Source organism: Drosophila mojavensis, unplaced genomic scaffold (assembly GCF_018153725.1).
Source record: "Drosophila mojavensis isolate 15081-1352.22 unplaced genomic scaffold, ASM1815372v1 contig_74, whole genome shotgun sequence".
NCBI classification, from domain to species: Eukaryota; Metazoa; Arthropoda; class Insecta; order Diptera; family Drosophilidae; genus Drosophila; species Drosophila mojavensis.
In genome coordinates, this window is record NW_025318899.1 from 22,633,424 (window position 1) to 22,890,502 (window position 257,079).

The 257,079-nt window shown below is 39.9% G+C and overlaps 32 protein-coding genes and 5 long non-coding RNA genes across 50 annotated transcripts; 19 read left to right on the plus strand and 18 right to left on the minus strand.

The window, feature by feature from the left end:
• The first annotated feature begins 4,693 nt into the window (after nt 1-4,693).
• On the plus strand, nt 4,694-15,512 carry LOC6583356 (protein phosphatase 1 regulatory subunit 3C). Its single transcript, XM_002008990.4, has 6 exons — nt 4,694-5,278; nt 5,510-5,669; nt 8,173-8,529; nt 12,619-12,825; nt 12,891-13,203; nt 13,271-15,512. Exons 2-6 carry the CDS (start codon nt 5,578-5,580, stop codon nt 13,442-13,444), a joined length of 1,143 nt encoding a protein of 380 aa, XP_002009026.1. The 5' UTR covers nt 4,694-5,278; nt 5,510-5,577; the 3' UTR covers nt 13,445-15,512.
• On the minus strand, nt 15,361-17,535 carry LOC6583357 (phosphate carrier protein, mitochondrial). The gene is made up of 4 exons (XM_002008991.4): nt 17,439-17,535; nt 16,722-17,164; nt 16,309-16,649; nt 15,361-16,243 (listed from the first exon to the last, which is right to left on the minus strand). The coding sequence occupies exons 2-4, from the start codon at nt 17,127-17,129 to the stop codon at nt 15,898-15,900; spliced, it is 1,095 nt and encodes a 364-aa protein (XP_002009027.1). The 5' UTR covers nt 17,130-17,164; nt 17,439-17,535; the 3' UTR covers nt 15,361-15,897.
• A 1,132-nt stretch (nt 17,536-18,667) lies between these two features.
• LOC6583358 (adenylyl cyclase 78C) lies at nt 18,668-68,129 on the plus strand. Its single transcript, XM_032731223.2, has 24 exons — nt 18,668-19,294; nt 37,076-37,406; nt 52,000-52,537; nt 52,601-52,964; nt 56,446-56,732; nt 56,802-56,958; nt 57,100-57,281; nt 57,367-57,568; nt 58,553-58,686; nt 58,746-58,835; nt 58,892-59,053; nt 60,348-60,484; nt 62,553-62,693; nt 62,770-63,316; nt 63,959-64,054; nt 64,111-64,250; nt 64,398-64,552; nt 64,613-65,262; nt 65,914-66,009; nt 66,098-66,278; nt 66,341-66,744; nt 66,809-67,037; nt 67,174-67,319; nt 67,379-68,129. The coding sequence occupies exons 2-24, from the start codon at nt 37,369-37,371 to the stop codon at nt 67,490-67,492; spliced, it is 5,190 nt and encodes a 1,729-aa protein (XP_032587114.1). The 5' UTR covers nt 18,668-19,294; nt 37,076-37,368; the 3' UTR covers nt 67,493-68,129.
• On the plus strand, nt 53,413-55,012 carry LOC26527764 (putative trypsin-6). 2 transcript variants are annotated; one of them, XM_044009773.1, is made up of 3 exons: nt 53,413-54,131; nt 54,197-54,486; nt 54,542-54,631. In XM_044009773.1, exons 1-3 carry the CDS (start codon nt 53,872-53,874, stop codon nt 54,580-54,582), a joined length of 591 nt encoding a protein of 196 aa, XP_043865708.1. In that variant the 5' UTR covers nt 53,413-53,871; the 3' UTR covers nt 54,583-54,631. The 2 variants fall into 2 exon arrangements, with proteins under 2 accessions (XP_043865708.1, XP_015018314.1); XM_015162828.3 differs by having other exon boundaries at nt 53,414-54,131; nt 54,197-54,473; nt 54,542-55,012.
• A 2,511-nt stretch (nt 68,130-70,640) lies between the features above and the next one.
• On the plus strand, nt 70,641-88,002 carry LOC6583359 (GTPase-activating protein). 2 transcript variants are annotated; one of them, XM_015162829.3, is made up of 6 exons: nt 70,641-71,231; nt 82,342-84,203; nt 84,269-84,531; nt 84,937-84,942; nt 85,159-85,354; nt 86,341-88,002. In XM_015162829.3, the coding sequence occupies exons 1-6, from the start codon at nt 71,048-71,050 to the stop codon at nt 87,400-87,402; spliced, it is 3,573 nt and encodes a 1,190-aa protein (XP_015018315.1). In that variant the 5' UTR covers nt 70,641-71,047; the 3' UTR covers nt 87,403-88,002. The 2 variants fall into 2 exon arrangements, with proteins under 2 accessions (XP_015018315.1, XP_002009029.2); XM_002008993.4 differs by lacking the exon at nt 84,937-84,942.
• Nucleotides 72,201-81,565, minus strand: LOC26528020. Its single transcript, XR_001449177.3, has 3 exons — nt 81,159-81,565; nt 72,735-73,324; nt 72,201-72,676 (listed from the first exon to the last, which is right to left on the minus strand). It is a non-coding gene; the product is annotated as an uncharacterized LOC26528020 (long non-coding RNA).
• A 1,668-nt stretch (nt 88,003-89,670) lies between the features above and the next one.
• LOC6583361 (myotubularin-related protein 9) lies at nt 89,671-93,260 on the plus strand. Its single transcript, XM_002008995.4, has 7 exons — nt 89,671-90,251; nt 90,326-90,576; nt 90,629-91,007; nt 91,074-91,549; nt 91,608-92,020; nt 92,088-92,185; nt 92,252-93,260. Exons 1-7 carry the CDS (start codon nt 90,102-90,104, stop codon nt 92,327-92,329), a joined length of 1,845 nt encoding a protein of 614 aa, XP_002009031.1. The 5' UTR covers nt 89,671-90,101; the 3' UTR covers nt 92,330-93,260.
• Nucleotides 93,261-93,549: 289 nt separating this feature from the next.
• Nucleotides 93,550-96,092, minus strand: LOC6583362 (protein Pixie). The gene is made up of 5 exons (XM_002008996.4): nt 95,983-96,092; nt 95,491-95,704; nt 94,823-95,433; nt 94,048-94,764; nt 93,550-93,986 (listed from the first exon to the last, which is right to left on the minus strand). The coding sequence occupies exons 2-5, from the start codon at nt 95,701-95,703 to the stop codon at nt 93,695-93,697; spliced, it is 1,833 nt and encodes a 610-aa protein (XP_002009032.1). The 5' UTR covers nt 95,704; nt 95,983-96,092; the 3' UTR covers nt 93,550-93,694.
• A 228-nt stretch (nt 96,093-96,320) lies between these two features.
• On the plus strand, nt 96,321-98,717 carry LOC6583363 (signal recognition particle subunit SRP68). The gene is made up of 4 exons (XM_002008997.4): nt 96,321-96,541; nt 96,637-96,986; nt 97,048-97,710; nt 97,777-98,717. The coding sequence occupies exons 1-4, from the start codon at nt 96,442-96,444 to the stop codon at nt 98,482-98,484; spliced, it is 1,821 nt and encodes a 606-aa protein (XP_002009033.1). The 5' UTR covers nt 96,321-96,441; the 3' UTR covers nt 98,485-98,717.
• Nucleotides 98,718-98,782: 65 nt separating this feature from the next.
• On the minus strand, nt 98,783-101,856 carry LOC6583364. Its single transcript, XM_002008998.4, has 3 exons — nt 100,582-101,856; nt 99,710-100,026; nt 98,783-99,656 (listed from the first exon to the last, which is right to left on the minus strand). Exons 1-3 carry the CDS (start codon nt 100,802-100,804, stop codon nt 98,862-98,864), a joined length of 1,335 nt encoding a protein of 444 aa, XP_002009034.1. The 5' UTR covers nt 100,805-101,856; the 3' UTR covers nt 98,783-98,861.
• A 2,151-nt stretch (nt 101,857-104,007) lies between these two features.
• LOC6583365 lies at nt 104,008-105,204 on the plus strand. The gene is made up of 2 exons (XM_032731050.2): nt 104,008-104,083; nt 104,701-105,204. Exon 2 carries the CDS (start codon nt 104,709-104,711, stop codon nt 105,084-105,086), a length of 378 nt encoding a protein of 125 aa, XP_032586941.1. The 5' UTR covers nt 104,008-104,083; nt 104,701-104,708; the 3' UTR covers nt 105,087-105,204.
• Nucleotides 105,205-106,252: 1,048 nt separating this feature from the next.
• LOC6583366 (N-acetylgalactosamine kinase) lies at nt 106,253-108,837 on the minus strand. Of its 4 annotated transcripts, none has more exons than XM_015162830.3 (6): nt 108,716-108,837; nt 107,982-108,164; nt 107,744-107,917; nt 106,957-107,690; nt 106,681-106,885; nt 106,253-106,601 (listed from the first exon to the last, which is right to left on the minus strand). In XM_015162830.3, the coding sequence occupies exons 2-6, from the start codon at nt 108,155-108,157 to the stop codon at nt 106,415-106,417; spliced, it is 1,476 nt and encodes a 491-aa protein (XP_015018316.1). In that variant the 5' UTR covers nt 108,158-108,164; nt 108,716-108,837; the 3' UTR covers nt 106,253-106,414. The 4 variants fall into 4 exon arrangements, with proteins under 4 accessions (XP_015018316.1, XP_015018317.1, XP_015018318.1 ...); XM_015162831.3 differs by lacking the exon at nt 108,716-108,837 and adding an exon at nt 108,367-108,566; XM_015162832.3 differs by lacking the exon at nt 108,716-108,837 and adding an exon at nt 108,277-108,367.
• A 598-nt stretch (nt 108,838-109,435) lies between these two features.
• LOC6583367 (protein phosphatase methylesterase 1) lies at nt 109,436-111,728 on the plus strand. Of its 2 annotated transcripts, XR_006357632.1 has the most exons (7): nt 109,436-109,834; nt 109,911-110,109; nt 110,177-110,286; nt 110,359-110,670; nt 110,726-110,926; nt 110,983-111,359; nt 111,398-111,728. XR_006357632.1 is itself a non-coding variant. In XM_002009001.4 (6 exons), exons 1-6 carry the CDS (start codon nt 109,761-109,763, stop codon nt 111,290-111,292), a joined length of 1,206 nt encoding a protein of 401 aa, XP_002009037.1. In that variant the 5' UTR covers nt 109,436-109,760; the 3' UTR covers nt 111,293-111,362. The 2 variants fall into 2 exon arrangements, 1 of the variants encoding a protein (XP_002009037.1); XM_002009001.4 differs by lacking the exon at nt 111,398-111,728 and having other exon boundaries at nt 110,983-111,362.
• A 66-nt stretch (nt 111,729-111,794) lies between these two features.
• On the minus strand, nt 111,795-112,914 carry LOC6583368 (UPF0193 protein EVG1 homolog). Its single transcript, XM_002009002.4, has 3 exons — nt 112,543-112,914; nt 112,116-112,487; nt 111,795-112,056 (listed from the first exon to the last, which is right to left on the minus strand). The coding sequence occupies exons 1-3, from the start codon at nt 112,784-112,786 to the stop codon at nt 111,881-111,883; spliced, it is 792 nt and encodes a 263-aa protein (XP_002009038.1). The 5' UTR covers nt 112,787-112,914; the 3' UTR covers nt 111,795-111,880.
• Nucleotides 112,915-113,451: 537 nt separating this feature from the next.
• On the minus strand, nt 113,452-122,462 carry LOC6583369 (protein Smaug). Of its 3 annotated transcripts, XM_002009003.4 has the most exons (5): nt 120,897-121,331; nt 117,623-119,215; nt 116,155-117,143; nt 115,476-116,094; nt 113,452-114,430 (listed from the first exon to the last, which is right to left on the minus strand). In XM_002009003.4, the coding sequence occupies exons 2-5, from the start codon at nt 119,096-119,098 to the stop codon at nt 114,389-114,391; spliced, it is 3,126 nt and encodes a 1,041-aa protein (XP_002009039.2). In that variant the 5' UTR covers nt 119,099-119,215; nt 120,897-121,331; the 3' UTR covers nt 113,452-114,388. The 3 variants fall into 3 exon arrangements, with proteins under 3 accessions (XP_002009039.2, XP_015018320.1, XP_015018319.1); XM_015162834.3 differs by lacking the exon at nt 120,897-121,331 and adding an exon at nt 122,029-122,462 and having other exon boundaries at nt 113,452-116,094; XM_015162833.3 differs by having other exon boundaries at nt 113,452-116,094; nt 120,897-121,337.
• A 269-nt stretch (nt 122,463-122,731) lies between these two features.
• LOC6583370 (ubiquitin-protein ligase E3B) lies at nt 122,732-127,293 on the plus strand. The gene is made up of 7 exons (XM_032731222.2): nt 122,732-123,153; nt 123,210-123,708; nt 123,814-124,194; nt 124,259-124,884; nt 124,947-125,065; nt 125,126-126,303; nt 126,359-127,293. Exons 1-7 carry the CDS (start codon nt 122,993-122,995, stop codon nt 126,641-126,643), a joined length of 3,249 nt encoding a protein of 1,082 aa, XP_032587113.2. The 5' UTR covers nt 122,732-122,992; the 3' UTR covers nt 126,644-127,293.
• A 2,438-nt stretch (nt 127,294-129,731) lies between these two features.
• On the plus strand, nt 129,732-131,872 carry LOC6583371 (T-box transcription factor TBX6). The gene is made up of 5 exons (XM_002009005.4): nt 129,732-130,036; nt 130,111-130,270; nt 130,419-130,686; nt 130,756-130,893; nt 130,956-131,872. Exons 1-5 carry the CDS (start codon nt 129,946-129,948, stop codon nt 131,595-131,597), a joined length of 1,299 nt encoding a protein of 432 aa, XP_002009041.1. The 5' UTR covers nt 129,732-129,945; the 3' UTR covers nt 131,598-131,872.
• Nucleotides 131,873-134,273: 2,401 nt separating this feature from the next.
• LOC6583372 lies at nt 134,274-135,724 on the minus strand. Its single transcript, XM_002009006.4, has 3 exons — nt 135,462-135,724; nt 134,946-135,407; nt 134,274-134,894 (listed from the first exon to the last, which is right to left on the minus strand). Exons 1-3 carry the CDS (start codon nt 135,633-135,635, stop codon nt 134,673-134,675), a joined length of 858 nt encoding a protein of 285 aa, XP_002009042.2. The 5' UTR covers nt 135,636-135,724; the 3' UTR covers nt 134,274-134,672.
• A 3,574-nt stretch (nt 135,725-139,298) lies between these two features.
• LOC6583373 (T-box transcription factor TBX3) lies at nt 139,299-147,753 on the minus strand. Of its 2 annotated transcripts, none has more exons than XM_032731580.2 (5): nt 147,290-147,753; nt 145,677-145,833; nt 141,720-141,987; nt 141,494-141,631; nt 139,299-140,243 (listed from the first exon to the last, which is right to left on the minus strand). In XM_032731580.2, the coding sequence occupies exons 1-5, from the start codon at nt 147,378-147,380 to the stop codon at nt 139,446-139,448; spliced, it is 1,452 nt and encodes a 483-aa protein (XP_032587471.1). In that variant the 5' UTR covers nt 147,381-147,753; the 3' UTR covers nt 139,299-139,445. The 2 variants fall into 2 exon arrangements, with proteins under 2 accessions (XP_032587471.1, XP_043866011.1); XM_044010076.1 differs by lacking the exon at nt 147,290-147,753 and adding an exon at nt 145,888-146,098.
• Nucleotides 147,754-162,853: 15,100 nt separating this feature from the next.
• On the minus strand, nt 162,854-164,090 carry LOC122757600. The gene is made up of 2 exons (XR_006357697.1): nt 163,948-164,090; nt 162,854-163,878 (listed from the first exon to the last, which is right to left on the minus strand). It is a non-coding gene; the product is annotated as an uncharacterized LOC122757600 (long non-coding RNA).
• A 10,199-nt stretch (nt 164,091-174,289) lies between these two features.
• On the plus strand, nt 174,290-175,004 carry LOC26527935. Its single transcript, XR_001449178.3, has 3 exons — nt 174,290-174,452; nt 174,518-174,626; nt 174,693-175,004. It is a non-coding gene; the product is annotated as an uncharacterized LOC26527935 (long non-coding RNA).
• A 1,333-nt stretch (nt 175,005-176,337) lies between these two features.
• LOC6583375 (T-box transcription factor TBX6) lies at nt 176,338-179,710 on the plus strand. The gene is made up of 5 exons (XM_002009009.4): nt 176,338-176,569; nt 177,061-177,223; nt 178,306-178,573; nt 178,649-178,786; nt 179,062-179,710. The coding sequence occupies exons 1-5, from the start codon at nt 176,479-176,481 to the stop codon at nt 179,581-179,583; spliced, it is 1,182 nt and encodes a 393-aa protein (XP_002009045.1). The 5' UTR covers nt 176,338-176,478; the 3' UTR covers nt 179,584-179,710.
• A 1,845-nt stretch (nt 179,711-181,555) lies between these two features.
• Nucleotides 181,556-183,102, minus strand: LOC6583376 (ankyrin repeat and MYND domain-containing protein 2). The gene is made up of 3 exons (XM_002009010.4): nt 182,818-183,102; nt 181,991-182,758; nt 181,556-181,927 (listed from the first exon to the last, which is right to left on the minus strand). The coding sequence occupies exons 1-3, from the start codon at nt 183,022-183,024 to the stop codon at nt 181,697-181,699; spliced, it is 1,206 nt and encodes a 401-aa protein (XP_002009046.1). The 5' UTR covers nt 183,025-183,102; the 3' UTR covers nt 181,556-181,696.
• A 292-nt stretch (nt 183,103-183,394) lies between these two features.
• On the plus strand, nt 183,395-203,456 carry LOC6583377 (CYFIP-related Rac1 interactor B). Its single transcript, XM_002009011.4, has 5 exons — nt 183,395-183,615; nt 184,728-185,061; nt 198,258-198,521; nt 201,960-202,222; nt 202,290-203,456. Exons 2-5 carry the CDS (start codon nt 184,879-184,881, stop codon nt 202,552-202,554), a joined length of 975 nt encoding a protein of 324 aa, XP_002009047.1. The 5' UTR covers nt 183,395-183,615; nt 184,728-184,878; the 3' UTR covers nt 202,555-203,456.
• LOC6583378 (integrator complex subunit 5-like protein) lies at nt 200,330-201,510 on the minus strand. Its single transcript, XM_002009012.4, has 2 exons — nt 201,346-201,510; nt 200,330-201,267 (listed from the first exon to the last, which is right to left on the minus strand). The coding sequence occupies exons 1-2, from the start codon at nt 201,397-201,399 to the stop codon at nt 200,578-200,580; spliced, it is 744 nt and encodes a 247-aa protein (XP_002009048.2). The 5' UTR covers nt 201,400-201,510; the 3' UTR covers nt 200,330-200,577.
• Nucleotides 203,457-203,750: 294 nt separating the features above from the next.
• Nucleotides 203,751-204,175, minus strand: LOC26528435. The gene is made up of 2 exons (XR_004364291.2): nt 204,073-204,175; nt 203,751-204,002 (listed from the first exon to the last, which is right to left on the minus strand). It is a non-coding gene; the product is annotated as an uncharacterized LOC26528435 (long non-coding RNA).
• A 1,244-nt stretch (nt 204,176-205,419) lies between these two features.
• Nucleotides 205,420-205,791, minus strand: LOC26527857. Its single transcript, XR_004364257.2, has 2 exons — nt 205,690-205,791; nt 205,420-205,632 (listed from the first exon to the last, which is right to left on the minus strand). It is a non-coding gene; the product is annotated as an uncharacterized LOC26527857 (long non-coding RNA).
• A 232-nt stretch (nt 205,792-206,023) lies between these two features.
• On the minus strand, nt 206,024-207,150 carry LOC6583379 (nuclear envelope phosphatase-regulatory subunit 1 homolog). The gene is made up of 2 exons (XM_002009013.4): nt 206,917-207,150; nt 206,024-206,840 (listed from the first exon to the last, which is right to left on the minus strand). Exons 1-2 carry the CDS (start codon nt 207,008-207,010, stop codon nt 206,542-206,544), a joined length of 393 nt encoding a protein of 130 aa, XP_002009049.2. The 5' UTR covers nt 207,011-207,150; the 3' UTR covers nt 206,024-206,541.
• A 134-nt stretch (nt 207,151-207,284) lies between these two features.
• LOC6583380 (histone-lysine N-methyltransferase E(z)) lies at nt 207,285-210,462 on the plus strand. 2 transcript variants are annotated; one of them, XM_015162838.3, is made up of 8 exons: nt 207,285-207,468; nt 207,531-208,229; nt 208,285-208,445; nt 208,609-208,623; nt 208,941-209,038; nt 209,102-209,282; nt 209,361-209,927; nt 209,984-210,462. In XM_015162838.3, exons 1-8 carry the CDS (start codon nt 207,359-207,361, stop codon nt 210,391-210,393), a joined length of 2,241 nt encoding a protein of 746 aa, XP_015018324.1. In that variant the 5' UTR covers nt 207,285-207,358; the 3' UTR covers nt 210,394-210,462. The 2 variants fall into 2 exon arrangements, with proteins under 2 accessions (XP_015018324.1, XP_002009050.1); XM_002009014.4 differs by lacking the exon at nt 208,609-208,623 and having other exon boundaries at nt 207,286-207,468.
• On the minus strand, nt 210,375-213,979 carry LOC6583381 (chromosome transmission fidelity protein 8 homolog). Its single transcript, XM_002009015.4, has 3 exons — nt 213,856-213,979; nt 210,835-210,958; nt 210,375-210,775 (listed from the first exon to the last, which is right to left on the minus strand). Exons 1-3 carry the CDS (start codon nt 213,873-213,875, stop codon nt 210,470-210,472), a joined length of 450 nt encoding a protein of 149 aa, XP_002009051.2. The 5' UTR covers nt 213,876-213,979; the 3' UTR covers nt 210,375-210,469.
• LOC6583382 (general transcription and DNA repair factor IIH helicase subunit XPB) lies at nt 211,059-213,753 on the minus strand. The gene is made up of 3 exons (XM_002009016.4): nt 213,608-213,753; nt 211,701-213,547; nt 211,059-211,642 (listed from the first exon to the last, which is right to left on the minus strand). The coding sequence occupies exons 1-3, from the start codon at nt 213,657-213,659 to the stop codon at nt 211,100-211,102; spliced, it is 2,442 nt and encodes an 813-aa protein (XP_002009052.3). The 5' UTR covers nt 213,660-213,753; the 3' UTR covers nt 211,059-211,099.
• Nucleotides 213,980-214,095: 116 nt separating the features above from the next.
• LOC26527272 lies at nt 214,096-216,302 on the plus strand. Of its 3 annotated transcripts, none has more exons than XM_044009479.1 (9): nt 214,096-214,425; nt 214,482-214,565; nt 214,634-214,781; nt 214,836-214,967; nt 215,037-215,485; nt 215,559-215,569; nt 215,626-215,773; nt 215,834-215,933; nt 215,990-216,302. In XM_044009479.1, exons 1-5 carry the CDS (start codon nt 214,255-214,257, stop codon nt 215,114-215,116), a joined length of 615 nt encoding a protein of 204 aa, XP_043865414.1. In that variant the 5' UTR covers nt 214,096-214,254; the 3' UTR covers nt 215,117-215,485; nt 215,559-215,569; nt 215,626-215,773; nt 215,834-215,933; nt 215,990-216,302. The 3 variants fall into 3 exon arrangements, with proteins under 3 accessions (XP_043865414.1, XP_015018325.1, XP_043865415.1); XM_015162839.3 differs by having other exon boundaries at nt 215,037-215,425; nt 215,486-215,569; XM_044009480.1 differs by lacking the exons at nt 214,836-214,967; nt 215,037-215,485; nt 215,559-215,569; ... (1 more) ...; nt 215,834-215,933; nt 215,990-216,302 and having other exon boundaries at nt 214,698-214,781.
• Nucleotides 216,303-216,928: 626 nt separating this feature from the next.
• LOC26527342 lies at nt 216,929-217,714 on the plus strand. The gene is made up of 3 exons (XM_015162841.3): nt 216,929-217,122; nt 217,186-217,417; nt 217,473-217,714. The coding sequence occupies exons 1-3, from the start codon at nt 217,021-217,023 to the stop codon at nt 217,712-217,714; spliced, it is 576 nt and encodes a 191-aa protein (XP_015018327.1). The 5' UTR covers nt 216,929-217,020.
• Nucleotides 217,715-217,855: 141 nt separating this feature from the next.
• Nucleotides 217,856-218,774, plus strand: LOC6583383. The gene is made up of 4 exons (XM_002009017.4): nt 217,856-217,966; nt 218,027-218,110; nt 218,162-218,309; nt 218,368-218,774. The coding sequence occupies exons 1-4, from the start codon at nt 217,856-217,858 to the stop codon at nt 218,676-218,678; spliced, it is 654 nt and encodes a 217-aa protein (XP_002009053.2). The 3' UTR covers nt 218,679-218,774.
• A 588-nt stretch (nt 218,775-219,362) lies between these two features.
• LOC6583384 lies at nt 219,363-220,223 on the plus strand. Its single transcript, XM_002009018.4, has 4 exons — nt 219,363-219,621; nt 219,690-219,793; nt 219,853-220,003; nt 220,062-220,223. Exons 1-4 carry the CDS (start codon nt 219,459-219,461, stop codon nt 220,178-220,180), a joined length of 537 nt encoding a protein of 178 aa, XP_002009054.2. The 5' UTR covers nt 219,363-219,458; the 3' UTR covers nt 220,181-220,223.
• LOC6583385 lies at nt 220,144-220,965 on the minus strand. The gene is made up of 3 exons (XM_002009019.4): nt 220,728-220,965; nt 220,583-220,666; nt 220,144-220,521 (listed from the first exon to the last, which is right to left on the minus strand). Exons 1-3 carry the CDS (start codon nt 220,830-220,832, stop codon nt 220,225-220,227), a joined length of 486 nt encoding a protein of 161 aa, XP_002009055.2. The 5' UTR covers nt 220,833-220,965; the 3' UTR covers nt 220,144-220,224.
• A 1,728-nt stretch (nt 220,966-222,693) lies between these two features.
• LOC26528551 lies at nt 222,694-223,249 on the plus strand. 2 transcript variants are annotated; one of them, XM_015162844.3, is made up of 4 exons: nt 222,694-222,782; nt 222,837-222,920; nt 222,985-223,053; nt 223,112-223,249. In XM_015162844.3, exons 1-4 carry the CDS (start codon nt 222,722-222,724, stop codon nt 223,168-223,170), a joined length of 273 nt encoding a protein of 90 aa, XP_015018330.1. In that variant the 5' UTR covers nt 222,694-222,721; the 3' UTR covers nt 223,171-223,249. The 2 variants fall into 2 exon arrangements, with proteins under 2 accessions (XP_015018330.1, XP_015018329.1); XM_015162843.3 differs by having other exon boundaries at nt 222,985-223,249.
• The last annotated feature ends 33,830 nt before the right edge of the window (nt 223,250-257,079 follow it).

Genomic DNA, 257,079 nt, shown 5'->3' on the forward strand with positions numbered 1-257,079 from the left:
AATAAACAAACTAACTGCAACCCCAATGGGGACCATCTATTAAGAGAGTTCAATGAACTACGCAAATTGCCACGATATTATTTAATGATTCGATATATCTCATATACAACTTAAGGTTAATGTTTTTTTCAGTTCATATGAATATTTGCGAGTCGAGTAAGTCAAATGCACAATATATACAAGTGTGTGTGAGTGTGTGTTTGTAAACTTATTTACCTGCCCCAACACGCTTTGTAAATTGTTTATACGAGTGACGCATTGGCGAGTCTAGTCTACGCGTTTCTAGCACTCGCCAGCTCTCAGATACATTCGTATCTATGTATCTGTGCAGTGCATTGCACGGCTGTAGCATTGAATGCAATGCTCGAACATGTTTATTTTTTTCTCATTTTTTGCCTCGTTCGCTTTTATGTTAATGTCCCATTAAACCGGAACCGGAATGAAACTCAAAACGTATGCTGAGCATAAGTTTTATATTTATAAATAGTAAAAAATATCTTTCCCGATCATAGTTTGGATTGTTTTTTTAAATATAGTAAATTCAAATATTTAGAAATGGATTTTGAAATATTATATTAAATTACTTGCGACTTTCTTCATTCTTCTACGAAATCTGTAGAAGGTTCCAAGAAAATAATCAAAGGAACAGCCTAAACATTTGCTTCTATTTTTGTTTATTTTTATTATTGACTGGTCTTAATACTCACTGGTTTTAATAATAATAATAACATTAATATTGAAATGTCAGTAAACCTGTTTACTACTTGAACTTAGAATGTATTTAATCTGAGCAAACAAAACTTAAGAACTCAATTAGCTGCTCGCCTCTGTCAATAGCTGAGCAAACAGATTTCAGACATATGGGCAAACATTGTGGCTAGTCTCGTCTGGATTGCTGCAGACTATAATTAGAGCCTCATTCCGAAAAAATAACTGAAATATCTTTACATATATATAGTATACATGATTTCAATAGTTTGTCTATTGATAAGACTACGAACTGTTCGCTCGACTATGGACATGACGCGCAGAAGAGTTTGTTTTTTAGGTCTCGGCTGTTACATAGTTCGGCGAGGAGTGGGTGCGCTTATCAGCAGACACAATGGGCCGCTATGAGCGATATCATAATTACGGGTAGACGTCGCGTCTCTGCGATGTCAATGAAACAGATTTTTCAGATTCTCAAACTACTTGCTCTGGGTGTTTACTTAGGCGTTACTCTGCTCCACTCGATCGAGGGTGTCGATCGAGCACAAGTGAAAAACGTGATCGGCTCGTGTTCGTGGCTTCGACCAAACCACAAACAAGGCCCGCGTCTTTAAATAGATGTAGACTTGCGACGCTTAATTGTATACATTCATATATACATATACATATAGACATATGAACGTATATATTTGCATAATAAATCGCATAATTAAGTTTCGAGCGAGAGCTACAATGGAAAATTACGAGGCAATATTACGCGATGCAAAACAGAAGCAAAACTGCAAAAAATAACACACATATTAATCGATCGACGATTACATTTTCTAAGCGCCTATTCCATTGACCCTCACGCCAACGATAACCGTTATTTGAAATGATTAAACGGCGTTACATACACGACTCTAATGCGAACCGATTCCTTTAGCTATTCAAATCGATTTCGATTTCCCGCTATGCCAGAGAGAGGGGATGATCGGTTGCCAAATAATTGATCACGCCGCGATCAGATGCTCTAGGTCAGTTACGGCATGATTTTTCTCGGCCAAAAATAAATTCATTCTATATATGAATTCTGTGTTTAGTTTATGCTGCGCAGTTTATCAGCTACCCTTGCGCCCGTCCCAACTCGACCTCAGATCTCGCGCTCTGCCTGCATTGATAAGAGCTGATAGGCGTCAAGTCACACGCCTCGCTTCTAAATTTAAACTTTCGGGCGGGCATCGAGTATACGTTACAGTTTTACACAGTTCCACAGCTAAACAAGCTCTAGGTACGCCCATTTTTTAATAGACTACATAATCACTGACTATCACCTCACTAATCTCACTAATGGCGCCGCTGATGTTGCTGATATTGACGGCTCGGCTGATTTCATCAGCAGGTTGTTGGGCGTTCGGGTCTAGACCCTTTGCCAGACAACGTGGACATTAGTTTTGCAATATTTTATATTTTTTCTATTCACTGAAATTGGATTGGCTCTGTCGAGGGCACAACGTGGCTCTTGTTTTGATTCCAGCGAAGAAATGTGTGTTAACATCGGTTACTGGCTGCCATTCACGCAGTCAGAGAGTGCTACCCGGCTCGAAAAATTATCAAATATCAATATCAAAGTACACTTGAGTTCTGCGAACAACCCTATGTTTGATGCATATGCAGATACAGATATACATACATAGATGTAAAATCGATTTCTTTTAGATTATTATAATCTTTTGCCGCCTTCAAAATGGTATTTTGATTAACTTTCTTCCTCCATGTCTCCTGCTAGAAAGTGTTAATAATTATAGTATTTAAACTAGTTTTAAGCTAATATCATTTGTACTATGGCAAAACAGGCAAAAAATGGAAAGTCGTCGATTAAATAATGCATCACATCCGCTGTGCGCCTAAGAGTCTATTCACTTACATTCATACGTATAACAGAAATAGACAACCAGCTGGCTTGGCTATATTATATATGATATTTGCAGAGCTTCAAGTGTACTTCATGGCCAACGCTTCAAAGGGCACTGCACCAGTAGAGAGACAGAGAGATAGAGAAAGGGAGACGAAGATCGGCCTGCATATGGGAATGGTATATAGGCGAATGCTGATGAAGTGGCCGGAAAAAAATGCGGCATGCGACGACGAATCCAGAAACGATGCATGGCTGAACCGGCTTCCAGCCAAGGCGATCGGGTGGTGGTCAGGAAGGAGAGGAGACTAGGTGAACAAGTGCCAGACACGCAGACAGCCAGACAGCCAGCTAGATAGCTAGCTTAATAGCCAGCCAGCCAGTCAGCCGGCCGGCCGGCTTGTGCACTCTGGAACCAGACTGCTGATGCTGTGGGGCTCGAAAGCAAATAAGTTGCTTGGACTTGGGGCGGCGTGTGCGACACCCCTCGAAAGTGGCACAGTGGTTACAGATCAATCGAAACACTTGAGCAAATAACTTGTTAGAGCCCTCCTCATGAAACTCACCAAAACTGCATTATCATTAGAGACTTGAAAGATCACGCATCGTGAGAGCATTTTCGTCGACTACCTAGGCACGACTAAGACCTAGGCCGCCATTTCTGAATGTCAACGAGTCACGCACGCCATCCACCAAATACCCATACACACATACAATGCACACATACACATTTTCACGCTATGCCACTTTCTATGCACTGCAACAAGAAATAGATTCAGTCCCCGACGATGCGTGGCAGAGACCATCGAAAATTTCAGAGAGTTGTCGTCGTCATCTATGCTTCGAATGATGTGGGTACTTTAAATCACAAAATGGAACGCTCCTAAGTCATTTTAAATGGAATTTTAATGGAAGTACTGGACAATTGTGATTCAACATTTAGCTCCTATGAACACAAAGTAACAGTACTTGTGATTAAGTGCATGATATATTTAATTGAATTTATAAATAGAATTTGTACTCCTCAAAATGCATGTTTGAAATTTATTTTAATTTAAACGTATTCCAGGTGTTTGTTTATTTAGTTGTTAAAATTTTAAGCACTACGATTGTGTCATGCACGTTTCACAATCAATATGCCAGCTGCATTTAAACGTAGCGCATGAGAAAGTCGATGAAAAGAGGAGATTACGAAGCGACAACTTTTACACAATTCCCCCAAAAAAGCATAATTGATTTAGAGCTTTCGACTCGACAGAGACAACGTTTTACGTTACGTTTTACATAAATTGCATAAAGAAAAGCGTAGGCCGTAAAGGTGTATGGGTTACACGATTGCAGCCAACTATGTATGTAAGTATGAAGGTATGTATTATCCCCCAGACCTTACAAAGGAAAACCACTCGAACCATTGGAACGTCAGCAAGTAGTTGTGGGCACTCAAACGATTGAGTGGGTACTCGTTCGGTGAGTTTTGGTTTGTTGTTTTTTTTTATCGACCTGGGGAAAGGATGACGTATTGAAGAAAAAAGCAAAACAGCTGGCTACAAACTGCAGACGTAGGCACTCTTAATAATATGGAAAGTTGTTTGACATAACGACTAAATGTGTTGCGATGTGTGTGAATAGTTGCACGAGTGTTCGCATTTATTAATAAAACAACAAATTTCGAAAACGCGCGCACGAGCTAATGATCATTGCTGCTCGCTGATCATGTCCATTCAGCCTGACTGATTGACTGAGTGACTTTGGCTCTGTGGCGGCGCCTAGCCTGACGAAAATCGCTGTCAAACCAAACGAGCCTAACTAAACTAAACTAAACTGAACTGAACGCCAGAGCAACAACTGTAAAAGCAGCAGCAACAACAACAACAACTACATATAGCTGCACTATCATTAAAATGCAGCCACACGCTCACAGCGAGAATAACGGACACAGCGAGAGAGGGCGGCAGAGGCTGCCAATGAGAGCAAGAGAGAGCGAGCGCTTTCCAGAGCATACGACGACAGCGCTCAGCGCTCTCTGCTGGGATCGCAGTGGTTGGTTGGGTAGGCCCGACCGCCAGTCTTGGCGGCGGGCTGCTCTAACAACATCAGTTATTCGTCTTTGAGTCGTCGAGGCGAACGGTACTCACAGTCGGAGTGCAACTGGCAATAACAAAACGCGATGCGGTCCTAATTGCTCGTGTCGTTGAAACCACAAATAAATTACTAAAAATAAAAATAACATAACATCATATATAACTTAAGAAGAAAAACGCGCGAATTCTTACTTCCTAAAGAATAGGGGGAAATAATTCAATAATTTTAAATTATTGTTAATCCGTTTTGTCGTTTTGTTTTGTGCGGTGCTGCCAAAATTGTGTGTGCCTGTGTGTTGAAAATTTGAAATTTTTAATAAAAATAAATAAAAGTTTTAATCTTTACACAACCCAAAATTCATTGTCTGACGCGCGTTGCCAAACCCATGAACAGCGCGCGTGATGCACATATGAAAAGAAATCTCTAAGAAGAAGTTGGGCTAAAAAAGAAAAGTGATACCAGAAAAAGTTCCTTAATACAGAGAGATTGATATATATATAAACGGAGAGCAGGAGAAGAAGACACAGAGAGTGCGAGGAAAAGAGAGAGAAGGAACGAGAGCGCAATACACAACAAAGTCATAAAAAAGCAACGGTAAGTTTTCGAGGCAATACCCATGTTGATCAGCAGCTCACTAAAACATAAACAAACTGTATAAAGTATACAAATATTGCCATAAAATAATAAATATTCCATTGCAATCCTAATTAGAATCGCTTTTTATAAACGTTTGCATTCAAGCATTTTGTTTATAGCTAATTCCAATTAACATTTTACGCTTCGTTTAAGATTCTTACCTTATCAATTTCTGTTCTAATTTTACAGGCCCTGCTGCTAATTACAATCAATCAGAGTTCCTTGTTAGAGATCTATAGAGAAAATCCATCTATAAAATGATTTCGCACAGTCCACCCATATTCAGTCACAGTCCACCCGTTAGTTTCCTAGCGGACTATATGAGCGGACATCAACGTCAACCCCTGAAGTAAGTTTCATAAAATAAAATACAAATATATTTTCGGACTATGAAAGGAAATTGGGTTGACTAATTGAATTCAATTGAATACACGAGATTCGGCAACGAATCAAAATTCAATTGTTTTTAATTATATTTATTTATTCTTTAATTTTATTCTTTTTTTTGTGGATAGTATAGGTACACCTAAAAATAATTCTCTATTTTGCTAAAACGCTATAAACGAAAACTTTCTCCGTCTTCGAGTTAACCTCACGTCTTAAATATAAATTGTGGAATTTCTCTTATCATTAGATAGCGAAAAATATTTTCTGATATATTCAAAATTTTGCCTACGTGTCTTACGGAAAAAAACGGAATGAAAACATTTGTTAAATTGATTAAGTAAATCTCTGATAAATGGTGTATTACAAAATAAAAATGAAATTCTTTGAGGTCTAAAATATAGATTAAATTACATAACATACATAATCAATAACGAATCGGAAAATATGCGATATTATTTATGACATCAGTAAGACCTACCATAAAAAAGTAATACCCAAGTGAAATACATTTTTAAGATAATATAAACAGAAATGCAAGGAAATTGTTTATAGATATACACATTTATTTATCTCTAATCTGTAATGAAACTGTGCTAAGAGCTCGACGTCTCCATTTTGACATACTCAATAAAGCCGTTACAAAATACCTTCATTCCTAAAATACAATATAAACAATGAGCCCGATTGCATTATACAGTATTTAAAGTAAATATGGATGTTTACCTTTCAGTCTCTGTCTGATTATTCATATGGATAAATATTGATATTTCACTTATACAATACATAGAAGTATTACTAAGGTCGGATCTACGACAGACTACAATTTGCGTTACGCCATAAGGTACTGCAACAGGTGCAAAAGGGTTAATGAAATTTCCTCCATATAGATAGGACGCAATGCGAATGTACCGAAAATAAAATAAAAATATGTTTGCCTCTGCTTCGGTTGACAACAGCATTTAAAAAGCATTCTATATCAAGGCAATGGCATAATCAAAACAAACTATTATTTTTATTTTTTTGCCCAGATTTCGAGAGCAAAACTTGACAGCCAGAATTTCGCTTGAGTAAAAAAATATCAGTTTTATGAGAGAGTGAAATTTACTGGTTCCCAACTGTTTGACGGGGTCTGTGGAGCAATTGCCTCGAACCATGCTCGATCGTCGGCTAGAAGCTTTATTTGCTGCGCAGACATTTGTTGCATCAATCAGCTGACATTTTTAATAGCCATAGCTATACAATATATCAGAAAATATTCGAGCTATATATATGAATAATAAAAATTCTAAAATCGTCTGAAACAACATATAGTTAATAATATAAATAGCAACTGGCCTAAAAAAGAAACCTACGCAGTTACTGAAAATATAAATTTGTTTATCTCAGTCGAACTAAAAGATCTGGTATTTTCTCAAATGATTTATGTTACTCTAAGCGTACTCAAAAATCGTATTGTTATTATTTTGTTCTAACTAGATCTGTGGGTATTGTAAATAATGTTATTATAATTAATATTGACATATTTTTTATTTTTATTAATATCAATATAATTTTAATTACACTTATATTAGTATTTATGTTTTATTTATTAGATGTATTCCCATTAATATATTTTTATTATCATCATCATTCCTATAATTGCTGTTTGTATTAATATGATTGGACTTCATAAATAGTGACAATTAAAAATTGATTGCCACTAAAAAGAAATTTGTTATCACCTGTAAAGTAACAAACTCTAATTGGCAATGAACTAATTAAAATTTAGTTCCATAGATGATGAAAAAATCGTAAGAGTTGGCTTATCAGGCATTGACTTTATAGTTAGCCTATGTCTAGCCGAAATAAAATTTTTGATATGAATCAGCAAAAAACGAAAAAATTGCAAACAGTTGAATACTATCCCATGGTGTTTCCAAAATTAGAGCTCTATGATGAATCATGACAGCCAGAGAGTAAAACATATTTGAATAGACACAAGCATATGTAAATATGTTTAGACATATGTGTATATATGTATGTACATATATAGGCAAAAACCTATCCACGGGGTACTATTCAAATCAAGAGCAGAGGTCGTGCGTAATAGATTCAACAACTTTTGCGCTTATCAATAATAATAATAGCAGAAGCCTGGCGCTATTTCTTTATAGATAGTGTAGAATGTATATGTAGGTATGTAAATATGTATATGGCCACTGAACAATGCCATGCTATTATCTCACTGAAATAAAAGACGGATCAGAATAAAGACAGCCTTATCAAGCTGATAAAAAGAAAGTAAACGTGAGCGCCGCGTGGCCCCAAGCTCGTACGATTGCCGCTATAATGCGCGCATTATTTAAGAACCTATACGGATATCTGTATATGTATATATTGTATTTATAGAAGTATTATACAGATATGATTGACGTACATAACAGACGTACTCATGTAGAAATTTCTGATCTTTGCTCTGTTTGCAGTTACAATGACGAGCCCAACAGCCTGAGTGCGCGCTATTGCCGCCCTCAAGCCGTTACTCTGGCCTCCAAAGCCATGGTCAACAACGCATCCAACGCTGCCCAGGGCCAACAGCTGCCCGCCAAAACAGGTGGCACGCCCCTCGGCGTGGGCAGCCGCTCTGGCCGCAGTTACCTGGAGCGCATGGTCTCTGCCCCAGCGCTCAACACACAGCCCAAATCGTGCCTCAGCCGCAAATCCTGCCTGCACAAAGCCAACCAGCTCCCCAGCATCCCCAGCACAGATGCCGCTCCCACGGAGAGTGCGGAGCCAACAGAAGCAAGCAGCGACTCGGACGGATTGGCCAGCTGCAAGCAAAGGTAAGCTGACTATATGCAGATTGCATAATGTCTCGGTAATCCGAGTCTCGATCCCTTTGACGTCACGTCGCAATGGCGCCGTCGACTTTTTTGACGCCCCCGACCGCAAGTTGAACTAGATTGCGGTTGGGGGCATGTGAACTGCGAGTCTGATTAAAAGTGAAATTCAATAGTAGGAATGTAGACTCGGCCAAGTCGTTTGTGCCAAATTTGGCCAGAACTCAAGAGAACCCAACACACAAATCGAAAACAAATCGAAATATTACGTTTGGCACTGGCCTTATAGATCCCATGGACGTCACAGCGACCGCATGACGCCGAGATAGAGTACATAATAAAAGTAGATATACTAGATGCGACATATGCAAATAACCTCAAACATGTACTCGAAATATCTGATAGCAAAATATGAAATGAGATAACAGAAGGAAGAGAGTTTACAAATCCGGTCATTACCATTTTTAATCTTCCAAAGAATTCACAGTGTCAGAGAGTGTTTGTTATGCTTTTATTTTTACTTATATTTTTATTTTTTACATTTAAAATTTCGCTTTCGATTCGCAATGCACTTGAATTTGGCATTTTAAAAACTGGCTATAAATAAAAGAAAAATACGGCGCAACTACACAGATCAGTTGGAGCTCATTTTATAGAGATTTTATTTTTGGTGAGGCCATGTCTAGACGAGGCTAAACACCAGCTGATATCACCTAAAAGCGATGGCGACACACGCACACACGCATGCCTATTATCAATGTAAACCAGACACACACACTCACACACACATATGTTAGTAATACTTTTTGAGTGAGTGTGTTTACGATTGTGTATTGCACTAATTACATCCACTGCAGGTGCAGAGGTAGTCAAAAGTATGTGACTAGCAGATACCCTGTATAAAATTGAATACCTTAATAGCAGTTATTTAAGAGTCGTGATTGGTATGGGCTAACTTAACCTTTTATAGACATTGGAAACTCAATATTTATTGTTCATTTTAAAGTCTACCTTGCTTTCATTTCAATGTAAAGCGCCCTAGAAGATATTTCTTATTCGATATTTATTGTTTGGTATTTCTGAATCTATATTTATCGTGATCTCAATAGAGATACTTTTATATAAAACACCCATCGTTTAATCTTCTAGAATCGATATTTATCAATAGTTTTAATCTTATTGAAGAATTTCTAGGTCAATAGAACTTAGCATATTTCTTACTTTCAATACTGATATTTCAATTTGAATCTCGCTGAAAGACCTTCTACATCAATTTGCCGAATATATCGAGTTGACGTTATGAGCTAAGTGAATGTCATAAAAAGTCATTAAGTTAAATTTACATTTACATATATTTGTAATGAAAACCGGCGATTATAGATTGAAAGCTCTTAAAATATTTCGATTCCTTCACCCGTTAATTGTGGTGTCATTTATCAGAATCAGAATTCCACTTCCTTCCACGAGTCTGTCAAGACATGCCACACTTTTAATTAGTTCACTGAGACAGACACGGGCCAGGTCAAGCCAAGGCCACAGAACAGACGACAGAATTCACAAAACTAAAAATTTGATAATTGCGCCGTGTCGACTTTTCGGCTATATAAAAAGCATATTTCAAAATACACATGCACATGTACATACATAATTACATGGGTCCATAAGATGTAGATGTAGGCAGTGAGTATTTATAGATAGATTGTGCATGCGCCATTCACGTGTTCTGATGTGCTACAGCATCGAAAAGATTTCAAAAACGAAATCTGTAAATGTGTGTTCTGAATGTAATACACAGCTATGCACATACATAATATATATACACATATATGTATATGTATATATTTATGATTTCAACTAATTATTGTGTCACCCACGTAAAATCTAATTTTGTGCGCTCTCCGCAAAGCGTGAGCAATTTGCGTAAGTAAAAGTAAGAGCGCCGAGACTTTAAAGACGGAACCACCTTGTCGTAATTATGAGTTCAAGACTCGGACAAGGCTGTATGTAAAGGTCACCAGACGGACCGTCGGACGCAATATTTGAGAAGGTCATATTCATATAAATGTCTGTTTAGCGGACATAAGGACTGTCGATAAGCCAACTATGTGTCGGAAGAGGTTTCACCTGAAATACCTGTCTTATCATTTTCTAAAATTGGAGGCGCTTTTGTAATCCCTTTTTTTTTTTCTTTGTTTTGGAAAACTTGTTTCTCTTACATTTTGTGCAGTGCATATTAAGCAGTCGCACCTTATTTTATTGTGCCTGGGCATCAACCGGACCCATATGCATTTATTTTGGGGGTAATGCGATCATATATATAGATATGTAAATGAATACATGCAAGAAGCAGAAGAAGAGAAAACAAAAAAGGAATGTAAACTCGTTTCCATGTTCGCTGCTTCCTCAAGCCAAGCTGGCCTATAAGACCCGTCTGGCAACGGCATGGAAAATGTGCACTGGAAAATCGGAAAAATTATAATCTATTAAATTTGATATGCGACAACGCCGCAGCCACAAATTCAGCAGTTGACACCGGTAACGCGTAAAAAACGAGACAAGATTTCGAGGCGGTGCCCACACAAAGTAGAGACGATCGAACGATCGAATCGATCGCCCGAACATCGAGCAAAAAATTCATAAAAAGCCAAACCTGTTGAAGAAAATGCAGCAAGCAGGCAACCAGGCAAGCAGGCAGGCAGACAGACTAGTGCACACGCCTTCAGCGCGTGATCAGCGATCGGCGATCAGCAAACGTTGGCAGCTCGAACAGCCGGCTGTTTGATATTGGCGTCAGACTAATAAACTGAGTTAACTTAGCAAATAGCCACAATAGCAATTGTTGGCCACAAAGCGAGAGCGAGAGAGAGAGAGAGAGAGAGGGATAAACAAACATATTCCTACCATATTACTCTATTTGCTATTCATTAAAGTAAAAATATGTTTAATTACCTTTTAGCATATTTATTGTGTGAAATGGACTTCTTAGACAGTTCTATGGGGCCTGTCAGCTCAATTAGTTCTATGACAAACTTTAATACAAGAAATTTATTGCCTAACAAATTGCTTGATAAATATTAATCTTATCACTGCAATAGACATGCCTTCTTTCTTACAGTTAATATATACATTTATATATATACTTATATCTCTAGTAGCTGCGATAGAAAGGTCTGGCCCATACACTTACGAGTTTTAGCAGAGTGTACTTCTAGGGGTATACGAAAAAAAGGGTATAATGTACTTATCTCCAAATATAGCAGAAATATGTCGACTTCCTGTCATAAAATAAGATATTTTAATGCAATGTGCTGTCTCCCGTTTATTTATTTGTTTTTATTTTTCTGGATAAAAATCTGGTACGTGGCTACCAAAATAGCACAATATATATACATACATATATACAGAAATATTTTGTTTGCGCCTACTAAACTGTGACGTAAAATTAAAAATAAAATAAACATGAAATTTCTGTCTACATTGTGCAACGTAAAGAAATACAAATAATCTCATTAGACGCCAATACAAGCTGACCAGGTCTTTTAGTATACAAGGCTGCCACAAAGATTATAGATTCAAATGTCTTTTTTGTAGGGAAAGAAACGAAATGTTTAAATGCCAAATTATTGGCAATGGGCGGTGACAGCTTCCGATTAGCTCGATTCCCTGCCAACGCAGGTCACAAAGTAACAAACAAAAAAAAAAAAAATATCCCAATTGACTTTGTGTTTGTCAAATTTAAACATCGATTTGCTAAAAATAAAAGCAAGAAATATAAACAAATCAAATGCAACGTCGCAATTTCAATATTAATTCCAAAAAAAAAAGACAATAAACTTGAGTGCATAAAAGTAAAAATAACAATCGTAAAAGACAGGGGGTCCAAAACACGAGAGCTGATAAGGATAGGTTCAAGACTGCAATGCAAAAATTCTCTCTCTCTCTCTCTCTCTCTTTCTCTCTTTCTATCCCTCTCAATTAGTTAAATATTTGGGAACTTTGGCAAGCAACCAGCTGCTTCAGCTACAAATCAAATGAAGTCTCTTAGCCACTCTCTTTAATCGAATTCTCTATTATTTTCTCTATTATTTTCAGTCACTTGCCCAAAAAGCATGTGATCTTTGCTGACGACGAGGGTCTGTCTTTGACGGAGGTGCGCGTGATGTCCGAGCCCTCGAATGTGCCGCCATACTGGAGCATGAAGTTTTTGGAGCAGATCACACAGGGACTAGTCAGTCCGCATCCGCCGGATCAGTGGACCGTGGACTTTAAGCAGCCAGCATCCGACTATTTGACATTCAGGTAAAATAAACCTCCGCTTTTTATAAAACTTACATGAACTTACCCATTGACATATTGCTCAACAGACAAAAGATCGAACGTGACTTTGTCTCGCTGGAGAATGTCATTGTAAAGGATGAGGAATCGATTGTGGTGGGCACCATCAAGGTGAAGAACATTGATTTCGCCAAGGAAGTCATTGTGCGCGTCACCTGGGACAACTGGAAGAGCCAGCAGGACATCTTTTGCACATATGCCAGGGCCTACGGCCCCGCCACCTGCGCCCACGTTGTCTTCGATACATTCTCATTCAAGATCACGCTGCCGCCATCTTCTAAGCGTCTGGAATTCTGCATTTGCTATCGCACAAATGATAAAGAATTCTGGGATAATAATGATGTAAGTGCCTGGAACAAAATCCAAGAATTATCCAAGTAACATGTCTCCCATCTCTATCTCTTATCAGGGTAAAAACTATACCATCAGCAAACGATCGCCCTTCTACTACAATGCCCTGTCGCCCTATGATAAGGGTCAAAATCGTAGTTCCAGCCAGCAAATGCGATCCACTTTAACCGATGCACTTGCCAAAGCACAACAGAACAACTGGACCCAGGAACCAAATACGCCATATTGGTAGAACATATATACATCTATATACATAGTTAAATATAGTATAGAAGTGCGAGCTAATCGTATAGCTGAGCAGGTCTGTGGCTGGATCGGACACTGGGATCAATTGTGATTCTCCCGATGGTTCGATTGCGCGAGGAGTTTGATTAATGTCCATGCCGAATGGCGCTCCACCCAGAAATCGCCTCTAAATGTTACGTCCTTCAATATTGAGAGCGACAATTCGTAATTTTTTATCGTACCACACCTCATTCATTTTCTTAAGCCAGAATCTGGTAAGGTGCCATTGAGTTGAGGTTTTTTTTCTACATACAATCAAACAGAAACTACTTTTATCTTAAGCACAATTGAGTTTTGCGAAGGAAGAGAAAAGAATATGAAGAAGCTCATTGAATTTCAAGGTCCATATCCATATACCCATATACATATCTCCAAAATATTTGTTGTAGTCCGTTTGATTGTGTCACGATATCGATATCAATTTTTATTTTCTGTACTCTTATGTTTACCTGTATGCCTGTGTGATTGTCTACCATCTAAACTGATATTAGCTTAAAAACGAAACAGCTCAAGTAATAATAAATTAAAAAAAAAAAAGAAAAAAAGAAAAACTATAAAGAAAAGCGTGAGTTATCCTAGCAAACCATTGTTTCGAAATTCTCTTTATATGCAAATGAAGAAACAGAAAAACAAAAACTCTAAAAGAATATACAAAAATTTAGTAATTAAGATTTTGCACAGAAAATTTTATAAGAATTTTTTTTGTTAATTATTATTTTGGTTATTTGAAACTCTAAGACTGAAATGGCTTGTTATGGAAAACACGTCCTCATATAAAAACACGTCATAATAAAATAATATACTACAAGTCAAAACATGATTCGAAACATCACTCATAATAAATGATCTGTGTCTCTAAATGTTTTCATGCGTGTCAACCCGACTTTGAAACCTAGAAATTAAGCGATTTGTACATAGAACGTATATATCTATATATGCATATATAAACAGATATGTGTATACAATATAGATAAATCATGCACCAGAAAATTGCCTGTTAAATACATTTATACATTACCTACGCGTTTAGTTTTGTAAAAATACCTAGCTCTAGTGCCTAGCGGTTATTTAATTATAAGCCCCAATACCACTTCCCGGCTTCTTAACAGCTGACGAGAAAAACTAATTCTCTTCTAGAAAACTTAATGATTATTTAGTTTTTAACAAACGCCATCTACAACCCAATATATGTACACAGAAATTATGATACAACGAACCAATATGTTACATAATTATTTTCAATGATTAAATATATATAAAAAAAAAAAAAAAAAAAAGATATACAATTGTTTTTATTTCAAATGCATTAACCCAGATTGTATGCTATTCCTGGGGCTGGACTACTTATTGGTGAACTATTTACGCATATTAATATATGTATATGTATACTATGAAAAGAAAGAATTACCGTTCAAGAAAGGTGTAATCATGGTGTACCATACCAAAGTACAGATATTTTTATTACCGAAACTTATTATATTAATTCATGAAAAACAAGATTAGCCAAGCTTATATATTCATTAGTCCACGAGCTAATATTTGAGGTGAAAGTTATAGTTTTAGCTGAACGGAACTAGAAAATTGTTCGTTTTGCTACTGAGATAGTCCATTCTTTGACTTTGGTAGACTTCTAAATGGAGAAGAATGGATGATTATATACCTTTTATTAAACCGACATTTCAAGTTCGCACTCTTAAGAAATTGTTTTACATATTAGCTAAGACTGAAATCGTAAATGAACTTCAAATATCAGCAGCATTTCCGGTTAGGTTCACGGGTTATCTGAAAGGTAAACTGTCTAATATACTGAACAAACTGCGTTTCGTGTATGCAACAGCCAAATGCGCAAATAAAATTCAAATATTTACTGTTGTTTGTATTTTTTAGTTTATTCAATGTCTGTGGAATTTTCTATGCGGCAATTAAGCGTTGTATTATATTATCTATTACATACCATATTCTGAGACCTGTTAATCGGTAATTATCATTGAGTTTGGAAAAACAACATACAAATAGATATCGAATACAAAAGACATTTTAGGGTATATGTAGGCTTATCAACGTAAACATACATATGACCACTAATAGTATGAATGTAGTTTTGGAATGGAGTACATTATAATTAGTTTAGATAAATAATTAGTTTTCTTGGAATCATTATGAAAAATTTCAACTAGTAACATCGGAATGCATAATAGCCGAAAGTTGATTATAAATAAAATGCGAATCAAATGCACACGCATTGAGAATTAAATTAATATATGGTATGTTATCTTCGCTAACTCATTAATTTAGATTTGCCGTCCCGTTTTATACTATTGGGTTGATCTTGAATTTGAATTAACCTTAATTCAAAGATTTAGTTGTTTGCTTTCATTGTTTCCAGTAATTATGAGCCATTTATTTGTTCTTCTCCTTGGCCTTCAGGCTGGCGGGCATCTCTGGTGGTGGTGGGCGGGGAATACCCAAAGCTACTTTGACGCCGTCATAAATGAACCATTGCAAGGCAGTGAGTGTACCAATCATAATGATACGTGGTGTCAATCCATTCCACATGCCCATGAAGCCCAGCGACTTGACAACGCTTCCGGCGCTGGCACCCTTGCTCTGGTTCAGCTTGGAAACGACCACATCAGCTGGATGCGACACAACAGCGCAGAACACGCCAGCAATATAACCAGCGGCAAAGGTAACTATCAACTGTTCACCCTTAGAGCACTCTGTACGTGGCTTGGGCACCACATATCTGCCAATCAAAACAAAAGAGTGTAAATTCAGCAAAATTCCCAACGTCCGCATTGTCCTACTCACTTATAGAGAAGCTCCACAGTACGCTCGAAGCACGCAAACTTCATCATGGTGTATGGAATTTGACGCATCCACAATGGCACCAAACCCTTGTAGAAAGCTCCGATGCCCTCTTCCGACAACATCTTTGGTACTGCTTCACGGAATGTGTTAGCATAGCCGGGAACTGTCTGAATCTTAACCTTGGCCGCCTCGAACGGAGCCAGCGCAATATCAGCGAATACCTCAGCAGATGCCGATGCGGCAAGATAGATGTAGGTACGATACAAATATGCATTCTCCTCGCCAAGTATATCGGCGTACTTAATTTTGAACACCTCATAGAAACCGAACTTGCAGAGACCCTGAAATGTATACATCAAGACACGTGAGTGATTTAACGATTATTGATGTTATGTAAGCGTTAAGACAGTTACCTGCAGCGAGTATCCAATCAAAGTTGGGAACCAGCCCTTGGCCAGACCAACAGCACCTTCCTCAGCTACCGTGACCTTGAAGCCATGAACTAGATTCTTATACTTGGCTGGGTCCACCTGCAAGCGACACTTGACCAAATCCAATGGCACCACAAATGTGTGAGTGGTACCACAACTCAAAATGCCACCAATACCGCACAGCGCAAAATATTTGTTGCTGCCAAACTCACAAGAATCCGTTGACGCTGCTGCTGCGGCCGCGATCTCACGTCCAACAACGGGGCCAGACTGTCCTACCGCAGGATAAGCCGACGACTGGCCGACAGCTTTGCCCTCATCGCACTGGGCTTGGCTGAATGGCGTTTTGAATGGCGAATTTTTAGCGGCTTGAAAAAAAGACGAGAACATATTGTCTTCTTTTTGTGTCTAATATTGCGTCCGAGCTGCAAAGAGCAGAGGAAAATGCAAAATTAGAGGTTTTTATAATTAAATCTGCTTCTGCGCGATTAGCGAATTTTCACAGCGTTCACCGTTCACTTGTGAGTTACATAATGTGTCATGCACATCTGAGTATCAATGGTTGCTTGTTGGAGACAATTGGCTTACATTTTCTCAATTCAATGAAAACTAAAAATTTGAACACAAATATTCTATCTATTTGAGCATGTGATTTATTTCTCTTACGCAATTAAAATTACATTTTATTTTCTCACTTACGTAGTGGCCGTCCGTGGCGTGGCGAGGAATAAGATTCAAAGAGTGAGCTGTAGTGTGACCGCAAACTACAATTGCAAATATACCAAAAGGTCGGCAAGAAAAATACCAAGCTTGGATTTAAATCAAAGAACCGTGCGGAGGGGCAGCAATATCGTCAAAATATGTAGGTCAGTGACAATAGTAGGAGTATGGATTATCTATTCCCCGAATCGTCTAGAATTTAGCTCCACAGAGAACAAAAGGATTCAGGCTTCGGTCGCAGGTAATGCGTGAGTATTATTGGTTTGTACTAATATAAATACAATTTACATTTCAAGGAATAGCAAGCGATGCTCTACGTCTCGTGCAACCAGCCGTCTCAAGTATTCAAATTAACTTACAAAAACAGACTTACACGATTGCAACATTGATATCTGTTGATACTTTTAATAATTATCGATAACATAAACGATGAAAGGCTTTGATGACTTACGCGCTCAACTTTGCATTTAAAATGTATAGCAATATAGAAATTGGAATTTGTACTCAAAATATATTAAAATCATTCTAGACCACCAGACTTAAGAAATAATAATATAGCTGCATCATTGCATAAAATATAAAGCACACCCTACGACTTTTTGTTGTTCTTAAATATATTATTAAAGTAATATCAATATAATAGATGAGAAGACCCTCAGTTTGAATTTATTATTTAAAAGAACATATATAGTCACACTGAATCGCCACACATGATTTTTTTTTTTTTTTTTTCAATTGTGGGTATATAGCGCGGTATATACGGGTAATAACATATGTACAGATATTTATTTATGTTGTTTAAAAAAGTATGCTACAGAAACGGTTAAAAGCTTTACCTACAATGAAAAACAAAAGCTTTCATGCAACAGCGCTTTCTGCTGTTAATAGTTAAGTTGCTGCTGCTGTTAACAGGTGGTTCGACTTCGTGGATGTTAACAGGCCGCTGAGATAAAACAGTTTATTTGATTAAGCAGACATTTAATTGCGCGGCTAACACGTTGCCAAACAAACGCTAGCATAGAATATAAAGATGATGTCAGTGCTTAAACAGTGATGGACATCATTTACCATTAGGGTCAGCCCGCGAGCCGCTCCTGAACAAGTGCTTGTTGCTTCAAATATTGCCGCCTGTGTTGTCTTTGTCGTCATCTTTGTCGTCGTTGTTTGGCTGTCGGCGTGCGAAACGCCGAACGACCATTCAGTAGCCGTTAGAACGCGTCGCAGTGCGGCAGGAAGTTGAGTATACGACGCGTTGCCTCGTATTCAAAGTTAAACTGAAATAACTTTGATGACTGCTTGCCAGGGCGAAGCGCGCCTTTTTGAAGTTTGCCTTTCCTTAGCGTCGCAAGGTGTTAATTGGTTACGTTTTAATTTATTTCAAAGAATTTATAAATAATGTCCAAAGTGCACGCAGGAAATAATGTATGTGCGTTATCCGCGAAACCAAGCTTGAATTCAAATTCTCTGCATAAATCAAGAAATTAATTTAATGAGTGAAGTTTTGACAAATTGAATTAAAAACTAATTATCTGCCCAGTTAAGCCTGTCGAAAACTCAATTAGCTCAAAATGCAAAATAAAGTAAATATAAGAAATTGAATAAGTGTAGAGTGTGAATAATAAAAATATATTTGAGATTTAAAAATACTCGTGAAAATATATAAATAATTATATGCAAAATAAAAGTAATACTAGTGCAATGTAAGAGTGTTGATTTATTACAAATTTAGTTAGTGTATAAATATATGTACTTATTTAATATATACATATATATAAAATATAACTTAATCAATTACAACAAATCATGTAGGAAACCGCATAGACTATGGATTCAAAGTAAGTATTTTTATTAATAAATATTCATTTAAATATTATCAAATATAGCGAATGCTCCGGACTCTGAAAATTTTTCCAGTTCTCTGGCAAATCTGGCAAAATTTGATTAACCTAAAAACCATAAAAAGTAAACAGTTTTCAACACGGACTTTCAGATTTGTTTGCCAAAAATTCTGGCGATAAAAAATATCAAATCAAAATCAAATAAAAAAAGTTTTTTTGGCCAACCGTAGGAAAAATCGAATCGAATCAAGCATGACCTATTACTGTCACGTCCGGTGGGAGCCAGGGAAGAGCTAACAACTTTTGGGTCACGTTTGACATTTGGCCAAACAAAATGATGGAAACCAAACTCTAGTAGTCAAGACTTGCACATCCGCAGACACGCAGGCCAGTTGTATATGTATGTGTGTATGTGGGTGTATGTACTAGAAGCTCAGCAACTAAAGCAACATTTCGGACTCGCAGCAATTAATTAAAAAGTTTCAACGCGCCCAAATCAAATTAACAATATTCGCAGGTATTTTCGCGTCAATCCAACTGGAGTTCGAGTATGAGTACGAGTCCAAGCGCGCGTTCCCGTTCCTCTTCCCATTCGAGTTTGGGCTAAAGATTTAGTTGACTCATTTAGTAGTAAACAGTAGCTCGCCGGATCGATGGATGGGCTCGAATGAAAATCAATGCGCATTACTGCAGCCTCGCTGCGCCCCAAAACCAGCGACCAACCCGGCAAACTTGGCAGTAACGAAAATACATTCAATTTTTAAATACAATGCGCCGCGGGGGCTGGTCGACCAGGCGAGGCGATGCGATGCCATGCGAATGCTATGTCGTCTGGCTGAGGATTCACCACTCTTGGCCAGCTCTTGACCCCAAACCCGTGTCCAAAAATAGGCGCATCGCCATGCCAAGCGTCCACTCCTTGATTATTTTTAAGCTGCGCCAAAAATTTGCTGCGTAAAATTTTCAAAATATCTGGGAATTGCTTCTAATTATAATCAAACTAACAAAGAGATTTTATGTTAACAGATATTTGTGGCGAAAATATAAATTTGCTGCATAATCATTTCATTCATTGACCAAGTCAAAAGAATATTGATATATGTCTGTCTCTCTGTACCAAAAGACAATGACAACAAAAGGGGAATCTATAATCAAATAAAGCTTTTGGAAGAATATAAAAATACTTCAACTTTAGTTGTGTTTGAGCTTTGAACGAGAATTAGGCAGTTCCTTAATAGTTATGCGCCTTATAAAAGGATTTTTAAACTTAAATATATAAATATAAATATACATAACTATATATAAATATAAATATATCGAAATGTTTGATAGTTTTTCTGTATTGCCATTTAATTTGAGTTAACTAACTTGGCAAGAAACATTTCCCACTAGTCGCAACTATGCGAAACTCAAAAGAAATACACAAAATAGATGAAGAAGGAGAAAAAAAAACACAACAAAGGCCAAGTCTGCGGACACGCCTTTGGCTAATTGTCTACGTGGATGTATGTCAGCAAGAGTGTGTGTGTGTGTGTGCGTGTGTGTGCTCTATGTCATAATCAAGTGAATGGCTCGCAATAATTTAACACGCAAGTCCTGTGTCCTGTTGTCGAATGACTAATGGCTATGACTAGCAATCGGGACGACAAGAATTCAAATGCGACTGCTGCAGTTCTTAATTAGCCATTTGGCGCATTATGTCGGTCGTAGGCATGTAATCGCATAAACTAGAACACCTGCGAGATTAGTTTGACTCAAACTGAGCCTTGGGGTTGCTCGGCCTACATAATCAACTGCCACGAAACGTGTACGAGCAGACGCCAGTCAAACATTATTAAATGCTAGACTTATGATTCGTTTAAATAGCATTCGCTTGACTGTTATTGACCAGAAGATACCCAGCATAGTATTGGCGAAAGATTCGTAATGGGCCTACGAGCATTTCTTTGTTTGCAAGAGAAAAACTATTTTCCTAGATGGAGATCTTAGCTTATCTTAGCTTATAGATTTATAGACATAATATATTGAGATATGATATTCTGACTTTATTATTATTTTTATACTTGGTAAATAAGATAATGATACTCTATACTATATCAACTTAGTTATCTTGCCAGCTTATCACTACGATTAAGATTATATAACTTATTAAAAATATATATAGATCAAAGATTTTTCCTTCGGGTATTCACTTAAGGAAAACTAAATCTTCAGTAGGAAATCCTAAATTCTATACACGTTCTGTAACTCGAGTCTTAAGTAGTTTGAGGCTTTGACGCTAAAATATGCCATTCAGCTGTATAAATCAATGTTTATGAATTTAGAAGTAGTTTCTGTCGGATGACAAGTGCAAGACAAAGTGTCAGACACTAGTCGCAGACTCGGGGCAAATTATCCGTCACTCGTGACGCAGGGTCACAATCACATTTTCGAACAGCCTTGACATTGACGTGTCTTGCGAGATGCCAATGCGGAGGCGTTGGCGGCTGAGGATGGGGATGAGGTTGAGGATGAGAGGGGAATGAAATATGTTTCATTCGTGTCATTCGTGAACAAGCTGCTGTTGTTCCCATGATTGAATCAATCAATAAGACGCATGCCGAAGGCCAAAGAAATGGACTCAAATGGACTTGGCTGCAAGCCAATGCGAAGGGTGATCAGAGCACACAAATAATAAAAAGAACAAAAGAACAAAAAAAAAAAAAAAAAACCTGTTGAGTAAATTCCTCAACGGGTGAAGCACTAATCAAACTGCATTTCAATATGCCATAGCTGCGGGAATATGAATGCAATATGCGATGGCATTTAATGGACTCATTCACGCACCAATCACATGCAATTTAATTCAATTCAAGAGCAATTCGAACACTAAACATTGCTCAATTGAAGCACAAAGCATTGAAATTCGACAGCGTAAATATATTGAGAAACCGAGAGAGAGTGAGAAAGAGCATGTGCCTCTCAGATGTACATTGAAATCAGCCCAGGCATCAATGTTGGAAACGAAGCTGTTAGAGCGTATCATATGGCATAGATTCATAAGCCACGTGTCGCTAAGCAGCTCAGCGCAACAGGCAACAGTTAACAGGCAACAGACAACAGGCAATACGAGCTGTAAGAGATGCCCTGCAAATGATATGATAATAAACAATGCTGTCAGCTACTGGAGTAGGCCACGTTTATTAATTTACTGTCATGATGGGAGATCACATTTGGCTCTGCCGTTCTAAATTACGTTCCCAACTGAAACAAGTTAGAGGCGTTGGCTGCTTGGCCGACGGCCAGTTGGCCAACAACTAACAGCAATTATGGCCAAAGTCAAGTCGAGTTCGCTCCCCAGGCGTACATAAACGCGATATTCTCTCTCCTCCAGTTCAATTCGCTTGCCAGTGAAAGTGACTGACTCAATAGTTGCTTTGCCAATAGTTGCTCTTCTTCTTCCTCTTCGACTCCTCGTTATTTGTTGCTTTTCCGTATCTGTTTGATAGCCTAGTTTTCGACAGAGAAACATGTGACTCCAATATCTTCTTTGTCTTTCGCCATTCATTGCCTCCACACTTCGCTCAGCATAACTCATTCTGTTAGTCATTGAGTTTAAACGTATTCGCAGTAAAAAATCTTGACTTAATGTATTGTCTTTTTCTCATAAAGAGCTGCTTTAAACTCCTGAGAAATTCTGAGACAATTAATTAAATTTAATGGCAACACTTTTCTTTTAAGCAGTATATAAATGATTTATTTAAAAATTTGTTTATTTATTTATTTAAAATAAAAAAATAAAATAAAATAAAAAATTTTGTTGTTTATGTTATGTTCAAATATGTTTTATGATAAGACAGTTGAATTTGATGTTTACTTATAAGATCTATAAAATAACAGAAAACTAGAATATTGAAGTGCTTAATACAAATTTGGGACTCACAGTCTGAGAAATTTAAGCAACGAAGTTTGATATAGAGATCTAGTATGGAATCTATTGATGGACTGATTATTCTGAATTAAGAATACTGTAATGCTACAATAATTTTCTATGGGTCGAAAACATCGAATTACTAGATATAAATATCGTGAATGCTTTCATTATATTATATGGCAAGATTTGCGTTTTTGTAACATATGAAAAATAATCTTAGCAGACCAATTAGCATATCATAATCATTGAGGGGGTCAACAGTAACATATATATATATATATATATATATATATATACATATATCGTGAATGACCATACGAATGCGATATAGTCTTCTCTTCAAAGAAATATATGGCGCATTCGTAATTCTCAATTCAATATGGTAGTCTTCGCTGCAGTGCTTATCGTAAATGCCACTCTCAATTGCCCCACAAGATTTTTATGTGCTCCATCAACTGTCAAAGTGCAAGTTCTTTAGTTTTTCAACTATGCTCAATGCACATAAATTGACTTTTATTGAGGGAGATATTCTCAAAGTTAAAACTAACGAAAACTTAGTGGCGCTTCAAATTATCTCTACTGCAGCAGAGTATGGATGTCTGCGGCACGTGCACGGAACTAAATTATTCACCCATTTTTGTTGTTGTTTACTTCTGTCTGTCAAATTGCTGTCAAGGTTGCAGTTCCGCCAAAAGCTAAAACGCCAAAAACGAAAGAGCGTGAGAGAGAGGGAGGGAAAGGGAACCACTGTGGCCAAAAACTTTCATTGGCTTTGCGAGGTTTTTAGCAATCAAAAATTGTTGCCTTTGTGCTGTTTGGGCGCATCAAATGCAGTCGGCCGACTAAGCAAATTAGTTTGGCTTTAATGAAAATGCCCAAAATCATTTAAGCCCCTCGGAATACACAAACAAATACAAAATGTGTGCCAGTTGAGCAAAGTTCAGATATGCAAGAATGTGTATATGTATGTGTCAGTGTGCGTGTGTGTTTGTGTGTTTATATAGTTATCATGATGTGTTTGATTGAGCGCTTAGATTAGCAAACTGCAGTATTTCTTATTGCTTATGGATGCCCATTTAGAGGCAACCAACTTATAAGTAAAGCCATAAAAATCAGCGAATGACTCAGATATGGGCGAAGAGTAAGCACAGTTAGAAACTATAGATATACTGTGTGTAGATAAACTTTTATAGATATACGAAATCTGTGACTATGTAAACACGCACCGTTCTGTATACCTCTCGACGGTTGGTCTATTTATACATAAGTAATTGTCTAAACAGAATGAATGAAAATGTCCAGAGAATAAAATATTAATGCAATATTTTAGTCTCCGAGTACAATTCCATATTCAAGTTAAGAAATTACTCCCAAATCGGAGTACTCCAACAGGAACAATCGATAGAGTATAGGAAAATCAATTAACAAAGCTATTTCACTTAGGGAATATGAAATTCGACTTGTTGAAGGCGCTCATTTATCTTCGTTATATCATAAGATACCTTATATTATCGCCAACTATGCAAATATGTGTTTTGGCTTTTGCTTTATTTTTATATTGTTTATCTCGGGCCACTGTTTTAATGGCCAAGCGACTGCAACAACAGTTTCATTCATATGCGTGGCATTTCGAATTCAATTTTCAAAATGTATTAAACAAAACTTCACGTCCCACATACAAAAAGAAAAGACATGAAAATATTTGCGAAAAAGTGGTTACGACTTGTGAACTGAACGTGGGGGAGCGTTGGGGGCGGGGCGTAATGTATTCAATGGGGCATTGCCAATAATTTGTTGTTGTCTATTTGCTAGCTGATAAAAATTCACTTAATACATTTTGTCTGTTTACTCGCCGCAGCGTAAAGCATTTTATATGAAGTGCCCCAGGGAGGAGCAGCTGGAGCTTAAATCGCCCGAGACTTACAGACAATGGCAACGCATAAAACTAGCCAAGAAATATGCAACTGTAAATGCACTCGAAGGGGTGGGCAAAATGTCTAGCCAAGTAACTGAAAGTTGAAAGTACAAGAGAGGGAGAGGAGAGAGACTATTATCATGGGAGTGCAGCAACAAATAAAAATAAACAAAGAAGAACTGCGACACATTTTGATGTCATTCATAGTGAATAAAAGGAATAGTTCTCGTTACTTGTCTGCATTATTGGCAATCAACGCAAGGTGAACTCCTGACAGATTTGTACTGTTAGTTAACATTTAGTTAACATGGCTAACTTGAATGGGTATATGAATATCGCACTCTGAACACTGACCGAGCAGTGGTTCAAGTGCCGCAAATATCGTGAATATTAACGACAGCAAAAAATGATTTTGTTGTGATTTGTTTACTTTGTCAAATACTTGGCGCCCATAGAAAATAATTGTTTACTTTTGCAGCTTTTCGGATTTTCTCATAAAAATATATAGTTTGAATATGTTTATAAAACTTGACTATACGAGTGTGTGTAGATAGTCATGTATGCCTAGTACGAATATATTCATAATAACATGTATAACATACAATATATATATATATATATATATATAACAAATTTGTTTTATTTTACTTCATGCTATATATATTTATTTAATTTTTCATTTATTATCATACGGAACAATCTTTTTTATTTGTTTATTCAATTATTAGTATTTTCATTTTAATTTATTTTTTCAATTATAATATTTTTTAAATTTTAATTTATTTAATTTTATATACATTTTTTGAATATAATTTAATATCATGTTTTATTATTTTGTGTGCTTTAATCCGGCACACAGGCCCTACTGTATGTAGCTATAAAACTAATGTACCGAAAGCTGATGAGGTCCATTAGGTATTCCCTTTATGAACTGACACTTGTTCGGTTTTATAAATGCCAAAAGGACAAATCCTTTGGCATTGCTCACTTTATGCGTTTGTTTGTGGCAATTGTGTGTTCATCTCCGCTCACAGTTGGTCCCACACATACACAAATATACATATATTTATATACATATATACACGCACACATTCAAACGCACGCAAAGTGCATGTGCAAACACTGACAGAAGTCAACTGTCAACTATCCCAAGTACAAGTGTCCTCCCCCAAGTACTCATAGTTGTTTGTTATTGTTATTTTCTTTGTCTTTGTGCTTTTGTCCCACTGTGCGAGTTGTTTGCTTGTTCGTTTGCTGCTTGTTTGTTTGACTCCTCTGCCCGGCCCCTTCGCCGTTGTCGTCGTCGTCGATGTCGTCGTCGCTGTCTGTTAACAGTTCTGCAATGGCTTTTGATAAAACACCGATAAAAGTCGCATTAAAGTATCTTCAATGAAAAAAGGGGCAACAACTGCTGCGTTAGCGCTGGGCGGCCAAAATAAACACAAGTTAAGGCCTCATAATTGAGAAATTAATTATACAGGCAGCGCACATCTAAATTTATTAATTTCCTACGTATTTACATTTCCAAAAAAAAAAGCGAACCGAGAAAAGAACTGATAAGCGCACGACTGAAATAAATTTCATAGGGTAAACGTAGCAGCTAAATTAAACAACAACAAAATTACACGTTGATGGTTTGTCATCAAACATTAAATAAAAAATGAACAAAAAAGCATAACAATAAAAATTTTATAAACATACAAAAATTGTTATAAAGCGTAACAAACAAACTTGGCTATCTTAAAGTAAATTCGCATTTTATGTTTTTATTTACAAAGAATAAACAATAAATTCAATTGAAAGTTTGTTCAAAAGCTGTAAACTGAATTGACCGAAATGTGTAATTTAATTAAAAACGTATTCAACTTTGCATCACTACGTATTCATGTTAGCGTAACAGCACTGAAGGCATAACAGAGAAGTCTCATGTTACAGCTAACATAAACAAATCAGGCTATTCAAATAGAAATTTTAAATTACAGGTCAATGTAATGTTATTACTTGTCTTGCACGATTAACAGCATTAACATGTATTGAAATTAATGTGAAATTAATTAATATTAATTAAAACTAATAACATTTTGTGAAGGTCAGCAGAATTGTTCAAGCTTCATTTACATTTATTTAATTTGAAAATTAATTTCTATTCGTCACTTACCATATATTTTTACAATTGAAAATACTGAGCTATTCAACAGTGGCAGCCTTATTTCAATTACTGTTGCACTTCTGATACGTTGTATAGAAATTTAACTTGAGCTATTAGCAATTATTATTAGAGAAACCTCAATTAATATTAGACTTCTGTTAAACTAATGCAATTTGGAAGTCGAGTTTCATTTACCCCAAATTAAATTATTAGTGACTTTTATCACTGTTAAATGACCCTGTGGGCGATGCAAAAAGCAGTTACACTTACATTTTTACCTGTTGCTGTAAAGTTGTAAAGCTACTTTGTAATGCAGCCTATAAAATGAAATGAAATATGCGAAGCAATAACAAATTTAAGACGGCGTATGATTATTATGATCAGGTTAAATTTTAAAGGCAGGAATAATGTTTCCCAACCAGAAACCTAAAATGCTGCACATCATCTTCAGATATCAGTTTCAGAAGATAATTATGCAAATTAGTGATATTGATATAAAAAAAAATAATAATAAACGACTTACAAATACTTTGCAATGATTTAATTTGAAAATTGTGAAATAAAGAAATATAGCATTCTTAATGGATGATGATGAATACCAAATTGAAGCAAATAAAATATAGTTAATTTTTAAACATCTACAGCAGAATCGACTTCTCCGTCTTTAGTTTGTTAGCTGGCTTCAAGACGACAACAGAGTTGAAGTTTCCTCACTATTATATTATTATATTACTTACTCATCATTTCACTTCATTACATAATCACATCAATAACAAGACTGATGACAAGCATAATATTACCAACCCGGCGCTACAGAGAAACAAATAATATGCAAGCTTTCACTTTTGATTGCTAGCATATTTGTATTTTGGCTTATTTTGCAACTTATAAAGAAAGACATCTTTGGAAATAAAGCTATATACATATAGATTTGTAGAACACGAGTAAATCTCTCTTACATAAAAAGTTAATAAATCAGAGCATCGTTAATTAAATTAAAACTTTTAAAATATTATTTAAAAAAAAGTGTAATGAAGAAAAGTAAAGTAAATGAAAGAAACGAGTAACAGCAAGTATATCAAATTAATGCAACACTTTTTTTTTAAGAATATAATTAACTTCTTTGCTTTGAAAGCGTCTGAAGCTTTCATTAATTCTGTGCTAAAAATGTGAAAAAGTCGAATAGTGAATCAGTCAGGAGGGGGAGGACACTCCTCGTTTTAACTTAACCTCATTTCATTTGCGCGAAATCCCCTCACTTAATCCTCCTACTTAATCATAATTTAATGCGCTTCGACGTCACTCAAAGTCAACGCAACTTAACATCACAATTATTTTCAGAGCAGATAACAAAGCAACCCCTCGCATTTCATTTTCTAGCGCACACGCGTCCAATGAAAAACTCTTTGTTTTTGTGCACGGGATATCAAGTAAAAGAGGGTATATTGGTTTATCTCTTTGGTAATTTCAATAAATATTCTAGTGAGAGAGCTGACCTTCCAAAGTGACCAGCTTAAATGCTTAGCTAATCTAATAAATTACAAATTGAAATTTCACGCTTTCTTTCACTCAGAGCAGGGTATTATGCAGTCCGTCAAGGCCAGCTGCAGTGAATGTAATGCTGCAGTAATGAATGCAGATTTGATCAGTTTTTTATTCTTTTTTTTTTTTTTTGCATTTGTTATTAGTTCCTTTTATACTTTGGCACAATGCAAGCCAAAGAGACGAAAGAACTATGACTGACTATGAAATACCTCTACAGATACTCAGAGGGTAATAGCTCTCATATTTGGAATGAAATTACCATAAAATTATTATTATTAAGTAAACGTTGGCAAATTGCGTTTATCGCCCCCTTTCCTTTAGTCATTGATAAATTCCAGGTAAACATTATGTCCCTTCGCCCTTTTATACCCATCCTTAAGGTATGCAGGATATTAACGGATTTATTTTGAAAAACAATACGCAATGCAACGTCATTTTATTTTGGATTATGCCATTGCGTTTTATATATGTATATATATGTATACGAGCTGGCATTGTTATTCTCAGATATTTTCTTCGCTTTTATGAGTTTGTGGAAATGAAACTTAAAATACCCGAGGCTCTCTTATTTAACGGCTGTCATTATTTAAATTGGATTCGCTGTTTGGAGTACGTCTCCCCTTAAATAATCCTAAATTTTATACATTCCATAAGCGACGCTGGGAGCAAATTTTATTTTGATTTTCTAATTCAACCCGTTTATGCAGTTTCCATGCTGTCGCGCTTCAGGGAAGTAAATAAAAACACTTACCCAACAATTTATGTTGATATAAACCAAAATAATGTACATTCAGCATTAATGTTGTACCGGAATATTTTAGGGGGCAAATAATAGCTGCCTTCAGCACACCGAATTTTAAATACTTTGATTTAATATGAAATCTGGCCAGGTGAGTTCTTGTTGGGATGAAAATCTTTAATAATTAAATATAAGTATCTCTGTAACTCTCCTAAGAACCTTGAAATACGCCCACTAGCCTATTGGCGAATCTGTAAGTCCTTTACCTCTTTTATAGATGAAACAGAAACGACTTTTCGGTAAGCACAAATCGGATTATTTCATAGTAACATCTGGGACAGCAAAATTATATAGAATGATCTCTTCCACTTCTTCACCTTTACTTGCTGCCCAATCAAAATATTAACAGCAATTAAAACACATAGATTGAACTTGAATTAATCGGGCTTTAACTTGCAGAGAAATACTAAAATTAATATGCGATATTCTCCTTTGTTACTGTTGCAGCCAAAACTCGATTTGCATAGAGCAGAATAAATACCCAAATATATATATATACATTTGTTGCGTATGCATAGAGTGAAAGCCAAACTTATCCAGTCATGCGGGAGCTCTCATTAAAAATTTCAAATCATTTTTGCTAGTTATTATTGCATTTGCCCATTTTTTCGTTCACATCAGAGCGAACCACATCCATTTGCCGAAATGCAGTCCGTTGGATAACTAATTAGTTCGTCATTTTAAATAGCAACAACAACTAAAATAGTTGCCATATCGGGCTTAGATTAAAATTGAAAATAGAAATGGCCTCATGCATCACTGGATGCGATAAATCAATTCGCTTTACAACTCGGTTAGCTTGAGAAAAAAAATGAAAAAATATAAAAACCTTTTATTTACAGGTCACAGAGCGAGACATTTTTCGTTTTTGCAAGGAAAAACAAACTTAAATTCAATATAAATTCAATTTAATTTTCAAAGGAATATTTTTGCGAAAACGGAAAATGCATTAAATAATTAATGAGTGACGTTGTATGTGTGAGTGTTGCATAACATATAGCCAATAATTAAAGCTAATTAAATGTGACATTTGGCAATAAATCAAAATAACAAAAACGAACCACCTGAAGCTTTATAACGAATTTTACGTAATTTATATTTTGTTGCAAATTAAATTGGTTCATTTTCGATTCAGTTGTTGCTCATCAATATTAATTAGTGCCGATTTATATGTATTCAATTATATAAATAAATGTATTAATGTTAATAAATACAGAACGGAATATTATTATTTGTATGCAAGCATACATGTAATATTCAAAGGGTTACGGCTTATAATGAGTGGCTGGACAAAGGGCAGGTGGAGAAGCCTGCTGATCATAGAATATTTGCCATAAATAGAGTCGACATAGGAGAGAAATTAATTTTCATTTGGAATGTCTTTGTAACATTCTGTAATTTCAATTTAGATTTATTCTGACATAGTGGGGGCACATTCAAAAGCTTTCATTTGTTAAGCAAACGGGCTTATATTTGCTGCATTTCTTAGTATTATCATTTTGTTTCAGCAGTCAATGAGTTTTGCATAAGATAAGTGGAGATCAAGATTTAACAGTGCGTTTTGAAAGAGCAACTGGAACCTCGACCGTAATATATTTCATCTTGTGCTTAAAGCCCTGCCTTCAACTGAGCAGCTATCAGTGCTAATTACCTGTTGATAATTTGATCATGTCTCAAGCTATAACTGCATTTTTTTTAATAAGCACCTAATTACCCAGCTACAAGAACAACAAGAATCACACTGCTGCTGCTGCTGCTGCAGTTGGCTGCGAAATTAATTGATATGTGCTTTGTGTTGGCCATCTACAAAGGCCGTGACAAGTTTTTAACACGAGCTGTTCCAAGAAGTCTCCTCGACTCTCCGCTCTCCACTCTCCACTCTCCACTGTTAGCTGCAACTGCAGGCAGCAACTCGAGCCGCACGGTCCGCTTGCTTTAATGACCGACGCTGGCTGAGACTCTGAAGCCCGAGTCGCTTTTTACGCTCTATGGCTACATAAATCCCGGTGTTAATGTGAAAGCGCACCAGCACCAGCACCAGCGGAGCAACAGCAACAACAACACAAAGACAAAAAGGAAACAACGAAAACAAAGGAAACAGGAGCAATGCACGTCGCAGGCTGCAACCAGTCCTGGCTGCTATGGCTCCTTTGTGCATGTTGGCCGCGTCCTTGGCTGCGGCGTGGCAAGTGTAGTTAGCGCACCTTTGTCTGCGACTGGCATCGTCGACATGAATCAAAAACTTAATTATTTTCAGCCGCACGATGGCAAAATGTTTTGCACAAACAAACAATTCAGCAGCACACAACACAGCCACTGCCAGCCCAGCAACAGTCAACAACCAACAACAATAATAATAAATCGTAAACGTACATTTTGACGCAGCTCGCAAAATTTTACAACTTCTCTGCAGCGCCACAAAATAGCAACAAGCATATTTACAGTCAATTTGTTTAAGACCCCTTGATTCTTCCTCAAACGAATTATATGAGGATTGCTGTGCGTGTTTGCAAAATGCACGTGTGTGTGTGTGCCTCAGTGTACGTGTGTGTGCCTCAGTGTGTGTGTGTATTGGCAAAACGAAAGGGTATTTCGACGATATTCAGGCAAGGAGCGTCATAAATTTCAATACACGTTTCTGCCCTTTCAAAAGGTGAACATGGTATATGGGTTAGGACTTTATACAAGTCCTGAAAAGTCCACGACTAGCATATTCCCATTTTGAAGAGTTGCAGGAGGGCATATAAATATATGAGTCTGTTTAAAGTCGAGAGAGTGGATTTAAACTAATTTTATATATGACTAAAAACCTGTCTTACAACTGTTAAAATCGGCTTAAGTGATAAGAGCGTAGCAATAGAACTTAATAACCAGAATTAAGGCCTACCTGTTTCTATCTTGACCAAAGGCTTCATGACTAATCCCATTGGCAAAGCTGAAAAGGCAACCATCCCATATAAGCTTAAGATACTCTACCCTAATGAACCAAAAGCTCCTTTCAGAAATATAAGCATAGCTGAAAGGTACCATTGAACTGATAGGACACATAACGAACTCTTCCACAAAGAAGAAGACCCAACTTTCGACATTGCTTTATTTAATTTTGTCTGAATGCTGAAAAAGCCTCGTTTATACGAATCAACTAATGCAAATAGATTCTACTTTAATACAATATTAATACTTTTATACATTATTAGCAACAGCAAAAAATAAATAGTGATTATTTTTGTTTAAGAAAAACTAAATGTCGTTGCAAGTCATTATTTTAAACATATTGTGTTAAACAACTATTTTAGCAATATCTGAGATGCCTGTCCATATGAATCTAACGCCTTCAGTATTTTCAATCGTATTGCAAAGATATAATTAAAATAATACTAATTATTAAATATATATTCAAATATTTATATACTGAAAATAATAAATTTTGTTGACCAGTATTATCTGTTATTATTTGATATAGCTATGAAATTGAATTAGATGCATTTATATACGAAAATCATAATAATAAATAACATAAATAACATAACCCTTCTAAATCTTTATTGATTTATATTTTGATGTTCAATGTTTTATAATTAAATTCTCTTAAATTGATTGCAACGTGTTTTATTAAGGCATATATTTAGTTTTTCAAGAGAGTCTACTTATGATTCAAATCTACATATTCCATTACGTCTCTCTTTCTTTTTCACTCCCTCTCTCTCTCTCTCTCTCTCTCTCTTGCTTTCCTTCAATAACCCGTAAGGTCGATGCTTTGGGAAGCATGAAATTCAAGCGGCATTCTGCCCATTAGTCATATCGATTTCCTGGGGATTGTGGGATCACCATTTCGCGCTTTTGTTCAACTGAAACTTATAGGAAGTATATTCCGACGAAAAATGAAACTATTAACAATTTCAGCTTTTATGTAAAATAATTTACATATAAATCTTTAAAATGTGAAATATAAACTATGAATCATTCATTTGAAGTTTGTGCTTAAGCTTTTACGGCATCAACTGATAAGAATTTATTTATAAACTATTTCTGATTTGTGCGGCAATGTATATTTATCGCTTTAAGAAAATTCAGCTGTGTTTATTTTTATTCAGATGAGGGTTTATTTAAATAGGTACATAAATGATATGCTGAATTTAATATTGTAAAGAATAATTGAGCGTTTGTAGAGTTAATCAACTGGACAGATTATATAGCATATAGTTCACACCCATAGAACATATATGTATATATTTTTACATTTACATAGATTTTCCCCATATTCAAAGCTTATATATATATTTTCTAAATTAGCTTCATCTTCAATTAGGAACAATTGAGATATCATTTTTATAGGATACAACTCGGAATTCCTAAATTGTTATGGTATGCCTATATATACCTCTATATCTATGTTTTACTATATTTTCTATATTTTTACTTTATTTTTCTCGCTCTTCTACGAGAATTTCATTAAAATTTTTGTCAGGGTATCCACTGATCGATCTTAATGTACTGTAGTCTAACATGTAAAATCTTGTTTATGGTGGCCTGAGCTTTTCAGCTCACAAATCACTAAAACCCTGTCATGGGGAATACATGGCTCCTTTTATATGGAGCATATTCTAGCCATAGCTCCGGGCGCATTCAGTGTCTGCATGGCAAGCGCAGGATAAATGCCACAGCAAGGATGTGGCACAGCGCAGTCCAGGCACTTAGGTACGTTGCACCACTCATAAACTTGTTACATTGTCAACCTGCTCGACGGAAAATGCGTGAAAGAAATTGCTCTCCGTGCCCTCGTAGCTGTCCGCCTGGACACCTTCCGCTTGACACGCTTTTTTCGCGCAACAGGATGCAGATCACTCCGGCAGCGTCCTGCTTTAAAGTGTGTCCCTGCGACTGCAAAGCGCCGGCCTTAAACGGTGCTTTATGGCGAGTGTGAGCGAGTTACTGCCATGAAAAATTGCCTTAAAATACCAACGGGCTAATAGACAGCCCCGACAGAAATGCGATTACGCGTAAGTGCATCCTGCTGAAGCGCCTCAAATTGAGTTTTATGACTTAATAATGCGCCAAGGCGCAGAACACGGCCCTCCAATTAAGTGTAAATGTCGCTGCCCGCCGACTGCCGCCAGTTGCCAGTTGCCAGTTGCCAGTTGCTCGCCAGCTGCCATGGCCCTGCTCAGGCAACCTCAAACAGCATCGCCAAGTGGCCACCGAGCTGCACGCACTGATTCAATTGCAGCTGATGTGGATGTCGCTTGGCTGGCGATGTGGCCGCAGGGAATCACATGCCGGCTGCTGGATACTCTGCCCATGCAACCGGATGCAAAGTGCTTTACATTCTCAGTGCTTGCTATGCGCAACAAACAAATGCAATATAAATACATTCACATATACATACATATATTCGTTTACCTTTAAAGTTTCGCATGTCAAGCGAATGCTTTACACAGCGCACGAATCACGGCTTTGGTAACTGAAACTCTTTGCAACTGACCAACTGCAGAATGCACTAATTAATTAGATTACTATTTTAACTCGATTTACAAAGGCTGTGCTAACAGAGTTTTCATATTCACAAAGTAGAAAGCAAATATATATTGATTTTGTTCAATGTCCTGCCTGGCCGCCTGTGTGAATATAGGGCAATTTATTGCCTTTGAAGCTCAAACCTCATACCTATCTGATAATGTGTCAAGAGTTCTTATGTTGACTTTATCGGTTCTCAAAAAATTAAAAAATGAATAAAATAAAATGTAAGAAATGTAGTTCAGTTATTATATTAAAGTTATTAAATACGTATAAAATTCATTGATAATGTGAGTAGCCTCACAATATCACATACTAAAGTCTACTTAAAGATCAAGTCCCGATCTACCAAATCAGCTCAACTTAAGATTAATTGAGCTAAATTAATTAATAAAGAAAAATGCATTATCTTTCTACATCACAATATAATATTACTGTCAACGTTTTATGTCCTCAAGTATTTTGAAGTTCCTGTACAAGAATGAATTTTAATAATTATTAATTATTGAGTTTCTTTTATTAACATATATATTTAAAATATCTATTATATTAATAGTAAATAATAATATTTATTTTCAAATAAGCATTGCCGTATAAAAAAACACTCAGCTTAAAAAATATTTACTGCCGATATCATTGTCTTACGACCGGATCTATCCCGACTTCACATGTACAATCTGAAAATGTAAGATTGACTATATTTTGATTGATTATATTTCTAAACGTTTCAAGACAGAATAAACTATTTGTTTTACAGTTTGTAAAATCATAATATCGGATCACACAGCCAATCATTATTAAGGATCTCCGCCAATAGAATTAAAACCAGAAATTACATTAGTGGGCCAACCAGGCCCATGGAAACATTGATTTTATTATAAACGTAGGCATTAATTAATTAATTATTAAAGTTATTATTATGATTAATCATTATGATTATTCACTATAGGTTCTATTGTAGTGATATTAAGCTGTTCCTTATTTAAGTAGAGCGATTGGTATTACTGGAATACTAATTATATATGAAAGTGGAAGCCTTATAATTCTAAATGGCATGGGATCAGACGTAATCTCTTTATTTTCATTTCGATTGAGCAGGGATTACATTTTAGATAAGAGTTTGTAAATAGTTTAAATTTAAGAATTATAAATGCGACGTGAATAATTCTTTTTTCACTACCAATGACTTTATACAAAAGTTTATTTTATTTTTGATAGATGCATTAAATAGCAAAGAGAAAATCACAATTGGTAGCATGTACACAGTTATAGAGTATATAATAAATATTACAAACAGACAATTGAATCGAAATATATAGAATTTTATGGTATTATAAATTTGTATTATTGTACCTTACGACTAGAACAAATTTATGCAACTCGACTGCATGTATTTAAATATATCAAATGAATTTTCGTATTCCATACAAGAGGGTATTCTCGGTGCGAGGTTAGGCTTAGAAACCCTCGCTTGCTTGGCACTTCTTGCACACGCTTTTGCACTTGTCGTCGTTGATATACGAGTATTGCTTTGTAGAAGCATTGTTTTTGTTGTTTTCTCATTTTTCAGTCAAAGCTGATGTTGTTGTGGTGTTGTTGTTGATGTGGCTGTTAGTAGTGTTGCAGGGCCTGCTGTCTTGTTGTTGGGGACATGTAGTGGCAGCCACACTTGCCCCGTTTCCACTTGAAATCTGTCAACTGCAACTATTTATTAAATTATATACTGGCATTGTTAAATGCGAATGGCTTGGCTAAGTGGAGGGAACGGGGACAGACAGCAGACAAGCAGCAAGTGTCTCGGCCAACTCAGTGTTGCCGCTTCATAGTCCTGCTGACAGCTTTTTGTGGAATTTTAAGCATTTATAGACTCGACGGTGACAGTCATTTTTTCAAGTATTCAAGTATTATGAAATATATGCGATTTCCTGTTTATTTGCTTACAGCTCGGCAATTCTCTGCAGGCCGCGCCCAAATCATGTAATAGACAACCTCATCTGCCGCTGCTCGACGTCGCTGTGCGGTATTAGGCAAATTGACAACAGCTTAAAACGACTTTCAGCACCTTAAAGCCCGGCAAATATTGCCGAACTCGAGGATTCTCAACTGCTGCCAGCTGTCAGTGACTGGCATCCGAAAAAATCCCCCCACCCACGCACTTGACGAGGAGTGGATATCCACAAAAAACAGACACCAGGCACAGGCCGGAGGCAGGGCCTCAGCCAAACAGTACAAAACAATGAACGCCGAGCAGGAGGAGGAACGTGTTTGCCTTAGGTGAGTTCGACTCTGTCTGTGCGTGCGAGTGTGTATTAAATGTGTGTGGCTGGCATTGTTGTTCTTTAGCTGGCGATAATTTGACAATTGCACCAGCTCCAGCTCTCACCTTGGCTTTGATTAAATTTGGCCATTCAATAAATATACAAATTGCAAGAGAAATAAGTCGATCTTAAAGTTAAGCCTCTGGCATCAGAACTCTGGCCACTTCTTTCGCAGCCGACATAAAATGTAAGCACGTACTTATAACATAAATCTGTTAATGCGCTTAGCATAGCTGCTGCCCACTGTTAAGAGACACAATAGCACACTATCGTGAGCTGTTGTCCTTAACAGGGCGCAATTTATGTTAAGCGTAAAGGAGTTAACAGAGGGTGTCTTAGACAATTTACTTGCTTAATTCAGACAATTTCTTAAAGAGATTCAATCTAAACATTGTCATTATATATTTTACTCTGAATTCAGGGTATTGATTAGAAAAGTTTGAATGTTTCACATTAACTAATTTTTAGAAAATTATATACGTATGTATTATGCAATATAATCATCCCGTAATATTAACTGTTTCCAGATAATTGAAAGGCTGTGATTAAATTGCAGAAATTCCACTTGAATATCACAAAGAAAGGCAATAAATAAAATAAAAATGAAAATGGAGTGGAGTAGCACAATTCCACTCTACTGCATAACCTGTTCCGCGCTTCTTACACAAAGCACAGCGTCGAGCCAATCGTTTTTATTTGTTACTATGTACAATACACAAGTATAGGAGAGTCCCCGACTTAACAATAGAGTTGTTACCTATTCGCAGCTGTAGCCATAAATCATACTCATACACAGGGCAAATATAATACCCGGAAATGTCCTAATGCTTGTAATGTTTACTCTGTAGCAATATATAAAAAAAAAATGCCAATCTAGTTATAATGATATAATGCTGCGATCCAACGAATTTCACGAAACATTTTATGTTCTGCCTGCAAGAGTGAGGTAAAGAAATTTTATAAGACAAACGACTCAATTGTATTTAAAGAAACATAGAGACGGAGGCAGAATAGACAGCAAATTGAATCGCTTAACAATAATGATCAATATAATACTTAGCACATTATTGGGTCAGCAACATCTATTTCCAGGCGTTAAACATTAAGTAACAAAGTTATAATATACTCGGCAAGCGTATAATAAACGCTTCAAGCTAATGTATTTAGTCTTCATTTTCGACATATGGCCAGGGGCGCAAGGGGCGCAGAGACACAGTGGGCACGATAAATAAGTGTCCATTACACGCACACATAATGCGAGATCAACAAACTGCACTTGCCTTCATTTTCTAGTCGTTATGCTGAGAAATTAAATATGAGCGAGAGTCGCAATGCTGTTTGTTCATCTATTAACATTAATCAATTAGATGCTGGCGACAACAGCAACAAGCGCCGAGACATAACAAAAATATTGTCGCAATGCCACTGTGAAAGGCTCACGAGCACAACAAAAGTGCCAACAAGAACAGCAACAGCAACAACAACAACATTAAATGGAGCAGCAGCAACAAAGCGTTGCTATTCAATGTCAATCTCATATTTCAATTATGTTTTATAAATGGCAGCAGACAGACTGGCGGTTCGCTTTCTATATTTGTTGGTGTTTGCTCTCCAGCTCGCCACTCAATGCCCATATCGAGAAATGGGCACAGAATTTAAAGCGAAAATAGCTTAAGCAAACAGTTCTATTCCGGTTTACATTGAGCCACCTCACTGGCAGCCAAAAGTATGCAACAGAAATGTCACGCTCATTGAATTGCGCATACGCCCTGTTGTCTCTATTAACTAACTGCTATTGCTATTGCTATTGAATAATAATCAAATTGGAATCGACAAGCTAACTGAACTTTCACCCAGTCGAATCGATGACAGAGCAGTCAGGCTTTTATTCGTGGCTGAGCAATTCAATTGAATAAATTATAGAGATCAACAAGCTGTGCGGGCTGAGGTGTCACTCGTCTCGTCTACTCAACAACTGTCCAACTGGCGAAGGAAATGTGAACTTTTCAGTTTTCATCTGACGACATCTCGATTTCACAATTTCCCACAGAGCAGCTGTGCGCACCAGCCGACGACAGAAGACAAGAGACAAGAGACAGGAGACAGGAGACAACAGCCAAGACCTCACAATGTTGATTTGATTTTATGCTAATTTCTTTTTGCTATGCTAATTCCGAGGAGTAAACAACAAACTGCAAAGCCAACAACAACAGCAGCGGCAAATAGCAGCTTAATATATTTACTGATGATTGACTTGGCAATATCCTAGAATGACTTGCATTATTGGAAATTTAAATACAGCTTAGAGCCTTCAACTCTTGTACTAGAACCTTAGCTAGTTTTTTCGCACCACACTCGACTTGAATGATAGCCAAACTATGAATTATATAGATCTGCAAAATCTCTAATATCGATATTTAACACACAATATGAGAAAAACAATTACAAATTGAGGAAGACTTAGTTTGGTATTATGTTGTATGGTTAGTGAATGAATGAGTTACTAAATGCGAACAGCTTTCTATGCTGCACTCAGCTGATCCACCTTAGCCGTGAGAGCAAAAGCGAGGAGCAGAGACGGAGTAAGAACTGTTGATGCGCTTCATTTCACATATTAATAAGAAATGTCGCTTACAAATGCTTTATGCTAATCTGTGCTCTTTTACACTTTTTAAGTAAATATTCATAACTATTATTTTTTTCCATTTCGATTGTTTTACTGACCATATGCGTCTGTAAGTTGGGACATATCTGACGAGTCTAGCAAATAAAGTACATCCATCGATTTGACGATGGGATTGAAATATAATTATGTCCTTATTTAGCCTCCACATTATGTTTAATTACTTTATCTTTAATTTGGAAAATAAAAATAAAGAAAAATATATATAACTACTTTTTTTTTTGCATTTCGATCGTTTTACTAACCATATATGTCTGCAAGTTGGAGCGTATCTGAGGAATCTAGCAAATCCATCGATTTGATGATGTGATTGAAATATAATTATGTCCTTATTTAGCCTCCACATTATGTTTAATTACTTTATCTTTAATTTCAAATAATAAAAATATTTATAAATATTATTTTGTTTTTTATTTTAAAGCTTAAAGGCAAACTAATCAAACATAATGTGGTACTATATACTTATATATATGCATATATAAAATGAACAAGAATGAGAAAGTTAACTAAAATAAAGAGCCAGGGTATATGGCCGTCGCAACTTGAACTGCTTAGCTCAGCTGTCCGCTGTCTGCTGTCTGCTGAATAGCTCTGCTGGCAGCGCCCGCAACACGCTTGGCTTTACGAGACTGAATTTTGACTTAAGAAAACTTTGCACTGGGTCTAGCGGCTCAGCGGCTAGGCCGATTAATGTCAGTTTGCATTAACGTGAGCTAAATAATATCGCTTATGGCACAGAAGTTTGCATAAAGTTCTTATCAAAAAGTACAAACAAGTTGCATTCCGACTGCGTGGGTCAAGCAGTTGCTGAAATCTACAGTCAGAGAAAGAGAGAGAGAGAAAGAGAGAGAGAGTGAGAGAGTGAGAGAGTGAGAGAGAGGAAGAGAGCTGACCTCTCTTATGGCAAATGTCAAAAATAAATTGAGGTTTTCCAGTTTTATTGCTCGAATGTTATATCAAGATTTAAGAGACTTGAGTGCAATGGCAATTTATCAATTTTAATGCCTTTTGAATGGCTGACCAAATGCCTATTGCAAAAGGCTGTTTTCTATTCCCATTGTTGTTGCACGGGCGGTGGTTGGTGGTGCGCCTTATAAAGTGTCCACTTATACGGCTTATTGCCTTTTTCTTTGCGGCTTTCGGCTTTCAAGAATTTGCGACCCGACTGACTGCTCAGCACTTCAGCATTCAGTCAAATCAACAGACGACGGCCAATGTAAATGCTTTGATTTAAGCGAATAGTCCTTGGCAAAGGACATCAAAGCGCTTGCTGACTTGGCTTGTGGGGGCAACTTAGGCACATTTTATGCATAATAATGCGTAACACAAACAAAAAGGTCCAAACATGCGTTTCTTACCCAAGTCGTACTAGCTCCTGGCCCAAACATCGAGTGTTCCCGAAAACACAAACAACTAATTCTAGACCAAGTCTAAAATTTAATTACAGCTAGCTTAAAATTACCCGTTACCGTGACCAATTTGAGCTCAACAGCGGGGCAATTATCTATTGCGAGAATTGCGAGCGAAAGGGTAAGCCGGAACGTCTCTGGTCGTCCCTTTTTTCTGTGTGTGCCGCTGAGTAATTTTTCTATTTTCTGCTTTATTGCGCCCTTTCACCCATGTTGACCAACGTTACAACATTAACCCAAATCCGCAAGATATACACACACTCCACTCACACACACACACGCATAACTACAATGAGCTTGGCCACTTTAACAGGTACTTCCCGTACGTTCTATGTCTCTCTCTCTCTCTCTCTCTCTCTCTGTTTCTCGGCGCGTGGGTCAATGGCACTGCGTAAGACGCCGGTTCGCCCGCTTGTCTCTTTCAGCATTTTATTGTTTCGTCCTCAGACTTTTAGCTAAATGAATCGGCCGCACAGCCAGCACAGAAGCCTAGCAAATATAAAAAAATTTGTTAATTTTTTTTTGGCGAATTTCCCACCTGCTGCGTTTCCTGCGGCCATCATTTGGCAACCATTCAAGGTTCTGCCGGAAATTAATTATGCCGACTCATCAACAATATTTACATAAAATACATTAATTGATTATATACACAGGTATGCTCGAGGAATGAACTCAGGCAACAACTTCTTATAATGATAATGCGAGTTTCCTTTTTGATAGAAATATATGTAACTTGAAATATACCTAAAATAGGTTTACGTAATACTTATATTTAATACATTAAATATTGCACTAAAATCAAGTTGAAGCTCTACGGTTGGGGGCAAGCGACTGCGCCGTCCTCTGGATTCATGTAGGCATATAAAGTCTGTTGAATATGCTCTAAAATTAATATGGTTGGTAATGGATCGAACTTAGATAATATTCCAGTATATTGAAAAAATTTTTTTTTTTTTTTTAAATACTCAAAGGGAATATGTAGATTTTTCGATTTACCAACTAACCTCAGCTGACATGGATAATTCTCAATTAATCTCGGGCATCTGTAGTGACATAAATATAGAATGTTACGCCTCTACCTCCAACACATTGGAAGATATGGTTTTTCCGTTTTCTCTACAGCAGCATATTTTCTGTAGTCAGGATATACATCTGATTAGAGAACTCTGGCTCAAATCAGAGTATCTACTTATCGAATTCCTCTGACTAGAGTTTATGTTGTTTTATTTCAAAATTAATTAATTAAAACGGAGGCTTTTAATTTAAATTAATTAAAATTGGGACTTCAGAATGTTGCTCAGTTCGTCCTTTGGCCTTTTCATTCTATGGTCAAATGTTTTGAGTCCACTTAAGCGGTCAAATATGTAGTTGCCCGCGTGAGAGAAAATTCCTTGTTGGGATGTTCAAAAAAATACTTTGCAAAGTATTTTCGTAAGCTCCATGGCTGGGGTGCTCGAATCCTTGTCTCCATAACTATGTTATGGAAACTGGGGGACAATTAAGGAAATAGGCAAATCAATCTTTATTATGCCACAGTAGCACTTTATTATTGGCCAATATAACATGTTCAGCGCTTGGCATTGCTCCCAGTCTAGACTAGTTATCTAATGGCCTCTGCTTCCTCTTCATCCCGGCCAGTTGCTTCCTCTTGAGTCTTGGCATCCGCAGTTAATTATCTTTAAATATTTGTTTGGCACGTTTATCCCGACCTCCCCCTTTGCCGTTCCCCTGCTTGTGGTCGACACATGACTCAAAGTGTTGCCACGCCCACCGCAAGGCTAAAGCGCTTAATAAATAAAATAAGCAGCTTGCGGAACATTGTTGTCATATCGATTGGGGCTGGCCTTGCCTTAATTGTTGCTGTTGCTGTTGCTGTTGCTATTGTTGTCGTTGTTGTAATTGTGGTTGTTTTTATTGCTGCTCCTCCCGTTAGCTGATGCTGTTGTTGTTGTTGTTGCCTAGCAGGGCATAATGCACAATTGAGAAGACAACGTTTCGCCTCGGGACCAAACATAAATATGTCAAGTGTTAATTGCTGCCACTTAACGCAGAGCACAAACTTAAACACACGCAGACAGACAGACACCCATACATACACACACATATATATATAGGTATGTACGGCATATAAATTTGACTTTAATCTACTTATGAGTAGCCAAGGCAGCCTGCCTCTGTCTCCGCCTCTTCCTAAAGAGTTTACACGCCGCAGCACAAAATATGAAAAGAAAAACAAACACAACTCATAGAAGTTACACACACACACACAGACACACACCCACACCCACACTTGTTACACACCCAATAATATGCTTTAACAAGTTCCTTATGGCCATAAATTCAACAAGCCAACAGAAGCTCATAAAAAGTGCCAATACCCTTCCGGCCCATAAGCTGACTGCCTGAATGGCTGCCTGGCTGGCTGTCTGGCTGGCTGGCTGGCTGTCTGGCTGGCTGGCTGGTTGTCTTTGCTGGATGAATTGCTGGCTGGCTGCTTGGCGACTTTGCAACTAACCCCGACAGCAGCAGCTGCCTACATACTTATATAAAAGCGAACGTTGCAGACATGCCTTGACATTTCATATCATATCAAACACACACACACGCACACACACAGGTACGCTCAATGCAGAGAAAGAAGAATATCCTGCACATAAAAAAAACACTAAACTGCACCCAGGGCACAGGAGGCGCCTCAACTAATAACGTAACTAACACGCATTACAAGCGGACTCCGATGTGGACACAACAATGAGCTCTGAATAATGAGCTTATCAAACATATTTATCGACCAAGTCAGGCAGCCCATTTCCTATTTTAAATGTCTTACTCCCTACATATCTATTGGCTCGTGGCTGATTGTTCTCAGTTCACTTCCTTTGGCTTCCTTCTGGCTTCTGCCTTCTGACAGGTGAATTGTCGCAGATGACGTTGGCACTGATATGAGCAAATTGGAAACTTAAAGCGTGTATATTTTAAAGGGTATTACAAATGTAGAGAAGAGCTTTAGTAAAATGAATTTTAGCATAGGCGTGATAATTAATTAAATTAATTTTTTATTTCTAAACACATAAATCTTTAGAGGTATAAATATCTATAAACAATTTATCCTCTGCTACGTCAGAAAGGTTTACAGTTAGTAAATACTAAGTGAGAATCTCAAGTATTTTGGCCTGCTCACCAATTCATATTGTTATTAACACACAAATTAAAAATTTTTTATTATAAATTCGTTACATATTATTCAATTCTGTTTGTTGTTTTTTTTTTTTTTTTTTTTTTTTTTAACTCAAATGATACTAAAATATGAATGTATTTACTTGTTTATTATTGGAAAATTTAAGAAAAAAAAAGTAATACAAAAAATCAAAGAAAAGAAATTGAATTATTGCCAAAATTTTGTGCATTTTTCCGAAAACGCATTATCGAAAAATGTCGTTAATCATTTATTAAATTTAGAAAAATAAAGACTTGATATGTAATATATATTATTATTTATAATACATAATATATACATTATAAAATACATAAAAAGAAATAATAAACATAATATATAATATAATATATAAATACAAATAATAATATTGATTAAAAATAAATAAAAATACAATTATATAATATTGTATGCCATAAGAAAGATATACAAATTAATGAAATATATATTTGTTTATACTCATTACCTTAAATAGAAAATACCTGTTTTAAATAACAAAAATATTATGTCGTCAACGTATTAATCAATCAAATTTTTCGCACCTCATTAATTGAGTGCAGGTAACTTTTATAAAAATTAACCCTCGTCATCGCAAACTATTGGGATTATTATAATTCTCTCTCTAATCCGTAACTAACAAGTCAAGAAGTATAATGAAAATATAAAATGTATTTAAAAATATAAACAAATTCAAAGATTCACTTACTATAAACGAAGTTTATGTATTTTCATATCATACATTCATCTGCTTCATCTCTTCACTCAGCCCAGTTACTTCAGGTTGATGAAAGCCGTTAACAGATAACTGTTTATGTAATTAGAGAGAACGCGAAAAGCTACTAAAAAAAAATGCAAAATTGAGCAAAGTATTGGCTTAGCAAGCGGCCAACAGATTTCTCGCTCTCTATGAGAACTGTAACTGCTGTTTCATATGCGAGTGTCATATTTCATATTTGACACTATATATATATATTCTTTTTTATATATTTATATTATGTGTATTTGATGCTCAGTTTTATAGGCGGTTGAATGGCGCTCTTAGCGCTCAGTTGCCCAACGCCAGTTCGATGTGAAAGACGCGAAACAAGTGGAGAGCAGCGCGTTCCCCTAACTGTATACAGAAATAAATAAATATGTAAATATTCAAATTGTGATAATAACACATATTTGCTGGTCAAATAAAGTGGTGCAAGTCCAAGATTCGTCTGAGTCACAGCTCCATAAGGAAAACTAGATTCGGTCAGCGAACAGCTGCTCGGGGCTAACTCTGTCCGCAGCGTTAAATCATGGCCAATGCCAGGGCAGCGAATCGATTTTGTGTTTTGAATAGTGTTGCGCCATTATCAACGCATTTATATAAGTGATAATTATATTAGACGTTTATCTCGCCCGCGCGCTGCCTGCCTGCAGTGTCAGCCGAACGCGGCTCGCTTGATAAACAGCGCGTTTCTGCTCTGTTCTGTTCGGTGCTCGGTGCTCGGTGTGTTTATCATTCGGATTACTCATCCGAAATCAGCAATAAAAAGAAACAAGTAAGAACGTTGCAGTCGGGCGATACCGATTGCAGAAGACTCATTCACAGCCCAAACGCTGTCAACCAGAGTATATAGTGCAATTTTCGAGTCTAGTGCGCAGCAAAAAACACGGCATTTTGCCATTAAAATTGGAAAATCATCGATAGCTATTGCATTCAAATTACATACATATATAATTTATACAATTTTGATTTTTATTATATATGTATTTATATCCATACATTGGATACCGGCTTCAAGCTAACAGCAGATCAGCGCGATTTTCCTATGCTTGTGCACACACTCATCGTCTATTCTATGCGTACAGACAGAAGCGCGCCTTTTCTCACATTCTTAGAATTTCGATTGATTTCTGGACTTTCTAGCCGTTACTGTAGTTTTGTCTGATGACGCTCTCTTATTAAGCTATTCTATTTTAGCAACTGATTCCCCGATCAAAGCAGTGGCGCGGGTGCTAAGGGCGACACAAGTAATGTTAGAGTAGGGGAGGTTCGAACCTCTACTATGTTATTATTATTTTTTTTTTTTTTCATACATATTTCGTTTTTTATAAAATAGATATTTTATTGGGAAGGTGCGAGCTTGACTGAATGGCACTTAATACTTTTCATTTTCTTAGTCGAATAATTTTATAAGTTTAAATTTGTTCTTCTTAAATAGCCCTCAAATACATATACGCAAATACATACATATGTATATATAATTATATATGTTTGCCTGCGCGCATAGCATCAAGCATTCCAGCCTTATACACGCGCTCATTTGTATGTGTGTATGTATGTACACATAAATGCGTGCTCTAGCAAATTCTAAGAATCCCGTTGCGATTGATTTGTCTTTGCATTGTTTTTGAATTTCCAGCCGCTACACTGGCTTTTCTTTGCTATGTGGCGTCATAACAATAATGTGATTTCATTTTAACTACTATTGATCGAAACAACGCGGTGGTGCTGTAGGCTGAAGCGCCGGCGATCTTTATTTTAGCTATTTTGACAAACATGCTGTTTGGGTTGGGTGCGAGTTCAAATCCCGCTGAAAACATTTTTTTGTAAATTGCAAATTTTTGTTATTTTAGCTTTTTTATATTTTATTAATTTTATAAAAATGTTTCCTTCCGTGCTATCAATGCCTATAAGCCTACTTATGTGTACATATACATAAATAGATGACTGACGCATATAAATGTCGCAGTTCGGGCACTGTAAATACCGATTGCCACGCCCCTAGTGGCCGTAGACTCCTCAATTTTAGCCAGTTCTTAGAACGAGCAAGCGGTTACATAAATGCAAAATTTGAATTCTTACGCTCAAAAAATGTGAAAATTACAGGGTATTTTTCGATATGCCACGCTCCTAAAGAGGCTTAATAATTATTTTTGGGGCATCGATAGAGGAGGCCACCAGTAACTTAACTATCCAACTTTGAAGCTTCTAGCTCTTAAACTGTAGGAGATATAAACTTTTGCGGTTTGCCACGCCCCCTATAGGCGGACATATATCTACCATAGCTCGTTGGACTTGGGTGATCAACCCGCGTATATATACCAAATTTCAGATCTCTAGCATCAATAGTGCCTAAAATATAGCAGAATTCGAAAAATCACTATATCTTCAGGTCCGATTTGCCACGCCCCTAGTGGGCGTAGATATATAATTTTTTCACCCATCTTCATAGAATTAAAACATTAGCCTACGTGCAAAATTTCAGCATTCTAAGTTTATAACTTTAGGAGATACAGTTTTGTCCGATTTGCCACGCCCCTAATGGGCGGAGATATATCCGCCATAGCTTGTGATCTTGGGTGGTCGGCGCGGACCTACATACCAAATTTCAGCTTTCTAGCTCTTCAACAAACATGATTTCGGGTATATCGGAAAATGCATTTTCCGATTTGCCACGCCCCTAGTAGGCGGATCGGGAAAATTTTAACACTTTATAAATCGGAGATATACACGAGTATGTGTTCCAAATTTCAAGTCTCTAGCTTCAATAGCGCCGAAATAGATTGCGTTCATACGGACAGACGGACAGACGGACAGACGGACGGACAGCAAGACGGACATTGCACAAAACCAATATACTCATTTCACTTTCGTGAATGAGTCTAAAAAAAAACCAACAAAATAGAGGTAACCAACTGGTTTAGTCCGCAAGTACAATGCAGCTTTCAAGCTCTGTCGTGGTTCGTACGCATGAAAATCAACTTAGAAAATGTGCTAATCGCATATGAAAAGAAAAACAAAAGCGAGTTAGCAGCTACGGCTGTGTGCCATGTGATGTGAGATCGCGTCTCTCGAGTCGAGCCAACAGGTATGTAGAGTGCGGATTATGCATTTGCAGCAACAATGCCAAGTACTCGCCAAAAGCCAATATGCCCCACAAAGGCCAATTGTACTCATTATGGAAGTGTTAAAACGCTCAAATTATAAACTAGAAATTTACACGTTGCCACGTTCACACATTTAAATGTGGCTAAGATACTTGGAGTCCATTTGACACAAATTGTGAATTTTGAGATAAGTGTGTATATTATTATAGCATATTATTTATCTGATGCAATCAACTCACTCGCTTGTTATCTATACATTAATCGAACCTCGATTGCGAGTCGTTTGCCTTATCCGGCATTTGTTTGCCCCATTTGCCAAATGGCAACTGATAACGGTGCCAGACACCAATACAAGCACGAAAATCGAGCTGGAGCATAGATAACAAGGCGACTTTCGTAGCGCCTAGAAAAGTGCTATATGATAGCCAACAGCACAAGGGAGACGGGAATAAATCGCGTTTCGTTCCGAAATAATTATTTTTATATTTTTACAAAGTTTCTATAAACTTCTTAGCAACTTTTTCAACTTGTTTTTTCCAGTTGCGGCTTAAAGAACTCAAACGAAAACACACACACACACACACATACAGCAAGCATACAAGCCAAATTGTATTTAAAAGTGCGAAAAGTAAATATGATTATATTTATTTTGTACATGCAGCAGCTGCCTTATGTCAGCACTTGCCAAATTTAATTTCGTGGCTCACATAGAGAGTATTTACATACACACACACACACACACACACACACATACATACACATTGTCCTGGCTGCTGCGATTTATTGGAAATTTTTCTGTTGCGTCTACAATATTCGAGGCAGTGTTTGCTATGCCCAAAAGTATGCTACGATTTCTATACATGTCGCATAAGAATGAGCCTGTGTGTGTGCGCCTGTGTTAATGTGTGTGCTAGTGTGCGTGAGCGAGTGTAAGTGTGGGTGCAACCGTGTGTGTCTAAATGCTAATTTGAATAATGACAACGACATCAACGCGGCATTTTCTAGTTGTTGACTGTCAACTCTGCCCCTGCCTGACCCTAGCGCTGCCACTGCGCCATTGTGGATTCAACTTGAATATATCGCATAGAATATTAGAGCGAGTAATAGACAAATCAGTAAACGATGCAGGTGTACTGCTATACCAAAGACAACGAATCTTCAACGTTGAGCACATTATCCCTAAACATTATTTAAAGATTCGGCTTTAACTCTAGAGAGCTGCGGCGGCGGAAAAACCTCAATTGCTTTATATGCTTGCTTTTCCTATTTTCTCATACCTTAATCAATATTTGCCCTAGTGTAGGGTAAATATTGATTAATATATGATTTACATTCACAAAGTGTATATAGGCTAATAGCCCAAAACGATTTGTATCCTTACACCTATTACAGGCCTTTGTAAACTATGTCATGATAAAACGCACATGATACAATCATCGCCACGAAAAGCAGCGTAACATTTAATCAGGTGGCATAAAAGAATATTTAATATATAAATATACACATATCATATATAAATAGTTATTCGTTTAGATAATAAATCCCGTTATAACGACGAACATTCTGGTCCCCTGTCAAGAGAAAACTTATACGGTTAAGCCGTCTTCCGGTTATAACGATGGTCCCTTGAGTATCGTTATAAACGGATTCTACCGTATATACATACATAAATATGAATATACTCATATATGTGTATATACATACATTCTAAACACTTACTTTAATCCTTTCTACACCGGTTTTTTCCTGGAAATATTAAGGCAAGTGGTGTGAATTAAATGTATTTCTGACTGAGGATTGCCTCCCTGTCCCCCCTATTCCTGTCAATGGGTTTTATATTTTTTTAACGCAATTTATAATTTCCAAGAAGCTAAAAAATTGGTTTTAAGATGTCGGTAAGCGTTTACAGCGATTATTGGCCTCAAAGTACCCTAAAATCTTTATTAATATCAATTTTGTGGCCTACGCAAATTTGGTAACTGTGCCTGTCCCATTGAGAGAGAATTTAAATTTGGGTGAGCTAATTGAGATGAAACCTTTCTCTGCGAAAATTGGCTTAAACAATTTGCTGAAATGATATCGATGAGATCGTTTTATTTCAATTCAAACGGGAACTTGTTTATGAGCTATACTTTCACTTGCTTCGGTAGTTCATTAATTCAGAAAACAGAAATTCAATAGAAACAGTAGTCTATAAAAGTAAAATAACTAAATAAATGAAATATTAAATGGTTCATGTTATGCTGAATAAGTTCATAACTATTTAATTTAGCTGGCACGCTCAATTGAACTACTTCTCTTATGCAGATTCTCATAATGCAGCTAGAGGGAGTATTACAAAGTCGACTACCGCCAGGCAGATTTCAGGTGTTCTTTAATTTATATTTCATTGAGCTGCAGCTAGAGCTGGAGCTGGTAGCTATTAGAAACGTTTGCTTAGTGAACGAATACACTTTACTTTGATGGTGTTTAGTTTTGTATTGATCTTTATTCTTCTGAGCCTGGGTTTATATACCCAGACTCATGCATAATTTCAACCCTTAAATCTAGTGCGTATATTGCTGAGTGTGTAAGGCTCAACATTGGTCTATTAGCTATTCTTATCCTATCGCTGAGGTTGTAAGGCTCAGCGCTCGTCTCTTACATATTCTTATCGCTAAGGGTCAGGGTCATATTTTATGGACAGTTTGACAGCTCACACTTGAAACATATGTTATCTATTTTATGCCAGTCGTCGAGTGCATAGCGCGTATGTTCCCATACTTATCATATTTCTATGCATGTTCCTGAACACTTAGCTTGAAATAAATTTCTGGCATTTTGCAATTAAATTTTCCCTGTAAGTTTATTGTTGACATGATATGCTCAAGACCTCGGTATTTCAATGCAAAACTAACAGATGCTAATTTCGGGTAAACTTTATGCTTGTATTAGTCATTTTGCATGGAGAGTCTATTCAGTCAATCTATGACGTCCGCTCCCCTCTGAAGGCCCAAGAGCTGACAGACATGGCAAATGACTTCACGCCTCGTTGAAAATGTTGGCGCTTGGAGACCATTTGCATTTTGTGCCTGGCCTGGTCTGCCACGAGTCTGACTGCGGGCTGTGGAGGGGAAATGTTTGTATTCATTAGATGTGGCGCCGTCTTGAAAGGCCTAGGAATAGCGAACGTGTTCGGTCCCAGCAATCAGAGTCGGCTCACGCAAGCAGAATAAAATCGTTGACAACTTCAAAGCGCAAATTGAAAGTTAAAGCTTCCTGATAATGATGATGATGATGATGATTAAGATTATGATGATGACGATGAGAATATGCGAGTCCCTCGCTTCCCTTGCTCGTTTTTCAATAACCAACCACTGAATATGTTTACTTCTTGCAGAACCGCCGAGGAGCAGGAACAGGAACAGGAACGGGAAAGGGAACCGAAGCAGGAGCCGGAACGCAACATGGACGACGACGACGACAAACTGGTCTCGGACGAAGTGCATCTACGCCAACTGAGCTCAACGCCGGCCTCGGCGCTGCAGCAGCGCCGCCAGAACAACAGCGTGACTCGCTCCGCGCCACCCGAGCTGACGCAGCGTGGGCCCAGCGTGCAGGAGCCGGAAAGCGAGGCGGAGCAGGGCGTGGTGCTGCGACGGGCCATGGGCAAGGGGGCCATTACCTTGGCACAAATAGACGATCTAAGACTGGAGAGCGACGACGACGACGACGAAGAGGATGACGTGAACGACTACGACGATGTTGACTGTGGCCAGGGCTTGAGCAATCCCGCAGCGCAGACCACAAATGATGAGCAGATTACAGCCGCAACAATGGCAGCTACGGCCACAACAATGTCAGCCACAGCCACAACCACCGCAGCAGCAGCAACAGCAACAACAACAACAACAACAACAACAACAGCAGCAGCAGAGGTAAGCGTATTGTGCGGAGGCACTTAGGGCTAATTAAAAGCTAAACTGAAACAAAAAAATCAGCAGGAAGCGGCCGGCAGCGGAACGTGTACGCCAACCACTCTGGACATGTCCAAAATACCACGCCTACCCGGCGACGGGGCACAGATGGACGACAGCGGCGATCTGCCCCACTCGCTGCAGGCCTCCGCAGCCTCGATTTTATCCAATTTGCGCAAGAAACAGCAGGCAATGCTCGCAGTTGGCAGCAACGTCGGCGTCGGCGTCGGCAGCGGCGCCGCCATAAACGTTGACCGACCTGTGGCCGGGGCCATGGCCAAGCAAACGCCGCGGCGAGTGCAGTCCGTGCGCATCGTCGAGGACAAATCTGGCTATGGACCCAAGCGACGCACCGAGAGCTGCAGCATATTCGGCAACAGCAATTTCGGTAAGCCCAATGACAAAATATCATGTTTGTATCAAGTCTCTCTATAAGGCCACAATTGCATTGCCTGTTACGAGGCTAAGTAATAAGCAGAGGCAAGTGAAGAATTTTCACATGGATATTGTTAGGTAATTTATTTCAAGACTAAATTTAGTCAAATGAAAAAGGAAGAACTTAATTCGAATCGAGTTCAGCCTCCATACGATGCATATCTAATACGATATGTACATCTAACAGAGGATAATTGGGTATTTAATTATAGAAATATATATTGAAGTTGCATCTTGATCCGCTTCTTTAGTCAAGAGATTCCTAAGCCAAAAATAATTCAGAGCAGATCTCAACAAGTTGTTGACTCTGGCTCAATAAACAGGCTAAGTTCTGTTCATGGTAATAAATGTTTCGTTTGAAAATCTATACTATTTGTTTAGTAGGAAAACAGTCAATCTAGCTCTATTCATATTATCGTTTGTTAAACTACTCGTTTGCATTGAAGATTTCAAAAAATATAAATTCAAGTTGAACACATATATTAACTGCATTAGACACGACTTACAATTACCTAAATAGTATTTAATATTTCATTTCATTTTATATATGAATTGAAGACGAAGAAAAGTTTGAGGCAGCTAATGCGGTTTGCATTCGGTTTATTAGGCAGAGCTTCATTTGAGTCGTAATTTAGAAGCCTAGTGTTATGAAACTAGACTAAGATACATCAGCGACTCAATAGAACGAATTGCACAATCGGAATCCGATAAACCATAATTTTAAGTATAATTTAAATGCAATTGGAGTCTACGACGACAAAGCTAGAGCAAATGAGCTGTTAAAAATTGTTTTCGAAAATATATGCCCTTTCAATCAACATCAGTTGTGACAATCAGTCGACAATATAGAATGAAGGAAAATGTGGTTTCCCCCAGTGCTGAAGCTACTCGTACTATGGCTATTAGCTTCTGGCTCCTGCACCTCCCTTCAGGCGAATGTGCGACGAGTAAAGCGTCTCTCCTCACCAGAATTTAATACTGAAACATACACGAAACTGACCAAGTACGTGGTGTCCTTCAGGTCGCGCACGCCGGTAAAACACTTTGGCGACAATCACTACTGCGGCGGGTCGATAATATCGCCAGTGTTTGTACTGACTGCTGCAAGCTGCGTCATGGAGTACGTAAATATGCTGACTATATTGACTAACGATCAGAGCCTACAGAAAGTTTGTGTTGCAACAGCGAACGCAAGATACCCCATAGCAATCGAGTGCTGCAGATCGTGGCAGGAGCCCCGGACCGTCTGAGGGTGCTCAGAGGCATGACCATCAATATTCCGATAAGGAAGATCTTTGTACCGGTCAACTATACCCTCAACCACACTTACAACATTGCGCTCGTGAAGCTGGGCTTTTCCCTGCCCTCAAAGAATCCACACATCGGAATACTCGAGTTGCCCACAAGTCCGCCAATCCCTGGACAGCTGTACAGAGTCCTAGGCTGGGGTCGCATGTATGCCGTTAGTCTAATAGGTCTCTTATTGTGTTTGTTGTTGGTTGAGCTTACGCCATATCCCACTGCTTGCAGGGCGGCTTTTTGCCAGCGAAAATCCTGTACATAGATGTTAGGTTGCAGACGGAAAAGACTTGTAGCTCGCTGCTGGAAAACTACGAGCCCGAAATGCTGTGTGCTGGCCAAATGAATGCCACACTCGATCAGCATCCCTGCCCGGGCGATACTGGCGGGCCACTCATGGACAATACCACGATTTACGGCATCGTTATTTATAGTCTCGGCTGCGGTCACAAGCGAATCCCATCGGTCTATACGAATGTGTGGTATCACTTGAACTGGATCATAGCAATTACAAAACGGAATGGCAGCACATTGACCCGGAACCGGCTCCTCCTCTCACTGCTGAATGCAATCATAGCTCTGTGCTCTAAGATGGTCTATTAGTTCGTTGGGTTAATTTCATGCATTTCAAGTTATTTTATACGTAGTACATTTTATACTTAGTCTAAAATAAATAGCCTATTTCAGGCTAGATCTAGTCTATTTGAAAGTTGCGTAGTCATTCTCCATTGAAAGTGGGTATGGGATGGAAGAGCCAGACATTGAGGCAAACTATGCTAAAGTTCTAGTCCTTAAGAGAACTATAGAAGAGAAGAATAATTATAAATATTATAAATACTTTTAGCCTTGGCAAGCATATACAGTAGAATCCAGTTATAACGACTCCGCTTACGGTTATTGCGACGAAACAAAATTGTGGTCCCCAGACAAAATATTATGTGCAAACTTATACGGTTAAAACTTCCGAGTGTTTTTTTTAAAGGTCGTTATAACCGGATACAACTGTATATTCTTGACCAGCGTAATGAGGTAATCTGTTTGTATGACTGTCTGTATAACAGTCTCTCTGTCTTGCTCCCAGTCTATCTCTCAATAAGTCTCCCTGCCTGTCTTTCTAGCATTCAATCGAAGAAAAGCAATAGAAGATCATTTAAGTTGTTTATATGTATTCAGCAGCATTCGTTTGGCATTTATATTTGAGTAAATCAAAGCTAGAACTCTTGCAGCAGCAGAGACTGTTCCCATTCGTCGCTTGAAGCTCGACTACCTAGCGACGGACTCAACAGTTGAGCGCGACGTAGGCTTTGAGTGAAAGTCGCCCTATATAAAGGGCAGCAGCTGCAGCATTTCTTCAGTCTGTCAGTCCTAGTGGGGGTCAATCGTGCAGTGCAATAAAGTGAAGTGAAGTGTGTGATCATTCAACTATGAATTGGAGGAAATACGTAAAGCAATTACGTAGGGGGAACACATAAAGGAAAAACGTAGAGGAAATACGTATAAGGAATACCTAGAGGAAATACGTAGAAAAATTACTTGAGTAAAACACATATTGCGAATACATAAAGGAAATACTTAACATACCGTAAAAAAGTTTTCTAATATTGCCTTCAACCACACTAGCAATTCCGCGCATATTGGCTCAGCCCTTCGCTAAGTTTATACATACATATATCATCATGGAATCAGATCTATCACACTTTTGAAACAACTATTGTCCATCGGTACTATCGATAACGTCATCGATAGCTTGAGCAGGGTTTCTTTAAGAAGAATTAAATACTGTCAGATGTTTGACAATCTCCCAGAAAACTTTAATTGTCTTGGATTTATCCAGCCAGTGAATACCAAGAATATAATATAAAATCCTTTAATCCCATATATATTCAAAAATTATAATACTGAACGTAAGTTACACATGGAATTAATCGAACCCAGTGAGCTATACCTGTAGGAAATGAAGACATTGAAATCATAAAGGATCACGCCATCACTGATTTTTACTGACCAACTGTAGGTCTTCAAGTCGAGCTAGAATTGATGCAGTTAGATAATCATACTTTACTTTTAACGAGTCCATATATTTCCCATGATATTTGGCTTTTTATTGACATGCCAATTATCTTAAATTTTTATAGACTATGAACTGGAATCGGGCCAATCGATTGCCAGCATGGCGGGTCCTCAACGCCCGCTGAATAATGAAACCTATTCGGCCTTTAAGAGCGGCAACGTGGTCAAGGGCATACTCTGTCCCTCGCTGACCAACTCCTTCAAGCAGAGCTCGCTGGAGAGAAGCTACCTGACCTACACACACAGGCAAAGGCAGAAGTCGCTCATCATTGTGAACGTGGTGGACTTTGTGCTGAAGATCGTGATGGCGCTCATCTGGATGCTGCAGCCGAGGGAGGATCGCTTAGACACGGTAAGTGGAGCAACGATCTGAAATAACAGAGGTCAAATAGTATCTAATCCGAGTGTGACCTCCGTGCAGAGCTCGAGCTATGCGAGCACAGCCACTTCGATTACTTGGTCAGTTTGCTGTGGCATCGCCAATCTGGCCATTTGCTTCCTCGGGTACTGGCGCTGCTTTGCCAACAATTATTTGCACTGGGCGGCGGTCTGCACGTGGGTGCTCTTCAATATCCAAGGTGAGTGTGTGGGTGGAGGGAGGAGTGAGAGGGAGAGGGGCAAAATGGCTCGTATAAGGCATAAATCATGCGTCACATGCGCAGGCCATTAAATTTGCTAATCCTTTGGCCGTCATAAATGTTTTACTGCCTCTGCGACAGGATTCATCAGCGAAGGCGTCGGCTTCGAGAATCGGGAGTACCTGGTCTGGTACATTCTGTTCGTCATCTTTGTGCCCTATGCCATGCTGCCGCTGCCGCTCAAATGGTGCGTCGTGGGCGGCACAATCACAGCCAGCTGCCACCTGGCCGTAATTACCATCAACAAATTGCAGGACAAGACGGTACGAATCACCTACTAGACCTTATTGTTTTTGCGCCCTCTATAAATGCGTGTGTATACGCACATATTAATATAAATGTTTACAGACGCCTCTGGACACGAACTGCGTGCTATTCCAAATCATTGCCAATTTCATTCTATACACGGCGATTAACGTGGCTGGCATGTATACCAAATACCTGACGGATCGGGGCCAGCGATTGGCCTTCATCGAGACCCACAAGGCCATGGAGCACAAGAAAGAGTCCGAAAAGGAATTGCAGCGCACTCAAAAACTTCTTGATTCAAGTAAGTGACAAGTTTTTAACAGAATTTTATTAATTTGATATAATAATAACGCATTTTAAATATAAATATTAAGTAATAATTTTGATTTTTTAAATATTAAAATTTATTGAAACGAATTAAATTAAATTAAAATATAAATTAAATATTAAATTCAATTAAAATTATTTTTGTAAGTGATTCAAGTAAGTGACAAATATTTAAAAGAATATTATTAATTTTAAATATAATAAAAATAGTAATCATGTTCAAAATTTAAACAATAAATATAATTATAAATTAAAATTATTTTTTAAATTATTAAAATAAAGAAAAGGAAAATATTTTTGGAAAAATTAAATGACGCTAAAGTAAATAAATAAAATTAAATAAATAAAAAAATAAAAAATTTTTATTTAAATACAATAAAATATTCCTAAAATAAAATATATAATATATTTTTTCACTGCAAAGTCAATCAGTAAATAACTTTTTAGTTTTTAAATATATGGGATAAAAGCGTTAAAAAGTCAGCTAAATATTTAATATTTCATATTACTTAATTTTTATAAATATTGTTAAAACAATAATGATAAAACAAAATTATTAAATCAATATTCATATTTAAAATATTCCAAAGTTATAATTTAAAAAAAAAAAGTAATTTACAATAGATCTATAAATTATTATGAATTTATTTCGTCATATATAAATCAATATAAGTATGTATATCTCTATCAGTCTACACAAGGTGTACTTAAATGTTATCTGCATTATCTACACTCGGTAGAGAATTTCAATTTCTGAAAACTCAGTCACAGGTAGCACTGCAGGCATGCAGGTAAACATAGCAAAGTTCAGCAGAATTCACAGATTTGAGCTCTGCTCAGTTAGTTTGAGTTGCTGAACGACTGCAGGCCGGCATACATATTTACTTAAATACCGATTTCCATATACACTACAATACTTGAGTTGAATTTGTAATTTTTGTAACCATTCGGTTTGCAGTTTTGCCCAACATTGTGAATAATCAAATACGCAGCGAGATGTACAAGGGCACGGACCCCACTGTGGAGACGCAGTTCAACAAGCTGTACGTTTACCCCATGGACAATGTGAGCATACTGTTTGCAGATATAAAGGTAAGCGAGGTGTGTTCCGAATGAATTGCTGTAATTCAAATTTAAATCACTTTTAAAAGGGCTTTACCGAGCTGGCGAGCAAGACGTCGGCCCAACAATTGGTAAAGATTCTAAATGATCTTTTCGCTCGGTTCGATCGCATTGCGGAGGTAAGTTTCCTTCTCCTTTGCATGACGTCTTTCACATTATTTTCTGCCCCACACAGGATAATCATTGCCTGCGCGTTAAGCTGCTCGGCGATTGCTACTACTGTGTTTCGCAATTCGAAAGCGACAACTGGAAGACGCGGCCGGATCATGCGGTGTGCAGCGTCGAAACTGGGCTGCACATGATAAAAGCCATCAAGGATGTGCGGCTGCATACGCACGTAAGTGTCAGGAAATCTCCCCTTTTTTATCGGCTGTAGTTAATGAATGCTTTTCCATGCGTGAAGGCAGACAACAGATTTTTATTTGTTTGTTAGCATGTAAACCTTTTAAAGGGGCGTATGCATAGGATTGCAATGTAAATTTACATACTATTGCATAGTTTTAGGTGCTTGTTGAAATCAGAGTGAGCTAACAGAATGCTGTTAGTGCATTAGAGCTGATAACGACATTTAAACATCACGATTGAGTGTGTGTCTTTTAACAGTGGTTAAACATTGAATAGATTTAACAGAGCGGTAGAAAGTACATAAATCCAGAGAACTAACAGAATGTGGTTATTACACAGCGCTGTTAAGTGGTGTAATACTTTAATAGCACTGCTAACATAACTAAAATTATATTAACATTCTACATAGCACTGTTGGGAAGAGTTGACTGCAATGTAGTGGAAACTGAACAGCGCCCATGCTGTCAGCATTTCAAAACTAATAAAGTTAACAGCACGCTGTTAGTGACAGTCAACAGTTAAACTGCAGAAAACTTTTAAACGTTTGCTGAGTGGCATAATTTTTTGGAATTTAATGCCACAGATTTTTCAGCCGTCAGCCATTTTGGTGTGTTTTTTTTACAAATTTTGCACATTGTTTTTGCTATGGCCGCAGCGTCGCTTTATGTGGCCTGTCCCTGTACTGCCTGGTCGCTGGACGTTGCAGGACGTGTTGACAATTCATTTGTATGCAAATCTCAGCAGAGCAAAAGGCAGCCGAAAACGGCCAATGACAACGAAAGCAACAGCAGCAGTAGCAATAACATATGCTTGTGTTTGGTTTGTTGAAAATGTAGATACCCTGTAAAAAAAAAAGACAGTAATCATATTTGATATTTTGGAGTTTATATTCTAAAAACTGGGTTGCATTTCGATGTAAATAAAACTTAGTCGATATTGTAGGCGTGGACGGTTTTGTAATTCAAAAGTAGTAATCCTCCTTCAGCCTGCTGCCAGCGTTACAGGGTAAAGGAAACAATAGCAAGAAAAAAGTTATACACACAACTGCAACAAAAAATAGAATAGATGCAGATTCGAACAAAAGCTCAGCTTCTCTTCGACCTTTTGGGCCTTTAAGCGCATTTAATGAATGCAAAACTTACCGTAGGATAACGACCGACCCAAAAAAGCATGCGGCAGTTGCAGTTGCAATTGCTGCTGCCGTTGCAGGTTGCAGTTGCAGTTGCAGTTGCAGTTAAGTTCGTGCTTTGCATAATTTGCGTATTTTGCGTTCGTTAATTTTGCAGGTCGACCTCAACATGCGCATCGGCATCCACAGTGGATCCGTGATGTGCGGCGTGCTGGGCAACAAGAAATGGCATTTTGATGTCTGGTCAAATGACGTTATCATTGCAAATCACATGGAATCTGGCGGCATTCCCGGGTAAGTCCAGTCACGAATTTGTTACACCAAGACCAATTCTATGGCTCACTAATTAGCTCGCTTGTCAACAACATTATGTGCGCCAAACAAGGTGCAGTGGCAAAAACAAACCGCAGCACATCCGAGTAAACTTAGGCGTATTCAAGCGTATTTATTATCAATCAGATTTATCCTCAAAAATTATAGTTTAGGTATAACATTGATCTAAAATATATTTTCTATACTAGTGGCATCAGATAGATGTATAAATGAAGTATAAAAAACTATAGCAAATATAGCTATATAAACAAATAAATAAATGGAGAAATAAAAATAATATTTTGTCCTATTCGACATATCAGGAATGATTACTTCTTGATGACCTTAGTCAACTTTCTTCTCAATTATAATTGATTTTTTTCTATCCGTAATAGTGAAGATAAATTTATCACTGAGTTTTATTTCGTCTTTTCTTAATAAATTTTTTAGAAATTATTTTTTATCAGACAACTTAATAATGCCTTTATTATTTATGATTTTTATTAAAAATTTCCTGCATTTTATAATATTAATAAATATTATATCTATGATTAGTTCCAAACATAATAAATATCTTGGGATATACTTATAAAACGATCAAGCTTTTGACAAGAAATGAAGTTAAGTCAATTGAAATTGTTAAGAGTGCATGACTTATACTAATAAGGAATTTCTAAAACAAATAACAAAGAGGTAGAGAAATGAAGAACGCAAGGAAGACGCAAGTATTTTGGCAATACGAACTGAAAGTTGAGGCGGTAGATAAGTAAGAAGACTCAATCGTGGTTAATATAGCTACAGCAAGAAATTTATAAGTCGGAAGAGTGATGTTATTAATTTTAAATTTTTTTTATGATTTTCCATGACGTGCAATTGAAGCAAAGAGCATCGGAATTTTCCATACGTCCCTATAATTAAAATCTATCGTTTTTTAAATAGTCACAAATTCGATGTTCATTCACCTGTGGATGTAGTTACATAGAGAATCGCGTTAAGCAAATCTATGACGGATCTGTAATAAAATATATTCACTACAATTATTAATTATTAATTGATCATAAGACTAATCGTTCTACTAAATTAAAAAAAAAAAAACATATAATGAATCGCATAAATATTCTCTATAATTATTATTCATTTTTTATTATTATTAGTTAATTATGAAATGAATTATTCCACAAGTTAAGTTTATTAACGAATTTAGATGCTGCTTGAACAGCATTACAATTTTAGCTCAATTGATCATACCTGCCCCAAAAAGTATGCTATATTCTTGGCACACAAGTAAGATGCTAAAAGTTCTGCAGAATTTTTGATTTAATTTGGCAAAAAACTTCGCTTTCAACTATGCAAAAGACTTGGCTAGTAATTATATTTCGATCGGATTGCAGCTCAAGTTGATTGGCAAAAATTCCGGAATGTAAAAATCTCGAATTGCTGCCAGCCGAAACGAGCTGCAAAATAACTTTGGCTGTGCTTGCGCCTGTAGCTTGTGCTTGTGCTTGGCTGCCTCAGTGCTGCCTTAGCTAAATTCGCAGTTGGCCACATTTTTAATTGGCCAATTAGGGTATGTCCAAAGCTGGCAGCAACCAACAACCAACAATTGCTGCCGTAATTTTTGCTAGCTCAGCGTGCTCAGACAGAAGAAACCAGCCACAAAGGCAGAGCCAGATACAGAGACAGAGAAAGGCAACAACAGGAGAGGACAAAACAAATCAGAGAGCAGCCACAAACCGAACAAGATGAAAAGCAAAAGGTTCCATTTACTGCAAAATGTTTTGATTTAATTGTGGCCTAGGCAAAAACAAAGCCCAGAGCCAGCAACACAGCCGCAACCAGAGAACTAGAGAAACAGAAATATAAACATAGGGCAGGGCAGCAGCAGCAGCATCGACCACAAGGGCATCCCAATTATGAAGGGCACACAAAGGCGGCTGAAGGGCGGGACAGGGCGGGGCGGGGTGGGCAAACTTTACGCACAATCGCAGAAAACGTAGACAAATATTTGAATTTAATTTTCGCCAACTAACCGAGCCTCACCACCTTCCAGGCGCGTTCACATCTCGGAGGCGACTCTCAACTGCCTCAACGACGCCTACGAGGTGGAGCCGGGCAACGGCGGCAGCCGAGATAATCATCTCAATAAGCTGAACGTGACCACCTATCTAATCAAGCGCACGGAGCCGTTGAGGTAAGTGCTCCATGGCCATCCCCCTTATCTGGCTTATGTATCTCCAAGCACTCTGCCTTCTGCATTCTCCGCACAGACCCAAGCGACGCTTTGGCACCCGCAGCAGCGTGCATCAGAGCAGCAGCATTGCCGCTCCCGCTGTTCCCAGTCCGGGAACTGCGCCGCTGCCCAAGTCCATCTCGGCCAGCGGCAGCGGCAACGACTGCAGCATCGGTAGCACCACAGCCGGGGCCATGGGCGACGGCAGCAGCATCGATGGACGCAGCTTGGACGTCGCCCTAGCCGTGCAGCCGTCCCAGCTGCTGCAGCAGCAGCAGAAGAAGAACATCTCGCTCAACTCGCTGCCCAACGTAGTCGAGGGCGTGGCCCTGGACAGCCGCCGTCTGCGCAACGGCATGGCCACCGGCAACGCCGGCAATGCGAATGCCAATGGCGCCGGAGCTCCTGCTGGCCTGTCCACCGTCTCCTCCCCCACGGCCATGATGTCCAACACGCTGGAGCAGCAGCTGAGGCCACGCAACGGCGCCAGCATACAGAATCTAGCGGACTCAATCAGCGCCAAGGGCCTGGTCATTGAGGACGAGAGCACGACCGAGTGGATTCCGGAAATACCATTTCGAAATGTAAGTAGGCTGAAGAGATGAGATATTATCTTATGATACCTACATATTTATAGCTATAGAAAAGTGGAAAAATAAAACTAAAGAAATTAATATAGACTATAGTAGATAAGAGATTCAGCTAGGCTTAGATGTTATATCAGGTCCAGAAAATTTCGAAATTTTATTAGCTATTGTAGATAGATACAACTAAAGTTTAACATAAACTATTAACTAAATAAAAGTTAATAACCTGAGACCTGATAAAAGCTGACTAATATTTTTCTCATTGAAAATTTCCGATTTAAAGGCTTTAGAATAGTATAGTATGTTGCAGAAATTATACCAATCACTTTGCAATAATTCCTTTGATGTTTAATGGAAATATTTTGAATGATATTTATGACATGTTAAAGTCTATTTATGCCTGACTATGGAATTCATTAATTAGGTACAACAAATTTAAATAGTATAAATTTGCCGAATAGAGAAAGCCCAGATTTGCGTATGAGTTTCCAGATCTACTAGCTGAGTTAGAATAGTGTGATCTAGTTACTGCTTACGAGCTATAGCTACTGTTAATTTGTTAATGAACAATCGTAGTAATTTAATAATATATTATAACAGAAAGAATAAATAATATTTCATCTCAATTAACATTTTCAGCTGACCAGTCCCGAGGAGACATTGAATCGCACAGACTCCATATTGGTAGATCCCAAGCTGGATCATCGCGTTTCGGTAACCGCCATGGATGAGGAGGTATGTATTCATATAATTTATGCACACAGCTCTCCTATTAATCGAACATTCCACAGATTGACGAGTTCATCGAGCAGAATATTCAAATCAATTCGAATAAGGAAATACGACGGGAGTATCTGAATGCCTGGACCCTGAAGTTCATCGACAAAAGCCAGGAGCAGAAGTTCTGTCAGCTGCGCGAGGATATGTTTCGGTGCGTATGGAGCGAATTCAATGTGAAAGGTCAACTTCAGCAACCAATAATTCTCGTTTTCTCTCTTTCCCTGCTCTTTCTGTCTCTGTCTCCGTCTCTGGCTGGGCGTTAATTAATGAACTGTTGCTAATTGATTTCTACCATCAGCTCCAACATGCTGTGTGTGTTTGTCATTTGGATATTTATGGTGCTGTGCCAGGTCATAATTATACCGCGCTGCACCACAGTCATCATTTGCCTAGCGGCTGGCACTGTGGTGCTCACCTTCTGCTGTGTTTTGGTGATGGCCGAGGAGTTTCCAGGTAAGTCGATTGCTGGCTAACTGCTGCCATTGTTTATCAATCAACTCGATCGACTTCCAGGCCTGCCCAACTGCCTGAAAATCAACTCGGCCAAATTGGTTCATCAGCGTCGACGTCGCACACTCTTCATCTGCGGCGTCATCGTGTCCATGTGCTTGCTGAGCGCCATCGGCCTGGTGCTCTGCCCATCCTCCAGCTACAACGGCACGACGACTGACATGAAGCTCTCTAACGACTCCTGGGACGGGGAGGCGACGCTCTCCATCACGCATACGATTCAGCAGAACATCACAATACGCACGCCGGCTATCGGAGGCGTGTCCATAGAGTCGATTGCCAATCTAAGCTCACCGCTGGAGTCATTCGAGCTGTCCCATCGACCGTACACCTTAGCCAGAAACAGTCGCAATCCGATTAGCCTTCCACCGGATGACACCTTTCGCTGTGTGCACCGCGAGTATATTGTCTTCACCTGGGTGCTCTGCCTCGTCTCGCTGGCCACCGCCCTCAAGCTCTACTACTTGATCAAGGCAATCATGGCCCTGGGCATGGTCGCCTTCTACACCACCCTGATCTTCATCAGGTTCAGCACCGAGGAGAGCTTCAGCCTGGCCAAATTGCGGCAGTACGGCATGCCCCTAGGCGTACAAATGCTAATCTTGCTCATCACCTTTCTCATCATGGTCTGCTATCATGCCAGACTCGTCGAGGTATGTCCAATATATAATACAATAGATAGATAACATGATATGGGCCTTTAGATATACACGTGTTCATTAATATTTAAATTATAATTTTAATATAGGGTAGGAATACTTATGAAAATTTTAGACATAATTTTTTTGCCTACTCATTTTTGACCAATCCAAAGTTCTATTGGAATGGTTTGAAGATAATTTTCTTTTATAACTTTTGATAACTTTTATACGTTTTGATCCGATAAGTAAGTTTTTCAATTAAATTTTATATCTAATACGAATGTAACATTTAAAGAATTTAGATCCAAAATCCATAATTGAAAGTATATTAAAAATCAAAATTAGGGTCCACAACAGAATTTTCCAATCTGTAGTATTTAAAGGTCTTGAGATCAACTCGTTCAAACATACGGACGGATAGACCTTGCTAAATTGCCGTCTTGGTCAAGAATATATATACGTATGTGGTCTGCCACGCCTCCTTTGGCATGTTACATATATCTTAACAAAACTATTATACCCTGACTTCCCATTTTGAATGATTATAAGGGGTATAAAAAAAAAAACAGAGGTGAATCTGTCTTGTTCCAAGAGCATTAGTGTCTATGGATAAATCGATTGCTTGTATACATTTCCATTCCATATTTTATTGTCCATTTGCAGGTTACCTCCCGGCTGGACTTTATTTGGAAGGAGCAAGCGGAACGAGAGCTGAGCAACATGAAATCGAATCGTGCTCTTAATGACACATTAATTAAGGTAACAGTTGCTCAATCCCCCCTCCCCCCCCTTCGCACACACCCATGATTACTCATTAATTAAATGCTTGATTTAAATGCTGTCGCAGAACGTTTTGCCGGACCACGTGGCCGAGTACTACCTGTCCGACGAGCACACGGACGAGCTCTATTCCAAGATGCATAATCTGTGCGGCGTTATGTTTGCCTCCATACCCAACTTCCAGGACTTCTACTCGGAGGACATCGACAATGGCAAGGCGTGTATACGCATTCTAAATGAGATTATCTGTAAGTTGATTGATTAAATCCAAATGTCCAAATGGCTAATGATGTCCGGCTCACCCACCCAGGTGACTTTGATGAATTGCTGGAGGAGCCACGTTTTGCATCCATCGAGAAAATTAAAACCGTGGGCGCCACCTATATGGCTGCAGCTGGACTCAATCACGAACACCTGCGCCTCCGCGGAGAGACTCCCGAGGACAGCGTCTGTGACCTGGTGGAGTTTGCGTTCGCCATGAAGAAGAAGCTGGAGGAGATCAACGGCGACGCGTTCAACAATTTCCAGCTGCGTGTCGGCATCTGCAGCGGACCTCTGGTCAGTGGCGTGATTGGAGCACGCAAGCCCGTCTACGACATCTGGGGCAACACGGTGAACGTGGCCTCACGCATGGACTCCACGGGCGAGAACTGGCGAGTCCAGGTGCCAGCCAATACGGCAGAGTTTCTCTGCTCGCGCGGCTATACGTGTGTGGTAAATACTGAACAGTTGCGCTAAAGGAGAGGCCAAATAATTCAATATCCACGTTGCTCTGCAGAAACGCGGTGAGATTAACGTAAAGGGCAAGGGCATGATGACCACCTACTATGTGCATCCAAAGGGCATCTCGGACAGCCAACTGATCTCCCCTGTGCGTATGCCGGCGGGCATCCCTCTCGCCCAGACGCCCAATCTGCAGCGACAGACCTCGCATCATGGCTCCTTCAGTGCGGTTGTCTTTGGCATGATGCAGGCCACCAAACGCAGCACCGCTATACCCGGCACACGTGAGTACCATGCAGACTGAGAGATAAAGAGAGAGAGCGAAAGTCTCTTCTTATAAAAAAATATAAAATCTCGCATATAAATTGAGAAAAATGAGCTCGGAATTCTCTTTAATCTTGATTAACTAACTCCTTCTAGCTACCGGCACGCCCTCTCCGCAAATACGTCGGGGTCATCGAGGCAGCACCTTCAGTTCGGTGCGTCTGTCGCAAAAGTCGACTACTGTTAACCCAGTGCGACGTAATACAACCCGAGTGCGAGGACGGTCCTATCGACAGAAAAAGGTATATCTATTTGATCAAGCCAACTGCATCTATATCTATCTCACTTTTTCTTGCCGCAGAGCTCTTCGAACAATTCAATAGTCACGCAGGCCAGTTCCACGTATATGCCCTCATTCCGGCGGATCGATCAGATCGAAACAACTATCTCGAAAAGCCACAATGATGCTTTATAGCCTAGCATGCGCACCAATTGGGTTTAAAGATCATCAATTGCCAAACACTACTGTAGATTCAATTCCAGTCTTCGAGTTCTTAGTCGAGTCTAGCTACTGGAACTGGTGTCCTAATAGATATAACAACTATTTAATTCCCATACAGAGCTAAGTCCGTAGAGATCAAAGTTGTTAGCCAATCTATATTTGTAATATATGTATGTATGTATTAGCTAATTGTATAACATTATCTCAGCACAATCTAGTCGTATATATAAATACATATTAAACTGTATACACATAATGAGATACCATTTTTGTTTGTTCTACTATGTACATTTTCTCTATAAAGAATCAACGATCTTTTCTTAAACATCTACCAGAAAAATTGATCTATAAAAATTATTATTATAAGGTAAACTTTCATTTAGCATAATTTAATTAGAATAGTTAAAAGAAAAACACTTTTAACAATCATAAGTAAAACAATGATCAAATTTTTCAATTACTGTACAAATAATATACCCACGATTTCACTAGGTCAATCTCTATTTATATAAAGCACTTAAATATACAAAACTAAAATTAAATGTTAAAAAAAAAATCCATAATTTAGTGATTTTATGTGTAAAACGCGAATAAATTTGTAGATAAGCGATAAAAAAAAACCACACACACAAATCTTAAAAAAGCTAATGTAAAAATAATAAAAGCCCACATATGAATATATATGTATGTATCTACCTAAATTTGAAAATTGATGTATGCACCGCAGTGTAATTAAATAAAGGTTACAGAAATAAATGTGATAAATAAAACAAATCAAATGTCGGGGAAATGGAGTTTTGAACAAAACAACGGAAGTCAAAGAAAATGACCAGACGAACAGTCTCAACCATATATCGAAAACATCAAATATATACCTAATAAATGAATGAGAGATGAAACCAGTTAAACGATGCAGAAATAGTGAGTGCTTGACTAAGGGATACCATGTATCGTAAAAGAAAGGTTTCAAACGTTCCATATTTACATAGATTCGCATATTTACTTAAAGAAATGACTGTACTTCTCTTTTTCTAGTTACTTGAAATGCTGATCGATACTTATTGAGATCGAGCTATCGATAACGATAGATATATATAGCTACATATCAAATCATCATGCCCCTCTTTAGCACATACAATGGGTATAAAAAGAAAACCGAAAATGACGCCAACACTCATCGAAATAAATGCGGCTACAATAACAAGAAAAACCAACAGAAAACTCTATTTTTATAACAGATGCAGACGAATGCACCTTGGAACGAACAGCGGGCAAAAGGAAGGCGAAAGCAACTGGACGGACAGCTGGGCGCCGAAGCACTTGACGAGCAGACGGTCCGGTCCAACTTCCCACGTTGGTTACGTTTCGTTAAGCGAAATGATGAAAATGCAAATGACATTCGTACGCACGAACTTCAGTTAGCAACTGCACGGGTACACTATTAAATACCCTAATTATATGAATGCCCTAAATATATGCAAAGTAAATCATTTCAAATGTGTGTAAATTATTCATTGAAATACATATTTATTTATATGCTATTTCTAGATTTCTATTTCTATATAAGTTTACTTATATACATTACGCCCATATTATCATCATTTATGCAAGTCGAGCATGCCATGCATAGGTTATAGAGTATGGGGTATGTACACATACGGAAACGAGAACAACAAAAACATCGCAAGCAAATGCCGATGCAGCAACCACTTGTGCACTTCCACTTATTGGCGGCGCCGGCAACGCCTAATGTGAATGTGTGCGGTAGTTGATAAGACACAATTGTTGTTGCTGCTGCTGTGATGCGTGTGCGGTTCAGAGAGCAGAAGCAGCAGCAGCCGCAGCTACAGCAAATGCATGGGACAAAACAAACAATGAATGAAGGCGAGTAAATTTTTAATTTCAGCCGGTTGTTTTGTGTCGTAAACGTAGATTACCGGTTTCTTGGCCTCTGAACCGAAACACCCACCTAAAATAAAAATACCCTACATGTGAAAACGTAAGGAACATGAATATATTATTTATTTTAAGAATATAGATCAGATTATTATAGATCATTAGAAATTATATAACTTATTCAAATATATATTAATAATATCTTCAGGTTTGTATATTGTTTGTATATTGATACAATTTTTACCAAAATTTATTATTATATTACTTTTTTTTACTAAAAATGTTACTTATTTATTTATAACATTAAACGGTTTATTTGTACATTAAACAATAATACCCTGATTTCGCATTTTCAATGGGCTTACGGTATATTTAATATACATATTTATAAATATATAAAAAAAAAAAAGATTTTGTAGGTGATGCTCACACGTAATTCATACAATGTGAATTCGAAGCATTAATAGAATTATATGTAGGTACATATGTATTTGTACTGCCGCACAATGTTGACCGCCTGTAGCGCACTCAGCACAACAAAAATGCCCTAACTTTCCCGGAACTCATTTTGCTTCCGCTTGGCGCTAAAGCAACATGTGTGCATCAGTCCGGGTTTGCTTGAATGTGTGCCTCAATGTTCGTCTGTACATGTGCATATGTATGTATGCGTTTACCGGCGCAACCCCTGTTGCTAGGCATTCCAATTTCATTCATAAATGTTAAGTTGGCAACAAGCAATTTACATTTTCCTAGCGCTGGTTAATTGCGCCATTCATTTTACAGAAAAATATTAGGAGAGAAAAACATGAGAGGATCAATAATGGTATAATGGTCGTATAATTTGCAACTATTCATTCCGTTTTTTTTTTAGAAAAAAATACTTCATTCAAAATATTGCGCTATTGCTCAACTGTTCGATAACTAAAACAATCTCCAGTGTTAATAAACAGTATTTTTTTGCTAACATGGCTCAGTATTTTTTTATTTTTTTTATTTTTATTTTTTTTTTTTTTTTGTCATAGAAGTTATATATCATTACACTTTAATAAAAGAAACGTTGTAAGAAATTCTAAATTTTCAGTTTTAGCATCGCCAACTATCCATACATAAGATTTGCATATCGAAATTTCAAAACATGGCTTAATAACTTAACAGAGTGTTTGAAGTTAACAGCACGCATGCTATCTCTGTCTGCACGTCTTGCTTCTTCTGTTAGTTTGCTGCTCGCTCTTCATTATCGTTTCATTTCTCGTTGCGAACGGTTGTGCGATTTGGTGCGCGTATAGATGTGTAAGCATTTAACTAATTCGCTCTTTCACAAATCGAAATCGAAATATAATTCACCGCTTTGCATTTTATACACCCATTCGTTGTCGTCGGCTTTTTACTATATTGAATAGAAACCCAAAAATTATGTGTATATATGCAAGTATTAATACACACAAAGTGCGTGAAGCAACAATAAAGTGATGTTAAAAGCATTGAAATACAAAAATCAAAAAAAAATCTCGAACAAAACGCATACGTCGTAGGTCGTAGTCGGTGTCGGTTGCGGTTGCGGTAGAACGAAATCGAGTTATTTCCATTTACAATTCTTATCTAAATGCAACCCTGTGAACCAGCACTAACATTATGTTGTTGAAAAAGAAGCGATATATGTGCGAAGAGCAGGACGACGCTATCGACATCGTTGCTGGTTTCGAGGCAAGCAACAACAGAAACACCAACGCGAACAACAACAGCAGCAGTAGTTATGGATCCAACATGGCTGAAACACGCGAAGTCCGAATTGAAGAGCAATTAAAAGTGAAAATTGGTATGTAAATCTGTGCAAATCAATGAAAACTTCAGAACAACTACTAAACGAGGCCAATATGTGCATAAAGTAACTACAATTTGCACGCGTATGATAGTTTGTCGATGTGAAAAGTGTATTGGAATGTGAGCGCGTCGCTATGAGGCGCCCAAGCAAACGTAAAACAGTAAAATGAATAGCAGCTTTTTAAAAGAAAAATGTGCAGCAAAGAGAATAATGAATTAGTGATTCCAAAAATCAATGAAATGCAACTAATTGTTTAGCATTGACAAAATACAGTAACAAATGCTATTTTTTTGTTGGCTGAAAATGCATTATTGTGTGTGAGTGTGAGGCAGCAGCGTGCGGTGCTGTTTTCGCGCACGGCAAAGCCGTATCATGCCATCTCGCTCTGGCAGCACTCGCGTGTGTGTTTTTTGATGCAGCAAGCAACAAACGAACATTTTACATTGTTGTCGTTACTGTTGCTGGCAAAGCCAACACGAAGCTAGTTCCGCTGCTGTTTTGTCTACCAGCCGACACCGTTGCTGTTGACTGGCTGAATGTTACGGCATCGCCCCCGCTGCCGCGTGCAGTTGCCCCTTTTTGTGAATGAATTTCGCTTGTGTGTTTGTGTGTGAGTGTGAGTGACGACGCTACAGCTACAGCGCATGTGCCAACACACTTACAGAGGCTCACATGCATACACACACATACATGTGCATATTGAGCGATGTGTGGGTTTTTTCATGAATGGAATTCGAATTCGGTGTACTTTTCTCTGGTGCTGCCGCCTACCACACGCACGCACACAAAGATACATGTCATATTACCAACACAAACGCAAATGATGTTTTATGAATGATTATCAAGAGCAGCTGGATTGCGATGTACGATGCTGATAACCTCGATTTTGCCATTTGATTGCACATCCAAGTCCCGATAACAAAACAAAGTTTCTTCTTCATATCGATTAAAGTATCCGCCAATATCAAATAAAAAAGGTCAACATCTTCACTGGTTCCATGAATGGAGAAGAGTCGCATCTCTATACCTGACTGTCTCTCTCTGTCTTTCACACATACTCTTTACCTTCCTATATCTTCCTGTCTGGTCATAACTGTAACCACTTCAGCATTTGCGACTAGAGGCGACAGATTCTCGTGCTTTTGTTGCGGTTATTTTGTGTACTTGACTGGTTTTACATTTCCTGTATCGCCTTTTTTGTCGCTCTTTTGGCGTCTTCGTCGTGTGAATAGAGAATTATGAAAGCAACAAAAAAATTCAAAACTAAAACCACAGCCGAAACGTGGGACACAAACAACAACAACTACATAATAAAAAGGGTTACTTCTATTTATGTGTATGTGTGTGTGTTTGTTTGTGTAATGGCCTCATTTGCCTGCCGCCAGCCTGTGCTCGTCGCAGTCCGATCGCATTTCACACCTGCACGGAGCCCCAACGCTCTGCAAATAAACATATCTTGATACACATTTATTTATTTTTACCTCTTTTCCATATTACTTGTGGCGCGCTCTACCCGGTGCCTTGTTCGTTGCTTTACATTTTCATTTTCCGCCCAAACAAATTCAATCTTTTCGCTTCGTCCATAAGAGGCTTTTGCTACGCTGCTCAGTCGCCCCTTCTGCCTGCCCCCTAGCCCATGCCCTTGGGCTCATAAATTATATGCAAAGCTGCTGCAACAACAGCAAACATTGTAGCAGCTTTTGATTTCCGTTTCCCATCACATGAATTTCCTTTCTTGCGTGTGTGTGCACGGTTTCGGCTCGAGTTCTTTTGCCATAAAACTTTTGCTTTTGCATTTGCTTTGCTCCCCTTTCCAAGACATTTTTTCTGCTGTTTTTTTTTTCTTTTATGCATGCTTCAATTGTTTTCGCATGTGCTTGTGTCATTGTCGGCTCGAACTTTTTGTCTGTCTTCTCTGTCCCTTTTGCCAGCCGCTTCCTTTCTGCTGCTCTTGCACCACAAACTCTCAGCTGTCTTTTTCTCCTTTCTGCTTTCGGCATAATGCTGCTACCTCAGCAGCTTTTGTGCTGTTTACTTTATTATCTTATACTTTACTAAAGTTGGTGGTTGACGTTTTTGACGAGGTACTGAAAAAAATATTGCGACAAATATTATATAAATATGAGATATGCAAGGTGAGATTTTTAATACTTATACTATATATATAAATATGAAGAAGAAGGGGACAAGCAGGCCAGCTTTAAAACACTTGAGGAATTAAACCGATATATTATTATTAAATTGTATTGAATTAAAGCTCTCATATATGGTAATGATTCGATTATTAGCTAATAACTTAAATCCATTTATTATGGATTTCCCTGAATCCAAAAAACTATCAAATCATATCATATAATTAGAGTTCAACAGCAGTTCATTGAGTAAATTAAGGTCACATTGTGACAAAATGTTGATTCTTATAATATGAGCACCGTTATACACCTAATGCAAGTTGAACGTTCCCTTCGTTCCGTTCCATCCATCCATCGCCGTCCATCCGTTCGTTCTTCGTATGCCCGTTTGTCTGGCTCTGTCTTTGCATATTTTTCTTCTCTCAAGTTTCATATTTCCACTTCATTATGCTTTGCATGCTTAATAATACTTCCACTTCGTGCTCAGTTTCAATTACACAAAGTTTCGCTTTTGTTTGTTGTTGGAGCTTTCCATTTTGTTGGCTGTTGCGATTTCTATACCACATCGCGCCAGCACTGACCGAAATTGGCGTAATACTTTTTCCACTTAATTAAAATGTTTAGCGCATAACCTAAATTTCGTTTTTCATGCGATCGCAAATGCGAGCACCCTCTCCTCCTCTCCTCATCCACACATTGAGCATTTAGATGCCCAAGTTGCAAAGTTGCAGTTTTTTGTCCATAGAGGGCGCATGCAGCTCAGCTGCCAGTGACTCATAACTGACTCATTTAACTGGGATGCTAGAGACAAGATACAATCCACGAGGCAAGCGCAGCTATGCAATTTATGCTGAAATATTGATGACAATTTACATGACGCGACGCCCAGATGACAACTTAGTTGGTGCTGGAAATGGAGGAGGTACTGGTGGGCAGGGCTATGGTATGTGTTGGATTAACATGGGCCACACACGCACTGCGGATTCTGTTGAACTTGAAAAGTCTAACAAGTAGCTGACAGTTTGTTGTAACAGGCATAAATGAGCACGCATGCATACGTGTGTGTATGTGCTGTGTGTGTGTGTGTGTGTGTGTGTGTGTGTGTGTGTGTGTGTGTGTGTGTGTGTGTGTGTGTGTGTGAGTATGTGTACAACAAGAAATAGTTTTGCCTAAAAAGGCAATTAATTAAAAGCCGGTTGGTTGTTGTTGTTTGGGTCCGAGCAGCAAATCCCAAACTGGTTGCCAACAACCAACCACTTGAACCACTGAGGAGAGAATTGTCCGACTGCCAGGGACTAAGTATTCTAGTCTCTGCTCTGATCTCTGTTGATCTTCGCTGCTTTGTTGACAATTAGTCTGCCTTGTCGTTTGTCGTGTTCCTTTTGTCTTTGTCGGTTGCTTTATTCACTCTTTTTTCGTTGTTTAATCATTTTTCTAATACATATTTTTGTCTTTATAAGCGTGTACGCTTGGCCAAAGAGCAATTAAAATGGCATTTTTCATTAGAAAAACTCTTGAATGTTTAAGCCATGTGCTGTGGTCGTATTTAAACACTATCTGGCACTGTTATCTTTTGCTTAGTATCTAAATGAAATGAATTACACTTAAAGTGGTCCAGATATAAGTAACTTAAAAAAGATTTAGTAAATGTTTTTGGTGTTGACTAAAACTTGACAGATTCACTGTTTAGAGTTCTAGCTCGTGTGTCATCACTAGTATGGCTTTATTCATGTCATACCGATGTGTATCGACAGATAACTATTGAATAATTGCATTGGGTAATTTTCCAATTTGTGATTATTGGATAATTTATCGAAGTTAATTGCAGCATATGTATACATTTTATTCGATATTTAGAGTGACCTTAATATCTGTTATTTCCATTTGAAATATTTAAAAGTAAATCCAATCTTTAATAAACAAAAAAGTAGTTTGCACATTCCTTAAATATTTAGCTAACGATCTCAGTCCGGTTTAGCAGTAATTAATTGCAATATTCTTTGTTAAGGAAGTGTCAAGTGTGACCAGCTGCATTGCTTTAGAATTGTTGTTAGCAAAACTTTCAAAATTGCTGCTGCTGCTGCGCTGTTGTTGCTGATGTTGTCCTTGTTGTCATTGCTGTTGCTGTTGTACTTGTACTTCCAAAGAACAACAATTGCATGTAATTAGCGCGTTACTAAAATACTTTTTATCCAGGTCGCCATGCTATGCACTTTTGTGGCAATGTTGTTTAACTTGTTGCTGCCTCGATTAGCTGCTGCAACAGCTGACAACGTCATCGACTTGAATGCGGCAGCAGCTCATCATGAGATGAGGTTGCAACTGTCGACACAGCTTGAATGATGAGCATTTGTCTTTTACTTTCTTGCCCAACGATTGTAATAATAATAGTGATAATAGTAATGCATTCACCGAGAGTTTAACCCGCTCTCGCTCTGAGTCATTCCCTCTCCTTCCGGCTGCCGTCTTTTATGACTTAACGCTTGACCTCGCCTCGCGTCACTTTGATGTGCTTTGACTTTGCTTGGGGTCAGCCCTGGGTTGATTGTCTTTGGGCTCCGCTCTGCACCCTAAGCACCAAGGCTTTGAACTTCACGCTGGGCTGGCACTTCTTTTTTTTTTTTATATTACCAACCGACATTAATATATAAAAATTAACTCGTGTAATTTGTAATTAAAACTTCAAGTTTGTCTTTATGACGTTCGCTGACCATAACATAAATATAAATTTAATGCTCTCATTTATGTGCGCTTCGCTTGTTGCAAGTGTCGTTTCGAGATAGTGTTGGTCTAGCATGAAGAGCCATAAAGGTAGTTCGGGTCGGAAGTGTCATGAATTTATTACGTCCTCAGTTAGACTGATTTTTACAACTTTACGATTAGCTCTACTATTTTTTTTGGGTAAAAACTCTTGAAGAACAATTCCCGTTTTTTTTTTAATGCAGTATTCTCTGGCATTAAAGGCATATTTTAAGAAAACATTTTAGGCCTAGTTAAAGAACTCAGTCGAATGAATGATTGTAATATGCATCTATAATTTATATAATTATAGAATATCTTGAGATTTCAGGCAAGATTTACTGTATATAGATAGTTGATATAGTGAATGAAATTTATGTGATGCCATGTCAATCTGGTCAAGCAAAGTAACTCTCATATATATAAAGTCGTTTACTATATTTACAGTGAACCCACGCAAGATGGGAACAATTGTTGGTTTGAGCTCGTGTCGCGCTGTATTGTAGGCGTTTTAGCAGTAGTTTATTTGCTATTGTTTCTATTATACACAAACTTGGCGACACAGCAACACAACTTTGTCATTGTTTTTGCTGTTGCTGAGGCTATGGCTGTTGTTTATTCAGAGGTTTGGCAAAGTTAATAGGCGTCTATTTTTGGTCACATCCAGAGGCCTCGACGTGCATTATGTTGTCGGAGCGCTGCTTTAGATGCGAGTCGTGTGTCGCTGTCGTTGTCGTTGTCGTCGTTGAGAGTTGGTGACAAAGTCAGTGACTTGACTGATTGCCAGGCATGGTTAATTGAAGGTTAATGGCGCCAAAAATGAGCATCGCGGGCTGCTTGGCATGCCACATGAGACCTGTCATAATAATACATTTATAATTAGTTGAAGTTGCACTGATGAAAACTTAAAGGAAAAACAGAAAGTCGTAGCTGTTGCTGTCTATAATAAATGAAACACAAGCGAAATACTCCGATACGTCATTGGAACCAACCGCAACCGCAAGACACAACTAGCAATGACAAGGCAGAAATGCGGTTACTCATTGCCATATTGATTATATTAAGATGCTGACAATGGCTTAGACATGAAATTGATAACCAAAACCTGAAATAAGCAACTGAAATCAACCGAACTCTGTCAGAAACGAGAGAGAGGATAGAGGAAATGATTTTTATATAAAAATGAAGAATATTGAATTTGCTGTGATTTAATTTGTGCACAAAATGTAATTCCCACATATAATTGCGGTAAAAGCTATATCAATATTATTATTAACTAAAGTAAAGAAAAGCTTATAAGCTGTGGTCTGCCTTGACAATCAAATGAAATCTTATGCACTTCAAACGGGTAAAATCTGTAGTAAACATTTTCAATATCAGGAATAACTATAGTGGAATGAATAGTATGTTTGATAAAATGCATACTTCTGTAAAGTATAATAATTATGTTGTTCTTATTGTAAACTATACACAGTACATAACTGACTTAACCTAATTTATTAACTAATATTAAGTGTGACTACTTCAGTTAGAGTCTAATCAAATCAAATCCAACGACAAGGGGAAGCTTCCATTGCCTATTAGACGAGTCATACAAGTATAGGCTTGATAGCTGTTGGAAAGATAGGGGGCACGTTTACCGCATGTATCGGGCGACATCAAGTGCTTCATAAAAGAAACATCAAAACGGCGATCAACGATCTATGGATCGATCGGACGAACGATGACGCTAATGAAAAGCTGTAAACACGCGAGCAGAAGCCAAACAACAGACGAAGCAACAGGCAAGCGGGGCAGGCCAGACCAGACCCGGCCAGGGCAGGCGAAAGAAGAAAAAGAAGAAGATGATCATGTGGATGAGAAACGTAATCAGACCGGAAATCGATCGGCACGTACAGCAAAGCAACAGACAAAGAAAGACGCAACAGATGAGAGACAGACAGAGAGAGCATAGAAAGAGAAAGAGAAGACACAGACAAGCGGGACAAACGAAGCAGTGAGGGAGAGGGAACTTTTCTGTAAATGATTAAAATGTACTCATTTCATCATGAGCTGGAGAAGAGAGCGTCAAATAAAAATTGGAATTGCATATTTGGCTCGTTGTTAAAGTAAACTGGATTGCACGCCAACTAACCAGTTACTTCCTTTGGCTCCAATTAGATTGGAGAGTAACCCTTCTTTTGATGTGACCAAAAGGAAGTGGTAAACGGAAAAGGAAGTTGTTCACAGGGCCCAGGGAAATGAACAGGCAGCTAAAATGTGCAACGATATTATGAATGCAACAAGAGGTATTAAGACCTATATCATAGATACACACACACAGTCACACACATCTGTTGGAGGGCGTACACCTTTGGCTCAAATCTGCATAAAGTGCAAGTAATCTCTGCTCGACAGGAAGCTGACGTTTAGACAAACGGCCAGAGACCCAGACGTCATCATCATCATCATCATCACCACATCAACATCGTTTGGTCTGTCTGTAAATCTCTCATCCGCTGACTCGGCAGGGCGAAAAAAAATATATATCCACTCTACATATATAGCGCGAGAGAATTTATCTCTATTTCCGTTTCTTTTGCATATAAATTTTGCTGCCTCTTTTTCTCCTTTTATACACCCTTCAAAAGGGGTATTATAATAGTATTTGCTTTTCCAATAAAAGCTTAATGTTAACTCTTATAGCTATAGGTAGGATATATTATAAGCTGCAAAGTAAAGCCTTATGAGGAATATTTATAGTTGCAATATTATATATGTATATCTACAGATATCTGGATATATATACGTATATAGTTTTTGAAAGAGTATTTCGTATTCACTTTGCCAATTTTCAGCTGCTCTCTGTCGTTTTTCTTTGTTTTTAGAATATCCGCAGACCGCACAACTTCTTTTTACCCCAGTCCAAAGTATCTCTCGTTTTTTTTTCCTTTTATGCACTGCTCTTGAAGTAATCGCCTCATTAATTCGCGGGCGTTTCACGCTGCACTGAATCAATTTGCATATTGTGCAAAAGGAAAAACAGAAAATGGAAAACACACACAGACAGATGTGGTGGACACGGATAGGCAGACAGCCAGAGGCGAGCAGGAAAAGCGTAGGAGAGTTGGCATCAAAATAAAATCTACTTACAAAGCCTTTAAATTTAATTTTCCTTTTGCCATTTCGGGGACCTGGAAATTGAAAGCATTTAATGAGTCTGTCGAAACACGAGGCGCGCCTTTTTGCGTTAACATATATATATAGCATACATATATACATATAGAGAGTCAGAGAGTGAGGGAGAGAGGGCTATTCCCATCTATGTTTAAAAAGCCGATTCTCTTGCTGCACGAATCGTGGCGTAATTTTCTGTGCGCCTGAATGACATTGACGGGGCACACTCCATGGGCAAATGTCAAAGTTGTTGTGGGCTTTCGTTTTCTTCCCCTTCATCATCGAGCACTCATTTGATGTCTATCTGTGTATGTGTGTATGTGTGTGTGTGTATGACTGGCCTTAGATGTTGCCACGTGGTACACGTGTAAAACGGGCGCTATTATTAGATGCCTCCATCAAGCCGAACCAATTTAGGGAAAAGTCCAAAAAATATTGCTTTAATCATATGAGCATATAAGCTGATTCATATTACAAAATATCATACATTATGCTAAGCACTTTGTAAGCTTTGTTATCAATGCGTAATTTAATTTTCAATTATCTCAAAACACTCGAGATGAAGAGCGAAGAGCTTCATCGTTCCCTGAGTAGTTCAAGTTCAATTTTGTGACCTAGCGCACATATTTTAGAGAATGTGTAGATGGGTATTTCCTAATTCATAGTTTGATTCTTGGTAATATGACAATAATTAGTAATTTGTTCTATATTCTCTATGCCATATCTTTGTAAAATGCAATACAGGAAAAGCTTCATTTCCGTTGGCTGGCATATGAAAGATGATATGATTTATAAACCGATTTCAAGGACGTATAATCGAACGGAAAGCAATTAATTTTCTAAATATGTGTGTATGTGCATGTGTGCATTCTCTAGAAATTCGTTATCTGTTTAACGCGCTACGTTGGGCCCATAGACTTTCCCTGCGATTAAATAAATTCGGTATAAAACCCAATTATAACGCTTAAATTTAGCCAATGGGGCAGTTCATTCAAATGGAATTTCACTATGTATATCTGCATATATTAGCAAGTGTGTATATTGTCATATAACAACGCCACACATTATATACAAACATAAACATAATGCAAGAGGAAGGAAGGAAAACATGCTTTTATTAATTTGGCATAAATAAAACGTCACGGCGCGCGCGTATTTGTAGACATAGTGTAAAAGCGTACAAAATTCGGCAGTTTGTTTGGCTGGCTGCGAGGAGCGTGGAATTCCCTCTGCCAACAAAAACAGCGGCGAAAAAATGTGAAAACGACACAAAACAACAAAAACAAACAGCAAAAGCAGCAGCAGTAGCGCGCGATGCCAATTCATGAATCATGAATGAATGAATGAAACTGTCTGTCTGTCGTGGTGCGGTTAGGAGAGCAAGTCAAAAAGAGACGGAGAGAGAGAGAGAGAGAGCTTGAGTAACGGCAAGCGGCATGAATAGCAACCGAACGGGAGGGATGAGCAAAGAGTAAAAGTATTTTTTTTTTTTTTTTTTGTCATTTGATTTGTATTTTATTTCATTTCATTCGTTGTCGCTGCTGCTTTCGTTTGTATTTTTGCATATAAAATCTGACTCTGTATTGTTTTTCTTGTAGCATTTACGTAGCCTCTGCCATTCATAAAACGAAACTTGGAATGCCAAGACGAAAAAGAAAAACAAAAACAAAATAAAAGCAATGACGACAACCATCGGCTTCATCGTCTTTTGTTATCAATCGTATTTGTTGGTGTTTTTGTTTTTCTTGCGAGTACAGAGTGAGCGCACGAGCGAGCGTAAAAAGCAGCGTTATTTTGTCACTAATACACAGGCAACCAGAGTACGCAAATATATAAGTGTGTGTTGTTATTGGTCTCTATGCCAAAAGAGACAGTCGCACACACACGCACTCACTTAGCTAGTTCACCTAGTCCAGCCCAGCCAGCTGTGTTAATAGGAAGGCCGCAGGGGCACCTTCTCCACTCGCCTCATGGAAAATCAAGAAGAAGAGTCGCACAACACAATATTTTTGCGCATTTGGCTTTGCCTTTGCATGCCTACATGCTGCCTAGCACGCACACACATGCATAAATATTCATCATACGCATTATATTTCCGCTCGACTGCCGCTGTTAATTTTTATGCTCTGCACAATGTCAAGAAAGGGTATATTCGCTTTTTGCATCAGACTGTTAAATTTATGTTATTACTAAAAATTTATTTTTATAAAAATGCCATAAATTAAAACGATCAAAAGTGTTAATTTCAAAGTAAAAATATTAAGTTAACAAGTCGAATGAAATGAATTATTTCTATTATTTTGACACTGCTAACAGAGTATAGCGCAATCGTTCGCAAGGTTTTCAATATTCATTGAGTATACTTTGCCAATGCCTTCCCGCTGGTCATTGCCTGATTAACTTGGCTTATCAAGGCAATAGCAGCAACAGCGAACTCTTATTATTAACTTTTAACACTCAAAAACAGGGACATGCCGTCTATACAAGCATCTGGCATTGTCTTTGCTGTTGTTGTTGCAGCTGTTGCTGCTTGTTTTCGCCCAGGTGGGGCTGCGCATCGATAATGCAATTTATCGACGCACAGGAAGTCACTTTGGCGTTGGCCTGCCCTTTGGCGGCATCAAAGTGAGCCGACAAAACGCTGTGCTAAAAAAGTTGTATTTTAACTGAAATGATTTGTTAAGTGAACGCATAATTAAGCAACTACTTGCAATGAGATTTTGCAATATTTTCCCTTAAGACGTTAATCGATGTTAGATATAATATGATTGAAGCCAAAGCTAATTTATTGCAATACGAAGCTTATAGAGCCGCTAGCATAATTGAGCAACTATTAATGTCGCAATGAGATTTTTCCATTGTTATTTGAAGATGTCAATCGTAATCTTATCGATGTTAGATATGATTGAAGCCAAAGCATATTTATTGCGATAGCTAGACAGGAAGCTGATTCACTTATCGTTAGGTTCAGTTCACGGAACAAGCGTGTTCATTTGAAGCTGGAGATAGAGTTTTTATTTAAAATATTATTTAATGCTTTAGAGTTTTTATACTCAATATATATTTTTGACTTGCAGGTGAAGCAAAAAACCTGAGCAGTCGGAATGCAGCGAACACTAGTTGCAGCACTCAGGGCACTCGAGATGTATACTGCACCATTGCCTTGGACCAGGAGGAAATATGCCGGACGCCCATCAGCGAACGCACCCTGTCGCCTTTTTTTGGCGAGGAGTATCAGTTCAAAATACCGCGACGCTTTCGCTATCTGTCGGTCTATGTGTGGGACCGGGACATGAAGCAGGACAAGCCCATTGGCAAAATAGCCATCAAACGGGAGGAGCTGCACAAGTACAATCACAAGGATCACTGGTTCTCGCTGCGCCCGGTCGACGCCGACTCGGAGGTGCAGGGCATGGTGCACATACAGGTGGCCTTCGAGGAAAGGCCACAGTTGCTCACAGAAAGCATCGAATTGGTCCAGCTACAGCAACACTCGCATCATCAGCGCGCCCATCTGAATGACTACAAGGAGAACAACGAACTGAGCAACATTCAACGAGCCGCAGCAGCGACAGCCGCGAGTGGCGTCAACTCTGCGGGCATGACACTCAAGACTCGGGCGGCAGGTCTCTTTGGACATGTGGCCCATCATCCGCAACATCAACAGCAGCTGCAGGCGCATCTGGCCACATCCTCCACGGATCAGCTGGCCAACTGGAAGAACACGCATTCCAGCAATGTGCGCGTGGCGATTCGTGTGCCGGCGTGCATAGACCTGGCCAAGAAGCAGGGCACCTGTGATCCGTTCGTCATCTGCACGGCCTACTACAGCAATAAGCAGGTGATCACGAAACGTACAAAGCAACGCAAGAAGACCGTCGATCCCGAATTCGACGAGGTCATGTACTTCGATCTCTCCATTGACTCCGAGGCGGGCAGCACGGGCACAACGAATAGCAACAAGTCTGCTGCGTCGCTGGAATCGTCCGCCAATAAGGCGTACGCGATTTACCCACTGGGCGGTGCCGATCTCTGCGAGATTGCTGTCACGCTGTGGCATGACGCCCATGGCGCCATGGCCGATAAGGTGTTCCTTGGCGAGGTGCGCCTCCCGATGCTGAACAATCAACAGCAGCAGGCGGTGCAGCCCTCTGCTTGGTACTATCTGCAACCACGCACCACATCCAGCAGTTGCCGTTCCCTGAGTGCCACTCCCCGTTCCTGCGCCACGCCGCCTGGCACGCGACTCAGCGTGGATTCAACCATTGGATCGTTGCGCCTGAACCTAAACTACACAGCAGATCATGTGTTTCCACTTGCCACGTACGATGACTTGCTTAACTTGCTCCTGGAGTCGGTGGATCAGCGGCCCATCACACTGTCCTCGGTCTACATTCTCGGCGAGCTGGTGTCGGGCAAGACGGAGGTGGCCCAGCCCCTGGTGCGCCTCTTCACACACACGGAGCGCATTGCGCCCATTATCAAGGCCTTGGCCGATCATGAAATTTCGAATCTGACCGATCCCACGACCATTTTCCGTGGCAACACACTCGTCTCCAAGATGATGGATGAGGCCATGAGGCTATCGGGTCTTCACTATCTGCACCAGACGCTACGTCCGGTGCTGTCGCAAATTGTGGCCGAGAAGAAACCATGCGAAATCGATCCCAGCAAGGTGAAGGATCGCTCGGCTGTTGACACCAATCTGCACAATCTCAAGGATTATGTGGAGCGTGTATTCGAGGCTATCACTAAGAGTGCAGAGCGTTGTCCCAAGGTCCTCTGTCAGATCTTTCACGATCTGCGCGAATGCGCAGGCAAACATTTCCCACGCAATCGCGAGGTGCGCTACTCGGTGGTCTCTGGCTTCATATTTCTGAGATTCTTTGCGCCCGCCATACTGGGCCCCAAGCTGTTTGACCTGACCACAGAGCGACTGGTAAGCAAAGAATTTGACAACTGGTTGATATTCCTGATCTAATTCCGCCCATTTTCTCTCTGCAGGATGCCCAAACAAATCGCACGCTGACACTCATCTCCAAGACGATACAGTCGCTGGGCAATTTGGTCAGTTCACGATCGTCGCAGCAACCCTGCAAGGAGGAGTACACTGGGGAGCTGTACAAGAAGTTCTGCACAGAAAAGCACGTCGATGCGGTCAAGCACTTTCTCGAGGTTATCTCCACGCCAAACGCCTGTGACACGCCCAGCAAGCAGTTGCAATCAATGCCACAGTTGCCATTAGAACCAGTATTACTAAAGGAGGGGTAAGTTTGATTTGAAATTGATTAATTAAATACACATGTATGCATACTGGAAAACAATTGATAGTTTTCCAATGGATTGCAATATCTTGCTATCGATAGTTTTCCATCCTTGCCATTGCTCTCAGTGCAAACATATCTCAAAGTTTTGTATACACCACATTTGGTTGATTATGCTTTATTTTATTCTAATACCAAAACTTTCTTTGTCTTTCTCTTCTTTTACGCGCGTGCTGCTTTATAAAAAAAAAAAATAAAATAAAATAAACAACAACAACCCATATCATCACATCACGCCCAACAAATTCCCATCACCACACATCACACATCCACAACAAAAAACACACACACATACGCACATACATCTAAACCATTTGCACATACAAATAAAAAAATACTAACGTCTAGCGAGGGGTAAGAGAAAATTTGCTTTTAATTTTGGAACTATTAAAAATTCTGTTTTGTTGTTTGTTACATTTATATTGCAAACAAAAAAAAAACTAACAACTAAACATTAAATGCATAGCATTTGCTCATTTGTTTTCGTTCTCTTTCTTTCTCTCCTTGCTACTTATTTATATGTGTGTGTCGTGTCTCGCCGTCCGTCTCTCTATCCATCTGGGCGCACAGCATGATGACCAAATATCCGACAAGCCGCAAACGCTTTGGAAGCCAATTTAAGCAACGTTACTTTCGCCTGACAACGCACTCGCTGAGCTATGCCAAGTCGAAGGGCAAACGACCCATCTGTGATATACCGCTTGAGGAAATCGGAAGCGTGGAGCAATTGAAAGACAAGAGCTTCAAAATGCAAAACTGCTTCAAGGTGAGTTGCAACTGCGGATCAGACTTTATCGATAACTATCGGCTAATTTGAATTTGAGTGGGACACGCCTCGTTGCAGTTGGCGGCATGAGGTGGGAAATTCAGACATGCATATACAGTGAACAGCTTCGATCTTAGACACTCTTTTTTCTTGCCGTGTGGACATAGTTCATGCATAGCTAATATACCCAATTGCATGTAAGACAATAATACCGGAAATGCACAATTCTACAAATGAATTTTTATAAATAAATTAGGTGCAGGCAGCCCACACATGCTCAGCGCGCTAGTTTCGTTGCAGTATGAGTGTGTGTGTGTGCAGCAAGGTTGCCATATGTCTTACATATGTATGTATGGGCCACAACTATCAATACGATGAGAAACTCAATCTTTTAATTACATGTTCGTTTTTTTTTTTTTATATTAGATATGTTTTTTTTCATTAAAATCTAATCAAAAAGTATATAATTTAAAAACAATTTGATTAATATCATGCGCAGAAATTAGTTGTAATTGCAAAGGGCAGCAGTAAAAGTAAGCTTCGCACAAACTTTCACTTGTCGTTTGAATTTCCATCTAGACGCGTTGCGTCCATGCAAATGGCAAGCGCGCAATTAAAAATAATTAACATTATTATGAAAATGAGTTGGCAACATTTCCACACTTCTGCAATTCCCTCTCCGGCTACGGCCAACTATAGTTTCCAACACCAACTCGAACTCCGACTCAACCGCGCCATTGTTAGTCTTCTGCTTCGCCTTTTCATTTGTGTTTTGCGGCGACAAAAAGGGAAATTTCCAAACGCTTCAAGAAGTCGAGGGCGCGCTTGAAAGCAAAGAATTCGGTTACGTTGGAGGAGGCACGCGTGGGACTTTTGGCCGTGTGAAACGACAATTGCGACGGTTTCACTATGGCATTTATATAGGCTGAAAGTGAAAAGAACGCATATAATAATTTGAAAACATGTTCACATCTTCCATTCCACAGATCGTGCACAAAGACCGCCCGCTTATTGTACAAACGACGAACTGCGTGGAGGAGCGCGAGTGGTTCGACCTACTGCACAAGATCTGCCTAATGAACTCCATCCGGATGCAATACTTTCATCCCTCGGCATTTATCAGTGGCTACTACAGCTGCTGCGGGCGCTCCGACGAAAATGCACCGGGCTGCAAGAACGTGTCCGCCAAGGAGATGGACTACTTCCAAATGGACTTGGTCACCGCACTCGATCCGGCACTGGATCTGCAGCGCATACACACGCTCATCATGTCCAATATGAATCTGCTGGACGCGCTGCTCGACCCGCTCGCCTACCACCAGCACCTGTCCATGCCCCTGCCACAGCACAGCCAGCAGCAACAGCAGCAGCAGAACAATCCGCTGGTCCCGCTGGCCAGCGCTCTGCAGCAACAGTCGCCGCAGGCATTTGTCGAGTTCAAAAAGACGATCGAGAAGCTGCGCGACAAGGCCTACGCGATCGATAGGGATCATCGGGACTACAAGCAGGACATCACACGGCAGCTGAAGTACGGCAGTCGGCAGGCTCCGATCGGCGATGACAACTACTGGCACATGATGCGCGCCGCTGGCCAATTGAATCTGCAGCATCATCACCAGCAGCAGCACCAGCAGCAACAACAACAGCAGCAGCAACAGCAACAACTGCAGCCTGTGCTGCCGCAGATGCAACATGTGCGCGCTCTCCCAGCGACAACGAACAGCAGCAACAGCAACATTAATGTGAACGCCTACTTTATGCACAATCTGCAGCACCAGCATCAGCGATTGCAGCTCCACCAGCAGCAGCACCAACAGCACCAACATCAACAGCAACAACAACTGCAATATCAGCAGCAACTGCGCAACCAGCGACACAATAACAACAATAACATAAACAACAATAGCTGTGGCAACGCTTCGTCGTCGAGCCCATCGTCGACAGCGTCAAGTGTTGTGGCAGCCCCGCCCAGCAGTGTAGCGAACGCCCCCGTTGCAGTGGCAGCAACAGCTGCGGTGCTGCCAAAGCCAGCGCCGCCGATTTATTAGCGTTCAAGATTATGCGTATTTGCCATACCCAGAGCGATAATATTGACTCGGTGAATGCGCATAATTGTTCTACTATTGCCCCCACACCCCACTCCCCCTGCACAAACACACCCACACACATATTCACAATCACACACACACACACACACATAAAGCTACTTCGAAACACTTCCAGCAGCAACAGATGCGTTAAGCGTGTGCTTATTTTAAACTATATTTTTTTTGTACGAATTACAAGTTTAAAGTGTGTAGATCTAAGATTTTTTAATTAACTATTTTTATACACATTTATATACTATGGAGTAACAAACAAGCTAAATGTTTAAGCCTATTTATTATTCTTTTGTATTTATACAACACCCACACACACAAATTTTTCTACTTTGATTTTGTGTAGCCGAAATATCCATGCAAAGAAAAACTGATAACTATGTAAGCTGCTAGCAACTGAAACAAAAACAAAAACAAACCAACTCCAAAATTGCTAAGAATTTTTAATTGCTAACTACTCGTAAGTTGTGTAATAAGTTCAAAAACTTGAGTAATATATATTTAGAAGAAAACGTTGTATATAGCAAAAAGCAAAACGAAAGCGAAGCCTAAACATACTTTAGCTCTATACTATAGATACATATATATATTTATATATGCATATATAATACATATACCAGTTATGCTAGGCGTAGACAAATTGCAACTATCTAAATTAGTTAGATACTTAAGATTGGTCTAGGCAACACCCACACATACACTTAACTCACATTCAAGAGAAATTAATTGTAGCAAATTGTGAAAGCGAATTCTACAGACACATACATGCAAACATATGTACATTTACATATACTTACACATTACACATATATACATTTACATATATATATTTATCTGTCATACAGCTAATATTATACATATATACTTAGGTATATGTATTTGAAGCTCTGGCACACAAAGCAAAAACCAAGCGTTGTTAAGAACAAATTTACTTCCATTTTACATACACATACATATTTATTGAATGCATTTAATTTCTCATGTTAAATTTAAACGAAACAAAAACAAAAAGTAAAAAATGTAAATTGTTAATGCAAAATTATGTTTGTTAGCTTATTAACTTACTTCCACCGATTTGTTTCCAAAGCTCTTCCAATATTGCATAATCGTTATATTTAATAATACATAATTACATTACGTACATAATTTTTTTTGTCAATTGCCATATTTAGAATTGTTTTCAATTTCTGCATTGCATAAATGTCTTCCTCTTCACAAACTTTTCGTTTTGTTTATGCATTCCAATCTCTTTGTGCATTTCTTTGTTCTACTGTTGCATAATGTAAATATTCACATACAAAAACTAAGCATACGACATTTATTAAATCTAAACAAAATTTAAAACCAGAAAACATTTTTTTTTTTTTTTGCTAAATAATTCATTTGCACTTCGATTCATAATTTTGTTATAAGTGCTTAATTTTAGTATAATTTTATTTACTTATACTACGTAGCTTAAGTTGTTGGTACAAAGAATCGAAAATCATATGTTTTAGCGAGAAAATAAAGCGTATCGCCAATGATTATGTTTTGTTTTTATTATCATTGCTATTATTTTTTAGATTACTTTATTTAGATGCTTTATTTATAACCTCATTCTCGTGCTTTAGGAAATTTTTGGCATCCTGTTGTGATATCTTATACGAAAAGAAACAAAAATAAAAATATAGAGAACACACATCTATTAACTGTGTGTTAGTTGGTTGATGAGTATATTTGCAATACATTTATTGTACGTTAAAGCTGTTAAGTATTTACATATATATTCGTATTGTGACAATTAACAGAAAAGCAATTTTTTTCGAAAACTACAAAGAACACACGCGTACTCGCAAAAATACATACACAAATGTAGTTATATTTTCTATTATGTTTGATAATTAAATTCACACCATCATAATCCGAAGGATACAAAACGGAAACAAATGAAAATCCCTAACTTATAAGCCTGAAAGACAAATACTGACGAGTGTTGTGCTTGGTTTCAATACCATGGAACAGACAAAAAACGGATAACTTCCCTATTTTTTGTAAGCAAACCTTTTGAAATTAACTTTTACGTATAAATAAATATTTATATAAATATACAGCCTGATGACTCGTATTTTAATACCGATAGTTTTCCATTTGAATTGCGCGCGCATGAGTGCTGCGCTGGTATGTATTTTTCTTAGTGCCGTCCCCTGCACGAAAATACTTCTGCTTGAGGTTTATTCGCGATGTGTTCGCGTTGCGTAGTGAATGGCTGCACACCGTTATCGCTTGGAAAATGTACAAAAATACTATTTTAGCATAAAATAATAATTTAGAATAAATATTAAATGCTAATGTGTGTGTGTGCCGAGTATTTACATTTGCGCAGCAACCGAATAATGAAAGCATAGCCTTCTATCCTACTGTAACACCCACACTGCTGTTGCTGGCTCAGCAGAGTAAAAATAATAAAAGGCGGGTAGCGGAAGAAGAAGCAATCAAGTGGCAGCAACGATAACAAAAACAACAGCAGCAGCCAGCAGCCGCTGCGGCAGCTCCGCAGGCAAAATGCAGAAAGTTAATTAGCGTGAACAGAATCACCGCTCCGTGGGTGGTCAGTCGCAATTTGTGTGTGTGCGCGCGTGTAGGTCAAGAAGGGTGGGCGCCTGGATGACATGGAGTTCGCTGATCTGATAAAAACACCCAAATTGGATGGGGTATTCCTGCATACCAATGCAACAAATGCAACAGTTGAAGGCACCCTGTGCATAACGGGTCACCATTTACTGCTCAGCGCACGCCAGGAGAGCACACAGGAGCTATGGGTGAGCATCCAGTGAAGCGAATAATTGCTTTTTGCTAGTTAACGGTTAATTGAATTATTGTGTGCATTTTCCAGCTGCTGCACAAGAACATCGATTGCGTGGAAAAGAAGCCGAGCATGGGCCAGAACATTGTCATGGGCGGCATCATAACACTAAAGTGCAAGGATTTGAGAATTATATCTCTCGAGATCAAGTACGCCAAAGACTTCTTCAACGTGGCCGCCTCCTTGGAGGCGCTCAGTGCAATACAGAACGTGGAGCTGGAGTATCCATTCTTCTACAGACCCATGTACTCAATACTGGAGGATGGCTTCACCATGTTTAGGTTCGTTCTAATATAATTATTAAATTACGCATAATAACTGTCTTTATCGCAGGCCTGAGCTGGAATTTGCACATCTTATCAGCGGCATGAGCATGGGCGGAGCCTCGTCACCAAATGTGGCAAACATAACAATTTGCACGCCCTCCACATCGTCTGTTGGCATGGGCCATAGCAGCATACCCCATCCGCTGCAAAATGGATTCGCATTGGACGCGGCGACTGCGTTAGTGGGCAGCTGTAGCGGAAGCGGCAACTTTGTGTCGGCCTGCGAGTGGCGAATCAGCCACGTAAATAGTGACTTTAGCGTCTGTCCCACATATGGCGCCACACTGATTGTACCTAAAGCAATTAGCGATGAACAAATCGCACTCTCCGCTGCATTTCGAGATGGCGGACGTTTCCCATTGCTCAGCTACAGGCATGAGAACGGCGTCAGTTTAATTAGATTGTTGATTTGTTTAAGGACATAATTGAATTAACCTATTTCCCGCACACAGGCCATACTGATGCGCAGCTCACAGCCGTTGTCCATACAGGGTATCAAGCGCTGTCGCGCCGACGAGGCGATACTCAACCTTGTGCTGGGACGCAGTAAAAAGGGCTTCATTGTCGACACGTGGGGCAAGGGCAAGTCGAACACGGAAACTGATCTGCACTACTCGCAGTGGAAGAAGGTGAATCGCGCAATCGGCAATGTCACCTCACCCGCCTCCATTCTGGACAGCTTTGCTAAACTGATTGAAGCCTGCAACGATATTGGATGCAGTACAGACAAGTGGCTGTCGCGTTTGGAGAACAGTGGCTGGCTAAGCCTGGTGCTCAATTCGTTGAATGCTTCGTGTGTGGTGGCCCAGTGCTTGGATCAGGAGGGCAGTCCAGTGCTGGTGCATGGCGCCAAGGGTCTGGACTCCACCCTGATTGTCACGTCGTTGGTGCAAATCATCTTGAATCCAGACTGCCGAACTGTGCGCGGGTTAGCTATGTCCTGTCTTATTTTGTATATTATAACTACAATTATTGATGCATTGCAGCTTGCAAGCACTGATTGAACGTGAGTGGATACAGGCGGGTCATCCTTTCGCCGCGCGACATCGCTACTCCTGCTACACTCCACATCAGTTGAGGAACAAGAACTCGGGCGCCACCTTTGTTCTCTTTCTGGATTGCATATTTCAGCTGTTTACACAGTTTCCGTGCAGCTTTGAGTTCAGCACGCAGCTTCTTATATTACTCTTCGAGCACAGTTACTTCTCGCAGTATGGCACCTTCTTATGCAACTCGGAGCGCGAGCGACACGAGCTGCAGGTGCACACAAGAACCACCAGCTTGTGGTCGTACCTTAATCGGCCAGATGTGCTGCAAACCTTACTTAATCCCCTGTATGAGCCGAATTCCAGCGTGATTTGGCCCTCTGTGGCGCCCATTAGTTTGGAACTGTGGAGCGGTGAGTCTTTGCATATTATTTCCATTGAATTATTCACTCACATTTATTTTGTCTTCTTTATTTGAAGAACTCTATTTGCGCTGGGTGATTGATCAAGGCAATTTAGCAACTACCATGACACAAATACAGGAGCTGATAACAAGCGAAAAAGAGCTGAGAACCCAGGTGAAAACTGTGACTTTAAAGTTATACATTTGAATTTAATAAAACAATTTCTTATAATTCGATTAGGCATTCAAGCTGCGCAAACAGGCTGTGGAACTATGTCAGGAAGTTGCGGCACAAATACATGATCTGGATAATGCATGAGTGGGTTATCTACCTCACTGCGCAGTTATCTCTGTGTCTCTCTAACCATATTTTATATACTATATATATATATATATAACATACATATATACACTTATTTTTGATACTTTCTGTAGCCATTTTGAATCAATTGTTTAAGCAACTTTTATTTTGTATGAAAGTTCAACACTAATGACTAAGTCTCGAAAAGTTCCATTTAAAAACATTGCTGAAACAAACCCAAGAATCAAAGAAAAGAAAAAAAAGATCTGATTTTCGATCAAAACAGAGTGTCCGAACATTTTTTCCTAAATGTCCATTGTAATCTATTGAAACGACAGTCTCATCTGTTAATCTGAAGCGCTCTCTCTCGATGTAATTAACAAGCGATCTCCCTCCTCTGTGTACTTTAACAAAGCTCTCTTGAAACTAACTTGCACATAAGATTATCAAATGTCTAACAATTTGAGTCAATTTTTGACGCATTTACATGTATGGAATTTTTAGTAAAATAAGTCTTCAAATTTACAATTATTACTTAACGATAAACACAAAACTTCGCTAAGCAGCTGATCAAATGTAAAATTGTTCAATTTAAAAAATTTGCCTTTTTCGAAAAGTTGGTATTTTGTAAATTTTGATTGAATCGCGTACATTTATTGCTTTTAAAGCGTTCATAAAAGAAGAGAGTAATATATACATAAATATATATTAATAACGTCAAAATCTAGCTTATACTGTCTCTCCCTATTTTCATGTGTTAATATAAATGTTTGTAGTTAGTATGGTAAAAATATTGTATGTTTCTTTCGAATTGTGATCGTATTTGAAATCATAGAAATTCTTATGTAATTGATATGAAAATATTTATATATATCTATTGTGCGTATTTTGAGTGTACTATGCTAATTAACAATTAAGTGCAATAAATGCGTATTATTTTGCCAACTCATCTATTTAGTAAATGCAATCTATTCAAACACCTGGCAAAACACCTTGCAACACTGCTGCCACCTGTTGCACTTGAAGTCTCAGGTTTGGCATCAACAAATGAAACGCAGTTTAATTGCCGTTTTCTAAAAAGTAAATTAATTTATTTTGACTATACAAAATTGTTTCTTTCCTATTGTATTTGTATTTGTTTTATATATAGTTTATTTTCGGTGTTTGTAAAAAAACTCACTTTAAAGAACTCTTAATATGCTCGATTGTTTGTAATTCTGCACAAAAAATAACGAAAATCATGTTTGAAGATGTGTTCATTGTTAAAAAATGCAATAAAAAGATAAAGTGACTTTTAAAGAGAAAAACGCGATTAGCTTGTACAGTAAAACGAATAAACCCGAGTTCTCAAACAAAGCTGACGGCAATCAATTCTGTACACAATTACGCAGCCTCATCTTCCAGGAAGAAGAACTGTCCAGAGCGTTTCTGTTCCGTATCCTTGACCGAGTTATTCTTATTGATGCGCGGCCTGAAGTTGTTGGGATCTCGTCGGAAAGTAATGCCCAACAGCTCAAGGAATCGATTCATGCCATTGAGCAGAGATTGGGGCGAGTACGCAGTGGTCTTCACCGAGGGCTGACCCTCAATAACAATGACACGATCCGCCAGGTATGTCGCCATAATGAAATCGTGCTCCACTACAAAGCCAGTCTTCTTGGCATGCAGAATGTAACTGTAAATTAAAAAACCGTCATGAAATAAATTTGAATTGAATTAAGAAGTAAACTACTTACCGCTTTATCACTTTGGCGGCGACCAAACGTTGCTCAGAATCCAGATATGCAGAGGGTTCGTCGATAAGGTATACATCAGCTGGCTTGCCCAAGCAGAGCACCAGGGCTACACGCTGCAATTCACCACCAGAGAGGTTCTGTACCTCCTGGTCCATGATCTCTTCGATCTTCATGGGTTTCATGACATCCGCAATGAACTGCGGATGCACGTAGGCATCGCGAATCTTCTCGTGCAGCAGATGACGCACATGATTTTGGAACTTGGGTGAAATCTTTTGCGGCTTGTACGAAATGTTCAGCATTGGCAGCTCTACTTCACCATCCGGCTGCAGATTGCCAGCGAGCATGCGAATAAACGTTGTCTTGCCCGTTCCGTTCTCACCAAGCAGCACCAGGATTTCCGAGTCACTGAAATGACCCTTCTCTATGGTCAACTCGAATTTGCCCAATGTTTTAACCATCGAGGGGTAAACGTAATGATTCATGCGTTTGATCTCCTCCTCCGTGGCCGACTCGGATACCTTGAAAGTAAGCGACTCCGTACGGAAACGCATGTTCTCCGTTGGCACAAAACCGTCCAGAAAGATGTTGATACCTTCACGCACCGAGAAAGGCATAGTCACAACACCATAGCAGCCGGGCACACCATACAGGCAACAGATGAAATCTGACAGATAATCCAGCACAGATAAATCGTGCTCCACAACGATTATGAACCTGTTGAAAAAGTAATACGTTAGCATGGTAAATATGGACTTGCAAATCATTTATATACTTGGTAGGATGCAGCAACGATCGAACAGTCAAGGCAGCATTCAGACGCTGCTTAACATCCAGATAAGAGGACGGCTCGTCAAACATGAAAATGTCAGCATTCTGTATGCACACCATCGCAATAGCAAATCGTTGAAGCTCTCCACCAGAAAGTTGCGCAATTTCTCTATCGCGAATGTGGGACAGATCCAACATGTCGCAAATCTTCGTTTGCAGATCTCGTTCATCCTTTTTATCGAGCAGGTCACCAACAGTGCCACGAACTGCTTTTGGAATCTGATCCACATACTGAGGCTTGACCAGGGCTTTAAGGTTGTCTTCGAGGATCTTAGTGAAATAGTTCTGCAGCTCGGAGCCTCGGAAGTAGGCCAGGATTTCCGTCCAGTCCGGTGGGTTCGCATATTTTCCCAAGTTCGGCTTCTGCTTACCAGCAAGAATTTTCAGCGCTGTCGACTTGCCTATACCATTTTGGCCAACCAAGCCGAGGACTTCACCAGGTCTTGGGATGGGCAGGCGATGTAGCTTGAACGAGTTTTTACTATACCGATGCGTTGTGTGCTTATCCAAATTGCTGGGCAAGTTGATGATTGTAATGGCCTCAAACGGACATTTCTGTAAAGGAATTCGATTAACAGCTGTTGGGCAAGTAGTTGCGAAGAGAATGCATACCTTGACACAGATACCGCATCCGATGCACAGCTCCTCGGAAAGTGATGCTATCTTCGACGTGGGCGTCACTTCAATGCACAGTTTGCCCATGCGTACCACCGGACAGGACTTCTTGCACTCCTGCCGACAACGCTTCGGCTTGCACTTGTCATCGCTGACGATGGCAATACGCGTCTGCTTGTCCGTTTCCTCGTTTTCTTTCCTGCGCGACATGCTGGTGGAAGCGAAATGTGATTTGAATTATTAATATTCCAAATATCATTCAGCTCCGCGCATTGGGCACTGTCAACGTTGCAAATGTCAAAAGCAGCCGTCAAAACAAAACTAGTGCAATGCGGGAAGGGGCGACGGACAGGGCAATCAAGTTGCGTGCAGTGAAAGTATAACCTCAAAACAAATGCTTTATAGCAAAATATCGAATGAGCTGTGGCACTTGCCGCGATTTCCAATGTGCCGTAATTATGTTTATACACAAATTTACTTGTAATTTACCTGCGAACTTGTCTGAAATTTATTTTAAACAAGCAGAACGTCAACGCACGCTCTTGCGTTGTCAGCCAACAAGTTTCAAAGGGAGTGCACGATAGTGATTGCTAATGGTGGGTAAGCTCCAAGAACACCGATAACATCGATATATGCAGGTGTAGATAATTTTTGCAATTGAAAATAAGCACCCAATAAATAACTGTTTCTTTAAAAAATATAATGTAACTGTTTTAACAAATAACTAACACAATCAAATTTAACAATCACTTGGTTACGGCTGAAATAAATGAAAAAACTTGTGATGTAAAATATCGATACTTTTATTTCATTGAGTTCCACCACCGGAATGGAAAACAATGATGACGTTTACGTTTGACGACCCGACCGTCGTGCATTCGTATATTTCTTAAACATCCGTGAATATTTACACGTTGTAGGTGTATTGTTGGCATTAAAATAATAATAATGGTTGTTGAGGAACCAAGTCCAAATAATGCAGAAGCTGTGGAGAAAAGTGACAGCAGCACTCTGGTGCCAGAACCAGTGAAAATCTTCACAGTTGAAAGTGAGTCTAAGTACCCCACCACGGGAGCTGCTGACAATTAACCTAAAAATGTGTGGAAATTGAAAACAATATTTTTTTTGGTGCAATTATTGCAGTCCTGCACATGATCAAGGATGCCCAGCAACAACATGGTCTCCGACACGGCGATTATCAACGATATCGTGGCTACTGCACACGCCGCATTCGACGTCTGCGCAAGGCTTTGAAGTATCCCCAGGGCGACAAGCGTCACTTTAAGCGTCGCGATGTAACACTATCCCAACTGACGGGGAAAAAGGCGGACGAGCGATTCATACACATACCGCTAATAAGTGCGGAGCGTGCCTGGGCCTATGCTATGCAGCTGAAACAAGAGGCCAACACGGAGCCGCGAAAGCGCTTTCATTTGATAAACAAGCTGCGTCGCGCCTGTTTCTACGCTCTTCAATTACAGGAGCTGTGCAATGTTAGTAAATTGGCTACTTGGTGATATTACATTATAATAAACATTTATATTTATACCACAGACGGAAGCGTTCGATGCGCGCACGAAGCTTGAGTGCGAGGCATATGTGGCCTGGATGCATGGTACATTGCACTTTGAACTGCAGCTGTGGAAGTCGGCTGGTGAGCACTTAAAGCGGGCCCAGGTGGTGTACGAGAACCTGGCGAAAGCTCTGCCCGACGACGATCAGGAGTTGTATCGTGCCAAGGTGAATGAGTTTACTCCGAACTTGCGCTATTGTGCGTATAACATTAGCGGTGGTGCCAGCGGCGGCAAGATCGATGAAATCCTAGAACTGCGGGCTCAGGGCGTGTTGGAGAACTTGGATGTGCTGGTTAGTCAAACGAAATCGGAGAGCAGCGAGGGACTCCAGACGATCGATTGGCGTGGCCGCAAGGTCACCGTTCGTCCCGAAAAGGTACGCCTATTCTTGCTTAGCGCCCAGGAGCTGGACAAGGCACTGGCCAAGACAACGAAACAGGATGCCAAGATTGAGCTGATTGAACGCATATTGATGGATTGCAAGGATGCCATACAGGCAGTGCGGGATGAGATTAAACAGGATCCCAAGCTACGCTCTCTGACCACAGGTCAAACTGTTTCGGGCGTGCAATACTTGCTGGCATATTTGAGCTACATACGCCACAGCCGCACTCTGCAGCGCAATTTGTGCTTGGTTGATCAGGTAATTATCCACAGTCAGCTCTGGTGTCGATCACTTTCAAATAAGTTAATAAATTCATTTACCCAGGCCAAGCTGAACTTCGATGATCCCAATCAGCAGCAAGGGCAAGCTCAAACCGAGGGCAAACGCGTACGCCCGCAGGATTTGGCACGTCTGTACGAGATCATCTTGCAGAATGTTACCGAAATGCAGCAAATCAGCGGCATGGAGGAGGATACTCAGTATCAGAGCGAGGTTGCCAACCTGGCGCTTACGTTTAAGGCCTTCCGCTGCTATTACATTGCGCTCACTCTGATCGATATGAAAAAGTGGAAGGAGGCAGTGGCGCTGTACGAGCGTGCGTCCAACTACGCCAACGATGCGCTCAAGGGCAAATCCTGCGCTGAATTTGATTTGCAATCGGAGCTCAAGAAAATTGTTGCCTCAATCGATGGCAGCAAGTTTTCGGCTCTTGCATATAGCGTGCTGGAAGATGACAACAGCGAGGATGCGAGTGGCGTCTCCACCAAATCGCAGAAGACAACGAAGCCGCTGTACGAACGTCTCTCGCAATATAAAGAGGATCAGTCGCTGCACACCCGGTCGCCTAATGTGTTCAAACTGACGCCCGACATGGAGCCCATACCCTGCAAGCCCCTGTTCTTCGATCTGGCCATGAACTACTTGGAACTACCATCCCTGGAGGATAAGCTCGAATCGCCCGGAAAGAAGGGTGCCTCCATCACGGGCTTTGTGAAGGGCTTCCTTGGCTGGGGCGGAGGTGGCAATAAGTGAGACAGTGGCTCGTTTGAGTAATCAAAAGTCTACGCCCCCCTGCTGAAATTCCATGTTTGCTTTTATAGGAACGTCCAACAAACTTGTGCGCTCATCTGTTTTTTTCTTTTAGATCATGGCTTTTTTATTATAATTACCAACGACCAGCCAACACAGAACACTTATCAACAAAATTCGTTTAAGCTACAATAGTGAGGAATCATTGGTAATAAAGGAAGCAACAAATGCTGCAATTGTCAATTGTTATAACGGGATTTCCGTTGACCAACTGCATCGCACTGAGATAACAGTAACAAAGTGGAGGGATATTGCTTGTGTTTATTGAGATGAAAACAACTTGGCTCAAAGGGTTTAATAACTACTAGTGGTGCACCTAATCACACGCCCAGGTAGCCGTGCTCGTAGAACTCCAGGGCCAAATCTCTGATACGCAGATGATACTCGGGCGTCAGCTTCTGCGTACAGTTAATCTCTTTTCCATTCAGGTTCAGCTCACTTATCACATCCAGGTCGGGTATATTGTTGGGATCAAAGGTGACGGCAGGCAGTATCCACATGGAAATGGCCAATCCGTAGTGCACATGACGCACATAGTCCTCGCTGAGGCGTTGCAAGGAGAAGATTTCACAGAGTTCAGCCAGCTGGTTGGCTGCCGGCGTATGACGCAGCTGCTGGCCCAGCTCCTTGCGCAGCGCCTCTGCGTAGGCAGCTAGCAATGTGTCCGTGTGCACGTCGCGCAGCTGGCGGTGCGTGCTGGTGTATATGAAGTGCAATAGATCAAACACGGGCGAGGTGCGTCGCATGGCTTGCAGATCGAAGAAGATGACCTCCTCGGGCTGTGAGCGAAACATTAGATTGTTCAGCCAGAGGTCGCCGTGGCAGATCACGCTGAGCGGCGTTGCGGCTGCCGCATTGATGCTCTGATGCAGCTGGCCGAACAACTTCGGCTGCAGCTGCTCGATGAGGCGTATGGGCGCCGAGAGATAGCCATCTGCATTCGACGCATTCAGGCTGTCCAGCGCCTGCTGCACCGATGTGTCCAGTATACGCGAATAGAAGTCGGCGGCATCCGGACAGTAGACAATCTCGCTCATGTGCGCGCACTGCTCAGCGAAGTGGGCAGATTCCAGATGCTGTGCGGCCAGCGAAGCTGCGTGCAACTGCGCCAGTTTCTGCAAAATTATGGATGTAAATTGGGCGATGTCGAGGTATGCTTGTTGCTTACCTTCATCACGAGCAGGCAGTGCCGCAAGTCGAGACCGGCCAAGCGGTTCATCATGCGGAAGCCCAGCGCCTTGAGGTCCTGCAGCACGATAATGGGCTCGCCACTCGGACTTCCATCTGTATGGGATGCAATGTGGCACTGCGGAAACAGAGGCTGCTGGCTGTAGCGGCAGAGCAGCGGCACCACATGCTGATACACGTTGATCTCGTTTGTGAACGCCTCGCCGCAACGGTAAAGCTGCCGACGCGAGATGCTCGCAATCTGACGCTTGATGATGACTGAGCAGCTGGCAGTTGCAGTCGCGCTCTCAGCAGCCGCTGAAAGAAGCGAAACAAAACAAAACAAAACAGAATAAATCAAAGCCAGAACACAGCAAAACACACACACACACATAGACAGAGAGCAACGCTTGCGCCTCTCTCACGCTCCGCTTCTCCCTCTCTCTTTCGCAAGCAGAACAGCTGACTTTTGTTTACGCGCCATAGTAAATTTTATGAATGAAGTTGTTTGCTCTTTGTCAGAATGTGTGTGCTTTTGTATGGATGTGTGCGACTGTGTGTGTGTGTGTGCTGAGAGAGTCGCTCAGTTGCCTGCTGTGTGCGTGTGAGTTTACGTTTGTATTCGTGTGTGGGCGAGTGTGCGTGTTGACCTTTAGCAAATGTATAATACATATACATATATATATCTATATTGCATTTAGAATTCGTATAACAAGGTCAGTTGACGTCGCCGCTAAAAGTGTAGCAACAACAACAACAACAACCACAAGAGCAACGCGAGCAGCAAAATTAATCAATAGGCTGAACGCAGCTTGACTTCAATTTGCTGGACGATGGATACAAGTCTGTCCAGCAAATCAGCAGCTTCTTTACCCGCATCATGGATTGTCACCCGCTTCACCAAGGACATGTAGTTGTCGCCGCTGCTGCTGCCCGCGCTGCACGAGATTTGGCCGATGCTGAACTTTGTTAAATTCTTCGATCGAAACAGTTTGCGCAAACACTCGATGTCCTCCACATATTGATTTGCTGCTGTTGTGCCGGCCTGATCACTGACGCCATTCGATGCACATGCCGCCATGGCAGTCGTCGTCATTCTGCCCGCAGCCCAAACTCAACTGATTGAAAGTCTGAAGTGGAGCTGAAGCTAAATTGTGCGCCCAATTTATTGGTTTGTGCAACTGCAGCATTTTAGAGACATTGCACCACTGGCATGAATTTCCGAATTGGGCCAGGTCACTTGATCGCGGCTCATATGTTTATTGTCTTGTATTATAATTCTTTATATTTATTTTTGCCTATGCCATTGATTTTTGCTAATTTATGTGCACTAATTGAAATTTCTGTTTCAGTTTCAGTTGCAGTTTTATTCTGACTTTCGCACAGACGTGCAAATGCGCTGAAGTAAACCGACTGTCGGACGGCACAACGACAACTGAACCACAACGTCAGAACGATTTTCCACTGCATTAAGAATGCACTCACCAACACCCAGACACACGCACGCACACACACACAGACGCACAGCTCACAAGTGCATTTGCAATAATAGAGAGCGAGCGAGCGAGCTATTGCAAAGTTTCTCTTTAATCCTCTCTCTCGCTCGCTCTTTCTATTTCTCTTTCCTGCAGTTCATTTGAAAGCCGGCAGGCAAAGGAGGCAACGCCTCGCTCTCTCTCTTAGTGTAGTTCGCTGTCACCGTTGCAGTTGTTGTTGTTCGGGCCGTTACCGTTCAAGGTGGGGTCAGTGCGAACTTTCGCTCATTTCACGAGTGTACACTGTGCGTATGCTTAACCTCAGCAATGGCAAAGCGGATATGATGTTGCTCATACGCCGTGTTGTGCATAGTCGTTTGCATTGTGCCAGAATTGCGTGCACTTGAAACTGCAGGCAACGGCCTTGACGCCACTGCGCCCAGCTGAGTTTATTTAAGCTCTATGTGTGTGTGTGTGTGTGAGCTTGTGTAGGCTGAGGTGTTTAAGTAAATATAAGTCGAAATAATACTTGAAGGTTGCTCAGAAGCCACTCAAAACATAACTGTTATGTGAAAGTGAGATATTTGTAAATATTGAAAAACTTAAATTATGCGTAATTTATCAAACAATCACGAAACGTGATACTTTACTAATAAAATAAATCTGTTTCACAAAAAAAGTTTTAATTGATGTTCTATAAAATAGTATATGGTACCTAATTCCATTTAATTTGTATTTTATATCTTTAACTACTATTGTATATGAAAGTATTTCGAATGATATATTAAGGGATAAATAGTTTTTATGATGTAACATAGTATATCTGAAAATATTTTAAATGAGCTGTTATGAGTGATGGAAAAATGCTAATTACTTATTATGATGTAATTAGATAAAAATGTTCGCCTTTGGTAGTTATAAACAGGAAATATAATAGGATTTGTATTACGACTTTAATCAAGAACATTATCTTACCTAAAATTCTCCTACTTCTAAGCACATGATTTTGGCAATTTAAAATGTAAGAGAGGAAATCTTCGATCAGATTACTTATAGTGTATATTTCAATTTACACATGATCAGAGCGAATGATTCAAACTAATAAGTAAGATGGCAAAGTGAAAATATATAATTTGATTCACCACATTACTATCTAATCAAAACTAAATATATTAAATATCACAAAACCATTCGAGAGGTTTCGCTGTTAATCCCATGCTAACAATGCAGCCATATATAGTGGTATTTGAATAATATCTCTTAAATATGCATCTACAAATCACTATTCATTAAATATCGAATTCGACAGGGCCAACAAATAAACACCGATTTGTTAGACCACACCCTAGATATGAAGCCAAGCCAAGAGTCAGCCAATGTAATTACCACAAAGACACATTGAGCCACGCACCTGTGCCGCCTACGCGCTTAAGTTCAAGGCAATCGAAATATAAGCCCAGCCAGAGCCCAGCTGTTCCCTCGGCCACAGCCCCCCGGGTGGAGAGCTGCTTCCGCATCAGCTGACATCAGCGGTTGAATAACCCCAGCGCTGACTGTGAGCAGCCACAACAAATTAGGGTCAAACATGTGCAGCTTCACGTTCCGCTCCAGTCGAGACTGAGAAGCTGAGAGATTGAGCTGGTTGAGCACTCAGTTTCAGATTCAGTTTCAGGGTCAAACAACACTTTCAAAACTCGAAATTGAAATTGCAAACGCAATCGCACTTGGATTTGGATTCCGATTCTAAGCAAATTACACATATACATACATAAGAGAAACAATAAATATACCCTCTAAGCACAGCAGACGATAGAGTCGCTTGAGTTGAATTGATTGCCTGATAGACGCCAGGGTGTCTAAGGCAAAAGCTGAAATAAATAAAGTTAATAACATTCTGTTAAACTCTCAATAAATATTACTTTATAAAGTAAGATTACTGATGAATAATACGTAGCTGAAATATGGAATATCTAAGGAAAATCCTTAAAAAGTTGAAGCTGCCCAAAATTAACTTATTTGATTAAATTACGACTATGTCACAGTACCATATACCTCTGCTTAAAAGAATGTGGGTTGACAGCACTATTATACTGTCTAGTAATCCACATCGCAGGGATCCCATCCATTTTCCTGTATCAAAATATTGGTTAAAAAATTTCTCAGTTGCATATACTTAAATGAAAATAGATATTTGACATAGGCTAGCTTCAAGGAAAGCGTAATGGAAATAAAGAAAACATTTAAAGTTCCAAATTGAATACCCTATGATATACTAGATGGGTATGGGCATAGGAAATAGTGCTGTAAAATTAAAGTAGTTGGAATGGAGATGCGAATAAAAATCCGATTTACTTGGATAAGTGTGCCTGTAGCTTGGCTTATTCCTACTCGACTCTTCTCGGTACTTGTCCAGGGTGTCATCTAGTCGAGCATGATTGCCCTCTGCACTCTGTGCACAGCTGTAAAGCAACCGGCAACAGGCGACCTTTTTTGGCGGGCATTTTGTAGAGCATGAGAAACTTTACGGCAGTCTGAGCAAAAAGCTGACGCATTTAATTGCACAGACTATGGCCTAGGCCTAGGTCGACACGCAATTGTTGCTCTTTCATCCATAATTAATTGAATACAAAGTAAATACACCCATGTGTAGACGCCTTTCAAGCCACTCAAACTTGCAGCGCTCGGCGCACAGCTTTGAGTGTTTCTCGCTTGGATTCGACTCAATGCGCGTTGAGTGAAACTCGTTTGCTGTGGCATTCAACGTGAAACACATAAAAGTACGCCACCTCGTTATTCGAATTTCAGTTACAGTTTCTGTGTCAACTTTGCCAGCCAGCCAGAGAGTCAGCCAGTCAGCCAGGTGCAGTGTTTGTTCCAGTTCCCCAGTGTTGAGTCAAGTGGTGGGCGTTACCAAAGAGATCGAGATTAAGATCACAATCAACGATGTTTGTTGTTGCTGCTGTTGTTGTTGTTGTTGTGAGGGCAGTTAATGTGCAACCTTGACTTTGGCTCCAGTTCTGTTCAAATGCCAAGCTGCGCGCCTCTCGTTCGAATGCTAATTTTTAATTGTGACTAAGACTGTGAAATATTTCAGCCTATGTGGAGCAGACTGACAATTAAGTCGCTGCAGCTGTCCGTTGTTATCATTCAGCCAATACATAAATAAACAAATAAAGAAAGACAAACGTCAATTGCGAAAAGTTCATGGATAAAGCGCCAGTTACTGCAGCAGCAGCAGCAGCAACAGTTGCTGTTGCAGCAGCAACAATTGCTGCCAGTTAGGCCAGAGTCGTGTTCAGGCCTGTGCCTAGTCGCTCCACTTGTTGGCGCGATAATTGATTTTTCCGTAAATAATTTATGACGCACGTAACTGACAGTTTCTGCTGAAAGATTACAAATTGCCACTGACCAATGGCCAACGCACCCAAATTATTAGGCCCATAGCCATATCGTTTACTAGCCTTCAATTAAACCAAAATGGAACGGCTCACCTACAATAAGCTCTCCTCTCTTGCAGCGCCTACGATGTGGTCCACCCGCCTGTTCTGTGTGTTCGCTTGCCTTGCACTCGCCCTGAGCACAGCTCGGGCTCAGTTCTTCTACCACCAGGCACTGGGACTGCCAGCCAAGGCGGCGTATGAGCCAGAGTCGCCGTATACGGGATACGCCACAGCCGAGGCGCATCCGTCGGTGGTGAAGAACGCACAGTGGGAGTCGGAGCTGCCTCACGAGTTATCGAAGAGTGCCCGATTCTATGATGATCCCATCATTGCAGCCAATCTGGCCAAGGAGTCCCTGCTCACCCGCAAGGAAATGGCCGTTGTCCACCGGGAGGCGGAGAAGATTCCCCGCGAACAGGTCTACAAGCTCTTCAAGAACGCGGGTTATCTGAGTCGCAGATAAATGGGAAAACATGTCCCGTATCTCCTGTGCCTTGTTGTATTCTAGTTCGTACTTTGTTGCTTATGTGTATTATATAATTTGATATTTTAAAATATAATCATCAATTTCTTTAATCGTATACGTCGAGAGGCTTGTCAGATAAGGAATTGTTGAGGCTATCCTAAGTTGATAGACAGGCTAAATTGTTGCAACTTTTCTGTTGACCTTGTAAAAACAAAAAATGTGCTTAACTTTTTATAATATTATATAATAATATATACTAAATCGAATTAGATAGCTTTGATGTGGGCAATCAAATGAAAATTAAATATTTTCTCGGATAATTATAATTAAATATAATTAAATACCTTTGATACATTTATCAAGGATTAATAAGCCTTAACAGAAAGGTTGCTAGACAAATTACTTTTGCTTTCTAAGATAAAAAGGTTCGCGATTGAGGTCGTCTGCTACTCGGAATCTTCTGACTTTAGCATTTCTGATCACTGTTGGGGATTTATAGACATAAGGTGTTGAGCTATAAAGATTTTTCGAATAGCTCTGAAACAGGTTTAAAGCGGTCATTTTTATTGCTAAAGGTTCACTTTATTGTTGTTGTTAATAACCTAACACAGTTTCCTATAGATGTGAGCAAGCGATTGTAGTAGTACATGTATTGGTGATCTGGATTTTTAACTTATAGAGCTGACAATGCGAGAGCATGTGCATTAAAAGAGTAATAATCCTATCCATTCGATGCGCCGTGAGAACGAACACCCTTTCAAGGGTGGAGAGAATTCTGTATGAATGGCCAATATATCATTACAAGATAATCTATAGGGCGAATTGCCGCTCTTAAATTACATTGTTAAAATTCTATATTAATAGAGCACGAGTATTAATAAAAATATGAAAGTCCCAATTGAAGATCAACAATATCAGTAAAAATTTAAATTTAAATTAAAAGAAATAGAAATTTAGCTAATAAAGAAAATAATTATTTCAATTTATTTATATTTTGAACTCTTTTTAAAAATTTGGGGTATTATGCATTTTTTATTAAATTCCAGATTCTTGCTTATATACATTACAAGTACATACTTCTGCTTGTATATAAATATACATTAGTTTTGTGTTAAAGGTAATATGTAAATTCAAAAAATTGTAATTTTTATTTCCCAATAAAATAATATTAAAATCATGAGTTTTTATATTTAAAGCAATTTTACATGCATCTATATATTATAAGTAGTGGAACTATGATATGGCAAACTGTGCAATAGCTAAATAAAAATATTATATGGTGTGGAGGTGCTATATTATATACAGGTTTACAAAAGTGTCTTTGATTATTGTACAAATAGCTCGGCGCCGTTACTGGGGAACGTGGCAAAGACGACTTCATTGAAGTCGTTGGGCTGATAGCGCTCCAAGAGATGAGCAGGCAATTGAGCGTAGTACTCGCGCTTGAGTACGTTGACGTAATCTGAAGCAGCCTTTACTGAGTCGCACATGGCCACAATGCAACCGCCCCAGCTGTGAACGGAGTTGAAAGCATTTTTATTATATATTTGATTAGAGATTAGGCAGATAAAAGATATCAATAACTACTCACCCCGCGCCCGTAACACGTGCGCTGACGCCTTGCTTGACAGATAGGGCCACGAGGCGCTCTAAATCCGGATGTGAGCACTCATAAAGCTCGCGCAGGCTGTGATGGGACTGTTGCATGAGCTGACCCAGCTGCTCAATGTCCTGTTTGCTGGAGCGGCGTTGTAGCTGCTCGCAAATCTGACGAAACTGGACCACACGCCCCGACTCTGTGGATAACAATTAGATAAATATATATTTCTAATAATTATATAATTATTGAAATGCATTCAAAACTAACCCTGGATAACATGCAAGGCGCGTTGCCGCAGCTTGAACTGTTGCATGTGCTGGGTGCTGGACGTTAGGAAATCTGTTTCCAGCTCTTGTTCCGTGATGCCGAGGCCCTCGCAAATGTCCTCGCGTGTGTAAAGCGATTTTTTCAACTGCTGATCAATGAGCTTCACATAAGAAGCATTATCCAAATGACAAGCCTCCTCGAGATCTATGAATCTAATAAGCTCCTTCCAGTTGGGCAACTTCTGTGACTTTGCCAGCCAACGCGTAGCCAAACGACACTCGACGACGCGTTCGTTGTAGTCGGAAGAGGCTGCTTTCCGCTTCTGCACAAGGCTATTGGCGACCACAAAGCAACTTCCGGCGGGCAACGTAACCGGCGTTCCCTTTAACTTCGGATGGAATTCGATGTGTTGGGCGCAGCCCTGCTTCGCCAGATAGGCAATGGCTTGATCCATGCCACCGCTGTGGGTGCCAATATATTGCTCACAGCTTGCCGAAATCGAGGCCAGCTGCTTGCGATCCAACGGCATGCCCTGAGTATGTCCTGTAGCCAGTACAGCGGCGCTGACCAAAGCACTGGAACTGGACAGTCCGGCGGCCAAAGGAACGTTGCCACTGAGAGCAATGCGCATACCAATTGGGCGCCACTTGTCATTCAGCTCTTCCTGTATGCCTTTGATGCCACACAGAAAGTAGCTGTACCAGGCCGGGCCTCCAGTCTTGGGCAGCTTGATGCTAACAGTGAAAGATATAAATACAAATACATTTGCTGTCTGTATTTAACCTACTCAACGTTATTTAGATCGCAATCAAAGCTTTGAAATTTGCCTTCATCCAGATGATGCAGCTCTAGTTGCGCCTGTTGCTTGTTTGTGCCCACGGCTAGAATAATGCTCTGCTCCACGGCCATGGGCAGCACAGAGTACCCACAGTAGTCGACATGTTCGCCGATTATGTTGACGCTATTGCAGAACATAAACATATAAGGATCAGGATTATACAAATAAAGTTATGTTATCCCCTTACCGTCCGGGTACACGCACATAGAACTCTGGTTCATCGCCGTATTGCTCCTTGAAAAAGCCGCCCAGTGTCATTAAGCGCTCATAGATCTTGGCATCGGGCTGAAGCTTTTGCACTGCAACATGCTCATCTCCCACTTTGGAGTCTGGGACTGTACCGTTTCCACTATTCAATGCCATTATTTAACTTGCAATTCGATAGAAAAAATATGTTTTCGTTATAAGAATGTGAACGTGTCACAATACCCCGTTGAGCCGTAATAATAATAATACAGGCCCATTAAAAAGAAAATACGTACGTAAACAAAATTAGCTACACACACACTCACTCACATATGTATACATATACGGAAGGTGTGCAAAATAACTGTTATCAGCGCGGCTCTCACCTTATCACAATGTCATTGGAGTGATTAAATATGCAACGACTTGCTAACTGGCAAATATCGGTTTCGGAAGTATATTAGGTTGCATCACTCGTTAAATTGACTCAAATTGTATTAATTAAATTGACCAAAATGACTGCAAAGTGCACAAACTTATCGCTTACATATTGCACCGGCAAAACCTAACGCGCTCAGAGAGAGAGAATAGCTGAAGATAACAGCTGATATGAAGGCGTTGCCAGACATAAGATAAATATACATTGCATTGGCGGGTGTTTTGAGTGTGTTTCAGCTAATATACTTTCTCTTTTTTTACAATTCTATTAACCGAAAGTGCTTTTTGTACACATACCAACAGATATTATCAGGCTTTCAGAAGCGAAGAACACTTGGAATGAGTTTTTACGTTATCAAGCGAGCAACTGAATTGTAGTTGATTGTGTGCGAACGCTACGACCGCTAATGGGAAACTGAGAGCTCAAGCCAGTCCAGTTTCCGTTTTGTTTAGGCAGATATTAAAAAAGTATGTGTTGCGTCTCATTGGTGCGACGTCTTCTAGAGTTTTGTTTACATTAGCTGTTCGTTATCAGCCTGAATTCCATGTAGGTCATGCTCACTGTAGCCCTGCTATGTGGCTACACTTAAAAAAAAAGACATTTTGATGAGCTTTTAGAAACAGGTTTGTACGCAAATGTAAATTTAATCACATACATATTTATGCTCAAGTAAATATTCAAATCGAAATCTTTAAAATTCGTGCAGTAGTGTGCTCAGTTATGCTCTTTTTTTTTGTAGATTTATATATTTTGTATATATTATGATAGACTCCGTCAATTTAAATTTTTGTTGAGCCGCCGATATATTTGATATGTTACTATCGATCAATATATTCGATAGTCATACATATATCGTACATCCGCCGTTATGAATATTATTAACATAATAATTAATACAATTAAGTACGCAAATAACTATGATTTTTAAAAATATATTAATTACTAGCTTCTAAGAACAAATTCAAAATATCGATAAGTATTAGACAACAGCTGCTCTGTTATAGGTACATTTTTACTGTGGTTAACATAAAATAGATTGTCAAAAAGTCGTCAGTTTACCTGTTACAAGGTGCAAAGTTAATTTACGCGCAAAGAAATAAAGCTATTTAAACTAATGTTTAAATGAAATTTATACATTTATGCAGTCAATAATTAAATAATTTGTGTCTGATTGAGAAAACTCCATATTTTTCATTGACACTCAAATTAGATGCACTGTTAATAACATATCAGCAAATGTTAAAGTCTTCTGGCGCCTAACAGAAGCGAAAACATAACGAAAAAAAAAATACAAAGATTTTAATATATCATCCGAAGTACTTGACAGACAATCCGTAAGCAATGTCAAGCTTACAACGTACAGTGCTTAAGTCGAAATTGCCACCCACCATTCCGGGTGGCCGGATTGGCCGAGCGTAAGTTTTTTCCGCTAATTATAAGCGTGTGGGCGGAGGATGAAGGACATGACATCTAATTAATATGCCATTGCAGAGATTCATTTAAAAAATCACGAATCAGGGACTACCGGCCATGTATGTGGAACGAGTTCTTCGCCGAGAAGGAAGACGTCGTCGTGGACGAGCACCGAATGTTTCGAGTCTACCGCACTAAAAAACCCGAGAAACCAGGCCCCATATTGTTGTTATTGCACGGAGGGGGCTATTCGGCGCTTACTTGGGCGCACTTTTGTGTATGTATACGTATGCTGTACATGTGAGCAATTATCATATTCCATCACTATCCGTTCTACCTTCCAGTCGGAAGTGACAAGCATGATACACTGTCAGTGTCTGTGCGTCGACCTTCGAGGACACGGCGACAGCAAAGTGGATGACGAGGACGACTTGTCGGCAGACACGTTATCACAGTAAGTGGTAGCCTGTTGCTTCTCTGAGTGTGTGGGAGATGCCTAAATGCTATGCTCTGTATGTACTTATAGGGACATTGGTGATTTAATCACAAAACTCTATCCCGAGGAGGTACCACAAATCTATGTGGTTGGTCACTCGATGGGCGGAGCCATTGCTGTGCATTTTGCTCATATGGCATTGGTGCCGACTCTGATTGGCATCACCGTAATCGATGTCGTTGAGGGCACAGCTATGGAAGCTTTAGCTAGCATGCAAAGCTTTCTGCGCTCGCGTCCCAAGTATTTTCAGAGTATACCGAATGCCATTGAATGGTGCATTCGGAGCGGACAGGTGAGGAATGTGGACAGTGCCAAAGTCTCAATGCCTGGACAGATAATTAAGTGAGTGACGTCATTGCGAAGAGAGCTTTTAATTTAAATTGATTTTCCGATTTAGCTGCACAACGAATAAATTGGCAACGAATGATCTTCCCCTGCCAGAGGAGGTGCTAGAGGAAGCGCATCACACGAGCATGTTTCCCAATGCATTTAGCATTTCTGAAGATGAAGAGGTAGGCAATACCGGGGAAGAAGGAGCTGAAAGCGTTGACTTCAAGAAGCCCATGACAACTAAAGCAGCAACAGATGCGGCCAAGAAGTATGTATTTCAACGGTAAATTGGAAAAGCAACGCTGACATTTTGAATACTTGTAGCTACACCTGGCGTATTGATCTGGCTAAATCGGAAAAGTATTGGGTCGGCTGGTTTTCGGGTCTCAGCGACAAGTTCCTCAATTTACGAATACCTAAACAATTGCTCCTGGCCAGCATTGATGGCCTTGATCGCACACTTACCGTTGGCCAAATGCAGGGACGCTTCCAAATGCAAGTGTTGGCACGCTGTGGTCACGCCGTACACGAGGATCGTCCACACGAGGTTGCTGAGGTCATCAGTGGCTATTTGATACGCAATCGCTTTGCTGAGGCCGCCGGCGAGTTTCGATGCCACATGCCCTCCTGTTAATCCTCAATCTTGTACAATTGTAGCACAAAATGTCTATTTTTAAATGGAGCATTACAGACGTGTATACATATATATATATATATATATATATATATATATATATATATATATATATAAACTTACGCACGGAAGCATAAGGAATAGGAACAAGAAATACTCTAGCCGTATTATCTATATATATTACCATATACTCCAATAATTTATTCGATTACTTACAACAGATTCATACGTATTTTCAATCGTTATAGTATTCGCTCAGTTAGCCAAACGCCCGATTACAAAAACTAGTAATTTCATTGAGTTGCGCTTCTTAAATTCTTAAGCTGTGAGTTTTTGTCTGTATTGAAAATGTGCCACGATTCAATTTGAACTTATACAAAACGACTATATTATATCAAGTAAATAATTTTAATAAAATTATAAAATTACTACTATACACGCGCAACCCAATTGTTTCTAGCGCCCCAAACTATGCTTTTTAGTTAATTAAGTAGAAAAATAATGATTTGCTCAACGGTTCGCTCAATTTACTTGTAAAACTATTTCTACACGTTAAACATTTAACATATTTTGCTTTTCGACTTCATTCTAGTCGACAAAGCGATAGCCTCCATCTGCCTTCATTTTTATCTTGGTCTCCAGGCTACGGATGCGATGTAAGCGCTCGGAGATTTGATCATGTATCTCCGGACGATATTTTTTACCCTGTCCCAGAGCCTCCATTTCGGCCAGCCATTCGGCACGCTCATTGATTTGATCCAGCACTGAGATGACATTATATATAGAGAGAGGTTTAAATGAACAAAAACTGAGCTGGACTCACATTCATTGATTAGATCATTCTCGGTAACCAAACGATCCTCACGGGTACGTCGAAGCGGCTTGATGGCCGGATCCGGCAGCTCAATGCCAGCCATGGTGAATTGCAGCCTCGACTTGGCCTTGTCGCTGACCATGCGATTGTCCACTTTGGGGCGAAAGTAGGACCTCTCATAGGCGCCACTACTCTCAATCTGGCGCAGATTCTTGCGCTTGGCATTGCGAGCACGCTCCAGTATGGCCTGGGTCTCCTTGTCGATATCGTTGCTGGTATTGGGACGAGGCGGCTTAGGCAAGGGCAGTGGCTCACCACTGCGCAAGCTTTGATCGATCTGTTTACGCATAATCATGGACATCTTCGACTCCTTCATGAGCACTGCAACGCAAGCGGGGCAAGCTAAATGGCATCCCAGAACTCTAATTATACTTACGCTTAAGTAAATCAGCAGTTTCCTTGCTGTACTCCACTTTGGGAACATGGAAGGCACCGCTGCCGCCAGGGGCAATGCGTTCACTTGGCCACATGGGCAACTGCTCATTGTCCTTGTCTTTGTCAGTTATATGTCCTCCCTTGGGCAACGGCATCTCCGGCTGTGGCTGATGCTGCTGTTGGTGCCTGAGCAAGCCTGCGGTCAGCCCATCGAGCTGTACGTTATTATAGCGATGCCTGTGCATATTGTTAATAGTTCAAATTTTGCTCTCTATAAATTTTAGTTTTTATCTATAATATGGATATATATATGTTTGGATTGCTTTTCAACAGTTGTGTGTGCCCGATATGTCAGTGGAAAGGCCTCGCACGTTAACTTCAAACAACTGGAACACGCATGGCAACCTTTGTTGTTAGGCAACCAAGTGGGGGTATCACACACACACACACACACACACACACACACACACGCACACACTCAGTCAAAATAAGCAGTTAGTTTTTGAAATAATTTATTTAAAATAAATAAATATATATATATTAATTTATATATATGCTTGTTTGTATATGTGTATTGGTAATAGGTACACTCTGAATGTTCACATTTGATAATTCGTTCTATGCCTGCGCCTTGACCTCTCATCTTCTTTGACTCGATTTATTTAATATTTATTAACTTGACTTTATGCACTATATTTTTAATAGTTGAACTTTTACTTATTAAACCGTTTTTTCGTATTTTGAACTTTGCTATGGCTATCAATTTTGTTTATATATAATTTTTTCAAGCTTCAACAGAACAGTTTCTTTTTTCTTTTTTTTTTTTTTTGGTTAATGTGTTTTTGTATGTGTGTGGGTGGGTGTATTTGTGTGGTTGTTGTATTTTATAATTGAAATAAAAATCAATTTGTATATGTTTATCAAGCATCAGCCATATATGTATATACAATCCTGCAATTCTCATGCATTTCGTTCAGTTTTTACACACCATTTTAAATTTAAGCTAACAATTTGTTTTAATATTCTTACAATTTTCCATGGCCTACAGCGGTCCATTCTCGTTTTTTTAGACTTAGCTTAAGCTTAGTTACAAAGCATTCTCGATCGACATTTGACAAATATGCATATATACATATATCAACATATAAAGCAATTCTCAAAACAATTTAAAATAACATAACATAATCGATTGCCATCATTATCATAATATACAGCACAATGTTTACAATTGAACAATTCAATAAGCCTAAAAGCAAAACAAAACATATTTAATATTTGTATATATGCATACAATCATATATGCAATACAATGTCTAACAACATGTGTGTGTGTTTTTGGCTTATATTCTTACTACTTATACAAAATACAGTATGTGTTGCATTAGCTTAATTAATATGCTCCTAAACCACTTCTGCTTTTCATTACAACTCGAACATAAGAAAATTTCTTTAAGTGTTTACAATTACAGTTTACAGTTTTGTTTTCAGCAATTATGTTCCTTTAAATTTAAAATAAATATGTGTATATATTTGTTTATATATTTTGTTTGTATATATTTATATATTTATATATATATATAGTTCATTATGTGACTTTCAGCAAGCAACGTTTTTGATTCGCGTATGTTGTGTGTCTCGTGTGTAGCTTCAAACGTGTTTCATTATTCCAGCTTTTCTAGTTCTTACATAGTTGCGAATATAATAATCTTAGTCAGTCTCATGGTCACGATGCAGAGTTCATAATATAATTTATTAACATATGCATGCACATATATATTAATAATTATATTTACGCATATATATTGTATGCAATTTCGTCGTCGACGTCTGTCTTAGCGGGGCAGCCGTCAAAATAGCGTAAAATGTTGATCAAATTTGGCCAAATTTTCCTACAGAGAGAAAGTGGTTGTTGTTGTTGGTTTTGGATGCTGGTTTGTTCTTGGTTGTTGCTGTTGTCTTGCATACAGTTTGCGATTAGGTGGAACTACATTTCGACATATTCAACTTAAATATTAATAACATTGGCAGCGTTTACAACTGCGCCTCTGAGTCGTTTCTGAAGCTGTGCTCTAGCTGCGCCAATGGCTTTTGGGGAAAGGACTTATCTGTCAGCTAGACCCTGTCAGTTTAGAACGGCCAGCCGTTTTACTTTGGTTGCAGTAGCTCCAGACTTACACAGCGGTCGCTTCATTTAACAAACAAATTCAAACACATACACTCACGCACATATACCCTAACATTAGATACAGAAGGTAAACTTAATATTTAAACAAACTTTTCAATATCTTACAGAACTAAAAACGATTACAAAACACGGTCAAACCTTTTGGGCTACAATATACACACACTCGCACACACACGTACACACAAACAAACAGACAGACACAACAATTTAACATTGAGTTTGAAAAACATTATAAGATATTAATTGCCAACAGACTAATTCATTGCCTGCTCAGTCATTTGGCGGCAGAGCGTCTCCAGCTGCTCCAAGCTCTTAAAGTCGTTCAATTTGTAATCATGCGGCGGCATATTAAAGCCTTCCTTAAGCGAGGCCATGCTTAAGTTAATAAGCTGCGGCTGAGACAGGCAGTGATCTCTATTGTTGTTGTTATTATTAAAATTATTATTGTTATTGTTATTATTATTGTTGTTGCATATTGCGCTACAGGCAACGACGTCATCACCACAACCATCACCGGGACACAAACAGCCGCCATTACCTACGGCAGCGGCGGCAGCAGCAGCCGCCAGCAATTGCAATTGCTGATGATTAATCGAATTGTTGTTCAATAAATTATTGTTGTTGTTATTATGGTTGTTGCTGCTGTTATTGTTATTGCTACTATTATTGTTGCTGCTGATTAATATTTGCGGTGGCTGCTGCTGCTGCTGCTGTTGCTGGTTGGATTCAGTTTGATTCACATTACTAACCATTACCACAGCGGCCATCGTTTTCTTTGGCTGCTGCTCCACAGTTGAAATTAAATTGGGTCCAGTGGTGAGGCCATTCAAGCTGGGCTTGCGCTGCTGCTGCTGCTGCTGTTGCTGCAGATTGTCATTGTTGTTGTTGCTGTTGGTAAGAATCCCCTGGCCAGGCTTAAAGATCATTTGCTGAGGCTGCTGCGGCCCGCCTGCGACGACTATTAGATTATTCAGCGAGCGTCTGTGATGAGGCGGCGGCGTCTGCTGCGGCAAGGCTGGAAAGTGCTGGGCATGCTGCTGCAACATTTGCTGCATTTGCTGTGCATGCTGTGAATGATGCTTCGGCGGTTGTTGCTGCTGCTGCTGTTGCTGTTGTTGCTGGGGATTATTCATAAAGTTGGGATACGAGGAGCTCTTGTACTGCTGTGTCTGATACCCTCCATTATAGTCAAATTGCTGCTGTTGTTGCTGCTGCTGCTGTTGCTGTTGTTGCTGCTGCTGATGATGCTGAATGGGATGCTGCAAACAGTTCAGCGAAAAGTTCAGCATATCATTTGAGTTCTTGCGATGATTGATGCGATCGTTACTGCCATTTTTGGGATCACATTTGCGAGCCTTGCCGTTCCACCTAAACAAGCAAGATATTATTATATTAGATAGATATTACGGGATAGAGTATGCGATTTACCTGGGCTTATTCATATTGCTGGTTGTGGCACTCGTTGTCTTCACATGATGAAGCTTGGGCACCATGGACATCTTGATCTTGGACAACTTAAACTTGAGCTCCTTCAATTGATTGGCATGATTCACAAATGCCTCGTTGTGTATGGAACGGTCCAGTATCCACATGAATACACCCAGTGTTTCCTCATCCGGCACGCAGTAAGGATCCTGTTGCAATGCATTGCTAACCAAGTCGATCACCTTAAGGAAACGCAACCCAATGTTGTCCTCGCCTGAATTCGATTCCAGTGGCTTCATGGGCGTCAGCACAATGTTGGTGAGTTCCTCGATAGCGGTGCTTATCTTCATCTGTCCCGTGTGCAGCTCCTGCTCCACCCTGCTGAGAATGTGCGAGCGCTCCTTCAGCTTCTCAATGCACAGCGCCAGCTTGTGAGACGCGCCCTTTGTCACGCCCACACTCTGCAGGAACTCCTCGCTGATTTGCAGCATCTCCTCGTAGGTCATATTCTTGAACAGCTCAATGTACTTGTGCAAACGGAGCGACTTCAGCCACAGGCCGATTCCAGACATTCCCACATTGCGAGTCTGGAACTTAATGTAGCTGGGCTTGAAGTCATCGAGGCGGGTGTCCGAGGTGCTGTTCGGCAGTGTACTGTTAGCACGATGATGCTCAATGGACAGCGAGAAGCTGCGCGGTTTGTTCGCAAACTGAGCCAAATTCTCCGTCGAGTTGGAGCAGTTGTCGTTAACCGTAATCACAGACGAGTTCGATGAGTTTGACGAGCAGCTGGAGATCGTTTGAGTGGTCAGGCTGTTAGAGCGCCGTGTCTTCAGCGCGGCAATCTTGCTGTCCAGGCTCCAGCGATTCACGTCACCAAACTGATCGCCCACATACCCCATTAGTATGGAGGAGTATGCCAGCTGGTGCGGGGGAGGCGGCGGTGGCGGCTGCAACAGCTGAGGAAGAATCGCAGCAGCTTGCGTAGGAGTCTGCAAATAAAGATGCACACACATATTATATTAGCTTTCGACTTGATAGATATCAAATGATAACAGAACAAATGCTCTGTTAGATATATTTTACTTTAATTCTAATTACATTTTGTTAGCCATTGTTAGGAAGTGTGTTCATTATTTTCGACCTTTAAACACAGTTATTGTGAACATTGACTTTGAATTGTGGCTCGTGTGATTTGTTACATTAGGTGTAAGGTGCAGACTGGAGTGGGTTAATGATTTGAGTAAATGTGTATAATACTAGTTATGAAAGTGTGCGAAGATATCTGGGAAGAAGCGTGCGAATAGGTAAGTGTATTAATTGTGTTGTTTTAGGTCTGAATTCAGGAAAGTTTGAAGTGTTAAATGGCAAGGCGGTGGGATTGTGGTGGATATGGCTAATGTTTTTTACTTTATTCTTTATTTCTTATTAGTTTTATATATTAAAATTTTGCAATGAGCTGTTCACCTACCTGTTGTTGGCTGAGGTTAGCGCTGCATATGCCGCTTGTCTCGGCAGTTCCGTTGCCAACGCCATCACTGTGCAGTGGCTCAAAGTCAAGGATTTCGGTGCCATTCTTGCTGAAGGAGGTGTCATGATCTTCGTTGCCGCCAAGGCCAATGATGGAGCCCGCCGCGGCGCCAGCAACGACGCCATTGACCAGGGACGAGTTGCTGCCCAGGGAGAGCCCTAAGCTATTCTGACTAGATGCTAATTCGTTCAGTGTAATACCATTTAAATTATCACAGAGTGGATTGATCGAGCCGCAGGAGCCGCTCACACTGCCTCGCCATTCACCAGGTTGTCTGGGCAGCTGTTTGCTGTGGTGTCTGCTGGGCGGCGCAATCGTTTGCCAGTCAACGTTGCGCGTCAAATTGCCCAGCGATGAGGAGGACGACGAGGAGCTGTCCGAAATGGCACCCGTGGCCATCTGCAGTTGTAGCTGCAGCGGATCTGGCTGCACAAAGAAACTGCTGCGCTTGTTCGCTTGTATGTAGTCTTCGAGGTGACGAAGCCACACATTCAGCGAGCGTCGATCATCGCTGCCTACGGCGGGATGTATAAGCATATAGGAGAAGATCTGCTGCACCAGCTCCGTGGGCACCAGCTGCTGAGCGGTGTCCTTCACAGCGAGCGGTATCAGCATCATGTAGGTCTGTTTGGCCTCCTCGTTGCCCGGTTTTAGCAGTGGCAGCATGTTGAGCACCTCGTGCAGGATATCCTCCTTGCGTGCGCACAATTTACGCTCATCTCCGCTCAGCTGGGCGGCATTTGTGCTGCTGGTAATCTGAAAGTCGCTGCCATAGCAGTGCATCGAGTCCTTGTCCGACGAGGAGGACGACATGCCCTCAGCTAAATCATTGGGCTGACACGCTTTGTACGCACTCAACAGATTCTGCAAGTAGGCTGGATTATTCGCATTGATGTCAATGACGACGCTGTTCAGAGTCGACTGGCAGGTGCCCAGATTCTGTGTAAGATTGTTGTCTATGGAATACTGTAGAAACTTGAGGCTGGGATAGCGCAGTCGCTTCAGCAGTGCATACATGACCACTGTGCGCTCACAATCGTTCCACTTCTCGAACAGATTCGTCACTGTCGTCACCTGCTCACAGAATAAAGCATTGCTTGCCGTTACCGTTGCAGTTGCTGTTGTCGCTGTCGATGTTGCAGTTGCTGGTGTTGTATCGCTGTTGTTAGCAGCATTGGTATCAATTTGGTTGCTGTTGCTAGGATTTGGGCTTGGATTTAAATTGGAATTTGAAGCGGCGGCCGTGCTTAGGCCGCAACTTGTCGTTGCTGCGAGTTGTTGCTCCTGCAGTTGTTGTTGTGTGGCTGTGACACCTGATTGCAATTCATTTAAGGCATTTTGAGGGTCGGTGCTGCTGTTGCTGTTGCTGCTGCTGCCAGTGGGCAGCGCGTTGTCTGTTCCTGCTGTGTACTTCATATCGTTGTATATGCACTTCTTTAATTACTCAATAAATCTTATCGTATTGATCTTTTAGTTAATATTACAATCAGTTTTAGTTTAAAGTGTGTAGCTTATTTCGTTCAGTTGCCAGTACTGTAATGGGAAAACATAAACGTAATAGGTAAGTGAAAGTAAATGAATTTATTTAGTATTGTACTTATACAAAAATAAATAATAAAAAATATAAAGACAATTCTATTAGTTCATTGTTATTTATTAGATAAATGTATATAATTATATTTCAAATATATTTAATTTTTATATCTAAACTCAAAAATGTTTTAATATATATACATATATCACATATAATATATTTAAATAATATAATATATGATTAAAAATATTAACATTTTTATATTTTTTATTTTGTTATGAAATTATAAAATATATAAGCATAAATAATTGAATCTATTTTTTTAAGGTTCGATAAAATGTTGTACAAAAATAATAAAAGAGGGCATTAATGTGATTTGGAGCCACGTGATCCACAAATCATGTCACAAATGGAAGCAATTTTTACCCCTCTTTAGCAAGTGCTATTGCTGTTTCTGCTCCCATTTCGGGCGATAATAGATGTCAAGCGACTATGCCGACGCCGACGCCGACGCCGCCGACAACATTCAAAGTTAATCAAATCAATTTTTTGCTAATTTATTAAATTTACAAATGCGGCGACAATAACAAGAAATTGCAACCTGACAAATACACGACGGCGAAAATAAAAATTATGATTAAATGTGAAAAAGAAAAAAATTAGCATTCATTGTAGCCCGTTCCGAACGACCCTCTGTCCGCCCGTCTGTCCGACAATTGGACGTCGGGCGGCACCTTCGGGGTGGCTCTTATCAGAAAAATAAATAAATAAATAACGAGTTTGGTACATAGCACCTTAGCTTTGAGCTTCGCGGAGGCTATGGTGGCGTTCGCAGCGGCGATAAATCAATAATAATACTAGACATCAAATTTTTCAAAATCATTATTTATCTATTAGGTTAAAGCGTGTCTAGCTTTAATATAAGGGCGCGCGGGAGGCGCGCGGCAACGGAAAGATTTAGAATAAGTGTGGTTAGGGCAGGGCTTTTGTGATTTACACTTTTCATTTAATTTTGTTGCGCTTTATTTTATTTCATTTGTATTTTCTTCTTTTATACGCTGTGCTCATTTCGAACGGGTATAATAAAGCTTGTTACAGTAGATGTTGTAGTTGTTTCGCTAGCGACTTTCTTCGATTTTTTCTTTTCATTGCTGTTGTTGTTGTTGTTGTCTACTGTTACAATTTTAAAGCTCTCTCGGCAATGCAGCTGTGTCAATGTACATACCTACATGTATGAATATGCTCTCTATGTATGTATGTGTGCACATGAGCAAGCATTAAAACATAACGGGCCCAATTACAGTATTAAAGAGCGGTCAAGTGGAATTTACTGGGTTTTTTTACATTTATATTATATATATTTTTTTATTTAAGGTGGGATTTCACATTTTTGTTTAATTGCAACACACAATTACTTGTGTACGATATTAAAGCTAAAATCAAACCCATTAAATATACATACATACATATATATATTGTTACAGCCGCGCTGTCATGTAACGGTAACTAGGCATGCCTTGCTAAGGAACAGTTTCAAAGATTGAGGTTATGTGTCAGTATCACAGTTGCTGCTAATATTACACAGGCACCCACAATTAGTCAAAGTTCAATAAACGATACATATTTACAGAAATAAAATACACACACAGGCACATGAATCAACAATACTGTGGTACTCACAATTGTGCGGTGTTTCATATGTAGCCAGCAGCGATCGCATTCGCTTAGCATTTTCTTTTCGCGTATTTGTGTTTTACATGCACAATATAAATTTGATTATCTGCACTCGAATAAACACAAACAGAAATGCGGATTTAACGAAACGAAGCCAGGCAGGCGGCACAGCCTATAATTGATGCAGCGGGCACGCTATGGGGAGCAGCACTGAGGATGGCAATGGCTGCGGACAACCCTAGAGGCAAAACCAGAGCATCAGCAGCAGCCGAGAGAATGACGTTGATTGGCGCTGGCGCTGGCGCTGAAGCTGGCGTCGGTGGCGTCAGCTAATGTAGCTGGCGTTTTTAAAAATGGTGGAGCCTGTAAAACTAAGTCTCAGCCTCAGCAGCGCAAACGTGCCGAACGTGCGCGCCTTTTTCTGACAGCCGAAGGAACATGCAATGCTGCTGCTTCTGCTGTCTCTGCTGCCGCTCTACGCCGACAGCGGGGGAGAACATCGCAATATATTGTAAACATGTACACATACATCTGCACACATACATGCTCACACAGCTGAATGTGCTAGTGTGTGTGTTTGTATGCCTGCGAATGTAGCGGAATGCAAGCGACAATATGTCGCGCGCTACAAAACGACCTACCGACCCCAAAGCAAAGCGCGCTCACACACACAACCATATGCAATACGGAAACAGCCAGAATACACAAGTAAAAATTGCGGCAAATTACATGAGATTACAGAGCAGCAACAGCAAAGGCAGGCAGACATTTGCACTCTTCTTTTCCTTCTTCTTCGCATTGCCTTTGCTTCTTCTTCTGTTTCTGCCTCTGTTGTTGTTGTGCTTGCTTTCGGTAGTCAGAGCGCAGCACAATTGTTTTCATGTCGCTACTTTTCAATTGCACTCACTTTCCGTTCCGTTTTGGGCAAGTGCTTCTGTCGTCCATCCGTCCGCCCGTCCACACATCAGCGACAAACACGCTCGCTGTTTTGTTTTGCTGCTGCGACAACCAGCTGCCCCCAAAATCACGCCCCACCCACCCAATCATAGACAAAACGTTAACAACAACACAATAACATAGCCATAGACTATACACTGCGCTCTGCGCTTGTGCCAAAATCGTTCTATTTTTCAATTACCTTTTGCTTTCTATTCGCTTGTTAGCGCTGCAAACCTTGAAATTATTTTCACACAGTTTTGATCGTTCCGATATACGAAATACGAGCATATTTCGTTAATTTGATATGCATATGCTATCGGATCACGCATCCATTAATTTTTGTATAATTTTCACCTTGACTTGGCTTTGTTATTCTCTGTTTTTCAACGTCTTGCAAAATCATACTACATCGCCTTTTTTAGCTGACTCTGGCATCACCACGACATATTTGCGCGTGCACGCAACACATTTTGGGATGAAATGAAATAAAACTGTACACAACTGTATCCGCTCGTAGTTGTAGGCATTATTTTTGTGCAAATTTATACTATATTTTTACAGTTAATTAATTATTAATTCCCGCAAACGCGACGACGTTCTCGCTCGTAGAAAGTGCTGCTGGAGATGGAGATGACAAATAAAGTTAAGACAGTTCGGAGCGAACTGGCTCACACGAACTGTCTCGCAGACTGATTACTAATTCGATATCTGGTATTTCTCCCATCACATCATATTTCGTAAACTATATTATAATTATTAATAATGTAATAATTAATGAAAAAATATGTAATTATGGCATTCTTAAGTGACTGCAATTGAAAAATGTTGTTAATTAATAAACCAATTGCACCATGCTATCGATGATTAATTCATCGCTATTTCTTCATAATAATGCTGCCACCCTGTTAGAATATTTCTTCAGCTCAACTTGTTCACATAAAATTTACAGTGGCGAAGGAAAATGAAAAATAGTTATTGGAAAATTGAGTGCTACTGCAAGCTGAAAATGCAATGCACATTAAAATAAAGAGCATAAGCTGTAAATTGTTCAATTGCTGCGCAATATAACCCATCGAAATAACATTACAATAAGGAAAACAACAATCTCGCTACTCCTATCTAGAGCAAAGCAACAAAAACCACATAACACATTTGTATACAAAATGTTTGCACAAACGGAGTCATATAAAAACAACTTTTTGGAACACACAAAAGCTGCGCGGGAGGAGCGCGCCCTTGAGAAGCGGCGGGAAGAGGCTGCAATTTTGTTGCAAGCTACTCTTAAGGGATTTGTTGCCCGCAGCAAATATCAGAAATGCATAATGTAAGAAAAATCCCTATAAATATATTTTTAATTTAAGCACATTCTTAAAATCACAGCAACGACTTCGACACCGTCTTTATGGGCGGTCATGGGGGCGAACAAGAGGAGAAGGATACAGAGCTGCAGCCCGCTCTGAATGTATATCCTGTGCTGCGTCGCTATCTAACACAAATCAAATTGGATAAAAACGATGGCCGTATGCGAGATCGCCTAGAACGCATTTGCCGCTATATGATCCGCGCAATGGAAGCTGACAATCCAAAGATATCCTATGCCGCATTGTGTTTGCACAAGGATCGCAGTTTGCCTTGGATAGGACACATAAAACAGCTATTGGGCAATTGCATGCAGTTGCTGCCAGAGCTGAAGCCAGAGAATCATGCTGATAGCATATCGCTTGCTCTGTTCTTACACACTCTTATTGTGTTCACTGCGACCAAGTCTTGGGCTATATTGCGTAATGCCCAATTTGAACGACTGCAGCCAGCCATGCAGAAGATCTGTTGCAACATCCAGGGACACTTGGTGCATCACGGATTCTACAAAACTATGCGCGTAAGCCTATCAGAGATTTAAACCCAGATATAGCTTCGATAAAGCCTTAGTTTGTTGTGGGTCAATTATAACTATAATGATTCATTGCTATTCCCGTATTTACAGGTTATACTGCTTAAAGGAACTGCACGCGAAGAATTGTCTGTCAAACCAGTGACGCTTGTAGCTATAATCACGCTCTGTCTGCGACCGTTGATCGATGGCGACTTCAGTCGCAATTTGCTTTCACAATTTCTAAGCGAAATACTCTCAGTGCCGGCGCTAATTTATCACTTGCATCAGAGCGTTCCGCAATGCATTGAGCAGTTCAGCTCATTAGCGTTGCTAAAACGTGCTGTTGGCATATCGGAGGATTTGCAGTGGTTCGAGGAGCTCGCTTCGAGCATGTCGGGCACCAAAACGCTGGCTTATTTGGGCAACATTGTAAATATGTTCAATATAGAAAATTTGGCAGAGGCCAAGAAATTGGCCTATCCGTTGCTGACTGTGAGTAGACATAGCTTCGATTTGGTATATTTGATTTGTTAATATATTTCTGTCATTGTTGTAGGACACCGCTACATCGCTGCTGGAACTAATACCCAATACAGTGACCACGAAGGGCGTGTTTACTCAGTGGCATGAACTGCTAGGCTGGCACACACCCTGTGCGGAGCCGGCACAAAATCAGAATGTGGCACTCATTAAGAAACAGTTCCACATGCTGTGGGATCATCGGTGCATTAAGTTGTTGCTGGGTGACTTGCTGAAGGGAATCAACGAAAACTACGAACGAATCGAGTTTCACTCACCGCAGCAGCCATCAACGAGCAATTTGCTGCGTCGTGCGCTCGAACGCAGCTCCACACGTGGCAGTGGTTTATTGGCCACAGCCGCTGGCAAGCAGCCGAAGGTACAATGGCGCAAACTGGACAATAGCGATGTCGTTCAGGTGTCACGTATTTGTGCCATGTATTATGCAGCATTAAGCACACTCTCGCAGATGAAGCTGGACATACTGACGGGCATTTGCTACAATGACAACGTTTTGTACGACATTTGGTTGCTGCTAACCTCGCTGGGGCCCAACTGCGGCATGAAGGAATATCTGGACCTTTTGCGATGCGAGACATCGACACAAAAGCCACAGATAGCCATGCTGATGCTCTTCTGTGACTGCATGACGCACTATGTGACGTGAGTTTTAGTAATGATTCTAAATCATAATTTTGGCTAATTTAACATTCATTACCTAACAGCATTCTGGACGAGTATGAAATGTACACCGAGCAGAATCCCTTTCGGCTTAATGACTACGTTATGCTTACATATTTTCTAAATAATATACTATACAAGCTGATCAATGATAATATTATGGGTATGGCTAGAGGAACTTCTCTTAAAATGTTACTCAATTAACTCGATTTCTTTTTAAAAGGCGCCAGAAACGTTGTAAGTAATCCCGTATTTGTTTCGCTTCACACGCTGTTGCTCTGTCTATACCGTCGTGACTGTCGACGGCCCTTCACCCCCGCCAATCACTGGCTCATACCGGAGATCAAGCCATCGACTTTCATCAATGATCTGGAGAAGGCCAAGCGTAACGCAATGCTTTTGCTGGCCAAAATGCCCCACATCATACCGCACGAAGATCGCGTCAAGCTGTTCAGAAAGTTCGTGCAGAACGAGAAAGCTGTGATGGGACTGACAGAGAGTGCGTGTGCCTCGCCACGATCAGCGCTGATTGTCATACATCGGGAGCGGATTGTTGAGGATGGCTATCGCCAGCTGGCCGCTCAACCGACACATGCGCTGAAAGGAGTGATTCGAGTACGCTTTATTAATCAGCAGGGCCTGCACGAGGCGGGCATTGATCAGGATGGCGTTTTCAAGGAATTCCTGGAGGAAACCATAAAGAAAGTGTTTGATCCCTCATTGAATCTATTCAAAACCACTTCGGATCAGCGGCTATATCCATCGCCCATTTCCTATGTGCAAGACAATCATTTGCAGCTGTTCGAATTTGTGGGCCGAATGCTTGGCAAGGCGGTTTACGAGGGCATCGTCGTGGATGTGCCGTTCGCTTCGTTCTTTCTCTCCCAGCTGCTGGGCCAGACCCAGCAAGCCCTCTACTCTTGCATGGACGAGCTGCCCTCGCTCGACAACGAACTCTATCGCAGCCTTACCTTTATCAAGCACTACAAGCAGGATGTGGCCGACCTAAACTTGACTTTCTCTGTAGATCAGGATGTCATGGGGAAGATAGTCACACACGAACTGCATCCAGGGGGCAAGGCACGTGTTGTCAATGATCACAACAAGCTGGTCTACATTCACTACATGGCCTATTTCCATATGAACACCCAAATTCGAGAACAAACACAAGCATTCAATCGTGGCTTTCGCAGCATTGTCAATCCCGAGTGGTTGTCGCTCTTTTCTCCACCGGAACTGCAGCGTCTTATTTCGGGCGATACAGTGCCATTGGATTTGAGAGATTTGCGTAAGCATACACAGTATTATGGAGGTTTTCATGACTCCCATCGCGTTGTCGGCTGGCTGTGGGATATATTGGCCAAAGATTTCACGGAGGAGGAGCGCAAACTATTCCTTAAGGTACACTGAAGCATATATGTTTTTAGAAATTCTGTATAAACAAACACATTTACAGTTCGTTACGAGTTGCTCCAAACCTCCACTGTTGGGCTTTGCACACCTTGAGCCGCCTTTTTCCATACGTTGCGTTGAGGTGGGCGATGATGAGGATACGGGAGACACCATTGGAAGCGTTATACGCGGCTTCTTCACGATACGTAAGAAGGATCCGCTCAATAGGCTGCCCACCTCATCCACGTGCTTCAATCTGCTGAAGCTGCCCAACTATCAGAAGAAGTCAACGCTACGAGACAAACTGCGCTATGCCGTCAGCAGCAACACGGGCTTCGAGCTGTCCTAAAGCTGCCCTCTGGAGGTGGAGCTACATATCAGTTATGTATTGGAGACTTCAGTTTGGAGTCATTGGTGTTATATCTATTATTATCTATTCTATTCTCATTGTTCGCGGTCCGAGATTCTTGCTGAAATGTTGTTAAATATTTATTATAATCAAAAGGCACTACTTTTTATATTTGATCAACATTTTTCATGTTGAATTTTTATACTTGTAAGTTTCTTGCAATTGTGTAAATGTATATGTATGTGTGTGAGTTTCTGTATGTGCTTGAGCATATGTTGGTATTTTATAAAACATATTTTCAAAAAAAGAAAGAAATTGTCAAACGAAATAATGCAATTCAATTATAAAATATATATATCTGTATATGTATATGTTTAAACTTATAGCTGTGATAAACAACAAATTATAGTAAACTAACGACAAATACACAAAGCAACAGAATACGAAACTGAATGAATAACATGAAATACATAAATCATATAGCTAAATATAAATTATGATAAGATTTAAGAGTTATACCGTATTATACGTGGCTTGAGTGTGATGAATTCGCATATTGTATAAATTATATGTATGTAAAACATTCAAAACCAAAATCCAAAGTAACAGCAACAATAAATCTAAATGTCTGATTCATGTGCAAAACGTAAGCTTCGCTCCGATGTTTATCTTAAGGCGCTAAGCGCATTGCGAAACAAAATATGGTAAATTGAAAGCCAAGGGGCAGCAATTAGTGAATGAATGCTCAAATTTCCCTGGGTTTTTCCGGGAGCAGACAATGAAAACCGAGAACCGAGCACCGAGAACGAAATTGTTGCGCGACAGGCGCTAATGACGTAAATCCGTCTGGCCCGTGACTACTGTACAGGAACACTAATTGCCTGAGTCAGAGCTAGAGATAGGAAGTGCACTTAGTGCGGAAATGCTGAGCCTGGCTTCTGCAAAGCTAGTCAAATGACCGGATATTCAGCTGGCTAATGACTCGGACTGCGGATTTCTTCGTTGGATAACGGAGTTTCGGTTTCCATTTACAGTCATTTACAGTCTATTTTATGCATATTATTAGACAGTTTTATATCGTACAGGACCTCAGATGTTCCGGTTGACCGTTGCGGTTTTTTGTCTGCTCGTCTCTTCTTTTTTTTTTTGTGTGTAGAGTCTAGACAATAAAAATAAATTGTAGAGCCGACCCACAAACATACAATAATCATAACAATAATATCCAAAATGCCCGATAGACAGTCGGAAACAGTCGGCGGTCGGTTGTTAGCTGTCGCTCATCGTTCGGCCATAAAGTGCGCATCTTTTGTGCCCATTGTTCGCAGCAGCAGCAGCAGCAACAACAACAACAACAGCGGCAGCAGCAGCATCCCTTTGCACAAAGTGTGATCATTTTTATGACTCGCCTGTGAGATGATGCCGACAATGACGCCGTCGTCGTCATTTTTGTCATCCCACTGTTCCCAGGACAAGTGGCAATGCACACAGCAAAAGGTGACTGAGACTGCGACTGCGACTGCGACTGCCAGTCAAGTGGACGTGGCGGCTGTCGCTCGGCCCTGGCGCCAGTTTGATGTTCCACAACAAATTGTTGCGCCCCTTTGCAGCCATGCTAAAGTACCGTTTAACATTTGATTACGGCAGCTTATCGCCAGTCGCATCTCTCTTTGCTTTCGCTCGCACCGAACGGTAGCGAGACACAAACGGTATCTTGTATGCTGATCCTCGATAAGGCTTACAGACTAACTGATATCCTCTTCAGCCAGCTGGGATATGATCAGTCGATTGTGATTTCAAGCCAAAGTCGAAACTCATGAATGTAGGATTCAAGAGTGCAAGCCGATATAAGCACTTTAAATTTTAAATTTTACTTCAAGGATTTTAATAATAAGAAAAACACCTAGAAATCCTTTAGTAAACAACTTTTAGATGAGAGGAAGCAATTGTCGTGAAAATATTTATAAATAAAAGTTAAAATTACAAAATAAATATTTTACTTATTTCACTTTATACTAAGTATTGTAGAGTATTCTAAATTAAATTAACATAAAATAATATTAGAGGTTAATTACTGAAACCGTTCTATTGTAGTTATATATTATATATCATATATCACGTGGTAATTTTAAGTAATTTTTCAATAGTAAGTCTTGCTACATCTTTTCTTATATGAGAAATATAAGTTTCCATAAATATTATTATGACATCAATTTTCTTATTCAAGAACGTAATTGACATTTAACTAATTCGAAAGATAGAGATCCATATGTCTTCGACGAAAACGATTTGAATGAAATAATTATAAATATGCCTTATAACTGATGATGAACATTCTTATAAAAATTCAATTATGTTATAATTTATTAAATTATATAAATTTGGTTATATTAGTTATGACAAAAAATATCAGTCAGATCTGTAAATTTTTCATTAAATATGGCTAATAATTCATTTTTTTCGTTCGTTTTACAAATTAGAGTTTTTGTTCAGGAATGTAACTTATGAACTTTCCAAAATATCAAACCTATTCATTTGAATGACACTTTTGTATATCTTCTCTATTTTTACTCAATTAAATCTAATTCTTGACGCACGAGTTATATTAACTTTTACAAGGGTAGACAGTCTACAAATATGTTTTTGGCTCTATTTTTAGTACAGTAAATTTAATACCAAAACAAAAAGAAAATCATTTACCTATTTCGAATTTAGAAAATCCATATTACGCTTTTCACTATTAGCTATTTTAGGCTAATAGGCCATTATTAGTGAGGCAAATGTAAAAGATTTCCATTTTTATTACCATTAAGATCCGAACGTTTAGTTCAAAGAGATTCCCCCCAAATGCAATCAATGTTATCAACAACAATATGGGCGCCCATCATTTAGCTCCGCCAGTGAAGAACTCGCTCAAAATGGCGCAATCATTGACCGGAGCGAGATAGCATGCTATGCGTCAGCAGCAGCGACCAATGAGCGCTCCGTAGATGAGAGAGCGCAAACTGGAAGAGGCATGAGCGGAGAAACAGGTTGTGCAGCTACCTGATACGACGGCGAAGAATGAGAAGTGAACTGACTGGATTCTGTTGGAATCGAGTTGTGAGCGAACGAATTTCAGAGCGCAACAGTTACAATCTGAACGGCAAGGCGAGCAGTTCGTGAGTGAGCGAACAAACAAAGAGCAGAAAAAAAGATCTGATCGAGATTTCGACTTAAATCAGATTGAAACGCGCTTTGAGAGTGAACAATAAACAAGTCGTAAACATTACTAATTGTCAAATATTGTGATTACAATTAAAAATATGTTGGCACTGCCGAACATTGCGGATCTGCGCATGCAGCAGCAGATTGCGCACGAGCTTTATCGCCAGCAAATTATGCAACGTCTGCCAGGTATGTCTTCAGCGTTTGAGTGTGCTTTGCCGACGGCTTTAACATCTCTGTTACCATCTCCCTGTTCATTGCAGATCCACTGTGCGGCCTTTTGCCCAATTTCGGTTCGCATTTCGTGGCGCCCGCAGTGGCGCAGCCCTCGCTGCCTGGCGTGGAAGCGAAGCTCGAGAACAACGAACTGTGGCAGCAGTTCCATCACATTGGCACCGAAATGATCATCACAAAGAGTGGCAGGTATGTTGAGTTATCATTTGCTTAGCGTATCTCTGCGCCCGCTTATCTCAGACTCACAGCTGTGGCATGCAGAGCAGCAAGATAAGCCCTCGAATGAGATCATTTACCATGTTAGTAACCGCCATTGTAATTGCTTCACTTTATCCAGACGTATGTTTCCATCGATGCGTGTCTCGCTCAGCGGGCTGGAGGAGGAGGCCAACTATTGCGTGTTGCTGGAGATGGTGCCCATTGGCGACTGTCGCTACAAGTTCTCCGGATCCCAATGGGTGCCGGCTGGCGGTGCCGAGCCCCAGAGTCCACAGCGCATGTTCCTACACCCGGACAGTCCCGCAACGGGCAAACATTGGCAATCACAGGCTTTGCTGTTCAGCAAAGTCAAGCTAACCAACAATACGCTGGACAACAATGGACATGTAGGTGTAGTCTTTGCATATAATCCCCTCTCAGTCACTTATCGCAAATATTCGCTTATCTACACACAGATTGTCTTGGCCAGCATGCACAAGTATCAGCCACGACTGCATGTGATTCGCACAGCCGATCTGACCCAGATACCCTGGGCCCCGCAGCAGGCCTTCGTTTTCCCCGAAACTGAGTTTATAGCTGTCACAGCGTATCAGGTATGTAGTCTTGGGCCTCAATTCAATTGATCAATTACTAATCTTCTTCTCTTCGCTCACAGAACGATCGCATCACAAAGCTCAAAATCGACAACAATCCCTTCGCCAAGGGCTTCCGCGAGACGGGCCAGTCACGCTGCAAGCGTAAGCTTAACGACTCCTCCTCTGCGCCTGCACATGCAGAGGGTACGGGAGCCGTCAACAACATGGAGCTCACAGCCTCGCCGTCGGCCAAACGGCTGCGTCTTCCCGAAGAGCTCTCCCTGCTGCCTCCACAGCAACAGCAGCCAGCGAGCGGGCTGCTGATGCCGCGCCATTATCTGCTGGATACTCTGGAGGCCAATTTCTATCTGTCAGCGCCACCGCCGCCCCTGCCGTGCATTGATTATGCCAGACACATCGCCAGCTATCCAAGTTGGGCCTATTCGCCGCCATCGCCCGATTCGTCGCGTGCCTCCTCCTCCTCGTCTGGCTGCGATTCCGCCGCCGAGCCAGAGACCGATACCTTTGTAGATGTAGTGGGCACCACGACAAGCCCGCCAGAGCCCGACCTGGAATCCGAATCGATTAGCCGAATCACTGGTATGGCCAACGTAGCCGTTGCCGCTGCTGCTGCTGCCGCCGTTGCTGTCGCTGCGGTGCCGAAGCCCAAACGGAGCAGCTTCAGCATCTTGGACATATTAGGAGTGAGCGTCTCGTCTTAGCTGTGGAGCTGCTGCCGCTGCTCCCATTTCAGTTGTTCAGCTGTATAGTTGTCGCTCCTAAGTGCCTTATACATTTAATTAGCGTTTAGTTGCGTAGTCCGTAGGTTGTATTGTGATATTTTGCAGTTAATTAAGATTTCCAGGTATTTGCCATCAGTATTTATCCTAAGTATTTATTATGCAATTTTAATTGTTTAAATGATTTCGTAATGGATTTATTGTCTTTGGCATTTTAATGCGAGTAAATAAAGATTTTTTATAAGAATTTCAGAAAAGCCCTTTCTTATTGAAGCATTAAAAAGGGCCAAGTCGTTGTTCATCTTGTTGGAACAACGAGAGAAATGATTTTACTCGACCACTTTGGGTAGAGAATATACAAACTATATAAACAGAAGTTACTAGTTAGGTGTCGGGTGGGTTATGTATGTATTTCTATAATTGTGCCATTACATTCATAACTATGATATTATTATTATTGTTAGTAAAATTTTTTTTTGTTTTGGCATATTTATTTAAGTTTTTGTATATTTCACACAGATGTCATTACTCTATTATTCTGTTGACAAATTACGACCCGCTGAACTAGGGCGCATGCCAAACTAAAGCAACGATATTATTGATTATAAAATATTTACAATTTATCAAGAGAGAGAGAGAGCATATCCAATGGCTATATTTTCTATGTATAGTATAAATTACGACACTTTATCAGTATAACTATGTGAAGAAGAGTTGTCATAATTGGTTCACAATTAGATTCAGATTATATAATATAATTATAATAGTCATAAAATTACTATTATTAATAATAGCAATTGTAATATAAGAATTACAAAATAATATAATAATTTTTGTTAGTTGATTGATTTTTTAATTAAGCTAAGTATTTGCAATGATGACTTGCCTTATAAAATTTGATCAACAGCGCCCACTAGGTATAAATATTCCACTAGAGTATTTAAGCTTCGTTGTGTCGCATTATTTTACATGAATCATTTTTATCTGGTGTCCCATTATCTTCATTCACCTTGCATATGAATTGTTACTAATTCTTGTTCTTCCCTTTATGTATATGCATACATATATATTTTGAAATTATTTGGTGTGCTTCCATTTTGTTCACTTTTTGTTTTTGTACATATAATTGCGTCTTCTATCTTTCGCGTGCTGGCCAGGAAAACCAGTTCCAGCTTCACAAGCTCACGCTGGTTCGCAGAGAGGGCTGCACAATTCGCTCTCCCGCTTCACTGCTCCAGCAATAGCAACAACAACGAGCGCAGCAGAAGAAGAAGCACAGCTACAACGCCGACGACATGAGCTTATCAGCAGATCAGAGAGAGCCGCATCTTAAATGCTGGCGCCAGCGCCAGTGCCAGTGCGCTGATTGAGCGCGACGATCGGCAGGTAATCCTGGCGAGCAGTTGGCCGCAAGGTAAGAGCAAATGTAATTGATGTTTTCACGTTGTAGTTGTTTGCCATTTACATGCAAAATTGTTCGAGTCGTTGCCTCACACATGCAACTTGTTGCGCTGGCCAACGGAAATGCGGCGGCCCCTTTGAGTGCCCGCCAAACGGAGCTCAGGCCGAATCGATAACCGATAACCGGTAGCCGAGGAGCGAGCGAGACAGGGCTATTGCCCAAATTGCAAATCTTCGACGGTGGCATTTCGTTTCATTTCAAATCGCGTTAACAAACAATTGTTAAGCGGCTGATTCCCCAACTTTCAGCTCCAGCTCCAACCACTAAACACCACACACGTAGGCCGCAACCTGTTTTGTTTCTTTTTCTGCAGCTCTCGGTGGGGACATCTGTTGCTTGTCGGCGGCTGTGGGGCTGCAGCTCCATTCATGTTGCCGCTGGAAGTGTTTATGGGCTCCACATTAGCCACACTGCATATTCATGTTAAACGTCGCTAAAAAGACTAACGACGCCAAATATCCATTGTGTTGCTGTTGTTGTTGCTGACTTGCTCGGGGCTATTTGCTAAAATTTATTGAATTCTCATTTGGGAGCCACGGCATCCGAGTGCCACAAACCTGAGACAAGAGCTAGCTAGGCGCAGGTTCAAAAACGTTCGCATGTCAAAGGCAAATGAGCGCCGTTGCAGGTCCCGATCCCAGTCTCGGTCTGCGGCTCTCCAGCGGTAGATAAGCAAACTTTTTATCCCAGGCAGGCCTTGTGTTTGCTGTATATGCTCCAGCGCTTATTGTTTGTTATTTCCCTCTCGTTCACTCTGTTGTGTATGTGTAATTTCGTTGGAAATTAATGTTATGGCGGTCAAAATCAAAGTCGTGGACATTTCGCTGGCGACAATTTTATCGGCATCGCAATGAAATCATTTGGAGTAGAGTTGGGCGCCGGCTTCAATCATCCCAATGCGACATGCTCATTCGTGCTTCCAATTGCCACACGATGCGTAAGCACTTAAGGAATGCAAGACACTCTGGATGCTCATGATGCCCTCCCATTTGATTGAATGTTTCAATTTATATTCGGAAATGCATGAAATTCAGCGGGTGATATTAATCCTGCACAAAGAGCATATATTCATATTAATACAAAAAAAAAAAAAAAACAAAAGAAACGTTCTGCAGGTGACCGAGTTAGTTAATTTTAGAATGGCATAGATTAATATATAAGTAATATTAATATTTAAATAAACAATCTCAGCATAATTAATTCTCATGAAAAGTAATAATACTCATTGTTTCGGTAAGCATTTAGGATGATGACATTTATAACTAAACAACATAATACATCAATTAGTAAATAGTGGACATAAGTAATACAAAAGAATTTAACTCAATGCTAATTTTTCTTAAGCCAGCTATGTGATATAATAGTAAGATGCATATTCATTGTTACTCTAAAAAAGAACTCAATCAGTCTTTTGAATATTAACAGATAATTCATATTACACGTCTGAAATAAAGTTTATTATTATTTTGATACTAACGCTTATGTTTAGCTTTTTTCAGGATCTTAAGAATAGATAATAAATGAAAAATAGGTCGATACACTTCAATGTGACTTATTATGAAAATGCAATATCCGGCTTGCAATTTTAATTATAGTTATGGGTGATAATCGTTTCGAGTAGTTGGGCGGCGATGCCAATGATTGGGATCATTGTACTCGACCAGGTTAGTCAGATCAAAACCAGCTGGCACAGTGATGTAGGCATTGGGCCCGGTCAATATCATATCTTCATGCATAGGAGGCATGTCCTCGAAAGGCGACACGTACGGGGTGCTTTCGGAAACAGTTTGAAAGCTAGCCGATGTAGGGGTAGTTAACTGAAAATATAATTCTTAGATACTATACGAAAAGGAATAGAGTTTATATACTTTGCTGGGCTTTATAAAAAGTTGTGTGTTCAAGTGGCCCTTTTTTCGATCAAACTCCTCGTCCGTCAAACTTTCAAGTTTATTGACTTTTTTGTCCTTATGGAAATAATTATCCAATGCGGCTGTAAATTCCCGTTGCAGCGATCGTTTTTTTCCCGGATTGTTTTGTTGCTCTTCAAGCCAAATTTCGGTAAAGGCATACTTTTGCAATACTTCCGTGCCGATACTGATATTCATTGGATCATTCTTGTTTGACGGGGTTGCATTCATGTTGAACAGATCCATATCAGGCATTTCCGAATTGCCTTCCACCATGTAATGAGACTTTTTCAAGTTCTTCCTTGACGGCTGCAAGTCGGGGGTGTGATATTGGTTCGGGCTTACAAAAGACGCATTTGCATCCAAGCTACAGGTGTCAGGTGACTTGGGAGCAGAATAGGCTGCCTGGAAGCTTGGCTTTATCTATGTATAATTAAAATCAATATTAATGCGCCAAATATATGTTTATGTACTAACTTTCTTATAAGCATTCTTCTCGAATTTCGGTGATTCTGCTATGGAGTTTTCTACGTCGGTTAGAGATTCCAATATGGCTGAATCGAAATCGCTCTGTGCGAAGGAGTGAAACGAATCATTGTCATCGTCAATTTCTTCGCAATACACTTGCTTATCTTTATTATTAAAACTCATCGTCTGTATCTGATCTTCAAAAGTAAGAAATGTCTAATTAAAGCGCAAATTTGCGTAGAGATGGACGCGTGACTAAAGATGCGCAAGAGCTAGTTTAATGATCATTGATCAAAGCTTATGACGGTCCGATTGGCTTTCGATAGTTAGAAAATTCAAAGGGAATTCAGTGCAATAAAAAAGAAATTCTAAATATTCAACGAAAACCCAAAATTAATTATGTTCGGACATAATAATCATAATCTTAAAAACTAAAAAAAAAAAAAAATCTTTACTAATTTTCTGTAGAAAACAACACAAAATATTTTGAAATATATTTTAAAAAATTTTTTGAATATGAAATTTTTATAAATTTTCTGATGTTTGCTTTATAATTGAAGATATTGCAGTTGTAATATATTTGATTTAAAAATAATTATATATTTATTGTGAAAACATAGATACTGGTGTTAGCTGGCATCACTTGACATTGCACTTGCAATTTACGTATCGACTCTCTTATGATAATGCATTATCGATAAATAAATTTCAGCCGATATCTTTGTGGTTGGTTTAAGTACGCCCCTCTCAGGTAGCGAGTGTTTGGACAAACAATAATATGCAAATTATGCAGGGAACTTAAATACATCTATAGTTTGCACTCAATAGACTTGTAGACAAAGGGCACGGACAATGGGCGCAACAACAGAGAGCAGCACACGCACTTGACAGCGGGCATTGTTGGTGTTGCTACTTTGAATTGTTCTCATGGAATTGCAGAAATGAAGCATGGGTCGAATCGGTCCGGCAAACCTTTGCCGTTTGCCTGCATGTGTGTGGGTGGATTTTTATTATCCGGTAATTGTTTGTGCCATTGTTCACACGCTACGATCGAAAAATTACACTCTTTGTTAATTGTCCCATCCCCGGACTCGGACACAAACGCGGACGCGGTCTCGCGCCCGGCCCATATGTGAGCCCATTTGCATAAACTGCTCTGCAGGCTTCTAAGTGGGCTTGGCTCCGCTCTAGTTTAAAACCACGGCTTAGGACTACGCTTGAGAAAGGCGAAAGAAAAGGTACATCTATGCACATGCATAGATTATGAGAGATTTGGCATTTATGGCTTGGCTCCGGCGACACGACGCTGAGCTATCTTCCTGCTGCCGACCTTTGTTGCATTCTTCTGGCCTACAAAATATGTTTATTTTCGGCGAGGGATCAATGTGGTCAGCCGCTTCATTCGTTCAGCGAATCAAATACTAAACACAAATATGGTAACCTTTTTTCTCCCCACCATTTTCCCTTTACTCCTAATTAAAATCGTGTGCGCAACTGCAATGGCATCTACATATTTGGCAAGGAGTGGAAAATGTCTCGCTTGATGTCACAAGGCGCGCTATTTGAGTTTTTCTTTATAATGACTGATGCCACGCGTAAAACGTTTTTCTTTCACATTAGCACTTGTTTTTGTTCGCCGGCAGTCAAGCAATTAACTTTCGTTTAGGAATCGGTAATGGTATTGGATTCGTCGTTGTTCGGGTGGCTCCCCATTTTGTGTTTACACAACAGCAATTGGCTGCAGCGACACAGTGTATCTAATTTCATGGGGCACACAAAAAGCAACAACAAATGTCGAGCCGTAAAATACAACAGCCAAATGCATTAATTACGCACACGCCGCACAACCTGCGACATCTGCCAGACGCCGACGTAGACGCAGACGCGGACGCAGACGCAGACGCTTACGCAGTTCTAGCTATTTAATGAGGCATTCAATGCACTTACAACCTTGCGCCTGTCAACACAGCCAGAGCGACATCTGTCACCCGTTCGGTGCGCTATAAAACCGCAGCCCGCTGCTGCAGTTGCCGCTGCTGCTGCTGCTGCTCCCTGGTGAGTACAATTTAGAAATCGATTTGGTGGTAAATTGAAATTGTTAGTTTTTTCTATATATTCTTCTTCTGCATTTTTTGCTAGCCGTCCTCTGGCCGGAGACTACGTCTGCACACGCCTCCCTCGACATCCTCTGTTCGACTTCAGACGTGGGTGGTGACGCATGTCATCGTAAACTTCATCATTGGCCATCGAAATAAACTAGGGAACTACAAAAACAAGCAACTGCAGCTTACATAACGAAATGTGTCTGTTTCTCTTGTTTTCTTGTTTCTTGGCTGCTGCTGTTGCCGCCGACGCCGCCGTCGCCCTTAGTCTCAGTCTCTGCCCATTTCATAAACATCTTTAACCACTATGAGTCTCCAGAGTATTCTCATTGGGCTGCAACCGAATTTCATGCCTTGTCGAGCTATTTAATTGCAAACAAATTATGTTCTGGCCACTCGCTGCTGCGCGTCCCAGTCCGTTGGTGCAGTGTAGCTAATGGATGCTGCACCACCGGCGTCATCTTCGTCGGCTGATGATGTTGTTGAAATTCTAGCGTTTATCTTGTAAATTGGTTGGGATTAATGTTAAGCGGAAGTTGTGATTTGAGTTGCGTCTACTGGCTGCCGCTGCTGCTGCTGCTGCTGCTGCTGCTGCTAGATGGTGCACCACCGATAAAATCCCAACTGACTGACAACATATTCATTTACCTACAGCAAAGTGTAGGGGCGTGCTAGCTATGAAGCATCCTTTAGATCTGCCAATTAGCCAAAAGGTATTTAGGCTGTCTGTCCTAAATACTTGGGATCTCCTTGCATTAAGTAAGTCAATAATCTAAGAGGCGCCTTCGAGTGCAGAGACTTTTATTAATGTAGTCATAAATATTAGAAAGGTATGGATATATATTCATAAGTCATGTGGATTTCTTGATAACTGATGTAATTTTTATTTATCTATATCTATAACCATAGTAATATCTATCTACAATTCAAATACGATTTCTTTTCTGCTCCTCCACTTTTGTCGATGTTATTTTTTCGTTTCTTTTTATTCCTAATTATGAAATTATGTAAGAACTATTTATTTAATGCATAATAAGATAGATAACTAGACACTATCAATTATATCCGTACGATTACATGGATGCCTAAAGGGATTCAAATAAGAATTTATCTATTCTAAGATTTATAGTGAACCCATTGAAAATGAGAAAGAGGGTAAAATGGTGGAGTACAATTTTTTGTAAGAGACAGAAGGAGGCGTGGCAGTTCACATAAAGTCTTATGTACATTTATGACGTCTGTCGTCTATCTATCCATCCGTCCGACAATCTCAGAACCTTTAAGGACTAAAGACTTTTATTTCTTTGTGGGTTTTTATGAAACATATCGAGTTGTTTAAAGGAATATAGAACTATTCCCGTTTCATTGCCTTCAGTTATAAAATTACATCTTTTAAATCCGTAGATCTATAGTCACACAATTTTGTATTTAGTTATATGTATGCATATGTATATTATCCAGCTTTAATTTTGTATGTACTCCAACTATTATGAAATTCTATAAATATAAGGTCATTTGATAATATAGAAAATATGTGAATGTTTGTTTATTTTCCTATAATGACAAATATTCAATAGTATATGCACATTATATATATGAAGTTTTATTATTATAATGTATACAAGATAGATGACGTTCAAGACCGTTGTTATTTATGAACGAATGTCAATCCATAGTTACTTACGCATTTAATTAGAATTTAATTTCCCATCACTCCGATGATTAAAATTAAATATTAATGAAATAATTTTATTAAATATATAGAAGTATTTATTAGGCAAACTTAACATTAGCTTATGGACTAATCAGGCAAAGTTCAGCTTACATTTGTACACTATATAATATCAAAGGCATTAGCTCGGCACTCTCAGGTTGCCACAGGCTGTTGCAACTAGCTCCCTCCGCCTAGAATTGCAGATATGCTGAAACCTTTTCGCTTGGTGGGTGCCTCGGGGGGCGGAGGATGTTGATGTTGCTGTAGCGTGGTTGTTGTTGTTGGTGTTGTCATTGCTGATTCGCTGCCAACATCTAGCTCTGCATCGTCCGTTGTCGATTCCTCGTCAGTGTGCTGAACGGAAATGCTGTGAGGCAAGGCGAGGGCCGGAAGTGCTGGCAATGCGGTTTGCAAAATGGACGTTGGCGGATACAAATGCGACGTCGGCGTCGCTCCATTGTATTCATGTGCGGGACGGCCGAAGTAGGTGCAGGCGAGATCGACCAGCGAGGGTCGCAGCAGTGTCTGCATGTTCTGCTGAAAATGTTGCATGAACGAGGCGGTGGCAGCGGAGTTGGCGCCGCCAGGGGGCGAGCCCAAGGAGCTGGCGCCAGGCCCGACAACTGGCTCAGCGCCATCGAGCGATGACGATAACGAACAGGCGGAACCATTTGATCTCAGGCGCTTAATTTGCGGCCCATCCTGCTCGCTGTTGTTCGATGTGAATGTTGCCTCGGCTGTCGCTGTCGCTGCCGCTGACGCCGCCGCCGCTGCTGCTGCTGCTGCTGCTGTCGTCGTGGATTTGCCTGGCGACATGTCAAGCGAGCCAGAGGACTGCGAATGCGTCTGAGGCAAATCTTGATCATCATCGGTTGGCGATGAAGACATTTTGCGTTTGCAGCGCGACTGTCCCGTTTCGCGGAAGCCCTTCGCAAACGGATTGTTGTCGATCTTCAGCTTCGTGATGCGATCATTCTGCGGAAAGAGGCAAAAGGATAAGGAGTCAATGTAGCACCAGTTACACTATCGTTGTAAATTGCATGAAATATGACAATTGCCAGTTGTTGACGCAGACGGAGACGGAGACGGAGACAGACGGAGTCACTATCACATCATCATCTTTGAAGCAACGGCCAGTAGCTGGCGTTAAGTAACAGGGCCACTTGACACCGCTGCCAAGGAGTCGTCTACTTGAGCCTTGGAGTCATGACTTGACAACTCTGTGAGGATGATCTGGTGGAAGTGATCACGCTAATTAGAGCCCAGACTGCCGACTGACAGACGGAGGACTGGCGACCTGCCGGCGCTGTCAATGGGCCCAGACATAGACAAAAACACAGCAAGAGTCAAAAGGATGTGGCTATCCAACTTCCTAAAATAACAAGCAACAACACAGGCAACGTGACACAGGCCGCCCGCCCGGGCCACTTGTGGCATTTGTAGACAAAGGGCGTTGCATGCTAATTTGAGACGTTGGTCAGGCTGCCCACGGCGTGAGCGATCGTTGCCGAAATTAACCAATTAGTGTGCCCAACTCAATGAATTGGCAATTTCTGATCTTCCAAACTAACTATGCATTCTCTCTCTCTCTCTCTCTCTCTCTCTCTCTGAGTTTATGCCTTGAATCCATTGAAAATGGGAAATCGGGGTATAATAGTTTTGTGTAAATGTATGTGACAGGCAGAAGAAGGCGTGGCATACCACATGAAGTATATATACTTTCTTTATCAGGGCGACGAGCAGGGTCGATCTAGGGGTCTGTCGGAAGCCGTAAGGCCGTAAAACTAAAGAGTTAAATAATAAATAAACATGAGCAGTGAGAATTCGTCATATATTTTGGATAGCTCAATTGCTTTCCAATTTTTTGCTATCGACCAAAATCAATAACTGTTCGTTTCCCTGAGAACCTCTAAAGTTATAGATCTTCAATGTACTTTGTAGGATTATTTGATGAATATTTGAATATTAGATTTGTAGCAACTGCATTTATATTAATATATTTGTTAGGTCCTCAGTTATACTAAGAAAGTCTCTCTTCAAGAAAATTTTTAGAACAAATAATTTGTTCTAGTCATGTCCCATTGCATATATGTATGTGCTATGCATACATAATGGAAACGTAGAATGATTGGAATATCAGTTCTTGGCTGTGTTTAGGGTATCTGCTAGTCGATCAGTTTCGACGGGAGCACTCTTGCTTATTTCTGTTTTGCTTTTGAACTTACCTGGTATGCTGTCACGGCCACAAACTCTGTCTCGCCAAACACAAAGGCCTGCTGTGGCGCCCACGGAATCTGCGCCAGATCTGCGGTCCGTATCACATGCAAGCGCGGCTGATACTTGTGCATGCTGGCCAGCACGATCTGCTTGAGTAAAGTAGAGTGAAAGAGAGAGCAAATGACATTAGATTGACTAACTGACATCGCACTGCATTTGGTGGGAGGCACTCACATGACCGCTATTGTCCAGCGTGTTGTTCGTCAGCTTCACCTTGTTGAAGAGTATGGGCTGTGCCTGCCAGTGGGCGCCCGTAGCCGGGCTGTCCGGATGGAGGTACATGCGCTGTGGGCTCTGGGGCTCGGCGCCGCCGGCGGGCACCCATTGGGAGCCGGAGAACTTGTAGCGGCAGTCGCCGATGGGCACCATTTCGAGCAGGATGCAGTAGTTGGTCTCGTCCTCCAGGCCTGAGACGCTCAGGCGCATCGAGGGAAACATGCGTCTGCAATCAGAGAAGAGAGTCAGAGGGTCAGGGAGAGTTTCAAATAAAGTCAACAAGGGTCAAATGAAAATGCAATCGAATTGAGGCATCCTTTGGGGGCGTTACAAATATTTAATTGTGAGTTGCTCGTGGCCCATGTAATTAGCCTAGGCAAACGCACCGAAAAGGGCAAACAGAAAGGAACAAATAAAGATCCAGATATCGTCCATATCGCTGGCTCTGTGTGTGCGCTGTGCTAACAAGGATCGCTCCGACCCTGCGCCTCTGCCACTGCCTCTGCCACAGAGGCGCAGCAGGTGGCCAGTGCGCTTGGCGCCAGCCTCAAAATGTTCTCTACGTTGTTTAGAGTCTCAGCATTCGAATTGTTGTTGTTGTTGTTTTTGCTTTTTGGCAATGATTTTGTATTTTTAATGCCTTTTCAGCTTTGTTTTTTGGTTTCGTCTGTGCTCTGCGCGATGATTAATTAATTTAACTCGACTGCGTTGCGTTTGCCTACATTTAATTTGATTCCTTTTCTGTGTGTTTTTGTCCGTTTTTCTTGAATTTCATTAGATCGCAGCGGAGGCAACTGCGACGCTTGGCCAAATATTTCGACATTCGTGCGGTTTAGAATTTCATTCTCAATTTGCCCATTTTTTCATGCTCTGCTTGTAGACGTTGTTGTTGTTGTTGTTGTTGTCGTTGGAGAACTTCTCGTGCATTTTTGACAAACGATTTGTTAAGATATTGATCTTTGGCGCGTCTCCGCATAATTAACAAATGCAGGCATTTGTGTAGAGAACAAACAAATAACAGAAAACCAAAGAATATATCTGTGGCATTTTAGAGTATTTTTAGTTAGCTGTCAAACAGGTGCAGTTGAAACTATCCAGGTGAACATCGGGTATGCTGATTAGAATCGAGCATTCAAATTCGATAGTATCGATCAGCGAGAGACCTTGAAATTGATATTGTGTTAGAAGCAGACTAATGATTCGCATAATGAATTCAAACTCGAATTTATATGTATGTATGTATTTCTCTGGCTTTGCTTAGAGGTTTCTCATTCATAAAGTAACATTCTGCGTTTGCCCACAGCAGCAATAAATTACCTAAAGCATTGCTTAGTTAATGAATAAAAAAAATTAAATGGATCCTGATCCATTATTATGAACTATATAATAAACTTAATTTTTGTACTTTAAGGACAATGACAATACAGTTCTTTTATTTGAAAATATATTAAAAATGTTATGGGATGATAAACACAAGTTTTCAAGAACTGCATTTTTGCATTATTTATTTACAATCGTAAATAATCTAGCGACCCATTTTATTTTATTTGATAGATAATTCCGTTTATTAATTCAGAGTATAATATTTGTGTTTTAAATTTTTGTTTGTATTTGAAAAATTATTCTGATTAGTTTTATTACATAATAGAGAAACGAGAAATTTTTTAAATAAAAATAATTAACAAAAAATGCAAGAAATAAAGGCTTATATTATTTCATAATATAAACATGAAATAATCATAATTGATATACAAATTAATTGCTTGTATTTATTCTTTTGGTCCATTTCCACTATTTTTATTAGCCTGATGCACGTGATTTTCATTTGAAACAAGAAATAATATTCCAATTAATTTTGTATTTTACAAATGATCCTTTATATATATTTCCCGTAAATTCCTGATCCAAAATAATGTCACATAGACTACTTTGTTGCTATCTCTGCTCTCAGGTGGGTCCCTTCTCAGAGTTTCTCTTACTCATTTTACATGGAAGTGTCAGCAGCGACGCTTTAACGTGATTCACCGGTATTACGCCGTGTGTCCGATTGCATTTCAGTTCATTTAGTTGGGTTTGTGTGTTGGGCCGCGCTATGCGATTCTCATGGGCCGCACTAAAAGCTTCGTGACAGAGAGATTTCAGTTTGAAAAACTCATGCATTATACGCTCTGTGATACGCTTTGTTCTATCTATCTATCTTTTATGGCCGTCTGCACATTTGCCACCCATGCGAACCGAAAAGCGATGCAATCTATGAGCATTTGACTCGGGCCAGGGCATGGAACAGTTGGGACAGGCAACTAATTAGTTTTTATGAGCGCCACTTGGCGTTGGGCATCCAAAGACACAAACGCACACACACACACACACAGAGCATACCACACGGTGGCACTGTGGCGCCTTATCATTAAAAATTCAAATCGATTGAACGCACAGGGGCTACAGAGTCGCCATCGTTGTCTGTCTCTGTGGCTGCATTTCACATAAAACATTTTTGATGGGCATAAAAAGTATTTAATACGCAGACTTTATGAATAATTCATGGCATATATGTATGTATGTGTGTATGAAAGGAGAAAGAGTTAACTGTCTGCAACTGTCCCAAAAGTTTATGCTAATGAGAAGGGAATCTCTCAGTGCCTCAAAGACTGCTCCGAGTTCCTGTATCTCGATCTTATCGCCACTTGTGCATCTCGCCGGCAAAAGTGTGAAATTGCTCGTATCTGTCGACAATGTGGACAAGCTGTGGTCACTCTGAACGCGCAACGCTCAGATACCGATACGAAATTGAATAAGAATACAAATTCGAGGGCAAGTGCAGCTGAGGCTGCAGCCGGGACAGCAGACAGGCGCCACAATAAAAAACGCCGCGAGCAACGAAGATGACGACAAAGTATCCTTGACGCGAAGATTTATGCCACATGCAGCAGCAATATCAGCGGCATCAGCAGCAACATCAGCAGCAGCAGCAGCAGGTCAAGCCATGAGGCATCGCATTCGCTCCCTCTTAAGAACGCCGACCGGCCAAGAGACCGAGAGGACGTCACACTGAGCTCTCTGTCCATACTAGGCCTACAATAAATTACGATGACGCCACTTTACGCACATTTGAGCAAGTGCCGGACACTTTTAGGTAGTTTACAACTACAACTACCACTCGAGAGATACAGCTACAAGATACAATATCTATGGGCGATTGGGCCAGCGCTTTGATATTCCGTGCCCGAGTTTCCTCCATCATGCAAAGAATGCGGCGCACGCGAAGTGGCACTGAACTTGTTCGTTTTACGCCTCGGCCGAGATACTACTTGATACTTGATTGCTGGCCGCCTGTACCTGGCCACCAATGCCTCTCACATCCTGCAGCCAGCAGCCTGCATCCTTCCGCCGCTTTGTTTGCCTGTGAAAATTGTTGTCGCGACGTCCCTGTAAATAATTTCGCAGGCGCCTGCATCTAATGAGCATTTAACAGCGCCGACGTCGATCGTCGATCGTCGATGTTGATGTTGACGAAGAGCCTCAAGCCTGAAGCTGAGACTGAGGCTGACGCTGAGGCTGAGGCCGAGACTGAGGCTAAGTGCTGACTGATGAGAGCTAACAGCTCGGCGCTGGCGGCGCTTTAAGTGCCAACGCCATTGGCAATGAATGCACATTGTTTTTCTTTACCCAGCGTATTTTTTCCCGTCTGATTTTTTTCGGGTATTGTTTTTCACATGCGTGCTAATGCATCGGCCGAGGAGCAGCCACTTTCATTACATTCCAAAAGTTGTTTTGGGCGCGACTCGAAAGGTACATGCATTCCCGACTCCCGACTCTTATTTTTTATTTACCAAAAATGCTCGAAAACATTTTATTGGCGTTGCATTTCAGGCATATTGATTGTTTCGATGTATATATTTAGTTCGGGCTCCTTACCTGCCGCTCTTTGTAATGATCATTTCCGTGCCAATCTGATGGAACTGCTTCCAGAGCTCGTCGTTCTGCAGCGTCATCTCCACGCCGGGCAGCGAGACGCGCGGGGGCATTATCACGTGTCGCGGCATCGGAATGGGCAGCATCGGTGGAAATGGATCTGCATGGATGGGGGAAATACAATATGAATTGGGTTTGAGTAAAAAGTGCTCACAATGAAAACAATATACGACATTGTTCTATGTAAAATGAGCTACGTGCAAACTTTGAAATGAATTATATGAAAATTGAATTATACTCAGCGAGAGACAGCTAATAGAACTAAGTAGAAATAAGTTAGTTTAAGTCTTGTTGTCTATAATGCAAATTTTGTTTAGTTCCAAATCAAATTGAACACACTAAGCCAAGTGTAATGTTTACATTAGAATGCGAGGATATGTATTTATTTAGTCATATGTATGTATACTGTGATAGTTGAGTCCTCTAGAAAAATCCAGCATTTTCTCTTTTCAGAGAGCACTAAAGTAACATATATGTAGCTCTAAATTGTTTAGATATGAGAAAAATTGATAGGTATTGGAATTCAAGATTTTCTATTCAATGATATTTCTTGGTATGTGCCTAAACTTTTTATATTAATATTGTAGAGTATATAATAAAGTCTAAAGTAATACAAAAAAATATTAGACTTTAATTCAAGTTTATGTATTTCATGGTATTGTAGGTAGAATTTATTGATAGTTAAGATCTCCAGAAATTGTCAGCCATTTAGTTATATATACAACTCTAAACAAATAGTTTAAAAATTGTATATATTAGATATAATTGGTATAATTGGTAGAGTTCATGAAATAGTCAAGATCTCTAAACAATTTTAGTTATATGCAATAGAATTCGGATATAACGTCTCCGCTTATAGCATCCGTACGGTTAACGGCGATGAAAATTCTGGTCCCAAGACAAAATTATATGAGCAATTGTATTTTTAGCCTCTTCCGGGTATATCGACAGTCCCTTGAGCGTCGGTATTATCGGATTGTACTGTATATTTATCCAGTTATTTATGTAGTTATATAGTATAAAAACAAACTGCGAGAGATATTTAATCAAATTAAAATTCAAACCTTTCTAATTCATAGTATGTAGAATTGCTAGTTTTTTACAACTATTATACAGTATATATTAAAGATTACAGTTAGCTTTCGTTGTAATTAGATCTATGCAAATCTCATTTGTGGTATTTGCCATATGATAATGCACACAGTTTAAATGCAGACTGTGTTTAAGTGACTTCCCTGCTGAGTTATGGCGGCTCCAGCAGCTGTTATCATGTGCTACCTCGGCGGCCCCGCTGTGATCTATCGCATTTGTTTATGCAAAATCGACAAAAGCTGTTGCCATATTGGTCAGCTTTATGGGTTAGTGGTCATAAAAGCGCTAATAGCGAGAATGCCCGCTGATATGCCCCAATGCGACAAAGCCAAATGTGGCTGTCATTAAAGCTAATGATCCTTAACAGCTTTGGTAACGATTTCTTGTGCCGCCGGCAGTGACAAAATGGCGCCTTGGCTAATGCACAACTAGAGCGCGGGGTGTGGGGGGACAGCTGCACTTACCCGGAATACGTTGCATTATCTGGTGGCGATAAATCTCGTGCGCGATGTGCTGCTGCATTCGCAGATCGACGAGCTCGTTCATGGTGATCATGATTTAAATAGATTTAGGTGGTGGGCACAATATGTTGGTAAACAGATTTCACACTTTAATAATTTGTTTAACTTTTGGCACAATTCAATCACAGATAACAACAAAACAACACACGAAAGCTGTCAGCATGAGCTCTCAGTTCTATTGTGCGGGCCACGAGGCGAATTCGATTAGCGTCAATTATGCAAATCACAGCTGGCAAAGTGGCGTAGCTATGGCAAATGTCTCATAGGCGTGTGGGTGTTAATTTGATTATGCCCACAACTGGTTGGGAATTGGAAACGTGTCTAGTCGAGTTTGTCAAAGATTTACCGACGCTCGCGTCTTGCGCTCGCCAAGTTCGCATTTCAACTGAGCAAGTTCGACAAAATGTCGCTGCCGCCGTCGCCGTTGCCACCGCCGCCGCCGCCGCCGTCGTTGCCGTTGACCGAAAACGAGCTTGACGAGTTCGAGCCATTGATCGACATTACCTGCAAGATCTGTTCCGTTGTGAATGCGGCTCAGCAGCTCAGCTCAGATCTCAGGCCTCTTGCAGGTTGCCCTCAACAGCACTGTGATTGGCTGCAAAACCGCAGCGAGAGTGCACAATGAGTAGCTAGCATGCCGTCTCTGTCTCTCACTCAGCACTCGCTCGCTTTGTTAGCGCCTCCATTTTGAAATTGACACCAGCTGCAGACGTTTTTTGTCGCTCATTGTTAGCTCCGCCCTCAACAGATCGATTGCTTAAGAGAGAGGCAGCGCTCTCCGTCCTTCTCTCTCTCTCGCTCTCTGTCACTCGCTCGCTCTTTCTAATTGTTTTTAATTTTGAAGTGCGAAGTTGCACAGTCAGCAGCCGCTCCAGCTGAAGCAGACAACCACATGCTCCTCCAATACTACTGACTGAGTCTGTGTTGGTGTATGTGTGTGCGTGTGTGTGTGTGTGTTGGCGTGGTGTTGCCTTTTAATTATACACCATGATCGAAATTGTTTTTTAGAGTTTTCCTTTTTTTTCCATTTGGCATCTTTTTTTTATACTTATTTATGCTTTGCCCATTTGTAGCCTCTGCCATCATGGTGGTCCTCTTGTCTTCGCCACAGTTGCTGCTGCTGTGGCTGCCGTTTTGCTGTTCATTTTTTTTGATTTTGGTTTTGACGCTGCGTCATTCGGCGGCATTGATATGGCGGCATACGCATGTACCCCGAGCACCGATATGGACTGAATCTCCTACTCGAGCACGATATCGAGCTCGGCACTGCAGATGCAGCTGGCTGATTATAGTATTTCCCTCTTCCTCTTCTTCATCTTCTTTAATTGTATCTCCTCGTTCTGACCTTTTCGAGATTGACAAAACATTTGTTAAGCTGCGGAAACTCATGTCGTCTACAAATTTGCTGGCCGTTTCGATTCGATTGCATTGGTGCGAAGGCGGCCAGCGGAAGGCAGATGAACATTTTGTATGTCCATGGCGGTCGTTACGTGGGGGATTTTACAGCTATAGATGTTCAAATAATCATCAATAATAATTAAATAAATAAAAAAAAAGACCAAATTCAACATTCAATGATAAATTAATAAAGAGTAATCTGAGAAAATAATTATTAAATTATTTCCATATCATTGACATAGATATGCACATACATATGCCTATTATTCCTACACATACACATGTGCGTGCAATTATGTCTATTATATAAAATATTAGTATTATATTATTATTCAATAGCCGTGAGTAATTTGTTTCCTTTATTATTTTATTTTCCTGTCAAATATACTCAAATATTTTGTATTTATTTGTTAAAACATACCATTTTTTATTTAATTTAATAGCCTATTTATTTTCAAAACGTTTATAAAGCAAACGTTTATAATTTTACATTGAGTCCACACTACTCTACAAAATTAATCAAGCATTATAAATGATTGATTTGTTTTTAGATGTCATTAAAAATTAATATTAGTTTTTAGTAAATTATTCTAGACAAAATATAATTTTAGAAGTAGATAATTATATATAAAATATATATACATTTTTATGTCATACAGCCGCTCAAAAATATTTTAATATCGACAAACTAATTAACTAATATATCAAATGAATTTTCAAAGAAACCTATTTATGTGCTTAATGAATATGCTATAAAATAAAATTAATTTTCAAATTGTTTTATATTTACAATATAATTAATAAATTTAAAAGATGTAAGTCAGGCACTATAATGCACAATATATAGTATTTAATTTTAGTTCCCTTTAATGCATATACAAAATAATTGTATTTGATATATCTCTAGGATATTATTAGATTCAGTCTGGTATGCAGCACTTCAATTTTCATGAACACCCCTGTATATATATCTAGTATTTAGATCTATTTACGCAGTTAGTATTATATACAATTAAAATTTGTATATTCGCTAATAAAGCAAATATGTTTGAGCATCTGTTGGAAACTAATTAAATTAATCATATTGTTGGATTGAACTTTAGCTTTAGTGTTAAGTATACGCCACCTGCGATCGCTGCTAACACAAGAGAATAACTTTCGCTTTCAGTGCCAGCATCTCGTATATCCACAGCCATAATACAGGGCAAATATTGCAGCTCCAATCTCTGGGCAAACAGAACCACTTCCGTTAGGCTGGCTCAAGTAATTAAACATTGCCATAGCTTTGGGCTCTTATCTGACTGTCCTGCACTACTGCGAAATACTTGAGTTTGCATGATAAATAGTTCTGCCAGCTAATTTACACAGCACTTTACTGGCTGACACATCCACTTGGGCTTATGTTGTGGCAGCCAGCGGCGATAAGCGATAGAAATTAATTTACTATTAGCTGTTCGCTGTTCGCTGTATTCTGTTGGCTGTTGGCTGTTGGCATTGGCGTTTCGCCCAAATTACGTCTGCATAGTATATGGAGATACCCTCTGCCCAGCAGTCAACTCAAGGCACCGCACCGCACCGCACCCATATGCGTGTCTGCGTTAATTTATGCCTCGTGTTTTCACATTTGGTCGCGCACGCTTCCGGTTCCTCTTTCCATATGCATTGGGCAAACAATTAGCCAAAGGTTCGTCTCTTTCCATCTATCTGTCTGTCTGTCCGTCTCTCTGTCTGCAGGCCTGCCTGCTGACCAGCCCGGATCTAGGCCTGCGAGACGAGCTCGCCAATAGCTGTGCAATTTGTCAGCACTAAGCTAATTGGTGTTGCTCAAAATTATCTGCCTGCTGTTTGACTAATGCTCTAGGGCCTACTTCCGTTTCGTATCAGGGGCGGCCTCGGCAGCCCAACAGGTAGCTCGAGCTCTCGTAGCTCTCCTTGCTGCATTCCTTACAGCTGACTCAGGCAGGAATGTATTTCATTTAAATACCAAGTTTATCAGCATAGACACGATAACTGACATGATACTTGACTTGATATTGCTCTAGGTAAACGTGAAAATGGAAAAACAAATGCCAAAGATCTACAATTGTATTCAGTTGAATAAATAATTTAATGTATATGAAAAGGGAAAAGCAAAACCTAAATATATAGATAGCTTTAATATTTGTATAGTTTAATAAACCATATAAGGAATATTTTTATTATATAATATAATATTTTATTGAAATAAAATTTTTAATAAATAGAATAAATATTAAAATCAAAATTTGAAATTTGAGTCAATTCAATTCAATTCAGTTCCTTATCAATTTAAATATTCCTGATCTTCCTGATTTTGTTTATTTAAGTAATTTTCAGTCCTATTTTCTTTAGTGTTGGCTATATATTCTGTATATATCCCATTGATCCTTTTGTAGCTATTTTATAGATTATACTGCGATCTTAATCAACCTGAAAAGAAGTTTATAAATATTTACCAAAAAATTGAATGACTATTAATACAATCATTTAATATTGAGTATAAAATAGTAAGTGAAAAGTATCAAATTAAAATAAATAAATAAATAAATAAAATTACTAATATAATTTTAATGCTTTTGATAAAAAAGAAAATATTTTAAAATTAATTATATTAGATTTAAATTATTTGAAAATCTTATAATTTAAAATATACATTAGTTTTCTGTAAACCTGAACTGAGTAGCGAAATAACTATCCAAAAACTATCCAATTAATAGATAGTCAACATCAAGCTAAAAGAACTGAATGCAAAACATCAAGTCTAAATTCCTCCTCAGTTCAGTATTCAGTTTAATTAAACTAAAAGAAATATTTGTTAATCGAGTTCGGTACAACCTTTCATGAGATAGAGAAATTTAATAAATTAATTGATCATTCATATTCAATATCTGAAGTACTTCCTTCTCAGAGTCGTCTTAAGATTCAATTCAATCAATTTTAAGAATTTGTTTAACAATTAATTGTTTTGCTTAATGACATAGAAATATGAGTTGCATATTAACCATTTTGCTTAGAACGATAAACAAACGCATTGTACTATTATATTCATATTTTACACATGTATTTTAATAAATTGGTAGTTCAGAGGCTTCGATATTCTAAAATTAGACGTAAAACTGCGTTGAGCACGCGCCTTGTTCTCGCACGACTATTCAAATTAAAATTAGCATACAACAGCCTTGCGAAGTTCATGTAATTTTCCATGGAAAATATAACGAGTGCTCAGGCAGTACTTTTCCCATTTTATTGGTTTTCATTGTGGGCTTTGAGTGAACAGATGCCAAAATTTATTGATTTAAACTTTTAGCTACTCGATTGTTGATTGAACAAGCGCTCAGCTCCCAAGCGACTATTAACGGCTGCCACTTGTTGAATCTACATGGTTACAGCACCAGCCTCACGGAGGACAGAGGACAGCGGACAGAGGACGGATGATGGGAATTGAAGATTGGAGGATGAGCCCAATGCTTACTTGTTGACGCTCAACTGTCTGTCTGGCTGAGGCATGTAAATCTACTTTTGTATGCAAATTAAGTCACTCAATCAACAAGGCGACAGCAACAACTATTTGAACTGCATTCACAACTGAACGATCTAGCTGTACCCTAGTATATTGAGTTTTCAAAATTAATTTAATTAACATCTTCAAATCTATGCATCCATAGGAATAGTATTATTCTATTTTCTACCTAAAATATTGCTAAAGAAGAGTATGTAATAGGGTATATGCTTCGTATCTTCTATTTAAATTATATCTTTAATAGGTAAATTCGTTTGTATTTCATATCTGCGATATCTATACATACTGACTTGTCATGTGGCATATCATTTTATAGGATATAATTAACGATATCTATACATATACAACCAGGCTATGTGTTATTCCACTTTACAGGGTATAAGCATGGGCGATCATATAATATGATAGCTCTGATCGGAGACAGTTAAAAATAAGATTTAGCAAGCAAAAGGCATCATAATCATGTGGGTCTGTAGCTGTAGCTAGGCGACTACAATGGGGCATAGCAGCCGGCCCACTTAGCGTCGGATGGTACAGGTAGCCCCAAGACCTCTGTGCGGGACCCCACAGCATACTCATATATGTATCTATCTATAAAGATGTATGTGTATATAATTGAGAGGTGTTTAATCGTGTGTTTCGCTTTTTGTCTTTCTGCACATTCACGACCTATGGCGAGACAAGATTTACCTTTCCTTAACATCCATTGCCTCTGCTCCACTGTCGATTGCTGTTTGCTCTCAAATTATCATAAGCAAATACGGCCCAAAACCGAGCCTAAGACGAACGGTCGGAGAGACGGAGGTGCGGAGGGGCTAACGGGTTGTCCGACTGGCTGACTGTTTCGACTTTACGCGCTTCAGACTTCAACTTAAGTGCTAAAGTTGCCGGCGACGCGACGCGCTGAGAGGCGCTTCTGTTGTGTAGACACTTGAGTTATTACAATATTATACATATATTCAGAATTCAAGTGCTACTGGAGAGTCGGTTATTTTTTTGTTTCTGCTTACTCTGCTGGCATTCTTCAACATCGTTCACAGTCTCTCTGGGAGCCAAAGAATCTGCATATATTTATAAATATATATATGTATATGTGTGTGTATGTATACATTTATAGCCGTGTATTTATATTTTTCGACAATAATATTTGTTTATTTACCTTCGCTGCTCAATGAGCTGGCACTTGAATGGCTCGAACTGTTGGAACAGGGCTTAGTGCAGTGTGTAATAATAACGAGATCGCTCGATCGCTCGATTTAAATGTGATCGGCAGCTGGCCTAATCAGCTCGCTAAGTATGGTTTTTGGCATTCACTTTGTTGGTTAAATCAATTCATTAATATGCGATTTTCGATTCGGTTGAAAGTTCAATGGCCACGCGCTATGACTGTTGACATCAAAGCCAAGTCAACAGATCGCCGACAAATACAATAATAGCATAACAATGGCCCAGATCGACCAACAAAAGCCGACCCAAAACTCTGAATCTGAATCCATATCTGTCTGCCAAGTCGCTGCCCAAATCCAAATCCAAAGCCAAATCCAAGTCGGAGTCCCAGTAAGAGTCCAAGTCCAGTAGTCAAGAAATCATTTCGCCTGATAAAAACATCCATTATGCGTAACAATTTGACGGCTTCTTTGGCTACCTTATTTTCTCCACTCGGCTATTGTGTCGGTGTTTTGGCTTTGATTGAGTAGCTAGCTGACCGGCTAGCCGCGGGGTAATTGTTGTCGCACAATCCCTCTCTATGTCTCAGCCCCTCCCTCTCTCTCTCTCTCTCACTATCTTTTCGTCTCTGTCTTTCCCTCTTTGGTCCAGGGCAGCGGGCATGAGTGCGCAATTACAATGCTCTAGGCGGCTTGATAAAAAAATGAAAACGAACAAACCTTCTAAAAACATGTTTGACGTCAAATAGGAAATGCCTTAATCTCTTGCACAGCCTAGCCAACTCAAACTCAAACTCCAATTCCAGCTCCGGCTCCTGCCCTCGTTCCCTTGCCCTACACTATCTATCTTGACTTGTGTTGGACATTTGTTTATGCTGGCCAATGCCTCTCGTATCATCATCTGCTCTTATTTGACTAGCTGTGCCATGGCTGCTGCTTCTACTGAGTATATCTCGACATTTTATTGCTTCTCCTGTTTTTTTTCATTTAATTTTATGTGTACTTATGGCACTAGTCACTCGTTGACACTTGTTGCCTCAGTGCTGTTGTTGTTGATTGCTTTAATGGCGTCAAGACTTTCGCTTTTATGGAGCACGCACTTCCACGAAGCGTATCTGTCTGCATTAGCTGGAACTTGACTCTAGGCTGGCAATTGGATTGTCTAACAAATATCTGAATAATCTTAAAGGAATTTACATAAAAATTAAATTGGTTAATTTCTTGGACTTTCAATCTAATATTCTTGACAGAACTTAAGGTTTTCAATAACATATCAAGATTACTTCAAAAACATGCTAAGCCGTAAGGTAAAACAGCATCTTTATTGTTGGTATAACAAAGCTAATGGACTTAAGATATCATAAAACTAGACTAGAATCTGGCGACAGAAGTGAGAAGACGCTACCGATATCAAGTACACGAAACCCTAAAATATGCTTAAGGCAAGCCGTAACAATCTGTGATGCAAGAATGATAGAACAGCAGATACCCTGTAGTAAATATGTAGGCTCGACTCTGTGTTATTAAGTCTTTCAGTTTGTATGAAGACTATAGATAATAGACTATTATGTATATATAGTAATAATCTTATGATTCTAAATCAATATGGAATGATAGAACAAGATACTCAGTTGTTATTAGGCTCGACTATGTCTTATTGCATCTTAAAGTTTCAACTTGTAAGAAGACGATAGAGTCTATACAATTACGTATGTGTATACTATATAGGAATAATCTTATGGCTCTCAATCAATATAGGTTGTTGCGATGCACGAATGATAGAAGAAAAGATACCCAGTATTATAAATTCTATATATTATTATTAATCATATAATTTCCATTTAGTTCAGGATATATTTTACGGTTCCATATAATTCAGAAGTAAAATGGTTTCTTCTGAAACTTCTTATTCTTCCGCTTTTCGTATTATCTAAGGGGTATAACAAATATGGCGTTAAGTCAACAGACACACGGCCATTACTCAAAGCGAGAACAATTTATGCCACCACTGCAATGGGCCTTCTTTTTTATTGTGTCTCCAATTCAGACTCAGCCTCTCATCTAAGGCGTCAAAAGCTCAAATATTTACAATTAGCCCAAAACACATACACACGCACATACATTGTCAGAGAAGAAGTGAAACGAGATAAGGCGAAAGCGAAAAGCATGAAAATATTTGTTCAAAAGGCAAATAAATTGCAGCAGATAAAGATCTAATTTTGATTAAAATTTAAGCTTTTTCACAACCTTAGCTGCTACCGTGCAAGAGCCTACATAGATCAGTAGACCGAGAGAGGGGGCGTGCGGCAGAGGGAGCGAGAGGAAGCGACAGCTGGAAGCTAAGCTAAGAGTCAAAGAAGAAATTTGAAGATGTCGCATCTGGAATTTATGTTTGGCTTTTTCGCTGACAACACACACAAAATATACAGAGAGAGAGAGAGAGTGGGAGAGGGAGATAGAGAGAGAGGGAGAGGGAGATAGAGAGAGAGAGGGAGAGAAAGAGAGTTGAAACCTTTAATAAATTAAACTCTGGGACACACGCCTGCTTATCGCTATCTGGAGTGAAGTCGCACAGCATGTTGCTTCTCGTTTTTTATAATTTTTGTAGACTTTTAGTTGGCATACATGGACAAACAATACGGTACTTTTAACACCAAAAACAGGGCCGCCTTAACAAAGGCCAAGACAGCACAGAAGCGACAGACGCGTAGCTGCCGTTCGAGCAGCAGCTGGCCCTTAGCGCTTAGTTACAGATACATTTCAGCCACACACACACACACACACACAGATACAAACAGAGATACAGATACAGATGCTGATACAGATACAGATACAAATACTGTTGCACAGCTAGGCACATGGAGGAAATCCATTTGCATATGAATGTGGCAATGATTACAAATTTCGCTCGTAAAAATGTTTAGTTTTTTTTTTGTTTTAATTTTTGGTTTTTGGTTGTTTTTTTTTACCTTTTTTCGGAGGCATAATTAACTATGGATCGATCGAGCGTATGCGTTGCGGTTGCGGCAATTTATAGGCTTGTTGTTGTAACTGATTGTGAGATACGATCTTGTATCGGTTTTTATATACGTATCTATGTCTATATATATTATATATATGTGTGTGTGTCTGGGGACGCATGCGCTGTGTCTGCTGCCGATAAATGAGCAGTCGAATAATGTCAATGGACTTTGGTGGGAAAGTGTTTAGCCGTTTGCGTTATGCAGATGAAGCTATTTTATTGAATGAACTGAAACTGAAGCCGGAGCTGAAGCCGAAGCTGTGGCCGTAACTGTAGTTGAAACTGAAGCTGAAAGCCGAACCTTTCACAGCCAATTAAAAGCGACTAACAAGATCGATGCTGCTGCCAGATAAGCTAGCACCTAATAGCCTAACTGCATACTTAATAGATTAGCCATGCCTGATTCCCACCAGCACCTTCGCCTTCACCGCCAACGCCCACTGACAGCCCAGACCAGGCCAGACCAGGATCCCACACTCACAGCAGTTGTGTTGCTGTGCATCTGCGATCTACAGCAGCGATCCTACAGCCTCCACTCGCTCCGTGCTTGCCGTCATTCCGCATCTTGTGTTTATTATGGCGCGTTTCGTTAATTTCTTGGCGCCATCATCATCGGCTGCGACTCCGTCTCCGTCTCTGTCTCCGTCTCCGTCTCCTCCTCCTTCTTCTTCATCTACTTTGTCCCAGGCTTCTCTCTCCTTTGCTGCGTCATAAAATTAAAACTCTTCACTCCATCATTTTTCGTGTGCGAGTGCAACATTTGACAGGTAAACGTCTGGGAAAAAAATAACTTACCGTCTGACCGCCCGGTTAGCGCAGCCGCGCCCTACTGCCCGAATCTTTGCATACTCAGGCCACAGAACTCGAAATACACTCTCTGATCCGCAAATACTCTTATCGATACAGCTAATTGTTAAATATATAATATATAAAGTTTGATTTTTATAGATTTAGTGAATAGGCTATAAGAAATTCATAAGAAAAGTGTTGAACGACACCTGGATTAATAGATCAATGAGATTAATACTGTATTTATTCATTGATTTATTATTATTTATTCATTGATTTATTATTATAGTATTATTTGTATATTCATACTTGTTTCAATAGAAGATATAGTATATGTGGATAGTAATCCACAAATATATTTGATTTATTTATTAAACGATAGAGTTTATATGAAATAAAGTCCTGGCTACTAGAACCTTTTAATTAAATATTTCCTATATATATTAACTACCCATATTCCATATTCATAGAGTATATAAAAATCGCTGTTCCTTAAAATTTGAGCTTTTAATAAATTACCTAAGAAAAAAAAATATATATATTTCTCTCAGCCTTTTTTGTGTGTTGCTGTTGATGTGCAGTTAGCCATACTTTTGACAGATTTATTAGGTAATATTAATTTTTTATATGTGCAGCAAAATGTGGCATGGGAGCTGTCATTATCACCTGCACGCCCAGGAAACTGGGTGCCTGCTGTAGGTCAGCGACAAACGCCCAAAGGAATTAAGTAAATATTTATATGGGAAGCAAAAGTGAACTCCAGCCTCCAGGCATATCAAAGGGGGGGCAGAGTGCAGCAAATACACTGAGTGGCACTTTATATATTCCAATCTGGATAGGAACCGTTGGACACAAGTCTATTTACCTGTGTTGAACGTGTGAAAACGCATTTGCATATTCAATCAGCGACACAATAAATATACGAATACTACATACGAATTCATATAGAGTCGTTAAACAACATTTACATACGAGAATCACAAAATTGTTAACAGCGACCGCAGGTGGACTGAACATTCGGATCGTTCGACTCGAGACTTTTGCATTCGAATTGAAAGTGTCAACAGTTGGTAGCGCTTCTGGAAACGCAGCGACCCATGAGCCCTTGTGCCCAAATTCCAAATGCAAACTTGGAAACAAATTACAAAAGACTAAAAAATAGAAGCACGCGTTTGAGTGGCTCACGACACACGACTCCGATATACCCTGTGTTTAATCCTTAACATATTGATATATGGGTGTAATATTTTGATATATTTATAAATTAACAATTATTATACCCTGAACCCATTTTCAATGGGAAATCAGGGTATAATGGTTTTGTTTTTATTGGTATTGATATATTTGTATATTAATCTATTTATATACTGCATATTGATATATTGGTTTAAGAATATATTAATAAGTTGATGCATTGATATGTTCTTATATTGATACATTTTTATAATGATATCCATTGACTATGTCTATCATCAGGAATCATATGAATTAATTGCAATTGCCTTTCTTAGCCTGTTACATACTTACTGACATGCTTCGTAATTAAACCCTTTTCAAATACATGCAGGGTATTGAAAGTAAATAAACATGAATTCGCACATCTGTGAACTGGAATAGACACGATGATTCGGCAAAGGCGACGAAAAATATTTGCGTGGGCAGATGGAATATTTTGGTTTGGAGCTTCTCAGCTATTTTTGACCCGAATTTGTACTAAAATTAACAGCTTGCCCAATTTGGCAAAATATACCAAAAATATTGTTATGGCGGCTCTTAAAATTTCCATTATGAGGGAGCACAACAATGGCAGCTCAGCTCTCGGGCTATCTATGCTGCTGTTTGTAAGTAGTTCAGACGTGGCGCCACGCGCTGCGGCACAGTTGACATTTCTAGCTACTGCTGCTGCTGCGGCTCCTCCTCCTCCTGCTGCTCCTGCTACTCATTGCAGTTCACTTTCGGTTTCCGCTGCCATTGCTGATAAGCGCCAGTTGCAGCTGCTGGGCTACGGCTCTGTACTTATCAGGCAGAATGCCGCAAGCCGCAAGCCACATGCCCCGTGCCCCACACCCCCTGCCCTGTACCCCGCACCACGTCGCGCTCTAATGCATAACTATAAAGACAAATTATGAGCGATACGCTAAATCAACGAAGTGCATTTAAGCGCTGCCCGCCGCGGGCCCAGCGACAATCGAGAAGCAAATCTTTCTTTCTCTCTTTTATTTGGGAGGTACGTGGCACATTTGACTTAATGAAAATGTTGGCACTACAAGTCAAGTGCTTCGAGGCGCAGTCAAGCGCATACACACACACACACGCACACACACACACTCGAGCTGCCGTGCTTGCAGCACGCAAGAGAAAAATGTTGGCGCCAGGCGCCACTAAAAAATCTTATGAATGAAGTAGACACATTTTTTGTTGCTACTGCTGTGTATATGAGTGTGTGTGTGTGTGTGTGCTTGCCCCAAGCACCAAGCCGTGCCTCTACCATACCCCTCCCTCTCGTTTGTTTGTTTGGTGTCGAACGGAATCGCGTTTGAAGTGCATAGACAGAGAGCTCGACTCTCGTTGTCTCAGCCTGTCTTCTGTCATTATAATAATTTTCTTAGAAAGTTCTGGCATTTATTAAGTTATTAAAATGAAATTAGAGCCTACTTAACAGAATTCCACAAATTCTTTGCTAATTATTATATTTATTTCGTTGGTAGCTCGCAGGCATAGTTTGAGAGACAATATTGAAAGACTAATTTGTATAGGTATAATAATAGTAGTAGCAATGTATTGAACTAGGGTATATTATATATTTTAGGATTATTCAAAATGTTGAATGTAACAAGAAATATCATTAAGCTATGTTGGTTTTTCTAAGCAACTTTTCCAAATTAATAGTAAAAATTTCATTCTGATTCATAATGTGAGTTTCTGTATTCTGGCCTTACACATTTAAGAATGTGAATGAAAAATGTTGAGTACTCAGATATTCGGATTAATAGCAGATCCTTTAGTTGACTTTTCATAAAAGTACATACCATGTATAGGATCTAAAGCTACTTTCAATAATAGATCCTATTGAAATTGTGTTTGGAATATTTAAATAAATAAAAATAAAAAAATCTTTATAATCAAAGTTATTTTTCCTATTTTCTTTTCTTTTCAGATCAACCTAGTACTTTATATATTATTTTGCTTTTTATTGTATTTATCATATATTTATTATTATATCTGTTTTTATACACAATATGTATAATTATACAGAGAAATGAGAAACGTCATTCTAAGATCATGATGAAGGTATTTTTCAATCGAATCCCTTGCACGTATCCTTTGCACAATAAATTATATAATAATTAATAACTAATTATAGACAGTCTTTGAATATCAATATGCAAGATGTGCTCCATAAAATATAATTAATTTATTGGAATTCAGAGTAACTATTTATTGCCATGCCTCTAGCGCCCTTTATCAATCGCATTTATTAGGGACTTTCCAGGACCGATTCCATTCCGTTTTGGGCTACCTGTTGATCGGCTGGCGAGCGAGCGTGCGATCCTTATTAAATCCACGCACTAAGAGCATTAATCACCATTTTCACGCGACGCGCTTGTCGCCCGGGAAGGGAAAGGGGAAGGAGAACGAGGCAGGAGGCAGAGGGAGGAAGGTGAACGTGGTGCCTGCCGCGAGTGCTTCCTGGAAAAGTGCAGCGCCTGCGCCGCCGCGTGTTGACTAATGACGCGCATTTAGCAGCGATTAATGAATTTTATGGGCCACCATAATTTTATGGCACATCAACTGGGCCGGCGGCCCGTTGGCCCGGTGGAAATTCCAGCGAATTTCCCAGCGGCCAGACCATTGACGACGCTGCGGGCTGGAAAAATGAAAAGCTGCAGTCTGCGGTTTTATTGTCCTACCTGTTCGCCCGGCTGGCACCGGCGTTACGCGCACAATGGCCGAGGTACTTGAGATTTTATGGTCACATGCGCACGGGCATCCTCCCTCGGTACGTATTCAAATGCATTCAGATGCTAATCAAGTGCTCGGGCCGGTTGTGTGGCGTGCCCTTAGGTTTGAATAGGGCGTTTGTATGACAGCTAATGTCTCGCATAATAGAAATCACCTACTTAAGAATCAAGTGCAAATTGTCCAAGCCAACCCACTTGAGACTTCAACTATGGAATCTGGATCACTCTACTCATGCGCGCATGCACACATGCATACATCTGTGTATGTGTAATCCTTGTATAATTGAAACAAAATGCAATTTGTTTTTACAGTTTGTCGCAGGCTTTAAGATCCCATTTTTGGGTTTGTTTTCATTTCACTACAAGAAACAAGAGACAAGAGACTAGAGACGAGATATATAGGAGACAAGAGAATGAGCATGTCGTTTGTTGTTCTCAGCAAAGATTTGCTCAAAGGATTTGCCTCTGCCTTCGCATTCAACTGAGACTTCTTTCTTTCGCCTGCGTATGGCTGCAGTCTCTCTTGGTTTTGGTTTATTTTTACTGCTGCTTAAACAATTTTCGCTTAAATTGTTTGTCGCAAATGGGATTTGGGTTCACCACAAGAGGTTTGGTTAAAGGATAACAATCAATTTGCCATTGTTGACAATTCGAGATCATTGTTCAGCCCAAGCGGGGACAATTGAAGGAATGTTGTCATCTGTTTGTCTAACTGTTTACTTTCGTAATGGATCCCATCCAAACAGCTGCTAACGATCACAATTTTGATCTTGGAGCGTTATGGGAGTACCAGACGGGAACCTAATTTTGTGGATGTTTAATGAAATTATATATATTGCATTTTAAAAATGTACACATCAACCAACCTAAGATATTCAAAAGGAAATATCAGAAATTATATTTATTGAGAATGATTGGGTTTCGGATTTATGCTATGATTATATTTATTTATTCTCTACTAAATATTTATTATTACTAAAATTGTCATTGGTATTTTCTTAATATCTAGAATTATTAAACATGACGGGTTCTATTATTTTCAAATATTTAAAAAATAATTTATTCTTGAACACATTTATTAAGAACAGTTTTCATTTGCTCCGAACAAATTCTGTTATATGCGATTTGTTACAATTGCTATTCAAGGTTAGCTGTGTGAGTAATATGAGTAATTTATGTTATGAAAGTATGCAAGAATTTTGTGTAGGAGAAACAATACATTTGTTCATGAAAGATCGAATTCGAGCCTCTTTCTTTCTACCTAGTATCTGAGAAGATCTTACGGGTGGACGGAAAGACAGATGTACCAAGCTCTCTGTTGGACAGACAGACTGATAGACGCAGTTATATCCATTCGGCGTGATTGCACAGGCCTTTCACTAATATTAAATTGATAAGTCAGTTTCGATATGCTAGTAGGATAGATAGATAGATAATGTTGAATACTAAATCTATGCTAGTAGATATAGGACTTCTTTATCAGTTGTCTTACAGGACCTGCAAAGACCATTAAAAATGTTCGAGCGTAATTAAAATGCTTGTTCACATGCTGTATACACAGGCTGTTTAAATTTTTCCCAGTCCAGGCACTTTTTATCCATGATAATCACGCCCGTACTGCTGCTTCTTCTACTTCTGTTTTTTTTTTTTTTTTTTTTTGGTAATGCATATTCAGATCTTTTCGGCATACCACAAACGATTATCTGCATCGAAGCACACTCATCGAAACGCGGCAGCGTCCTCTTCTTTGGCCACTGGACAGAGACAGCGCCGAACAATGGCAGCGGTTAAAGTACAAAGCATCGCACTTTATTAACTACTTGAGATTAAGTCTGATAAAGAGATAATCCCCGACGGTCGGCAACTAAACTCAAAGTGCACCGCATACTCCTACAACGCGAGAACTCTCTCGTCTCTGAGGCATAGGTAGATGGAGTATGACACAGAGAGAGGAAGAGAGAGGGAGAGTGAGAGTTCCAACATTTCGGTAGCTGTGCCAGTGTAATAAGCATAACAATTTCGTTGTCCGCCCAATTGACAAGCCAGACCGTGGTAGTTGAGAGGCTGAGATATCTGGAGCGCTGCCGTGTAAAATAGATCACAGGTAATGTTGCTGTCGCTATCGCTGTTGCTGCTCAGGTGAGATCAATAGCAGCCAGTCAAAGACATAGATGAGGCTTATCGCTTGTATTGACGGGCCACTGCCTCAGCTCGACTCTCTCCGCCCGTAGCCAACCATCCACACGTCACTGCACTTTTGCTTGGCCTCGCATCTCATCAGTCCGTCAGCCCGACATCGGGCCGTCAGCCCGGCATTCCGACAGCCCGACATCGTCATCGCTCCTCGCTATCGGGCGCAGCTGCCTTTGATCAGTGTAGCGTAATTTTAAGCCAAATTGGGCAGCCTTTTGGTGCTGCCGCGTTGCCTACGGGCCAACGGCTTTTGGCCTCATGCTGGGCTCTATTCGATGTCTCCTGGCTGCCGCTTGGTGCCAATGTCCTGGTTCCTCTGGCGTTGGCTGCCTCACTTTTTCAATGCTTTAGTGTGAAGTTGTAACATCTCCTAGTTAGGGTGGCTTTACTGTACTGTCTCCCTTTCTCGCTCTCTCGCTGTCTCCCTTTTCTGTTTTCTGTTCTTTTGAGGCGTGGAGCTACTGCTGTGTAATGGGATTTACCTTTGATCTATTGTCTATTCGCATATTTTATTAGAACTTATTGTTCCTTACATTTTTTGCAATTTTGAGTTGGAGCATGCGTTGTATTTTTTTCATTCTTTACATATAGCAGAAAATATTCCGGGTGTCATTTGTAAAGATTTTGATAAACATTTGATTCATCTGAAAATATTTCATAGATTTTTAAGGAATACTTGATCATGTCGAAAAGGGTTTAATTATGCGAATTGCTCGCAAGTTTAATTAGTAATTAGTTTAGTAAAAAGACTATTTTTACATATTTAGAATGTAATAGTTTGAAAATATTTTAAATATTTTACATTTAACATATGATTTTTCGTCCTCAACATTATATTTCATGTAACTGATTTTAGTTTTTATACTATACTAACACTTTTGAAATACCATAATTTGTTTAAAGTTTAATGTGTGTAAGTATTTGAAATGAAATATATCTGTGAAACATCTTCGAATATATATTCAATATTTTATTAATTTAATAGTTCATTAATTTAATAAAAATATATAGATATTTAATAAATGTATGTACATAAAATAGTATGGACAGTGATCAACCAATACACTGGAATATTTTGGTTTTGGGATGTGTCTGACATTTGGAATATATATTCGTTGGGACTCTCATAGAGGTTAGTTTTCCCAAACTCCCATTAGACAAGTGGACAATCAGAAAATACTATATTTAGTTTAGTAGACAGATTATTCTTTAGGAATCGAGGATATTTTTAATATATGCTGTTATAGAATATAGTATATCGAATATACTATTCGGTATATATTGTATATGGAATATATAATTCAAATATTTATAAATACGTGTGTTGAAGGCGTGGCAAGCCAGTTGGAAAATCTAAAAAGAAACGATCAGCTTTTGAGCTTCTCTCTCGAATTTATTTATCTCTACATTCTTGTTCACAATTTCCAGTAACTCCGTATATGAAGTGAATAAATAAATTCTTATACTAATAGAAATGTAAGCGTCAAGTCTGCTTTAGATTATTGAGAGTTCGCCTTGGATCAGGGAACTGTTGAAATGCGTTGGCTTAGCTAGAGGCAGTGGGTCTTTCGTTTGCGAAAGACCAAATGAGGCATGACAACGCTTCAAGTGTTTATGCAAATGCATTTTAACACCTGGCTGCACAAATATTATCTAACTGCTCATAATAATATTGATAATTTTTATAAATACCACAAAAGAGCGAGAGAGAGAGGGAGGTAGACGTAGATGGAGATGGAAGAGCTGAGTTCAATACATATAACTGTGGGGTGAACGTGAGGCGTAAATTAATTCTATTGAAGTCGCTTACAGTTCCATGAAACGGCAGCCGGGTCCGGGAGACAACAACAGCCAACGGATCGCAACTGAAGCGCTGAGTAAACAGTTTCATTGGCTTGGAGAAAAAAGTGTTGAATCTGTTGCTGCGGCTGCTGCTGTTGCTGTTGCTGCTGCTGTTGCTCGTTGTGTTTACTTGGTTGCAACTTGGATGATCGTGTCGTGGATTGTGTTTGTAGACGCAGCCGGGCCAAGCTCATTATGCGATCGCGTTAAGCTGTGAAATTTATTGTTTGTCTAGCCATAATAGGGGGGCAACAACAGCAGCCAGAGGAGACGGAGGAGACAGAGCAGAGACAGCAGCAAGAGCAGCAGAAGCAGCCAAAGTTCCGAGTCTCTAATCACCGACTATTGACAAAAACTCAATACCAGTAGTTGTTGGCAGTTCGCATTGGCATTTATGAATTATGGAAATGGTAACTACGTTTAGAAGACGCCACTTCATGCTGGTCAAATGGAGCTGAGACTGCGACTCGTCGGGTCTGACTCGGACTCTTCGGACGAACAAATGTTTTATTAATGAAACGCTGATCATCAGCTGCATTTGTTTGGTGTGGGCAGCAGCAATGCCAGCAGCGGCAGCAGCGACGTTGGCGAGTCTCTAAGCGAGACAAATTACCACATTTCAACACATACTCAAAACTGGCGCTGGAACTGCCCCCTACAGCCCATGTAAACGGTTGCAGACGGAGTCTGGGTCTCGATCTCAGACTGGGACTGGGTCTGTGTCTGCATCGGGGTTTGAACCAAGTGGCCCTTTTGGCGCCCATTGCAATTGTGTGGCATCGGCTATCGTTGTTGTTGCTGTCGTTGTTGCTTTCTTGTTTCAGTCTCGCTCGTTCGGTGGTCATTAATAAAAATGTTTTTGTTGCTTTGGGTTAACTCCCATAAGCCATAAGAAAAACAAACAAATGGACAGGCGATCGTTGGATAGTTGACTGCCTGACTGGTGGGCCAGACACATACAGAGATCGAATATGTATATGAATATACATATATGTATGCACATGTGTATGTGGCCAGACCCCTACTTTAGGTCAAATAAGCCAAGTCAGCGACGTGAGCATGAATCAACCTGTCAAAAGTCTCGTTAACGCCAACAGCAACGATTTTCGTTGCTTGGCCTTCTTTTTGCTCTGGCAGGGTCACAACGAATATGCGATGAGCTACGAGAGGTAGCAACAAAAAAAGTAATATACAAAAATATATACATGTGTGAAAGCTAGAGTTTTATGTATGACAGATAGCTAGTTCTTATATAACTCTGCTTTCTTATTTATTTAAATCCTTTTTGCAAACATTCATAACAAGTCGCTAAGTGCCAGGCGCGGCGAGACGTCCTGCTCCCCTACAAGACCTCCACACGTTGACCACAGCTTGAGACCCTAAGGGTCTGCCAAAACCTTTGTACATCCCAAGAAGCAGGAACAACAGCGCAACGCAACACAATAACCATAACAATAAAAACAAAAGCGGGGAGGGAAATTTCATTAAATGCCACATTTGAGGCAGCCAAAAACTGGCGCCAGGCACAGCATCAGCATCAGCAACAATAACAACAACAACAACAGCAACATAGCCATATCCATGTTCACAAATAATCTCGACAACGCAACGCAACGAGAGCACGAACAAATAAGCAGCAATTTCTTCATGTTGCGAGCAAATTTGGCTGGAATGCGGCGCACGGCTGATGTGGGCAGGGCTGAGTCGGCAATGAAGTGCGCCGTCGCGCTGCTAAACGATCTTGCCACCGCCCGTCCACACCATGCCACACACAAGCACACATGCAGAGAGAGCGAGAGAGCTGGTTAAGGACGGGGCACACGCACGAACTACGAACTTGATGCGGAGCCAGTTAACCAGGGTCTGGACTTTCGGGCCCTGGGCTTTGGGCCCTTCACTCGACCTGACTGCCGACAGACGACAGTCGACTGGCGCTATCGTCGTCTGGCTCTTGGCCAAGTTTTTGTTGTTGTTGTTGTTACTGGTGTTGTTGTTGCAGCGACTGCTGCTGTGCCCACACCGAATTCAGAGGTGCAAATACGTTCAGACCAGTCTCCAATTTGTGCTGGCAACTGATTATTCATGGGCCAAAGTTGTTCCATAGTTGTTATATGCTCATGTTAGCATACCCATTACCAAAACTGAGAAGGGACTGATTGCGGTAAATCAGCTATGGGAAAAATGTATCTGCAAAGAGAAAGTAATGAAAATAGTTTCTATTATTATAGAACAAAATATTATTATTAATAATTTCTATGTTATATATTTGCATACATATATATATAGTGAATCTATCTATTACTTCTACTATTAAAGAAAACATATTATTAGTAACCAAATCAAGAGTTAATCTGAAACATATCAACATTCTCAAATATTAAATATGGTAATACAATATAATTTAAGCACAAGAATTGTAGCTTAATAGAATAGGATTAACATTTAATGTTTAAAAAGCAATATCTTTTAATTGAAATCTTCGATATCCATGAAATGCAAAAACTTATGAAAGATAAAAGAGTAGATGGGAAATACAAGCATAAATAGATGAATAATTTGATAATTTTATTTATTATAATGGATTTGTGTAATTTAATTTAACAGTTAATAGCAATAGGAACTATATGTAATTTGATCACAGAATAAATAAATTGCATCATATCATTGAGTACAGGTTCAATATAGGGTATACAAATTTCGTTGCTTTTTAATGAGTATGTTATCTGGCTTTTACTTGATGATGATTTTACGTTTCTGCCTTTCTGCTCTGTTCTTGTCGCTGTCGCCGTCGTCGTTGCCGTCACCGTAGTCGAAGAGGAAATGAAATATTTGGCTGGCATAAAAGTTATCATTTTATTAAAAAGCAGAGGCAATCAACGCATTCACATATTAAAACCGATTTCCAGGCAACTTGTGGGATCTTGAGCTGAGAACTACAGAAAGACCAGAGGAAGCACGATAAGTTTATAGGTCGCAACACACAGACACAGACACAGACACAGAAAGAGAGAGGGAGACTGAGATTGAGAAAGAGAGAAACTGATTCATTTGGGTTTGGGTCAGTCGACATGCGACTGCTGGAGACAGGGGCGTGATTAAGAGAGACGTCGCGCCAGTCGCCGGGCTCGTCAACTGACCAACTGTCTACACAATTTTCCCAACATATAGGAGGATATATGTTATGTGGGCATGTCGTTGAGGGCTTGTCCTAGTTAGGACGACATTTAGTGGGCGTGTAGGCAACATATATACATATATAGTATCTGCTTCTGCTTCTGATTGAAATGGTCTGGTTAAGAATTGATTAATGCATAACATAAACAAGGATCAGATCCCGTCAAGTGCTGCAACAGAGTCACATTCAGTAGGCGTTGTGTGTGCCCGTCCCATGTCGAAGTGCAGTTTCGTGTCAGTTTTGACTATTTAGTAGACTTTGCATGGGCCTAGACATAAACGCTCATTGCTTGTGGCTAGAGTTTTCCAGCTATCGCGCGCTGTCATCGCATCTCAGCTTTCATAACTCAATCACGTCCCATAAAAAGCCATAAACAACTTTGATAACCCCACGGCATTTAGTCGGGGCTTCATAGACTGCCTATATAAATGTTTAAATTAATTACAGTCTTGCCATCAAAGATGCTATATTGTCCATGTGAGACAGGTCAGTGGCCAACAGGACCCACCGCGCGTCTCCAGCTTCAACTAAAGCTGGGCCGCTGTGGGGCTGCATAAAAGACAAAACATTGAAATCCAATTAAATGACGGTCATTAAACTGCCAGCATGATGGTGCCACAAATCCATTTTTAATTGCTTATTTCATAAAAAAGAGAGGGGGAGAGGGGACTGGCAACAGATACCCCGCCTAGACAGAGGTGCATATTATCATATTAACGCGTCTGAAAACCCAAAAAAGCTTCGGTTCCCGCAGCCCATGGCCATCAAATGGGGCCCACACTTTATTATTGTGTCAATGCAGTTAACAAACAACAAATGGACAGCCCTGCCCACAGCCACAGCCACAGCCTCAGCCTGGGCCCGAGAGGAGAACCAACAGAATTTTTGATTGATGTCCTTGACAGTCAAACGCTCGCCTAAACGGCTGCAATAAAAAATTTACCACGTTTGGGGCACAGCGGGCGGTACGTTGGCGCCAGTGATATATTTCACCCTTCGCTGATATGACTGCGAAGCATCGGCCACAAGCCGAGCGGTCAGAAGAACTCCGAACTGGCCTGAGAATCTCTGAGACAGAGACAGAGACAGAGACAGAGATGGAGATGGAGACAAAGACGGAGGCGACATTCGCTGCACTGCGAGCGCAGCCAGAGACAAGCAAACGAATTGAAAACGGAATATAAAAAGTTGGAAATGTTAAAATTTAATTATGGGTTCAGTTTTTGGGCTCTCAGCCAGATCACATGAATACATTCACACATATATGTGTGTATGTATACCACACCAATATCGAGACAATAAAACACAGTGTGCGAGTGGAGAAAAGTCAACAGAAATTTGTTTTTAATTTACAATTTAATATGCGTTATAAAAAATTGGTCTCAATGACGAGTTATAAATATTTATGAAGGCAGCGCCAGAAAGGCAACGGCTGAGGGATACCAGCACGAGTATTTTGTTTCACTCACAATTTACGAATGCTCTACAGGATCTACATTGATCAGATTGTGTGTTGGAAATATAACTTAATGGATAAGATTAAACTGAAGCTGACATATGTCAATATATGATGTAAAAGATATTGAAAGAACAAGCCGAAATTTATGTAAAGGAATATATCATTATAGTAATTTTAGATATCAGAAAATATGAAGAAATAAAAAATAAATGTCACAACAGCTTTTCTAATAAAATGTACTAACTTTTAACTAAAACAAATAGTAAATAAATAAAATAATAATTTAATATTGTTAGTATATAGAAATAAAAGCAAAACTAGTTGCCATAGCTAAATCCAATTAGCTATAATTAGCAAAAAGTTTTCGATTCGTTTCAAAATTCTTGTTATAACGAGAATGCCCCACTCGAAGATTTCTCACATGCAAGTGGACACACTCCAAATTATTTGTCAAACATTTTCGTCTCGACCCGTTCCAAATACTAATGCCACACACACACAGAGAGAGACACACACACACACAGACACAGATCACACATCGTGGGGCTATCCTAACTCGCCAAATTGCTGTCCGCCTAAATTGCCAAACTTGGTGCCACTTGGAGTCATCAGTTCCATGCGAATGTGGATGTCGACTCGTCGACTGTTTTGACATCTTGGGGCGTCCGTTGTCGCCACGTTAGCGGGGCAGGGACCGCCACTCCGCCACTGCGACTGCGCCTCATTATTTATTATGAATTCTATAAATATTAATGGATTTTTAAATGCAATTATAACAACTAATTAATAATGTGCATTTTAAATCGTCCCGGGCGAGCGAACACGGTCTGCGCCACCGTCTCCATTGGAGCATTTGACGTATTACCTGACGTATTTATTGCATGTTTTCTCGCTTCGACTTTGGTACTTTGTGTGTTCGTTGGGCTCTACTCTAATGGAGAGTAATGCAAACATATCATACATTATGTAACATTAGCTCTCTTTCTCTTTCTCCCTTTTAGTGAGATGAAGTTCCTATTTCATCTTTCTATTTATAGTATTTTTTTAATGAGACTATTACTAATAGGTTATTTTCTAAATCTTTAAGACATTGATAGCCCATATCCAATGATCCAGTGTATAGATCATCATAGCTTTAATCCATTTATTACTTTAAGCTTCTTCTTATTAAGACATCTAAAAAAATAATCAATTATAAAATATATCTATATCTATAAAATATATCTATTCTTATCAAAGAAAATATTTACTAAAGTTCTGTAAATCTTTATGATTTCTAATTTGCAGAGTATTTGTCATTCGGCTGCTAGAAAGTCTTTTGCGGTTTTTTATTCATTTGCTGCTGTTATGAAATGGGCAGCAAGTCCAAATGGAGGTGCGCGAAAAAATTAAACGAGAATGTCTGACAGAATTTATTTTAATTAGTGCGATGAAGTTGTGAGTGGCATGCTAAATGAGGGGCAGCCCAACTGGCTGGGCATTCGCGATCAGCTCATGGCCGATCGGGTCCATGCAAAGCGACTGCCAAATGGCCAATGGCAATCGTTGATCAATGACAAACTCAAGCGGATCGCAGCCGCCCTAGACTGACACAAAGATCACAGAGTGGAAGGCCGCCAGATGCTCTACATAGAGCAGGAAGAGGCAATAAACGATCGCATGGGCATTTGCTTGGCAAAGATCGCGATCGCGATCGCAAACGCGTTTGCTATTGAGATCGAGTTTGAGATTGAGTGAGATCCCGTATCGATTACATAGATCGACTTCTGTGCTCAGGTCAATTGCCGCTAGGCCAACGCAAAGGGAAGCCGCCTGCGCCTGCGCCTGCCCCTGCGTCGAGTCGGTCGTGTCGCGACGTTGTAATCGATATGGCGAAACGCTGGGAATCGATACCACAGCCCGGAGAATGTATCTTAAGTAGCAATGTAATGTGTCCAGATGCCGAACTGCTGATAAGAGCGCCCTGGTGGCGACGTCTAGATGATCGCTGCGATCAGCAGTAGCCTCATCTCTCTCGGGCCACGGCACTTGTGGGCGCCTGGCCATAATGCATCTAACAGATACTTATGGATTGCTGATCTTGTGACAGGCTCTGTCCGGGGTAGCCAGCTAAAGTGGAGCCTCACAACGTGAGAATCACAAATATGTAAAGAAGTGGAAAGGAAAAGGAAGGTAGAGGAACAGAGAGAGAGGGAGGGGGCCATTTCTATTGGGAAAAGGTTGCAGCGATCGATCGAGCGATCCAACGATCGAAGCAAACATCTTAACAAATTATAATGCTCGGCACTGGGTCGAGCGGTGGCTCGGTGGCTCGGTGGCTCATCGTTAAGTATCTCAACTAGTAGCCGCTAGGCAGCCACGAGAAGTGATCATCTCAACGACAGTCCATCGATCATTCAAAATCGAGTCTGACCCATGCTGGTGTTGCTTTTTCAGATTCTTCTCTATTTTGTTTTATTTATTTTTATTTTTTTGGCTACACTTTTTTCGTCTTTTAGCGTTAGCGTGGTAGAAAGCGTGATGGAAAATTAAATCATCGTCGGTTGGCTTGGGTCTTCTGGGCTGATGCTGTTGTTGTTGTTGTTGTTGTATTTTATCTTCAGTTGCCCTAATGATGCCCAACGCACCTTGAGCTGCAGCTTAGTATTTACCCAAAGATCTCTATCAGCGAGTTAACTCGTTTAGCATTTAGTTGCAGGCGCCTAAAACACAGAGACGTAGACGTCGACGTCCACTGAGACTGGGTCTGGGACTGGAACTGACGACTTATCGCATAGTTTGCATCTTTATGCTTGTTTTTCTCAGGATTCGGGGCTGGGCAACGCCTCACAGTGCGGCTTATTAGGCGCAGACAGTGTCGTTTATATCATTTATATTATTTTATGATGCTCTTTTTGTTGTTTTCATAAATTATGTGTAACTTGTTGTAGTACAATATATATTGATGCTCCAACGGACAGGTTGTCCAGGTGCAGGTGACAATCCAGAGCCACGGCCTTTCTCTGCGCATGGGTTAATTAGGGTTATCCATGATTTATTGATATGTTGTGCCCTCCAGGGGCAGAATCAAATGCAACCTGTCTGCCCATTGATTATGGCTCCAATAACCACAATGTTGATGGTCTTTTAATAAATGCATTTCGTTAGCTATTTATGCATGTCTACATATGTTATGTATATACATTCGAGTCTTTTAATTAGCCCTCAGATTTAACATGGTCTGTCCGCAGTCAATGTGGGCTGTCGCCCGCAGCAGCCGAGCTGTGGAGCTGTGCTGCTGATTGCCTCTTCGACAGCCAATTGGCTGATGGCTAACGGTAGCTGCGTCAAATCTCTTATCACAGCCAAACACATGTCGCCAGGCAGCTACTGTCCGAGTGCAGATGCAGAGTCGGCAGATAGCCACACTCAAAGGACTGCAGGATCTTTGCCTCTGGCGCCAAGCGCTCCTTAAAAGTGCCCGCTGCCAGCCACTTGTCGCGTCGCGCGACAAAGGACAATAGAATATTATTGCTTCAATTGGCAGCCGCTCACGTCCCATGTCCCACGTCCCACGTCTCTTTGTCAGGTACGAGCCCGCAGAACATCTCAAGTTGATTTGGACGAGAACGAGAAATCGCCCGGCTACAGCTTAGTTCACACCATGGCCTCTGTCCGCTCTGTGGGCGTTGTCACTGTCGCGTCGACGACCTTGCCCACTTTGCCTTGCCGATTGCACCGTTTAGTGACGCAATTACACCTGACTCAACTGGTCTATCCGGCTGATAAGCCATAAAAGTGCCTGCAGCAGCCCAGCTGCTCAGCTGCCCAGCATCCAGTAGTCCAGTCGACTGTCTGGGCCTTTTGTTCCCGTTTGCCGATATTCTTTGTCGGTTCGCGCTGCAAGCAGGCGTGAAACGATTCGATTTCATATCTTTTGTTCGCCTCCCTTTGTGTTTTTGTCAAATAAAGTTTGCGCTGGCTATTTGTACAAATATTTTACGATGCACTGGCGCCCGCTTTGGGTTCCATTGGCAGCCAACATACATCTGCCGCAGTCTGGGAGTGAATCCGAGTCTGATGGCTGCTTGGTTGGCTGGCTGCTTCACCGGAAACATGCCGTCTACGCTGTCAAAAAGTGCTAATTTGTCCGAAATGCGGCAAGCGAATTCGCATTGCCTTTAGCTGGAATCCTTTCTAGTCCGTTTGCAGTGAAGTCAAGCTCGAAATTATTTGCTTTCGTCGTATCGCTTGAGGTGAAGTGCAAATTGTATTGGAGACATTCCCATGAAAGTGTCGCCTTAGCCAAGGAGATGTCACGGCGACTGTGTTCATAGATATCATATATAATATACATATGTACATGAATATGTGTGGAGTTTCTAAATATATTTGCGTATTTCTTCAAGATCAATGTCAATGCCAAGATAATGTCATATTTTCAAATTCAAACAATTTTCAAAAATTATTTGTATTTAAATAGTGTTAAGATATGAAATACACCTTTTCATAATATTTAAATTGTGCTATATAAAGAAGAATTATTATCAAATAATAGCATTATATAAGATAGTATTAAGCAAGTAAAGTGTCATATTATTCGTTCATTATCCATCGACAGTTAAATTATTCTTGGTATATCTCAAAGGGAGCACTGTGGAAAGGAAATTGTCAAACTCTGAAGCTCCAGCTCCAAAACAGAGAAAAATATACTGTTTTTCTTTCATTTTTCACACCCTCGATGGGCTAAGATATAAGTATGTATATAATATATAGACTTGGGATATTGTAATCTACAGGTGAATAATGTCTTCATACATCAGCAACTATTTTCTTTTGGATCGCATAAAACAACAACAGCTTCCTTGACCATCATATAAAGACATTTAACGAAGTGATTTTTAAGAATTTGTATAATCATTTGATATTAAAAATTTATTTTGGATATTTATTTAAATTCCAAATTAATTTTTTTACGATCTCTGTTAATACATTGTGTATTCCAAATTTCGAATTGTAAAAGGTAAACGGACAGAAAGTAAGACGGAATCATCTGAATGCTGGATATCGCATAGAATCATCATACTCTTTCAACTATGTGAATAAATGGAGGACGTATGTATTTCAATATATAATATACGATTTCTATGGCATATTTTCAGTTGAGGTCATCATACTTACTTCATTAGGAATAGAAAATCCTTAATGTATTATATGTCTCACATAGCTTTATCAATAAATCAGAATTGAGATTCTTCTCAGATTATATTTTTTATTAACAATCATTGACCTGGCATTACCTATAATCTCAAATCCTTATATGCAATATTTATTTACCTATGAATCATAGGAAAATCAACATTTTCTACATTCGTGTCGACTTCCTGTAGTCACTGCCGACTTGAGATTAGGTTTCGGGGAAAATGCACAGCAGCAACTGTGATTAGAAGCAATTTTCGGTGCTGACAAGCACTAATCAATAGTACAGAACCTGCACAGACCCAAAATGTATAAATTTTCGGGCAACTATGGTGAGCAATCTGGCAAATAAACAGAAACTGGCAACTGCCAACTGGCCTGTATATGGCCAGCGGAATTTCGAAATTCCGAAACGGGCAATTAAGAAAAGCAACAAAATTTATGTTTCACCTGTCTGCATAAAATACATAAATACAAAATGCCAGACAATGCCAGCAAGAGCCAAGATGGTGGCTAATTACACGGCACAAAAAACGGCGTATGCCCAAAAAGAAACAGATCCAAACCCAGAGCCAACGCCAGTTGCAGTTGTAGTCCCACTCACAGTTCCAAAGACCCTCATGAGCAAATCGACACAAGAGGGAGAAATGAAAATAGCAACGGGCATTTTTCCAGCCGTCTGCCGACTACTTTGTCTTCTGCTTCTGCTTCTGCCTTTGCTGCAGACAGGCGCGCTGTGGAAAATCTCACTTCTGAATTACAAAGCATGCCACATTGAAGTCTGACTGACAGTGCAACAGAGCGGGATAGCGGAATGGCGGGATGGCGGGACAGCGGCAGAGGAAGCGCAAAAGCCAGTGGCGCAGAAAAACACTGCGGCTGATGAAAATCAACAGTGCTAAGCGTTAACTTCGCCACTAGCTGCGCAGCACGGTCCACACAATTGCTGCTGCTGCCTCGGCTTCTGCCTCTGCCTCTGCCTTTGCCTCTGTCGCCAGCAGCTTCGTTTTCCTCTCGCATTTTCACACAAAATGGCGCACGATCGTCGTCAGAGCGAGTGCGCCATAGTCAAAGTCTCAGTCAGAAGCACAGTCACAGTCTCGCTCTCAGTTGCAGCCGCAGCCGCAGTCAGCGTAGGCGTCTGCCCAGCCAGCCAATCAGGTTGCGCCGTCACTCAAACCGGTCGAGCAGGTAGCTGCTGCTGCAGGGCTCTGGAACTGGAACCGGCTACGACGCGCACGCAGCTAAGCAACCACTTCGCTCAGCTCAAGATCAGTTGGTTGCGAAACGTCGTGCGTGCAAGAACCCCGAACGTAGCGCTAAAGAAATACCCATTAGAAGTAAAGACAAGTCCAGCAAGTGGTCTATTTGTAGTGAAGTGAAGTACTCTGTTTAATTAATATTTGCAACATGTTGTCCATGCACGAGTTGATGGATATGCAAATGCAACAGCAGTTGGCCCACGAGATATACCGTCAGCAGATCATGCAACGCATTCCAGGTAAGTTGGCAATAGCTGAGTAGAAGGGTTAATCAACTGCCGACGGCAAAGGCTGAAGATGAAGAACCCTAAAAGCAAAAGTGAACCACCAAATATGATATTTTATTCAGAGTCCTATCCTCTATAATTTATTATTATAGATTAAAGTAATCTATCAAAAATGATATTTTATTCATTTAAATGCATATTTATATGTTTTATGTTTCATTCGGAATAATATTCTCTAACTGCACATTAAAACTAATGCATATATTTTGTAAAACTGATGCATATATTTACACTAAGGCATTTTAATTTACAATTCGCTCGAATATTTAACTGCTTCACATACATGCTAATAAATATACTTTTGCAATTCGGTTCAGACATAATTTATCTTCTGCATAAATCGATAAACAATTTTAGAACAAGTCGACAGCCAGCTAACGAACTAACCAAACAACTTCTAAGCAACACACGCTCATCACACACATATACATTCTAACCCACAGATCCCTTTCCGGCGATGCTGCCCCTGCACATGGCACAGCCGCAGCAAATTATGATGCCCAGACGGCCGACGTTGCCGGGCGTGGAGGCCAAGTTGGAGAACAACGAATTGTGGCAGCAGTTCCATCAGATCGGCACCGAAATGATCATCACCAAGAGCGGCAGGTAAGATTCCCGAGAATTGTGCCACATCCTATGCAAATAGGTGCGAGGTCGTCTATATACTCTAGAACTTGAAAAGTCAAGTGCATCGCGGCCTATGTCAATATTTGCCATGACCCAGCTCGCGCGCTCTCTCTCTCTCTCTCTCACTCTCGCTCTGTCTTTGGTCGTGGCCGTGGCCTAATGTGGCGCCTAGCGATAATTCAAAACGCAGCAGGAGTTCGCTCGTTGCGCCGGCGACGGACAACAGTGACAACAACAAGTGCGGCCGCAACCGCCGTCCTGGCGCCGGTTCGCTCATAAAACGAAAGAAAGAACAAAATCTGTGCCCAGATTTGACAATGCTGCGAGACGAAGATGCCGACATGCCCTGGTCTCTGGGACATAGGGCTCAGCTTGGCTGTCTACCTGCGTTTTCACACGTTTGCCCACAATGGATCGCTTTGTTGGCCCTCGTCGAGTATCTTATGCATATTTTCTGATAGCTACCGACTACCGATCGCTGTCCGCTCGAAATTAACATAATTATGAGTTGACCAGTTTGCGTGTGTATGTCTCTGTGTCTGTGTCTGTCTCTGCGTGTGTGTGCGTGGGGAGTAGATGCAGTGTGTCCACTTTCTCGGCTCATTAGGCATGCATTGACTGCTCGTAGCGCCACATTTGGAAGCCGTTAAGCTGCATGCCCGACAGATCAGATCTCAAATAATTGTTTGGCGCCATGCGCCGCGCTCCCTGCAATTAATCATAAGAAACTCAATAGAAGAACGAAAGCGTGCATTGTTTTGAGTCCGATATACCCGGTTTTGGGTATTTGTTTTCGTTACGTTACGTTTTAAATCGGTGCAGCGCTCGGTCGCTCGATCGCTCGCTCTCTGCCTGCTCCGCTGCTGTCCGCTGTTCATAATTACACACTTGTTAGGCTGGGCCACAAATCAAAGTGCCAGGCAACGCCTTCTTTGCGCTTAGAAAGAGGAGAGCACCTTGATTTATGTGACTACCTCAAACAAATACTGCTCACCTGAAAATGCATACCTATTGTGCCTTGGTCCACTTAATCAACTTCTATTCTTGTGGTTCCCTTGCAGACGCATGTTTCCCTCGATGCGCGTCTCGCTGAGCGGCCTGGAGGAGGACACCAGCTACTGCGTCCTGCTCGAAATGGTGCCCATCGGCGACTGCCGCTACAAGTTCTCCGGCTCCCAATGGGTGCCCGCTGGCGGCGCCGAGCCACAGAGCCCACAGCGCATGTACCTCCATCCGGACAGTCCGGCAACGGGCGCCCACTGGCAGTCGCAGGCACTGCTCTTCAACAAGGTCAAATTGACGAACAACACACTGGACAGCAATGGACACGTAAGTGACATTTGATCCTGTGACACAATTTCATGATAACTAATGAACTTTCATTCCTATTTCCAATCGAAACAGATTGTTTTGGCCAGCATGCACAAGTATCAGCCGCGTCTCCATGTCATCCGCAGCAGCGAGCTCACCCAGTTGCCATGGGCACCGCAGCAGGCATTCGTGTTTCCGGAAACGGAGTTTGTCGCCGTAACGGCCTATCAGGTGGGTAACTCATGAGACTCTTCATCTAGCTAGACCAATTCATGGCCAGCAGATAAATAAGATAACTGCAGCCGCGGGGGGTCAGCGACTAATTGTCGCCCGCATGCGCAAAATCCACTTGAGCCGTCGTGACAGACGTCGCTCATTGTTTGCTGCATTGACACCAGGGCTCAAGTGTTTTGCTGCATGTCTATGACTACTCCGTGACGCCAGCCAGCTCGAATTACAGTCTACAATAAGTCTAACCAAAATGTTGTCAATTTCTTCCCTTGCAGAACGATCGTATTACCAAGCTGAAGATCGACAACAATCCATTTGCCAAGGGCTTCCGCGAGTCCGGCCAGTCGCGCTGCAAACGCAAGCTGAACAGCAGCGCCAACTCCAGTGCTGACTCCGAAGATGACGTCTCAAGCGTGAGCAGCTGTGATTCGCCCCAGGCCAAGCGTCAGCGCGCGGACTTCGAAGTGGATTCGCAGCGCAGCTTGTCACCGGGCTACTATCCGGCAGCTGCTGGGCCACCATGCCTAAGTCCATCCTTGCATCCGTATCGGCAATCCGTTGGTTATGCACCGGCCGCAGCCTTTCTACCAGCGGACTATTTTGCTGCAGCGCCGCCGCCAATGACAACGCCGCCAGCACCTGCGATGGCTCCTGCAGCAACTTCACCAGCTACGGCAGCTGCTACTTCCAGTGCATCCACAGCATCTCCAGCAGCTAACACTCCGACCAGTTCGCCGCGTGCAACAACTTCCACGAAGCGCAATAGCTTCAGTATTTCGGCTATTCTGGCTTATTAGATGCAGATGCGATGGTGTCGCCCCCATTTAAGCTTTTGTTGTGATTACAGTGTGCAGTATATGAGCCTTAAGTTGTAATATGTTAATTAGTTTTAAGCGCAGCTTACAAATAAAGCAAAATTTCAATACAAAATGTTCGATAAGTCTTCTGCCTTAAATGTATCGAAAGGCGAGAGTCGATAGTTTGGTCAATCGATAGTCGAGTCAAGCAGGCTAAGCAGGCCCAACCTTCGGCGCTTCCGTTTTTACAGGTTTCGCAAGTCGAATCAACTTTGGCGGGCCGCAGAGCAAATTAATGTGCTCCATCAGCGCCGCCGCAAAGCCAGAGAGAACGGTCGCTCGAGCTGGCCTAAAACAAACTCCGGTAGTAGTTAAAACAATTCTCGCAGATAAGGCATCCATTATGAGCAGCGATTTGACGGCTTTGAAGGCGTTTGGTCTTTGCCGAACCTCTCGACTGTCGGCCGATGACGCAGAAGCTGCCGCTGCCGTTGCTGTGCATCTCTTTGCGGCTTGTGAAATTTTAGTTTTTTATCGCACCTTTTATGGCCGTTAGCCATTGGGAATCGGGAGTCGAGAGCAACTGGAAACTGGAAACTGGAAAGTGGGAAACGAATCGAGTGGTGTGGCCATGCATTATTATCGCGTCGAATGCGACAAATCTGTCTGTGGGACGGCGGCTGCCTTTTTGGCCTGCATAATTGCCCCGATAAGCCAGCGGGCGACATGAGTTGCCACGACGCATGTGTGAGGTCCATGCTGGGGAGGCCTGGCCAAACGGTGGCGCCAACCGTTTTCAGTTTAATAACTTTAATTAAGTTTTTTAGGCTAGGAATTCGAGTCTGATTACGGCTAAGTTCAAACAGCTTCTTGCCTTTTCCTCTTCAAATATTCATTGAAAATTTGGTTTCATTTATTCGTTCGTGATTTGATTTCATTCATACAAATCTTTGCATATTTTATGAACTCAATTTTTAGCTAGCGCGAAATAATTCACTGACTACAAGAAGTTTGGACGTTGTTTTCGAGCTGCTTTGGCTAATTTTGGCCCCTTTCATCTGTCTTGCTCTTAGTTTTTGTCACACAAATTTGGTTTTCAAATTTTGGTACAATTAAATTATGTGATTTGCACATTTTCACCCAAGAAACTGTTGGCAGCGGCAGCGCTTTGGAAGTGTTTTTTAAATGCTGAGCCTTAATTTGTTGGGTTTATAAATATATGTACATATTGTATATTGATTTTGTTGTTTTCTTGTTTAAAACAGTGGCAAAAAGCGTCAAAATTCGTAGATTATGCGATAAAAATGCAAATGTTTTCGCTCACGTTTCTAATTTGTGTTTGTTTTAATATACTTAATGAATTTTTATGTGTGGGCTGTGCTCTCTGTAATCCGGTTTTGCGGTCAAAGCTGTTGATAATGATAATTCCGATAATGATGCTATATTGTTTTTGTTTCTTCTTCTTTTATCTTTTGTAAAGGTGTTGCTCTGTTCGTACGTGATTGCTTGTTTTTATGTTACTAAATATAATATATGCAGATGATTCGACCATAAAACTGATGGCGTGCTTGGCTTAACGATATAACAACAAAAAAAACAAGAAATGAGCGAAATATTTAATTAAATTTGAGATTAAGACCAAACTGGTTATCGAAATTTGAATAATAGCGGAAATTCGAACGGGTGTGTGTGTCTCAGCTACACAGTCGATGTTATATTGGATGGGTGTGTTTCTTAGCTAAACATTCAAGAATGTGGTATAGAACAAATCAAGATGGAACTTGGTTGGTTCACAATGAATCGTAAGATGTTCGAACTATAATTAAAATGCTGATTTGAAGAAACTATACTGAATCATAATAATTTTCTAGCAACAAATTTGAGCGCAGTGTTACAGACATTTCTGATTAGCCAATTTACCATGCAACTTGCTGATATCTTTTTATGGTTTGTGTATTTACTAAACAAACTGTTTGATATGCTGATTCACCAGATGGCGCCACTTAGTTTAATATTTGAACATTCGTCGAGCTATTGCACCCTGTATAAAGCGACTGAGGTGCATTTTTAACAAATCTTATTTGGTTTATTTAAAATGCAGGTAATCAGGACATTATGCTGTCAGCTTGGACAGCTCCTCTTGCAGTTCGGACGTGTCGATGGGCGCCTTCGGCTGCTCCTTAGCCCCGGCCAGCACAGATGCCAAGAGACGGGGACAACTCTTCTTGTGCATGAACCAGTGCAGACGCTGGCACTCGCGGTCGCAGTACTTGACCGCCTTGCACTTGGAGCACTTCTTGTCGGGCTTCTCTTGGCCACACGTGCTGCAGTAGCTGCACTCGTCCTACGAAATGCAAAGACGGAGAATTAGCTGACAGGATTTCGAAGGATTTAAATTCAGACTCACCACAAATCCGCGCAATCCGTTGATGGCGTTGCGCAGGATGACGAGCGCAGGAGGCGCGTCCTTCGCGCCCAGCTGCGTGGCTATTTGGCGAAAGATGGTGCACTCGCGGTAGGGAAACTCTCGAGCGCATTCACGCACAGTATACTCGACGTAGTCCAGCTGGCCGAGTTTGTTCTCCTTGAGGACACGCTTTATGAACACCTCAACGAAATCGTTTTTGTTGGCCTCGCTGTCGTCGGCCTTCTCCTTGTGCTGCGCCTTGAACTGCTCCTCGCAGCGCATAAGCTCCCTGACGATCCATGCCAAGTAGTGGAATTTAAATGCGAGCAGCTCGTTTATGTCGTGGGTCTTCTGCATCTCCTTCTCGCACATCAGCGACAGAGCCTTGCGAAGATTCGGCAGTATCTTGAGGAGACCCAACGACTGGGCATTTAGCGTGATTCGAACGGGATGCAAATTGATTTCCGTAACAAAGCTGTGGAAAGACCGCAGAAGCACGGCTGGAATGTACGGCTCTGTTTGCTGGCCGTGCGGCTGTGTGTAGTACTCCAGGCTGGCGCGTGTCACATAGTTGTTGATGGTCTCCACACACGAGTGGTTGCCCACGAAGGCGGCCATCTGGGAGGCAGTTCGATTCACGCTGTTTATACTGTTCGGATTGATGCCCGCATCCAGGAGCTGGCGGCACACGTGCGTATTTCCGGACAATGCGGCGAAGTGGAGCGGCGTATAATCAGCGCCATGCTGGTTCAGATTAATGTCGGCCCCCTGTTAAGTTAATGTATTAGCGATTGCAATCACGCTCCGCACTCATTGGGCTGCCTTACCATGTCCAACAGCAACTGCACTGCTTCCTTGTTGCCTTTAAAGCTGGCGTGCGCTAGAATCGACATTCCGCTGTCGTCCACGAAGTTGACGCCGCCCTTCAGCTGGCCCAGCATTTGTTTGAAGCCGTTGGTGTCATTCTTTGATATACAATCGATTAGCTGTTGCTGCACTTCGTCCAGCTGTGACTTTTTGCCGTCTCCACTCATGTTTTTCGATTTTTATCAAGAAACTGGTTAACGAAAAAGTTGAGAGTGACAGTGTGTACACACTTCGAAACAGTCATCACATTTTCGATTGCTCAGTTTCCAACACTGAGACGATAGCCAACTTGTACGGTGTTCATAAAGAAATTAGTTGCACATGTATATCAATAAATAAATCATTACTTACTTATTAGATGTGTATATATTTAAATATAAATACATCAAAATATATTTATATATCAACAGATAGTTTCGTTTACTCTAATAATGCCTGTACATACCGTTTGTATTTTTCCTAAGCTGCGTACCAATTGTGAAGAACAAATTTGCTTTAGTTTTTTACCGATTTGGTCAGCCTGGCAGCACTAGGAAAGTAAAATTTAGTACGTTTTTAGCTGCCGTTGAGAGAGGTGGTTGCGCGTGTTGTGCGCCGTGTGAATTTTTGTGGTGCATGTTTTTATATTTTTTAAACACAAGCCTTGTGTGTTCGCTTGTGATGTTTGAAGCCTAAATGCATAAGAGCAACCATTAAATAAATTTAATAAAAGGCAGCGAATGCGATACGCGAGTTAACGATTAATCTCTGTGAAAAAGGTGATAAGCGCGCAATTGTCCCTGGTTGTGTGTGTTTGTTTTTTTTTTGTATTCGACGAAATTCATGTTTTCGCTGAAATTCCAATGCAGGAATAATCCACAAATCCACCCTAAAAAACCATTGAGAAATAACAAAACTGTGTGCATATAACAAAACAGATAAGCGCGCAAAATAGCAGCAGCAGCAGCAACTGCAGTTTGAAGTGCGTGACTAGAAGTTACCCAGTACTTCGATTGAATATTAATTTGAATGTAAATTAAGTCTCTATCACCCCAGCTCTATTGCCTGAAATGAAAGAAAACATATGTTTAATAATAATATGGCTTCTCTTAGTGACATATGTTGTAATTTATAGGCTGATATATACATGTCATCTACCCCTTTCTGCAATAGCTGCAGGGTATTCAAAAGAGAAGTGACAGCCAGATAAGGCGATGCAGATAAACAAAGCCTCATTGCGATGACGGTAACACAAATACATGTTCACATACATATGGGCGTGTGTGTGTGTGCAATACAATAAAATTATTAATAAAAGACTCGCGCAAACTTTTGGCTGCTTTTTCTTCTTTCTCGCCCTATTAACTGAAAGGCGAGTGGAGGGCGTGCGGATATCTAAAATGTTTACATGTGGTTGTGTGGCGAGGAAAATTGCCTTTTTCCTACTTGGCGTGAACATTGGCCTTGCGGTGATTGCATGTGTGTGTGTGTGTGCGTAGTTGTTTACTAATTTCGATAAGTTTTAGTTTCGCACCATTTCCTGCGCACAAGCAGCTCTCAACAGAACAAATACACACATGCCCCAGCACTCACACATGCACAGTGAGACACATGGCAAACAGCCTCGGTGCAGATCACCCCCCGCAATGCAAATGTCGTTGTTGCTGTCGCTAGCGTTTGTTAGCCTTCGCCCTCTCTTACTCTCTCTCCCTCTTTCTGTCTGTCTTTTATTCCGTTAAAAAGAACTGTTTACTTTGTCCACTATGTAATCCTAGCAGCTGTTGCTGTCACAATTTATTAACCCTTAGGAGATAGCACGCACAACAGGTGCAGTGCTTCAGCAGCAGCTGCAAATGCCTAATGAATCTCCCCATTCTGCTTTACCTTTCAGAGTGAACAAGTGCACAATAGAGTGAAAAGCAACAAAAAGTGAAAAAAAAAAAAAAAAAAAAATCTATATCAATATCAGAAGAAGCAGAGAAATACAAACATAAAGCTGAATATATTTAATAACCCACATTTATAATAAATTAATTAATAAAATGGGCAAACTGCTGAGTCTGTTGTCACGCGATGATTCGAATTGCTGTGCCGCCAAATCCTACGATGTATTCCTTGATTTTGAGAATGCCGCGCCCACGGATACGGAGCGGGAGGTGTACGATGAGGTGGAGCGCGTGCTCAAGGAATCGGAAGTCGTTCTGGACGAGATACAAATCTATAAGGTGAGTGCGTCATCAACCCGTTTTCAAATAGCACTTCGAACCAGTCGCGGTAATAAGTAGCTAGCGATTAACGAGAACTAATTTCCGATTTTACTATATTCACTAAGGAAAATATTTAAAATTTAGTTGCGCTCTTTTTGCTACCCTCTCAACTGATAAGTTGAAGCGAGAGCGCAATAATCAAATGACAATGTGCGAAAATAACGGGGGGCAGACAATAAATTGAGTATTTAACCTTTGCTAACAGCGTCAACAGTTATTTGATCTCTCTCTTCTCGCGCGCTCTCTCTCTCTGTGTCTGTCTGCAAACTAACGCTCTTTACATAGTGTTGCCAGAGTTTTCGTAAAATTTTCATTGGGCAATATATGCATATTATTTGTTTAGTGAGTATGAATACCAGTAATCTGAGAGAGATCCAGTTGAAATATATATACATATATTACTTTATTCTGTTGCGTCTAAAAATTATGTTATGTTTTGCTAAAAACTGGCAACATTGCCTCAGGCTGACTCATACTAAGCTTATGCGCCTGCATGATCGGATCCCAATCGGAGCCCAATCAGCGCCCAATCGGAACTCTTCATTTCGCTGCTTGGACTTTTGACGTCAGACTCTGCGTTATATTCGCCGCGAAGTTCTTCGGTTCTCTTTTACGCCTTTTCTTTAGGGGGATTACTCATGGACTGCTGTGACGCCTAATGTTTATGTAATTGTTGCTTTATTGTGTTGTTTCTGACCTTTGCTAAGCTGAAATTCGAACTCGAACTCGAGCTCGAATTGGATTTTGGTGTCGTGGTGCGAAATATTAATTGGCTTTCGGCCAAGCTAAATGAAATTTCTGTCCAGAGCGTTAATCAACGCAAATGAACTGGAAAATGTCAACCAAATGAGCTCATTTCCTTTGTTTGTAGGTGTGTGCGTGTATGTGTGTTTGTGTAACGGCAAAAGTGACCACCATACAACAAAGTCGACCTCGTAACCATTTAAAGCCTTTGAAGCTCAAGCCGTGAGTACGGGCGCCCACTCGTCCCCCTGGGAGCTACTTGAAATGCGCTCAATTCTTTTTTCGTGCGCATTTATTTTCATTGCAGTTTTAGTGGAAGCATTCGCGGCTTTGCGCTCCCGCAGACTGTGGGTGAGTGGTTTGGGTGGTGGACTGGTTACAGAAAGGCAATAAACTGGTTATGTGCGCCATGTCTACAGTCTGCTCCCCGATGACTCCTCTCTTAAGATTCCTGACACACAAATCTTTGGCCTGGCACGCTAAATATAGCGAAATATAAAAGGAAAAGCTTCACGTTCTGCACTTTTTGCAGCTATAAATAAAGTGAAAACTGCGCCTAGTTAAAAGAGAAAAGGCGAAGAAGCAATGCATGAAAGATGCAATGCTCTTACAGTCCTAGCGCAATGTAACGATAGAAATGTATATGACAATAAAATACATTGATGTTATCGCATCGTCACTTTTTTTAATCAAGTCTATAATCGACTTGTGGTTGCTATGACAATATTTTGATAAGATATGTCGATATTGATCCAGTTGATAAGAGCGTAAAGTTTATGTTATTGAAAATTAATGTCAACTGCATTAGCTTTCTAGATTAACATTTAAGTCTTGAATAATATCAGAGCTGTGTTAAATTTTGTTTTACTTATTATACGATTTATCGTCTGTTTTGTTGCTGTCATTCTGATAAGAGAAAGAGCACTCGAAGTATTGAGCACTTCTGTAAAAGTCTCTTTCCAATTAGTTGGCGAATCTATCGTAGCGCAAAGTTTTCTATTGTCAACTAGCTATTGTGGTCGAAACAGGCAGACTAAATCAACAAATGCGTCTTTTGTGTGTAATAAATAAAAACAACAACAACAACAAAAGTTGAGGGAAACGCAGCAGTTGCCAATGAATGGATACAACAATAAGTAGTAACTGCGTTAACTAAAAGGCAAGCTCATTGAAAGCGCTCGATGTCAACGACAATGGCAATATCAACAAACACAACAACAGCAACAACAACAATTTAATCAACAACAACAACGACAACTAGAATGACAATATCCGCCAACAACGCGCACCTCTAACAATAATGATCATAAAAATAATATGACAGCTTGTGAAATATAGAACGAGATTGGGGACCCAGATAACAGTTACACAAAATGTGTGCCAAAAGGTGTAAATCCCATTGAAACCTGACGAACTATTTCCAATTAATAAAAGAGTTCGCTCTGTGTCTGTTAATAAAAATATATATAAATATATTCGATCGAGTTATGCAATAGAGCTAATATCTGAGTTGCTGCAGTTCTAACATGTTGTTTCCTTTAAATATGCTACATACGTAATATTTATACCTTCATAAGCATATCATATATGAGCATCAAAGTTTGACTGAATTTAATTTCTGAAACATTTTTTCATATTTTTTCTGGCTATTTTAAAACAATTTTAGTTAAACGTAAAATCAATTTGTAGAATATTGTATGCCGAATAATATACTATAGAGTTGCTGAGATGTTAAACTAAATATTTACATGCTAGGTAATAGATACCAGTCCCACTTATTTAGCTCACCTGCTTTGAGCCATCAATCACCACAATTCAATATATTTATCAATATATGTGTGTCACTTATATGTTGTTAATATTTTGCCATTGACCCTTTAGTTGATTAGCACATAGTGTTAACAGCTGAAATATAAAATGTGTGAATTACTAGCTGTGGTAACCGCAGTTCAACAATGATTCGCATTGCCCATGTATATATGTATGTGCTATATATGTACATAATCCGAGTTCAATGAGTTCAAACGCTAATTGAGTCATCAAACGTGAACGAGCATTAAGAAATTATTTACTGGGGTATTCAAATGCGAAACTTGTGTTGAAATGGAAACAAAGAAACTTATTTCATATCAATGACTCCCATGGAAATTACGATTTATTAATTGATAAAAATAAAATATGATATTCAAATTAATCCCATTATTTAATTAATAACTAATTAAATTAAAATAAAATGATGAAAATATAAAATTCTGAGTAATCAGGAAGCGAACAACTCACAGGAAAACAATATACATACATATATGAATATATAAATCTGATTTATTTTATGGGATTAGTGCGTAACAAGATTCATGGATCATGTTTCTGATAACAACAGCGTCGCTGGTTTTGCCTCAAGTAATCGAAAGATTTGTCGAAAGCCAGATTAGTATCTATTCTAAAGGCAACAATGAGATCCGTCAGTGATTTAAGCTTTTGTCTGAAAACACCCGCAGTGATGTCATGTTTATCAACGTTGATTGACCAGAGAGTCACAGCTGATGTACCTCTTCTAAAATTTGATTTAAAATGAAAGTGACAAATAATTCTGGACGCGTCTGGCGACTAGACATATATGATTGCATATTGAGTATATTCATGTATGGAGTGGTAGGCGTCCTTTAAAATCATCTATTCCCAAAAGTACAGATGAGACAAGAATAAAATTAAAAAATAAATATTCCAAGTTACTCCGAATTATTAATATTTGCATTAAAAATAAAATATTGATCGCCTTTAATAGTAATATATCTAGACTGAACTAATCTACGGCTGTGAGTCTATAATTGGAAATGTTTTTTAGCGGGCTGAAATGATAGACCATGGTACTCAGATTTGTACCAACGCATCAAATTATGCCTTTCTATGCTCATTCCTCAATGTGCATCTACTTAATATCTGTAAAAACCAATACAGTATGAATCTATTATTATGTGGAAAACGGAAGATGTAATATATCTCTATTGATTTTAAAAGTTGTTATAATTAAGGCGGCACTAAATTTTTGTTTTTCTGCGAGGTATTATATATAATAAATCTATGCATCTTTTATCTATGAAAGTGCCACTTTTCTGTTCCCATACTTCCATAGTTCTTCCACGACAACGAAAATTAAAGCAACATTAGTCGCGTTACGGATGATTGTTGATTTATATGTTGTATGTGCAATAATTGATCTTTATTTTCAAAATGTAGTGCAATGTGCTTAGTGACTTTTCTGTCTTTGGAGCGAACTTAAATCGCCTAAATTTTTTGTATTTTTAGATTACTTATAAAACTGAAGACTAATTAAATACATCCAAGTTTCTGAAAGAATTTCATTTTTGAGCGTATATACATCAATTCAAGTTGTATGTCGCCCTCTTCAGTGATAGATAACAAAACGATTTCCATCATAATGAAGTGCTTTTTCTTGCTCAACACAAACTTCGTGTTTTTTTAAGAGCTCTCGTTCCCCTCGGCTAAAGCGATTTAAACGATCCATATATCAAATGCTGCTCCACATATAAATGACAATATAGCCTCATATGCATATGAATAAACAAACACTTAAATGTTTAATGTCTGCTTTACAATGAATGCGACAGGCGGCAGCAATAATCAGAATAATGACAAAATGAGCAGTCATTAGAGACTCTCCCCCTTTACCCTTTACCCTCTACGCCTTAGCCATTGGTCGGCTGCATCCCCATTGGCATTTCCATTCCCATTCACGTTTTCAGTTCCTGTGGCCCCCGCTTAACCAGTTCCACGAATACGTTAAGCGATGTGCGGCCAATGCGAAAAAAAAAATAAAAAACAGAAACAAAACGAAACGAAATTAGCGTCGCGTCGTCGCACTTCCGGTGCTGGGCAGTCGGTTAGCCAGTAAGCCAGTTAGACAGCTGGTCAGTCCGTCAGTCAGCCGATCAGTCAAGCTTTCCATATCATATATATATAAGTAATTACTATAATGTGCGTGCTCAACACGAGTCTCTGCGCATTATTCAAAATTATAATATGCGTTTTGTGGTGCCCTTTAAGCATGTCTAGGCCTCTCTGGATATGGTCAAGCCATCCAAAGCTATTGTCTGCGTTCGTCTGTGTGACAATTCAATTTCCGTAGTCACATTTCACAGTTCGAGTATTTCACACAGCAGTTAACTGAACTGCAGGCTGGTGCAGGGGGTCACCTTCCATGGGCTAAATGACATTTGAATTTATTGCTCAATCGTCGAATGTTTTTAGGCTTCTCTAATTACATTTTAACTAGCCTTATGGCGCATTTAGCCAACCTCTAATAGATTTTCGTAGACCCCATTTAGGCTCAAGTTAGGCTTCGACTTACCATTTAACAATTATTCACTTTCTATTTTACGGCCCGTTTGTTTATTGAGTTTGGGCATCCACTGCGTGGCGTAACGCATGTCTTCAAACTGTTTAGAGACTGTTTATAAGTATATTTAATTCCCTATTTGAATCTCCGACGTCATCGGGTGCACATTAATTGCGCAAGCAAAAAAGAAAAACTCGCTACAAAAACAGTAAAGTAAACAAAAATTGAAACAATTTACAAGCGCAATGCGAAATACGGTCGGTCCATAATTTACTGTTTATTTTTATTTTATACCCTGTACTAAATGTGTACACACAGAGATGGCGCAACAGACTACGAATCCACATATAAATATATATATATAAATTAATGTGCTTGTTATAAGAATATCTTATTTATATATATATATATGTATGTATATAAAATTCTTATTTACATGCGGCAGTTCTGCTTGCATGCAAGCATTTCTTATTTGTTCAGTTTAAAATGGAATATAGAATCTATATATGTATGTATAATAATTTATTTGCCAACAACGATTTCCTTATACTTATATAGGCATTGGTTGTTCCTTATGTACTTATAACAAAGGATTCTTTATATCATCCGTTAATATAATAGATATTAATTAAATATGTATTTACGTGGTATCTAGTATTTGAGCAACAATCAGAGCAATCGCATTAGTTTATTATTATGTTTGTCAGTAATTGCATTTTGCGCTTCAGCCGCCCACTTCCACTGGCAGAGGAAGAGCACTTGGATCAGCGTTGCTGTTGCCGTTGTTGTTGTTGCTGCCTCATTATGCTCTCCTCTCAGGTGGCAATTGATGCGCGCAATTTTGCATAAAATCATTTTGGCCTCAGCGCCCACAGTTTCTGTTGAATTGAAATGGCACTGGAAAGGCTTTTGGTTAACCGAATTCAACTCAATTCAATTGAATAAACCGAGAACGCTTTTGAAAACCAATTTTGATTGCGCCGTCTATGCCTCGATGTGGATAAGCTGAGTCGGGAGTCGCAGCACACATCACACGTGACTTTTGCAAAGCTAAAGATTAGGATTAGCTTCTAAAAGGCTTCTCAGTATGCGACGTCTGCGCTTGTTTGCCTTGAACTTGACGTCTCTGCTGTAATTGTTTTGCTAACGTCTCTCAAGTGGCTCTAAAAATGCCAATGACCATTTAACTTAGTTTGTCTACAGCTGAGTGTTGAGGTGTGTGTGTATATGTGTGTGTGGAAATATATTTCATTCTCTCTCTGTCTCTTACTCCTCACTCTGTCACTTTATATATATGTATGTGTGAGTGTTTCAGTGTCTGGAAAGTGTCTGGCCTCTTCTCAACGTAGGTCTGGTCCTTTTGGGCATAAAAAAAAAACTTTAACTGGCGTATATTTACAAATTCTGAGTGCTTTCTTTTATTACACTTTAACTATTTTATATCTGTATATACAAACATTCATATGCAAGACAGCCACTCCAGCAAATGTCAGTAAGAAATTAAAATACTTTAATACGATGCTTAAATATAATAACCTATAGAAGAGATTTTGTGGTGATATTTATCTTACATATTCTTTGAAATTACAATGATTCTGCAAGGAATTTATTTCATAGGAAAATTAATTTAATAAGTATAGAGAAGAATGTTTGATAGGCATTAAATAAATATTGCTTGACATTTTTAATGTGTTGTTCTGGCTATAACAGGCAGCAGCAGCAGCAGAAGTCGGAATGCACAAGACAGCTGAATGTGAAATGGGCCAGGAATTTTCTTGAGTTTTCATTTTCGATATTCCCATAAAATAGCTCTTGCACATGTCCGCTTGTCGTCAAAGTCAATTAAAATGACAACATTTTTCAGATTTGCCAAGTTAACCCAATTTACAGAAGTCATGGAAAATATGCGATGTATATATGTATAAAAGTATATAAATATATTTAATAGTGATCAATATTAACAAGGCAGCATGAACTTATGCTTTAACTTTTATTTTATATATACATATGTTAGAGTTAGCAGTTGGTAGAGTCTTCTGAATATAGTTTAGGTAAGGATTAAGAGATTTATTTAGCTCTGCCCGTTTGTCTAGTGACTAACTAGAATCTAGAAACATTAAAGCTTTTACATACAGATTATCAGTGGGCATTAAGGCATCAATCAAACTTGTTTCAAATTATCGATCATTTTAACCATATCTAAGAAATCGATAGAAATCAAAGTTGAGGTATTCGCATACCTCTATCTCGCATATTTTAGAACTATTAATCATCCAGCTAAGTATATATAGTATACATAATTTGGAATTTCCCTCCACATTCATTCATTCTGCTTTGGCTCATCCACATTTTTTCTGGAGAACTCCAACTTGATTAGTCTAACTGGTTTCTCACTCTTTAGTCTCTAAGCGAATTCATAACAAAATACTTTTGTAGCCATGACTTACTGACAATATGTATATATGCAAATTGTAACAGAAAAGCTTGTCTATCATATTTCATTTACAATTTTACAAATACTCATACATGCGAATAAATTAATAACGTTCCTTTGCTCTTTTATTATTATCGTTTGGACCCCATATGCCTCTGTCTGTCTTTCTCTCGCTCTATATAGCTCTCTCTTTTGCTCACGCCATTGATAATTGACATGTTTATCTTATCTTTATGACATTGTTGTTGCTGTTGCACTTGGTTGGCTGCTTATTTCGATTATCTTGATAAATTACGACGCTCGTGACATCCAACTGGCGGCATTAAAGCTTTTTTCCCCGTATATATACGCTTGTATTTTTTTGCGTGTGGTTTGAATGGCCTAAAGCCCTTGAAAAGCGCGCTGAAAATTAGGCCATTGTGGTTATTTTAGTGCTAACTGAAATTTACGCACCATTTGCCTGCTTTACATACGAGTTGTACTTAAATTAGCATCTGTTTATTGCGCAGTTCAGTGGGTCCATCGACAGGCCCTTTGTTCTCATGCCCCATGCGCATTATGTATTATTTTTGCCGTGTACTCGGAGCGCAAGTTAATCAGACTGACGGACCCATGGTCATCATCGCCATCATCAGCATCATCATCATCATCATAATGAGCAGCAGCCGTTCATTGGGTGAATGATGCATGTGATTCACTGAGCAGCTGTTTTAGATGCTCTATCATGATGCGTATTATCGCCCGATGTGCCCATACGTATGCCGACTTTCAAATGAATCTTTAATCATTTCGTTACGATTGCAACTATTTATAGCAGTGGGCATCACCTGTGGATTCTGTCGATAGTTCACGATGCATTCTTGTGAAAATCGAAGCCAATTTACCTTAACAGCAATTACAGCCACAACAAAGCCACAAATGCCGCTTCGACACAAGTCGAGTATAGGAGAAGAGAGTGAAGACGCGAGAGTGCGTCTGTAGAGCCCAGAGAACGATCCCAGACAACGATCGACTCGTATGACTCAGACAAGAGCGAAGCTATAGTTGTTGCTGTCATTGTTTCAGTTCTGCTGTTTCTGTATTCCTCCTGCTGTCAGCAGCAGCTATACAGCACAAAGCACAAAGAGAGTTTTGCAATACGCAGACATATGTTGTACTCGCTGGGCTCTCTTGTCGTGTTTGATATGGGGCCATTGAATAATTAAGAAGCCCATGTCAGCGGAAGGCGTATTACAAAGTGAAAAACAGAGTGGGAGAGAGAGAGAGAGACAGGGGGTACTTAGAGTGGGACAACGAAAGCTGTTATGAAATATGTATGATTATATAGCCGTCGTACATACAATGGCGCTTGGGTTGCATCGGATTGAATTGGATTAAGTTATGCTGTGGGGTCTTCCATGGGAAATAATGTCACTGGGCTGTGGCGGCCAAATGTCTGTGGGAGCTGCTGCCACTGGCTAATGTTAATGGGTCTCTCCCATTAACTGTGACTTTCTGCTTAATAAATATAAATTATGCGATTTTAATAGTCATCGTCGGCTGGTTTGTATGTATATAAATCACGCCTTTTCGGCTTCTCATTTTTCCTTAGAATTTGTTGATTTGTTTTGAGTGTGTTTTCTTAGGAAACTCAATTATGGCTGGTAGATAAAGTAATAATCTGGACTAAATTATTTAAAATTGTAGACCTAACAATGTTTGCAATATGGATGTATTATTCAAGAATAAGAACTTTTATTTATTGAAGAAAGTATGTGTGATTTGGCTTAATAGGGATTTCATAAAACTAATATATTGACTCTTGATCAATATGGGAGAGTGTTCTAGCAGCGGAGTGTTGGCTTGGAGATAAAATATAGCTGGGTAAATTATAAGAAACCTGTAAGCTTTTATTTATAAAGCAAAATTTTTTATTTAGTTTAAAATTGCAAAGCAAATTGAGGGAGATTTCTGCAAAGTAATTATATTGATTGTTGTTGTAAAATCAAAAGACAATTGTTTGACTCTTCATGAATAAGTGAAACTATTATATTGGTTCTAAATAAATATATTCGAAATTAATTAAAGTCCATTCACACTTTTGTTTAAACTTGGATTTCGTATAGCCTATGTGTTATATGTATTAAAAATTATATTGGAATAGGGCATTTATTTCTTGCTTCTATATTTCGAACTGCGTTAATCTAGCCAAATTTCTTACTACTCATAAACGCTCAATCTCAGTAATTTAAATAGCAAACTGTTTAGGTTTAGCTCGATAGAGTTCTTGTTGTTCTTGTTATTTAAAAAAAAATTAAATTAAAAAAATCTATTATGTACTAGTGCTGCACAGCTCAAAATTTCCCCTGTAATTATATATAAAATAAATTATTTATTTCAAGTTTTAAGTCCCACATAAAAGTCGTAGCACAGCTGCAATAGGGCCTTATCAAATGGTTTATGTTTGTGCACTTGAAATTTGCAGGCGAGTTGATTACACGACTGTTCCTCTTAACCTTTACGTGTATAATTATCGAGCACAGTAATCGATATATGCTAAGTGAAACATGCAAACGGTTTAATAGCCCCCAACACTGGCTGGGCGAGTGCCATCGTTGGTCTACACATCAAAGTAGCCGCAGCAGATGAAACACTCGTTTCCGCATTGAGTGTAATTTAATTTACAATTAAAATAAAAATAACAACAACAAGAAGAGTAAGAGCAGGAGAAGGCAGCAGCAGCAGCAGCAGCAGCAGCAGCAGCAGCAGCAGCAGCAGCAGCAGCAGCAGCAGCTGCCTACAGCAGGCAGCAGCAGCAGCAGCATCAGCTGCCTACAGCAGGCAGCAATTACAACGCTTTTACTTCTTCTTTTATGCAGAGTGGCTGCAGTTCGCAAAGTTAATTAACTATGTGACGGACGTTATCTGTGTCTCTTTCTCGCACTCTCTGTCCCTCTCACGCTCTTTCTGAATTAGATAAAAACGATTGAGTGCTTGTATGCCGCATTTGCTGTTGTTGTTGTTGTTGCTGTGCACATTAAGTGTTAATTAAAAAAATGAATAAAACTAGAAACAGTTACAAACGAAAACTGTTTCTTAAAAGTCATGCAAGTTCAAGTTTGTTGTGGTTGTTGTTGTTGTGGGTGAAGTGTGAAGTATTCCTGGTAAAATGCATGAAGCAGACACAGCACGTGCTTTGTTATTGGAGCATGTAACGTTTTATGTGATGCTGCAGAAGAAGGCGATGAATCAACAAATGCTGAATAAGTGAGGGGTTGTGTGTGTGTGCGAACTTCCTGTGACAAAGCTGCAAGATGCTGCACGGAGCAGCCGCTGCAGCAGAAACTCTTCTACCTATGGCTAGGCTCTTTGTTTTCGACTTGCACATGTCGCGATGTGAGATAAATGCCTGAAAAATAAGCAAAGGGGCTGAATCAGAAGCACGCCCACACACAAGTAGAAACAATGTTAAACATCTGAGATAGACACACACACACACTTATAAATGTGTATGTATGAATGCAGCAAAGGCACAATCTCAGCCTGCGAATCTGTCTGTCCACATAGCTCAAGCAGGAGCGCAGTTTCCGTTGCTTGGCCAGCCATAAGAGTCCTTAGAGAATCGCAGGCGTAAACGAGACAATACAACAGCCAAGTCAAAAGAATTTACTGTCTCTCTCACTCTGCCCTTTTTATTTCTCTCTTTGTTCCTTGACTTGTTTGTTTGCACGTGTTAAACATTTGTGCAGCTTGAAGTGCAGCAGCCAACAGCTGCCGGTCGCCAAGGACAATTCCAGGCTGCGCGGACAGGTGTAAATGCTGCTTAGCACAGAAGGTAATGCTGCAAGTCAGCTACAGCTGCAGTTCTGGCTTTATGCTCCACCTGGATCCATGTGTTGATTTAGATGCCGACGGTTGCATTTTGATTATGCCAAAGCACTCGTCGATGCACAGCAAGTGTGAGAGAATGTCTGAGGGTAGACCAGACTGCAGACTTTTGTTGATGATATGTGCAGCAATTTAATTACAAGCACACAACATGTGGCAACAAGAGTCCATGTAATTACAGCACAAACACACCTAAAAGGTGCCAACGAACCAAAAATAACAACGCCTCAGTCATGCAGACGACTTAAGTTGGGCTTTTCGGCTTTTGCTTTTGCATCATTGCTATAATTTCGTTATAAATACTATAAATATTTGGTATATATAAACCTAGTTCACTTGCATCGAAACATTTTCTTTTGCCTTGCAATTTGTAATATGAAGTTAACAATTCGTGGGCGTGGCAGTTTTAATGGCTGAAACCAAGAAAACGCTATCAGCTTGCGTGTGAATTATCGATATTTTGTAATTGTTTGCGTTTTTAAAAGTATTTGATTCTTGGGAGAAAAAATGGTTGCAAAATGAAACTGCTGTTCAATTTTATAGTTATTTACTATAATAATACTAATACAGTTAATAATGTTTCTCTTACTTATAAAAATACTAATAGAGTTATTAGCTATAACTCTCTCTCCAGCAATCGCTGGGATCTACAAAAGTTCCCAAAGTATACAAAAATGTATAGAAATGTATGTATACAAAAATGTTCCTAGAAACTAGGAGAAAATGTTTTATTTTAAAATTCTTTTAGTTATTTTTTAATATTGATATATAGTGATATTTCTCTTGTAAAAATTATGTATGTGTTTTGAATTAAAGCAATACTATAAAATAAGTTCATATGTCACCTGCTGTCCATAGTATTTCAATATACTTCTTTTTCATGTTTAAGTAGTTTATAGTACAAGAGTATCTATACAAGTTCATACATAATTTAAATATTAATCTCAACTTCATCGTTATTATTATTGTTTCCATATTACTCTCCTGCCTGACAGTGATCTAACAGTTTAATTCTTTAAACGAATGAATGTGTTTTAGTCAAATTCTATTTCGAAAATTTGCAAATAATATATCATAAATATCGTATTGCAATCTTTTAAACATTTTCCCTATTATCCCCAAGCATTATTTCGCAAAGTAGGAAATGTTGATAGTCAGATTAAACTAAGTTCATACGAGTGGGTTAATTAACTTGCTGATGTGACTAGCCTTTTAGTTGCTGACAGTTTGAATGCAAACTTAACTGTTATTAGTGGCACTTGGCAATGGACATGTGTCGATTAGAGACTGAACTGAAACGCCACTGAAATGAATTGAAATAATCAACGCAATTTGCTGATTGCCTATACGGCAGCAAAGTTTTCAACTTGTACGCGAAATCAACTTTTGCAAGCATGCAATGACCAAGCGTCCATTGGGCTTTGTGTTGTGTTTTTGTTTAGTTCGTTTGCCTTTGGAATCTAGATCATAGAGCGTCGATAAAATCGCAGCGCTGGTCACTGCACGCAGCGACGTCGCAGCGTCGTCATTGTTGCATGTGGCATAGAAATAACAAAATCTGCAGCAACAACAACAACAATGCAGGCTGTGTTGCTGTAATAATAATAAAAAAAATCTATGAAATCTATGAAACGCGGGGAAAATCGTTTATTCGCTTATTGTTTGCATGTCAAGCGAACATTTGACTAGGCCCGGCCAATATTGAATTGAAACAAAAAACTAAAATCATTTTCATGTGTTTGATGCTTGCAGGGAGCCAACAAAGAAATACGCGAAGCCATCGCCGATCCCTCGCCCGAGGTGCAGGCCAAAGCGTGGTCCGCGGTGCTGCCACTGGTCATCAAGCTGAAACGGTGCTACGAGCACTCCCTGGAGCTGGACAAAATAGTGCCCAAGCTGCTCGGCCAGTTGGTGGGCGGCAAGCTCAATCCGACACAGCATCTGGAGACGCAGCAGGCGCTGGTCAAGCAGCTGGCTGAGATATTGGAATTTGTGTTGAAATTCGATGAGTACAAGGTGAGTTACACGACAATCATGTATATACATATGTATGTGTGTGGATGTGTGGGTGTATGTGTGTATGTGTGTTACAACTCTTGCCTAGTTTGGGCATACTTTACGCCCAATGTATAAACATATCGCGCTGCTTCAAGGCGCGTGGGTCAACAGTGTTATATCTTCTTTGACACCAGACCAGACCAGCCAGACCAGACCAGGCAACGTTTGTTGTCGTTTGGCTTACCTTATGTGGGTGCAACAGCCGGTTAAAGTCTTAGCCAAGTCTTTGCCAACTCATTGCGCGCGTGGTTGCATTTTTAATTGACTGCCAGTTTGAACATCCATCCATCCGTCTCTCCGTCTGTCCATCTGTCTGTCTGTCAGTTTAGGTGAGCGCGTGCTGCTGCTCATTGATGAAATATCTTCTACGTTGCTGTATGCTCTGTACAGTGAAGCCTCATTTGGAGCGCACACACGCACTCATTTTAACGGCCTGGCCAAATGTCGGCGCTTCAGTGAGCACGCAAAGCAGAACGTTGTGTGTCGAGGCTGGGGCATATCTCCAGAAAGTCGGTTGAAGCATGTTGAAAAACATTTAACACAGCTCAAAGAATCTCTTGCTTTTCTTTTACACATATCTCTCTCTCCCTCTCTCTGTATCTCCAACCATGTGTAATTGAGCTTCTCTTATTAGACCACACTACGGTAAATCAAATTGGAAATGTTTTGAGCTTGGCTTACTTTGGCATAGAATAAATGAAAATTATATTTATAATAAGTGTTAATATAAAATATTATACATAGAAATGGAAATTTCAAATTATTTATTATAATCTACAGCTCCTGTTTCGATCACCAGAAATAAAATTTACATTTATCGATATTATAGAAATAGGGACAGATATATCAAACAGCTTGACTTTTATTATCTCAAGTATTGCTAGGAACAGACGGAGCTAGATTAGTTTTAATTCGTATTTAAAATATTCAAGTTTTGGGGGCTGTTTAATTAATTAATTAAGCAAATATAGATGAGACTTAACTAAAATATAAGCTAAATATTAATTAATATAAAATTTCACAATCGAATTGAATATGGCCTAATGTAGGTTAAACTCTTAGCTTTTGAGATCAGATATCTAACGTTCTATCGCGTTACTCCCCTCGACAAGACTATAAATGCGAGCTTTGTCGTATCGGAGCGAAATACAAATCCCGCGTTATCCCATTGCGCTTGCTTCCGTTCTGCAAAACTTTTATGAAACTGCAACTGAAGCGAAAGGAGGAGGAGGCAGAGGGCGGGGTAAACGGCGCAGCAACTCGATAAAGTTCAACGTCATTGTTTGATTGCCGTTCATGTCTGCAAATTTGTATGCAGAAGTTAATATGAAGGATCTTGAGAGAGATGATGATGCTGCTGTGTGTTTAAGTATCCATTCACACACACACGCACACACATATATGTATGTATATATGGATAAATGAACATGCACTTGCCTTATGCATTAGCACTTCATATACTTATTTGTAGTGTCCAAACGTGCCTAGCCGTAGCGGAATAACTGTAATAGAAACAGGCATTTCCGTTTCTAGCCAATTGCTGTCTTTTCGCACTTTTGTTGCCCAGGGTGTTGCCCCTTTGCATGCGATTTTAGAGTGTGCCTCAAAGTATGCTACACGTTTTATTGAACCGAATACTGGAAGCAGCGCATAAACGCCAACTGCTCAAGTACAGTGAATGCTCTCTTCATGTAAAAAATATGACTATTAAAAATCTAATTTAACTTTTATTTGTAAATTATTTTAATTTTTTATTTGACTTTATTTTTAATTTATTTTTTATTTGACTTTATTATGTAACATATATCTCAACAATAAATTTTGTATACGGCTCACCCAGCAAGGTTATCCGTGATCCGCTTAGGGGTCGTTTACTGTTTTGTTGTGCTTGGCATGGCTTTGTCAACAATTAAGATACTTGGCACACACGCACTGGCAAATGGTATTTTTGGCACTCTGGATATTACTCAGCTGACCCACTTTAAATAAGGTTTGGAGTACAACCAATTCCTAATCATTTGTCGATGAATGTGTTGAAATATTGTGGCTGCAATCTTCGGGGATATTTGCGCAAATAGTCGGCATAGTGCTTGGCATATTTGGCCTGAAATTCGCGTTGGCCCAGCAACAGAGCAGCTTCATAATAGTTTTCATTGTTTCTGTAGATATTGTTGTTGTTGTTGTAAGCCAGGGAGCGACTGCCTCCAATGCGAACTATTTGGTCTTCTGGTCGTCGGGTATCGGCTACAGTGAGCAGCTCTCGTTGGTCCAGCTCTTGTTGGCCTGGAGGCTGTGTGTAGTAGTAGGCGCCATAGTTGTTGTCATTGTTGTCGTTGTTGTTGTAATTGTGATTGACAGCACGCGTGGTCGGCAGATTATTGTTGTTGTTGTTGTTGAACCAATTTGGATTCGTGCTGTCCGGCTTCACCGTGGCATAGTCCTCTCTATTGTTGTAGTAATTAATGGGCAAATATTGACGTTCCTGCTGCTGAAGTATATTCGCCTCGTCATTGACAACAATGGGCGCACCAGACCACCTGGACTGCACAGGTGCAGAATAGGTCCGACTGTAGGTCAATGGAGCATCGGGATAGCCTAGCCGTTGCAATTGTAGTTGAATGTTGTTGTTTAACGAATGCCCATTATACGTGGGTGATGCATACTGAGCTGATGCCAAGCGAAGCGCCATTAGCGAGACTACGAACTGTCAAGATAGTATTGCACATGCTCAAATTAATCATCTTTGTGTTTAATTATAGCTTTTATTCAAATCTAAACTCACACATTGATAGGCTTTCAAGCTGCCGCTGCTGCTGATCCGCTCTGTTTGCCACATTGTTACTTACTGTTAGAACGATTTATGCTAATAACGTATTTATATAGGTTTAGTGCGCATATATAGTATAAAATGTTGTCATGTCTCGAGCGCTCCCTCAAGGTAAATGATGAGACAGCCGCTAGCTGTCGGGGCGGCTGGGCAGGCGGCAGCTCTCAGAAGTTTTTCTCACGCACGACTCCAGTGCAGCCCTGACAGCTAAATAGAGGCTCAAGCGTCATCAGATGTACTCGAAAATTGAGTTTTGGGCCTGGCTGAAAATTACAACGAAAATTAAGTGCGATTGCGATGTCACGTACTGCAATTAGATCTAAATTAGTCTGGCTTCAATTAAAGTGGGAAGCCAAGCAGTGCAGAGTTGTTAACTTGCAAGAATAATAAGCAGTGAACTGCTTCATATATAATATGTATAATTATTGAAACAAGCAGTGCAGTCTGGACTAAGTAGTCATAAATCGTAATGGTCTAATACGAGGCCAACACACCATTTATCCATGATAATGCTATTCGATTCGCCATACTTCATAAAGTTTAACGAAATTTTCACACTTACTTTGCAGATGAAAACACCCGCCATACAGAACGACTTTAGCTACTACAGGCGCATCGTCAGTCGACAGCGCATCGACTCTACGGAAAATATGCTGGTCAGCACAGAGCTGGCGAATCGTATGTCGTTGTTCTATGCCCATGCCACGCCCATGCTGAAAGTGCTCAGTGAGGCGACATCGAAATTCGTGAATGACAATGCGGACGATGTGCAAAATACGACAGAAACGCTTGGCACAATGGCCAAGGTGTGCCTACGAATGCTGGAGAATCCGTAAGTGGCAATTGAATAACAATTTTCACAAGAATTATTGGAATTGTAAAACTTTGCTGGCTTTCAGAAAACTTCTGCAACAAATTGAGCGGGAGGAGACGCAAATGTTGGTGCTGCGCGTGATGGTCGGTCTGGTCATACTCTACGATCACGTCCATCCGGTGGGAGCGTTTGCACGCGGCGCCCACGTGGACGTGAAGGGATGCGTGCGACTGTTGCAGGCACAGCCAGCGATAAAGGCGGAGCCACTGCTGAATGCCCTGCGCTATACGACGAAGCATCTGAACGAGGAGAATACGCCGAAGAACATACGTAATATGCTAGCCGCATAATGCCGGATGGGGGCGCGGAGCAAGCCAAATCGTTTTGTTTATGTGTAAAATTTGTAACGTTAACTTTGTTTAAAGATTTAAACGGTTTTTATTTATGTAATTAATAGGCTTCTACTACGAGTATATATATATAGAAATGTAATGTTTGAACTGTGTGAGAATTGTTGTGCAGAAAGGAGGCAGCATTTAGTTTAATTTATGCATTTCCAGCATTTGTCGTCTTCATAATAAATAAATATATGTATATTTTTTGTATTGATTGGCGCCTCCTTGAGAAGTTAGGATGCAAATATATCAACAACAGCAACCAGCAACAACAATAACAACAAGAACAACAACAACAATATTTAGCTCATAATCTAGCACTAATATTAAGTAATGAACAAACCTATTGCAAATTGAATAATAAACAAGAAATTAGCGCAAAGTCAAATATGTTAGAAATGAATATCCTAAATTTCAATTTCAACTACTAACCAGAGATTATAAATTTAAATACATTTTTAAATAAATACAATTAGCATATTTTTTGTACATGACTATATATACAATTACAATTAATTATAAACAAAAGGATACCAACTAAATGGCCTAAACCAATAACAAACTGAACCACACGCAGAAATATCGCAGATGCATTTATATTTTCACTTTGAAGAAATTATAAAAAAGAAGATTTGATATATATGTTTAACCTTTGTATGTTTGACTATAGAAGAACGCTGCGCAATAATATTTTAAGATTTACACATAGAAATTTATAAGAACTTGTATTGCAAAGAAGAAAAAAAGAAAAAAATGAAAAGTTGAAGAACAGAAATCAAAACTGCAAAACAAAAATAAACTAAAAACACATATTAAAGACTTGCATGTATTTGCGGTGAGTGAAATGATAATATAAATTATTATATTATATATTATTATACAGGGTATAATGGGGAATATCTATAGCATATTTAATGTAAAATTCTATAACTTTTGATTCAGATTCTCGTACGTCTCGAAGATCTGTAATATTTTTCTTTATTTTAATTTAATAATTTTTCTTTTCATTGGCCTTTATTGTCCCTATTATAACCGACTAAGAGGGCAATCAGACTTGGCCTTTGTCTTATTTAATACGTTATTTCATAGGATTTATTGTAGACCTATTCTATGATATATGATCTAGCCTAAATTGAAAAGACTTTTAGACATTTTGTGGATTTTCAAAAATATTCTGGCTTTATTTTGAGAAAGGAGCGCTGCACGTTGCACATTGCATAGATTATGATGCTCAGCAATGCAATGCTGAGCTGTTTAACCGCAACAGGCTTTGGGTGCTTCCTTTCCTGGTTCCTTTCCGTTCTGCGCAGGGCCTGCGGCACGGACGATCCTCTGATGTACAGGATCTGCGGCTATAGCATGCTCATGATGATCATGAGGTCCATTATGATCATGGCTATCAGCTATAATTAAAAAATTGAAATTGAAATGATTACTCCGCAACAATAAGTTGAGCCAATTCCTTCGACTTGCCTGCCGACGTGCTGAAAACGATGGCCATGAGGAGTGCGAGCAGGAAGAAGACCTTCATCATTGAGCTTGGATGGCGAACAAAGTGGTACTATAAACCGAGAGTGGACCGCAGTCTATATTTATAGCAGTCGTCCATGGTTATGTAAATATTTCTTAATAAGATTTTTACGACTAACATTTGGCATCACAAATCCCACTTTGTTACAGCGTTACAGGCAACTAAACAAATGCATTCATTAACAAAACAGGTGAAAAATTGTTAATCAATAAGTTATATTGGAGAGCCACTCGTACTCATGCACTCGTATAAAGAGTTTATTTAGGTATTTGCAGTCATATAAAGTGCACAAATATATATAGATAGATATATAAATTAAATTATATATTTACATATATGTATATATGCATATGTTGACTCTTCATTAATTTAGTACTCGGTCAGTATATGTTCTATTCACTTATGAATGGAATGAAAATGTGGCTTGGCCAAAATATGTATGAAGCACAAAAAAGGATAACACTATCCTCAGTATGAAGTTAATGGTTTTTTATATCTTCATCTGCATCATTAATCATTAAATGGTATATTATTTTAAATTAGTTAATCAACCCTTAGATTCTGAGGTCACATAATTTTGTAAAGAATTTTAAAACTTATTTACTTCAAGTTATATATACATATTTATAGCTTCCCGGATTATGATTTTACATGTCACAAATTATATTATTTTAATAAAATAAATTGCATATTATTAATTTTAACATCATGTCAAATAATCCAGACTAGTCAGTCCATTTGGACATGATCATAATAATAATTTAAATCAATTTTATAAAAAATGGAGTACGGAGTCTTCTGGGCAGTTTAATAATGTATTTATTTTTAGTTATATACATTAAATGTAAAATATAATATACATATTTGCATAGCTGGTATAACGGAGACACCCTTAACTGTTTCGTAAATATTTCATAGAAATTTAGTATTTATTTATTGAAGTAGGTTTCGAAGTAGCTACATCCGCATTATTTCACTAACTTAATGGAATATATGAAAAAGTTGCAAAAACCTCAAAAGTCTATTAAATCAGGGAAATATACACATGTAAAGGATTCGCATTCGTTAAGGCAATTGCGAGACAGGAAAGTCTGCTCCAAGTCTCAGACGGTATGCGCACCTATTAACTTTACTAAACTAATAACACTATTTTAACTTAAAATTTTTAAGTGTTAGCCAGTTGTTTAGTATTACTATTTTAGTTTCGTATAGGGGAAGGAGGCGTAAACCTGTTGGAGCCATGCAAGGCAACCCCAAAATGCAATTAATCAATTGAAAAGTCTTTCATATGGATTTTCAAAATATTGCTTCTTTATTTATATATTTAATTTTAATACGTAGCGGTAACTTGGAACAGCATTGCGCTGCCATGACCATTGATGCATTGCATCAGCCGCAACAAGCCTCAGGCTTCTTGTGCTCGTGTACGGCGTCCAAGCTGCTCACGAAATTCTGATGATGTCCATGTTCAGCTGCGTCCTCCGCGTGCTCATAGTTGTGGGCTATAATTTAAAGTGGTGATACAAATTGAGAAATATCTAAATGATTTCAGGACTTGCCTGCAGACAAGCTGAACACGATGCCCAGGAAGAGAAAAGCCAGAAAGAAAATCTTCATATTAATGCTGGAATGCTGGTCGAGTGGTAAATGTAGTACGATCGCATGGAGGGCTTCAATTTATAGTCGATCTTGTAACTTACACTTGGCACGACTTGCTTTTTTTTTTTGAACAGGTGAAATTATAATTAGTAAATAGGAATACCCACCTCGTAATAAATCAACTGTTGCTTATGAGCAATAATACTCGTAGTCTTGAATCTTGAGTACGTACATTTGTACCAGTATATTATATATTGGTTCTGTTTCATTAGTAACTAAAAGACGCATATGAAATAAATTTAAAAATTTATTATTTGCATAAAAACTAAATAATCCTTTACAGATATGAGAGCCTATTGTTGAGCAAAGGACCTTAAATCATTATTATATTAAATTTGTTCAAATATTTGAGTTTCTTAGGCAAAAATCGTGTCAACAAAAATTTATTTCCAACCTCAACCTCCGCGTAAGGCCAATGGAGAATTTATATACATACATCATGTCGACCTGTAAGCTGAGCAACAATTATTATACATATCATTAATTTGGTTGCGTGATCCATAAATCAATTAATTATATTTGTTTCTCTGCCAAGCGTAGCCAGCGGTACATTGTACAAGTGGAGTGTTTTTTGTTTGTATAATTTAACCAAACGAAAGGTGTCTCACGGTGATAAGATTAGATTAACTTGGATTATATGCATTTAACTAAGGTTTTCAGATGCGAAAAAACGATCAGTACGGAAGTGTGCATCATCAGGGTCTAAATGGATATCAGCAAAGCAGACTAATTGTGATTGTGTCTAGAAAACTTCATGTATTGCATCCATTGTTATTACTTTGCCGGGGCTTTAATATTAACTTTCCAGTATGCGGTTCGAGATCCAGGGCAAAATCGGTTAGCACTGACCGCGTACGAGACGTGATTATCTGTGGCGCCACAACCAGCTTCTGTATGCCAAATATAAAGAGGATTATTAACGTGACTGTGGCCACTGTGAAGATTGGGTGTATCCATAGGGACTCGGTTAGCGGCACGACGGTTGTGCGCGGGTCTTTCAGCCAATACCAGGCACTGATTGCCGTGCATACGGATAATGCCGATAATATGACTGCGATGATAAGAAATTATATGTGATTATATATGTATTCGCGACCGATCTAATCAGGGAATTATTTGATACTTACTGCGCCAGCGGTACGTGGGTGGCCTGTATGATGAAACCACCTCGGTTAGTCGCCGCTCGAATGCCTTTAAGTCCTCGCAAGCTGATGGTTCCATCGCGCCAATTTCCTCGATGCTCGTGGCTGCTTTTATGTGTTTGAATTTGTCCAGCTTATATTTGTAATTTTTTTCCTTTATTTTGATAAGATTTCACATTTAATTTGTTTTTGTGTTGTATTTCCTCTTAAATAATGCCAAATATAAATACCGAAAAATTAATACCATATACTAAACAGAAAAATGTCTTAAAATTAGTGCGGGATAAGCAACGAACAGCTGATAAAACGAATGTTGCTTCCTAGCACTGCTTTTCTTTCATATTCCAACACTCTTTCAAATGAACGACGTTGACTAACACTGTGGGAGTCCGCCATAAATAGTTTGCTGCAAAAATTTTGATCAAATATGAGCAGCAAAGAATGGAAGCGCGTGGTCAAGTTGGAGTATATGAAAATACGCCAGCAAAAGCGATACAAACGCGCTGACGAAATCAAAGAAGCATGGATCAAAAACTGGTAAATTAGCCGCACTAAAACACGTAACAATTAGCGTCAACTTGCTCCGTTTATCTACTTAGGGATGAGCACAATCACAATGTGCAGGATTTATATTGCGACTCGAAGGTGTGGCAGGCAAAGCCATACGATCCTCCACACGTTGACTGCGTTAAGCGTGCTGAGGTGACTAGCTACAATGGTCCCAACAGCGGGCCGCAACGCGTGCCCATTTGCGTGATCAACGCCGTCACGCCCATACCCACAATGTACACATGGGCGCCCACACAGCAGAATTTCATGGTCGAGGACGAAACTGTGCTGCACAACATTCCGTATATGGGTGACGAAGTGCTCGACAAGGATGGCAAGTTCATAGAGGAACTGATCAAGAACTACGATGGCAAAGTTCACGGAGACAAAGATCCATCTTTCATGGATGACGCCATATTTGTGGAATTGGTGCATGCATTGATGCGCTCGCACAATAAGGACTTGGAGGAACCTACAGCAACTTCGTCTGTTAAAACAGAGACTGCAACAACATCAAAAGTAAAGGAGGAAGACGAAAAAGATGTGACACCAGCAATATCAGAGCCAACAACAGAAGTTTCTTCAGCTGTAGAGGACGATAAAGAAGAATCGGCCAATGCAGATGTGTCAGATACAAAGGGCAAAGTAGAAAAAGTCAAAGAGAAACTACCATTCCCAGCACCAATCATATTTCAAGCAATCAGTGCCAACTTCCCAGATAAGGGCACAGCTCAGGAACTAAAGGAGAAGTATGTTGGCTTCTGCGTCATCAAAATTATATGCTTAATGTGTCTTCTCATTTAGGTACATTGAGCTCACTGAGCATCAGGATCCCGAACGTCCCCAGGAGTGCACTCCCAACATCGATGGCATCAAGGCGGAGAGCGTTTCCCGTGAACGCACTATGCACTCATTCCATACTCTATTCTGTCGACGCTGCTTCAAATACGACTGCTTCCTTCATCGTAAGTCGAATCTTTGTGTGTTGTCTCCAGTTGGGTTACTCTTAATAATGTTTTGTTTTTGCTTTTTCTCTTTATTTGGAAAACAAACAAAATTTGTTGCAAAATATTTCTTTTGTCTAAAAAAAACTCTTAAATTTTGTTAAAATAAATAACTGCAATTTAGGTCACCATGTACAGGGTGAGTCGTTGTTGTAGTTGTTGTTCTCGATAACCACACGCACACACACTCATGCCGCCTAGGCCTAAATGTCGCCTTGCTCCACATCATCATCAATCTTTCCTATATATATTTAAATTGTTAATGTCTGTGGAAATCGGCAGAAATTGTCTTGTGTAAAAATTTTCTTGGTGTTTCTCGCCTCATTTCGTGCGGCTTTTGCATCCCTCGTTAAGTAACGTATCTGACTCATGCTCTAACCCCGAATGTCTCATAGTCATGTCTTCTCTGTGATCCCCATCGAGCTGTGCTACATATGTTTACGTTTCCATTCACAGGTTTGCAAGGACACGCTGGTCCCAATCTACAAAAGCGTCGCTATCCGGAACTGAAGGCCTTTGCTGAGCCATGCAGCAACTCTTGCTATATGCTAATAGTAAGTCGCAGATTTCAATAATGTGAACAATTTGGGTGCTTATCATCATTGTCTTGCTGATAGGATGGGATGAAGGAGAAACTGGCAGCAGATAGTAAGACGCCGCCCATAGATTCTTGCAACGAGGCCAGCTCTGAGGACAGCAACGACAGCAACAGCCAGTTCAGCAACAAGGACTTCAACCCCGAGAACGGCAAGGATAATAGCATAGCTGTCAACAGTGCAGAAATTAACTCCATAATGGGTAAGCTTACATTTGTCGGAAGTCAATGAGGTGCCCTGAAACTAAGCAGTTTCTGATTTAAAACTCATTCCGTTCTAGCTGGCATGATGAACATAACCAGTACGCAGTGCGTTTGGACTGGCGCCGACCAAGCGCTCTTTAGAGTACTGCACAAGGTGTACCTAAAGAACTATTGTGCTGTTGCGCACAACATGCTTACGAAGACCTGTCGGCAGGTTTATGAATTTGCGCAGAAAGAGGCGGCCGAGTTTAACTTTGAGGATCTGCGCCAAGACTTTACTCCGCCGCGAAAGAAGAAGAAGAAGCAGCGATTGTGGTCTCTGCATTGCCGCAAGATACAGCTTAAGAAGGACTCGTCATCCAATCATGTGTACAACTACACACCCTGCGATCACGCTGGGCCTTGTGACATGAACTGCTCCTGCATTCAGACGCAGAACTTTTGCGAGAAGTTTTGCAATTGCAGCAGCGATTGCCAGAATCGTTTTCCAGGCTGCCGTTGCAAGGCGCAGTGCAATACGAAGCAATGTCCTTGCTACTTGGCGGTGCGAGAGTGCGATCCAGACTTGTGTCAGGCTTGTGGAGCCGATCAATTCAAGTTGACCAAAATCACGTGCAAGAATGTCTGCGTCCAGCGTGGATTGCGTAAGTAGCGAGTCCTTAAAGGACCATGTGAATATCTCTAATCTATTTCTTCGCAGACAAACATTTACTGATGGCGCCGTCGGATATTGCCGGCTGGGGCATTTTCCTTAAGGAAGGCGCACAGAAAAATGAGTTCATATCAGAATATTGCGGCGAGATAATCTCGCAGGATGAGGCCGATCGTCGTGGCAAAGTATATGACAAGTACATGTGCTCATTTCTGTTCAATTTGAACAATGACTTCGTAGTGGATGCCACGCGAAAAGGCAACAAGATTCGGTTTGCCAACCATTCGATCAATCCCAATTGCTATGCCAAGGTCATGATGGTCACCGGGGATCATCGCATCGGAATATTTGCCAAGCGCGCCATACAGCCAGGCGAGGAGTTGTTCTTCGACTACAGATACGGACCTACCGAACAGCTCAAATTTGTGGGCATCGAGCGTGAAATGGAAATCGTTTAATGTGCTTACAAACAATTATATACAACAATACTTATCTACTCAACTAAATACATATTGACGCAAAATCAATCCACATTTACACAGTTTTGGCCACATTGGCTATGATTGGCTTCGGTCGGGCCTTAAAAATGAGCTTCTTCGTGCATATGGCACGCACAGTATATTCGGTTCGCTGGCGACTCTTATGCTCCAGTGCCACTGTCTCATCCAGCAGCGTTCGTTCCGGTCCTTCGGTGGTATTCATGGTGCTTGCGTCCAGCGTTGCATCAGTCGTGTTGAGTAGTTGGCGCCCTTCATTAGTTTTTGACTTCTCCAGAACTGCAAACGGTTTCTCCAGCTTCTGCTCGCGTCCTTGCAGTATGTGATGGCCTATTATTAGTATCTGAAATCAGTAATGACGCATGTCTATGAGAAGATCTTTTAATAGCTAAGGAAACTTACGGGCTGCCCATATTTGTTGTAGTACAGATCCCCTATGAATTGACCGTGCATGCTTTGATTGCTGCGCACCTCTAGATCACCTTGCAGCTCTATGATGGCCCACTCACCACTGCCGGCGCTGTGGCTAAAAAAAGAAGCAGATTACATTATAGCTTAAACCTATATAAAAGTCATCTATAGTATATAAAGTACATTTTAGTCTAAGCGTGTATAGAAAAACAAGGTTTTACGACTGAAATACGTTTATTCTGTTGTGCACAGTGTCTTATCCCCTAAATTTCTTAAACAAAGGATGTACGTTGCCATTATTCTTGCGCCGATGCTCATAGTAGACGGCATCGTCACCACCTGACATTGAACTGAGTCCGCCCATACGTTTCGCGGTGCCAGAACCACCTGGACGATAGCCTGGCTCGCCTGGCACTTTCTCATCCTCACAGTCCAAGTCGGAAGCAGACAACACCAACTGCAAGAGCTGACCCTGCTCCTCCTGTGTTCCATACATAAGGTCAGTTTCAGTGTCCATGCCTTTAAGATGTGTGATGACCTTATAGCTATAGCCCTGATTCACCAGGAACCGCTGGCGCTTGCGAGAATAGCTCATCTCCATTGTATCCTGCGAGACGAGCGTGTAAAAGAATGCATTATATTCCTCGGCAATGGCTCCCTTCTTGGCGCGCAGAATACGACCCAGTCGCTGTGCTTCCTGGCGTCGTGAGCCGCCGTGCGATGAAATCTGAATTAGTACGTTCGCCTCGGGCAGATCAAAACTAGTATCGGCCACCTTCGATACAAAAATCGTGTTGACCTTTGAAAAAAGAGTGTTAAATTAGTTGCACTTCGATGGGGAACCCATATTCACATACCTTGGCATTAAACTTGAAATTCTGTAGAATTTGTATACGTTCATTCTGAGATGTTGGACCATAGATGAATGGCTTGTTCATCTTGATGGCGTAGTGCTTCAAGGCGAACACATTGTCGGAAAAGACAATAGTCTTATCGCCACGCTTCTCGTGGTATTTAATAAGGAATTGGCAGCTGCGGAATTTGGAAGGATTCATCACATAAAGTAGCATTTTCTTGGAAGTTTTGGTGGTTAGATATTCGCGATAGAACTCCGGCGACATGGGACACCAGACCTCGGCACACTGTACGCGTGCTATGTAGCCCTTCTTTTGTAGCTCCAACCAGTTAGCTTCGTAGAGCTTGGGACCAATCAGAAAATTCAGATCTGCAATTTTATCATCCTCACGCAAAAGCGTGGCTGTCAATCCCAGCTTGCAGTGGGACTGCACAATGGTCAGGACACGTCGGAACATCTTTGCGGGTATGGTGTGCACCTCGTCCAGTACCATGATACCCCATTCCTGCTCCTGCAACCAGCGCATCGTCTGCTCCGCCTCCCATGAACGCTTCTGTGTGTGCGTTATCATGGAGTATGTAGTAACCAGAATGCCACATCCCATGGGCTTATCTTTTGCCTCCGAGGTGAAGCGACAAATCATACTATCATCTGCAGTGGACCACATCTTAAACTGCTGCTTCCACTGTTCCACTGACACGCCGCTGTTGCACAGCACCAGGGCGCGTTTTCGCACAGTACAGCAGGCGGTGACACCCACCAAGGATTTTCCAGCGCCGCATGGCAGCACAATTACGCCAGAGCGGGCTCGCCCGTTGCCAAACATCTTGCGCAAACTCTTTTCTTGGTAAGGACGCAGCACTGCTGCTGGCTTAAGGTCAATGTTAATATCCGGATTATTGGTATCGTTGCGGAAATCATACTCTGCCAGCAACGGATGCTCGATTTCAATGCAACGCTTCTGGATAAGCTCAATTTTTTCCTGAGCAACCTCAAAGGACACGGTTTTAAGATTGGCTTCGTCCTCGTCCTCCTCTTCCTTGTCGATCTTCTCGTAAAAGTCTGTAATATCCTCGGGAACCGCAACAGTTGTAGCTGCACCCTCGGCGGTAGTCCCCGGTGCACCTGCTGCTCCTGCTGTTGTCGCTGCAGAGGTGCTAGCTGCGTCTTCTGCTGGATTGTCGCTCGTGGCTGGCAGCTTGGTACCGAACTGTGTGATTGCTTTGCTATCCATTGTGCCCTGTATAAAGCCTTCACCTTCGTTGCGTATGAGTCGGCAATTCTGTATGACCGGATCTTTGAGCAACTTTTGCAGCACCTCCGGATGCGGAGACTCGATAAAGTATTTGTTATGCTTCAGCACAAGCTTCACCTTTCCATACGACAGCGTACAAAGGCGAATAAACTCCAATATGCCCTCGGGAATCGTGGTTTTGCTCAAACGTTTCAGATACTCTATAATGTCGTGTGTCTGCAGTCCCACAGACACAGCTGCGTACAAGCTGTACGCTGTCAGCTTGTACTCGTGTATGTGCTCGGGCCGGCAGACGGGCTCCGAAATAGCAATGAGAAAGTCATGGGCATGCTTGTAGACCGGCGAGAACGATTCAAGGAACACATGCCCGTTCGGTGCCACCCACAGAGGGCGATTAGCGTGGTCTGGACGCAATTGCATCTGAGCACGGTAATCCTTGGCTCCGTATTCGTCTGTGTTGATGTTCTCGTCATTAGTTTCTGCGTTTTTGGACGCAGCACCTGGCACGCCGTCCGCCTCGCTCACGCAGTCCTGGCTGTCATTATCATCGACCAGTTGGGTGTAAGCCTCATCTTCTGCGCGACGCTTCTTAGCTGTGAACTCGCATCAGTTTTACCGGATGATAGGAATACTCTGACATTATTGACTCTTACCAAATTTATCGCTCGAGCCCCGATCTTTTTTAGACTTTTTCGGTGGACCCATTGTGAAATTGTTTGTCGGTGAAACTTTGTTTCACAAATGAAACAGCTGTGTCCAGTGTTGCAAAGTTAAAAATAAAAGCGAAAAAGGCGCGAGAACACACGAGAGCTGGCAACTGTTCTATATGAGCGATGTTGTTTGCTTCAAAACCCTTATACAACTATATTTATTGAACGAGTAATCTTATTAGGTAACTTACGTTTTGACGATTATTGGCATAAAGGCAGCTTGTTTATAAATTTACTTGAGAAACTCTATTTTCCACTTGTTTAGCACAAAGCAATTGGACAGCGTGAAACAACCGTATTGACACTTTTAGCACTGAAGCTAACATTTATAAGCGTTGCCATATCAGCGAGCAAACATCTGTTTATGTTATATTAACAGACGGTGTAGAGTAACGGTTTGATTTAAATTTGAGGTGCATTTTCTGTATCCTACTCGCCCATACAATCGAACGAAACTTGTTTTCTATTGGGCGGGATCTTGAGCCCTATACTTATTTATGTTATACTTTAATGATAGATAGTTCATGTGCTTTGTCATATAACTCACATTTATGTAAAATATCTACAATTCCACTTCTTAACCCTGAATCATGGCCGTAGATAAGAATAAAAAGAAAACAACTACCAAGGCAAATATAAATTCAAGACTAACGCATTTCCTTCAATCGAGTTTATGGCAAATATGTCTCCTGATCGCCTTATGCGATTTGGGACATGCGCTTTTCTTTGTTGTCAATGCGACCATTTCATTGCTCACGAGAGTAAGTCAGACATTTGAATGAACTTAATTAGGCCGTTAAAAACTATTAAATATTAGTTCAATATATACTCCACATTGGCTCTTATGGGAACTGTATTTTGGGTGCTTGTCGTGGTGCTATTAATCGTTGGCCTCACGATGGTAAGTTTATTATTATTGATATCATAAACATAATATATCTACATCTGGTATAATATATTACAATCAAGCGGCGTCCTCTATTAGTTAAAATCTGGCTTATCTTCTCAATAATTGGTTTCATTGTGGATATAGGATTTTCAATATGGGGCATCGTGTCTTCTGTAACAGTGGATGTGGATCACCTAAAAGAATTTTCCATTATATTTGTGGGAGTTTGTGCGTGAGAGTCCATAATTTTTGGATACATAATATATTTTATTTTTTTTCCAGTTATCGAAAGCATCTGCATATATCTGGTGTATAGGTACTATTTAAGTATGGACCCGTGTCGGCTTGTCGATGAGCCCGAAAGAGGAAAGAAAAGAACCACAAAGAAGAATCGGGATGACAGGGCGTGTAAAGGTAAAATAAAACGTTGGATTTATCATAATTGAAATATATGTTATATATATATATATATATGGTTTATAGATAGCCAGAGGAAGCCCAAAGCGCACGAGAAAAGAACAGTTAAAAAGAAACCGGAAAAGAAGAAACCTACAAAAAAATAAACAGTCTTCCTTCTAGTCTTCTCAGCAAAATCCATATACCAATCTTATGTATATAAATATGTCGTAGTAGACATTGTGTCTACTCTCTCAGTAAATATATTTTATATAAATTTTCCAAAACATTTTTTTTTTTCAAATACCTTATTGGATCATACGATGGAAGCTCAATCTGAAAATATTGCATATGACGAGACCTCTGGCAGTTCGGGTGGAATAAGTTTGGTGCAAATCTGTTATTTAATTGCAATAATTGATTTGGCCCAGTCACTATACTTTTTGGTTCAGTCAATCGATGATATGGGTTGGAATGTTTGTATGCGATTTGATTAGGTTTGCTTTGTATTAATTGAGGCCTATCTGAACCCCCAGGTTGGTATTTACTCAATTGTTGTATTCCTAGGCTCGATATTTTGGATTATTATGGTTATACTGCTTTTAATAGGTCTATGGAAGGTAAGAAGTTCAAAGATGCAATATTCAAATTTAATAACTGAATTCAATTACTTTAGCATCGTCTTCGGCTAATCTCCTGTTGGCTGATATTTTCGATCATTGGCATTATTGCGGATATATTCATTTTTATTTGGACGATTTCCGTATCCGATTACGTAGACTGGCCGCAAATTATACAGTTCACCCTCTTATATTTGGGCATAGGTGACGTAAAAGCAGATTTTGTATACTGTTTTCATACAATTTAACCCTCACTTTCTTTAGTTCTTGAATGGTTATGCATTTATATTGTCTACAGATATTGTTTGAGTATCGTGAGAGTTCAGTTCGACGAGGGTAGCTCGAACAAGAAGAAATGGTTCAGGTTGTTATTAAGCTAAGCTACCATAATTCAGTAATAAATTATCTGATTCCATACAGCTACTCACGTAAGGACCCTCAGAAGACTCAGAATACAATACGGGAGTCTCAAGAGCCTGTAGCTAAACCTGAGCATAAAGGAGATACTATAATTTACATCGGTGCCCCGAAATGAGATATCTAGAATTGATTTGTAAAGAAATGTTATATTCGTATAAGCTCAGATGTAACACTAAACCACTTATACAAAATTCTTCCACTGCATTGGCTTTTATAGATCGTTTCAATTTACTGCCTAGCTCGTGTGCCAAAATCAATTCGAATCTGCCAGCACAAACAATAATAATAATTGAGTTTGATAGTTGTCTTTTTATCTGTTTCTGTTTCTTTTTCTCTCTTTTGGCAATGTCTATCTATCACGGAACTCCGTCCCGAAGGAGTCACGTTGTCAATGGGGCCAAATCTAATCTCAAAACGGCCCAGAGGCGGCAGCTGACAAAACAAATGCCGTAAATGAAAGATGGCCAGAAGACTTGTCGCAAATCAGCACAATGAACGCACAGTGGTCGAAACCTAATGAAACTTGTTCATTTTGAAAACATTTTTATATGATTAGGATTATTGGATATGCAGAAAATTGTCAGATATATTTAACTAATGAATCTCGTTGCTTGTTGCATTTTATTTTATATATAGATATATTTGAATAAATTTATTATATATAATTCATATTCCATAGCTGATTTTCTATGTTAAATTTTAAATTAGTTCTATAATTAATATGGATATGTCTAATTTTACCACTCAGAGAGTCTTATTAGTTACATATAAAATAACATTAATTTGACATTGATTATTTTTTAATTTTCCTATATCCTTTCTCATAGTTTCCATGGTATAGACAAACTGTCTCAAGGCCTTAGCTTTTCACAATCAAATGCCATTGATTAAGAAGTTGAGTTGCCAACAAACAGTATCCGCTTCTCACACTCTGCTCTATTGAGAATACGTGCTCATAATCATTATAGCTTTGATTTAGTGCACAGCCTTGCCCTCTGTTTCAACTCGAGCTCAGACGCTGGCTGTTTGAAATGGAGAAATATTTGGTAGTTTGCAGCTACGCGATTGCAATTCTGGATCTATTGTCCGCTGTGCTGTTCGCCAGTGTTTCGTGTATGTTATACATACAGCACGTAAGTTGTAGTTGTAGTCGCGCAGGATAGGGTCTAAGTCGAACTGAACTACCTTGTCCACAGCACCATTGGACGTCGCTGGCAGCGCTGCTGTTTTCCTTCGTTTGGATCTGCATCATTATTGTTCTGTTGTTGGGTATTTATCGGCGCCAGTTGAACTTCGTGCGCTACTGGTTGGTTTTCACCTGCCTGGGCATCATGCTGGATGCCCTGCTCCTACTCTACGGCTTGACTCTGGCGGTATCCATAAACTGGGAGGGCGTTAAGATAACCGTTATGCCCTTCATTGGCTTGGGTAAGACTGTTTTCCGAACGCCTTTGCAATCAAATGTTATCTTGGCCCATTACAGCCGTCGAAATGACTTTCGTGTTCATTATATATGTCTTTTACCTGGATATGATTGAGTACGAGCAGTGGATACCACTGGGTGGCAACAGATTTGAAGGCGGCCGCAGCTCCAAGTACAGCAAATTCACCTCCAGTGGGGAAACACAGCGTAGGGAGCGCAAGCGTCTGAAGAAGATGTACAAGAAGGAGGAGAAAGCGGCCTTTAAAGAGCTGCACCGTAAGCTGCGTAGAGGCCAACATTAATGACCCTAGCCAGCCCACCTGCTTCTCTCACCACACCTACGATAATTTATGCTTTTCTGTCAACCCGGGCAAAATGAAATGGGAAAGTAGGCCAAGTGCTTATGGTGCTCAGCATTCCCAGATATCCTGTCAAATGTCGTCATGCAGCAGGACCGGGGCTCACTCCTTTATTGTGCCTATGCCATAGCCGTTTTCGATCTACTCTGCGGCGTGCTCTTCGCTGCATTCAGTCTGACCAAATGCTCGTCACACGTAAGCTCCGATATAGAATACGCGTCAGAGTATAATATATGTATATATTCCTTATTGCAGTTGAGCTGGCTAGCCATATTCGCGGTGTGCTTTGCTTTGTTTTGGATAACGCTGATTGCTCTGCTCATCTCTGGCATTTATTGGGTAACTTTGGGTTAGTTTCCAATATGAAATAATTTGATTTTTGCGTTGCAGCGTAATTCGACGTTGGTGGGGTGCTGGCTTGTATTCTCATGCGTGGGCATTGCTATTGAGATTTGCCTGCTGATTTATGCTTTCGTCAGCAAGAGCACTTTCCAAGTGGGAATAGCTGAAAATAGTCTGATTCTGCTCCTTGGTTTATGTGAGGTGCAGCTCTCCACAAATACATACAGTTTTCTTCATCTTGATGTCTTTTACAGTTGTTGAAACAATTTTTGCCCTGATCATCTATATGTTTTATCGAGAACTCCCGGAATGCAGCCCTGTTGTCCAGGATAGAAAGCCGCCTTGTTACAGAGACCCACCGCTGGAGCAGGTTCTGTCGCCGCCACAGGAAGCGCCGCGGCCAAAGCTGGACCCAGAACCAGAGGCAGACGCTTGCACTACATCGCCTAATCGAAGCAAACGTTCCTACAGGTGCAACATCTTGCAAACTAGATCCATTACAAGTCCCTACACCTGCGGCTCGAAGCGCAGCCCATATTGGTCTCCTGTGAGGACCGTAAAATGAAGAACCTGATGATTGAAGCAGCGACAGCAAGCCAATGGTCATAAAGCTGATTTTGAGTTGATTTATATTTTTGTAATAAACGGGTATTAAGCTATATATGAATGAGTTTCACTTAAGATGAGGCTCCATAGCTATTGGTGAAGCGCGATTAAGCTGGAATCAGTTAAGTCTGCGTGTTTTGATTATAATTTTGTGTGGATGCGAGTTCATAATCTTACTTTTGACTAGCCAGCGAGTGCTTTAATATTATTCCATTTAACATGCCGACACACATCTACATACACACACACTCACATCCACAGCCACCCATTTGGCAATGTTAAAAACAAAATCCTTTTAAAATAATTTGCACTGCAGCAGCAGCAGCAAAAAACACAAACGAAAAACCATTGCGGAAACGGAAACAGCAACTCAGAACTCGAAGCTGGCGCAAGTCTGGGGCGAGCTCTTGTCTATTTATGCAAAAAATGTGTGCATAAATACATATACATTTATACTTATAATGCCAGGCTGATGAAATACGTGCACATGCATACGCCCGTACCCACACACACACGCACACACATTTACGTGCCTCTCCTGAGTCAAATATAATTTACTTTTTCGCGCTCATTTCGCACGCAGTCAGCCCGTGCAGATCCGCTGGCTGGCGCAAAATCAAGAGTTTGCAGCAGTTTTAACTTTAAGTTTTGTATGTCAACAAAAAATGAGAAAGAGAGAGAGAGAAACAGAGAGAGAAATACGAGTTGAAGAAAATACAGATTTCGATGCAAAGCGAGAATGGTGAGCGCATTGAATGGCTTTGGCCTGGCCATTGGTTGCATGGACATCATAGGAGCTTTGTTCTTTGAGCTGATGATTATTTTCATGATGCGCCAGAGCAAAGCCAGAAAAGCAAACCGGACAACAGCCAGTGAGCTGGAGCAGTCGACGCAAGTGACAAGTGAGAGTCAGAATGGAATGCATCAAGAGAAGCCAGCGCCAGCATACTAACTCTAACCAACTTTTCAGCGCTCTACAGAAACCGCCTAAGTCCTTGGATGCTGGGGATTTACCTGCTCCTATTGAATGTGTGGATAGCTGTGTCAATGCTGATGCTCGCCGGGATCATATTGGTGGGTAGTCCGACCTTTATTCAAATGCGTATCCCACTCACTGAGAGCGCCTTTCGCAGCAAAAGCCACAGCTGCTGTTGTTCTGGCTTATCTGGTGCGCAGGAGGGCTGATATTCGACTTTGTGTATGTGGTGCTATGGATCCTGGAGCTGCTAGCGGGCGATGCCATTGAGGCGCTAACCAACATCCTGATATCATTGCTGACTATGGGCAAGTTAAGCATCCACAGCTACGATCTACGACCTAATCTAATTCCCGATCCCCTCAGCTGTCGAATTCGCCTTCATATTTATTGTCTACCACATTTACATTAACTTAAACCATCCCCAAGCTGGACAAGTCGCTAGGAATCCTTTGCCGCGCTTCTCACAATTTTTATTATTTTAATTTAACAAAGATTTCCGAACAATAAAAGCATTTGTTCTGCGTAGTTACTTCGATTTCAGCTCATCTGCTTTTTGCTCCGGCTGCACGCCGTACAGCCTAGTTTTCTTTGGTTCTAGAGACTTGAAGAATCTGTAAACGATCAATATAATTCCAATACGAGTCAGCACTTGACCAATGATGGGCCCATACACATCGGACAGCTCCGTAAAAAACTCCTGCTTGCTCTTGTTGTGCTCACTGAAATAGTATTCGTATATAAGGATGCTAACGTCTATAACACTTTGCCATTTGATTTGCAAATAGGCTACGACCAACCACAACCGAATCGCGAACCTGTAACGCTGTTTGTGCGATGCATCATGAAGATAAGGTATGCATTAATATATAGCAGCTTGTACTTACGCCAATGACACCAACGGCGAGAAACCCAAAGGTAATGAGTTTACACATGGACTGAAGTATAATCGTAACATCCAACATATCAAACTGTTAAACATGAAATCCTTTACATGTTGTTGACTGATCGCCTGAATTCTGTTTGTCTTACCTTCATGATTTTTGCGAATTTGATCATCTGAACCATAACAAGGAATGCCGCGGTGACCTCATAAACTAGCGCCATGTAGGCAGAACAGTTAATAATCACCGACATTTTGGTTAATTGTAAATTGGTATTGTATTATATGTATATAAGTTGGTTCGTTTGCTCAAAAATTGATTTGAATTGTGAACACATTTGAACACACAAATATTTCTCAGCTCCTACTTGCTGATTTAATATCAACAGCCTGCTGACTGTTTACAACACCTTAGCGAAATTTCATTTTCACAGCATAAATTTCATTCACAATCATTTTGAACAAAACCTTTCACCCCTTCCCCTTTATAAATATTATATATGTATAAAATAAATGATCAAAAGACTTTTCCGAGGTAGACTATTTACACTTTTTATCTTGCTCCATTTTTAATTGGAGTCTCTATAGTTGCTTTGTGCCTCAAGTGGCTTGCTTGTACATAGTTTTTAAATGTCTGGCCCACGGAAATTGATTCATTTCCGCCTTGTTGTTCAGCACTTCCTGCCGGAGTCTGGCGCCGTCTTATGGAACAGACACGCACGCAATCAGCTCAAAGCTAACACAGTGGGTAATCCAATATTTAAATGTCGGCTTAGCTCCAATCAAATTCTCATGGCAAAGCACAGTGAAATCAACGGCATTGTCAAATGCCAAACTGTCATTTGCATGTCGCAGCTAAGCAAAAATACAAAATAGATTTTTATTCTTTAATAAAGAGTGCTTAGACCACTTATTGGGTGCCTTTAGCTCCACTCCGCTCCACTCCACTGCGCTCCTCGCCATTCCTCGAAGAGCCACTGGCTGGCTGGCTGACTGGCTGTTCAAATTTATTGTTTGCAAATTGAAATTCTTGTCGACACGCACGAGCAACTGCAAAATCCATTGGGAATGCCGGGCACCAGGCAGCGCCTGCTGTCCTCTTAGCTGATCCAAGCTTGTCAACCCGGGCAACGTCCTTGCTGGCCTCCTCTGGATGGCTGGATGGCTGAATGGGCAGCAGCTCATCATGCCTTTTTAGTATTTATTAAGATTCTGATATGCCAGGCAGGCAACATATTTCCAAAAAATAAACAAATATTTTATAGCTGCGTTAATACAGTCTTAAGGGAAATCGCCGGGCTCCCCAGATGTTCATACAAAAATAAGTGCGGCAAATACCTTTCTCAGAGCTTAAATAAATCCAATGAAATTTCTGTCAGTCTGATTTTTCTCTGACAGTCTTATGTTGTGGTTACGCGGAGGCTTTGAAAAACCCTACAGATTGCAGTTAAAACTTAAAAATTTTATATTAAATCTATGTTTAATGAACTATCACGTTGACTATTAGGCTATCATTCTCCCCTTTATTTTAAATAAGTTCTTTGTGACTTGGCGTCAATTTCTTACACAGAAGTTCTTCCAGTTACTCCATTGTTATTTAGCTCGAAATGCGCCTTGTTATACCCTTTATAATTGCTGCAATAATTTAATAATTATAGAATTAGTTGTTTATATTTTTGCTATACTTAAATTTTAACAATTTAGGCCGCATGATTTATATTTTTGCTTTAATGAGCTTTCGGATCAAGAATATACTACGAAACATGCATTGCAAGTTGTTGAGTTCAAGTAAGTGATGTTAAGTGAGTATATTCTCTTATAATATATGTTAGATATCCTTTAGAGTTTTATAGACTCTCTTACTTTTAGGGATATTTATAATACCACTATTTATATTAATATTCAACTCATACACACACAATTATTAGATTGATCCACATATCATAGTTGTGGGGTAACTGTTTGCAAAGTAAAGCAAAGCTCTTTGTTCTGTTACTGTGTGGGTGAGATTTGTGCTTATAGCTCTCAAGAGAGAATGCAAGCAACGATATTGGCTTGCTATAAATCTCTTTACGATAGCGTAAATCGTGAGCTTTCCATAAATAGAGCTAAGCTGCATTGATTTCAGTCAGTATTGTTTAAGATGCAGGTTCTTTCGCTGTTATTATTGTTGTTTGCTTCCGGCACTGTTTCGGGCTCTTACGGCAAGTAAAGTGTATTAGTTTCATGACTAATATGATGAATTTGCAATATTTTAGGCGAAAACGGTAAAATATCTGGCGCAGGTGTGGATTCGAGCAACAAGTTATCGAGCAAACTAAATGAAGGGTATCGATTCAAAGGTATAAATTAAATATGTGTCGATTTGAATAATGTGACTAATATTAAATACCATAACTCCTGCAGGCATTGGCAGTTCAAAGGTCGGCAACCAAGTGGAAGTCGTAACCATTGCAGTGAGTGTAATACGTACTGGTAAGAAGCCACGCCGTAGACCTACACAGCCTGCTGATGGCCCTTCACCAATTTTTAGAGTACACCAATCAGCACCAGTTGGAAAGTGAAAATCAATATGCATATATGCCTGATTGAATATGAATCTAGCTCACGCGTGAGATCTCAAATGATATAATGATCGAAAATACTAAACAAATATATTGTATTAAGAGAATGTCCTCTTATTCGGCTTAAATATTAGAGGAAAACACTTCAAATCTTGGCTGTTCTCGAAGTCGCAAATGAGAATAGAATTTTATTGGATAACTCAGCCAAAGCATATGCACTTTTTAGTGCATTTAGCTGAACGATAATTGCATTTTGCTGCGATGTCTGGTGCCGCTGGGCAAAGTGTTGTAGTTGACATAGCTTTTAATAGATCGATACGTTCCGATTGCGTTGTTTTTCACTTGCCTTGCACCGCGCCAGGTGCGCTGAGAAAGTAACTGAATTGGAATGTCTATGCAGGAAATTGATTGATTTCCGTTTGGTTGAAGACAGTCGCGTCGAGATTCTGTGAGCCACACTAACAATATGAACTCAGCGAACAACCAGTACAAGCTAAAGTAACATTGACACCCTCAAGCCATAATGTTGGTTTGCAATTAGCCGTTTATGTGGCCGGGCACTTTGTTGCACTTGCAACCCAATATTGTCTATGGTAGCTGTGCGTGGCTGCGGCCTGCAGCTGATATGCTGGCAGCGAGCATAAACTCTGACAAAACATATAGCAGGGCGCATATGGTTTTTGCCAAAAACAAGCAAAGCCTGGGTGGCTGGCGATGCGTGCTCGCCGAGGCAAGGGCAGCCAGTTGCCAGTTGCCTGGACTGCTATTTGGTTTTGTATATACATATATACTTTGTATATACAAATATATATATATATATATTATTTTCGCAGTCATTGGCAGTGGCTTACGGTGCGTATGTGTGTTGCTAAAAGCATACGATTCACTTGTTACATGCTCAATTAAGCCAGAAATGACAGCAGAGCCAACTAAAGTCACGCTTTGTATAGCTTTAAATTTGGCGCATAACTTAACGACCAAATGCATACTCACAGACATGCACAAATTGTCCACTATATGTGTGTGTGTGAAGTGCATGGCACAGAGCCAGCTAAAGGGTGAGTCCTTTTTTTAGTGTGCGGATGTAAAATAGTTTTTAGTGGAAAATAGCAACTTGAACATTTTCATGTATGAAATTCTTGCTACCTTTTGCATGTTTAGAATAATTTAATATATACATATATATTTTGCATATGATAGATTTTATTCGTATAGAAATTAATATACATAGCTGATTAGAATATTTTGGTCTAATCTTGTCAATTCAGGCAAGCAATATACATAGCTGGAAATTATATATTTTCAGTGGGTGTGGTATTCAAGTGGCGAGAGAGGTGATTCAAAAGGAAAAATAAATTGTAGTGTAACTCATTTATACTATTTATCAAAACGGGATTTCGTCTTACTTATATTTTCAGATATGTAATTCTATTCAATTTAATTTGAACATTGTTTGTTATTTTTAGGTAAAGGAAAATGGATGAAAAACCTTTAGCTGCGACTTAAAAATAACTTAAAACTAGAAGGGAAGGCACTTTGAACTTTATTATATAGAAATAGTAATCCGTACCTTGAGTTAAATTTGATTTTGTAATTATGCATTTGGCTTTTGAGTGAGTGATGAGCTCATCAATTAAATACTCGCTATTTTATGCAGATATAAGGCTCTCTGATATCGTGGTAGATTGAGGATCCTTTTTAATATTTTATTTTGAGCAGCTTAGAGTTTTCTTAAACGTGTTAATGCCGATGTGTTCCATATTTCAGCTCCATACATCATCATGGAAGTATAACAGATTTGTTTGTTTTCAGATATATATTCAGATATTATTCAGATATTATTCAGATATATTAAGGCAATATCGTAATAAATAGGTACACTATTTAACAATTTTTCTGGCAGTAAAGATCTCACCTTAAGTACATTTCTTTGCTATTGGGTGACGCTCTAGCAGACGCCTATCAAATAGCCTGTCAAGGCACATCCAAATATTTTTGAAGCGGGCTGTTTTGTTGTGCTTTAACATTAGGGTTCATGGCAATTAAACAATTTAAAAAGATGTCACCATAATTAGAGCCGCATCCCTTTGTCCTAAGTTAATTATCGAGTATGCAAAATTGCTTTGCCAAGTCGAGTAGTACAAAGCGGCTGGCAATTAGCGCTGCTCGGCATGATGCAGACTTGCTAATATGCTTAGTCAGGCCTCGTCCTTTGGCAGAGTGACGCAGGACACGTGCAAAATACACACACACACTCAAGCATAGAAGCACACCAATACCAGGCCATACCGATGTTTTGTTCTGGGTGCAAAAAGGCTGACATTGTTTTCTAGGACATACTCGTAGTGAAAAGTTGTGTCTTGGCTTCAAGTTTGAGGTGACGTTCTGAAGGACGTGACACATACACTCATGCACACATACTCTCATGCACACATTGGCACACACTAGGAATTGCAAATCAGTCGCCTAATGTGTACATAATCAGTCATGTCGCAACATGTGAATTCCATTAGTGAATACACGGCTCAAGCAAACAAACGAGCATTAATCAGCGCAGGACGACGAAGAAAATGAGTGCGGGAAAGTGAGGCCATGTAGCGGGCAAGCAACGTAACAGCGTAAGCTCCTGACCAGCAGCGTTTGCTGCCGCCAGCAGTATAAGCTTTCTTCCTTATTTATGTTTCTTTTTTGTCTAGCCATTTAATTATGCACACATACATCTGGCATAGCAAGGGGAAGCCTTCTGTAGCCTACTTAAGAACAGAAGGGGTCACCCACACACACGCATACACAAAGAGGTTGCACCCACACATATTAACATGCGAATTACAAATTGCCCCAACTACCTTGATTTATCTCCCGATATCAATGCAATGCTGCAGTGGCACTGAAAGCCGACGTCTTATTAATATGCCATTCATTTGGCCGCTTCATAGTTCATTAAAGCAGGACCTGAGCGTCCGAGCAGTGCATCCTGGCGCCAGTACTGGCCGCAAAGTGCAGCCAGCAAAAATTATGCGGCTCGTTTGCCACTGCCTTGTTTGTTGCTTCAATCCATGGACAGCACGAAGCACGAAGAGCTGACTGCTAGCAGAGCTCTGTCTCTGGCTCTGGCTCTGGATCCGGGCCATTCGTTTATTCCTTTGTTCTCATTTATTTGCATGCCATTTGCTTTGCTTTCTTCTCTGTTTTCATTCTCTGTTTGTGTACATGTATGTCGGTTGTTTCTTCGGTCACGTTTGTCAGGACACCAGTTACTTATGACTGCAGTGTGAATTATTAATATGCATTGTTTGACTACGTTCCACGCTTTATATATATATATATATATATGTCGTGTCAGTGCGATATTACACTGTTGAAATTGCAATTAGATATCTTGATATCGTGTTAATCGATTGATTTAGTATTGTGGTGCAATTAAAGGATGCACTGCCACTAAGAGAGAGACAACAATAGCTGTTGCTGAACGTAGTCCCGGGTGTCGCTGGGTGAGAGCGAGACGGCTAGTCATGCCGTTCGCAGCAGGGTCGCTGTGCTTTCGATGAACAAGAACATGCGACCATGATTAGAACTTTCGAGAGTAGAAGAGAAGACAGTTGGTCAATGACTATTGAACGAGAAAGAGCATTAAAAGAGTTTAGCGACACACCGGGAATTCGTTATTACGCGCAGCTATGATGGAAAACCAGAATGAGAAACGTAACGCCCCGACATATATATATATTTCCAATATTTTTGTTCTTCAATTAACTGGGTATTCAAGAACAATCTTCAAATACAAAATTATATTTATAATTATTTATTATTTTATTGTATTTATTTTGTAGGTAAACAATTTTATTTTTTTAATTAATCAAAACAGAATATTGGTTATTTTCAATTCTATAATTTTTATCAGACTAGTATATTCTTCAGAATAGTCAAGATCGTAGTTATTTTATTTTGTAAATATGCAACATAGCCCTGAAGCACATACATACTCTGTATAAGAGCAATATAAAACATTTGCTTATTTACACTTCCTCTGTGTTGGGATCTCCGAATTGCACTCTTAATAACGAATTCGTTTTTTTATGGTTTCCGGCTTATAGAACAGCAAAGAAATTGGCAAGGAAAGCGAAATCGCAACGAGCAATTCTTTAATCATGTTGTATGTGTGTGTGTTATTTTTTTTTTTTTTCTTTTTAAAGTCGTGTTTGATTTTTTTTCGAAAAGCTGTTGCTTTTTCAGTTGCTGTTGCTGATGCAGCATTGTTGCTTTGTTAACCGAGTCAAGTCTGAGACAGCTTCCGTTGCTGGAGCCGCTGTTAATGTCGCAACAGTTGCCATTCCAGCTCTACCGACCTCTACCTCAACCACTGTCACTGGCATTATTCTGTCTCTGTCGCTGTTGTTGTTGTTGCTGTTGTTGTTGCTGTTGCAGTTTCAGTTGATATTTGTGCGCCAGGCGTAATTAGTGCTCATGGCATAAGGCACACTTCCTCTACGCGGAGCTCCTGTTGTTCTATCTGAGCTGAGAGCTGCCATCGCTCGTATTGTGGCACTGCGTTGCCTTCCATTCGTAATCAGTTTTTGCAGGTTCCAGCGCTTAGTTCCGAGGATTTACGCACTGGCCAACGGCAGAGGGCAGCCGCATACAATCACGTTACACCGACGCTCTTTTTGTCATCACGCTGCGGTCATTGTTGCTCTTGCTATTTAAATTTGGTTCATTAAAGCTCTATTCAATGAGCCAATTAAACCAATATTTGGGTTGAGCTTTTCAAAGGGAAATATTGTTAGCTTTCAGCACGCACAAGTCTCGAATTAAATACATACAATAAAAGATAAATAATCAAATCTCTTTTAATTAACATTTTTTATAAAGATAATATTTTTGGCAACAGTGACTGCCAGTTGTAGCGATCTACAATTTAATTTATATTAAAAATTTTAGATGACCATAATTCAGTTTATTATACAACATCTAATTTTCTGTAATTTCATATATATTATAGATAATATTTTTTACAAATTCCTTTTTATTTTACAGTGAAACCTAATTTGCTCCTAAGATCTGTGCAAAACTTATTGCAGTGACGTACTATTATCTAATATATGTCATTAAATAAAGTCTGGAACATTGTTAAATATTTAATTTAATTCAACAAATGAATTTCAAAGTGAGCTAAGATAAACTATGGATTTTCATTAACATTGCTGCTGTCTTGAGATTTTCAAAATTAGTTTTAATGAAATGTGTGCTTTATGCGTATTTGAACAAAATCGCTTCACAATTTCTGTCACTGTTAGCTGACTAAATATGAGACACATTTCCAGTTGTACACACAATTGCCTTGGGCTCCCTTGCTGATTCAACTTTCAATGCTAATTGGCTTTTGGCAACTTTCGCGACTTCAAACTTTGCTTCCCACTGGACAATGAAAGGATGCCATTTTGCAATATCTTCTTCTTTGCTTCCCTCTCTCTCTTTCTCTCTCTCTCTGTGTGTGTGTGTGAGAGTGCGCTCGAGTACAACTCGATTGCCGTTTGCTTTGGCCATTGTTTGAGTTCACGCAGCCTTGCCATTAATTTCACAATTAGTTAGCAGCCGCTGCTAAAGCTGCTCTGAACCACCAGGGAGCCACCTGACGGCAACTCAAGACAAAAGTCCAACAATCTTTAATTAATTTTTACAGCAGCTATATACTTGTGTGTGTGTGTGTGATGGGTATATATACTAAGTATATATGGTGTGGGTGTGTGCGTCTGTTGATTTCTCGCAACTATTCTTCAATAAGCTGGAGAACACTCGCCAACTGCTGTAGCTTTGCGTCAGCATTGCCTGATGATTTTTGCTGACTAACTTTCGACAGCAACGTCAGCAGCAACAACTACAACAGCGATAGCAACGACAACAGAGGCGACAACTACAACAATCGGACGCGCATAAATTTAAATTTATGTGTTCGCGGGCTGGCTGCATGTGTCGGTCTCAATATATTATTTATGCATGCTGCCACCTTCCGCGTTTTGCCTGACATTTGCTTTTAGTGGCAGCAGTAGTAGCAGCAGCAGCAGGAGTCGCGGCAGCAGCAACAAAATATGCGTCGTCTGCTACGTGGGCTTAGAGCGAACATTTCTGCTGATGCCGCATTGTCAACTTTCACTTCGGCTGCAGCTGATGACACCAACACACACATAAACACACACAAGCACACTCAGAGAGAGGGGGAGAGATCCTTGATACGACGTTTCACTCTCGTCGTCATATTTAGGCATTAGCCACGAATAGTCAAATATGGTTGATCACTCATACGCAACGTGGTTCACAGAATTCGCTTTTACGTTTCCATTTGATTTCCACTTTAACATGAATTGTGCGCCACGAAAACTTTTGCTCAAGTTGGTTTTATTTCGTCATCGTTGCTGTTGCTGTTGCTGTTGCTACTTGGGCGTTGATGTAATGAAATTCTGTGCAATTGTATGGCAACAAGAAATCCATTAAAGCTTATTTTGCGAGCAAAACTTTTGGGGTCCGACCATTTCACTGATTGATTGGCATCAACAATGTGCTGCCGGGGTGGCAACAGCCTGTGGAGAAAAATAAGGGGCGGCTGGGCAGATGTTCAGCTGGGTGGATATGTGGGTGGGTGGTTATGTGGATGGGCGTGTTGGCGTGTTGGCGGGCAGCCAACACACTGTTAACGCTGCCAAATTTGCTGAGCGTGTGTAAGACAATAAAAATAATTGAGTGCGTTGTTGCTTGTTACACTTGGCCCTTGTATTTGGATTGTCAACGTAGTGTAAATTGTGTCGCCTGCTTCAATGTGCCCCACTCAGCAAGCAGCACAATTGGGAGCGTCGAGCTGTGCAGATTGGGGCCAGACGATAAGCCCACGTCATTACCGTGTAGAGCAGGACACTGCAGTAGGGTAGTCGTTATCCTGCCATGATACCCATACCCAAACCCCAACCCACACCCGATGCCGCTTGCTAGCTGTCTAGCTAACTGACTGGACTTGAGCCTTGGATTTGCGGCCGGCTATTTGTTGAGGCAAAGCCTGAGTGCCGCCAAGCAAGAAACTCATTAGATAAATGTGTATGTGTGTATGTGTGTGCGCGTGTGCTTGTAGAGGCCTCATTGTTTTTTACGCAATTGTTGGCAAATTAAAGAGGCTATCTCTAACTGCTCTTCAGCACATGCAACTTGAATTATACAAGAATTAGAATTGCCTATCTTGGTGAATGGGATTAATAAGGATTTTAATTTTATTATTTTTTGCATTCTCACAAAAGATTTCATATCTCCTGCCATTTTAATTTTTGATTTGCTTCCACGATTCAGCTTTAATTGTATTCATTCTAATTAATAATTAAATTGGTTCAAGTTTTTAGCCCTTTTGACGCATCTTATTCTTGTCAGTCTCTTGCAACTCTCACTGTAATTGCATAAAACCACTCGTTGGGCTCACACACCCACAGACACACAAACACACACACACACATAGAGAGAACTTCAAGTGAATTGCGCGGCGCATCATTAAACTGCTTAAAACTGCGTGCTAAAATGCCATCTCTCTTTATGCGGCTTGCTCTGTCTTCGACTCTCTCGCTCTCTTTCTCTCTCTCTCTCTCTCTTTATGAAAACTGTTGTCATTTGTTCATTATGCGCCATTATACTTTAGGTTGAATGGGGTATATTGGCTAGCATTCAGGTTGTCAAAATATAGTTCTTATCTAACTCTTTGAGCTACATAAGATAAAGAAATATCTTTAAATACATTCGAATACGGCAAATTTTCATAAATTAAATCAAATTCAGTTCTTATTGAAGTTAGTCGGCATTGTGTACAGGGCATCTGTTCGTCGTATATATTCAACGCATTCGCGCTTGTTTATTTTTGCAGCTTCAACAAACAAAGCCAACTGCCACAATCGGCCACACCTCCAGCTGCTTACCACCCATCGCCCACCGCCCATCTCCCACCTCTTATCACCCATCGCTCATCGCCCAGCGGGCAGTGCGCCGCCTTCTTCTCTGCGCAGCACTTGCATAATTTGCATGGCTAAGCGAGCAGAGAGTCGTCAAAATGAAGCTCAGTGCTCGCAGAGCTCCGGCTAGTCCTTTTCTGTTGACTGGCGGAGCGAGGGGAGGCGAGGCGTCGCGTCGCTTTGATACTGTAGCCCAAATGTGCGTCCATTTTATAACTCAATTTTAATTGAATTATGCAAATCGCTAGCTAAAAATTAGCAGGCGCAAACTATTTTTTAATGATGCATTGTACGCTTTTAATTAAAAGCGAGCGCAAATTAAATTAAATGAGAACGTTTTTTCAAGTACTTTCCGGCTTTGTGTCTAGCCCAGCAACTTTTACAGCCATCCGGCTGCAGACTTTCACAGTTTATCATCGTCGCAAGGATTAGCCACTCCTTCCAGCTCCCATCTCCGCCCATGACCAGGCCACCCACCACCCAGCAGATGGGGCCAAGCACCCCAGGCTATGTGGTTCGTTTGCAAATGATTTCCATTTTGTGTTGCCGTCCAGCAGTCCAACCAACCGGACTAACGTACGGACGGACGGATAGACAGGTTACTCTTAATATTTGTATACGTGCGTTTGCTTGTAAATTATGCAATAATCCATGACTATGCGATGCATCGATGCTGTTGACATTGGCAGCGTCAACCGAGCCGACTTCCTCAAAGGAGCCACCCTACAAGCACAGACGCATCATCAGCGGCCCACTCTCTGCTAATCTGTCGTATATGTTACGGAGCTCATTTATTCTGCAGTCCACTGTGTGCTCTGTATGTATCAGTGTGCATTCCTGTCCATGTCACTGCGTGTGTGTGTGCGTGTGTGTGTGAGCACTTGCATAGGGCTTATCCGGTGACACTAGGTTTAAGCGCTTGTGAACTGCCACTCAGTCTTGTACTGAGTTAAAGCGTCTTCCAGCTGGACACTGCAAATTGGTGCTGTCTCACAGTTTCCAAAATACGAAAGCAGCTATACTCTCTCAGATGGTCAGAAGTTTTAATGGGATACTATACATCATCTATGACATCGAAATGATATTATGCAGAAGGTATTGATCTTAATTTTAATATATTGATATTTTTAATTATGAAAACATAATTGTGCATATGTGATACATATATTATGGCATATAATATATATTTACAGATATTTGAATAATCTATTGTAAGTTATATTAATAATATTAATGATTCTTTGTCATTCGATGGTTTATTGCTGTCGATAGATTATCAGATCAATCTGCTCAAAATGTACATATCTATTTATGTGTAGAATAACTCTGAGTTTATACATAGTAAAAACTTTGCTTATGTAGTTGACAGCGCTGGTAAAGTAAAGGACATAAAAAATTGCTAATTTATTATAAAAATATTTTCGATTAAATTTATGCTAAATGAGTAAATTAAATTTGTTAAATTTACAACAATTAATAAATATTAAATAGATTTTTTTAAATTTAGATCTTTGTGCCCTTTGTATTATCTGAATAGATTGTCCAATTATATGTGTGATTTAATTAAAACAAATTGATTTTAATACTTTTCCACATCATATATTGCAACATGAACAAAAGCAGGTTTTGGCTAGGCATGCACGATAAGCAAATACCCTTTCATTGATGAAATTATAACAGATATAAAAATCAAGAAAGGACTCCCATGAAGACACTAGATGACCATACTAGTCATTATTATATACGAGTATAACACTTTAAGGCATCTATAATCAATGACAACAATTAGCTGCAGCTTCATTAACCCATTTCTATATTTATATAGGGTATATTGCTCGCCGCGTTCTTCTTCTAAATGTACAAATTACATCTAGCTACAAAAAAGAATACAAGTCGTGAAAAAAAGGTGGAGAAAGGAAAGATTTATGCGCATTATTAAAACAATTGAATTTGCATATCATATTGGCTCTGTGCGTGTGCTATCCCATAATCAATGCAGTAAAACAATTGCGTTTTAGGCATTGAATTATCGCCTCAAATGATTGCAGAAATTTCAGCTTCATGAAAATTTATAAAGCCAAGCTCAAGAGGAACATAAATAAATGTATGTTAAGCAAATATTTGTTCAGCTTTTAGCAATTTTCTTTCTTTAAAGAAACATCAAATGTCGAGCAACGATTTTTAGCAATATTTGCAATATGATTTAAATGCTTATTGAAATTTCTATACAAATATGTTTTTTGTGAAAAGAATATAAATTTATTTAAATGCTTTAAGGATTGTTGAGAGATTTGCAGACAGCGTTGACTTTCAATCGAGCAGCAAATTCTCTATTTGTTGCTAACAATTTGAAATACATTGATGTCGTCTAGAAGCAGCACCCCCTCATCTCTTTCAGTCTTCACACGGGCTTCCACCTACCAAAAAATGAAGGGATTGCCGCTGCAGCTGAGCTGATTCGACACTCACACACTTAACGGTAATTGCAAGCACTCAAGTGGCGCCATTGTGTTGAGAGTGTTTGAGAGAGAGAGAGAGAGGGGGAGAGTGAGATGGGGAGAGTGATAAAGTGTAGGGGTAGCAGAAGGAGGGAAAGGGGACATTCAAGTTGCATCGTTTTAAAATAATTTAACAGCATTTTGAAACGCATTGAAGTCAACTTCCGTTTCTGGTGCTCCTCCTGCTGCTGCTGCTCCTGCTGCTGCTGCTGTGGCAACTGCAGTTGCAGTTGCTATTAGAGTTGCAGTTGCCATTTGCTGACTCGTCCTGGTCCACGTAGCTGCTGTCTGCCGTTGGCCAAGCCAGACGACTCGGCAATTTGTCATATGGCCAAATACAAATGGAAGATGAACGGTGTGTCGTTTATAAGTGGAGTAGAGTGGAGTCCTTGCCAACGCTGGATTGTGAACAGGGCCAACTGTAGTCGGATAATTGAATGAGTGATTGTTGCCGAGCTTAGAGCAAATAGCAGCTGCCAATGCAATCAGCTGCTAAAGACTCTCCATCCATAATTCTCCTGCTTCCAGAATCTGAGCTGTCTCTAACTACGCCAATTATTATAGCGCACAGCCCCACAATCAGTTGTAAGTCCCTGAATAATAGACAGCTAATTCTCAGATAAGCTGCAAGTACATCCCCCAAAGCACTCAATAAGTAATTAAGTAAAATTGTTGCAGCTATTTTTAGATTTTCGCATAATCAGTTGCCAAGCAGCACGCTGAGACATGCACTTCGAGTGGCCGGAGAAAGTGCACTTCGAGTAGAAATTTAAAAAAATTAATTGCTTTTAGTACCTTAGGGGGGCAGCGTCATCAGCGACTGGATCAGCGCTGGCTTCAGCTTCAGCTGCAGATTTAGTTTTCGTCTTAGTCCACGCTTAAATATTCATTCGGAACACAGAAACGCAGCCGCCCCCTGCAGTCGCCCACTCACCCCGTTGACCCAACATCCTGTAGTCTCCGTTGTCAGGTGTACTATGCAAATAAGTTTGGGCATACAAATTGGCTATTGGTTAAATGGCCTGAGCGGGGCTCTTTGGCAAGGATGCTTTGTGCACTCCTTCGGCTGCTTTCGTCCTTGTGCGACGCTCGCTCTATGGACTGAGTTTTCTATTGATCTGTGCTTTGTTTTCCTTTTCATTTGTCTATTTGCAACTACTGTAACTCAGTTTTAATGCAAGCTGTGGGCGGTGTTGTGGGCGGGCCAGGTGAAGGGCGACAAAAGTGGATCGTTTTGTAGCTAGCTTAAGTGCTTCATAATAATTTAACAGAAGCGCTTCCCAGTGCTCGGCTGCACTTGCCGCTCACTCAGCTTGTCGCTCAGGTGTTTTCAAACTTTTCGCCAAGTTTTTCGCGTTATCTCGCGCTGAAATGGTATGTAGAGGTGGAAGCTGTGGATGAAGTAGTGCTTAGCTGGTAGCCTCTTTGTTTTTGGTATTTTAATTAAAAAACTGTCGCTAGTTGCGCTCAAAGTTTAAATTATACCAGCGCAGCACAGTGGCAACTGCCAAGGGTCTTTGCCTTGGCCTGGCTCACTTTGCTCCTGGGGCTGCGCCGTGGCCATAAAGCTGTCAGAAAAATCAGACATTGCTTTAAATTACATTGAAATATTGTCAATCAAGTTCTTAGAAATCTTTGCTAATCATAAATAACAATTACTAATCGAAATTCTCTGGATTCAAATAGGTCAAGATTGTAAGACCCTAAGGAACTTTTCTCGATAATAGAGGTAGCCTTAATCGAAATAGTTAAAGTTTATTCAATAAATTCTGCTGATTTTCTTTCACATTATTATTATTGTTATCTAGACTGTAGGGTATTCGGGGTAAATACATCCAAACAGCCAGCTCAGACTGTAAAGCATTCTCATTTCCTCAATTGATTACCGAATGACAATCATCTATAGCAATACTTTGCTCAATAAAAGCTATTTATTAACTCGAACTGGCCAACTGCTGCTCGAAGGTGAGAAGCTGGGAAATCGTTCTGCGAGCTGCTTTAATTAAAGCTAATGCTGGAAAATATTGTTAATCACAGAGTACTAATCGGTTTATTAATCGGATTACGTGCCGCACACACTCTCACACTCACTCACACACACAGCTGTCGGCAAGCGTGTCTGGGCGTGGCAGTACGCCTCTCTGTAGCTGATTAGCCATCAGTGGACTAATTTGCACATTGATGGCATCTTTTATTGAAGCATTGAACAGGAAATTCTTCGGAATAGGCCAAGTCGAGCGCGGGCCAAGCATGTTGATTGCCATAATTAGTGCCGTGTGTTGCCAAGTATGTGTGTGTGTGTGTGTGTGTGTGTGTGTGTGTGTGTATGCGTATGCGTGTGCGTGTGCGGTTGCTATAATGCTATTTAATTAGTTTCAAACCAGGCTGCATTATGTCAGTGTTGTGCTGCCATCAGCAGCAGCAACAACTTGAAATTGCAACAACAACTTGTTTAACTAGTGTTAGTTAAACTTGTGGTAAACAGACGCACACACACACGTGCACCCACACATACGTGCTGGGAGCTCTTTAGCATTTGTAGTTACCAGGCAAAGCCCAATGAAAGCCTGGCAATAAAAGATAAGCTCTCTCAACTTTACCAATTTGTGTGTGTGATACTAGATGCACGTGTCTGTGTATGTGTATGTGTGGGAGTGCGTATGGATGAGGTACGCAACTCATTTGGTTAAACTGTGAGGCGCAATCGCCTGGGCACTTAAAGCGCATATTAACTGAATTCCAGTTGCGAAACAAAACTCATTAAAGGATGTTGCAAGCTGCGTAAGTGTTTTTGTTGCCTAAGTGGAAAGCAGTGATAGGGGAAAAGCTCTCATGTACCTGGATGTAAGTAATCACACCTGATGCCCCTGGGAGAGAATCGAGACAATTAAACGAATGAAAACTGCACCGAGCAGATTCCAAAAATTCGCAATTGTAGTCATAGAGACAAAGAGAGAGAGAGAGAGAGAAGGAGAGAGATGAATTCAGGGTCTTTTTTTCTTTTTTGACTGATTAGCCAATTCGAAATGACAGTGCTGCAAATGGCAGCACGTGATGCTGAACAGGGGCGTGGGGCGTGGCGGGATTGTCTGCTAGTCAGCTAGTCAGCTAGTCTGGTCTGGTAATCGGCTAGCTATGCACCTGCATAGCATTATCGAGAGCACGTTTTGTTGCGAATGGCGAAAACATTGTCGTCCGCCCATCGTAGCAAAAGGAATGCTCTTGTGTATTCATGCCATCACTCATTCAGTTGCTCATTCATTCATTTAGTCGTTCGTCCATTCATTTGGCGCAACATTGTCGCTGCCCCAACAGCGATGGCAGCCATCTAATGAACGTTGTAACCAAATGCCCTACCTTTTACTTCACATGCATCCCAGCCAGGCAGGACGAAGCCAGTGCAGTGCATTTGGGTCCCAAGATATTTTCATCAATTAAACTGATATTACGGCTGGGGTAGACAGCCACATGTCAATATGGAAGATAAGCTCACAGAAATGCATTAAACACGCAAATATCTGCCCAATCCTCCAGGGCGTTTCACGCAAATGAGCTCGAGAAGGCAGCGGGAGAAGCAATCTATCGTTGGCCCAGAGCGAATCAGAGCTATCGCTGCAGCACGTAGCCGCTGCCATGGCAGCACAATGTAAATTTCTGTCTGTGCGGCTAAGTGGCGCATAAAAATGAGTGAAAGAAAGAAGGAAAAAACAACGAAAAACGAACCGAATGGCAAATAGCGCAAGGATCAAACAAATGTAAAATATATACGTATATACATATAAAAAGAATTGCAGCGACCATTCGCAGCTTTTGTTGATTTTTTGGGTTTGTCAGTCAGAATGTGACGTATCAATTTGCATAGCGCGCTCGCTCAGTTCCTGCTTGCCTTGCACACATCTGTATATATATCCGTATCCATCTATATACATACATACATATATAACTCTTTTTGATCTCTCTGCTTTTTGTTAATTTAGCATAAGTGACGAGTGAGCGACTTCTGGCAAGCGCTTTGGGCAAAAAGTTCGATTTAGATTGATTAGAGCGTAAAAATTGTTGGCGTTTCGTTTTTTCACATTTCTCCAGTGCTATTTCCCATCCGCTCACTCTACACATTTTTTATTCCACTCACACATTTTTTTTAGCACTGCTCGTTTTTCATCTGCCACGGACGCTGTCAATGGCACATCGATTTTTATGAATATACGCGAGCAGAAATCAGTGTTCATTATTAAGGAATGAATATATGATCCGTGGCAAAATATAGTTTTAATATATTATAATTATGACAGCGACAGCTCTGACATATATTGTTTAAATCGTTCATTTGAATGAAACAAATTTCATGCAAATGTAAGCAGGCTCGGCACACCTGGCGTTTGATTGAATTATGCATTATGCATAATAGCTGACTTCTCTATGCGGCGGCGAATGTCAGCCAGAGATTTTTATGATATGTATATATCATTTGCATAATATTAATATATATTAAATGTAAATTTCTTTGTATGCTATTTACAGCTCTTCATTATTGAAACTCTAGCCTCGTCCTCTAATGAGTTTTAGGTTATTAGCAAAGCCGCTGGCTGGCTGTATGTTTACCTGTTTCCACAGAATGTTGCGTAATGGCCACTGACGGGCAGAGGCTGCTGCACGACCCGCGCGGCATCAATCATACGCTACGTAAACCGAAAGCCGAAATCCGAAACCCGCTAGTCGGAAGCCGCCATTTTAAGCTGCATATTTATTGCTAAGCAGAGGAGGCCACAGCCCGGGAATGGGTGGGCAATGGGGCGCGGGGCTTGCATGCAAAGTGCTGCAGCTGCGTGTGCAGTGAACGATAAGCGAGAAACAGAGCAGCTCCCAAGGGTTGCGAACGACGAGATATGCATGTTAAGTTGCGTAAAGCAAAGTTATGACCGGACAGGAGCAACAGCAGTAGCAGCAGCAGCAGCAGCAGCAACTGCAGCTTCAATACCAGCAGCAGCAGCACCAGCAGCTCCAATAGCAGCAGCAGCAGCGTTGTAACTGTAACTGCGGTTAAGTCAACAAATTAAAACTTTTTTAATGCCACTGCTATGCCCGCTCATACACACGCAAAGTCCCAACGCTCATCTAACGGCAGGCAGGGGCAAAATGAGGCGGGGTGGCGGGGCAGAACTTATGCAGGAGTTATGTGCATAAAACTCGGTAAGGCAGTTGCAGTGGCAGCGGCGGTAGCGGCAGCAAAAATAAAATATTATTTAATTAAAGTTTTGCACGTGGATTGTTTGTCTGGCTGGCAGTCTGTCTCTGCCTGCAGGCCAGAATTTATAATTATTTTAATTCAATTTTCACCCAGCTCTGTAATGCTAATTGAGTGCTAAAATTCAAATGCAGACAGAGATTGCTTTTGCACTTAGAGGGCCAATTTTTATTTACTTACACATACATATATACTTGAACCATTTCGATAGCATATATTCATAATTAAGGCATATAAATAAGAGGTTGTGGCTGGAGCACGCTGCTCATTTGTACAGCTGGAGCCGCTGTCTTGGCGGGACCACGCCCACATCTCTCTGTGGGTATATAAATTGTTTATACGAGCTCTGTGGTCTGCTGCTAAAGGGGTGCATGCTCGGCTATATAAATTGCTTGTGAAATTGAATCTTTATGGCTCAGCTGGAATATTTTGGCAGATAGTCTATAAATTATGGCCACAAAGGGCATACACGCAAAAGTTATTCTGCCTGTGTGTGTGAGTGCATGTATGAGGGTTTTTTCCCTTTTTTTTTTTTTGCTTTTATTTTTCGAAGGGGAAAACGGATTTGTTTTTGCGTGCCTGACAGGGCACTGTCTGTCTCTCCCATATGTTATCGCCACAATGCTCTTCGTCCATTGTTGTAAATGATTATCTTGGGCCCATACCGTTGAATTGTGCGTTGAAGTGCCACAGTTTTGGGCCTTATAGTTCTGTGGCTGCCAAATAGTTTCTAAATTAGTTTGCAAATGTTTTTGTTGCCTGCGCCCGCTTCGTCTTACATTCGGTTAACATGCGGCGTATACGTAATATTTCGAACAACACATTTTTGTCTGCCGCAGGATGAGTTTTCGGGGCGAGCATAAATGTCTGTGGAATTGTTGGGTGTTCCAGCCCTTGGCCCATTTAGATTTGTGTGGGCTAACTGAGAAAAACTCAAATAGTTTTGCATGAAAAATATATACAAATTGCAATTAAATTCCCTTTGCCGACTTCTGTTACACGTATCTTCAGGGCAAAACATAAATTGTGACCATCGCTTTGATTTGTTCTCAATGTATTCTATTAAAATGAATATAGGTAACAGACAGGTGTGAGCTGCGGTATGAGAATTTCCACACTGACTTGCTCAGAAAACGGACCATCGTACACAAAAGTATTCGTCATATATACAAATAAAATATACAATAATTAAAATTAAAAAAAGGAAAGAATATTCTTTTCAAATCACACTTTTCACATTGTTTGGAATTGTTTCGAGAGAGAGAATCAAATACACAATTTCAGAATATATCAATTTATCAGAGCTACGTTTTGCCTAATAAAACAATACAACAGTTTCAGCTTGTGTACAATTTTGACTTGAAAATTTTATTCAGGTCGCTTAGCAAAGGCCAAAGATATACAACAATGAATTTCCAACTATGTGAAGCAAAGCAAAAAAAGAATAATAAAACTGCAGCATTGTGCACAGTTTGTGTATGCATATATGAGTATAATAGGAAGTTGGAGAGTTTGCCTGCTGTAGCTGCTAGAAATTGGCTGTATATGAAATATCTCATGAGCACTCTCGAATTGCATTTATACATACATATATGATGACTATTGCCAACACAGAATTAAAATGGTTGTTTATTGAAAGCTAATTGGCTATAGAGTTTCGAGTTGTCTGCAAGCATGATTTACTTGCTGATAGTACTTAATAATATATGAATATTATTAAATGCTGAACAAGTTTACAAACTACTGATGAGCGAGCTGTCCTGTTCTCTGTCTGATTACAGAATAAAGCAACTACGTCAACCTTGCTCTTCCGAAATTCGATTCAATTGTGATTTAATTTCCTTTCATATACATTAAGCGCAGCAGAAGATGCTGCCTAAGACGGGGTATGTTTTAGTCGTGTACACTTAGAGCACTGCAGCTCGTTGTGATTAAATTATACAGCACTTGTGTATAGGCTCATAATGCATGGATATGCAGCCAAGCCGCACAAACTATAAAGTTTTCCTACTTTCCTATATAGAGAGCCCTGTTAACAAAACTTCCAAAGCATTCATTTCAGTGCATTTGCATGCGGAGTGCTTCTGTTTTTGCTCCTTGCATATTGTCGGCATATTTTTGTAGAAAAACTTGCTCAGATTTAGATCTGCATATCTGGACAAATGTGGACAAGAGCAGTCTAGTAGAGCCTATTAGACACTTGAGCACGTATATATATATTGAATTTCAGGACCTCTAATAAATTGACTCGTTGTTTGTTGAGTGCTATTTGTTACACTCACTTTGCAGTATTCATCGCTCCCTCGGATCCCTCCAACTGCAAGTCGTGAGCCAATAAAAGGAGTCTGGCGAGGGACCTCTTTGTCTTGGGGCTTTTGCTCGCTTACAGCTGAAAGTGTAATAAGTGAAATGTTTTTGCTAGAGCAACAGCAGTAAAAACAACAACAGCAACAGCAACAGCAACAACAACAACAACAGCAACATTGGTAACATCTGGGCTGAATTGACAGAGCTCACGCCCTCAAGTTTGTGGCTATTTTCATTGAAAAGTTTACGAAACGTTGCAAAATTGTTTGCGGCCATAAAACTGTGTGAACCGGTCCTTCCAGACCGAGGACGAGGCCGAGGCCCAGGCCCAGGCCAAAGCAAAAGTAAAAGCAAAAGCAATGCCAGCCGACTCCTGAAAGGCCCCCTCCCAAATTGTAAACCGAATCGCACGCCAGGCAGTCTCACATCATGTCGACAGCCGACAGGACCCATGGGCATTTGGCAGCTCTTTAGCTCTTTGGCTCTGCTGCCTGCCCTTCGAGTTTATCTTTGGCTATCAAGTTATTAAGTTTATGTAATTGTTGTTACATTTTGTGCCACACTGCTCCTCAAATTGTGCGTCGTGTGCATTTGTATTTGTATTTGTATTTGATTTGGCATGCTTTGTGGCAGATTACGAAGGCGTTACTCCAGTGTCCAGCCGGCTGTAGCTGCCAGTCGCTCACGTCTGGCTTGTCTGCCATGTTCGATTCAAAGCTCAAAGTTTCTATACCCTGTTCGCATTGCAAGTGCTTCACGGAGTTGAATATACGTATATACTCAAATGACCTTGAGATTATTCACGATCTCCGCATTGTCCTCACATTCTTTATCTCGATCTCTGTCGTTGATGGGAATCAACTGATCAGTCACGGCTAGTTATAGGATATCTGCATCTTCATCAACTTTTATTAGTGTACGCTTTTTGTTTGTTTATTTCCGGATCACTTTGATTTAGACTCAGCTGTGCACAGACCTGCAAAATAATGTGTCAAAGTGTTGAGTCTCTTCCATTTCTAAGGCGACGGCAATGCCAATGGCAGTTGGCATAGACACATCACTGGAGTTATGTACATCAGGTGCAGCTTCAGTAAACTTTGCTCCTCCATTCACTCACATTTACATTTACACCGTCGCTTGCCTTGGCTTTGGCTTTGGGCTTGGCTTTGGCTTTGTCGATAGGCACGACGTCAGTTGATTAATGATGACAAAAGCGTGTGCTCTGTGCCTCGTAGACGCAGCCTTAATCAACAAATGTGACATTGGTTAAGCCACACGTAAGGCCAGACTCCATCCTCTATGAATGGCATCAACCATGGCATGGCACTCTTCATCAAGGCCTCCGCGTTGCCTCGAGCGTAAAAAGTGGGCGCGGCTCTCGGTTGCTTTGATGTCCCTCACGTAATCGACCCGCCTCCTGGCGCACGGTACGCAGCATAAATACGCAATGCGACTGAAATTAACAGCGCATGAACTCTTTTTTTTAAAGGAACACAATTTTTAGCTTCAAGCAAATTAAAATTTAATATACTTTTCATAGGCCAATACATAAAGAATACTTTAAATAGCTATGTGTAAAATCTCAATCAAAAGCTAAATAATGACTTGAAGCTATGATATCGGTTAAATTGAAATTTTTTGAATATCACACTATATAATAAATAAATAAATAATATTTTTTACAACAATAACTAACAATAACTTTAAAAAATCCAATAAACTCATTCCTTTTTATACCCTGAACCCATTGAAAATGGGAAATCAGGGTATAATGGTTTTGTGAAAAGTATGTAACAGGCAGAAGGAATCATCGCAGACCCCATAAAGTATATATATTCTTGATCAGGACGACGAGCTGAGTCGATATAGCCCTGTCCGTCTGTCCGTCCGTCCGTCCGTCCGTCCCTCCGTCCGTCCGTATGAGCAAAAGGATCTCAGAAGTTATAAGAGCTAGAGAGCTGAAATTTGGCATGCATACTCGTGTATACCATAGGCAGTACGAGTTTGCTTTATTTTTTCGATAACTCATCCGATAACTTTTTTATCGAGAATAATCGAAAAATCGACATTGTTTTTTCAGCCTAATTTGAACACTTTTCAGCCAAGAGACTTCAAATTTGCGTTGTATATAGAGTTAATAGACACAAAGATTTTGCAATTTACAGATTTTGGATACCACGCCCCCTTCGCCCCCAATTTGTAAAAAACCCATTTCAAGTACTAGAGACTTGTGCTTTGGAATGTACACACATTTTACCTATATGAACACATTCTGAAAGTTTCATAAAGATACTCTTACTACAAGAGAAATTATTCAACTAATAAATTCTCATAATATTGCCCACATTGCAGCGCAGCCCAAGCGCAGCCGCTGCTTACTGCGCAGTTAGCAGAGCGCGTGCTTATAAGTGCATGTGTATGTATGTGTGCATAGAAGAAGTGCAGAATGATTAGAATATCAGCTTGGAGGGTTCAGGGTATCTCCCAGTCGAGCAGTCTCGACTGGAGCCTTCTTACTTGTTTAAATACCCTTTCCATTTCTTTATCAAGTGAAGTCAGGCTGAAATTGAAGCCTTATCCACAGCAGGTCCTTGGATATTATGACCAATGAATTGCTCTGATGATCAGGTCGGGCGATTACAACAGCATTATAATCCAGCTTATCATTATAGGATATAAACGAAAAGTCGCCTAACAATTTAATAGAGTTCCTGCAGATATCTGTAATAAAGTCATTTTGCAACTGACAAGAAAAAATTGCATTTTTGTCATCAAAGGACGCAAAGTATGAAAAATACATTTATGGGTAATAATTTTGTGTTTCCTTTTTTTTTTATTTGTAATTTTTAGATTTGTATGTTGAGCCAAACCACTTTTTGGTCAGCCTTGAAAAGCCCTCTGGGGCCCCCACATTTTTCTTTTTTTTGCGTTTGATGTCCTTGCCGTGTCCGATAGGCATGTCAAATTTGTTGATAGAAATTGCAATCAATATGTAAAAATGAGTTTTACATTTCGTTTATTTAATTTCATTTTATGGCACTTTATGGCGCATAAGTCAAACGAGGCTATAAAACCCGTGTGCCTGCCTGCCTGCCTGGCTGCCTTGCTGCCTGGCTGCATGTCCTGCCGCCTGGCAGCCTTTTACTCGCATTACGCATTCGCCGTGTTGAGCACGCAATAAAAATACCAATTGCAGTTTGTACGCCCACACCGTGAGAGGGTGTAGGAAGGAAGGCGGCGGGCGTATAGGGTGGCGGGAGCAGGTTGAGGAGCAGACGGTTTCCTATTGTTTCGTAATGTAGCTGCATGCAAAATTTATTGTTGATTTTATTTTCAACGTCGTCCTTTTTACACAACACATTTTCCGCTTCCTTTTTATGCCTTTTTATGGGCATAAATTTACAAGCAGCTACCATGGGGCACTGGCAACTGGCAACTGGCAACTGGAGCTGGGACCCAGTGGCCCCTAGTGATGACCAGGTAGTATGGCCGTATTGCCAGCCTTGACCGCCGGCGAAATCAGCGACCAGCATAAATCGAGCACACGGCCAAGCTGAAAAGTTAAATAGCAGACAGCAACACACACATCGACTGCGTGTGTATGTGTGTGTGTGTGTGTGTGTTGGGCTAATCCTGCCAAAGGCAAAGTAAAGACCTCAAGATGCTTGTCTCTGGCCACGTCCCAAACCCCATACCCAATACCATGTGCCCAGTACTTCAACGTCCTTGTTTGCCTACCTCTGAGCTGTAAGCTGCGAGCTCTGAGCTCTGAGCTCTGAGTATTGAGCTTGCGTGCTGTGGCGCCATTAGGACTACGTCGATGACTGCTGAGCACGTGGCAGTGGCGCAAGGTAAAGGCAAATATCCTTATTCTTCCCAGCCGCCTTGAAACGAGCGTGAAAGTATTTGCAGCCTTTTCGGTGTAACACCATCCAATTAATAAGCTGACTCCCAGCCCGCCCGCCCCCTTCCTTCCTTCAGCCTATTGATTTTCCCCAACTGGCTGGGGTCACAGTTTTCGGGCGCATGCCCCACAATTAATTCATCTCATGTGGCTCGGGCGTCGCGTGTAGCTCTGTCGCTTGGTAACATTTCAAGTGCGGCTCCCCAGCTCCAGCTGCAGCACCCACACCCACACTCACACACACACACACTCAATCACACACCTACACAAACACATAATTTATTTCGCTCCATTGCGGCGCCCGTGTAATTGCAATATGTAATTGTCTGATTGGACGGGCTCACAAATCGCGATGGCTCGCACGAAGGTACTTGGGGCTGGGTTGACTCGCTTTATGAGGCGTTATAATGCGCTTATGTCGAGCCATAGCCAGAACGGAGTTGGCTAATGCAATTAGGCAGATAGCGCGTCCACGCATGTTAAATGCACCAGGATCAGGGGAAGGGGGCGCAATGAATCTGTTTAAATCACTGCACTCAGGCGACGTGTGCGATGGGTGCTTATCTAATTGGAAAATCCAATTCAGCATTGTGCAATTTATAATTGAATGTGGTTTTCTTTGATGGATATCAATGTGCAAAATACTGGACAATGAAAATTAGACAATGCAAGAGCTATGAGCTTATCGCTCTCAAAGACCCTCTGGCTTGTTGGATTCGCCTCACAATATAACTGGCATTTGTGGAATGCACAATTATTTGCTTTGTTTATATCTGAAGCTAAGGCCTTGCATCATTTTAATTAGAGTTTTCAAATAAACATTTAATTGTGAAATATGAGCATTCAAACCTCAAATCGATGCAAACAGCTGCCAAAGTAGCCATTGGGTATAAAGGACTTCCTAACAGGCATCAAGATGCTCGGCAGACTCCCTATATAAATTCTACCTATTTAAATTGTAAGGATTTTTAATTAATTTCATTGTCTGCTGTTAATTGATTTAATGTATAATATAATATAATATAATCCTTAGTATATATTATACACGTGTTTGTTCAATGGGCACAGATGAAGTGCTTATTAAATGAATCATAATAATGATTGAATTGTGCTTGAATGTTCAATCGCTACGTCAGTTTAGATTTGCTGGATAGTTCTCTAGCAGAGAAGTAGTGTGATATTTGATGATGTTGAGAATGCTGGGTGTCATTATTTCCATTGTCTTTATTTTTTTTTTTACTCTTAAAACATTGAAATAATGGTTGACTAGGTCTTTCTTCTGTCTCGACTAGAGCACTCACTTTTTTCTTTCCTTTTTTAAGAAATACATAACTGCGTAAATATGTATAAAAACCCTGATCGGTCATGATTCAAGGGTATCTAGAAATGGAACACCCCGACTAGAGTTTTCTTACTTGTTTAAAATACAATCGTCAAATGGAGCACTCAATGCTTATCTTGATGAAAACTGCTGCCAAAGTCGCAATTAGAGTGTTTTTTTTTTCTCTCTCGGTAATCGCTGTTGAGAGAGTTCGACAACTTGTTGGCTTTTGGGGGGCTTGGCAGCCGTCTCTCGACTTGCGGCAGTCAACAAAAACTGTCACAATTATTTTAAATGACTCGAGATGCAAATTAAGAGTGCAATAATTGCATAGTGCGAGTGCCGTTGCCAGTGCCGTTGCCAGTGCCAACAGCCAATCGGCTTTGGCAATTGTCCAAGTGGATTTGAGTAATTCGGGCCTGTTCCAATGCCATGCCAGGCAGCTCAACGCATTCGTGAATTACCTCTGAATGGCCAACGGGAGCAGTGTCAACTGAGTTCTGAGGCGACAGCTGCAAATCCAAAGCCGCTTAAAGTGTGTGTTAAGTGCCGTTGAGCTTATAATGAAACAGACACACACACACACACACAGTTACTCGAACTACGCTCCAGCACATGCAGCACTGCTCACCTCTTTACCTTATCTGCGCTCACACCTCAGGCTCTTGCCCAGCTGCGGTTAGACGCATTCAGGCACACTTCCCACGCAACTGGCACGCCCACATTCGTTAGTTTATAGGCTAAATCGCTAAAAGCCTCGACCACTGCCAGCAACCACAAAAACCACCAACAATGACAGACACCAGCGCAAACATGACAGATATATACATATATATAGACCCACACACACCTACACCTATACCCACATCCCACACACACACACACACACACATAGTGAGATACTAGGGTGCTTGACTAAACGCCCGGCAACCGCAGTGGGGAGAACGCCTGGAGCCTTTTGTTGTTCCAGTTTAGCTGCTGTTTTTTTATGATTTATTCAGCGAGAAATCGCACAGTTAAAGTGATTGATGCGCCCAGACCTGTGGGCGGATCCTCTGGCCACAGTTTCAACAGTATTTTAATAAGTCTGACACTTGTAATTAGCGTAATTATTTGCCCATCTTCTGGCTGCCCTTGGATGCTGGCAGTATGAAAATATGCTCAGCTTTAATTAAAAGCAACATCCGCCATTGCCTCGAGTGCCCAGCCATAAGTTAATGCTACAACAAAATGCTTTGTAACACTGTTAGAGCTTCAAAGTTTTGACGCCTGATATGCGCACCCCGCCTGGCCCTAGGGGCTGTCAATGCCGACGTCGACGTCGCTATCGACATTGGCGTCGCTGATCACACAAATTGAATCACATTTACAATTGAATTTTTGAAAAATGGTTGCTTGGCAGCATTGCATAATGCCCTGCACTCACGGATACGCCGACGAGGGGAAGAAGATGGTGGCGGGAACCACGCTCCAGTTTAAGTTATGGCATTCCTCTAAGGTCAGAGCCAGCAGCTGTGTCTGACGCGCCAGGCAGCAGAGCCACAGAGGCTTGGGAGCGAAGTCTTACACGTTGCGATTGACAGCTCAGGATATTCAAGGATTTTCTAACGCCTGCCACCCGAATGCAATGATGCGGATATTGCCGTAGGTCAAGGAATAAGTATATATGTACGTACAACAAAATTGATTTAAAATTTCATTTCCCAAGGGACCTGTATCAATCAGCAAGTCTAATTTATATATACCTTTTACAATTATCTTACCGGAAGCTTGTTGTGTTGCCCATCAGAGATTCGCTTTTGAGGCACTTACACTTAGCAAACAATTGCTAAACTCGAGGCCACTCAGCAGTGGCCAAGCATGACTTTTTAGCCACATACTGTCAATATTGCACTCTTAAAATTAAATTTCAACTCTCATAGACAGCGTGTCAATAGTTATATTCGTAGGTAAATAAATGCCACAGCTGGAATTTCAATTGAAAGTTATTTCACGTTGAGTACTTTGCAAACCACATCGAATCACGTGGTATGGGCACAGCTGAGTGAGTCGAGCATCGAGGGATTGTTTATTAATTTCTGCCCATTAGGAAAATTGATTCATGAATGTCTGCTTGTTCAAGAGCCAAACCAAAATTGTTGAATGACAATCGCCAGTTGAGCTGCACAGACATTTTTGCGGCTCGGTTGCCAGGGCATTCAACGAAAATCAACAACTCGCCGCAGCCAATGAAAAACCGATGCAAATTTGTTGATTGTCCAGTGTGCAGCCAAATATTTACACAATCGAACGAGATTTGGGGCTGTCGTCTGTCGATGCATTTATTTCGTATTTAAAAAGCTCAAAGCAGGAAACACAGCAGTCACAGCAGCAACAACACCAAGCATTAGACGAGCTGCAATTTCTGTGAAGGTGCCAGACGGCAAAGCAAATAGAAATGAAAGCACATACACAAATATATGCATACACACAAATGTATTCATATATATATGTATATACACGCCAGCAAAGCAGATCGAGAATTGAATTAACACTCAACTCGGTTTGTGCCAATGAAGCACATTGAATATTCGCTAGGAATTTCTTGCCTCCTTCTGCTGGCAAAGCTCACAATAATATTCGTCCTAATTAAAATGTTTAATAGTATTAACTGTAAGTTTAATGCTCTAAAGCTGCAAACAGAATCAACACACAAGCACTTAAATACGTAAATATCGAAGTGAACTGGTATCCTATTGGATGTTTAGCAAAGCAGTTTTTGGGTATGACCAGCTTGAAATTTAGCACGTATCATTGAATGAAAATTCATTTGCAAATCTGTAGATCTCTGAGCTTTCACAATAAAAGAGAGACTATATAGAAATATATACATAGTAATATGTTGCATATATAACACTATGTATATTATATCCAGGGTTGAATACGCCGTACAGGATCAAAGCAGCTATTTGAGAGATATCTTATTCAAAACCATCATCAAGTTGAACCAAAGAACAAGGACATTTTTTTTATAATAATAAAAATTTAAAATCCAAGAGTCCGTCGAATATGAGCAGCTTTGTCAGGTTGCAAGATATGTCTGTCGAATATGGAAAACCCGGTATAAAATAATGTTTAATATTTAAAATAGAGTTTAAAAACTATATACGGGTACTTTAACATATATAATTTATGATATATAATATATAACAATATTTTAATACTGTTTACCAATATACCCATCCGTTCCGCTTTACAGTGGACACAGTAGAAATCTCAAGGAGCTGGTATGCAGCGTTGCAGATTATGAAGTAGCAGGCTTTCCTGTAATATGCAAACTCAAGGAACTATTGTTAACAAGCGTGCAAATTATTATTCTCAATGATACTGCTCTTTAATTAGAGTTATACATGAATTTAAATACCCCAAACTAAAAACATAATATGATAATCAAATAATAATAAGTAAACTGTAAATGATTTAGTTAGTTACCAGACTCCAGTCCATCATTAAAGTACGAAATAAAAAGCTAGTTAGATATGTGTAGGTCTGATAACATAGCTCATCCTCTTCTAGTTGTACTTTTGATTAGATTTCGTTGGGCAACAGCTATTTTCTGGTATTGAACGATGCAATTCTGCTGCATGCAGTAATTGGAGCACAACTTACAAAGTGAAAGCGAAAATGCAAAGCCAAAAACCCTGAGCGATTTTTCCTCCACTTTTAATTAAAAGCGCAATTTGGGCAAAGGAGAACAACGAACGCAAATTGCATGCACAGCAAAGGCTGTGTACACACTCGTCTCTAGAATTCGATTAATTAGACATTTTGGCCAATTGTAGATCTCGTTGTTGTTGTTGTTGTAGTCGATGCTCACAAAGCTGCTTAAACGATGTCGATGCGAACAATTGCATAAGCTTTAAAATTCATTTAATTGAAATGCGCGTGACAATTACTCTCTTAATAACAGAGAAAACTCTACCTCACTCAGAGTGCGTGTGTGTATGTGTGTGCGAGTTTCGGGTTGGACATTTTTATTGCGCTGCAACAGCAATTAACAGACAAATACGAGCAACAATAAATAGCGGCAAGCGATGCGGCGCTTGCAGCTGTTTCGATTTTTATGCTCAACGGTTGCCACTGAATTATTGGTGGTTCATCTTCCCTGTTGCATGTTGCATGCTGCATGCTGCATGCTGAATGTTGCATGTGGTGTTTCTTTTGTGCTGCCAGAGCATAACGCAGCTGGCGGCATTAATCCAGCGCTCACACACACTGACCCAGAGAGAGAGAGAGAGAGATACATAGAGGAGGACGCTGGCATGCACTGGATGCGACTCGTAAAGCAACCAACAACGCCGCATTGCCTGGTTTCCGGTGGCTGTTGCTGATCTGAAGCTCCAATACCGATGCCAAACCCAGCTCCAATCACAACCCTAACTGCTGTTTCGTTTGCTCGATACATTTTCGTTGTGATTTGCGTGGCACGGCCTGTCCTGCATGGCCACGGACTGTCCGGGTGCCCACATTTACATACATATATACATATATACATACATACATACATATATGTATACGCAGATATGTATATCTGTGCGCGCGAGGGAAGTTTTTTGACCCCATCCGCACTTTCAATTCAACCGTAGCCTGAATTGCCTTTTGGGGTCAGCCGTGGGGGGCATACGCACTCTCTGATTGCATCAACTCGGAATAATGTAATTAGTTTTTGCATTGCGGTTAGCAACGCTCATGTGAAACCATTTTTTCCCCGAATGGAACCTTTTGGGAAATGGACCAGCTGATTGCTAGATACATTTTTGAAACACATAAAGTTCTCTATACAAAGCATTTGCTGTAATGCTTTCAAGACTTTTCTAAATTATGCAGAATTATATAAAGACTTTATTTGTTAATTAACAGTACAATATCAATGGAATGTTAGCAACATTTTTAATAATCAGCGTGTTAACAGGATCATGTTAACATGCTGTTACATAACAGTGCATTTACAGCGCTAAGTTAATACAATGCAAACGATCATTTTACACCCTACTTCTCATTTCTGTACGCCAGGTACTTCACCAAAATTTTCGTTAAAATTATCGCTCTTAGAGGCTCCCAGAGAGATGAAAGGAAATGGCGCGGCTGATAAACAAAAAATACCACATTTTTAGCCATTTGTATGAGAATTACGCACGTCTCAAGCCTTTTCTATACGCTAGAACTACATTCATGGTATGCTGTGATCATTTTCATACTCATTCAACAAAGTGTATGAGTGTATTGGTTTTCTTCAATGTCCGTTTTGCTGTCCATTCGTTTCATTTAATTTTTGTGCTGCTGTTGTCCTAGACAACTTGGTCCACTTCGTTTGCAAAGCACTAACGTTTAAGTAGCTTTATATCAACATTCTCTAATTTGCACGGCTGTCCTCTGTAGCCGGAAATCAGAAAGCGAAAGAGGCCAATTTAATGGTTGCCATGTGGAGGCTTCGTGTGACCCAAAGCCGATGCTAAAATTATCGCAGCTTCGCGCCGTGTGCGGAGCTGTCAAATAATTAATTAGAAAATAATTGCACGTAATAATTCATGGGGGCCGGAGAGACATTCAAATACACACGCAGACATAAATAGAGAGGACGGTAGACGCACATATCTCGGGGCAGGCGACGTAAAAAGAGCTTAAAAGAAACACAAACTTTGTTTTTCCTTTTACTTTTCCTTTATTGACTCAATGGGAAATTCAGCAGTGGATGGACGTGCCTGTGAGCGTGTGGGTATCTGTGTTTGGGTGTGCGCATCTGTAATGGCCAATTCCAAGCCTCATTCTGTATGCATTTGATTGGATGGCCCATACCTCGCCGGCTGTCACGTTGTCATGCAGAACTCAAATTAATCATTGCTATGCAGCATAATTTATTATGTCACACTGCGGGCCACAGCCGCGAGGTCAGAGGGCACAAACTGAACTAACCGCGTGCAACTAGGAGCTGGGCCATAGGCGTTAACTTCCTGTGGTCGGCCAGTTTGTCATGGCCCATTTAAAACAGCGGATGTCTGGCTGTTTGAGTGCATGTGCGTGTGGCTTGGTGTTGGTGTGTTGGTGGGCAGTGGCTTGAATCAAATGTGAATCAAATGCGAGGCTCTGAATAATTAGAGGCCCATTGCGAACTCGCTGCGCGGCCCACTTGATCTAATCGGGTTAATAGCCTTTGCATGTCGCGCACTCTGTGTTAGGGAGGTGTTAAATGTTTGTAATGACCGCACATCAACTTTAATAGGCATGAATTGAAATGGAATGAAGAAAAATTGCCACAGCAAATGTTGACTGATCAGCTTTTGTTGTGCGTGTGTAGGCAGGTGTGTGCGTGCGCTCATGTGTAGGTGTCAAACATCAAAAAGTTTCCGTTTTGCAAACACACAAAGATTTGCATAATTATAGTCCTTCAAAATTTTGATGAAGTGCTTGGCGTTTTGTTCTTTTACCAAGTAACAAAAGTAACAAAACAAAAGTGTATTGTTCTTGTTTTCATGCAATTACTACATTTTGTTGGCCGTCTCTTAGAAATTATTTTCAGTGCTATTAAGCTAGAGATCTTAATTTTGTATGTACTCTGGTACGTATACTTTAGGTTAAGTGTAGGAGTACGCCCATATAAGGGTTCTCCCTTTTGGTGTAACCAAAAGAGCATAAATTAGACAATTACGATATTGTACCAAAATTGGTATAAAGGACGCCTGATCAACTCTATCAACATCATGATCCGAAAGACAGCTGAGTTCATAGAGTCAGATCTCTCAATCCGCACGCAATGAACTAAATTTTAAATAAATTTATATAATTGTTTGCAATACATATCACATAACTTTTTATAATATTTCTTTATTTACCAATTAATCTGATGCCTTGACAAATTTTTATATATAGCTCAAAAATCCTCAAATTCTCATATAGTTGAATGCGAGCAGAATAATGTTTTAAGATCTACAGAATGGAAGCATACATAAACCTTTAATATAACAATAAAAATGATATTCAACAATATAAAATTTTACAAATTAATACATTTTGATGCAATTTTCCCAATTATTATATAAAATCATAAATCATAAATTTGAAAGAGTAGCACACTGGGCTTTATCATATATTCCTTGACTTTGTTGATATTGTTCATCCGGAACTACAGTGTTTATTAGTAGTTCCTCATAATCGAGGCAATAGTAATACTTACGTGCTTCGGTTGTCTTTAGTACCTCTAGATATTCAATACATAAATTTGCTCTGCACAGTGTGCAAAGTATTTCTGAGTCAGGCACTCCCCACTCTAGCTAGCACTGGCATCTCTTGCCATTCAACAATACTCCACGTTAAATTGTTTTCTAATAACACAGTTCAACAGATGCGTTAAATAGCCGGCAAGATCCATACATTTCAATCGCGCCCCATCAAAAGCTTTCGTAAATAACAAATGCCAGTTAGGGTTGTATTTTATATTTTTAAAATTTATTTTTATTGCATTTTTTCTTTTTTTTTTCTTTCGTTTGTATGAATCTCAAATATTCTGTTTGTTTTGTTTTCTTGTTTGTTTTGTGTTACTCTGCGCTATTTTATTTGCCATACGCATATATTATTACATTTTCTGCACGTTTTTAAAGATTTCCCATTTTTATATTAATTTTTATGCTTGTTTACAATTTGTCACAACCTTACAAATTGAAAATTGATATAAACCAATATATAGTTTTTGCTCAATTAAATTTGTCTCTTGTTTATAGCCATTTATGAATGCATTGGATTGTATCTGTGTGCGTGTACATAAACAAAAGTTAAGGGAGTTAAGAGAGTTTAAGAGGGAACGGGTCCACAAGTATCGAGAATGTTTCGTCTGCTGGGAGATGGAGAGAAGCTGCTGTGTGAGTGTGGGAAATTGTTGCGGGAGTCCGCTAATATAATACTATTCGTCTCTTCTGTTGTGTTATCAATTTTGTTTGTAAGGAAGCGCCCGGGGACGCTTAACTTCTAACTCTCGTCTCTATACACAATGCTGTTTTAAAAATATTTTCCATCATCGTTTAAATGTTGAAATGTCTGTCTAATCAATTAATCAATCATTCATCTTGGGGAGGGGGTTTTCTGCTCACAAGTTTTCATTTCATATATATATATATATAATTTTGTTGTTTTTTTGTTTTTTATTTATTTTAATTTTTTGCTTTTTGCATTTGTTTGCTTTGTCCATTGATAAAAACAAATGGTACAACTTACAATTTGGCACATCTTTAAAGATAAGTGTTTTATTTCTTTTTTCATATAATATATATTCATATATATAATTCATATTTATACTTTATATAACGCCTATGCGTATGCTCTATGTGAAAGTGAACAAAAGCGGCGCGGGCTTACAGTTAGACTACACAGATTAAAGATTACAGCTTTAAGATTCGTAATTCTCATTCTTGTTCTTGTACTGGGTGTTTAATAATTGGGTGTGTAATAGGGCGGGCGCACAGAAATTATCGAAAGTATTAAATAAAAATTAAAATATATAGTTTAAAAATAGGTATGTAGTATATGTATATATATTATTATATATTTATAGCTGCAGTGTTTGATTGAGTTGCGTTTGCATTTTACATATTTATACTTAGGTTGATTTTAGTTCATACCTTTGCTTAAGACTGTGTTTTCTTTTTCTTTTTGTTTTGTTTTAAAAAATTGCGGTGGAAGTTGAGTTTATAAATTTTTATGTATTCTATTATGTTAGAGTTTTAATAACTACTTGGTTTATTTCGCCTTGTATACCAAACCCAAAAGTATTTCAGTTTCCTGTGTGTGTGTTGCCAAAAATTGTGATATACTAGGATTGTTTATATATGTATTTATTTCTGTGCTATTTTAAAAGATTTATTTTATTTTTGTTGTTTTTTTTTTATTTTTTTTATTTCTTTTTATTTGCTTTTGTTTATTCTTTAATTTAATTAAGAGTCTATTCACTTGAAAGCTACATTTAATTTGGCAATTGTTGGGTTTGAATTGATTTTTTCCTTTATTAGTATTTATTTTTTATTTCTTTTTTCAGTGTATTTGTCGTCAGCATAATAACTAAATCTAACTAAAAATCATATTTAAATATAAACTTTGGCTTGAAAAATGTCAACGTAATTATAATTTAAATGTTAATTTTTCTTTCTTTTGCAATTGTTTTGCAATTATATTAAAAGAAACACTCTGTGAACATTTCAAATCTGAATATGACATAAATTGCTTCGAGTTGCTCTTGTGTGTGTGTTTGTGCGTGTGTCTAAGTGTGGAGCATAAGAGAATTCATAGTAATTATGTACAATCTCAAAAAGTAAATATATAATTAGCAAATAGAAGATGAACAGCAAGTGTTGGATTCTTTTTTTTTTTTTTTTTTTTTTTTTTTTTTTTTTTTTTTTTTTTTTTTTGAGTGAAAAGGATAAATTCGAATGAGCAATTGCACATACACTCAAAACCGAATTTAAGATATATTGAATAATTTTATTTTTCAGTTTTTCGTTATTCCTTCTTTGTTTTTCATATACAAACAACGAGTATAAGTCTTAGGACAGTAGCTGCCTAAGGATCGAAATAGAGAACGAGGTCATATTACTTCTTGAGCATTTCTTTTTTTTGTTTTGTTTTTTTCATTTGTTATTTCTATGGATTGATTTCTTCCAACATACATTTCAAATACACAACTGTATAAGTTAATTGTGTGCATTAGACTTGATAGAGTGTGTGTAAAATAAATTCTTAGCTTGCTTAGGGAAGTTTTGTGGTCTATACCAAAAAATTAACAACACTGAAACGATGTGAAGTTTTGTAATATATATATATCAATTTTTGTTCTTTAAATTTAAATTTTCTTTTTTTGTTTGTTTGCTTTTTGGTTTTTACACAACACACAAAGAAAGTGCTACATAGTAAGAGCTAATAATGTACTTTATTTTAATGCTTACTACGCAATTTCACGTTTTTATCTCTGTCACTGGAAGCTTGAATTTAAAAACTATTCTGCATTAATATTTGTATTATTATTACTCATAATATATATATATGTATATATATTTTTTGCTTCTTTTTTTTTCCTTCTATTAAGGACTTTTTTTTTTTTTTTTTTGTTGCTGCTACGGCCGCATTAAAGTAATTATTATTGTATGTTCCAAGGATATGTCTACGTGTTGATCTTTTGCATTTACTTATGCACTACGAGTTGAGCAATATCATTTTCATTTTCATAGAGTTGACTTTGCATTTTAGCTGCCGAATAAAAGTTTCTAGGAACAATATGGAGCAAAGCAGATAAAAACATGTTAAAAATAAAAATTATAACTTGACAATAATAAAATGAGTATTCTTTGGAGACTTACAAACGTATAGAGAGATTAAGGTAAACAACTATCAGATGTTTGCTCTAAAACTTTTCTTTTGCTGTTTCTTAATTTGGATTGTTAATTTCAAATAATTATCTGGCTCTTGTTTACTACAAACTACAATGCTATATGTAACGAATACATGAACAGAAATAATGAAATTTGTATATATTTAAATATATATATATGTATATATATATATGTGTACAGCTAACTTAATAAACCAAACTAAAAAGCAAAACTTGATCTGGGTATCTTGTCAATTTTCGAGTTTGCAGCCTGAAAATACATTCGAATTGCTCATTTT

Coding starts and splice junctions, on each gene's coding strand:
- LOC6583380 (XM_015162838.3), top strand. CDS start 207,359: ATGAGCAGCAAAGAATGGAAGCGCGTGGTCAAGTTGGAGTATATGAAA. Junction 207,469..207,530: donor GAAGCATGGATCAAAAACTG/GTAAATTAGCCG, acceptor TTATCTACTTAG/GGATGAGCACAATCACAATG. Junction 209,039..209,101: donor ACTCTTGCTATATGCTAATA/GTAAGTCGCAGA, acceptor TCTTGCTGATAG/GATGGGATGAAGGAGAAACT.
- LOC6583373 (XM_032731580.2), bottom strand. CDS start 147,380: ATGATCACCATGAACGAGCTCGTCGATCTGCGAATGCAGCAGCACATC. Junction 145,834..147,289: donor GATAATGCAACGTATTCCGG/GTAAGTGCAGCT, acceptor CCATCCATGCAG/ATCCATTTCCACCGATGCTG. Junction 140,244..141,493: donor TGGCCGTGACAGCATACCAG/GTAAGTTCAAAA, acceptor CTCTTTCCGCAG/AATGATCGCATCACGAAGCT.
- LOC6583378 (XM_002009012.4), bottom strand. CDS start 201,399: ATGTGGCAAACAGAGCGGATCAGCAGCAGCGGCAGCTTGAAAGCCTAT. Junction 201,268..201,345: donor GCTTGAAAGCCTATCAATGT/GTGAGTTTAGAT, acceptor CTATCTTGACAG/TTCGTAGTCTCGCTAATGGC.
- LOC6583370 (XM_032731222.2), top strand. CDS start 122,993: ATGTTTGCACAAACGGAGTCATATAAAAACAACTTTTTGGAACACACA. Junction 123,154..123,209: donor AAATATCAGAAATGCATAAT/GTAAGAAAAATC, acceptor TTAAAATCACAG/CAACGACTTCGACACCGTCT. Junction 124,885..124,946: donor TGCATGACGCACTATGTGAC/GTGAGTTTTAGT, acceptor ATTACCTAACAG/CATTCTGGACGAGTATGAAA.
- LOC6583376 (XM_002009010.4), bottom strand. CDS start 183,024: ATGAGTGGAGACGGCAAAAAGTCACAGCTGGACGAAGTGCAGCAACAG. Junction 182,759..182,817: donor TGCAGTTGCTGTTGGACATG/GTAAGGCAGCCC, acceptor TTAACTTAACAG/GGGGCCGACATTAATCTGAA. Junction 181,928..181,990: donor ACGGATTGCGCGGATTTGTG/GTGAGTCTGAAT, acceptor TGCATTTCGTAG/GACGAGTGCAGCTACTGCAG.
- LOC6583383 (XM_002009017.4), top strand. CDS start 217,856: ATGCAGCAGGACCGGGGCTCACTCCTTTATTGTGCCTATGCCATAGCC. Junction 217,967..218,026: donor TGACCAAATGCTCGTCACAC/GTAAGCTCCGAT, acceptor TCCTTATTGCAG/TTGAGCTGGCTAGCCATATT. Junction 218,111..218,161: donor TCATCTCTGGCATTTATTGG/GTAACTTTGGGT, acceptor TTTGCGTTGCAG/CGTAATTCGACGTTGGTGGG.
- LOC6583361 (XM_002008995.4), top strand. CDS start 90,102: ATGGAGTTCGCTGATCTGATAAAAACACCCAAATTGGATGGGGTATTC. Junction 90,577..90,628: donor GATGGCTTCACCATGTTTAG/GTTCGTTCTAAT, acceptor TCTTTATCGCAG/GCCTGAGCTGGAATTTGCAC. Junction 91,550..91,607: donor GACTGCCGAACTGTGCGCGG/GTTAGCTATGTC, acceptor GATGCATTGCAG/CTTGCAAGCACTGATTGAAC.
- LOC6583384 (XM_002009018.4), top strand. CDS start 219,459: ATGGTGAGCGCATTGAATGGCTTTGGCCTGGCCATTGGTTGCATGGAC. Junction 219,794..219,852: donor TGCTCGCCGGGATCATATTG/GTGGGTAGTCCG, acceptor CGCCTTTCGCAG/CAAAAGCCACAGCTGCTGTT. Junction 220,004..220,061: donor GATATCATTGCTGACTATGG/GCAAGTTAAGCA, acceptor CGATCCCCTCAG/CTGTCGAATTCGCCTTCATA.
- LOC6583375 (XM_002009009.4), top strand. CDS start 176,479: ATGTTGTCCATGCACGAGTTGATGGATATGCAAATGCAACAGCAGTTG. Junction 176,570..177,060: donor GATCATGCAACGCATTCCAG/GTAAGTTGGCAA, acceptor TCTAACCCACAG/ATCCCTTTCCGGCGATGCTG. Junction 177,224..178,305: donor ATCATCACCAAGAGCGGCAG/GTAAGATTCCCG, acceptor GTTCCCTTGCAG/ACGCATGTTTCCCTCGATGC.
- LOC26527342 (XM_015162841.3), top strand. CDS start 217,021: ATGGAGAAATATTTGGTAGTTTGCAGCTACGCGATTGCAATTCTGGAT. Junction 217,123..217,185: donor GTATGTTATACATACAGCAC/GTAAGTTGTAGT, acceptor CCTTGTCCACAG/CACCATTGGACGTCGCTGGC. Junction 217,418..217,472: donor TATGCCCTTCATTGGCTTGG/GTAAGACTGTTT, acceptor GGCCCATTACAG/CCGTCGAAATGACTTTCGTG.
- LOC6583356 (XM_002008990.4), top strand. CDS start 5,578: ATGATTTCGCACAGTCCACCCATATTCAGTCACAGTCCACCCGTTAGT. Junction 12,826..12,890: donor TCCGACTATTTGACATTCAG/GTAAAATAAACC, acceptor ATTGCTCAACAG/ACAAAAGATCGAACGTGACT. Junction 13,204..13,270: donor AATTCTGGGATAATAATGAT/GTAAGTGCCTGG, acceptor ATCTCTTATCAG/GGTAAAAACTATACCATCAG.
- LOC6583369 (XM_015162834.3), bottom strand. CDS start 119,098: ATGAAGTACACAGCAGGAACAGACAACGCGCTGCCCACTGGCAGCAGC. Junction 117,144..117,622: donor CTAACCTCAGCCAACAACAG/GTAGGTGAACAG, acceptor CTTTATTTGCAG/ACTCCTACGCAAGCTGCTGC. Junction 116,095..116,154: donor AGCAATATGAATAAGCCCAG/GTAAATCGCATA, acceptor TTGCTTGTTTAG/GTGGAACGGCAAGGCTCGCA.
- LOC6583359 (XM_015162829.3), top strand. CDS start 71,048: ATGTTGTTGAAAAAGAAGCGATATATGTGCGAAGAGCAGGACGACGCT. Junction 71,232..82,341: donor GCAATTAAAAGTGAAAATTG/GTATGTAAATCT, acceptor TTTGACTTGCAG/GTGAAGCAAAAAACCTGAGC. Junction 85,355..86,340: donor AAATGCAAAACTGCTTCAAG/GTGAGTTGCAAC, acceptor TCCATTCCACAG/ATCGTGCACAAAGACCGCCC.
- LOC6583381 (XM_002009015.4), bottom strand. CDS start 213,875: ATGCCAATAATCGTCAAAAC. Junction 210,959..213,855: donor ATGCCAATAATCGTCAAAAC/GTAAGTTACCTA, acceptor TTCTTTTTTTAG/CCACAGCGCCGGCAGTGGTG. Junction 210,776..210,834: donor ACAACAAATATGGGCAGCCC/GTAAGTTTCCTT, acceptor TACTGATTTCAG/ATACTAATAATAGGCCATCA.
- LOC6583358 (XM_032731223.2), top strand. CDS start 37,369: ATGAACGCCGAGCAGGAGGAGGAACGTGTTTGCCTTAG. Junction 37,407..51,999: donor GAGGAACGTGTTTGCCTTAG/GTGAGTTCGACT, acceptor TACTTCTTGCAG/AACCGCCGAGGAGCAGGAAC. Junction 60,485..62,552: donor GAATCTGGCGGCATTCCCGG/GTAAGTCCAGTC, acceptor ACCACCTTCCAG/GCGCGTTCACATCTCGGAGG.
- LOC6583382 (XM_002009016.4), bottom strand. CDS start 213,659: ATGGGTCCACCGAAAAAGTCTAAAAAAGATCGGGGCTCGAGCGATAAA. Junction 213,548..213,607: donor GGGCTCGAGCGATAAATTTG/GTAAGAGTCAAT, acceptor GCGAGTTCACAG/CTAAGAAGCGTCGCGCAGAA. Junction 211,643..211,700: donor ATTTCAAGTTTAATGCCAAG/GTATGTGAATAT, acceptor CTTTTTTCAAAG/GTCAACACGATTTTTGTATC.
- LOC6583367 (XM_002009001.4), top strand. CDS start 109,761: ATGTCAAGCTTACAACGTACAGTGCTTAAGTCGAAATTGCCACCCACC. Junction 110,287..110,358: donor TCGGCAGACACGTTATCACA/GTAAGTGGTAGC, acceptor ATGTACTTATAG/GGACATTGGTGATTTAATCA. Junction 110,927..110,982: donor GCAACAGATGCGGCCAAGAA/GTATGTATTTCA, acceptor GAATACTTGTAG/CTACACCTGGCGTATTGATC.
- LOC6583372 (XM_002009006.4), bottom strand. CDS start 135,635: ATGAGTTTTAATAATAAAGATAAGCAAGTGTATTGCGAAGAAATTGAC. Junction 135,408..135,461: donor AGAAGAATGCTTATAAGAAA/GTTAGTACATAA, acceptor AATTATACATAG/ATAAAGCCAAGCTTCCAGGC. Junction 134,895..134,945: donor TTTTTATAAAGCCCAGCAAA/GTATATAAACTC, acceptor TTATATTTTCAG/TTAACTACCCCTACATCGGC.
- LOC6583362 (XM_002008996.4), bottom strand. CDS start 95,703: ATGTCGCGCAGGAAAGAAAACGAGGAAACGGACAAGCAGACGCGTATT. Junction 95,434..95,490: donor GATGCGGTATCTGTGTCAAG/GTATGCATTCTC, acceptor ATTCCTTTACAG/AAATGTCCGTTTGAGGCCAT. Junction 93,987..94,047: donor GCCGCCAAAGTGATAAAGCG/GTAAGTAGTTTA, acceptor TTTAATTTACAG/TTACATTCTGCATGCCAAGA.
- LOC6583371 (XM_002009005.4), top strand. CDS start 129,946: ATGTTGGCACTGCCGAACATTGCGGATCTGCGCATGCAGCAGCAGATT. Junction 130,271..130,418: donor ATCATCACAAAGAGTGGCAG/GTATGTTGAGTT, acceptor CACTTTATCCAG/ACGTATGTTTCCATCGATGC. Junction 130,687..130,755: donor CGCTGGACAACAATGGACAT/GTAGGTGTAGTC, acceptor ATCTACACACAG/ATTGTCTTGGCCAGCATGCA.
- LOC6583368 (XM_002009002.4), bottom strand. CDS start 112,786: ATGCACAGGCATCGCTATAATAACGTACAGCTCGATGGGCTGACCGCA. Junction 112,488..112,542: donor AACTGCTGATTTACTTAAGC/GTAAGTATAATT, acceptor CTTGCGTTGCAG/TGCTCATGAAGGAGTCGAAG. Junction 112,057..112,115: donor GAATGATCTAATCAATGAAT/GTGAGTCCAGCT, acceptor ATGTCATCTCAG/TGCTGGATCAAATCAATGAG.
- LOC26527272 (XM_044009479.1), top strand. CDS start 214,255: ATGGCCGTAGATAAGAATAAAAAGAAAACAACTACCAAGGCAAATATA. Junction 214,426..214,481: donor CCATTTCATTGCTCACGAGA/GTAAGTCAGACA, acceptor ATTAAATATTAG/TTCAATATATACTCCACATT. Junction 214,968..215,036: donor GGATGACAGGGCGTGTAAAG/GTAAAATAAAAC, acceptor TATGGTTTATAG/ATAGCCAGAGGAAGCCCAAA.
- LOC6583366 (XM_015162830.3), bottom strand. CDS start 108,157: ATGGCATTGAATAGTGGAAACGGTACAGTCCCAGACTCCAAAGTGGGA. Junction 107,918..107,981: donor TATGTGCGTGTACCCGGACG/GTAAGGGGATAA, acceptor GTTCTGCAATAG/CGTCAACATAATCGGCGAAC. Junction 107,691..107,743: donor TGCGATCTAAATAACGTTGA/GTAGGTTAAATA, acceptor TTTCACTGTTAG/CATCAAGCTGCCCAAGACTG.
- LOC6583363 (XM_002008997.4), top strand. CDS start 96,442: ATGGTTGTTGAGGAACCAAGTCCAAATAATGCAGAAGCTGTGGAGAAA. Junction 96,542..96,636: donor GAAAATCTTCACAGTTGAAA/GTGAGTCTAAGT, acceptor CAATTATTGCAG/TCCTGCACATGATCAAGGAT. Junction 96,987..97,047: donor AATTACAGGAGCTGTGCAAT/GTTAGTAAATTG, acceptor TTTATACCACAG/ACGGAAGCGTTCGATGCGCG.
- LOC6583365 (XM_032731050.2), top strand. CDS start 104,709: ATGTGGTCCACCCGCCTGTTCTGTGTGTTCGCTTGCCTTGCACTCGCC.
- LOC6583377 (XM_002009011.4), top strand. CDS start 184,879: ATGGGCAAACTGCTGAGTCTGTTGTCACGCGATGATTCGAATTGCTGT. Junction 185,062..198,257: donor ACGAGATACAAATCTATAAG/GTGAGTGCGTCA, acceptor TGATGCTTGCAG/GGAGCCAACAAAGAAATACG. Junction 202,223..202,289: donor CTACGAATGCTGGAGAATCC/GTAAGTGGCAAT, acceptor GCTGGCTTTCAG/AAAACTTCTGCAACAAATTG.
- LOC6583379 (XM_002009013.4), bottom strand. CDS start 207,010: ATGGAACCATCAGCTTGCGAGGACTTAAAGGCATTCGAGCGGCGACTA. Junction 206,841..206,916: donor ACCCACGTACCGCTGGCGCA/GTAAGTATCAAA, acceptor TTATCATCGCAG/TCATATTATCGGCATTATCC.
- LOC26528551 (XM_015162843.3), top strand. CDS start 222,722: ATGCAGGTTCTTTCGCTGTTATTATTGTTGTTTGCTTCCGGCACTGTT. Junction 222,783..222,836: donor CACTGTTTCGGGCTCTTACG/GCAAGTAAAGTG, acceptor GCAATATTTTAG/GCGAAAACGGTAAAATATCT. Junction 222,921..222,984: donor TGAAGGGTATCGATTCAAAG/GTATAAATTAAA, acceptor TAACTCCTGCAG/GCATTGGCAGTTCAAAGGTC.
- LOC6583385 (XM_002009019.4), bottom strand. CDS start 220,832: ATGTCGGTGATTATTAACTGTTCTGCCTACATGGCGCTAGTTTATGAG. Junction 220,667..220,727: donor AATTCGCAAAAATCATGAAG/GTAAGACAAACA, acceptor CATGTTTAACAG/TTTGATATGTTGGATGTTAC. Junction 220,522..220,582: donor TCGCCGTTGGTGTCATTGGC/GTAAGTACAAGC, acceptor TCGCACAAACAG/CGTTACAGGTTCGCGATTCG.
- LOC26527764 (XM_015162828.3), top strand. CDS start 53,872: ATGTGGTTTCCCCCAGTGCTGAAGCTACTCGTACTATGGCTATTAGCT. Junction 54,132..54,196: donor GCTGCAAGCTGCGTCATGGA/GTACGTAAATAT, acceptor GTGTTGCAACAG/CGAACGCAAGATACCCCATA. Junction 54,474..54,541: donor GCTGGGGTCGCATGTATGCC/GTTAGTCTAATA, acceptor CACTGCTTGCAG/GGCGGCTTTTTGCCAGCGAA.
- LOC6583364 (XM_002008998.4), bottom strand. CDS start 100,804: ATGACGACGACTGCCATGGCGGCATGTGCATCGAATGGCGTCAGTGAT. Junction 100,027..100,581: donor GGTGACAATCCATGATGCGG/GTAAAGAAGCTG, acceptor CGCTTCTTTCAG/CGGCTGCTGAGAGCGCGACT. Junction 99,657..99,709: donor ACTGCCTGCTCGTGATGAAG/GTAAGCAACAAG, acceptor ATAATTTTGCAG/AAACTGGCGCAGTTGCACGC.
- LOC6583357 (XM_002008991.4), bottom strand. CDS start 17,129: ATGTTCTCGTCTTTTTTTCAAGCCGCTAAAAATTCGCCATTCAAAACG. Junction 16,650..16,721: donor TGATTGGATACTCGCTGCAG/GTAACTGTCTTA, acceptor TATACATTTCAG/GGTCTCTGCAAGTTCGGTTT. Junction 16,244..16,308: donor ACTGTGGAGCTTCTCTATAA/GTGAGTAGGACA, acceptor TTTGATTGGCAG/ATATGTGGTGCCCAAGCCAC.